The 252,080-nt window shown below is 42.4% G+C and overlaps 4 protein-coding genes across 10 annotated transcripts; 1 reads left to right on the plus strand and 3 right to left on the minus strand.

Moving 5' to 3' along the window:
- Positions 1–836: 836 nt before the first annotated feature.
- DCAF10 (DDB1 and CUL4 associated factor 10) lies at positions 837–67,751 on the minus strand. 2 transcript variants are annotated; one of them, XM_030817439.1, is made up of 7 exons: positions 67,049–67,751; positions 48,423–48,536; positions 25,290–25,487; positions 13,468–13,670; positions 11,113–11,223; positions 8,306–8,451; positions 837–7,343 (listed from the first exon to the last, which is right to left on the minus strand). In XM_030817439.1, exons 1-7 carry the CDS (start codon positions 67,585–67,587, stop codon positions 6,975–6,977), a joined length of 1,680 nt encoding a protein of 559 aa, XP_030673299.1. In that variant the 5' UTR covers positions 67,588–67,751; the 3' UTR covers positions 837–6,974. The 2 variants fall into 2 exon arrangements, with proteins under 2 accessions (XP_030673299.1, XP_030673300.1); XM_030817440.1 differs by lacking the exon at positions 25,290–25,487 and having other exon boundaries at positions 6,479–7,343.
- A 17,115-nt stretch (positions 67,752–84,866) lies between these two features.
- Positions 84,867–95,849, plus strand: EXOSC3 (exosome component 3). 3 transcript variants are annotated; one of them, XM_030817446.1, is made up of 5 exons: positions 84,867–85,232; positions 85,887–86,036; positions 87,817–87,968; positions 89,036–89,258; positions 95,674–95,849. In XM_030817446.1, exons 1-4 carry the CDS (start codon positions 84,909–84,911, stop codon positions 89,235–89,237), a joined length of 828 nt encoding a protein of 275 aa, XP_030673306.1. In that variant the 5' UTR covers positions 84,867–84,908; the 3' UTR covers positions 89,238–89,258; positions 95,674–95,849. The 3 variants fall into 3 exon arrangements, with proteins under 3 accessions (XP_030673306.1, XP_003263357.2, XP_004088824.2); XM_003263309.4 differs by lacking the exon at positions 95,674–95,849 and having other exon boundaries at positions 89,036–90,248; XM_004088776.3 differs by lacking the exons at positions 87,817–87,968; positions 95,674–95,849 and having other exon boundaries at positions 89,036–90,254.
- Positions 91,059–114,328, minus strand: TRMT10B (tRNA methyltransferase 10B). Of its 4 annotated transcripts, none has more exons than XM_030817441.1 (9): positions 114,282–114,328; positions 107,987–108,201; positions 107,406–107,514; positions 106,339–106,463; positions 101,880–102,032; positions 100,121–100,199; positions 99,394–99,461; positions 93,632–93,755; positions 91,059–92,443 (listed from the first exon to the last, which is right to left on the minus strand). In XM_030817441.1, the coding sequence occupies exons 2-9, from the start codon at positions 108,170–108,172 to the stop codon at positions 92,337–92,339; spliced, it is 951 nt and encodes a 316-aa protein (XP_030673301.1). In that variant the 5' UTR covers positions 108,173–108,201; positions 114,282–114,328; the 3' UTR covers positions 91,059–92,336. The 4 variants fall into 4 exon arrangements, with proteins under 4 accessions (XP_030673301.1, XP_030673303.1, XP_030673304.1 ...); XM_030817442.1 differs by having other exon boundaries at positions 92,358–92,626; XM_030817443.1 differs by lacking the exons at positions 106,339–106,463; positions 107,406–107,514.
- Positions 114,329–119,719: 5,391 nt separating this feature from the next.
- On the minus strand, positions 119,720–217,182 carry FRMPD1 (FERM and PDZ domain containing 1). The gene is made up of 16 exons (XM_012508834.2): positions 217,042–217,182; positions 173,329–173,433; positions 158,579–158,736; positions 157,653–157,755; positions 154,752–154,797; positions 147,030–147,137; positions 142,012–142,107; positions 136,803–136,928; positions 135,555–135,674; positions 134,194–134,330; positions 133,037–133,163; positions 132,809–132,904; positions 130,903–131,085; positions 129,301–129,448; positions 125,667–126,473; positions 119,720–122,235 (listed from the first exon to the last, which is right to left on the minus strand). The coding sequence occupies exons 2-16, from the start codon at positions 173,427–173,429 to the stop codon at positions 119,855–119,857; spliced, it is 4,737 nt and encodes a 1,578-aa protein (XP_012364288.2). The 5' UTR covers positions 173,430–173,433; positions 217,042–217,182; the 3' UTR covers positions 119,720–119,854.
- Between the last annotated feature and the right edge of the window lie 34,898 nt (positions 217,183–252,080).

Raw genomic sequence — 252,080 nt, forward strand, 5'->3', positions numbered from 1 at the left:
AAAACCTTATATTTTTATGTAGGTATGTATATAGATAAACTCATCTACAACTCTGCAGTCATCCATTTGAAAGACTCAAAACAATTAAAAAGGTAAAAAGCCAATTACAGCAAGCCTTTCAACCTTTTTTTTTTTTTTTTTTTTTTTTTTTTTTTTTTTTTTTTTTTGAGACAATCTCACTCCGTTGCCCAGGCTGGAGTGCAGTGGTGTGCTCTCAGCTTACTGCAGTCTCTACTTCCTGGGCTTGGGTGATCCTCCCACCTCAGTTTCCCGAGTAGTTGGGACTATAGGTGCATGCCACCAGGCCTGGCTAATTGTGTTTTCATTTTTTGTAGAAATGGGGTCTCATTATGTTCCCAGGCTGGTCTCAAACTCCTGGGCTCAAGCGATCCTCCTGCCTTGGCTTCCCAAAGTGCTGGGATTACAGGCGTGAGCTACTGCACCCAGCCTACATGGAACCTTTCTAAGTATGGGACACTATGTAGCTGCACATGTACAACTCCTTTAAAGCCAGCCCTGAGTCTAAGTTTCTTTCAACTACAGCTATGGAATACCAAGACAATAGTTATCTTTGTCCCTTGAGTTCCCAGTACTAAACTAGGCATATAATAGGGATTCAAATGTTCGTTGAATGAAAAACTGAGTCTTAACTTGCAGTTTTCCAAGTCAATGAGAAATGTTTGGTTGCTTATGGTCAGAACAAATCTTAACCTGATGAATATAGTCTGTTAATTATAATAATAAATGATGGATTCCTCTATTACTGAATAATGTGCACACTGCATTCTGCTGGCTTCATGAGAGCTTGAGGCCACATATGGTGAAGGTTCATTTGATTCATTCAACAAATATTTATTGAACAACTACTCTGTGTCGAGTCCTGTACCAAGCACTGAGGATACAAGAATAAATAAAACAGTCTCTGCCCTCAAGGAGCTTACAGTCTAGCATAAGAACTTAAAACACCTCAGAACCTACTGAGAAAAGTTTCTGGGTATCTAGTATATTGTCTGTAATACTCCAAATTTCCTAAAAATGTGAATCTAAAATTTGTCAGAAAACACAGTTGGGCAATTGAAGATGCAGTGAAATTTAAAAGAAAACTCAAATATTCACCCTTTAATGTAAAAACCATGAAATCTAAATGAGGGAGAAACTTAAGAAAGCTGAAAATTCTACCTATTTTAAAGACTTTGGACCAGATTTAAACTTTAAAAATTATTTTATTATTTCTGGGTGACATTTTCATTTATAGTGGCATTTATATACACATACATATAGGAGGTGTATGTGAGATATATTCCTTGGGGCTTTTGATAAAACCCATATCTTTATCCCTAGTTCATTTACGACTAAAGAGAGCAGCATAATGGTAACTTTGAGATTTTCCTTTTGATAGTAATTTCCATTATCATTTGAATGGGAGAAATTCTTAGGACATGATTTAGAATCATTTCTAGAATATAAATTTCATATAATCTTATTCTATAATGAGACAAAACTGTGTCTTTGTAACAATATGTGATAATTTAAGCCTATGTTTTAATGGTTACTGACAAAGTTTAATGGCATCCAAAATACTCTTATGTCTATCTGAATTTTTTTCCTGTACTCTTCTTCTTTTTCCTTAAAAGCATGATAGACCCCTCTGCAAATACAGAGCCCTTGTTGTTGCTTTGCTGTACTTTGGTACATTGCTGTTTATTCCTTAATCTAGCAGCATCCTTAGTTTGTAGTATATCTTACTTAGTTGCAACTAAAAAAAATTGCTAGCCTAGGCTTTAACTGGGAGTTTCTATTATCTAGAAGGTTACTGTGAATCTTTCAGAAAAGTGGAAAGCAACCAAAAAAGCTGTCTCAAAGACTATGTCCCCCAGTTTGTCCAGCTCTTACTGTAGACACTCTGAACAGGCACAGTTATGTCATGTCCAAAGCTCATAACAGCACATTAGAAGAAAGTGGGGAGCCTGTTAGAAGCAGGCGTATTGATATTGTGGGAGAAGGCATAGCAAATTACTTAGCAGATATTTAAAAAAATTTTAAATCCAACAGCAGTCTGAGGCAAATAATTCTGTATACCTCAGGGCCGAGAGAATCACTTTATAACATATTTGTTATAGCCCTTTACATTTTATGAAGTGTTTTACATACATCAGAGCTGGATACTTATAATAATACATTATGAATATAACTTTAACTTTTCATCATGAAAATGTGAATTATACTGAGCATGATGTTTAAGAAGAAGGCAGGAAGGTATACTAACATACCTGATATACTCACATCAAAAATAATTACAAGTTTCAAATGTTGGCACTTAAGAGATACACATTAGCTATCCAAAAATTCATATGTACGGTTTCCTTCAAGACCAACAGGGGGTATCACTGAGTGAATTTTCACAGCACTCAGTGACTGCTGGTCATTAAATGGGGATGATTGTCATCAGTATAAGTATCACACTATTTGTCCTGCTAAATGCAAGTTAAAAGATACTTATGGATGCCAGTACCACATATTCTGACAAGGGAAACACTAGGCTTTTAAAAGATTCTCAGAGTGTTTTCCCTATATTGCACTTTCTAGATAACACAATTTTAACAATGATATAATGTGATCTTGGTTCTAGACACAGGAGTGGGGAACACACGAATTTACCTTTTTCTTGTTTCTTTTCTTAAAATTTTTAGTATAGTCTCAGGGATATAGCAAGGACAAATAACAAAATATACATGTGCTTTGGGCTTCTGAGGAAAAAAGACCACCCACGCACATTTTTAAAAGACTAAAATAGACGTATCTTCTGCTTTAGCCATTTCATTTTCACAGCTGAAAATAAGGAACTACTATATATTTGATGTCCCTAAGTCATTAAACATAGCATTGCCATAAATGCACTGTTCTGCGGAAAACTTTTTAAAACAGGAGAACAATTTGTACTGCATTTACTAACAATTATATTACATTACCAATTATGAATTATGAATAAAAATTACTGAATAAAATTCAGAGTAAAAAACATCAGATTGGATTTTACACTCTTAAGTGAAATGGGGCTTTGAAATGTTAAGATGTAATTTTTTCCAATACTATAGCATTCCTGATGCCCTTTAATTACTTGATTAATATTCCTTGATAACTTTTTGATCATCACCATACCTCAAGGAGGACAAAGGTTCTTTTGAGTTTGCTGGCTGTTAATTTTTAATTCTCATCTGTGTGGCTCTGTTTTTTTCACGAGGCCATTTATCCTTAATTTTTCTTTTCTATTTTATTCTGCTTGAAGTTTTTTAGTTAGGAATGGCCAGAATGTGCGCCCTGAGTTTATGATATTCTCACGGAAATTGTTAATCTTATAAATTTTTTTTACATGATACAAATGGTAAGCTAGCTCTCTAATGAAAAAAAAAAAAAGATTCCAGAAGATACTAAACAAATAACAGGCCAGCTTACTATACTTTAAAGAGCACAATGGTAAAGCAGTAAGCACAGGCTTTGGACAAAAAGACACAAACCTGGGTTTGAATCCCAGTGCTGCCACTCACTGCTAACTATGACTTCAGGCAAGTCATTTAATCTTTCTGACCCACTATTACCTCCAAATTAAATTGGGGCTCATTCCACCTATCCTGCAAGTTTTTGTGAGGGTTAGTAGTGAAGTCTGTATATTATTTGACACATGATAGGTACTCTGTAGTAAAGAATCATTGGCTGAATTTTGAGTTGGGCAACTTGCTGGTCTAGCATCTGACATGGAACTCTTTCCAGAGTTGACACGATTTATGAAACTTCTTTTGAATATCAGTATGACCACAGTACTTGGTAGGTTATGTTTAAATAATAACATAGTTTGGGTGTTTTCACCTCCAAAACTTATTTTATTTTATTTTATTTATTTTATTTTTTTTTGAGGTGGAGTCTCGCTCTGCTGGCCAGGCTAGAGTGCAGTGGTGCGATCTCGGCTCACTGCAACCTCTGCCTCCCAGGTTCATGCGATTCTCCTGCCTCAGCCTCCTGAGTAGCTGGGATTACAGGCACCTGCCACCACGCTTGGCTATGATTTTTGTATTTTTGGTAGAGACAGGGTTTCACCATGTTGGCTAGGCTGTTCTCAAACTCCTGACCTCAAGTGATCCACCCACCTCAGCCTCCCAAAGTGCTGGGATTACAGGCATGAGCCACCATGCCCAGCCTGTTTTTATTTTTTGAGACAGGATCTGGCTGTATCGCCCAGGGTAGAGTGCAATAGTGCAATCTTGGCTCACTGCAGCCTCCGCCTCCCAGGCTCAAACCATCCTCCCACCTCAGCCTCCTGAGTAACTGGGACTACACGTGTGTACCAACATGCCCATCTAATTTTTGTATTTTTGGTAGAGACAGGGTTTTGCCATGTTGCCCAGACTGGTCTGGAACTCCTGGGCTCAAGCGATCCTCCCACCTTGGCCTCCCAAAGTGCTGGGATTACAGACGTGAGCCACCATGTCCAACCCTACTTTCTTTAAAAAATGTGTTTTTTACAAAATATATGGCAAGTATATGTATTTACTGTGCTTTGTGGTAATTTTCTCAATGACAAAACATTTCCAATTTTGTTAACATCCGTGGTAAAATGATCTAATTTCAAAAATTTGTTCTAGAGCCAAGATCCTTATAACCTCTATAAATGTGTGTGAATAGTTAGTTGGCAGTTCCTACAAAGAAATGTCATTTTTATTCATGTATTTTGGGTTGTTTAAACATTTCTGTAAGATTTAAAATACTTTTCTTCTTATGGCTAGAATTCTCAGCATCTACTCCCATGCCTGCCTTTTTAAAATCTATTGGCCAGTTTAAGGGTATTCACAGTAATACAACTTAAAAACAAAGTGTCCATAAGTCATTGTTTCTAACAGACAGCATAACACAGTAGAAATTGCCCTGACCAAGGAATTAGAAGACTGGAATTCAAGTCCCAACTCTGCCGCTAACTTTGCAGGATGACCTTAGGCAAGTCACATCACTTCTCTCATTTGTCAAATAATGCGAATGATTCCATTCTAAGTTATTTTCCACCTCTAAAATTGCTTTCATTTACTATTATTATTTTTTAAATAATGAAAACACTTTCTGGGAATTGTCTTAAGCACCAAATGGGTAGAGAAGAATTTTTTTTTTTTTTTTTTGAGACACAGTCTCGCTCTGTTGCCCAGGCTGGAGTGCAGTGGCACAATCTCGGCTCACTGCACCCTCCGCCTCCTGGGTTCAAGCGATTCTCTTGCCTCAGCCTCCTGGGTAGCTGGGATTACAGGCGTGCACCACCACGCCCGGCTAATTTTTGTATTTTTAGTAGAGATGGGGTTTCACCACGTTGGTCAGGCTGGTCTTGAACTCCTGACCTCGTGATCCAGCCGCCTCGGCCTCCCAAAATGCTGGGATTACAGGCGTGAGCCACCGCGCCTGGCCGGGTAGAGAAGAATTTACTGCTGATTAAGGTTGTGTTTTTCAACCTGCAATCCAGAGACCCTCAGAATAAAGATTACTTGAGGTTCCTATGAAAAATGCAGATTCCTGTCCTCCCCCTGGCTGAATCAGAATCTCATAAGGTGAGGCTCAGGTTTCTGCATTTTTCACAAGCTCTGTAATGGTTACAATGCACCCTAATGTTTGAGAACTAGTGGCCTAAACAGAATGCAATCTAATAAGAGGGCAAGGCTAGTGCATAGCTTAAATTGCTCCAGCCTTTGGTAATCCCTTCTAAACACAGTGCCACCCATGTGGAGGAGACTGCAAGGAAGCTGTTATTCAAAGTAGAACAGTCAGCCTTGTGCTTGAGTCCTGCTTTATGCTTGCATGTTTCATAACAAAACACAAAGGCAAGTCTTCATATCATGACTTAGTCTTGATATCCAAGTCACTGACTACTGTACTTATGATAACAGCTTGAAGAGGACTGCAACTCTCCCCTCACTAATGGTGGCAGAGTTGGCTTGTGACACCTGGCTCAGGGAAGAAAAATGAGTAAATTCCTACCTCTTTACTCTTGATTCCTCTTCCACCCCAATACTGTTAACAAATCATCCTGTGTGATTCAAATAATCTGGCAGATGAAATACAGAAAATCTAAGTCACATTGTTCTTATCACTCTATGGCCAGATATTATACTAATCCAATTTTAAAAATCCTTTTCTGTGCAATAGAAATAACCAAAGCCCATTCTGTCTCCTTTCCTTTCTAATGCTGTTGATAGGAACAAAATATCAAGTAAGGATACATGCTAGAGATGTTAAATTCATACAAGTAAAGTAAATTACAAAGAGAAGTGGTAATTTTTTTTATAGAATTTCACAATAAAATCCCTGTCACCATGAAAATCTTTTTATAATTTTAACAGGAAACTTAAAAGACATTTTGTTGCAAGACTATCTTAACAATTATAAGAATAATGCCATTATCTGTGCTCAATATAGATAAACGTAACAGTAACTTTAAAAGGCCAAGTATACTCATAAGTGAGGATGAAATTTCTTTTTCAACAACCAATATGCCAATATCCAACTTCTAGGTTTTATTCAATTCTAATGTCATGAGTTTCTCCTACCCCAATCAAAACTCCTGCCAAATGTCCACAAAATTGACACCAAAATCAAAAAACACAAAGAGAGGGACAGGGAGAGGGAAAAGAGAAATAGTGAGGAAGGAAGGAAGCTGACAAGAGCTACCATGCAAAATGACCAGAAGAACTGGAGTTCAGTGGCACAGATTAGCAGGAGCAGAGGAATGCTGAAAAAGATGGTGCTGCATAGAGTCTAACTTGGAGATGCCTGTATGATGCTGGATGACCAAGTACTAAGGTCACAAGTGTGTTCATGGACCCATAAGAACCAGGATCTTGACCCAAACTTGTAAGATTTTCTAAAAAGAAAATACTTCATCTAAATTGAAGTAATTCCTAAGTCCAACACCAGAAGAGTTCCTTATTTGATGTAAGTTGTGCCTAAAACTTTGGCTGATACAAAGAAACCCGTCCACTAAGGCACCCTGAGGCAATCTGACAATGTGTTGGAGAGAACTTTGTTGTCAGTACCACATCATTATGAGAGTACAGAGAACGGATCACCCGCAGGGGACTGGCTTCTTTGGGCAAGCAGTCAACAAGTTCACTGCACTGTTTGTCAAATCCCAACAAGCGAATCCCATAGCCATGTGGGGAAGAAATCATTCGCCCATCGGGGCTGAAGCAAAGTTCTTTGATGTAACCCCTGCCTACATTGGCTTCTTCAATGTAATGAGTCAGTCGTAGAGAACAGCGAGGTGAGACAGGTCGCACTGGAGCTCCTTCTTGGAATTCATAGACACAAGTACACTAGGGGGAGAGAAGGGAGACAAACCAAGGTTACAGAACCCAAATAGTGCTACAGATATTCCTTATTTTTAAAAAGCTCAACAGATTGCCAAAGCCACAGAATTGTTACAAGAAATCACTCAGAATAATGCTATCCCCCTCCCAACTAACAAAACTTGTAGGCCCCATCCTTTCTTATCTTCATAAGCTGAGGTTATTCTGTGTTATGATGCTTTAAAGCCTTTTGTTCCCTGAGGCTGCCTGTGACTTCTGTAGTAATACATTCTCTTTTCTAAGGGCAACAACAATGTTGATATTTTAAAAATTCCTGGAGTACATCCAAGCCCTAGAGTATCTTACCTCTTCCCCTACACAATTCAAAGGCTCTTCTCTTCTCTCCTTTCAGTTGTGGCCTCTAGGACCAGTGAGATCCTTGGAAGACTCTTGCTTTCCAGAGTGATGAGAATCATAAAGTCATTTAACACCTTTCCCCCTAGTCATCAGTATAGTCCCTTCCTTTCCCAGAGTTTCCCCTGGTTTTTAAAAAAAGAAAATTATGATACTCAATTGGCTTAGTAAAATCTCACATTTAGCCAGCTTAGCTGAAACATTTCAGACCTATGCTTATTACACAAGGGTTTTTTTTGTTTTGTTTTGTTTTTTGTTTTTTTTTTTTTTTTTTTTTGGGTGAGATGAAAGAGGCAGGATTTAAGAAGCTGGGCAAAATCTGAGCTGATGCTGGCCTTTAAAGTACCTCCCACCTTGCTCAACCCCGGCAGGAGAGGAATAAGAAGAGTTTGGAAGGGATAATGATACCGTGTGAAGCAAGAGAGGACAGAAACAGGAGAGTCGAGAAGCAGGATCTCTAGCAGTATGCCCTTGAGGGCAGAGACTGCAGTCAGTGATTGGCCTAAGGTCTGCACACATGGCAATGGCAATTTGTCCAGTGAGCCCTGTTGAAGGTGGAGTGCTGCTGCCTGTACCTCCTCATCATCACTGTTGCTTGAGCACCGAAGAAGAGTGGCCCAGCCTTTTGGGTGCAGCTGTAAGGATGTGATGCAGTTTCCGTGGTCACTCTCACCAAGAACTTCAGGGGTTACGACTTCAAGACTATTTCGTGGTGAAACTCCTGAGATATAAGAAAATGAGGATGTGGGATTTGTATTATAAAAAAACTAAGGCAGTTCATCAGTGCTTTTTATTTCTGGCAGCCACCTCCCATGCCATCATTCCTTAGTCTGCGCCTTATGCTACCATATGTTAAAGAGTATGGTACTCCTCAATGTATGGTGTGTGAGTTTTGGAGGGGTGAAGGTGTGAGGAAAGGGTATAAATAGAATGAAAGAATCCTAAGTTCCCACAGCAGTAATCATCACTGACCTAAGGCTAAGGCATAGAAGCTGACTAGGCGTTCTTTTATTTGGATCTTACATCTCAGAAAGCTCTTTATTTAAGTAAGAACCAAAGTTATGTGACACGAAAGGACTCTAGAAAGGTAAAAGGTAACAAATCTCCTCTCATTGGACCTGGTGCTTTCTGGTCCAGAGAAGGAAATACTTGGATGCCATGAGGATTGCCTTTAAGCAAATAAAAAGATCAGGACTTATGCCCCCGCAACAACAACACTATAAACAAAAAATAAAATGTTGGAGGTGAGGAAGGACACCTCACAAAAAGGCATGTCAAAACAAGGGATGGGAGACATTGCCAATCATACATCTTCCTGGTGGCTCTACTATGCCTCATCATTTCCTTCTACCTAACTCCCAATGAAAATGACTGCTGGAGTAAGGCACTGTTACTAATGGGAGTATGTTATATCCTTCAGGTGCGTGAAAAACCACTTTCATAGACACTGTAAGGAAGCAACTTAGAAATTCAATAGCAAGAGAAATACTTCAACACTGTGGAAGGAGTTACTTTGAAGGTAATGAGCTCCCTCTGTAAGATCCTTTGTGAATTGCTTGTCAAGTAGATGTGTTACCTTCTTTTTAAAGATTCCCTTTAGATTACTACATCATTAACAGAAACCTGTGAAGCTATAAATTACACTGCTCTAACAAAACTATACTGAAATAACTATTTCACATGTGATTGAACTTTAACAATTTTAGAGAAAAATAAACGCTTATTTTAAGAATTAATTTGGAAAACCTGTAACAAAACCAGACAAGAAATGCATTCTAAGTAGGTGGTTTGCTAACTGTGCTCCTCTGGGGTTCCTCAGGAGCTGGCAAAAGTGGGGAACCACGTGTGAGCTGAGGTGGAGATGGGGTGGGGAAGGCTGGAGGGTCAAGAGCCTCCCTAATTTTTCTTGAACCGGAGCTACTTTGATTGTATTTGTGCTACATCTCTAAGAATCCACAGCAGATTTCATGTCAAAAATAGAGTTCTAATGCTGAAATGCATTTGAAAGCCTCTGCTCTATACAGCTATATCTGCCAAAGGATGGTGTTAACATACTCTGACATCTGAAGATCCAGGATTTCCAACGTTTAGAGCAACTTCACCTATAAGCCCCACCTTCTCCCATGTTTTCCCTCTCTTTTCACCCTCTCATTTTCCCCTTCTTCCCAGCCTCCTCATATATCATCTCTTCCCTCATTCTCAACTCTCTGTGGCATAGAACTGCTGTGTATTTGTGTTTGTGTGTTTACCACTGGTCAATAACAAGCAAGCATGTTTAACTATTTTTCTTAAGTTTCTTTTTCTTGTGGATGGTGTAGTCAATCAATAAAGATTTTTCTCAATGATTATTAGAAACCTTGACTTGTTTCCCATAGCACAAGTAGAAGGAGAACAGGAAGAATCTGCAAAAGATGTTTGTGTTACAAATCAAAGGAAAAATGTTATACTTCTGGGCATAAATCTTTAAATTTAAGAGGAGGAGCCTAGACGTCAATATCCAGAGGCAAGTGGATAGGCCATAGGTTAGGTTAGAAAGAGCTGTTAAACCATTCTACTCACATAAGTAGCCATGCAAGATAACCAGCATCTACCAGGCAAAGCCACCCAGTGAAAACACAAATTGGAAGTTTAAGATTTAGTCTCTGCCCAAAATTACAAGGTAGAGAAATGTCTATCTCCAAAAGTGACCCAAAATGACAAAAAAAAGCCATATCTGGTTCTTAATACTCAGTTCACAAAGAGAAGAATAAACAATAAATGGTATAAGAGCTTAGATGTCAGTTAGTATGAAGAGGAACAGTATGTGGAATTTGTATAGGTAGAAACCATTTCAACTTGGGGGGGCTGTGGTGGAAGGTATAGGGCAGAGCAGCTAGTTCTGCCAGAATGGCTAGGAAAAAACCGGGAAATACAGAGTGGAGCCAGATGGTAGCTCACTTTATCCTACAAACCCTTGGAAGGTGTCAGGCATTGCACAGACAAGGAAATGGCAGAGCAAAAAGTCTGAGGGTAACCAGGTGACTTTCACAATTACCTGAAAATTCATGCCTTATATTTATACAGAGCTTTCACATGCATAATCTCATTTAATTTTCACAACAATCTTGATTGAAATCTGTATTTCTGAACTACTTCCTCTCCAAACTAGACCAAACTAAGTCCAGCTAATAAAGCCAAAGCTCAAGTTCCATTAAGATTTAACTCAAGATATGCAACCCCAGAGACTCTCAGTTAGTTTTTTGAAGATGTAGAGTGAGGGATAAATCACCTCATCTCCATTGCTTTTATTTTTATGGATTAAAACCATAAAACTGGTTTTAATCAATAATCATATTGGCATAATCTGTTGTTACAAGATTATAAAATCCAACTTTTAACCTACCTTCTCTTTGAGAGGCTCGTGACATGTGTTTCTCAGAAGAATTAGAATCACTATGATGACAAGGTGAGCCAGAAACTCTAGGACCAGATGAACTTGATGAGGTGGTCAAATCTTAAAAATATGAAAAATTCTGACAATAAACCTAGCATAACTCTGGTAGTGGCTCTTAACTTTTTAATCATCTACTCAAACCATAGTTTTAAAATTTTTAAAAAATGCTCATATATCATTGGCCTGTAAGACTGAGGAAGGCAAGACAGCTCTTCGAAGTGTTCTAAGATCTAGTCCCTTTCTGAATCTTTTATATCAAAGACTTGACTATGTGAAATAAAAATGAAAAACCAAATAATCATAGGAGCATCTTTGGATCATCATCATTTCTGTACTAAAGTGGAACCCAAAAATGCAATGAAAATGAAAACTAAGCTCTTAAGCCTATTGTTTTATGTTAAAATAGGGTCCAAACAACAGGCCTATTACCAGAAACATGAAGAGATTCTTCTTTAAAGTATACCAAAAACTTCCATTATCATTCTTGAAATTATGTGAATAGTCTTTTTTTTTTTTTTTGAGACAAGGATCTTGCTATGTTGCCCAGGCTGGACTCCTAATTCCTGGGTTCAAGTGATCCTCCTGCCTCAGCCTCAGCCTCCTGAGTAGCTGGGCCTACAGGCATGCACCACTGTGCCAGGTTTATGTGAATACTGTGAAATGTGACACAAAGTTTACATTGAAAAAAAATGAGTATCAGGTAGTAGAGTCTGATACAGTACTCCAAATAGCAATGTCTATTTCATCACCACATTTTGCTAGTGGTCCCAAAGCTATGTTAAGAATTCTTACTAGTCTAATTTCCTATAATGTTATTTAGTATCAGAATTACCGTTAGAAAACTGAAAACCTTGTTGGTTTTTGAGATGAAATAGGCAAACTAGACATTCAAAATCACTATTTCTCACTAAGCTAGAGTGGCTTACCATGTTTAACTTAAAAGGCAAATTTGAATCTCAAAGGATTATACTCGTGTATTAATGAAATTCCTTGTTTGCAAGTAAGTTGGTAAAACTTAAATTTCTACTTTTAGCAATTATACCAGGCACTGCAGTACAATGATGTCTGTACTTTCCCAAAGGAATCTTCAGAAGTGGTCCTGTGTGCATGGAGAAAGATTCCAACCTTTTTTTTTTTTTGGACACAGGGTCTTTCTCTGTTGCCCAGGCTGGAGGGCAGTGGGGCGTAATCATGGCTCACTGCTGCCTCAACCTGCCAGGCTCAAGTGATCCTCCTGCCCCAGCTTCCTGAGTAGATGGGACTACAGATGCATGCTAGCATATCTGGCTAATTTTTGTATTTTTCGTAGAGACAGGGTTTCACCATGTTGCCCAGGCTGGTCACAAACTCCTGGGCTCAAGCGATCCGCCCACCTCAGTCTCCCAAAGTGCTAGGATTACAAGCGTGAGCCACTGTGCCTGGCTAAATTTTTAAGTTACTTGTAGAGATGAGGTCTCCCTATGTTGCCCAGGCTACCCTTGAACTCCTGGGCTCAAGTGATCCTCCCACCTTGGCCTCCCAAAGTGATGGGATTACAGATGTGAGTCCCTACACCTGACCCCAACCATTCAAAGCTGCCTTTTAATAGCAATTTATTAGCATTCTATGTTCCAAATGCTTAAGTCTTTTTTCCCCCTGGATTTTTGTTTATAATGTAAATGATGGGTATGTCCACATACCAATCCCTTCTTTCCCAAAGGTAGATGAAATATAGTCTTTTTTAAATCACATAATGTTGATAAAATATAATATGTAAATTTTTCTGAACCCTAAATTCACTTAAGTCTTAACAAAATCAGCAATGGGAGAAAGAATTTTAGCAAGAGAGTGTTTAGAGAGTAATGAGATAAGATGGCACCAGCTTCCTGTGTCTGGACATCTATAAGTCTAGGACACAGATATACTTAAAACGAAAACTCTATATTGACCATAACTTAATAAAAGCTCTGCTTGATTCCAGAAGGACTTAAGACCTTGTGCCATCACTAATTTTTGAGATAGTGATGATTCAAAATTACTGATGAAAAGATCCTGTGGCTAGCATAAAGCTAAAAGAAAAAACTTCAGGGTCAGCAGTTATTCCTCCTAGTCCATTTGTGATTCAGAGGTACATATGAATGATATGTCAGAGATACATACAAATCATTATACTTGCTTAGATAAAAACCCATCACTGAGCTTTCTAAAGAATGCCTTTTAATTATCTTCCCTTTTCCTGCTATCATTCTTGGAAAAGAAACATATATCATCTCTATGTTTGAGATTCTTGAGAAAAATCTTTTTGACCAAAAAAGAAAAGCTTACCTGAACTTGAAGTAGTTCTTCTTGCTCTTAAAATGGGATAGCTGCCTACTTCTAAAGACTTAGTTAAGTCAAGATCATGCAAAATTAAGAGATATCCAGAGGACGTTGAAATCAACATTTTGGAACAATCTGGTGTTAACCTCATTCGCATGAGAAAACGTGTGTGAAAGAATTTCTTATGTGGACACCCATCTTCTGTATACCTACAGGAGAAACCAAGCCAACAAAATCTAGAGTTATCATAAATATAACGGTTCTGTAATAATCATATTTTTTGCCCTTCAAAATAAAATGTAGGGAGGATGAGGAGAGCTTGGTCAATGGGCTCAAAATTCCAATTAGGAGGAATAAGTTCTAGGGTATTATATTGCACAGTAGGGTGATGATGGTTAATAGTAAGATACAGTATATTATAAAATAGCTAGAAGAGTGACTGTTACATGTCCTTACCACAAAGGAATGATAAGTGCATGCTAATACTGATTTGCTCATTATACAATATATACGTATCAAGACATCAAATTGTACCCTACAAATATGTACAGTTACAATGTGTCAATTAAAAAATATTTGAGGCCAGGCATGGTGGCTCATGCCTGTTACCCCAGCACTTTGGGAGACCAAGGCAGGAGGATTGCTTGAGCCTAGGAGTTCAAGACCATCCTGGGCAAGATGGTGACCCCATCTCTACAAAAATTTAAAAAATTAAAATAAATTAGCTGAGTGTGGTGGTGTGCACTCATAGTTCCAATACTCAGTAGGCTGAGGTGGGAGGATCATGTGAGCCTTGGAGTTTGAGGCTGCAGTGAGCTATGATCACACGACTGCACTCCAGCCTGGGTGACAGACAGATAGACTCTGTCTCTATTCAAAAAAAAAAAAAAATTGAAACTTCAAAAATGAGATGTCTTTCCAATAAATTTTACTTTTTATGTTAATAATTATTATTTAAAATAATACATGTTGTTTAATCAATTGTGGACTAATAATATTGTAATGATCATTAAATCTAGAAGAAATGTAACACTAATAGCCCTGTGGTCACAGAAAACAATTTTTAAAATTAATGTCAGTTTACATATTTTCAATGCCAATAAATGATCAGTAGGCTGGGGGTGGTGGCTCACGCCTGTAATCCCAACACTTTGGGAGGCTGAGGCGGGAGGACAGATGGAGCCCAGGAGTTGAAGACCAACCTGGGCAACATAGCAAGACCCTGTCTCTACAAAAAATAAAAAGCTGGAGACTGAGGTGTGAGGATGGTTTGAGCCTGGGATGTGGAGGGTGCAGTGAGCTATGAATGCGCCACTGCACACCAGCCTGAGCATATAACAGGATATAATTCTATGAGAAAATATAATGAAAATGAGTACCAGAAGAAAAAGTTGTAAAACTTCCAGCTGTTAAAAAAAAAATAGAATTTACAGTCAATGTATATTGAGATTTACATGCTTAACAATCTTTTTGCTCATCATTCCTTCGTTCATCTCCAACATTCCTTTTTTGATCCTTTCTTCCTGAAGTATATCCCTCAGAATTTTTTTTTTTTTTTTTTGAGATGGAGTTTTGCCCTTGTCACCCAGGCTGGAGTGCAATGGTACTGTCTCAGCTCGCTGCAACCTCTGCCTCCCGGGTTCAAGCGATTCTCCTGCCTCAGCCTCCCAAGTAGCTGGGATTACAGGCACGTGCCACCACACCCATGCCTGGGATTACAGGCATGAACCACCGTACCTGGCCAGAATTTTTTAAAGTTAGACTTTGTTGAGGTAAATTCTCTCACTTTTTATTGTTCTGAAAATCTTTTTTTTTTTTTTTTTGAGACGGAGTTTCACTCTTGTTGCCCAGGCTAGAGTGCAATGGCATGATCTTGGCTCACTGCGAAAAGCGATTCTCCTGCCTCAGCCTTTAAAAAAAATAAAATTTTTCAATGGTGTACATGATGTTTGAAATATGTGTATATTGTGGAATGGCTAAATCAAGCTAATTTATATATATATATATATATATATATATATAAAACCTCACATACTTAACATTTATGATGATAACACTTAAAATCTACTTTTAACAAATTTCAATTATATATAATAACAACAGTAAATTGTCATTAACAGTGGTCATCATGTTGTACAATATAAATCTCCCAAGTAACTGGGATTACAGTCACCTGCCACCACATCCAGCTAATTTTTCACATTTTTAGTAGAGACAGGGTTTCACCATGTTGGCCAGGCTGGTCTCAAAATCCTGACCTCTGGTGATCCACCGCCTTGGCCTACCAAAGTGCTGGGATTACAGGCGTGAGCCACTGTGCCCAGGCAGTTTATGCCCTTTATTTTAAAATGTGCTTATTGGCTAGGTGCAGTGGCTCATGCCTGTAATCCCAGCACTTTGGGAGGCCGAGGTGGGAGGATCACTTGAGCCAGAAGTTAGAGACCAGCATGGGCAACATAATGAGACACTGCCTCTACGAAAAAATGTAAAAGTAGCCAGGCAGAGTGTCACACCGCTGGTCCCAGGTACTTGAGAGGCTGAGGTAGGAGGATGGCTTGAGCCCAGGAGGACAAGGTGGTAGTAAACTATGATTGTGCCACTATATTCCACCCTGTCACCCAAGCTGGAGTGCAATGGCACAATCTCAGTTCACTGCAGCCTCCTCCTCCCAGGTTCAAGCAATTCTCCTGCCTTAGCCTCCCAAGTAGCTGGGATTATAGGTGTGTGGCATCACACCTGGCTAATCTTTGTATTTTCAGTACAGACAACGTTTCACCATGTTGGCCAGGCTGGTCTTGAACTCCTGATCTCAAACGATCCACCCACCTTGGCCTCCCAAAGTGCTGGGATTGCAGGCGTGAGCTACCGTGCCAGGCCTAAAAAAATAAATTTTTTTAATGGTGTACATGATATTTGAGATATGTATATATTGTGGAATGGCTAAATCAAGCTAATTTATATATATATATATAACCTCACATACTTAGCATTTATGATGATAACACTTAAAATCTACTTTTAACAAATTTCAATTATATATAATAACAGTAAATTGTCATTAACAGTGGTCATCATGTTGTACATTATAAATCTCTTGAACTTTTATTCCTCCTAACTGAAATGTTGTATTTTTTGACCAAAGTTTCCCCCCACTGTACTCCACCCACCTATCCCCAGTCCCTGGTAACCACCATTCTACTATCTGCTTCTATGAGTTTTTGACTTTTATTATTATTTTAGTTTTTATTTTTATTTATTTATTTATTTATTTTTTTTTTTGAGACGGAGTCTCGCTCTGTCGCCCAGGCTGGAGTGCAGTGGCGCAATCTCGGCTCACTGCAAGCTCCGCCTCCCGGGTTCACGCCATTCTCCTGCCTCAGCCTCTCCGAGGAGCTGGGACTACAGGCGCCCGCCACCACGCCCGGCTAAGTTTTTGTATTTTTAGTAGAGACGGGGTTTCACCATGGTCTCGATCTCCTGACCTCATGATCCGCCCGCCTCGGCCTCCCAAAGTGCTGGGATTACAAGCGTGAGCCATCACGCCCGGCCAAGTTTTTGACTTTTTTAGATTCTACATGTAAGTGATATTTGTCTTTCTGAGCCTGGCTTATTTTGCTTAATATAATGTCCTCCAGGGTCATTCGTGTTGTTGCAAATGACAAAATTTCTTTCTTTCTTAAGGCTGAATAGTATTTTGCTGTGTATATTACAACATTTTTAATCCATTCATTCATTGATGGACGTTTAGGTTAACTCCATATCTTGGCTACTGTGAATAGTGCTGTAATGAACATGAGAGTGCAGATATCTTTTCGACATAGTGATTTAATTTCCTTTGGATATATACCTAGTAGAAGGATTGTTGGATTTATATGGTAGTTCTATTTTTAAGTTTTTGAGGAACCTCCCTACTGTCTTCCATAATTTGTATCTAATGACCTTTGTTAACTCTTACTAATTCTGATAAATCTCTGAGGAATTTTAGGGATTAGAAAACTTTGGCCTATAGGCCAAATTTGGCCCACTTTTATCTATTTTATGTTTTAAAGACAGGGTGTCAATCTGTTGCCCAGGCTAGAGTGCAGTGGTGCGATCATGGCTCACTGAAACCTTGAACTCCTGGGCTCAAGGGGTCCTCCTGTCTCGCCCTCTTGAGTACCTGGGACTACAGGCGCACATGGCCACACTTGGCTAATGTTTTAAATTTTGTTGTTGTTGTTGTTGAGACGGAGTCTTGCACTGTTGCCCAGGCTGGAATGCAGTGGTGCGATCTTGGCTCACTGCAACCTCCGCCTCCCAGGTTCAAGCGATTCTCCTGCCTCAGCCTCCTGAGTAGCTGGGATTACAGGCACCCGCCACACCCGGCTAATTTTTTTGTATTTTTAGTAGAGACGGGGTTTCACTGTATTGGTCAGGCTGGTCTCGACCTCCTGACCTCATGATCTGCCTGCCTCAACCTCCCAAGGTGCTGGGATTACAGGCGTGAGCCACCGTGCCTGGCCATGTTTTAAAATTTTTTAGAGATGAGGTCTTACTATGTTGCCCAGGTTGGTCTCAAACTCCTGGGCTCACGCAATCCTCCCACCTTGGCCTCCCAAAGTGATGGGATTATAGGCATGAGCCACTGTGCCTGACCACTGCCTGGTTCTATAAAGAAAGTTTGTATGAACACAGCCACATCTATTCATTTATGTATCATCTATGACGGCTCAGAGACCGTGTAGTACACAAAGCCTAAAATATGCACTACCTGCTCCTTTACAGAAATAGTTTGCCAACCCCTTAATATATCATCTGTGAATAATAATTGTTTTCTTCTTTCTAAGCCATATATAATTGTTTTCTTCCTTCTTTTATTGCACCAACTAGTACCCTCCCCCGCTTCACCCACCCCATGACACTGATGAACAGTAGTGGTAACAGTGAGCAAGCTCTCCTTCCAGATTTTAAGGAGAAAACTTCTTAAGGTTCACCATTTAAAAATGTGCTGTAATTTTTTAGTATATACTTTTGATAAATTTCCTTCTATCTCTAGTTAATTAATGATTCAGGAGTTTCATTGAGGTATAACTTACATGCCATAAAACTCACTCATTTTAGGTGTAAATTAAGTATTTTTTTTTTTTTTTTTTTGGAGACAGCGTCTCGCTCTGTCACCCAGGCTGGAGAGCAGTGGCACGATCTTGGCTCACTGGAACCTCCACCTCCCAGATTCAAGCAATTCTCCTGCCTCAGCCTCCTGAGCAGCTGGGATTACAGGCGCCCACCACCACGCCCTGCTAATTTTTGGATTTTTAGCAGAGACAGGGTTTCACCATGTTGGCCAGGCTGGTCTCAAGCTCCTGACCTCAGGTGATCCACCCCCCTCGGCCTCCAAAAGTGCTGGGATTACAGGTGTGAGCCACCACGCCAGGCCACAATTAAGTAATTTTTTAGTAAATTTACAGAGTTGTGCAATCAACACAATCCAGTTTTAGAACATTTTCTTCACCTTAAGAGATTCCTCCTGCCCATTAGCAATCATTTTCTGTTCCCACTCTCAGCTCCAGGCAACCACTAATCAACTTTCTGTCTCTATAGATTTACCTATTCTAGATATTTTATATAAATAGAATCGTACAGTAAGTAGTCTTTTGCAAGTTGGCTTTTTTCACCCAGCATAATTTTTTGAGGTTCATCCATGTCATAGCATGTATCAATTATTTGTTCGTTTTCATTGCTAAATAGTATTCTGTTGCATACATACACCACATTTTGTTTATCTGTTTACCACTTGCTGGATATTTGGATAGGTTCCATTTTTGCTTATTATGAGTGCTACTATAAACATTCATGTACAAGTCTTTGTGTGGCCATATATGTTCATTTCTCTTGAGTAGATATCTAGGAGTGGAATTGGTGGATCATATGGTAACTCCATGTTTAACATTTTATGAAACTGCCGACTTGTTTTCTTAAGTGGTTATTCCATTTTACATTCCCACCAGCAATGTGGGTTTCAGCAATCAGAGTTCCAGTTTCTCCACATTCTTGCCAATACTTGTTATTAATTAATAATATGGAGTCTTCCAATCCATGAACATGGACTATCTCCCCATTTATTTACAACTTCTTGTATTCCCTTCAGCAATGTTTTATAGTTTTCAGTGTACAGCTCTTATACCTCTTTTGTTAAATTTATTCCTATGTATTTTACCCTTTTTGATGCTATTGGGAATGAAATTATTTTCTTCATTCATTTTTGGATTGTTCATTGCTTATAAGTAGAAATACAATTGATTGTATATCTTGTGAATTTACTAAACTTGTTTATTAGGTCTAGTGGATTTCTTGATAGCTTCCTTACTATTTTCTACATACAGAAACATATCTCCTGCATATGAAGACAGTTTACTTCTTCCTTTCCAATCTGAATGCCTTTTCTTTTTTTTACGTGATTGCACCTCCAGTGCTTGCACCTCAAGTATAATTTCAAATAAAAGTGGTGAGAGCCTTCCTCCAATCTTAGGGGGAATGCATTCAGTCTTTCAATGTTAAGCAAGATTCTTAGTTGTTGAGTACATTCCCTTTTATGCCTAGTTTTATCACAAAGCGATTTTGTCAAGTGCTTTTCTGTCTTTATTATCATATGGGTTTTGACCTTTATTAGTATAATGTATTACATTAACTGATTTTGGGAGTTAAACCAACCCTGTATTCCTAGGATAAATTCCACTTGGTGATGACATAAAAATGTTTATATATATTGTTGGATTTTCTAATATTTTGTTGAGGATTTTTCCATCCTTTTTTTTTTTTTTAGGAGTATTTGTGGTTTCTATTCTTTTTTTTTTTTTTTTTTTTTTTGAGATGGAGTTTCACTCTTGTCTCTCAGGCTAGAGTGCAATGGTGTGATCTTGGCTCACTGCAACTTCCGCCTTCTGGGTTCACGCAATTCTCCTGCCTCAGCCTCCCGAGTAGCTGAGATTACAGGCATGCACCACCACGTCCAGCTAATTTTTGTATTTTTAGTAGAGATGGGGTTTCACCATGTTGGCCAGGCTGGTCTTGAACTCCTGACCTCAAGTGATCCGCCCACTTTCGCCTCTCAAAATGCTAGGATTACAGGCATCAGCCACCACACCCAGCCCTGTAGTTTCTGTTCTTATGGTGTCTGTCTGGTTTTAGTATCAGGATAATAGTACACTCAAAGAATGAGTTGGAAAATATCCTGTCTCCTCTATATGCTGGAAGAGTTTGTGAAGGATTGTTATTATTTACTATGTAAATATTTGGTAGAATTAATCAGTAAAGCCATTTGATTCTGGGCTTTTCACTGTGGGAGTATTTTTAAATTAGCAATTCAGGCCAGTCACAGTGGCTCACACCTGTAATCCCAGCACTTTGGGAGGCCGAGGCGGGCAGATCACTGAGGTCAGGAGTTTGAGACCAGCGTGACCAACATGGTGAAACCCTGTCTCTACTAAAAATACAAAAATTAGCCGGGGGTGGTGGCGGATGCCTGTAATCCCAGCTATTTAGGAGGCTGAAGCAGGAGGATCACTTGAACCCGGGAAGCAGAGGTTGCAATGACTCCATCTTAAAAAAAAAAAAAATTACCAATTCGATTTCTTTACTTGCTGTAAGTCTATAAGTCAACAGATTTTCTATTTATCTTAAGTCAATTTCAGTAATTTGTGACTCCCTAGGTGTCTATCTGTTCATCTATGTTGCCTAATTTGTTGCCATAAAGTTGCTCATAGTACTCCTTATTAATCCTTTTAATTTCTGTAAGGTTGGTTATGATGTCTCCTCTCTTTTGTTTTTAATTATGACTAAATGTTGAATCTTATTCCTCATTTGAAACAATCACACAGATTTACCCATTTTATCTGTTAATGTGGGTAATTATATTAATGCAATTTCTATTGATAAACCATCTTTTCATTCCTTGAGGAAGCCCAACTTGGTCATGATATTTACTATAATGTAGGGTTCAATTTCTTTGCATTTAGAATATTTGTATTTACATTCATATTACAGATTGGTCTTTCTTTTTTTTTTAAATATTATCTTTGTTAAGTTCGGGTATCAAGGTCATACTAGTTTTATACATGATGTAAGAATTCCCTTTTTCAATAATCTGATCAGTTTAATACAATTAGAATGTTCTCTCTTATTTGCAATATTTGGTAGAAGTCACCTGTAAAACTGACAGACCTGTTCTTTTATTAGTACTGTAGGTAGTTTTTAATTCATTTTTTCCATTTCTTTAATGGCTGTGGCAGAGCTGATGTTCAGAATATTTAAATAACAAGCACCGCATGAACACTTGCCGTCAGAATAGATGCAGATGGCTGTGCTGGAACAGGGTCCTGGAATCACCATATTGTGTAAGGGGGGCTTTTGTTACTGAATTATGGGAAGGTTTTGAGGGAGGTATCTCTAGAAGAGGGGCCTGGGTAGTCAGAGGGTGTCAGAGGGTAACTCAAGGCAGTGCCTATTTACGAATTCGTATGGAAGAAGTTCAATCTTTTAACAGTACTTCAGCTGAACCAGTACATATTGGCTAAATATTAGTCCTAGTAATAGGTCTATTTCAGGTTTTCTGTTTCTTCCTTGGCCAGTTTTGCTAAGGTGTATTTTTTAGTAAACTGCCTATTTCATCAAAGTTTTCAAGTATGTAGGGATAAAACTCATCTATCATATTATTCTATATTGTTGTCTCCTTTTTTATTGCTGATATTAGTTATTTATGTCTTTTTTCTCTTGATGAATCTTGCCAGAGAATTGCCTATTCAATTAGCTTTTTTCAAAGAGCAGTCTTTAAAAATTCCTCTATTATATTTTCATTTTTGACATCATCAGTTTTATGCTTTTACACTTATCATTTCCATACATCTACTTTCTTTGGGTTTATCCTTTTACCTTTTTCCAGTTTTTTGAGTAAGATGCTTAGTTCATCAATTTTCAACCTATCTTCAGTATGATTTCTTCTTTGATCCATAAATTATTTAAAAGTGAGTTTATAAGTCTCTAAACATGAGAATTTTTAATTAATAACTAAATGATACTAAGAACAGGGAAAATGGTTTGTGTGATAATAGTTCTTTGGTACCAGCTGAAACCTACTTTGTGGTTCAGTACATGCTCAATTTTTGTACTGGTTCTAAGTTTGCTTCAGAGGATGTTTTCACTAGTTGTTGGTAGCAGAATTCTAAATATGTGTAATACATCAAGCTTATTAATAATATTTAAATCTTCCACAGCCTTATCCATTTTCGTTTGTTGTTGTTGTTATTTTTCTTTTTTGAGACAGAATCTCACTCTGTCACCCAGGCTGGCTCACTGCAACCTCCGCCTCCCAGGTTCAAGCGATTCTCCTGCCTCAGTCTCCCAAGTAGCTGGGATTACAGGCATGTGCCACTAGGCCCTGCTAATTTTTGTGTTTTATTTATTTTTGTTGTTGTTGTTGTTATTGTTTTGAGACAGAGTCTCACTCTGTGGCCCAGGCTGGAGTACAGTGGCACAACCTCGGCTCACTGCAACCTCTACCTCCTGGGTTCAAGTGATTCTCCTGCCTCAGCCTCCCAAGTAGCTGGGATTACAGGCGCCAGCCACCATGCCTGGCTAATTTTTGTATTTTTAGTAGAGATGGGGTTTCTGCATGCTGGCCAGGCTGGTTTTGAACTCCTGACCTCAGGTGATCCACCCACCTCAGCCTTCCAAAGTGCTGGGATTACAGGTGTGAGCCACCACACGTGGCCTAATTTTTGTATTTTTAGTAGAGATGGAGTTTCACCATGTTGGCCAGGCTGGTCTCCTGACCTCAAGTGATCTGCCCACCTCAGCCTCCCAAAGTGCTGGGATTATAGGCGTGAGCCACCATGTCTGTCCCATTTTTGTCTATCTTATCTAGATAAGTAAATGAGAGAATGCTGTTAATATTTTCCCCTGAGATGGAGATTTCTCACTTCTTTCTTGTAATTCTGTCCACTTTTGCTTTTTATAGTTTTATGCTATGCTTTTAGGTGCATACAAGCTTTTATATTTTAGTGAAATTAATCTTTTGTTATAGTACCTTTTTATCAATAATGCTTTTTGCCTTAAACTTTATTTTGTTTGCTATTAATGTAGCTACAACTGTTTTGTCTTTGATGTATAATTCTGTTCGTTTTTTCTCATCCTTTTACTTTCAACTTTTCTGGGTTTGCATGTTTTAACTGTGTCCCTTACAAAGAAAATACAGTTCTGTTTTATTTTTAATCTAATCTAACACTGTCTATTTTTAACTGGACAGTTTAGTCAATATATGTTTATCATAATTATTAATATTTGGATTGAAGCTTAGGTTATCTGCCTACTAGTTTTATGCTTTGTGAAATAACAAAAAATATTTTTCCTGAAATTAAGGAAATTTATTTTATAAGCCAGTTTTCATCATGAACTATACGACTTGGTCTCCTTCCTGTATAATTTTCTCCAGCATTTTTAGTTGCAGTATATGACTAGTTTTGTGCTTCCTAATTTACCTGTTCTTTTAAATAATTATCTTTTTCCCTTCCCTTCTCTGCTTCTATGGGATTGATCATGTTTTATTAGTTTTTTACCCTCTACTAATTTGGAAGTTATCATTTATATTTCTATTCAAATTTTATTTCTAAATTTTAGTAAAGAAATTCATTTAGTAGGTATGCTTGTCTTTGTCTGAAGATAACCAGTAGTTTTGTCTTCCACTCAGAGTATGGGTAGCTAGAAATCTCTAAGAATAGCCCCCCTCTTTTTACATGTGACCTCTAAAAAGAAGATTTCGAAAATGATGGCCACACACAGTGGCTCATGCCTATAATCGTTGTATTTTGGGAGCTGAGGCAGGAGGATCAGTTGAGCCCAGGAGTTCAAGACCAGCCTGGGCAGCATAGCAAGACCCATTCTTTACAAAAAATAAAAAATTAGGTGGGCATGGTGGCACATGCCTATAGTCCTAGCTGCTCAGGAGGCTGAGGCAGGAGGATCACTTAAGCCTGGGAGATCCAGTCTGCAGTGAGCTGTGACTGCACCACTGCACTACAGCCTGGGTGACAATGTGAGACCCTGTCTCAAAAACAACAACAAAAACAAATACACACAGAAATGATCATGGTGTGTTTACTATATTATCATTTCACCATAGCTAGCAAAGCAGGCATATTTTAATTGTTTTTCAAACTTCAACTCTTTAAATATCAATTTCTTTATAAGGAGACGTTTTGTTGGAATGTTGCACAACAGAGGCATAACTGGCATTTTAGGTGGGACAACTAGTCCACTGTGCACACTGACCTGTGCACTGCAGGATGTTTAGAAACTCTGGTCCTTGCCGACTACATGCTAGTAAATAGCTCTCTTCCCCCATAGTGACAACCAAAACTGCCCCACATTTTATTTCTAAACATTCCCTTTGAGATCAGTACCATTCCAAATGAGAACTACTCTTTTACTGCATGAAAACAAAGAACAAAAATTACAAACTAAATATATGTAGAATTGAGGGAAGAAAAAGTGAGAAACAGTTTAGTTTCACAGGAGAAATAACAAAAATATTTTTCCTTAAATTCAGGAAACTCTTTTTTTATAAGCCAGTTTTCATCATTAACTATACTACTTGGTCTCCTTCCTGTATAATTTTCTCCAAAATTTTTAGTTGCAATATATGACTAGCTACAATTAACAAAATATATCATCACTTTTTGGTTGTTTTTCCTAAAGCCAGTTTCCTTCTTGAGGCTAGGACAGAACGCTGAATTTGTTCACCATCTTTAAAAAAATGTTTTTGTTCATAATCCTAACATGGTCTCCTATTCACAAACCTGTTAGTGTCCCAAATAATGACATTTCCATCAAATCCTGATGTTACTAAGAGTCTTGTATTAGTATCATATTCGATGTTCTTCACCCAGCTAGTGTGACCATGTAAAGTGCATACTTTGGTGTTCAATTTTCTCAGATCCCATAGTGCTATTGTAGTGTCATCAGAGCAGGTAGCAAACAGCCGGTTATCAAGAAATCTATAAAAGCAGAAAAACAAAACCCTGGTTCATTTAATCTCTTTTTAAAGGAAAATTGATTTGAGAAACAGTCACTATATTACCTAGTCAAGAAAGAAAAAAAGGACTACACACTCACTATATAAACCCAATGACTGATATACTATAAAAAGTATACTTTGCATAATCACAGAGCCAGGATACTATGGTTTAATGACAGTCACATTGCAATTGGATCCATTTGCTTTAAATTACTAATTTTTATTTGAAATTGGAAATAGGGGTAAGTGTTTGGAAAACAGTGACAGAAGGGAAAAAAAGAACTTCAGAATCTCTATAGGAAAAAATGATGAGAGAGAATTTAATAGGAGATAGAGGAAGTTTTGAAGACTTGATTGCCGAGAGGGACACATTACATATAATCAAAATCATGAGAAATATTTGCTCTGCTACAAGGAACATCTTTTTTCTATTTAGAACACAGTTACATACAAAAATTGCTGTAAAAATTGCCATTATTTTAAATCTTTTAACTCAAAAGTATTTCCCAAATAATCTCTTAGCAACATTTTATTAGGACCAATCAAGATTACAAAATAGACTTAAAATGCTCTATAATTCAGACTTTTTATTATTTTACACTAACTTCTCAATCCTTAGTGAGAATATATTTAATACAAATCTTAAAAAATAAACTACTATTCACACTTGAATTTTCGTTTAATTTAACATTAGGATGCTTTCTGTAATACATGCTGTTATCCTAGTCTCTTACAGAAGAAATGAATTCTGGTGCTTCTTCTAAGATAAATTTACATATAATTGTCAGAAATCAACCTCAATATCCACAAATACCATAACGACCTTCCTAAAATTGATCACGGTTTTCAAATACCAGGCGTTTACACAGGTTGTTTCTGCTAGGTGAAACACCTTCCTCCTACCCCTGGATCTAGCTAATTCTTGCTTTCTTTTTAATACCATCATGTGTCGCTTAATGATGGAATATATTCTGAGAAGTGTGTCCTTAGGTGATTTTGTTGTTGTGTGAACATCATAGAATGAACTTACACAAACCTAGATGGTACACACTGAGGTTATATGGTATATAGCCTATCACTCATAGCTACAAATGTGCACAGCATGTTACCATACTAAATACTGTATGCAACTGTAACACAATTGTAAGTATTTGTATATTGAAAGACAGAAAAAATACAGTAAAAGTACTGTATAAAAGATTTAAAATGTTACACCTGTATAGGGCACTTACCATGAATGGAGCTTGCAGGAGTGGGAGTTGCTCTGGGTGAGTCAGTGTGAAGGCCTAGGGCATTACTGTCCATTACTGTAGACATTATAAAGACTGTACACTTAGGCTACACTAAATTAATTTAAAAATTTTTCTTCAGTAATAAATTAACCTTAGATCACTATAACTTTTTTTACTTCATGAATTTTTAATTTTTTAAACTTTTGACTCTTTTGTAATAACAGCTTAAACACAAACACATTGTATAACTGTACAAAAATATTTTCTTTCTTTATATCCTTATTTTATTACCTTTTTTCTATTAAAATGTTTACTTTTTAAACTTTTTTGTTAAAAACAAAGACACACATTAGCCTAGTCCTACACAGGGTAAAAATCATCAGTATCACTGTCTTCCACCTCCACATCTTGCCCCACTGGAAGGCCTCCAGGGGCAATAACAAGAACAGAGCTGTCATCTCCTGATAACAATGGCTTCTCCTGGAATACCTCCTGAAGAACCTCCCTGAGGCTGTTTTACAGTTTACTTTTTTTTTTTTTAAGCAGGAGTACATTCTAAAATAACAATAAAAAGTATAGCATAGTAAGTATTAGGCAATAGGAATTTTCCAGCTCCATTATAATCTTCTGGAACCACTGTTTTATATGGTGTCACTCACTGAAACGTTGTTATGTGGCATATAACTTTTCAGCTGTTATCCCCTTCAGGAAGCCTTCCTTGTTTAACCAGCCTGGTAGACCTACCAATTCTCTGAGCTCCCAAAGCATTCTGGGAGCTTCTATCATAATACTTAATATTATACTGTAAGGAACAACTTTACTATAAACTCCTTGAAGACAGAAGGAACCTGTCTGCCTAGGGTCATGGTTAGATCTGCAGTATACAATACACATGGTGCCAGACACATATGCACTCAACAAATACTTACAAAATAAATGAAAGAGGAGTTCACTGCCTAGCAGAAAAGACATTGTAACTACATAATTACACAAAATAATTGTGTGGAATAAGCAAACAGGGTGGCTGGGAAAGACTTCATGATGTTATCATTTGAACTGAATAAAAGATGAGCAGGAACTCCCTAAGTGGTCAGGGTTACTAAGCAAAGATACACAGGCATGTGAGCGGATGGTGCCCTGTGAGAAGCAGCAGTTAGGAGTGCTGTGTGTGGGAAAGTAGAGATGACGAGGGAATACATTATGGATTTATTCCATGGTGATTCCAAGTAACTATTTTTTAATTATAAAAATACATTTCCTGGCCAGGCGTGGTAGCTCATGCCTATAATCCCAACATTTTGGAAGGCCAAGATGGATGGATCACTTGAGCTCAGGAGTTTGAGACCAGCCTGAGCAACATGACGAAACCCCATCTCTTATTTTAAAAATAACAATAACAAAAAGCATTTCTACTGAAGATATTTTTAATGAAAAAAAAATCGGCCGGGCGCGGTGGCTCACGTCTGTAATCCCAGCATTTTGGGAGGCCGAGGCAGGTGGATCACAAGGTCAGGAGTTCAAGACCAGCCTGGCCGAGATGGTGAAACCCTGTCCCTACTAAAAATACAAAAAAAAATTAGCTGGGCGTGGTGGCGGGCGCCTGTAATCCCAGATACTTGGAGGCTGAGGCAGAGAATTGCTTGAACCCGGGAGGCGGATGTTGCAGTGAGCTGAGATCGTGCCATTGCACTCCAGCTGGGGCACAGAGCAAGACTCTGTCTCAAAAAAAAAAAAAAAATCCATCACCAAAAATAACCACTTTACTGATGTTTAGTTTAATTTCTATGTTTTAAACCTAATATTATCTCAAAAACATATTGCCGTTATTAAAGATTTGACAAAATCGTGTTTAATGGCTGAATAGTGTTCACTGTATGAAGAAACTGAAATCTTTTTTCTTTTTAATTTTTTTTTTTTTGGAGACAGAGTCACGCTGTATCCCCCAGGTGCTCACTGCAACCTCTACCTCCTGCATTCAAGCAATTCTCATGCCTCAGCCTCCAGAGTAGCTGGGATTACAGGCACCCGCCACGACGCCCAGCTAATTTTTGTATTTTTAGTAGAGACGGGTTTCTTCAGATTGGCCAGGCTGGTCACAAACTCCTGACCTCAGGTGATCTGCCTGACTCAGCCTCCCAAAGTTCTGGGATTACAGGAGTGAGCCACCGTGCCCGACTTCTTTTTAAAATGAATATGCAATTTTTGGTTGTTTGGATTGCTTACAATTTTTTACTGCTAAAAAACACTAAGATGAGCACACTTACAGCCAAATATTAATCACATCCCTATGTATTTCTCTAAGTATACTCCCAGAAAAACATATTGCTAAGTAAAATGAGATTTTTTTAATGTAAATTTTTTTAATGTAGCCAAATTGTTCTCCAAAAAAACATACCAATATGGAGTTCCATCAGCAGTTAGGAGAGTGTCCATTTTCCCAAATCCTTGCCACATAGGTCTTTAAAAAAACTTTCTCCTAAGTGCTAGAACAAAATCATCTTGTTTTAAGTTGAAACTTGTATTTTTAGTAAAGTTGAAACTTTTTCACATTTATTAGGAAAATATTTTTCTTTGCTGTTCATGTTCCTTGCTGATTTTATAACTGCAGTATTATTTTTATTACTGAGTTGTAAAAAAAAATCTTTAAAGATAATATATCAGTTTTTCAAATACTGTGCATTGCATATATTTTCCACATATTTCTATCTTTTATATGGTTTATGTTTTCTTACCATATTAAAATTTTAATTTTTTTTTTTTTTCTTGAGACAGGGTCTTGCTCTGTTGCCCGGGCTGGAGTGCAGTGATGAGTATGGCTCACTGCAGCCTTGACCTCCCAGGCTCAAGCAACCCTTCTTGTCTCAGCCTCCTGAGTAGCTGGGACTATGGGCACATGCCACCATGCCCAGCTAATCAAAATTGTAATTCTTTTTTTTTTTTTTTTTTTTGATACACAGGCAGTATGTATTCAACACACTGATACCTAATAGCATGTCAGGAAAAGAGAACAGGCAATGTAGTTTAAGGGGGGAAAAATTGAGAAGTCATAACTACTCCAAAGATGTGAAGGAAACCACAAAAGACATGGACCTGCTTCCACTATAAAAAGAAAATGAAGCACTTCTCTGGGGTTGCTATACCAACTGTTTCAGCCCATTGTAGTCTTGCCTCTTTCAGAGCTTTAGCCACTATTTCATTTCATGGAAAAGTAGACATCTCCTAACAAACAGAGTGACATTTACCAAAAGAAAGAGGGCTTATTAGTGAGAAGCTTAGTAAAGAAAAATATTTACCTATGCTTTGCAGAATTTTCTTTTCTTTTCTTTTCTTTTCTTTTTTGAGATGGAGTCTCGCTCTGTTGCCAGGCTGGAGTGCAGTGGCGCAATCTCGTCTCACTGCAGCCTCCACCTCCCGGGTTCAAGCGATTCTCTTGCCTCAGCCTCCTGAGTAGCTGGGATTACAGGCACACGCCACCACGTTCAGCTAATTTGTATTTTTAGTAGAGACGGGCTTTCACTGTGTTAGCCAGGATGGTCTCGATCTCCTGACTTCATGATCTGCCTGCCTCGGCCTCCCAAAGTGCTGGGATTACAGGCATGAGCCACCACGCCCGGCCTGCTTTGCGCAATTTTCAAAAGCCATTATTTCTATTCAATTTTGGGTACTTACTGCAGTGCTGGATGCAAAGTTTATGCATTAAAAGCTTATTGAATGAATGAATCACAGGATAAATAATACAACTAGTAATTTCTTAAGATCATAAATTCCATTACAGTAACCCTGGTAGGCAACTCTATAAAGTTCTGGGCTCCAAGAAGAGTTCAGTGCATGCCATAAATGTGTTTGATCTGCTGTGAAGTATATTCAGTCTTCAAAATGTAATGCTTAAATGAGATAAAATTGGTTGGTTACCACCCCCAAATTAGCATATGCCAGCCTGCACAAAGGTAAATAGCAAAAACTTTAACTGCTCAGTCTGAATTAACCAAAGATTCCTTCTAGGAATCTTAAAAAAAAAAATAAGGGTGTGAACACTTCCAGCACTTATTTTCAGATGCATCAACTGACATAAATTAAAAATGGTACAAACTAATAATTGAACACCAGTAGCATAACAAAATAGAATTTTCACTCTTTCTGCTTTGAGTCAAAGTGGTTTGCTCATGTTTGTTAAAATCATAACTGAAACAATTACATGTATAAAAAGAATAGATAAAAGTGGTTCTTCCATTAAAGTTCCATTCCCTGCTCTCAGCTGATGAGAGCATGAGAACTCAATGGAGCAATTAGGGCAGACTCACGTCGTCTCAGCTGGAAGCACTCTACACTTAAACATACTCATCTGGCCCACCCTCATTCCAAATTCAGGCAAAAATGGCCTCCCTGAGGCTTTATGCTTTCTTTTTCTTCTGATAGTGTTTCCCAGATTGGCTCCTTGATGTGTTCTGGTAACTGTTCTAATTGTGTCTTTGTTACTTCCACGGCAACCCCTTCAGGTAAGTTTCGCTGAATATATTCCAAGTAGACATCTGCTGTGCTTCCAGTTAGATGTTCTAACTCTAAACATCTGTAAAGTGTTCTCATTTCATACTGAACTCTGTGCTTCTTGTAAATATGCACTGATTTGAGAAGAGTAAATCGCTGTATTTTCCTTGGAGGTTCGTGTACTTTTTTTTTTTTTTTTTTTGAGACGGAGTCTTGCTCTGTCCTCCAGGCTGGAGTGCAGTGGCGCGACGTGTACTTTAATAGAGATACCAAGTTCCTTAGCAGCAAGCACAGCAAAATGTTCATAACTGTCCAATACAGCCTTACCGTGGCGGCACGGCGTTTGGGGCCGTGTGCCGGCGCCTCTGGGAGGGATTGGGGAATTCTTCTGTAAACAGTTCTAAGGGCAATACAGCCAAAAATGGTGGCTTTCTTCTCAGTACCAATATGAAGTGGGTACAGTTTTCAAACCTACACGTTGATGTTCCAAAGGATTTGACCAAACCTGTGATAACAATCTCTGATGAACCAGACACATTATATAAAATTTTAATTCTTATATTGTCAAGTCCATTTTTCCCTTATAGGTTTACCTTTACTGATAATGTTCTTTCTGGTGGTTGTTGTTTTGAGACTGAGTTTCGCTCTTGTTGCCCAGGCTGGAGTGCAATGGCGTGATTCTCAGCTCACTGCAACCTCTGCCTCCCGGGTTCAACTGATTCTCCTGCTTGAGCCTCCTAAGTAGCTGGGATTACAGGTGCCCGCCACCACACCCAGGTAATTTTTGTTGTTGTTGTTGTTTTGTACAGGGTCTTACTCTGTCTCCCAGGCTGGAGTGCAGTGGCGCGATCTCGGCTCACTGCAACTCCACCTTCCGGGCTCAAGTCATTCTCCTGCCTCAGCCTCCCGAGTAGCTGGGATTACAGGTGCCCGGCCAATTTTTGTATTTTCAGTAGAGACAGGGTTTCACCATTTTGGCCAGGCTGGTCTCAAACTCCTGGCATCAAATGATCTGCCTGCCTCGGCCTCCCAAAGTGCTGGGATTACAGGCGTGAGACACCACACCCGGCCCCAGCTAATTTTTTTTTTACATTTTTAGTAGAGAGGGTTTCAACATGTTGGCCAAGCGGGTTTTGAACTCCTGACCTCAACTGGTCTGCCCACTTGGACCTCCCAGAGTGCTAGGATTACAGGTGTGAGCCACTGAGCCCAGCCCTGATGATGCTTTCTAAAGTAAAACTAGTTCAATGACTTCCATATTTGACAGAAATTATGTGACTGAGACTGGGCACAGTGGCTCACACCCATAATCCCAGCACTATGGGAGGCCGAGGCCAGCTGATCTCTTGAATTCAGGAGTTTGAGACCAGCCTGGGCAACATGGTGTGACCTCGTCTCTACAAAAAATACCAGAATTAGCCAGGTGTGGTGGCACACGCCTGTAGTCCCAGCTATTCAGGAGGCTGAGGCAAGAGAATCGCTTGAGCCAGGGAGGCGGAGGTTGCAGTGAGTCGAGATAGCACCACTGCACTCCAGCCTGGGCGACATGAGTGAAACCCTGTCTCAAAAAAAAAAAAAAAAAAAGTATGTGATTGAGAAAAATACATACAAAAAATGTTTTCTAAAAGGCTACTGGAAAGTTAAAGTTTTAAAATAAATTGAGCATATTCATACATTTGAAAAGTTTTTAAAAAATAACAAAGATATTTTATTCAGTCTACAAAAAATACTTAATGCACAGATGGATTTAAAACCCCAACGGGGTTATATTGCTATAGGCCACAGTGGTCTGAGAGTTTTAAGGAAGAGAGATTATTAGAATGAGAGTTTCAGAAAGATCTCTGAACTGGCTAGGTTTCCAGACTGTTGGACTTTCATAAAAAATAAAAAGGCGGATTAGCTTTTTAATTTTTGTTAATAAGGTCATTTAAAAAACTATAATTGTTGCATGAAAGGATATTTTAATACCAAAAATATAGAAAAATATAAAGTTTGAATAAAATCTAATAATTTTGAATTGAATAAGTTTAATGAGAAATTCAATACTTTGTCTTTAATTGGCTCATTTTTGACTCAAAATATTACTTATTAAAAACTTTGATATTGGAAGTTGCTGTTTAGTAAAATATAAATTTAAAAAAAGATGGCTGGGCACAGTGGCTCACTCCTGTAATTCCAGCACTTTGGGAGGTCAAGAAGGGCGCATCACCTGAGCTCGAGTTTGAGACCAGCCTGGGCAACATGATGTAACCCCATCTCTACTAAAAATACAAAAATTAGCCAGGTGTGGTGACGCCTGCCTGTAATATCAGCTACTCGGGAGGCTGACACAGGAGAATCGCTTGAGCTGGTGGGGCGGAGGCAGCAGTGAGCCAAGATCGTGCCACTGCACTCCAGCCTAGGTGGCAAAGCAAACAAAAAAAAAACTTTGGTATTGGAAAATCACTGATAAAGAGAAAAAAATTGTAGAATATTAAGAATGTATACTAGGAGATAAAGCACCTAGAACAATTTTTATCCCAAAATCAACAGATGCAGAGAATGTAGTGTTAGACAAATCCTTGGATATGTGGGCCTGGTCCTCTCAAAATAAAACTCAGTCTAGCTTAATAAGTTAATAATTGTAAAATATTTATAACTCCACAGACCCCAATAAATAAGAGACAACCCTTCAAACACACTGAAATCTATGTCTCTGAATCACAGAACTTCTCCAAATGTCCCCATCAAACTCCAGCATACATGACTGTAACAGCTATGGGTAAGCTGACATCTGGACAAATTCAAGGTCTTCATTGTCAGATGATAGGGTAAAGGATAAAAGAAACTGAAAGTGAATTCTATTAAAATGGGTACTAACATTTCATTGTATAAATGAAAGTGTTGTTGAGTCTATATCTTAAAAAAAATTAAACGAAAATTCATGAAAATAAACATTTTCCTGTTTATTTAACTACAGATGATCCCCCACTTAAAATTGTTCGACTAACAATTTTTTGACTTTATGATGTTTACCTGAGTATTAAATTTATTTTGACTTCCAATATTTTCAACTGACAATGGGTTTATTGGGAGATAATCCCATCAGAAGTTGAAGAGTGTCTGCATATGCAAATTCTCAGAACAAGAATAAATTAAATGTTTGGCATTTTTTACATAATCTTCCCAATGAAATAAAGATAGCAGAATATGACATCCTTACTTCATATTTGAATTTGTAGTATAATCAAAAAGAAGGTCATTTCAGCTCACGCCTGTAGTCCCAACACTTTGGGAGGCTGAGCCAGGTGGATTGCTTGAGGTCAGGAGTTCAAGACCAGCCCCAGCAACATAGAGAAACCCTATCTCTACAAAAGATTAGCCAAGCCTGTAGTCCCAGCTATTGAGAGGCTGAGGCAGGAAAACTGCTTGAGCCCAGGAGGCAGAAGTTGCAGTGAGCCATGATCGTGCCACTGCACACCAGCCTAACCTGGGTAACAGCAAGACCCTGTCAAAAACAAAAACAACAAAACAAAACCTAAAACAGAGAGTCATTTCTGTATAAATATTCAAGGGCCTCATCAATTTTCCCAAGAGCCTTTTTCCTTAGTCCTGTGAGATATTCACCTAATGCTTTGAGGTGTCTTATCATGTCATAATTGATGTCATTTTCTTTTATCTAATTGATCACTACTCTTAATTCTATGATATCATTATCTGCCAGTGATTTTATATTACTTGACCAGTTCTCTAACATAATTTTCAGGGTTTTGCAAAATTCTGCATCCTTTGTAAGATAAGAAATTTCATGTTCCCACTGACACAGCACTACATTTGCATTACATAGTTTGAAATTTAACAATCAGCAGCAGACCAACAAAGACAGTGGGAGGGAGAAATAGATCCTGGAATATATTTAAATGGGTATTTTTTTTTTTTTTGAGACGGAGTCTCACTCTTGTTGCCCAGGCTGGCATGCAATGGCGTGATCTCGGCTCACTGCAACCTCCACCTCCTAGGTTCAAGCGATTCTCCTGCTTCAGCCTCCCGAGTAGCTGGGATTACAGGCGCCTGCCACCATGCCCCACTAATTTTTGTATTTTTAGTAGAGATGGGGTTTCACCATGTTGGCCAGGATGGTCTCGAACTCCTGACCTCAGGTGGTCCGCCCACCTTGGCTTCCCAAAGTACTGGGATTACAGACATGAGCTACCTTGCACAGCCTAAATGGGTACTAATTATTATTATTTTTTTTTTCGAGATGGTTCAAGCGATTCTCCTGCCTCAGCCTCCTGAGTAGCTGGGATTACAGGCATCCGCCACCATGGCCGACTAAATAGGTACTAATTTTTTAAATGTAGTATCACTAAGTAAATATTCTTACGATGACCTCCTGGCTTCTCCCTGCAACTTCATAACTGGGGGGACCTAGATCTTTTTTTTTGTCTTTTGAGACAGAGTCTCGTTCTGTCGCCCAGGCTGGAGTGCAGTGGCACGATCTCAGATCACTGCAACCTCTGCCTCCCGGGTTCAAGCAATTCTCTGCCTCAGCCTCCCGAGTAGCTGGGATTACAGGTGCTGGCCACCATGCCCAGCTAATGATTATTAAATGAACTCTAAATCCACATACAGATCCCTCAGGAATGAGAAGTAAGCCTGTATAATGGGTGTAACTATTTAAATTACAGACTTTTCCCACTACTTTCCCAAAATATGAAGTAACAAAATATTCTCCGTAACTACCAATGTTTTTTATTTTTTTATTTTACAAGATAATAAGCAAACTACAAAACTAAGAAATGAACTAGAAGACATTACCAAGTATGTACAAAATGACTGTCTAGATTCAAACCAGAAAATGCTTGCCCCGTCTCTGAACAGTACAGTGAGGTGATCTAATGGAACTGAGTATGAATTCCAGCTCCACCACTTACTATATCTAAGACCTTGCGCAAATCTCCTTATTTGAGTTCTAGTTTTTTTATTCCTTAAATAGCTACAATATCTGTCTCACAGAGGGATAGTGTGAGGATTAAGTATAAAAAGTGCTTCACAGAAGGTTTGGCACATAGAAAGCATTCAAAAAATGTAAGTTAGTATTATTAATAAATAAAGCACACTTGAGCTCATGCACCAAAGACTCTTCAGATCCTCACTCAAAACTTTTTTTTTTTTTTTTGAGACAGAGTCTCGCTCTATCGTTCAGGCTAGAGTGCAGTGGCGCGATCTCGGCTCACTGCAACCTCCACCTCCTGGGTTCAAGCGAGTCTCCTGCCTCCCGAGTAGCTAGGACTGCAGGTGTGTGCCACCACGCCCAGCTAATTTTTGTATTTTTAATAGAGACGGGGTTTCACCATGTTAGCCAGGCTGGTCTGGAACTCCTGACCTCAGGCAATCTGCCCACCCCAGCTTCCCAAACTGCTGGGATTACAGGTGTGAGCGCTGCGCCCAGCCAAAACTCTTAAGTTACGTATACTTCTAAACGAGCTTCAAAATCGATTTCTCTAATCAACAGATCAGAAGAAGCAGATTCAAATTTGTAGGCATGAGTTGCTATGGCAGGCATACTGGCAGCAGCAAACGAAGGCTAACATTGATAAATAATACATTCTAATAGCAGATTAGTCAAAGGTTGTTTTGAGTAAAGGCAAACAACTTGGCACAAGTCATCTTTCTGAGATAAGAATTTTTAAATTATAAAATATTGGCAACATAGAGAAAACTATGAAAAATATAACAAACATCTGTGACACCACTCAGCTTTATCAATTTTAACATTTTATGTTTCACATATTTTTGAACATTACAAACAAAGTTGAAGTGCCTTGTGTATCCCTCCCCAATCCCTTCCCTTCTCTTCCTCCCCAGAGGGAACCACTATCCAAAAGTTGTTATTCCCATGTAAATTTTTAAAACCTTGAATTCATATGTATGTAACCATAAACACTTTATAGTATTGTTTTGCATTCAGTTTTCTCTCTGTAAATGTTTAATAAGCACCCACCATATGCTAGGCACAATTCTAGATGCTGGGATAGAGCACAGAACAAATACATGCCCTCACCAAGCTTATGTTTGTAATGTTTTCAAATTTTATGTAAATGGTATCACACTATAAAGCTCATTCTACATTTTTTTCTTTTCTACCTCATCTTTAAATTTCTGAGATGTGCGTCAGATGCTGATGCTTTTAGTTCATTTATCTTAACTGATGTATTTCATTGTATGAGTACACCAGAATTTATCTATTAATATTTCCTCTTGATAGACATTCGTTTCCAACTTCTCTCTATTACAATGCTATAATGAACCTTCTTTATATACCTCCGTGTCCACATATGCATTAATTTCTTTCTTCTTCTTCTTTATTCTTTTTTTAAGAGACAGGGTCTTGCTCTGTCACCCAGACTGGAATGCAGTGATGCAATCATGGCTCCCTGCAGCCTCAAACTCCTGGGCTCAAGCATTCCTCCTAAGCTTTCCAAGTAGCTGGGACTATAGGCACATACAACTACACCTGGCTAATTTTTAAATTTTTTGTAGAGACAGAGTCTCACTATGTTGCCCAGGCTGGTCTCGAACTCCTGCCCTCCAGTGATTCTCCCACCTCAGCCTCCCAAAATGCTGGGATTATAGGTATGAGCCACCATGCCCAGCCTGCATTAATTATTAAAAAAAATTAATCTTCAACTTTATCATATATTGCTAAACTGCTCTTCAAAATAATGTTATAAGTTTATACTTCATCAGTAATATCTAAGAGTGCCTATTTCTCAACATTTCGCTGCCAAGAGAAATACCAAGTATTTTTCTGCCAATACTTGGTATTTACTGTTATTTTTATTTGCACTTCCATAATAAATTATAAGCTTGAACATCTTTCTGTAGTTATTGTTCATTGTAGTTTTTTATTTTTATTTATTTATTTATTTTTTTGAGATGGAGTCTTGCTCTTGTTGCCTAGGCTGGAATGCAATGGCACAGTGTTGGCTCACCGCAACCTCCGCCTCCCGGGTTCAAGTGATTCTCCTGCCTCAGCCTCCCGAGTAGCTGGGATTACAGGCATGACCACTATGCCCGGCTAATTTTTGTATTTTTAGTAGAGACGGGGTTTCTCCACGTTGGTCAGGCTGGTCTCACACTCCCTACCTCAGGTGATCCACCCAAAAGTGCGGGAATTACAGGTGTGAGCCACCATGCCCGGGCTGTTCATTGTAGTTTATTTTATGTGATTCTCTGCCTCTTTTGCTAAAGGGTTATTATCTTACATACTAATACTTTTCTGGTTATGTGCATTGAAAATACCTTCTCCCACCAACTATAGCCTATCTTCTCACATTATTATGATGCGTATGGTTACAATGAAGTTTAAAATTTTTATGCAGTTGAACTGATCAATCCTTAATGATTTATGCTTTCTGTATCTAAAAAAATCCTTTCTTACACTTAGAACACAACTATATTCTATACTTTCTCCTGAAACTTTAAAGGTTTGCTTTCATAATTAGATTTTTAATCTAACTGGAAGTTATTTTCACTTATGGTGTGAAGTATAGATCTAATTTTATTCTATTTTTTCATATATATAGCCAAACCTCTCTTTTCCATTTCCACCCCCCACTGATTCATAATACCCCTGCTATCATATACAACATTTTTATAGGTACACAGGTCTGTTTCTGGGATATTCCATTGTCACTTAATCTACTCCTGTTTTAAGACTACATACTATAGGCATGCACCACCATGCCTCGCTCTTGCTGTTCTATATAAGTTTTAAAATCAAGTTTTATGAAAAATTCTGTTGGTATTTTAACTAAAACTACACTGGATTTATGGAATAATTTGGGGAGAATCAACTTCTTTATGATACTGACTTTTTGTCTCCAGAGAAGATTTGAATTTGTTTTCCTTTTTTTTTTTTCTTTTTTCTGAGAGGGGGTCTTGCTATTTTGCTCAGGCTGGCCATGACCTCCTGGGCTCAGCCTTGGCCTCCCATGACCTCCTGGGCTCAGCCTTGGTCTCCCAAGTACCTGGGACTACAGGTGTGTGCCACTGCACCTGGCAGACTTATATTTGTTTTTACAGATACATGACAGTGCTTCCAACCTGAATCCAATTGAAAATTGTTGGCTGGAGATTTTGAACTATATGGCAGTGTGAATTTGGGTCCCACACATGGATGAGTGCTGGATTGTGGTTAGATATTCACAGAGGAGGGCCAGGCACAGTGGCTCATGCCTATAATTTCAGCACTTAGGGAGGCCGAGGTGGGAGGATTGCTTGAGGTCAGCAGTGTCAGACCAGCCTGGGCAACATAGCAAGACCCTGTCTCTACAAAAAGAAATTTTTTAAAATAGCCAGGGGTGGTGGCACACACCTATAGTCCCAGCTACTTGGGAGGTTGAAATGGGAAAATCCCTTGAACTATGCAGTGAGCTATGATCATGCCACTGAACTCCAGCCTGGGCAACAGAGTGGGACTCTGTCTCTAAAATAGAGAGAGACTTTCTCTAAAATAAAAATAAAATAAAATAAGATATTCAGCTGCTTCTCTCCCCAGTGCCACAGCCTATATGAATCGGGTGGTTTATCTCTAGATCACCTTTTTGCTGAAAGTAAGCACTTTTGGGGTCCCAGCCTTAAGCAGAGTCACTTTCTACTAAATTCCTCACCTTAAACTGGTTCTAGAATTATCTCTCTTGTTCTCTTTATTTCTCATACTTGTCAAAACAGAAGCTCAAGGTCACCAGCATTTGGCAGAAGCCTCCAGGGTAAAAGCCAACTGAACACCTGTTTACTTCTTTGCATTCCTGATTCCATTTCATTTTTGGCCCATGGATTCCTGTCTTTCTTATCAGCTCAACTACATATTAGAAAAAAATATATATATAACATTTTATCCAGTATTTATTTTTAATTAGAAACATTGTTCAGGATATTTTTTGTTCTTAAAAACATATTTGTTTAATGTGAATACATTAACTCTACCACCGTTTTGATAACTCTGTTTTGCATCTTTTTTGTTTTTGTTTTCTACCTGCTTGTTTGCTTGCTTGTTTTTGAGACCCCAGATGCAGAAGATGGAGTTAATCATACTTTTATCCTATTGTAGCATATTTTCATCACCAATCTGTGCAAGGTTCCCAGGTCACTTTGTTGTCTAAGCATTTGTTTCCATTTATCCCCACCTCCAACTTTCATTTCCTCCCCTACCCATTTACGAAAGGATTTGTTCTGATCGCATGTAGTTGCCTCTGTATGTTGGTGTTCTTACAAAATAGGCATTGTGGTGGCCAGGCGCAGTGGCTCACTGCTGTAATCCCAGCACTTTGGGAGGCCAAGGCGGGTGGATCACCTGAGGTCGGGAGTTCGAGACCACCCTGATTAACATGGAGAAACCCTGTCTCTACTAAAAAATACAAAATTAGCCAGGCGCGGTGGCACATGCCTGTAATCCCAGCTACTTGGGAGGCTGAGGCAGGAGAATCGCTTGAACTTGGAAGGCAGAGGTTGTGGTGAGCTGAGATTGCGCCATTGCACTCCAGCCTGGGCAACAAGAGCGAAACTCCATTTCAAAAAAAAAAAAAAAAGAAAAGGTATTATGGTATTTGGGTGTATGTTTTATTTGCATAAATGATAGCGTATTACATATTCTGCTTCTAGAACATATTTTTCTCTCAAAAACTACTAGGTTCTGAAATCTCATACATGTGGCACAGGCATATCTAATCTGGGTTCCCATTGCCGAACATCACCCTGGCGTCATCTGCCACGTTTCACCTGTGCATTCTCTTATTGATGGTGGGCACTCAGCTGGCTCCAGTGCTCTCCCACATACATACACCACACCAAACAACCTCAAACCTGTGGGCTCTTGTGGATCCTATAAGAATGTCTCTGGACTATATACTCAGTAGCATAACTGCTGGGTCATAGCGTTAGTAGCCCTAGATCCTTTCAGAAAGGCTGCAGCATCCACACCCCATCAGCCATCATGATACAGAACCCATCTATGCCAACATTTGGCTTATCCAGCTTTTAAATTTTTGCAGTCCAGTAGATGTAAAGTGGCATTTTGTTCTAATTCTCATTTGTGTGATTACTAATAACTTTCAGCTTCTCTTTACATGCATAATAGCTGTAGGGGTTTCCTTTCTATCAATTGTTTGTCCATATCCTTTGCCCATTTTTCTACTGGGGTTGCCCTCCTAATTTTTATTTGCAGGAGTCCCTTGTATATTCTGGGCATTAATCCCTTGTCAGCTTTTAACATTGAAATACCTTTTCTCATTTGTTCAGCTATGCATTAACTCTGTTCATATTGCCTTTTTTTTTTTTTAAGAAATATACCACTTTTTTAAACTTTTTTTTTTTTTTTTAAGATGGAGTCTCGCTCTGTCGCTCAGGCTGGTGTACAGTGACACAATCTCGGCTCACTACAGCCGCCACCTCCTGGGTTCCAGCGATTCTCCTGCCTCAGCCTCCTGGGTAGCTGGGATTACAGGCACGTGCCACCAAGCCTGGCTATTTTTTTTTTTTTTTTTTTGTATTTTTAGTAGAGACAGGGTTTCATCATGTTGGCCAGGCTGGTCTCAAACTCCTGACTTCAGGTGATCTGCCTTCCTCAGCCTCCCAAAGTGCTAGGATTTGTACAGGCATGAGCCACTGTGCCCAGCCACTTTTTTAAATTTTTAAGTTCAGGGGTACATGTGTAGGTTTGTTATATAGCTAAATTTGTGTCATAGAGGTTTGCTGTACAGATTATTTTGTCACTCAGGTATTAATTAAGCCTAGTACTCATTAGTTATTTAACCTGATCCTCTCCCTCCTCCCACCCTCCACTCTCTGGAAGGCCCCAGCGTCTGTTGCTCCCCTCTATGTGTCCATGTGTTCTCATCATCTAGCTCCCACTTCTAAGTGAGAACATGCAGTATTTGGTTTTCTGTTCCTGCATTAGTTTGCTAAAGATAATGGCCTCCAGTTTTACCCATGTTCCTACAAAGGACATGATCTCATTCTTTTTTATGGCTGCATAGTATTGCATGGTGTATATGTACTACGTTTTCCTTATCCAGTCTGCCATTGATGGGCATTTAGGTTGATTCCATGTTTTTGCTATTGTGAATAGTGCTGCAATGAACATATGCATGCATGTGTCTTTATCTTTGGGTATATACCCTGTAATGGGACTGCTGGGTCGAATGGTAGTTGTTTTTAGGTCTTTGAGGAATCAACACACTATTTTCCACAATGGTTGAACTAATTTACACTGTCACCAATGTGTACAAGTGTTCCTTTTTCTCCGTAACCTCACCAGCATCTGTATTTTTTTTACTTTTTAATAACAGCCATTTGTTCAGGATATTTTAAAATCTTCTACTGCCTAATTTTTATCTGCTTGATTTATCAGTTTTGGATAGAACTGTATTAAAATATCTCACTATAATTGTAGACTCCTAATTGTTTATAATTCTGTTTTTGCTTTGTGTATTTTAAGGCTATATTTAAGGTGCATTCAAGTTCATAATTATTATATCTTCTTGGTAGACTTTTCCTTTTATTAATATGTACTGTTTCATTTTAGCTTTATTAAAGAAAGCCCTTGGTCTTTCATCTGTCTGATATTGATAATTTCTATCAGTTTTCTTTTCCCATTTCTCAGTGGTTTTATTTTTGGTATTACTAAACATCTATCGATAGAGCAGCGGATACATAATTTGGCTTTTTATTCAAATTGTTGACTCTTTTTTTTTTCTGAGACGGAGTCTTGCTCTGTGGCCCAGGCTGGAGTGCAGTGGCGCAATCTCGGCTCACTGCAAGCTCTGCCTCCCAGGTTCGCGCCATTCTCCTGCCTCAGCCTCTCCAAGTAGCTGGGACTACAGGCGCCTGCCACCACGCCTGGCTAATTTTTTGTATTTTTAGTAGAGATGGGGTTTCACCGTGGTCTCGATTTCCTGACCTCGTGATCCGCCCGCCTCGGCCTCCCAAAGTGCTGGGATTACAAGCGTGAGCCACCATGTCCGGCGGTTGACTCTTAACAAAGAAAATTAATCTATATTTACTTTGAACTACTCATATATTTGGAACTCTTTCTACTTCTCGTCTTCTATATTCTATTTATTATCCCTTTTCTTCACTTAAATTTTTTTTTTTTACTTTTTTAAACTATCCTGTCTTTTACTGAACTAATTAAGTTTTCGATATTCTCTTTTGCCCTTCTGCTGCTTTGAGAGCTATAATGGTTTGTATTTCCATTATTTTAGTTAAATCTTTTCAGTTTTTTCATCGCATATATTTAATTATACATTTTTCTAGAAGAGTCTGAATTACTTAATATTTTTATCTTCCTCTCGAACATGAAGAGGGCCTTAACATATTATACCTTCCCACTTAACTCCCCCGTGCATACAATCTATTTGTTGTTACTATCTAGAACCACACTGTCCAATTTGGTAATGTAGCCTTTACCTACATCTGCTTTTGAGTCCTTGATAGGCAGGCAGTCTGAATTAAGATGTGCTCTAATGACTGGGCACGGTGCCTGACGCCTGTAATCCCAGCACTTTGGGAGGCTGAGGCAGGTAGATCATTTGAGATCAGGAGTTCGAGACCAGCCTGGCCAACGTGGTGAAACCCCATCTCTACTAAAAATACAAAAATTAGCTGAGTGTGGTGGCACATGCCTGTAATCCTAGCTACTTAGGAGGCTGAGGCACAAGAATTGCTTCAGTCCAGGAGACAGAGGTTGCAGTGAGCCAAGATCACGCCACTGCACTCCAGCCTGGGCAACATAGCGAGACTCTGTCTCAAAAAAAAAAAAAAAAAAAAAAAGATGTGCTCTAAGTATAAATACAAACTGGATTTTGAAGACTTAGCATGAAAAAAATGAAAGTAAAATATCTCAATAATTTTTATATTGATTACATGTTGAAATGATAATATTTTGGACATACTGGGTTAAATAAATTATTAAAAATTAATTTTACCTCTTTTTTCTTTTTTAATGTGACTACTATAAAATTAAAAATTACATATGTGATTCGCATTACATTTTTATTGGATAGTGCTAATTTAGAGTTTTAGTTTTTATTTTGTTTTATGTGTACCCCCCCAAAAAAAACTCCTAAATTCCTTTCTCTTAGTAACAGTTAACATTTTACCTAATTACAATTCTTTAGTCTGGATTAACAGTTTCCCTGGACATAACATGGTGTTGAACATTATTTTGCCTTCATATTGAAGATATTAATATTACTCCATTTTCTCCTGATATCAACTATTGCTAATGAGAAACCTGTTTCTGTAATTACTGTACTTCTGTAGGTAATCTGGCTTCTAACTTTGGTAGCTTCTAAGATTTTCTCTTGACTTTTGGTATTCTAGAGTTTCACCACAACCTGTCTAGATGTAGATTTATCTTTATTTAAACTGCTTACACTATAAAGTTCACTTTTGATTTGATGTCTCAGGCCCTTCAGCGCTAAAAATTCTCAGCCATTGTTATCTTCAAAAATTAGTTTTCTATCACTATTTTTCTATAACTATACACTGTAATCTCTCAATTAATCCTGTCTTTCAACTACTTTTTCATATTTTAACCTTTTTTATGTGTTCTGTGTGAATTTTAAGTGCTATATTCTAACTCGTTAATTCATTTATCAATAGTGTAAAAGGTAAAGTTTATCCCATCTATTGAGTTTTTTATATAACAACTACATAATTTCTTTTTCTTTCTTTTTATAAAGATAGAGTCTTGCTCTGTCACCTAGGCTGAGAGCAGTGGTGCAATCATAGCTCACTGCAGCCTTGAACTCCTGGGCTCAAGTGATCCTCCTGTCTCAGCCTCTCAAGCTGCTGGGATTACAGGTACAAGATACCAAGCCCAGCTTGATGCTTTTTTTTTTTTTTTCCCATAAGTTATTGGAATACAGGTGGTATTTGGTTACATGAGTAAGTTCTTTAGTGGGGATTTGTGAGACCCTGGTGCACCCATCACCCAAGCAGTATACGCTGCACCATATTTGTTGTCTTTTATCCCTCGCCCAACCTCCCGCTCTTCCCCTCAAGTCCCCAAAGTCTATTGTATCATTCTTATGCCTTTACGTCCTCATAGCTTAGGTCCCACATATCAGTGGGAACCTGTGATGTTTGGTTTTCCATTCCTGAGTTACTTCACTTAAAATAATAGTCTCCAGTCTCATCCAGGTCATTGCAAATGCTGTTAATTCATTCCTTTTTATGGCTGAGTAGTATTCCATCATATATATATATATCACAGTTTCTTTATCCATTCATTGATTAATGGGCATTTGGGTTGGTTCCACGATTTGGCTATTGTGAATTGTGCTGCCATAAACATGTGTACAAGTATCTTTTTCAAATAATGACTTCTTTTTCTCTGGGTAGATACCCAGGAGTGAAATTGCTGGATCAAATGGTAGTTCTACTTTTAGTTCTTTAAGGAATCTCTCCACTGTTTTCCATAGCGGCTGTACTAGTTTACATTCCCATCAGCAGTGTAGAAGTGTTCCCTGATCACCGCATCCATGCCAACATCTACTGTTTTTTGATTCTTTGATTATGGCCATTCTTACAGGAGTAAGGTGGTATCGCACTGTGGTTTTGACTTGCATTTCTCTGATCATTAGTGATGTTGAGCATTTTTTCCAGTGTTTGTTGGCCATATGAAGAATTATTTTTCTGAGAATTGTCTATTCATTTCCTTAGTCCACTTTTTAAATGGGATTGATTGTTTTTTTCTTACTGATTTGAGTTTGTTGTAGATTCTGGATATTAGTCCTTTGTCAGATGTATAGATTGTGAAGTCTTCTCCCACTCTGTGGGTTGTCTGTTTATTCTGCCGACTGTTCCTTTCGCCATGCCAAATCTCTTTAGTTTAATTAGGTCCCAGCTATTTATCTTTATCTTTATTGCAATTGCTTTTGGGGTTTTGGTCATGAAATCCTTGCCTAAGCCAATGTCTAGAAGGGTTTTTTCATTATAGTTTCAGGTTTTAGGTTTAAGTCCTTAATCCATCTTGAGCTGATTTTTGTATAAAGTGAGAGATGAGAATCCAGTTACATTCTCCTACGTGTGGCTAGCCAATTATCCTAGCACCATTTGTTGAAAAGGGTGTCCTTTCCCCACGTTATGTTTTTGTTTGCTTTGTCCAAGATCGGTTGGCTGTAAGTATTTGGATTTATATCTGGGCAGCTTGACATTTTTAATTTCTAAGAGTTCTAGCTAGTTCTTTACTACATTGACTTTTTCTTGTTCAATCTCTTTTGTTTCAGTTTTTAAGCTCTCTTTAATTGGAACGTATCCTTTAATTTATTTCTCTGAGCATCCTTAAAAGTTAAAGTAAATGTTAAAGGCTTAAAAGTTTCTCCCAATCATTGGAATACCATGCAGCTATTAAAAAGAATAAGGTAATCCCATGGGTATTAATATCAAATGATCTCTAAACATGTTATTAAGTGAAAAAGGCAAGGTAAATAATAACATGTAAATGCTACCATTTATATAAAAATGTACATATGTGTGAGTGTATATATATATGCTTGTATATGCAACAATTATCTTAGAAAGGATAGCAAGAAATGGATAACAGTGGTTGCCTTTGGGGAGGGAAACTGGGTGGCTAGGTGAAAGAGGTGGAGATAGATTTACTTTTCACTGTTTACCCTTTTTGTACCTTTGAATTTTGTACTACATGCATCTATTACTAGTCAAAAATGAATACATAATTTATTTTTTAAAATAAAGACTTTGTTGAACTGCTCCATAAAATTAATTTCATCCAGATAAATGAATGTTTTGGTGGCTGATTTTGTTATATTAATATTATATATCTTTATAAATTTTAGAATTTGGGTTATAGGTTCCTTTTGAGTAGAAAGGGTTTTTAATTTCTCTCTCTCCTCCTGTTTAATGGTTTCAGAGTTGCTCCCACTTGGCCATCTGGGCCCCCGGTCCACAACTAGGCCTTATAATGACATTTCGGGGCTCCAGTTTAATAATGATATTGGAAATATCATACATACACATTCAGTTACTGACTCAGCAAGTGGCTTCATTCAATAGCTACTGATGAGGCTGTGTTTTTATCAGCTAAAACTTACAGTCTTGGGTAGTGAATAGCTCTTTTCTCTTTTCAGCCTTTCATAAATAAGACAGATATTTTAACCAAACCCCAGGCTTCATGTAGTGATTCTGGCTCTGGTTCCTGCCTGGCATGAAACACTTAAGCACTTCTTAATCCTTTTACCTGACAGGAGCAAAACTGCTAGATGTCAGTGCTGGACTGAAAGCCAGCTCGTCTGTGGTTTCAGCCCTGTTTAAAACTTTGTGTCTGTGTTTCATTTCTGGCCCACGAAGATGTTTATGTTGTTTCAAAATGTGGCTATATATTTTGTGCTATTTAATTTATTGTTCTATGTGTTTGGAGCATAGAAGTTACATCAAAACACCCAGTATGTTACTTTGACTAGTAATTTCCATATTTCTTTTTTTAGAAAATTAAAAGTAATAATTATAAAAGTAATATCTCATTACATAGAAAAAATAGAAAATTACTCATAATCCATCCATTCTAACTACTGTTAGAATTTTAAAATATTTCCTTTTAATCTTTTTCTTCTATATCATCTCCTATTTGTATAATTCTTATCACAATTTTAACATGTATTATGCCAAGCATTTGTCTATGTTGCTATGTAGTTTCTATGACCATCATTTTAATGACTGAATATTAATCACCAAACTACTCAATTATAATTCACTTCCCACATTATTGAAAATTAAGGAGCTTCCAATGATGCTACAAAGAAGTTGTCTGTGCATGTACTTTTTCTCTTAACAGTCTGTATTTCTGCGGAGGGTGGTGGCGTGGAAGTGAGAGGTGCTAAGTAATGGGACTGCCATCATTCTACACAGATCATTAGCACAAAGGCATTACAGGAGTAGCATAATACATGGCTGAGGTTCATAATGATGACCCTAATATATGAAAAGGTAAAATTATATAGAAGTTAGAAATGTATTTCAGAGTTTTGTAATTAAAGGATTAGTTTTATAAGGGATTAGATTCACAATTCACAATGTGGATCATCTAGCAGTGCTGGATAAGGCATTACACATTTTCATTTTCACTGACTTCCAAAACAGAACATTTTGGGCCACACTGATAAAGTTCACTTTTTCACTATAATACTAACCTGATATTATTTACACAGTCTTCATGAGCTTCAGAAAGTGTTTTTATGTGCTTTGAAGATATAGGGTCAAAAAGCAGAACTTCAGTTTGTTCACAAGCAACTGTCAGCACTGACCTGAAAGCAAATGACACATTTATCTTGTTTAGTTTTCTAGCATTCGCTGGTTATTGATATTCACTTATTTATAATTACACAAGCTATAGGTAAGTAACTTTTTGCCCATGTTAGTACCAAATGTTTAAAAGATTGATACTGTCTGTGGTTGGCAAGAGTAGTAGGAAATGGTACTCTCATACATTATGGTGGAGTATAATCTGCTACAGCTTATGTTTGGACACCACCTCGAAAGTATCAGAATTTAAAATGGGTATATGTTTTGACTCAGCAATTTTTTCTGGGAATTTAATCTAGAGAACTAATTGCTTACAAGTACAAAGAGACGTATAAAGATATGCTTCATTGTAAAAAGGAGAAATTCAAAGTATCTTAACTGTACATGACAGAGGGAGTGATTGATTATACAAGCCATAGTACACAATACTTCGAAATACTGTAGAGAAGTTATAAAGAAAGGGGTAGCTTTATATGAATATGAAAGAACTCCAAAACATATTTTTAAATAAAAAAGGTGGGTGGTTGCCAAAAAAATGTACATTGATGAGACAACTTAGGGGAAAAATCATATACAACCAAATTAGATATTTCTTCATCACTGTCAATAAAACGTACTGGAAAATACCTGGCATATAACCTATCAGACCAGTTAAACATAGTCATACTTATCAGTCTTTTTTTCCTTCATGGTTTTTTAGGTTTGTCTCTTGTTTCAGGCCTTCCCCACTGCAAAGTTATATTTTTACAAACCTTTGACAAACCTTGTTTTGATTTGTGAAAATCTATCGTATTTTATTTTATTTATTTTGATTAAGTATAAGTTTTTTGTGGGCCCTGCTCTTTCAGATTCGTTTCATTTCTAGCAAATGAGATCCTGAGTATTTTATACAACTAAGATGAACGTACATAAGATAGAATAAATAGCCAAAAACTTTTCTATTCAGAACAAACTTTTTAGGTAAAGTGGGAGATTAAAAAACAACTATTAAGTTGAAATCTTGGCCGGGTGCGGTGGCTCACGCCTGTAATCCCAGCACTTTGGGAGACCGAGGTGGGTGGATCACAAGGTCAGGAGTTCGAGACCAGCCTGGTCAACCTAGTGAAACCCTGTCTCTACTAAAATTTCAAAAAAAGTTAGCCAGGCGTGGTGGGGGGGGGCCTGTAGTCCCAGCTACTTGGGAGGCTGAGGCAGGAGAATCGCTTGAACCCAGGAGGCGGAGGTTGCAGTGAGCCAAGATCGCGCTACTGCACTCCAGCCTGAGTGACAGAGTAAGACTCTGTCTCAAAAAAAAAAGTTGAAATCTTTTCTATATTTAGTAATCATGGACTTGTCTGCATAAACCCTTTTTTAAGACATTTGGACTTCAAATTTAATAATATCTGAAATTTTTTATGCTAGTCATCAGGAGTAAAAATATTCAAATTAATATTTGTAATTTTTGAAGACATATAAATAGCTATTTCTTTTTGTAAGTCAGAAGAACCCTGAAATGAACTTTTTTCCCTTTTGTGCATAAGTAGTGAATCAATGGTTCTGGGAGACTTTTTTTTTTTTTGGTGGAGATGGGATCACACTATGTTGCTCAGGCTGGTCTCAAATTCCTGGCCTCAAGTGATCCTCCCACATCAGCCTCCCAAAACTCTGGGATTACAGGCATGAACCACCAGTCCCAGACTCTGGGAGATTCTTTTTTTCTGAGACGAAGTCTTGCTCTGTCACCCAGGCTGAAGTGCAGTGGCGTGACCTCAGTTCACTGCAACTTCCGCCTCCCTGGTTCAAGTGATTCTCCTGCCTCAGCCTCCAGAGTAACTGGGATTACAGGCACCCGCCACCACACCCGACTAATTTTTGTATTTTTAATGGAGACAGGGTTTCACCATGTTGCCCTGGCTGGTCTCAAACCTCAAGTGATCCTTCTGCCTCAGCCTCCCAAATTGCTGGGATTATATGTGTGAGCCACCACACAAAGCCAACCTCTGGGAGATTCTTAATCTTGAACATTGTATAAAAGGGATCTATAAAACTGTTAGTTATTGTTTTGTTTGAATCAAATTATAGTATATTTTTATACATGGTATGATATGTATCTTTTAAAAGATACATATTTATTTAAAAGATACATATTGCTTTGTTTATTGCTGGTACACAATTTGTCCCAATATCAAGGCTGATCTTATTTACATTGGTTTATAATGCCATCTTCACTACATACAAGTTTTGTTCTTCAACTGTATACTGGTATTCTATGCAACACCACACTATCTTAATTTCTAGAAGGCTTATGATATATTTGCTATGTGGCAAAGCAAGACTCCCTCATTTGCTTTACAAACACTTTTTCTTGGCTAATACTATGCTTTCTCTTCAAGTAAATTTTATATATACCATGTCAGGTTCTGTTAAAAAATTTTGTTGAAATTTTATTGAAATGCACTGACTTTAGAGATTACTTAGGTAGAATTTATATGATACAATATTGATTTACCTCATACAGTAATATACACATTTTCCCACACATTAAAGATTTTCTTAGAGTATCTGAGCAAATCTTGGACCTTTGACCATCCTTATACACTTAGAATCAACATATCAATTTATGTATACACACACACACACACACACACACACACCCCAGGTGCAGATGTTAATTGAGATTATATTAAATCTATTAATACCAAAAGGTTGTGTTGTTTTTTTGAGACAGAGTTTTGCTCTTGTTGCCCAAGCTGGAGTGCAATGGCACGATCTCAGCTCACTGCAATCTCTGCCTCCTGGGTTCAAACGATTTTCCTGCCTCAGCCTCCCAAGTAGCTGGGATTACAGGCGTATGCCACCATGCCCAGCTAATTTTTTGTATTTTTAGTAGAAACGGGGTTTCACCATGTTAGCCAGGCTGGTCTCTAACTCCTTACCTCAGGTGATCCACCCACCTTGGCCTCCCAAAGTGCTGGGATTACAGGCGTGAACCACAGCACCTGGCCCAAAAAGTTGTAATGGAACTGCTATCTTTACAATATGGAATCATCCAATCCATTAACTTAATCTATCTCCATTTATTTAAATCTTCTGTAATTTTCTCAATAAAATTGTATAGTTTCCTCCATATGGCCTATGCCTACCTTCTGTTGAACTTATTCCTGGGCACTTGATTTTTTAAATATATTTGAATAAATGTTCTTTTAAAATTTTTGCTTATGCTGGACACAGTGGCTTATTCTTGTTATCCCAGAATTTTGGGAGACCAAGGAGGAAAGATTACTTGAGCTCAGGAGTTTGAGACCAGCCTGTGCAACACAGTGAGACCTTGTCTCTACAAAAAATTTAAAATTTAGCCAGGTATGGTGGTGCACACCTGTAGTCCCAGCTATTTGGGTGGCTGAGGTGGGAGGATCAGCTGAGTCAGGGAGGTTGAGGCTGTAGTGAGCTATGATCATGCCACTGTACTCCAGCCTAGCTGACCAAGATCCTGTCTCAAGAAAAATTTTTTTGGCTTTGCTTATTGCTGGTATACAGAAATGTAACTGATTTTTTAATACTGATTATTTATCAATCAATCTTACTATTCTATTATTTGGGGTTTTTGGTTGATAATAATACCATCTAAAAATAATTGTTTTGTTCTTCCTGTTTTTTTTTTTTTTTTTTTATTGGAGACAGAGTTTCGCGCTTGTTGCCCAGGCTGGGGTGCAATGGCGTGATCTCAGCTCACTGCAACCTCCGCCTCCCAGGTTCAAGTGATTCTCCTGCCGCAGCCTCCCGGGTAGCTGGGACTACAGGCATGTGCCATGATGCCCAGCTAATTTTTGTGTTATTAGTAGAGACAGGGTTTCACCATGTTGGCCAGGCTAGTCTCGAACTGCTGACCTCAGGTGATCCACCTGCCTCGGCCTCCCAAAGTGCTGGGATTACAGGCGTAAGCCACCATGCCCAGACTGTTCTTCTTTTTAAAAACCTGTTTCCTTCTCTTTTTGGTTGTTATACTGACTAGGACTTTCAGAACAATGTTGAATAGAAATGTTACACAGGCACTCATCTTGTTCCTGATCTTCAAGAATACATTCAACATTTCATCATTAAGTACAATGTTTGCTGTAGGTTTTTTGGGCAGATTCCTACTACTAGATTAAGGAAAGTTCTGTTTCAATTTTGCTAAGCTTTCTTTTCATGAATATATGTCAAACTGTGTAAGATTTTTCAGCATTTATTGAGATATTCCTATATTTTCCCTTTAATATATTAATGTAGTTACTTACATTAATTTACTTTCTAATTTCAAATCAGTCTTTTATTTTTACCTCATTGCTAGATTCGGTTGGCTAATATTTTGTTTAGGATTTTTCTATCTTTATTCTTCAGTGAAATTGCATGGTAATTTTGCTTTCTTGTGCTATTCATGTCAGATTTTGGTATAAAGTGTATGCTAACATCATAGAATGAGTTAAGACTGGCCCTTGTTATTTTATACACTGGGATAGTTTATGTAAATTGGGATTATTTATTTCTTGTAAATTTGGTAGTTCTAGTCTATAAAACCATCTAGACCTAACTACTGATGCAGTATTATTGGTTACGATACTACTTTCTAATCTTCTACCAATGTCAGTTTTGGTAGTTTCTACTTTTCTAGGAATTAGCCTATTTCATTGAACTTTAGAATTCTATTGGCATGAAGTTGTTCACAATATCTTGTGTTTCTATTTTTAAACTTTAAAGGCCAGACACAGTGGCTGTCACCTATAATTCCAGCACTTTGGGTGGCTGAGGCAGGAGGATCACTTGAGCCCAGGAGTTTGAGACCAGCCTGGCAACACAGCAAGACCCTGTCTCTTAGAAAAAAAAATTGAAAGCCAGGCGTGGTGGCTCATGCCTGTAACCCCAGCACTTTAGGAGGCCGAGGCGGGCGGATCACAAGGTCAGGAGTTTGAGACCAGGCTGGCCAACATGGTGAAACCCATCTCTACTAAAAATACCAAAAAAAAAAAAAAAAAAAAAATAGCCGGCGTGGTGGCACACGCCTGTAATTCCAGCTACTCGGGAGGCTGAGGCAGGAGAATCGCTTGAACCCAGGAGGTGGAGGTTGCAGTAACCCGAGATCATGCCATTGCACTCCAGCCTGGGTGACAAAGTGAGACTCCATCTCAAAAAAAAAAGATAGTGACAAATAGTTTCAAAGTGGTTCAATTGCACTCTATTCCTTCTTTTTACCTTCTTTGGGTATAATTTGTTGTTCTGTTTCAAAGTTCTTGAGATGGATGCTTAGCTTATTGACTATTCAGCCTTTCTTCTTTTCTAATGTCTGCATTTAGGGATCTAAGATTTTCCTCTATACATGGCTTCAGCTGCAGTTGCACAAATTTTGATAGTGTTCTCATCATTCAGTTTCAAATATTTTATAATTTATACTGTGATTTCTTCTTTGACTCACAAGTTATTTAAAAGAGCATTTCCAAAAATAAAGAGATTTTCTAGTTATTTATTTCCTGAACTTTCATTGAAAAACAAACTGCTCAATCTCAATGCTTGGAAATTGTATGAATTTGCTTTTTGTGTTGTCTGATATTAACATAACACACCAACTTTCATTTAGCTAATGCTAGCAATGGTATGCCTTGACATCCTTTTATTTTAAAACTGTGTATCCTTACATTTCAGGTATGTCTTCTGTAAGCAGTTTTTAAAAATCTGATCTGACAATCATTGTCTCAGTCAAATTACATTTAATGTAACTACTAGCAATCTTTGAGTTGAAATCTGTCACCTTAGAATTTACTTTCCATTTGTCCTGTCTGTTCTATGTCCCTTTTCAGTTGCTTTAAACATTTTTTAGACCAGGCACATTGGCCAATGCCTGTAATCCTAGTGTTTTGGGAGTCCAAGGCGGGAGGATAGCTTGTGGCCAGGAGTTGGAGATCAGCCTGGACAACACGTGGAGACCCTATCTCTATAAAAAAATAAAATGGCCAGGCATAGTGGCTTATGGCTGCAGTCCTAGCTGCCCAGGAGACAGGTGGGAGGACTGCTTGAGCCCAGGAGTTGGAGGTTGCCGTGAGCTGTGACAGCACCAATGAACTCCAGCCTGGGCAACAGTGCAAGACCCCATCTCTAAGAATATATATATATTTGCTATTGATATCTCCCCGTACACTATTTAGTATGTTAAATATATTCTTTTACTATTCTTTTAGCGAATACCTAAAGAGCTAACATCATGCATCAACTTTTTAAAGTGAAGTACATAATTATTACTTCCTGGATGATGCAAGAACCTTAGCTCACTTCAACTTCCTTTATCCCATCCTAATATTTAATTTTTAGATATGATTATATATAAATTTAATGCTCTACTAAAATTTCTCATGTTTTATACCATTCCCAGCCTGGACAACAAACTGAGAACCTTGTCTCTACAAAAAATAAAAAAATTAGCCAGGCATGCTGGCGTGTGCCTGTGGCCCCAGCTACACAAAAGACAGAGGCAAGAGGATTACTTGAGCCCAGGAAGTCAAGGCTGCAGTGAGCAGTGTTCATGCCACTGCACTCCAGCTTGGATGACAGAGAAAGACTCTGTCTAAAAAAAAGAAAAAAAGTTAACATTCATTTTGATTTACACGCATATTTATTTTTGTTCTTTTCATTCTTTCCTGTACCTCTGGTCTTCCACCTTTTTCCTTCCTCCTAAAGAATAATTTTGTTACCTGTTTCTGTGTAGATCTGATAGTGGCAAATTCTCTCAATATTTGTCTGGCAATTGTCTCTTGACTTCCATTGTTTCTGCAGTGAACTTAGCTCTCTTTTTGAGCCTCCTTTGAAAGTAATCTATCTCTTTCCTCTAGCTGCTTTTAAGATTTTCTTTGTCTTTGTGCATGTATGTTTTATTTTAGTTTTAGCAGCTTTACTCTTGTAGCTAAGTGTGGCTTTATCTTTATTTTTTTCTTCTTTTTTTTGTTGTTTGTTTTTGAAGCAGTTGGCAGGGATTTTTGTTTTTGTTTTTAAAGCAGTTGGAAGGTTTTTTTTTTTGTTTTTGAAGCAGTTTCAGAAGGTTTGGAGTGTGGTGGCGCTGGAGTACAGTGGCGCAATCTCAGCTCACTGCAGCCTCGACCTCCCAGATTCAAGTGATCCTCCTCCGTCAGCCTCCTGAGTAGCTGAGACCACAGGCACATGTCACCACACCCGGCTAATTTTTTTGTATTTTTTTGTAGAGTCAGGGTTTTGCCATGTTGGCTGGGCTAGTCTCAAACTCCTGAGCTCAAGAGGTCCAACTACCTCAGCCTCCATAAGTGCTGGGATTACAGGGGTGCACCACCATGCCTGGCCTGCTTTTTTTGTCTTTCTCTTGCTTGAGATGTATAGCCTTTCTTGAATCTACAATGTCTTTTGTTAATTTTTAAAATTGTCATCCATTATCTGTTCAAATATTGATTTATCTTCATTCTCTTTAATATCTTTCTGAAACTCCATTTATATTTATAAGATCTTTTCCCTGTATCTTATGACATATCTCAATCTCTATGTCCCATTTTGGTAAATCTGAGCTTTATTCTGTATATTTTTTTCTCATCTGTTCTCAAGCTCACAAATCCTTCAGCTGTGTCCAGTTTGCTGTTAAATCATCCAGTGAGTTTTTATCAGTTACTGTACTTTTTAGTTCTAGGGTTTTCTTTTTATAGCTTCTAGTTCTCTGCTAAATTTCTCCATCTTATAATTCCTTGAACATATTAAATAGTTTTAATGTCAGATCTCCTGTGGGTCTATTTCTATTGTTTGCTGATTTTCTTGGTCTTTCAGACAACGAATCTCTTTGTACGAGTGCTCATCACTGTATTCGAAAATTGTAGGGATAATTTAAAGCACTGGATGATATATTATCTTTTTTAAAAATTTCTTTAGAGACAGGGTCTTGCTCGGTCACCCAGGCTGAAGTGTAGTGGTGTGATTATAGCTCACTGTAACCTCAAACACCTGGGCTTAAACAATCCTCCCACCTCACCCTCCAGAGTAGCTAATGGCAGGTGCACACCACCTTGCCCAGCTAATTTTTAAATTTTTTGCAGATATGGGGTCTCCCGCTATGTTGCTCAGACCAGTCTCCAACTCCTGGCCTCAATCAATCTTCCCTCCTCAGCCTCCCAAAGAACTCGGATTAAAGGTGTAAGCAACGGCACTCAGCTGCATATTTTCTTCTTCCATAGAAGATTCATATTTAATTATGGCAAGTAAGCTAGAGTAGAGGTGCCGGCAATCTGAGGTCTTCTTAATCTACGTAGGGAATGAGATTATTTGAAGCTGACCTTTATTCCCTATGAGTACTGTCTATTCTGGATTCACCTTTAGTCCTAGGGTATATTGGGTGGGGGGAGGGGAGTTTCAATCCCAAACCTAAATTGCGGATCCTAAATTGCAGTTCTTGTAATCTCATCTATCCCACCCATGAGTCCATTAGAAATACCATTCAGAGGCCAGGCGCAGTGGCTCACGCCTGTAATCCTAGCACTTTGGGAGGCCGAGGCGGACGGGTCACCTGAGGTCGGGAGGTCGAGACCAGCCTGACCAACATGGAAAAAGCCCGTCTCTACTAAAAATACAAAAATTAGCCGGGCGTGGTGGCGGGCGCCTATAATCCTAGCTAATCCGGAGGCTGAGGCAGGAGAATCGCTTGAACCCTGGAGGCAGAGGTTGCAGTGGGCCAAGATCACGCCATTGCACTCCAGCCTGGGCAACAAGACCGAAACTCCGTCTCAAAAAAAGAAAGAAAGAAATACCATTCAGCCTCATTGCTGCTGCTGCTTTTGAGATTGACAGATGCCTCTCAGAGAAGTGAGCTCAAATGCTGGGCTCACATCACTGGCTTTCCTATTTTTTAGAACTTGACCCTGCAATTTCTTCATTGCCCTGATGATGCTCTAATCCCCTCAAACATAAGCTTTCTATATCTTACATTAAATATTTACTATTTCCTCTAGCTTTTCTGATTATTCTCAGTTGGAAGTTTGGTCCAAACCATCTACCTCTTGCATATAAAATTGTCCCCCCAACTTTTTTTTAAGACGGAGTTTTGCTCTCGTTGCCCAGGCTGGAGTGCAGTGGCGCAATCTCGGCTCACTGCAACCTCCGCCTCCCAGGTTCAAGCGATTCTCCTGCCTTAGCCTCCTGAGTGGCTGGGATTACAGGCGTTTGCCACCACGCCCAGCTACTTTTTTGTATTTTTAGTAGAGATGGGGTTTCACCATGTTAGCCAGGCTGGTCTCAAACTCCGGACCTCAAGTGATCCAGCCGCCTTGGCCTCCCAAAGTGCTGAGATTACAGGCGTGAGCCACCACACATGGCCGCCCTGCCCCTCCCACCCTTTTATTTTTTTAATTTGAGACAGAGTTTCGCTCTTTTGCCCAGGCTGGAGTGAAGTGGCACAGTCTTGGCTCACTGCAACCTCCGCCCCTCGGGTTCAAGCGATTCTCCTGCCTCAGCCTCCAGAGTAGCTGGGATTGTAGGCGCCCACCACCATGCCTGGCTAATTTTTGTATTTTGAGTAGAGTCAGGGCTTCGCCATGTTAGCCAGGCTGGTCTCGAACTCCTGACCTCAGGTGATCCACCCGCCTCGGCCTCCCAAAGTGCTAGGATTACAGATGTGAGCCACCGTGCCGACCTATGTCCCCCTTTTTATTCTGAATATTGTCTGTGCATTTTCTTAGTACCATGAATGTTTTTCATTTTTATAAGTGTTTTCAAAGACAAAACTTTGTCCCTATTCAGTATTTCTGATGGTTTTTAAAATTTCACTAATTTCTACCTTTTTTTTTAACTAATTTCCTTCTCTCTTTAGATGGACTTTCTTATTATTTGCAGATAACTTTGCTATTCTCTTTCTTGAGATGAATACTTAGCTCATTAATTTTCTTTATCAGTTTATTAAAGACTATAATTTTCCTACTAAGTACAGCTTTACTTGTATCCCACAAGTTTTGAGACATATGATTTCATTTATCATTTAGTTCTGAACATTTCTAATTTCCATTATAATTTCCCCTTTGACCCATGAATTTATCAATTTTTTTTTGAAAATGTATGAGACTTTTCTAGTTTTTTTTTTTTTTCTTTGAGATAGAGTCTCATTCTGTCACCCAGGCTAGAATGCAGTGGCAACCTCAAACTCTCAAGCTCAAGCAGTCCTCCTGCCTCACCTTCCTGGGTAGCTAGGACCACAGGCACATGCCATCACACCAGGCTAATTTTTAAATTTTTATAGACAGTCTCTTCCTTGCCCAGGCTGGTCTTGAACTCCTGCCAGATCCTCCCACCTCAGTCTTCCAAAGTGCTGGGATTGCAAGTGTGACCTCTGGTTATCTTTTTAATTATACTTGTCTCTTGACTTCCAAAAATATAAAATATATAATATATATTATATATAATATAAAATATATAATATAGATTATATATAATATAAAATATATAATATAGATTATATATAATATAAAATATATAATATAGATTATATATAATATAAAATATATAATATAGATTATATATAATATAAAATATATAATATAGATTATATATAATATAAAATATATACTATAGATTATATATAATATAAAATATATACTATAGATTATATATAATATAAAATATATACTATATAATATTATATAAAATATATACTATATAATATATAAAATATATACTATATAATATATTATATAAAATATATACTATATAATATATTATATAAAATATATAATATATATTATATATAATATAATAAATATAAAATATATAATATATATAATATACAATATAAAATATATATCTTATATATAATATAAAATATATATCTTATATATAATATAAAATATATAATATATCTTATATATAATATAAAATATATAATATATCTTATATATAATATAAAATATATATTATATAAAATATATAATATATAATATAAAATTTATATCTTATATATAATATAAAATATATAATATATCTTATATATAATATAAAATATATATTATATAAAATATATAATATATAATATAAAAATTTAAATTTATATATTTTAAATATAAAATATATATTTTATATTATATATTTGTATATAATATATATTTTATATAATATATATTTGTATATAATATATATTTTATATAATATATATTTGTATATAATATATATTTTATATGATATAAATATATATTTTGTATTATATATATTTGTATATTATATATTTTATATAATATAAATATATATTTTATATTTTTATATAATATATATAATATTTTTCTTGAGACAGGGTTTCATTCTGTCGCCCAGGCTGGAGTGCAGTGGCGCGATTTTGGCTCACTGCAAACTCTGCTTCTGGGGTTCAAGTGATCCTCCCACCTCAGCCCCCCAAGTAGCTGGGACTATAGGCGTGAGCCCCACAACTGGCTAATTTTTGTATTTTTTGTAGGGATGGTCTTGAACTCCCAGGCTCAAGTGCTCCACCTGCCTCAGCCTCCCAAAGTGTTGGGATCACAGGTATGAACCACCATGCCAGCTAGTTATCTTTTTATTTACTTCTAGTGATCACGTTGTGGTGAGAAACTGTATTCGGTATGATACCAATCTTTTGAAACTTGTGGTGTCATGTGTGTTTGAAAAAAATAAGGATGAAGCGGCTGTTACATACAGTTAAGTGTGATATTCAAAAAGGTTAAAAATTCAGGCCAGGCACAATGGTTCACGCTTATAATCCCAGCTCTTTGGGAGGCTGAGGTGGGTGGATCACCTGAGGTCAGGAGTTCAAGACCAGCCTGACCAACGCGGTGAAACCCCATCTCTACTAAAAATACAAAATTAGCCAAGCGTGGTGATGCATGCCTGTCCCGGCTACTTGGGAGGCTGAGGCAGGAGAATTGCTTGAACCCAGGAGCTGGAGGTTGCAGTGAGGCAAGATCGCGCCATTGCAGTCCAGACTGAACAAGAAGAGTAAAACTCTGTCTCAAAAAAAGAAAAAAAAAATTCAATGGTAATATAAATTAACATGAATAAAATTTTAAAACATTTTCTAAATAAATTAACCTATATAGATTATAAAATGCTCACCAGGTGATAACCATTGTAGCTCAAATTGTTCATTAAATCTTTGTAGTAATTTTCAATCATTTATTAATTTTTGGAAATTATAGCCATAATCTTTTGACACAGATGCCCTTGTCTGAACCATGAATTGACATAGGAAACTAGTAAAGCCCTTCTAAGAATGCCCACATTAAATTTATAGTCATTAAGTAACTTGTAGTCATGATATATTAAAAAAAAATCACTCTCTTTAAAATTTTTTGTAGAGACAAGGTCTCCCTGTGTTGCCCCAGCTGGTCTTGAACTCGAGCTCAAGCAATCCTCCACCTTCATCCTCCCAAAGTGCTAGGATTATAGGCACGAGCTGCCATACCTGGCCTAAAAAAAAGAAATCACTCTTAACATCAACAGAATTGTTCATGGGAGCTGAATCCTCTTTTTGGCTTTTGCTGAAGTAACAATAAGTATATTTAAAAATGTTTTTAGCCCTTCAAATGCTTGCTGTTTCATATATTCAATATTTGTTTAAATATATTAATAACTAAGTCACAAAAATAATTTATTGATATACTTAATTATATTAAACCTAATCCCTCAGTCCAGGTGAGAGGTAATGTAACACAGCAGTTAACAGCATACACCAGGGTATAGAACCTTCATTTAATAAACTTTCTGCTTCTTAATTTCCCCAACTAAATGTGTCTGGTAGACAGAAAAAGATGTATTTTGGTAGTCATTTTCATTTATAACATGAGTGTCATTAATGCCTACTGTAGGCAGGTATTCATTGGGTGTTGGCACACTTATCCTGTCTAAATAATGGGGAAATTAAACAAGAATCATAAAACTAAGGATGTGCATCCCAGAAGTTAGTCATACATAAACCATCCCTACAGGCCTCGATCATCTGCTGTAGATTCTATCCTGCCATGGGAGTGTATACTGTGCCAAGAGAATTAATATATTTTGATGATAACTGCAGTAGTACAATACTATTACTCTCATTTGACTGCTCTTCTTTCTGGATCTCCCGGGGCTGCAGTTCCCAAAGGGGCCATGTGAAAGTGACATGAGAAAGGTAGGCAGCCCTACTCTTAGGGAAGCCAGACGGTCACTGGGCGTATGGATTTTTTTTGTGTTGGAGGGTGCCAGGCATGGGTGAGGAGTAATTAGAATGGCTGCTGCCCTGTAGTTCTCCAATGGGATGTTTGCTGACAGTCTCTTGCTGTCCCAGTTCTTAACTCTTTAGTTGCTATATAATTGGTTGCTATAGGAAGTCCCAAGGAAGGCGATGAACCATTAAGATGACACTTAACAGGCTTGGGGCAGTAACTGTTCAACCACTATGGACATATCAATATTTTAACAACTAGTATAGCTGAACCAGTATCAGCTGAATAGCAGGCCTGAATGTAGTCTACAAATGCCATTAAGAGTAAGATTTTAAGAGGTACTGTTCTTTTATTTATTTTTTAATTTAATTTTATTTTTTGCAAGACAGGGTCTCTGTTGCCCAGGCTGGAGTGCAGTGGCACAGTCCTGGCTCACTGCAGCCTCCACCCTCCGAGCTCAAATGATCCTCCTGCCTCAGCCACCCGAGTAGCTGGGACAAAGGGGCACGTCACCACAACCAGCTAATTTTTGTACTTTTTGTAGAGACAGGGTCTCCCTATGTTGCCCAGGCTGGTCTCAAACTCCTGGGCTCAAGTGATCCATCTGCCTTGGCCTCCCAAAATGCTGGGATTGTAGGCGTGAGCCACTGCGCCAAGCTACTCTTTGTCTTTTAATTAGAATATTTATTACCTTATAGTTATTGCAACTAGTAATGTTTGGATTTATTTTCAGCTATTCTTTGTGCCTTTTATTTATCTTTTTTTTCTTTTCCTTTCTTGCCTTCTTTTGGAATTTTTTTCTCATTCTGTTCTTTTTCTTGTACTAGTCTGGAAATTATAATCTTTCTTATCTTTTGGTTGCTTGAAAATTTTAAATACCTATTAAAGCCTAAAGTTAACATATATAATTATCCCCTCAAAAACATAAAAACTTAGAATATCACCTTATCATTTATTTTTATTTTACTTTGAGACGGAGTCTCACTCTGTCACCCAAGCTGGAGTGCAGTGATGTGATCTCCACTCACTGCAACCTCTGCCTCCCAGGTTCAGGTGATTTTCCTGCCTCAGCCTCCCAAGTAGCTGAGATTACAGGTGTATGCCACCACGCCAGGCTAATTTTTTTGTATTTTTAGTAGAGACGGTTTCACCAGGTTGGCCAGGCTGGTCTCACACTCCTGACCTCAAGTGATCCACCTGCCTCGGCCTCCCAAAGTGCTGGGATTACAGGCATAAGCCACCACACCCGCCCTCACTTCATAATTTATATGCTATTAATGTCTTCTATTTTTGTTCCATCTCTATTAATCCCAAAAGACATTATCAGATTAACATGTACATACATATTTAACACTTTTTGTTCTTCATTCCTTCTAGCTTCTCAGACCTTCCGTTTGAAAATAATTTCCTTCTCTCTGAACTTAGAATTCCTTTATTGGAGGTCTGCTGGCAAACTTACTCAGCTTTCCTTGTCTGAATATGTATTTATTTCATCTTTGTTCTTGGCAAGGACAAAGAACCTATGTTCGTTGGGTATAAATCTAGACTGAGGTTTTTTTCCTGGCATATTGAAAATAATTACCACTGTCTCTAGATTTATATTATGGTTGAAGACTAATTGGCTATCACTCTCATAGTTGCTCCTTTGAGGCCTTTTTTCTCTACTCTGTTAAAAAAAAAAAAAAAAAAAAAAAAGAGTTTTGCTCTTGTTGCCCAGGCTGGAGTGCAGCAGTATGGTCTTGGCTCATCGCAACCTCTACCTCCCAGGTTCAAGTGATTCTCCTGCCTCAGCCTCCTGAGTAGCTGGGATTACAGGCATGCGCCACCACGCTCGCCTAGTTTTGTATTTTTAGTAGAGACAGGGTTTCTCCATGTTGGTCAGGCTGGTCTCGAACTCCTGACCTCAGGTGATCCGCCCACCTCAGCCTCCCAAAGTGCTGGGATTACAGGCATGAGCCACCGCACCCGGCCCCTTTTTCCTCTATCTTTTAAGATTTTGTATTTATTGTCCCACAGTTTCACTACAATATGTCTAGAAAGAACTCTTGCTTGGGTTTGTTGGGCTTCTTGTTTTTTTTTTTTTTTTTTTTTTTTGAGACGGAGTCTTGCTCTGTCGCCCAGGCTGGAGTGCAGTGGCACAATCTTGGCTCACTGCAAGCTCTGCCTCCTGGGTTCACACCATTCTCCTGCCTCAGCCTCCCGAGTAGCTGGGACTACAGGCGCACGCCACCACGCCCGGCTAATTTTTTTGTATTTTTAGTAGAGACAGGGTTTCACCGTGTTAGCCAGAATGGTCTCGATCTCCTGACCTCATGATCCGCCTGCCTCGGCCTCCCAAAGTGCTGGGATTACAGGCGTGAGCCACCGTGCCCGGCCCTGGGTTTGTTGGGCTTCTTAAATCATGGCTTGGTGCCTTTCTTCAATTCTGGAAAGTTCTCAGCTATTATGTCTTCAAATAGTCCCTCTTATACCACATGATATGCTTATATGGTATAAAGAAAATAGTCCCAGTTTCTTCAGGAACTCTGGCTAACTATATGGTACGCTTTTTCTCTCTATGCTCTATGTTACTAAATCTCCTTTTCATATTTTCAATCTCTGTGTTTTCCAGGTCTGTAATCTAGTTAGTTTCTTTGCTTCTATTTTCCAATATGTGAATTATCTCTATAGCTGTGCCTAATGTGTTCTCATGGACAACAGTTTGACAGGGTCTGACATACTATAATTTATTAACATTATCAATTTTACTTTTTCAAAATGTCATTTTAGAAGGTGATACACTTGACAATGTTTCTATCACTTAAAACATTTTTTGAATTCTTTAGAAAATACCTTCTAATCCATTTATCTTTTTTTATTGCCAAATTCCTTATATTCTGGTCTCTATTAAATTCATAATTTTAATTTTTACATTCTGTGTCACCGCCTCCTTCTCTGTATTGAGAAGTCCTTGAGGATGACAGTGGTTATGCTACCTGGTAAGCTGATTTAACTCATATTTAACTGAAAGATATGAGAAATTATCTCATTTAACACGGATATGTCATCTATCTGTAAAATTACTTTAAGTCCTACACAAATGTAGGGCATACTAGATGAAGTAAGAAGACTGAAAAATTAAAACACTGAAGTATTTTCACTCATCACCCTGATAAACATGAAAAAGAATGGCAGTATGCAGTGTTGCCAAGGGTATGAGGAGACAGGCATGTGTCTAGAATGTAGGAATCAGAATACAGTAATGAGAATTAGTATGATCTTTGCAGAGGGCAATTTAACAATAGGTATAGAAATCTTCATAACAATAACTCATTCTAGGGATTTATCCTAAAGATATAAATACAAAATATTTGTTCAAAGAGGTTTTATTTAAACTAATGAAAAAGTTAATGTTATAGAAATATATTTATTAACATAAGCAGTTCACAATATACTGTAAGAAAAGCAAGCTACAAAACAGTGATTCCATGTTTATATTAAAATAAACATACACAAAGTAAAAATTTCCTTAGATATCCATTTAATCTCTGGGATCATAAGCGATGTTTAGGTATTTTTTGCTCATTTATTGCCTAGGTTTTACACAATGAGCATATATGTTAATTGTGTAATTTAAAATTATTGAATTAAGTGCAAGAGTTCCTAACCACCTTTTACAAAATGGTTATGAGAAAATACATTCTAGATTCAAACAAAAACTAAGCAATATATCCCTTATTCTAACAGCTCTAAAATCTGTTCTTCTTCTTATACTCCCACCTAAATCCCACATCCAAAAAGTAGAAATAGCTGCTTCTGAATTCCTGAAAGTATCGGTAGGAGGTTGGGAGGACAGGGGCTGGGAGATGAAGAGAGAAAATGAATATTTGAGAAAAGACTTGGTGTTTTCAGGGAAACTTTAGGAATAGGGCTTGACTGAAGGAAGGAGGCTGCGAGGTTCCATGAATAAGTTTCAGCAAAATAGTTGCTCCTCTCACCAGTTTTCCGACTTATTCAGGTGTGCATCCACTGCTACGTGCTCCAACCAATTGCTGTTGAGACCCCAGAGATCCCAGCACCACGTGTGATTAGGAAGCACTTCCATCATTGAAATGGAATAGAGTCTACTTGCTCACAGTGACTCCTGCTTCTATTGCTTTGCTCCTTCCTTAGCAACTGTAGGTCTTTCTTCAGCAAAATTTTTTGCTTTGTAAACCTATTTTTTTCCACCTTCTGTAACACGACATGCTGCCCTTCTACGACCTTTGACATACCAATCATCTCCATCTGAAATACTTCTATCCCTTTCCCAACCCTATCTTGACTAATTTATTTCCTACTCATTTTTATTTTCATTTAGGTGTCACTTCCTCAGGGAATCCGTGAACACAGTGTCCATAACAGGTTCCTTCAAGACTTTATCCCAATTAACAAATATATTTTATGCATTATTTAGTAAGGCTATCTACTATCTAGTTGAACCATTAAGTCCGAGGCGCAATGAAAACAGTGCCATTAGCTGGTTTTGCTCAGCACGGTTACTCCTGCATTTGGAACATAGCAAGTGCTCAACAAATACATACCGAATGAGAGAATGAATGAATGATCAACTGAGTAAACAACTAGCAACCGAGAGGCTTTGATGGGGTAAGAATTACATTAACTATGTCACCACATGGTGGAACTGTGCAAATTTTTTCTTTTGATGGCGGACTTGTGTACTGACAAAGTTTTAAATAGATACGATTTTGGAAAGTTCCCGTTAAAGCAAAGCCATACAATAAATATTTAATCAGCCAAGAAAAGGGCGGTAGTCTAGCCTGGGGACTTCACACATGACCCAAATCATGAAAGCCACGTCTCTACAGTGTCTTAGTACTGTATCTTTCTTGAGCAAAGGAACGCACTTGCCCCATCATGGCGGCAAGTTCAGGTACAGAGTGCAAGGAATCTACAGCCTTCCTACCCCGACACAGGTTTAGGTAGGAAAACGTGAGCCTAGGATGATGGGGAGAAAGTGGGCATTTATTCAAAATGTATTTACTGAGCACCTACTGTGTACCAGAAAGCCCCAGTTGTGGGCTGGCTCTGACAGGTCTGCTGTGTGGCTTCGGGCATTTCTCCTTCACAGAGCCCAAGTCCTGACGGCGAGCAAGTGGGGCCCCGCCTGCCTGCCTCAAAAAGCTGGGCTGGGGGTTCCAAGGGCCGGAACGCGCTTCAGAAAGTGCCAGGAGGCACGAAGGCCAGCGGCCCCAAACGGCCTCGCTAACCTCGGCCCGGGCGGGGGAGGCGAGCCCAGGACGGCCGTCCGCTGGCAGCTGAGCCGGGCGGAGGCGGGCGCCCGCCCTCCGAGGGGCCGCGCTTACCCGTCGGGCGAGTACTCGAGGTTGAAGACGGCGCCGTGGGTGCGGGTGCTGAGATACACCGAGTCCGCGGGGTGGATGGAACCGTAGAGGCTAGTCATGGTGCGAAAATTGTCCCGCGCCGGGTCCACGAACAGCCCGCGGCCCAGGCTGCGCTCTTTCAGCCACCCGAACAGCCTGGCGCCAGGGCCGCCCAGGCCCGCGCCGAGGCCGTGTCGGCCCCGGCTGTCGGCGTTGCAGTCTGCCCCGGGCCGCCGGCGCGGAGGGGAGGGAGGTGATGGCTCTCCCTGGGCGGAGGCAGCTGAGGACTCCGGAGCTCCGGGCAGCCCTAGCTCTCCGGAACGCGGGGCCGGGAACAGCGATGGGGCGCCGGGGCGGCGAGGGCTCCGGGCGGGTGGAGGGGGATGGGTCGCATCAGCCCCGGGATGCAGCGGCGAGGGCGGCCTGGTGGCTGCTGCCTGCCCCTCGTGGGGCGCCGGCTCCTCAGCCCCGGCTCCGGCCGATCTGTCCCCTCCAGGGCTATGGGGCCCAAAGGGAAACATGACCAATGCCCCCGCCCCCCGCTCCGGGCCACTGCCCCGCCGGCCGACACCTCAGTACCCCCCGTTCAGCTGCCACTTCCGGCGTGCAGCGGCCTAACCCCACCGGCTGGAAACCCGCGCCGCCCCTCGGCTACCGTCCGCCGGGGCCCGGGAAAGCTGAGACACCGCCGGGTCTGGGGCGCTGCAGCCCCGGGAACGGAGGTAGGGAGGGAGTAGTCACCTGTGTGAGCGACTGAGGATACCGGGGGCTGGGCTATATGGGGCGTTATCATCTGGGCACCTGATCTGGGTGGCAGAGAGTCGGTCTGTAGTTGTCAGTGACCGGTGGCCGCGTGCCTGGGGATGAGTGGCCTGACCAGTCAGTCCTGTGAGGCTGAGTATGTACTGGTGTCTCCACTTTACACTGGGATCAGCGAGGGATTAAGAATTAGTGCATTACATGCAGGCCACACAGAATAGGTGACATGCCACTCTTTTTTTTTTTTTTTTTGAGACGGAGTATCGCTCTGTCGCCCAGGCTGGAGTGCAGTGGCTCACTGCAACCTCCGTCTCCAGGGTTCAAGCAATTCTCTGCCCCAGCCTCCCGAGCAGCTGGGATTACAGGCGCCTACCACCACGACCGGCTAATTTTTTGTATTTTTTAGTAGAGATGGGGTTTCACCATCTTGGCCTGGCTGGTCTTGAACCTCGTGATCCACCCGTCTCGGCCTCCCGAAGTGCTGGGATTACAGGCATGAGCCACCGCGCCTGGCCAGCATGCCCAACTCTTAAAGGCACAACAAGTTCAGGGTGACCACAGGCAACTTCTTCCAAAACCTATTTGTCACAAGGCAAATGGGAGACTGAGCGGAAACAGGTTTGGATGTGCTACCCAAGGTCTGTGTATCTGGGCTTAAATGAAAGATGGCAAATAGGTGATAGTTACTTTTCTGGGTCAACTTGACTGGGCTAAGAGATGCCCAGATAGCCTGGAAAAACATTATTTCTGTGTGTGCCTGTGAGGGTGTTTCCAGGACAGATTAGCATTTGAATCAATAGAAGATCTGCCCTCACCAGTGTGGACAGGCATCATCCTATTCATTAAAGACTGAAAAGGAATAAAAAGGCAGAAGGGTGATTTTACTTTCTCTTAAGTTGGTACATCCATCTTCTGCCCTTAGACATCAAAACTCGGTTCTGCGGGCTTTGGACTTGGGGACTCATCGTCAGTTTTCAGGCCTTCAGTCTTGGACCGGGAGTTATACCATTAGCTCCTCTGATTCTCACACCTTCAGACTCGGACTGAATTACACCACCAGATTTCCTGGTTCTCCAGCTTGCAGACTGCAGATCATGGGACTCCTCTACAATGATATGAACCAATTCCCATACTAAATGTTCTCTTATATCTATATCTCCTATTGGTTCTACTTCTCTGGAGACCCACTGGATGGGTCCAATCTACTGTAGCAGCCTACTTGCCTGGCGTTCACACTCTTCATGTGTATGCCAGCACATATATTCTACTGAACCCATCCTAGAAGTCCTAGGCTGTTGAATTTTGTAGCTGTTACCTAGCTTTCCTTGCCTAATAGCCAGGGTAGGACAACTATTTGAGTAACCAGACTATAGATTAGCCACTGGTCTAGGAGGCTGCCAGACCAAAGGTCGTTGCCCATAGAGACTCATGCTCTTGGGAATTTGAATTGGGAAATCAGAAGTGAGGCAGTTGGCCATGATGGTTGGGATTGAAAAGTCATAAGGCACCTTCCTTCCTTCCTTCCTTCCTTCCTTCCTTCCTTCCTTCCTCCTCCCTCCCTCCCTCCCTCCCTCCCTCCCTCCCACTCTCCCTCTCTCCCACTCTCCCTCCCTCCCTCCTTCCCTCCCTCCCTTCCTCCTTGCTTTCTTCTTTTCTTCTTTCTTTTCTTCCCTCTGTGGCCCAGCCTGGAGTACACTTGGCTCGCTGCAGGCTCCCGTGATTCTCTTGCCCTGGCCACCACCCCTCCCTGGTTTTTCTCCTTTGGCTGGAGGCGCGGTTTCGCCATGTCGGCCAGGCTGGTCTCCAGCTCCTGACCTCGAATGGTCTGCCCGCCTCGGCCTCCCGAGGTGCTGGGACTGCAGACGGAGGCTCGCTCACTCGGTGCTGGGTGTTGCCCGGGCTGGAGTGCGGTGGCGTGGTCTTGGCTCGCTGCAGCCTCCGCCTCCCAGCCGCCTGCCTTGCCCTCCCAGGGTGCTGGGATTGCAGCCTCTGCCCGGCCGCCGCCCCGTCTGGGAGGTGGGGAGCGTCTCTGCCTGGCCGCCCATCGTCTGGGTTATAAGGAGCTCCTTTGCCCAGCCGCCCCGTCTGGGAGGTGAGGAGCGCCTCTGCCCAGCCGCCACCCCGGCTAGGAAGTGAGGAACGTCTCTGCCTGGCCGCCCATCGTCTAGGATGTGAGGAGCGACTCTGCTAGGCCGCCACCCCGTCTGGGAAGTGAGGAGCGACTCTGCTCGGCCGCCACCCCGTCTGGGAAGTGAGGAGCGCCTCTGCCCGGCCGCCCCTTCTGGGATGTGAGGAGCGCCTCTGCCCGGCCGCCCCGTCTGGGAAGTGAGGAGCGCCTCTGCCCGGCCGCCCCGTCTGGGAAGTGAGGAGCACCTCTGCCCGGCCACCCCGTCTGGGATGTGAGGAGCGCCTCTGCCCGGCCACCCATCGTCTGGGATGTGAGGAGCACCTCTACCCGGCCACGCCGTCCGGGAAGTGAGGAGCCCCTCTGCCCGGCCGCCACCCCGTCTAGGAAGTGAGGAGCATCTCTGCCCGGCCGCCCCATCTGGGAAGAAGTGAGGAGCGCCTCTGCCTGGCCGCCCCGTCTGGGAAGTGAGGAGCGCCTCTGCCCGGCCGCCCCTTCTGGGTTGTGAGGAGCGCCTCTGCTCGGCCACCCCGTCTGGGAACTGAGGAGCCCCTCTGCCCGGCCACCCACCGTCTGGGATGTGAGGAGCGACTCTGCCCGGCCGCCACCCCGTCTAGGAAGTGAGGAGCATCTCTGCCTGGCTGCCCCGTCTGGGATGTGGGGAACGCCTCTGCCTGGCCACCTCGTCTGGGAGGTCTACCACAGAGGCCAGAAGCAATGTGGGGGCTGGACGTGGTGGCTCACGCCTGTAGTCCCAGTACTCTGGGAGGCCAAGGTGGGTTGATCACTTGAGGCTAGGAGTTTGAGACCAGCCTGGCCAACATGGCGAAACATATAAAAAATACAACTGACAAACCAACCAACCAACCAGCCAAGCGACAACAAAACAGGTCTACCCTGGAGTCGTACTCTAATTTTTTCTATTTTCCTCCCTTTCTGATCCTTTATCCCACTTTCTTTTTCTTCCTCTTCCTTCTCCTTCTTCTTTGTCAAATAGAGGATTGAGTTATTATCATTGATCCATACAAAGTCCCTCTCTCATTTATTTTCTTTAATTCCCACCCCCCATTTCTATTCCCCGTCTTCCCATGGGCAACCTTCCTAATATGTTTCATATGCATCTTTTTGTTTGTATGTACTTTTAGAAAATGTTTATTGTTTTGTGTGCAAAAAAAAAATTTTTTTTTTAAAACACCCCCCAAAAAAAAAAAGAAAAGTCATAAGGCAGAGTGAGGCCACTGGAGTCCTGAGCAAACCAAAGGAGTAAGAGAAATCATGAGAAAGCAGCAGCCATGAGAGAGAGAACAGACTTGGGGTAGAGGGTGAGAAAGAAAGTTGATGGTAGGAGGAGGTACAGATACATAAAAAGTGACGGACTCAGAACAGGTTAGACTTGTTCTTGGCAGAGTCCCCCTAGGGTCTTCCTGTAGAGTCCCTTGAGATACCAGAATGATGGCTGCTCAATTTCAGTTTGTTTCCTGTGGGATGATCACTTGCACAATACCTGAACCAGGACTTACGCACTGACAAGAAGAATCAAGGGCCTGGCACAGTGGCTCACATCTGTAATCTCAGTGCTTTGGGAGGCCAAGGTAGGAGGATCTTTTTTTTTTTTTTTCCAGGGTCTCACTCTGTTGACCAGGGTGGAGTATAGTAATACAGTCGTGGCTCACTGCAGCCTCAACCTCCCAAGCTCAAATGGCAGGAAGATCTTTTGAGGGCAAGGAGTTTGAGACCAGCCTGGGCAACATCATGAAACTCTGTCTCTCTATGAAAAATAACAAAATCATTCCGGTGTGGTGATGCATGCTTGCAGTTCTAGCTGCTCGGAAGGCTGAGCCAGGAGGATACCCTGAGCCCAAGAGTTCAAGGTAACAATGAGCTATGATCACCCCACTGCACTTCAGCCTGAGCAACAGAGTGAGACCCCATCTCAAAAAAAAAAAAAAAAAGAATTGGAATGACAACCAAGAAAACAAATGTGTCCTTTCAACCAGGGAGCCTTCTGTAGCCCAAAGAAAACAATGTACTCAAGGAGTAAAGTGATCCTATCATATAAGCTTATTGAAAAATAAAAAGCAAACATTCATATAATGTTTAGTATGTGCCTAATATTATGCTGAGTAAAATGATTCTATCATATAAGCTTATTGAAAAATAATAAGCAAACATTCATATAATGTTTAGTATGTGCCTAATATGCTAAGCCGGTTCTTATATATTAACTCAAAACTCAAGGTATGTTGGTATGATTATCCCCATTTTAGAGATGAGAAAACACAGACACAAAAAAGAAAAGTCAGCCTGAGAGTGGTAAAGCCAGGATTCAAATCCAGGCAATCTAGCTCCAGGTTCCATGCTCATAACCAGATGCTATACACACATCTGTAAATTGGCTTGGATCTACAGCTATCACTGTACATGCAAGCTCCTTGCCAAGGATGGCAGCTCAATAGTATTTTTTAAAAACCTCCAAATCCAAGCCAATCTACAAATATCAGGTCTGGCTCCCCTTTTCTTCTGAACACTTTTAAATTCCGAACCTTTGAATACTGTAATCCCATGAAAAAGAACAACTTCTATTTGTTGAGTAAGTGCTTCACCAGGCTTACTGGCAGGAGCTTTGCAAGCATTGTCTCTAAATTTCCCGTTACTGGGGGCAGCCATAACTTGGCAACTATGAGGAAATGCAAGCTCAGTATTGCCACAGCTACAGATTTTTCAAAAAATGCCACATGTGGAAGTTCAAAATGAGGCCTGCTGTGGGCTCAATGATGCCACAAGAAATAGGACATAGGGCGATATACCTAATACAGCAAGGAGATACTTTGTGTGGCCATCAGTAGATCTTTGAGAAAAGACAGAGTCACTCTGTTTGACAGGCATGAGCCACTGTGCCCAGCCTCATATTCTCTTTATTTAAGAAGATACCGGAGGTTATGGACCTCTAGCAAAATGGACAGATAAAGCAAGAAAGTGGAATAAAAGTGATCTAAGTGGATCTAAGAAGGAGAGCAGTGCAGGAAGGTATAAAAGACAGGTGTACAAAAAGGGAGGGAAATATGACACATGCTACAACATATATGAACCTTGAGAACATTATGCCAAGTGAAATCAGCCAGTCACAAAAGGATATATATACTGTATGTTTCCACTTCTATGCAGTACGTAGAGTCGTCAAATTCACAGAGACAGAAGAATGGTGGATGCCGGGGACTAGGGTGAGGTGGGGATGGGGAGGTATTGTTTCATGGGTACAGAATTTCAGTTTTGCAAGATGAGAAGAGTTCTGGAGATGGATGGTGGTGATGGTTGCACAACAGTATGAATATACTTAACACTATGTATGTACTGAATGTACATGTAAAAATGGTTAAGATGATAAATTTTGTTATGCATATTTTACCACAACTAATGAAAAGACAGCTGTGCAGCAGTCCTGAAGAGCAGCCCCCCCACAAAGTGGGAGGAGCACAGAGTGGGAAGTCTCCAGAGGAAAAATGGAAATGGAATGTTGGAATCTATTAAGGTGAGGCAAAAGACTCCAATGCCAGAGTAGTGGAAGAAATTAACAAAGTATATAGAATAACAAGCAATGGACTGAAATGAGGCAATCACCAACTCCATGAAAAATAAAGGATTGTGTAAAATGTACAATCTGTCAAGGCAGATAACAATATTTGCACTGGTAATATTGTAAAAAATGGCTTCTGATTTAACCAGAAATTGTGCTGTAACTATGCCAGTGTTAGCAAAGCGTGGAGAGGGAGGGATGAAGAGTGTGGAAATAGGAAGAGTCAAAACCACATCTACCTTGTCAGGAAGTCAACACATTCTCTTAAAATTAAGAAATCAAGCAATATCAGTGTATTATATTTAAACATTGAGGTAAAATATCAGAGAAAAGAGCTGTAGATGAAGGTGGTTGTCTTTTCAGATGGGAACTGGAGGTGGCAATGGGTAGGAATTTTTTCATCTTCTCAAACTGAAACTTCGTATACTTAGGCATGAAGTCCCATTTCCACCCCCCAACCCCCACTCCCAAGCACCTGGCATCCACTGCTCTCTTTCAGAACCTTGTAGACTCAAAATTACCTGCACTATTTAGGTGAAAACTAAAAGTGGATATTTTCTAAGGTGTAAGTCATGTTACTGTTTTTCCTCAGGCATACTGTTTTCAGCCTAGAGCAAAAGTAAACTTTTAAGTGGTCTCTGCAGGGATATCTGACATTAAATGTTCATAAAGCTGGAGAAATACCTAGCAAGTTTAAAAGTTAGTGGAGCTTTCCCTGGTACAGAAACTCTCTCACAGAGTTTACACAATGCCTTTGATATACCGGTTTCTAGGTTCTCGGGATCTGAGTGTGTATGTGCATTTGCAAAGATTTGGTAGTTTCAGTCTGGTGTGTTTGATGCTATGATAAATTATGGACAGTAAGCTATGGAAACACAGATGAGGGACAGTTCAACAGAGGGTCAGAAGATACTCCCTGGAGGAGCTGGTGATCAAGCCAGTTTTTAAGGAGAGGTTAAGCAGAGGGAGGGAGCCTGGATTGTTAAGCAGATGCATACATGGCATGAAGAATGGCACAGATCAGGGCATGTTTGGGAAATTTACAAGGGATTTGGTGTTGTTCAAGAAATGGAAGTCAGGGAGAAGCAGGATGAGGTGGCAAGGTGAGGAGAAGAGAGGGTCACAGAGAGTCTTAGTTTTTTCCCTGTAGGTGATATGATGCTCTCAGAGGGCTTTCAGGCAGGAGAAAGGCATGGTCAAAGCTGTGTTTGTTATTTGTTTTGCAACAAGTTTTTCCATATATTTGCCCCATCAGGCTGAATTGTCATCAAGAAGACATCTATTTTGCCTGTCTCCATATTATGTTTTTAGTTATGAAAAATTTTCAAACAAAATTACAGAGAAGAGTATTAAAAAAAAAACTATGTGCCCATCATCCAGATTCCATTATTAGGATTTTGCCACATTCAATTCCTCTCTCTCTCTCTCTCCTTTTTCTGTGAAAATAATTCTTTATTGTGGTAAAATATATATAAACATAAAATTTACCATTTTAATCATTTTTAGGTATACAGTTCAGTGATATTAGGTACATTCATGTTGTTGTGCATCCATCACCACCATCCATATCCCAAACTGAAACTCTGTACCCATGAAACAATGACTCATTGACCCATCTCTCCAGCCTCTGGCAACTAAATATCAACTTTGTATCTCCATGGTTTGAAGGCATTTCATATAAATGGAATAATATAATATGTGGCCTTTTACTTAGCATAATATTTTCTAGATTAATTTTACATTGTAGCACATATTAGCATTTAGTCCCTTTTAGGTTTAAATAATATTCTATTGTATGATATACCATGCTTTGTTTATTCACTTATCAGTTGCTGGACATTTGCATTATTTATACTTTTGGCTATTATTAATCATTATGCTATGAACATTCATGTCTAAGTTTTTGTGTAAACATAAGCTTTCAATTTTCTTGGGTATATCCTAGAAGTAGAATTGTCTGCCTGCCTTTCTTTCTCCCTTCCCTTCCCTTCCCTTCCCTCCCCTCCCCTCTCCTCCCCTCTCCTCCCTCCTCCTTCCCCCGCCCCATTCCCCTCTCCTTCCCTCCCTTCCCTTCCCTTCCTCTCCCTTCCCTTCTCTTTTCAGAGATGGGGTCTCTGTTACTCAGGCTGATCTCAAACCCCTGGGCTCAAGTGATCATCCTGCCCAGCCTGCTACAGTGCTGGGATTACAGGCATGAGCCACCACGCCCCTGGCTGGAATTGCTATGTTATATGGTAAATACTTTATGTTTAACTTTTTAAGAAGCTACAAAACTGTTTTTCAGTTTTCAAAGTGGCTGTACCATTTTACAATTCTACCAGCAAGATGAGTGTTCCGAAATTTCTATATCCACAACAACACTGGTTATAATGTCTTTTTGATTGTAGCCATCCTAGTGGAGGTGAAGTGATATCTCATTGTGATTTAATTTGAATTTCCCAGATGACTAATGATACTGAGTATCTTTTCATATGCTTATTGGTTGTTCATATATCTCCTTTGAATAAATGTCTGTTTGGATCCTTGGCCCACCTTTAAATTGGGTCATCTATCTTTTTATTATTGAGTAGTAAAGTTCTTTATATATTCTAGATACATGTCCCTTATCAGACATATAATTTTTAAATATTTTCTCCTATTCAGTGAGTTATCTGTTCTAATTTTGATAAAGTCAGATTTTTCAATTTTTTCCTGAATGTGCTTCTGGTGGTATAATATCTAAGAAACCACTGTCAAATCTAAGGTCACAAAGATTTGCCTCTGCATTTTCTTCTAAGAGTTTTATAATTTTAGTTCTGAGATTTAGGCCTTTCAATCATTTAATGTTTTTATATAGTTTAAGATAGGGGTCCAACTTCATTCTTTTGCATGTGTATTACACCAGTTGTGCTTACACCATGTATTGAAAACATTATTCTTTCCCCATTGAATTGTCTTGGCACCTGTATAAAAAATCAGCTGATTGTAAGCTTGAAGGGTTTTTTAAAAATATTTTTTCCCATCTCTCAACTTTTAGCTGAAGATGACGGTTTATTTCTGTATCTTAATTCTATTCCATTAATCTATATCTATCCTTATACCTATACAACATTGTCTTGATTACTGTAGCCTTGTAGTAAGTTTTGCAGTCAGAAATATAAGTTCTTTTGTTCTCACAAAAGAAGAACTTTGTTCTTCTTCAAGATTGTTTTGGCTATTCTGAGTCTCTTGAATTTCCATACAAACTTTAGGAGCAATTTGTCATTTTTTGCAATGAAGGCAGTTAGGATTTTGAGAAAAATTGGATTGAATCTGTATTTTAATTTTGGGAATAGTGTTATCTTAGCAACATTTTTTTTAATTATTGTTATTTGTGGAGATGTGGTCTCACTTTGTTGCCTAGGGTGGTCAGGAACTCCTGGGCTCAAGCAGTCATCCTGCCATGACCTCCCATTAATAATATTAAATCATCTGAACCACGAAAATGGGGTGGGGTGCCTTTTCAATTATTTAGATCTTTGTTAATTCCCTTTAACAATATTTTGTAGTTTTCAGAGTTTATGTTTGACATTTCTGACCGGGCACAATGGCTCATGCCTGTAATCCCAACACTTTGGGAGGCTGAATGTGAGGATTGCTTGAGCCCAGAAGTTCAAAATCAGGCTGAGCAACATAGTGAGACTCCCATCTCTACAAATTAAAAAAAAAAAAAGTTTGACATTTCTTTTGTTGAATTAATTCCCAAATATTTTCTTTTCTTTGATGCTATATAGTGGAATTATTTTTCAAGTTTTATTTTTGGGTTGTTCATTTCAAGGGTACAGAAATATAATTAATTTTTGTATATCCTGCAAACTTGCTGAACTTGTTAGTGTTAGTTCTAATGGTTTTGTGTATGTGTGTGTGTGTGTGTGTGTGTGTGTGTTTGTGTGGGTGGGTGGGTGCCTTAGGATTTTCTATATACCAGATCACATCATGTGCAAATATAGATGGTTTTAATTTTTCCTTTCCTATCTAGATATCTTTTATTGCTTTTACTTGCCAAATTACCCTGGACAGAACCCCCAGTATAATGGTGAATGGAAATGGCAAGAGCAGACTTCCTTGTCTTATTCCCGGTCTTTAGTGCAAAGCTTTCAGTCTTTCACTATTAAGTGTTATCTGTGGGTTTTTCATAGATGCCTTTTATCAAATGGAGGAGGTTCTTTTCCAATCCTATTTATTGAGGTTTGGTTTTGTTTTTGTTTTTAAATCACGACAGGGTGTTAGACGTTCTCGAATGCTTTTTCTGCGTCTATTGAGATGGCATAATACATTAATCAATTTCAGATGTTAAAAGACCTTGCATACTTGGGATTAATTCCACTTGGTCACAGTATACAGTCCTTTCTATGTTGCTGGATTCAGTTTGCTAGTGCTTTATTGAAGATTTCTGTGTCTGTATTCATAGAGGATATTGATTCATAAAGGAAAAGAATAGTTTCCTTTTCCTGTGATGTCTTTAGTTTTGATATCAGGGTAATACTGGCCTCATCAAATGAATTGGGATGTGTTCCCTCCTCTTCTGTTTTTTGTAAGAGTTTGTGATAACTGGTATTGATTCTTATTTAAATGTTTGCTATAATTCACCAGCGAAGCCATCTGGGAATGGGCAGACTCTACCTTATTGCTATTACTGATGAATTTGATATTACCACCTGATATGGTTTGGCTGTGTCCCCACACAAATCTCATCTTGAATTGTAACTCCCACAATTCCCATGTGTCATGGGAGGAACCTGGTGGGAGGTGATTGAATTATGGGGTAGATCTGTCCTGTGCTGTTCTCAGAATAGTGAATAAGTCTCACAAGATCAGATGGTTTTAAAAATGGGAGTTTCCCTGCACAAGCTCTCTATTTGCCTGCTACCATCCGTGACTTGCTCCTCCTTGCCTTCCGCCATGATTGTGAGGCCTCCCCTGCCATGTGGAACTGTAAGTCCATTAAACCTCTTTTTCTTCCCAGTCTTGGGTATGTCTTTATCAACAGCATGAAAATGGACTAATACACCACCTCATGAGACCTTGTGCTAGTTATCAATGTATTGTCTCTCAGGTCTAAATTCATCCTTCACTGACTGCTCTGAGAAAATGGATCTGAGCCTTAAATTTTTTTCCTTTGTTCTCTTTCGTGATGATATGCTTTATAGGTAGAAGGCCCTGAAGAGGCATTTCAGGAGGAATGGGTTTTGCTTCCTGGTCCAGTTGTGCTCAATGGCACACTTCTGCAGCACAGCAGCTTCTTCAGCATCTGTTCCTGCTTTGATTGGTGGCCAGAAACACTCAGCAGTGTTCCTTAGCACCCTATTGGGCAGTTTTATAGCAGAGGCTTCCAGGAGACCCCTCCCCATGAATACGTTTCCTCAGCAACCTAAAAGTGCCAGAAAATTCTAGAGGGTGGATTTATGGGAAGTTCCACTGGAAGATTCCCAGTGACTTCTTGCCATTTAATGAGCCATAGCCACGCTCTCTTCAAAAGGGTCTCAATCGGCCCTGGCTGGAGGCAAGAGGCTCCTCCTTGGGAACTCTTTCACAGCATTAGAGTAGCAGCTGTTCCTTATATCTGCTATTGCTATACTCTTTAAAGCTCTCTAGTTCTTATTAGCCAGTGTTTCATTATTCCAATACCCTGTTATAGCTAATAATTCCTTATATATTAAACTGTCTTTATTCAAACGAGCATGGTTTGTCTCCTGATTAGACCTGGACTGATGAAGATATCTTAAGCTTTTCCATGGATCCATCTATGCCTGGACCTTGTATATAGAAGGAATTCAATGAATAGTCCCTTAATAGCATCATGACACACAGTTTTCTTATGTAGTTGTCACAATTTCAGGCCCTTTCATCCTTACATTTATTGAGCATTATTGTCTGTGCTCAGGAATCTTGCTGTGTGGCAGGAGATAAGAGGAGAGAATCAGTAGCTAGAAGAATACAACAGCTAAAGTGGCCTTGCTGAATAGTCCAGAATGATAAAAAAACTTAGAGCGCTAAAAAAAAAAATTGCATGAGATGACACTGCAGAGATAAGCTAGAGTCAGATGATGACAGGCCTTGACTTCTATTGGGAAAGGCAGTTTGCTGTGGCCTTGAGCATCTCTGCATGTGCTTGCTAAGTATGCCAAACACAAGGCCTAACTTTCCCCTAATACTGAACCATTTCTAGCTAGTCACATTGGCATTTAACTGGGTTAAGATGACCACAGCATAACTACCATACAACAGCTCACTCCCTCAGGGAAGGAGGCTGGTTGGTTTGCCACTTGCTACAAAAGATGCTAGGCCCTTTGCCCTGGATCCCTCAGTCATGGTGCAAACCACTGCATGTGCAACCACTGTCCGGGCCCATTGCATTTACTCCATAGGACTTGAGGACAGGCCAACCAGTGCTACTATGCTGATACTCCTACTGTATGCTGTGTTGAATAACAAATTTCTTCATCTGATCCACCAAATCTCATCTACATTGGTACCAATGGAGTTGTGGCTGGTGAACCTGCTTTCTTGCTTAGTCATCTCTGTTGGAGTCTTGTTATTTCTTGCTATTCTCTAGGAGGTTGGGACTCTTCTCTAACAAAGGGTGCCATGACAGGCACACACATACACTACAAAATGAAAATAAACATGAACTAGAAAGATGTTTCCTTATTTGAGAAATGCAGATAAATGGCAAAGCTGTTGGAAACCAGAAAACCATGTAATTTTGAGTATTTAAAATCAATCCTGTATTGTGATACACCAAGACCAAACTTGAATGTTATTCCACATAAGAATCTAGCCAACAGAATGTAGTTCAGATTTGGGGAATGATGGTGAGGAAACTATATTTTATGGAATTGCTAACACATTTAAAACAGTAGTTGGTAAGAAAAAAGTGTGTTCTGGGCCAGGTGTGGCGGCTCACGCCTGTAATCCCAGTACTTTGGGAGGCCTAGGTGGGTGGATCACCTGAGGTCAGGAGTTCGAGACCAGCCTGGCCAATATGGCGAAACCCCGTCTCTACTAAAAATACAAAAATTAGCCAGGCATGGTGGTGCATGCCTGTAGTCCCAACTACTTGGGAGGCTGAGGCAGGAGAATCACTTGAACCTGGGAGGCGGAGGTTACAGTGAGCCAAGATCATGTCACTGCACTCCAGCTTGGGCAACAGACCAAGGCTCTGTCTCAAAAAAAAAAAGTGTTCTTCTACTTTTTACAATAAATCCTGTTTGAGAAGTTATGATTCTTGTGTAAAAACATCTGTAGCAAGTAGTCTCTCATTTGTGCAGTGATAACTGTGGGCATTTATGTTTTTAGATTAAATCCTGTATTTGAATAAAGATGTTAACAATACTTTCATGGACTTTTACGGTTAATTTCAGTATGTAAATTAGCATGTAGTTCATTTATAATTTTAGAAACTAGTAAACTAAAAAATATTAAAGGTTCACTCAAATTATCACTTTCTTTGTAACACCTATCCTGACCCCTGCCTTTCTTCCATGTAGAGATAACTATTTCATCCTCTGTACCCTCAGGGCTGACACTCTATTCAGGTTGTTGCATCCACCTTAACACTTGCTATCTTCATGTGGAGACAGTGAACCCCCCCAAGGGCAGGGACCAGGACTCAGCCGCCTCCCCAGCTCAATTCCTGGCTGAAAGCAAATGCTCGACTAGTGTTGGTTAAAAGGAACAAATGCTCAACCTCACCAGTTGGTAAAGAAAAGCAACCGTGAGATGCCACCTTTCTAACTTCTAAACTAGCAAGGATTAGTTATGAAGAGGAAGTTCTGGGAGGAGTCCAGAAAGCTACACGCTGGTCCAACCTTTCCAAAGGTCAATTTGGCAATTTCCCCAAGTGTCATACTAATGCTGTGTAACCCCAAATTCAGGCTCATGTACCTGATGCAGAGCTGAAGCCAAACGCTAAGACACAGGTGCTTGGAGATAGAGAAAGGTTTGTTCAATTGGGCCAAAGCGAGAAGGCGGAAGAGCAAGATCTCTCAAATGTTGCTTAAGAAAGAGATGACAGCAGGCGTTTTTATGGGGTAGGGTGTGAGGGAGGGAGAGTTTCCGGGAACAGAGGGGAAAAATCTGTGCCTCTACTGTCTCAGATAAAACTTTCAGCAACCAGACTTATGGGTGTCAGCAGCCGGTCAAAAAGTCCTTAATGGCATTCATTCCTTCTGCAAAATATTTTCATGACCCTGAAGTTATCCCTCCTGCTAGACAAACAGGACAACCGCATTTTATAATTATATTGTGGGAACAAGAGATATTGGGCAAAACGGGAGCGCTTACTATGTGCATGCAAGGCAAGGGCCTGATCAGAATTTTCACGATGGCCGGGCGCGGTGGCTAACATCCGGCATCCCAGCACTTTGGGAGGCCGGGGCAAGTGGATCATTTGAGGTCAGGAGTTCGAGACCAGCCTGGCCAACATGGCTAAACCCCGTCTGTACTAAAAATATAAAAGTTAGCCAGTCGTGGTGGTGCATGCCTGTAATCCCAGCTACTTGGGAGGCTGAGGCAATATAATCGCTTGAACTTGGGAGGTGGAGGTTACAGTGAGCCGAGATCGTACCACTGCACTCCAGTCTGGGCGGCAGAGCGAGACTTTGCCTCAAAAACAAAAAAGCAAAACAGAAAAAAAAAACAACAACACCAAACGGAATTTTCAATACTTCAGTTACTAAAAAATGCCAGAGTACTTAAATCTCAAGAGACCTGGTTACACTCCGAATGGGGAGACGTAGGCCAGAGGCACTGGAAAGGTGAGCAGTCTCGACTGCTTGGCCTCGAAACCCCTAAGCCTCTGAAGAGAACGGGCGTAATCCACCTCGCGACTGGCAAGCAAACACACGCACCGGCAGAGGGCAAAGCGCGCACGCCGCCTGCACCGGGCTCTGGCCTCCTCTGCATTCCCCAATCGTTGCACTTTTCCCACTTTTATAACCAGGAGAGGAGGCATGCGCTGCCCGAAAACGCGAACCGCGACCCATGGGACGCTAGAACCCACCCGCGCGCCCTCGACGGCTTGAAGCCGGGTTCCAGACACTCGTTCGCGGCCTAGGGCTCCCGCCGCCCAGGACCGGGTGCTCACTCTCGCCAGGGAGCAAGACCGTGAGGTGGCGAAACACCTCCTCGGCTGCGCGCGGCGTGGTGGGCAGGCTGCGGTCCCGCGCGCCTCACCCGCTCTGGGCGTGTCAAGGTGGTAGGTGTTCAGGAGTGGAGCCCCGCCCAGCCACCGCCTTCGGGTCGTGAGAAGACTCTCCCCCTGGCCTCCCTGTTTCATCTGCTTTGACCCGCGAGAGAGCTACACCGCTCGCCACGTGCGGCCCCCACAGGGTAGTGGGCCTCATAGGGCTCCGCCGCTAGATCTGGGCCAAGTTTCTTCCAGAGACTTCACTACCGACATGGGGTGTATCAAGGACGGTCCAGAGAACATTCCCCGACCTGCCTGTTTGCTTGGCCGGAATGTGAGGTCCTTGAGCGCCCTTGAGCCATGGCCTTGGGCCTGCCAAGATTGAGGCAGGCGTGGTCATCGAATACTTCTGGAGTGGGGAAGAGAGCACAATTTACGCTGTCCCTGCCACAGGAGCTCCCACTTTTGCCAGGGAAACTAACCTGGAGGTGGGAGCTCCTTTTATTTGTTGGCCTTTTACTATACCCAGGGGAAAATGGCTTGCCAAATTTGGAGGGTGTGTTAGAGATGATCTGTCTTAATCTTACTAAAAAATCTAAAAATTCGGCCGGGCGCGGTGGCTCATGCCTGTAATCCCAGTACTTTGGGAGGCCAAAGTGGGCCTATCACTTGAGGTCAGGCGTTCAAGACCAGCCTGGCCAGCATGGTGAAACGCTGTCTCTACTAAAAATACAAAAATTAGCCAGGTGTGGTGGTGCACTCCTGTAATCCTAGCTACTCGGGAGCCTGAGGCAGGAGGATTGCTTGAACCTGGGAGGCGGAGGTTGCAGTGAGCCGAGATGGTGCCACTGCAGTCCAGCCTGGGAGACAGAGTGAGACTCCGTCTAAAAAAAGAAAAGAAATCTAAAAATTACGTTGGAAGCAGGTGCCTCAAAGAGATGAGCGGTAGAAAGGGAGGGCAGCTAAAGGCCATCGGTCAGTCACGGCCTCCCAGACCCTAGGAACTCTACCACTGCTGGAGAATCTGATCAAGCAGTAATTGAAGGTTAGGGTTGACAGAGAAAATGGTGGTTTAAAATAAGAACCCCAAAAGTCGGATGATTGGAAGCTCTTTGGGCTTGGAATTCAACTGCTTCTCACGTGGGCAACTAAGTGTGCTCCAGGGAAATTTGAGTTACTGATATTCCAGGCCATGTAGGGCTATCGCAAGCACGTGAAATATGTATATTTGCAGGGGGAAAAAGTCTAGGGAGAAATAACACACCAAAGGAATATATTCCTTCATTCATCAGGTATTACCTATTTCATGCCACACCTTGGGCTCTAAAGAATCAGAACTACAGTGTAGCAAGGGAGAAAAACGGGCAAGACTAAAACATCGTTTATTTTCTTCTTTTATTTTTCTCTGTGTTTTCTAAATGTTACTAGATCTCTAACAACCAAGAAGGTTTTATTTATTTTGAAAAAAACTACTTTTCCTGTTAAAAGGTCAGCCACTTTTCTGAGGGCGGAGTCAGAAAGAAGGGCCCATGAACCCACCTAGCGTCCAGTTTCCCTTTTTTTTTTTTTTTTTCTTTTGACAGGGTCTCACTCTGTCATCCAGACTGGAGTGCAGTGGCACCATCTCGGCTCACTGCAACCTCCGCCTCCTAGGTTCAAGTGATTCTCCTGTCTCAGCCTCCCGAGTAGCTGGGATTACAGGTGCTTGCCACCACGCCCGGCTAATTTTTGTATTTTTAGTAGAGACAGGGATTCACCATGGTGGCCAGGCTGGTCTTGAACTCGACCTCAAATGATCCACCCGTCTCGGCCTCCCAAACTGCTGGGATTACAGGCGTGAGCTACCGCGCCCGGCCCCAGCGTCCAATTTTCAAAGCCCCTCTGCTCAGCTTCCAGAGATCCCAAGAAACTCTTAAGTGGGAGTATCTCGTATCCGCACGATGCGACCGGTCACAAAACACGCGACCCGAGACACTGGAAGTGGAGGCTTCTCGATGGACCAAGCTGGGCGGTTTTCACACCGACCCGCGGCCAGGCTGTAAGATAGGTGGCCGGCCACAGACAATCACTGCCACCTTGGACAGGGACCCGTGAGCTGACGGCCATTAAGCTTCATAAACTGGCCCAAATCCAGCGGACCGCTACTGCCGGAAACGGAAAGTCCTCAAGGGCGGGTGTTGGAAGCGGAGCGGAAGCGGAAGGCGGGTACCGGAAACGGTGTTTGGTGGCGCCTGCCATGGCCGAAGCTGCGTCTGTCGCGGCTGAATCTCTCGCGGGCAGCAGGGCGCGCGCTGCACGCACAGCACTAGGTCAGGTGGTGCTCCCGGGTGAGGAGCTGCTCCTGCCGGAACAGGAGGACGCGGAAGGCCCTGGGGGTGCAGGGGAGCGACCGTTGAGCCTGAATGCTGGAGCGCGCCCGCGGGTGCGCGTTGTATGCGGTCCGGGTCTTCGGCGCTGTGGGGACCGCCTGCTGGTCACCAAGTGCGGCCGCCTCCGTCACAAGGAGCCCGGCAGTGGCAGCGGCGGCGGTGTTTACTGGGTGGACTCTCAGCAGAAGCGGGTGAGCTGGGAATCCAGAGGGGTGGTGCGGCAGTGAGAGTGGTAGCCCTGCTTTGAGAAGACCTCCCAAAAGAAGGGTTGGGACCCTGAGGCCCTCTTTTGTTTGGGCAAACCTAGAGCCACCGTTGTCTTGTGCCCACTTCTGCATGTCCTTTAGAGGGACCGTGAACAATAGGAACATAGCCTGAGAAGGGCAACCAGGAGAGAAAAACGTTTGGAGACCGTGGAGTCATGATTATAGTCTTCAAAACCCCACAGCAGGCCTGCCCTTTGGAGTCTCAGAGGGCAGGACTAGGCTCAATGAGTGGATGTCATAGGGAGTTAATTTCTCCTAGAATAGGTAAGAATTTCATATAGAAAAAATTGTCTATGGAATGGGCTTCCTTGGTTGTAAGGATTCCTTTGCCACTGGATTTATGCCACAAAGCTACGGACTTACTGGTTGGGGTGCCTCAGAGATAATGGGGCTTGGACTCAACAGACTGCCAGAAGCTGCACACCCGACACTTTATGATGTGATTTTCTTTTACCGAAAGTGGCATTTGATCAGATTTCTTTCTCTTTAATGACAATAACCACAAAGGACTTGCTGAAGGTGTCTTCCAATGGTATCTTGTCATTTATGGCTGTTTTCTCATTCTATTTCCTTTTGTAGTATGTTCCAGTAAAAGGAGACCATGTGATTGGCATAGTGACAGCTAAATCTGGAGATATATTCAAAGTTGATGTTGGAGGGAGTGAGCCAGCTTCTTTGTCTTACTTGTCATTTGAAGGTGCAACTAAAAGAAACAGACCAAATGTGCAGGTAATTATGGGAGCCTTTGGTTTCAAAGTAAGAAACATCCATTCCCTAGAACACTCAAATATCCAGAAGGCTATCTGAATTGTCTCTAAAGCATGACCTAGATCTCTGAGCATGTATATAATTGCCCCAGGCTCCAAGAGTTTCTTCAGATGCTCCAGGATCAGAGCCACATAATTATTATTATTTTTTTACATTTACAATTTATTTTACATTGGCTACATTTGTTCTTGGGATGTTTCATTTCTACTGAGTTGAAAGGTTGTATCTGTCCTCGCCATTATTTGTTATGTCCATATCCTCTGGACAAGGATGTCTGCTGTAGGCTTAGAGGAGGGACAGGTGGTGCAAATTAACATTGTCAACTATCCATCCATCCTGGCTGTAGGTCCTAGAAGCTGATAGAGGAGTAATATTGTTACCTCGGGTTTTCAATTTGAGCTTTTCAGGTAGCATAGCCACACCACCTTGTCTATCCAGCCCGAAATTTAGTGATTTCTTCGCCTCTTCTCATTCACTTCTCATGCAAATTTAGTTGCTTAATCCTATTTTGATCCTATTTGATTCTGTCTCTGATCTTTGGCATGTCCGTCCCTTTATCTCCACTTCGAAAGTTCAGGCTTCAGCTCCCTCTTGACTGGTCTCAGTCACTTCTTCATTAATCCCTGCCTCCACGCTTTTACCTCACTATCCAGGGTTTTGAGAGCTGACATCCTCACACGGTCACTTTCTCGAAAAGAAAAAACAAGATTCTCCAAAATCTACAGAATTCCTTGGCATGTACACTCCAGGTGTCTTTCCTCATCCCTAATTATATCCTTCATACAGCCATACTCAAGTCACACCAAACGCCATTAAACTCAATTTCCTGCCCTTATTTGCACATGCTGTTCCCTCTGTCTTGATTGCACCATCCCTTCGCACCCTATGGAACACATTCTCATCCTTTGAGACCTAGGCTAAACATGACCACCTCTGTAAAGCCATCTCCAGTTGTCACTTTTCTCATATCTTTGCTCTAGCACTTACTGGATTTAGCCTCGACTGAGGTTTGTTTATATGTACCTCCCCACTGCCCTCCAAGACCAAATGCTTCTGAAAAGCAGAGAATGTTTTTTTCCTTTCTAGTTTACATAGTCACCAACAAACAGTAGGTACTTAATACGTTTTGTTGAGTGAACAGAATGAGTTCACCATTTCCTCAGCTTCATCCCTTTGAAGTTTAGCTCTATGAGGTTTTTAAGTAAATCTTGCAGGGAGAAGTGTCAGTGAATTATTGTTTGGTTTTGCTTTGAATGATTGCGTGCCAGAGTTCGTTCCTTTCTCTGTAAATCTGTAATTCTCTAGGGTAGTGCCACCTAATATAACTTTCTACAGTGATGCTGTTTTTTATCTGCACTAATTAGTATGGTAGCCACTAGCTGTTGAGCACTTGAAATGTGGCTAATGCAACTCAGGAAATTAATTTTAAATATCTAATTTTAATTTAAATGTAAGTTTAAACAATTGGCTATCTACCATATTGGACAGTGCAATATAGAGGTGTTCTCTGGCCTTGAGATGGCTCCTCATCTGTGATTTGCTAGTTGGTGAAAGGGAATGATACGTGTGTTCCTTTTTTTCCCAAGACTCAACTCCAAAGTGACTGTGGGAATCCTATAGTGCAGTCATTCCCTTAGCCGCAGAACTGTAGGTGGCTGGCATTGATGCCTGTGAGAAAGAACCAATAGTAGCACCTGTAGTTTGCTGAGAGGAAATGAACTGGTTTTTAATATCATTGTAGGTTGGAGATCTCATCTATGGCCAATTTGTGGTTGCTAATAAAGACATGGAACCAGAGATGGTCTGTATTGACAGCTGTGGACGAGCCAATGGAATGGGTGTCATTGGACAGGATGGTCTGCTTTTTAAAGTGACTCTGGGCTTAATTAGAAAGTAAGTCCTGATGTCTGCTGGCTTGCCTGCCTTTTATAATTATACATTCTTGGAAAGTTGGTTAATCTTCAGGATTCAGATTCTTTGTAACATTTGAATTTCTCCTCAAAGTTAGAAATCAGTATCCATTTTAACACATTTGGAAACTCATGAAGTTAATCCTATCTTCTTGGAAACATCAAATTCAGATGTGTTTGTGTAGTTTCTGGTGGGCTAATACTTCATGCTTTAAGCCCTTACTCTGTATTCATGTCTTCCCTCCCAGGCCTGCTGCTTATTTGACTCAGCCCAAATGTGAAAACTGGCCTTTCCTCTGTTCTGAGTCACTTGAATACAGATGCAGTCTGCAGTTGTACAAAATTATCAGTTTTTTCTAATTAGGGGGGTCACACGCAGCTTAGATTGTGATGTTCAAGGTTATGTAGACATTCACAGAAGGCTTCTGACACTTGGTCCTGGTAAGTTTAATAGTTCATACTGAGGCAGATTCTCTTTTTGGTGTTTAGAATTTTACCCACCCAAAGCTGTGCCATATTCAGGGGCTTTACTCCTAGAACCAGTGAAGTTCAGAGCTATCTTTTATGCCTCTCCTTGCTACATATCCTAAAGATCTGGAGAATTAAGTTTGGACATCAGAGAAGCATGTTATTAACCAAGCAGCACCCTTATGGTTTGAAAGAGCCAATGTTCCTCTCCAAGTACTGAATTTAACACGAAAATAATATGGCCAGGAAAATAAAAGTGTCTTTCAGCACTGTAGATAAAAAAAGTTACAATTCCCAGTCTAGAATTAAAGTGCTCTGACAATCTAGGGGAAAGACTTTTACAAAGTTGGTAACCTAGGGAGTTTGATTTCTTTGTAAGGGATAGCCCCTCTGTAATCTCTAGTATACCTTTGAACAGTGTAAAGTTTCTTCTTGGAAGAAAGGAGGCAGCAGATGTCATGTGCCTTGTTCTTGTTGAATAGCTATGGAGAACTGCCCACAAAAGGAATCACATTCTAAAGGAGAGTCTGGACACACCTTTGCCACTTCATTAAGTTTCATTTTCTTTTCTCTTCCCACCAGGCTATTAGCTCCAGATTGTGAAATAATACAGGAAGTGGGAAAACTCTATCCACTGGAGATAGTATTTGGAATGAATGGAAGAATATGGGTTAAGGCAAAAACCATCCAGCAGACTTTAATTTTGGCAAACATTTTAGAAGCTTGTGAACACATGACGTCAGATCAAAGAAAACAGATCTTCTCCAGATTGGCAGAAAGTTGATACAGGTGGACTTTTTTACAGGTCAGTTGAGGCAAAAAACTATGGGTTTTTCCAGGTGAACCTCCCCCATTTAAATACTCAGAAGATAAGGTGTGAATGTATGTATTATCTTATTAGAGTCCTAAAGTATTTTTATAAGTTACTGGTTTTCACCCACGCTTTCATGGGAGAGAAAATCATTGCAAAATCATCTTTTTTGTTCAGTACAATAAAGTTTACTAAACAGTATTAGGGTTTATTTGGAGTTAACTCCCTTAGTAATTGCCACAGCTTCCATAATTAACTGGAGGTCAGCAGTAAAATAATTTTCTGATTATAACAGTAAGCCAGGTTCACCAGAGGAAATGTAGAGTACATAAGTATAAAGCAGCAAAGAAATGTCACCTGTAGTCCCATTATTCAGCAGGTGAGTATATAACGAAATACCGTGTTTTTTGTTTACCAAGTATTGTGTTTTGCATGGATTAAACTCCTTTATTCTTACTAACTGCAGAAGACACTTATCCTCATAATTGAAACTGAGGCACAGAGTTTAACTTGGCCTGCATTCTCTATGTTCATCAAATTGAAATTATAGTATTATAGCTTATATGCTACTTTGTAATATACTTTTGTCTACTTCAAACAGCATGATACATTTCACAACTTCCATTAAAAATTCATTAGTCACATATTTCATGTTACATATTTTTGATATAGTTTTATCATTATATAAATTAACACTATGAGGATTTCTGAATCCCAATCTGGCCAAGTCTTATTTTGCTAAAATCATTTCCTAGGCGCTAAGCATAGAAAACTCTTCTATGCTATTTAGTATATTAACTAAAACCTTTAGAGGTTTTAAAAAAAAAAAAAAAAAAAAAGACTGCAGGTGACCCACATCAGTGATTCTTGGTTTCTAGACATCTGAGAATACGTGAGATACAGATCTCCTGAAGCCTATCCATAGAAAGTCCTTTTTGGATCAAAGAGATTATAGAACTCATTGTTTATCTATTTGTTGATAAAGACCAAGGAGCTTTGTGTGTTTCTAATAATGTTTTTTTTCTAAGGACTGGACGGTTTTTTTATTTCAATAGCTTTTAGGGGTACAGGTGGTTTTGGATTACATGGATGAATTGTATAGTGGTGAAGTCTGAAATTTTGGTGTACCAGTCACCTGAGTACTATATATTGTACCCAGTATGTAGTTTTTTATCCTTCCCCTTCCCCGTTCTGGGTCTCCAGTGTCTGTTATACCACTCTGTGTGCTTACCTGTAGCTTAGCTCCCACTTGTAGCTTAGCTCCCACTTACAAGTGGGAACATTTGGTATTTGGTTTTCCATTCCTGAGTTACTTCACTAAGAATAATAGCTTCCAATACTATCCAAGTTGCTGCAAAAGACATTTTGTTGTTTTTTATGGCTGAGTAATATTCCACAGGATATATATATACTTTATCTATTCATTGGTTGATAGGTACTTAGGTTGGTCGATAGGTACTTAGGTTGGTCCCATATCTTTTATTATGAACTGTCTAGCCAGTTAAATAGAAAGGCACTGATATAATTTATTAGGTGAACACAGTTCCTTAGGAATTAAATTGTGAAGGGGAGGGGACAGAGCAGAGAAGTAATCTATTGGTTGAGGTATTGAATATATTTCCCGAATTTGCTAGCTGCTTAACTAGCAAGTTAACCCAAACTGTCAGAGTAACTGAAGCAAATATGTCCAACTGGGACATAAGGAACATGAGATTTGTGTAATAAGTAGGTTATCTAACATGATCATGTGTCTAACACTTTCTAGCTATTTTCAAGACACACTTTTATCAATACTGTGTGTGCTTTACAATTTAATCTGTTACAAATACATATGAAGAATCTAGTTGGTACCAGGTTCAGGGAGGATAGAAAGATAGGTACACAGATTTGTCCTGTTAGGATCCTACTATTAGGAAGGATTAGAAAGAGAAGCCCTCTGTGCCCATACTCTGCAAGGGAGAACAGGGTAAGAGACACAGGAGGGAACAAAATGCTATGGGGACTCAGTAGGGATAGGTCAGAACAGGCTGGATCCTGCAAAGCTTATTCCAAGCTGGGCAGCAACGAGCATGATCAGACAAGGCTGGAGAAAGTCATACAATTTTATGATGCCAGTTTAGTGAATATAAAACTCTTGATATAACCATTTAAACAATTTTAAGAGGTCTCTCACAAATAGATGTACAAAAGTTGAATTAGCACATCCAAAGCCATGTGGTTTTGAGGCTAATTCCTTGTTACATAAATTTTTTTTCTTTTTCTTGAGAGAGTCTTGCTCTGTCGCCCAGGCTGGAGTGCAGTGGCACGATCTCTGCTCACTGCAACCTCCGCCTCCTGGGTTCAAGCGATTCTCCTGCCTCAGCCTCCCGAGTAGCTGAGACTACAGGCATGCACCACCATGCCCAGCTAATTTTTGTATTTTTAGTAGAGACGGGGTTTCAACATATTAGCCAGGCTGGTCTGGAACTCCTGACCTTGTGATCCACCCGCCTCAGCCTCCCAAAGTGCTGGGATTACAGGCATGAGCGACTGCACCCACCACATTAACTTTTTATTAACATATCTGAGCACTTCCTGTGAGCCAGGCACTATGGGAGATTAAAAAGCATTAAATGTGGTCCCTGACATTAGCTTATTGTGAAGCTCTGAGAAGATGTCGTGCAAAGACATGTGCCTATGTGCCACTACCACCCTCTGCCCTGCTCTTTGGTCAAGGTACCTCCAAGCACCTCACTCCTGCAGCTGCATTTTTTTTTTTTTTTTTTTTTTTTTTTGAGATGGAGTCTTGCTCTTGTCACCCAGGCTGGAGTGCACTGGTGAAATCTCGGCTCACTGCAACCATCACCTCCTGAGTTCAAGTGATTCTCCCACCTCAGGCTCCCAAGTAGCTGGGACTACAGGTGTGCACCACCACACCTGGCTAATTTTTGTATTTTCAGTAGAGAAGGGTTTCACCATGTTGGCCAGGCTGGTTGTGAACTCCTGACCTCAGGTGATCTGCCGACTTCGGTCTACCAAAGTGTTGGCATTATGGCGTGAGCACCTGGCCACGCAGCTGCAATCTTAGGCCCATCATTCCACTGAGTTCCGAAGAACATAGCCTTTTCCTGAAGAAACTCCTTTCTTCAACGCTTCAGGCCAGTTGTGAGTCTCTAAGTAAGTGGACAGGATATCAAACACTGTTAGAGAGTAAACAGAAAACACAGTGACCACAGAGGAAAAAAAGAACGAGTAAATGAAAAGGATGTTCTGTAATATTTCATTCAACAAATCTATTCTGCACCATATGTGGTACACTAAGGTCTTGCAGGGAGAGAGGCAAGGACACAGGCTCTGACTGCTCTCAAGGACCTCAGCCTACCCTGAAAGATACAGGCCTGTGAATGGACAGGGTGCAACAGAAAGGAACACAGTAAAATGGGAACACAAAAGGGCTCTGCCATGGCCTGGAATGGGGAAGGGCCGAGATGCTCCAAACTGAACCCTGAAGATCAAACAGGAATTCAGTGGTCAGTGAGAGGTTAAAAGCTGGGCATTCTAGATGAAGGGGACAATTTTTTTTTTTTTTTTTTTGAGGTAGAGTGGCACTCTCATTGCTCAGGCTGGAGTGCAATGGCACAATCTCAGCTCACCGTAACCTGCGCCTCCCAGGTTCAAGCAATTCTTCTTCCTCAGCCTCCAGATTAGCTGAGATTACAGACGCCCGCCACCACGCCCCACTAATTTTTGTATTTTTAGTAGAGATGGAGTTTCTCCATGTTGGTCAGGCTGGTCTCGACCTCCCGACCTCAGGTGATCCCACCCACCTCAGCCTCCCAAAGTGCTGGGATTACAGGAGTGAGCCACTGCGCCCAGCTTTTTTTTTTTGTTTGTTTTTGAGACAGAGTATCACTCTGTCACCCAGGCTGGAATGCAGTGGTGTGATCTCGGCTCACTGCAACCTCCACCTCCCAGGTTCAAGCAGTTCTCATGCCTCAGCCTCTGGAGTAACTAGGATTACAGGTGTGCACCACGACGCCTGATTTTTGTATTTTAGTAGGGATGGGGTTTCACCATGTTGGCCAGGCTGGTTTTGAACTCCTAACCTCAGGTGATCCGCCCACCTCGGCCTCCCAAAGTGCTAGGATTACAGGTGTGAGCCACCACACCTGGCCAAGGGGACAATTTCAACTATCTTTAACATAGTTGGTGACAAGGAAGAAAACAAAGAATGCCTCTTAGTGGCCAGAATGCATGTCATGACGTACATGCAATAAAGTCCACACACATTAGTCACAGAGGAGACTGACTCAAAGGCCACTTAAACACAATGCAAAGCAGCAGCACCAGAACTCACACACCCTGGATGGGGGCTGTGTAAGAAGTACCTTGATTGATGGCCAGTATCTCTGAATGATAGTTTTTCCCATTCTGGTTTCTGACCATGTATTCCTGGATTGGCAAGCGTGCGGTCTTGACACAGTATTCCCGGGCCTTTTGAAATGTCACCTTCTGTAAATATACAGTTAAATATTTTTCTTATAAAAATTATACATGAGTATATTCTCAATGTAATACATACAGCATTAAAAATAAGTAGCCTATTGTGGAATGGAAAAAACTGCAGATAATGAGTTAACTGTCGTCTCAAGAGCTTATGTGACAATATCTTACTTTTTGGGGGCTCACTTATCCACAGTCCACTCACTACCACTTAGAACCAAGACGGAAATAAGCAAAAGAGGCACATCTGCAGCTACAGTAGGCATCAAAAGGCCCAAGCAGTCTAATCAATCAGAGCACATTCTGAGCCCTAACTCAGTAAGACCCAATTCTGGATGTCTGGAAGTTCCAAGCTCATTGCCAAAAGGCAGCATCAAATTACAGGAAAAGGTAGACAAGATTCAAGACAGGTGCACCACTGCAACAAGTGGCATTAAGGTGTGAAAAGAGAGAGCCCAATTAAAAGAAAGGGGCCAGGTGAAGTGCCTCACAGAACACTTTGAGGCCAAGGCCAGAGGACTGCTTGAGCCCAGGAGTTCAAGACCAGCCTGAGCAACATAGGGAGACCCTGTCTCTACAAATAACAAAAAAAAATTAACAGGGTGTGCTGGTGTGTGCCTGTAGTCCCAGCTACTCTGGAGGCTGAAGTTGGATGATCACTTGAGCCTGGGGCATATATCAAGGCTGCAATGAGCTGTGACTGCACCACTGCACTCCAGCCTGGGTGACAGAGGAGACCCTGTCTCAAAAATAAAAGGAAGGGCTCTGAAAACTGCTAAAAGGAGTCACAAGAAGTCCATCAACTTGAGGCCATTTAGTGTCGGAGTACAGAAACTGATGTCCCTTTATAAGATATGTTCCTCAGTCATGAAGTCCCTCAGACTGAGTCATGACTCAGTCAAATTACATTTGCTGCCTTGTAAGAAGCACAGGAAAGATTTTCTACCTAAGACTTCAGGATTAAAGAGAGAGGTTCAGATTACTGGGATAATTAACATGCCAAGGCTTGGGAGGGGTCTCAATAATGTTAACTATATCACTCTAACCACCCATTCATTGTTTGTCTGTTCTCTATGACTTCTCCAAGAGGCCATGTGGCCACTCAATGGACAGCTCTTGTGACAGGGAGTTCATGCATCCTGGGACAACCCACTCCAACTTTGATAGTACCAGCTGATAAGAAATTCTTCTTGATCTTGAGCAAAATTCTGTTTTCTCTGAGACTTCCACTCATTCATCCTAGGTCTATTCCCCCAAAGCCAGACCATGCAAGTAAGATGGCCCTTCCAAAAGATGGCCAATTCAGAAACTTGAAGGCAGTGATCATGCCCCTAGGAATCCTCTGGTCTCCAGATTGTAGCCTCAGTTCTGTCAACTCTTCTTTGACTATGACTTAGTTTCAAGTCGCTTCATCACTCAGGGCAAGTTCTTCTGAACTTGTTCTAAGCTAGGCAGTATCATTTTGTTTATGGTCCCATAACTGACTGGCCATCATGAGTGTGGTCTAACCAGGTGGAATAGTGTGAAGCAGACCTAGTACCTTTTCAGTGCTGACACCTGCCTCTCACTCACATGAAACAAAATTTTAGATAGAACTTCCAAAAATGTTTTAAGTGATGCAAGATAAGGACTTATTTGAAAGGATAAAACTCCTTTGCATATATGAGCTATGATACGTTTGTTTTGTAAAAAGTCTTATTCCTTTATAATCACTTTGAAGTAGAGTACAGAATTCAAAATTAGTAGGATATTTGGGTGTTGCCCTAGAAGAGCTTACAATTTAGTTCATGTTCTTTGCACAATGATTCATAATAAAATGACTCTCCTTGAAGAAATGTTGTTCTTAGCTTATTTCTGTGAAGAAGCCAAACTCCAATAACAACCAAAAAGTTCTAAACATCTCACAAATCTTCCACTTATTTTTCAGTTTAAATGTTGGACAGATAATATGTTAAAACTGCACATCTGTACGTCATGCACTGCTCACTGACCCTCTGAACTTAACTGCCTCAAAAAAGGGACTGTCGGCCAGGCACTGTGGCTCACGCCTGCAATCTCAGCACTTTGGGAGGTTGAGGCAGGTGGGTAACTTGAGCCCAGGAGTTCGACACCAGCATGGGCCATATGGTGAAACCCCAACTCAACAAAAAATTAGCTGGGCATGGTAGCGCCCACCTGTGGTCCCAGCTACTTGGGAAGCTGAGGTAGGGGGATCAATTGACCCTGGGAGGTTGAGGCTGGAGTGAGCTGTGATTGTGCCACTGCCCTCCAGCATGGGCAGCAGAGCAAGGCCCTGTCTCAAAAAAAAAAAAAAAAAAAAAGGAGGGGGGGTCTGTCACCTTGCTGCAGATAAGACTAACAAACTTTTAATTATTATTATTTTTTTTTTTTTAGAGACAGGGTCTCACTGTGTTGCATAACCCAGGCTGCAGTGCAGTGGTGTCACCACAGTTCTCTGCAGCCTCTAACTCCTGGATTCAAGTAGGCCTCCAGCCCTCCAAACTTTTTTTGTGTGTGTGAGAGAGTCTCGCTCTGTCACCAGGCTGGACTACAGTGGTGCGATTTCAGCTCACTGCAACCTCCGCCTCCCCGGTTCAAGAGATTCTCCTGCCTCAGCCTCCCGAGTAGCTGGGAGTACAGGCACACACCACCACACCCAGCTAATTTTTATATTTTTAGTAGAGACAGGGTTTCACCATGTTGGCCAGGATGGTACCGATCTCTTTACCTTATCTGCCTGACTTGGCCTCCCAAAGGGCTGGGATTATAGGCGTGAGCCACCACGCCCGGCCCTAACTTTTTACTTTGAAATATTTCAAACCTAAGAAAAGTTCAAAGCAATAATACAATCAATATTCATTCCTGTGTTCTAGACTCACCAGTTGTTAATATTTTGCTTTTTCTCTCTCTGTATATAAATACATATTTTGGGCTGCACAAGGTGGTTCATGCCTGTAATCCCAGTGTTTTGGGAGGCTGAGGCAGAAGGATTGCTTGAGGCCTGGAGTTCAAGACCAGCCTGAGCAACATCAGGATACTTCGTGTCTAACAAAAATACAGAAAAAAAAAAATTTAGCTGGCCATGGTAGCATGTTCCTATAGTCCTAGGTACTCAGGAGGCTGAGGCGCGAGGATTGCTTGAGACTAGAAGTTCAAGGTTGCAGCGAGCTAGGATTGCACCACCTCACTCAGCCTGGATGACAGAACAAGACCTTGTCTCAATAAAAAATAATCTGCCAAACCATTTCAAAGTAAGCTACAGACATCACAATACTTCTTCACTAAATACTTACTTAAGCATGCATCTAAGAACAATTACATTCTCCTACCTTACCACAATACCATTTTCACTTCAAAGAAACTCTTAAATAATTCTGTAATTTCACTTAATACACAATCTACATTAAAATCTCCTCAACTTTCCCCAAACTGTCTTTTATAAAGCTTTCCTCTCAATACAGAATTCAAACAAGGCTCACCTACTGCATTTGGCTATTATGGTTTTTTAACCTTTTTTTCTTTTCCTAATTGTTTTGTAGAGATAGATAGGGTCTCAATGTGTTGCCCAGGCTGGTCTCAAACTCCTGGGCTCCAGTGATCCTCCTGCCTTGGCCTCCCTAAGTGCTGAGATTACAGACATGAGCCACTGTGCCTGGACAAACCTCTTTTAATCTATAACGGCCTCTTGCCTCAGTTAAGATCAGTCCAGTTGTTTTGCAGAATGTCCCACATTCTGATTTGTCTGTTTCCTCACAATTATATTCAGCTTAAACATTTTCTGGGCCAGGTGAGAGGGCTCACGCCTATAATCCCAGCACTCTGGGAGGCTGAGGTAGGAGGATTGCTTGAGTCCAGGAATTCGAGGCTGGACACAGTGAGACCCTGTCTCTACAAAAAATTTTAAAAACGAGGCTGGGCACAGTGGCTCACACCTGTAATCTCAGCAATTTGGGAGGCTGAGGCAGGAGGATTGCTAGAGTCCAGAAGTTTGAGACCAGCCTGAGCAACAAAGTGAGACCCTGTCTCTATAAAAAAATTTAAAAACTAGGCCAGGCACAGTGACTCATGCCTGTAATCCCAGTACTTTGGGAGGCTGAGGTGAGTAGATTGCTTGAGTCCAGGAGTTCAAGACTAGTTTGGGAAACATGGCGAGACTCTGTCTCTACAAAAAAATATAAAAATTAGCTAGGCATGATGGCACACACCTGTAGTCTCAGCTACCCAGGAGGCTGAGGCAGGCGGTTCGAACGAGCCCATGAGATTGCAGCTGCAGTGAGCCATGATCGCAGCACTGCACTCCAGCCTGGGCAACAGAGTGAGACCATGTCTCAAAACCATAAAATTAAATTAAAAACTAGCTAGCTGTGGTGGCATGGGCCTGTAGTCCTAGCTACTCAGAAGGCTGAGGTGGTGGGAGGATTGCTTGAGCCCAGGAGTTCGAGGTTGCAGCAACAGAGCAAGGCCCTGCTTCAAAAGAAAAAAAGAAAAAACATTTCCTGTCAAGAATACTTCACCTCAGGAGGCAGAGATTGTACCTGTATGGGTGATACTAAGTTTGATCAAGTTTGGATAAGATGGTGACCATGAGAATGCTTTGCTGTAATGGTAAATCTTTGCCTTTGTTACCTGTAGGGTGATACTTTGAGACCATGTAAATAGCCAGTTCCTCCACAACCTTTGTTTCAATTGTCTGAGTCAACAATTGTATTAGGAGTGACAAAATGATTTTCTAATTCTATTATGCATTCCTTATTAGCTGGCATTCTTCTGTAAGTAGCCCCTGCTCGTTTTTTAGATGATCACTGTGGAGTCATGGAACACTAATATTTTTAAAATAAATTCAATTAAATTAACCTATCATCTGTGTTAAATATACGTACATCTCATACATACAAGAACATAGATAGAACACATCTACCTATATGTAAAATATACTCACAAACACATACTTTGTGATCATATAATGTCTCAAGAAGGATACACAAGAAAACTTGACATCGGTTGCCTCAGGGGAGGGGAATTGGGAGACAAAGTTAGGAAAGAGACTTATTTTTCACTCTACTCTTTTATATTTATATGTTAATCTTTAACTTTTATTAAACTTATTATCTACATAATATGTTAATTAGTAAATATAAACAATTATCTTAAATAGCTATATAACAAACATTGCAAAATTCTAGTGACACCACAATTATTCCTCTAAAAACTCCAACAAAAAAACCTGGATAATCCTAGGAGTTTGAGGTTTTGGGCTAAGACTATTTCAGCAGAGAGATCCAACCTTAGAAGGAGCAAACTACTCCCTCAAAGAACAAACAGCGAGTAAGAATGTTGAGTTGATGCTTACTTGGTCAATATCAGAGTTATCCTTGCAGAACTGAAGAGAGAAGCTCAACAATGGCTAGGCTATGTAATTACCAAACAGTGCCCAGTCCAGTTCCCGACTCTTGATTTCTCTGACATTGCTCATGAGGAGAGAGGGAACTTCACCGGCCAGAGGGCCAACCTGGTGGGGATGGGCTCTTTCTTCCTGTTCCCTCTGAGTTCTTAGACCCTCTAAGATGAGATTATGACAGGGCACATGCCTCTAAAAGTAAGCACTGCTTTTTATAATACAGATGTTGGGGCTGAAATGTATACTTACCTTCTGAATGCTTTCATCCACAAGCCCACCAAGGATGTAAACTTTGTTTAGATCAACATCTTCAAGAGCTAATGAAAAAACGAAGGCCAATGAGATCAAATCTGTTTTATAATTTCTAAATCCAAAGAAAGCAAAATGAAAGAATTATTAACAATAAAAGTAGAAATTCAGTAGAAAACAAAAAGAAACTTGCTCAATAAAACCAAAAGCTAATTTTCTAAAATGGCCAACAAAACAAACTTGGCATAGCTAATCACGAAAAAGGGTAGCAGACCCAAATCAACATTAGATTCAGAAAGGAAACAAAATTAAAACTGCAGAAGAATGAGAAATAATTAGATGAGAATACTATGATCAACTGAATACCAATACATTTGAAAATTATGTGAAATGAATGATTTTCTAGGAAAAAATAGATCTAACATTGATCCAAGAAGGGCTAGTGGGGTAGCAGACCAAGGACACTGGGAAAGACTGGCAGGCAGTACACAAGGCCCAGATGAGGATGGAAACCCTAAGTCTGTGCAGCTGTGAGCCACGGTAAGACACATCAAAGCATCCAGCAAGGCCCCTGCCCGTAAGAGGAACACAGCTCATGTGCATTACTTTTTTTTGGGGGGGGGTGGGGAGGGGTGTCCTTCTTGAGGGGCTTTAATAAATTCTGCCACAGGGAAGAATGAAACACAGGAACAATGGGCTATATGAATCCATGCATTCAACTACATACCGTGTTCTGAGTCAGGAGTCAGGTACACAAGGGTTTCCAGAGGAAATAAACTAAAGCAGTCTTCTTCTGTTATGTCTAACTGGAAAATGCAAACAGTCCAATGTTAAAACAGCTCACGGCTGGGTGGGGTGGCTCACATCTGTAATCCCAGCACTTTGGGAGGCTGAGGTGGAAGGATCACTTGAGCTCAGAAGTTCGAGACCAGCCTGAGCAACATGGTGAAACCCAGTCTCTACTAAAAATACAAAAAAGTTAGCCAGGCATGGTGGCATGAGCCTGCAGTCCCAGCTATAATACTTAGGAGTCTGAGGTGGGAGGATGGCTTGAGCCCAGGAGGCGGAGGTTGCAGACAGCCAAGATCATGCCACTGCACTCCAGCCTGTCTAAAAAAAAAAAAAACCGCTCAAAATTCAACGACTAGTTACTGGACTTCAAGTTTCTATCAGGCACGGCTCTAGGTTTATCAAGGAACTGCATGTGTGACAGCTTGACAGCTTCTTCTCAGAAAGTACCTAGTTAGGAGGGAAAGTAGACACATTCAAACCTATGAAATGAGACAGCGATATGGGGTTCTGACAGGTACGGGGAGCATGCTCCAGGACTACAGATGAGGGAGTAACATCAGGATGACCTTCTGGGGAAGGAAATGCTGGAACTGGGTTTCTGAAAGGAGATTTTTTTTTTTTAAAGACAGAGTCTGGCTCTGTCACCCAGGCTGGAGTGCCATGGCATAATCTAGGCTCACTGCAACCTCTGCCTCTCAGGCTCAAGTGATCCTCCTGCCCCAGCCTCCTGAGTAGCTGGGACTACAGGCACGCACCACTGCACCCAGCTAATGTTTGTATTTTTAGTAGAGATGGAGTTTCACCATATTGCCTAAGCTAGTCTCAAACTCCTGAGCTCAAACAATCCACCTGCCTCGGCCTCCCAAAGTGCTAGGATTACAGGCGTGAGCCACCGTGCCCAGCCTCAAAATAGATTAATATTGATATATACAAAAGGAGAAGAACTCAAAGCTGAGGGACTAAGGCATGAAGACAGGAAAGTAAGGGAACTATGTGGACCTGTAAAAGGGACTGTTTGGCTTATGTAAAAAAATTATTAAAACAACTACATAGAAGAAAACTGGAACTAGCTGCACTACAAGAGAGACTGTGAAGACAGTAACAGCAAAACAGCTGGCTGTGCAGCCCCGCGCAATGCACCCTTCACATTCATCACTTCCATGGACCTTCCTGGGGAAGGCCACAACTGCTCAGTCTCAGCTACACAATGCAAACACACTGGTCATTTTCAGTGACATTTGAGAAACTCATCTGGATTCTTACATGTATGTGTATCACTAAATGTATGAGATCCTAGAAAGAGGTGAAAAGTACCTTAGTACTCCCTAAAACTTATCTTAAATTTGCATTACTTCATAAAGGATTCCTTCTCTTCCCCCAAAACTCATGTTTCCCAATTCACCATTAATGAAAACAAGAAAGGAGTCATGGCATTTCCCAAAAATATTCCTGGAGTATACAGTCTAGCATAAAATATACAGGATACAAAATACAGCCCTAGACACTGGTAACAGTACTTTGCCAATGCAGTAGGATGAGAAAAAATTTTAAATGTAAGAACTTATGAGAAGTTCTGAATTTTAGGCTTCAATACTGAAAATGTACATATATATGAAAAAGTAAAAAAAAAAATTACTATTACCCACAATAACTTTTCAGATGACAATTCAAATAATATGCAAAAAGAGACTTACCAGGTAACTAGAAAATCCATCATTCATCCTCACACACTCTTCATAAAGGGGACTGTCTGTTGTGAATCCAGTGAGGCAGATCCAAAATGGCCTGTCAGCTTTTTTGTTTGAACCATACAACCTTCGAATCTGTCCAGCCAGTCTACTTAATTCCTTCAAAGAAATAAGAACTCAGGGCAAAAACATGCCAACTCACTCTAAATTAGCTATCAAGAAATGGCTACAATAAGTTCACTGAACGCTACTCCAGAAAACCCCATGTACTAGGAGTACATGTGTGCATGTATTATACCTTATGGCATCACACCTTACAGACAAAAGATAATGATACGAGTCCGGAAACAGTGAGGTAGTGGAAAACAGAATTTGCCCTCCTGCTGGCCTTGCTGTTAAATGTTTAAAATATGAAATTCTTATTGTAGCTTTTATCTAAAATCTTATGTAATACTATTTATTAAAGAGGTTTTGTTAATATTCAGAAATGTTTATAGAACATCAAATAAATTTGGTACCTTCTTCCTAACTTCAGGAGATGCAATAGGGTTGGAAGTTTTAACTTTTTACCCTGAATCACAAACAGTGCTCCTATATAAAAGCAATTTCACCATTTGGCTTGATTTGTTGGGTAGGAGAAAAAGACTGGGTTTGATTTAATCTGCTATCTTAATTCAACAATACGGATTTTTGTTTGTTTTTTTGAGACAGGGTCTGGCTCTGTTACTCAGGCTGGAGTGCAGTGGTACAATCATAGCTCACCACAGCCTCGAATTCCTGGGCTCAAGTGATCCTCCTACCTCAGCCTCCTGAGTAGCTGGGACTGCAGGTACATGCCACCATACCTGGCTAATTTTTAATTTTTTAGAGGCAGGGTCTTCCTATATTGCCTAGGCTAGTCTCGAACTCCTGGCCTCAAGTGATCCTCTTGCCTTGGCCTCCCAAGATGCTGGGATTATAGGCAGGAGCCACTGTGCCCAGCCTAATAGCAAGGAATTCTTGGTTAACATTTTCAGAGGGCTAGAGTTAGAAAAGTTTCAGGTAAGAACCTCACATCTGCAGTTTTCCTAACTTATCTGAAAAATATGCCAACACTAGCACATACAATAGATGTCTGAAAAGAGAGTTTACAATTTACACCCTGCAATATAAGGCCTAAAATTAAGGCCCAATATTATGCACTGCCTTGACATCTGTCAAAACTGGGAATACTTCAAATAGCCTAATAGTAAGCTCCCCTCCCAACTCTGCTCCCGTAGATAAGGTCTCCTAGCTTTTAAAAAAAATCCTTTTTATACAAAATCAACGTGCAAAAATCACAAGCATTCTTATACACCAATAACAGAGAGCCAAATCATGAGTGAACTCCCATTCACAATTGCTTCAAAGAGAATAAAATACCTAGGAATCCAACTTACAAGGGATATGAAGGACCTCTTCAAGGAGAACTACAAACCACTGCTCAATGAAATAAAAGAGGATACAAACAAATGGAAGAACATTCCATGCTCGTGGGTAGGAAGAATCAATATCGTGAAAATGGCCATACTGCCTAAGGTAATTTATAGATTCAAGGCCATCCCCATCAAGCTACCAATGACTTTCTTCACAGAATTGGAAAAAAACTACTTTAAAGTTCACATGGAACCAAAAAAGAGCCCGCATTGCCAAGTCAATCCTAAGCCGAAAGAACAAAGCTGGAGGCATCATGCTACCTGACTTCAAACTATACTACAATCCTACAGTAACCAAAATAGTATGGTACTGGTACCAAAACAGATATAGACCAATGCAACAGAACAGAGCCCTCAGAAATAATGCCACATATCTACAACTATCTGATCTTTGACAAACCTGACAAAAACAATGGGGAAAGGATTCCCTATTTAATAAATGGTGCTGGGAAAACTGGCTAGCCATATGTAGAAAGCTGAAACTGGATCCCTTCCTTACACCTTATACAAAAATTAATTCAAGATGGATTAAAGACTTATATGTTAGACCTAAAACCATAAAAACCCTACCATTGTCCTATTCAGGACATAGGCATGGGCAAGGACTTCATGTCTAAACACCAAAAGCAATGGCAACAAAAGCCAAAATTGACAAATGGGATCTAATTAAACTAAAGAGCTTCTGCACAGGAAAAGAAACCACCATCAGAGTGAACAGGCAACCTACAGAATGGGAGAAAATTTTTGCAACCTACTCATCTGACAAAGGGCCAATATCCAGAATCTACAATGAACTCAAACAAATTTACAAGAAAAAAACAACCCCATCAAAAAGTGGGCAAAGGATATAAACAGACACTTCTCAAAAGAAGACATTTATGCAGCCAAAAAACACATGAAAAAATGCTCATCATTACTGGCCATCAGAGAAATGCAAATCAAAACCACAATGAGATACCATCTCACACCAGTTAGAATGGCCATCATTAAAAAGTCAGGAAACAATAGGTGCTGGAGAGGATGTGGAGAAATAGGAACACTTTTACACTGCTGGTGGGACTGTAAAGTAGTTCAACCATTGTGGAAGTCAGTGTGGCGATTCTTCAGGGATCTAGAACTAGAAATATCATTTGACCCAGCCATCCCATTACTGGGTATATACCCAAAGGATTATAAATCATGCTGCTATAAAGACACATGCACACGTATGTTTATTGCGGCACTATTCACAATAGCAAAGACTTGGAACCAACCCAAATGTCCAACAATGATAGACTGGATTAAGAAAATGTGGCACATATATACCATGGAATACTATGCAGCCATAAAAATGATGAGTTCATGTCCTTTGTAGGGACATGGATGAAGCTGGAAACTATCATTCTCAGCAAACTATCAGAAGGACAAAAAACCAACCACCACATGTTCTTACTCATAGGTGGGAATTGAACAATGAGAACACATGGACACAGGAAGGGGAACATCACACTCCGGGGACTGTTATGGGGTGGGGGGAGGGGGGAAGGACAGCATTAGGAGATATACCTAATGCTAAACGACAAGTTAATGGGTGCAGCACACCAACATGGCACACGTATACATATGTAACAAACCTGCACGTTGTGCACATGTACCCTAAAACTTAAAGTATAATAATAATTTTTTTAAAAATCCCTTTTATCAAGGGTCCAAGGCATAGTCTCTGTTTATCCCTAAGGAGTTTTGGTTCCCTGCCAGCCCATGGAATTCTCCAAACAAGCCAATCACATCCTCCTGTAGTAACCAGGGGGCACCTCAACCCCTGGATACTACAAAGCCCACCTCACACAGCCCCTTGTTGTTCATTCTGTTCTTGATTACAGTCCCCATGTGGCCCTGTGTGGTATACAGTATCTTCCTCCCCTGGGCTGTAAGTATATGGGACTCATGAACTGCTGTGAATCTCATCTGTCCAGTGTCAGGTGTCATGCATTCTGCCATTCCCAGAACTCTAGTGTGGGAATCCCTCCCTCATCAATGGGGTGAATGAGCATCAGTTAAAACACATACATTGAGGCCGGGCACGGTAGCTCACGCCTGTAATCGCAGCACTTTGGGAGGCCGAGGCAGGCGGATCACCTGAGGTCAGGAGTTTGAGAACAGCCTGGCCAACGTGGCAAAACCCCGTCTCTACTAAAAATACAAAAAAATTAGCCAGGCGTGCCAGGCGCTGTAGCTCACAAGGTCAGGAGATCGAGACCATCCTGGCTAACATGGTGAAACCCCATCTCTACTAAAAATAACAAAAACTTAGCTGGGCATGGTGGCAGGAGCCTGTAGTCCCAGGTACGTGGGAGGCTGAGGCACAAGAATGGTGTGAACCTGGGAGGCGGAGCTTGCAGTAAGCCAAGATTGCGCCACTGCACTCCAGCCCAGGCAACAGAGTGAGACTCTGTCTCAAAAAATATATATATATTAGTTGGGCGTGGTGGTGGGCGCCTGTAATCCCAGCTGCTCAGAAGGCTGAGGCAGAAGAATTGCTTGAACCCAGGAAGCAGAGGTTGCAGTGAGCTGAGATTGTGCCATTGTACTCTAGCCTGGGTGACAAAAGCAAGACTCCATCTCAAAAAAACAAAAACAAAAAACACACACATTACAAAAAGTTCTTCCACCAGGTAATCTTCCCACAACATGCTACCAGGCAAATATCCCTCTTCTGAAAGATTTAGTGTCTGGAAAACTGAACCTGAAAGGTTCCATCCAGACTGAGGACATCATGAACAGAGAGGCAAAGACGTTGGGCTTAAAACAGAAGGTAAAAATTTGCAAACTAAACCAAACTATATATATTCGCTTCCAGGTTCTTTACAACAGCCACCTTGGAACTTAGTAACCCAGTATAGAAAATCAAACACTTTACTAGTTTACTAAGGAATCCCAGAAGCTGGAGTTGGCCATATTCTTCGTGAAAGCTGTACCCTTCTGGGCCTCCCTCATGCAAGCAGGAATTCCAGGCTTAATAGATGTTCTACCTTCTTTGACATGTGGTGGGTCATACTCAAATCGATACATAGTCTTGGTCCTGAATGTTTGGCTTCCAAAAGTTTGTCTTTGGTTAGAGCTCTCAGGAAACGTTTGCTGTGCTGGGGGCAAATGCCTAAAGCAGAAATATCAGAAGGAAATAAAAGTGGAAAACCAGAGGAATAATATAAGAAACAAATCTCCTTAGCCAGGTGAGTATTTATTTTGCATATAAAGAGAAACTTGATACTGGTGTAAGGTATTCGTTCATTAGAAGATTTACACATAGAGTGGTGAGGAGTATAAGCTCTGGAGCACACAGCAGGGTTTAAATCCAAGTTCAGTTTGTTCACTGATTAGCTAAATTATCTTGGGCATAATTATGTTACTTAATTTCTCTAAGCCTCAGTCTCCTCACCTACAAAATGGGAATGATAATAGCAGCTCCTCTCTATTGAGGTAATCCATGTAAAATTCTTAGAACTGAACCTAGCACAGAATACTGAATAAATATTAGCTGTTGCTGGTATCACTCCTTCTAAACACGTTAGATAGCTTATATTTGAAAAGCAGCCTTAAATTTTTTTTTTTTTTTTTTTTTTTTTTTTTTTTTTTTTTTTTTAAAGACAGAGTCTCACTCTGTCGCCCAGGCTCTGGAGTGCAGTGGCTCAATCTCGGCTCACTGCAACCTCCACCTCCCAGGTTTGCGATTCTCCTGCCTCAGCCTCCCAAGTAGCTGGGACTACAGGTGCGTGCCACCACACCCGGCTTTTTGTTTGTTTTGTATTTTTAGTAGAGATGGGGTTTCACCGTGTTAGCCAGGACGGTCTCGATCTCCTGACCTCGCAAATCCACCCACCTTGGCCTCCCAAAGTGCTGAGATTACAGGTGTGAGCCACCGTGCCCAGCTACAAATTTTGCTTTCTTTGATGTTTTGATTCCCAAGAAAATAGGACAGTGTGTCCCACATCCCAGATGCTTCTTTTTACTTATACAAAATTCCTACTCTCCTTGGAACATGCAAACACGTTTGCTAAAAAATAAATATGATTATACCAACAGTCTCATTTATTGTCACCTGGATTTTCTGCACGATTGGCTTTTCTTCGTTCTTTTTCTTGTTTTCTTTTGCTCTTCTTTGCTGCAACTATCTTTTCCCAGTGTCTCTGTTTTCTCTGGACATTTTTCTTATATTATCCAGAAAACAAAATTGTTTGAGAACTTCATAAGCACCAAAAAAGGAAAATGAACATTAGAAACATTTGCTTATTTTTTCTCATTTATATATAAAGTTTGGAGAGAAAAAGGAAATTACTCTTAAAAACAAACCTAGACTGGATCGTGTTTAGAGAAAACAGAGCCCCAGAAAAAGAGACATGACCTGGTCAAGGTCACAGAAAATTCATTAGTGACAGGGCCTGGAGTTTAGATTTCCTGACCCTTCAGAGGCGTATCAAACATTCCTTTTGAACTTTACTTTTTCTGTGACTCAAATGAAACTAAAACTTTAAACCAGTTAACAGAAAATTAATTCATCACTTAGAATACACAAAACTCATTCCCAGTCTCTCTTTTCACTACCAGTATCCATCTTTAAAACAGGGGTGTCTGAGACATTCCATCATTGAAGGCCTATGGCCAGGCAATTCACGCACTCACCGAGCACCATGCCGTACTGCCTGTGGCCAGGGTCTCTCCCTCCTGGCACTCGCCTTCTGCATTGATCTGCAGAAGCTGGAAGCCTTCAGGAAGTCCATCTTCACCTGTCTCCTCTAGGATGCCTTCTTGCCCCTGCAGCACAGGTGACTCTACTTTCTGAGTACTCCCTTCCAATTTCCAGTCCATGGGCTTAGTCCTCTGTCCTTTCAACCAGACTGGAAGAAGGCACAATTATGTGAGCTATTACATTATTTCACTAACATAAGTATCTCCCTACATCCAAATGCCAAAGTGTTACTGTGTTACTGAAAGATCAGAAGTGTGTAAAATACTGAACCAGATTTACTGGACTGAGAAAAGCATGTGTCTTCCAGATAAATGATTCAGTAGAGAAACAGTTCAGCAGTAAGGAAGTTTTTGTTTGTTTTGAGACAGAGTTTTGCTCATTACTCAGGCTAGAGTACAATGGTGTGATCTCGGCTCACTGCAACCTCTGCCTCCTGAGTTCCAGTGATTCTTCTGCCTCAGCCTCCTGAGTAGCTGGGATTACAGGCATCTGCCACCAAGCCCGGCGAATTTTTCTATTTTTAGTAGAGATGGGGTTTCACCATGTTGGCCAGGCTGGTCTTGGACCCCTGACCTCAAGTGATCTACCCATCTCGGCCCCCCAAAGTGCGGGGATTACAGGCATGAGCCACTGCGCCCGGCCCCAGATAACACTTGTTAGAGGACATGCACAACACCTGACATCTCCAAGCAATCAATGATTATCCATTGCTGCAGTGACACAGATAACCAAGTTATTTATTGTGTACTTTAAAATGCATTATATGATTTGAGGGTAAGACAGAGATTGCAAAAGCCATTTAACCTCCCCCATTATGTTTCAACCAGTTTATTTTCAAAATCGTTCCTTTAGCAATTTATTGAATACCTACTCTAAGTAAGGTACTATACTAGAGACATCCTGGGAGAATGAATCAAAATATATAGTAGAGTGACATGAAACCAAGAATTCTTTTAGGTTGTTGGTATGTATCAGACTTAGTTTTTTTAAACTATGTATTCCCTCCAACTCAGTTGAGTTCCACTGCAGTAGAAAGCCACAGTCACCACTGAAAATGTATAATATCCCTCAGAAGTGCTGAGGTTGAAAACTATGGACAAGCACTCTTACAGAACACTTAACAAATGATGTCATAATTTCAAAGTGGAGTTCAAAATCAGAACGATATGAGTCAGAAATGCTTTAGTCAATGGTCAAGTGTCATAAAACACGAATGATGTGACCATTACCTATGGCTGGTCCTCTGAGTGTAGTCACACAACCACTTTTATGAAAAATATATCTTAAAAAGTGTTAAGTCTACATAGTATGATTCATGTATATGGTAAAAAAAAAAAAAAAAAAAAAAAAACCTGTTTATAATGAAAAGTAACAATCCACACTCCTATCCCTTCCACCTCTAGTGGCAACCCTTGTTAACCAGTTGTTTTTCATTCTTTTGGTAATTAACTCCTTAAACTGAAATCCTATGCTTACATCATTATTTCATGATTCATCAGCTTTGAGTGTATTGACTCCCTATGAATTCAAATCGCTTAAATCAGTCCGTATTACTACTATTTTTGAGACAGGGTCTCACTGTTACCCAAGCTTGAGTGCAGTGGCACAGTCATGGTTCACTACAGCCTCATCCTGCTCAAGCAATCCTCCCGCCTCAGCCTCCCATGTAGCTAGGACTATAGGCATGCATCACCATGCTTGGCTAATTTTTAAATTTTCTATAGAGATGGGGGTCTCCCTATGTTGCCCAGGCTAGTCTCCAACTCCTGGGCTCCCACCTCAGCCTCCCAAAGTGTTGGAATTACAGGTGTGAGCTATTGCACCCACTCAACCCCTATTTAAATTACTTATTTTGAGATGGAGTCTCACACTGTTGCCCAGGCTGGAGTGCAGTGTTGCAATCTCAGCTCACTGCAACCTCTGCCTCCCAGGTTCAAGCAATTCTCCTGCTTCAGCCTCCCCAGTAGTGGGATTACAGGCGCCAGCCACCAGGCCCAGCTAATTTTTGTATTTTTAGTAGAGACGGGGTTTCACCATGTTTGCCAGCGTGGTCTGGCATTCCTGACCTCAGGTGATCCGCCCACCTCGGCGTCCCAAAGTGCTGGGATTGCATGTGTGAGCCACCGCACCTGGCCTATTATTTTTAATTCTTCATTAGTTACCTTGATTTTGAAATTTTTTTTGAGATCAAGTTACCTTGATCTTTACATTTTTTTGGCAAAGATTTTAAGGGTACAGTTTAATGAATTTCTTGTACTCCATCAAATGCTCAAAATTGGGCCAAACTTTAGTTGTTTTCAGTTTAGACACACTTAAATAGGTTTAAGTGGGAAAATAGCATTCTTAGAATTCAGACACACTTCCTAGCTTGCCACTTGTGAGTAATGGGACAATAGCTAGAGGATTTAAGTCTCTGCCATAGAGTCTCTCCACGAAACGGGATAAAACGACCTCACAGTATTGCTGCAAGAATTAGATACCTTTCACTTACTGACATAAAACAAGCACTCATGAAATACTTGCTGTTAACTACTATTCAAAACCCCTTCAGTGTTGTTCTTACAGTTGTTATTAGAAGGTAAATCTTCTGAACAGTTTTGGTTATTCATGACTTATCATATGAACATGTGACCAACAAACATATTCCTGAAGATGACCAAGTAAATTACCTTCTAGATTTTCAAAATTATAGATTTGAAATTTGTGTCCATTTGTCTGCCTAGGCTAAAGTTTATTTCTGCTTAGAAATCCTTTAAAATCCAGTACAAATTTTCGAATGTATTTACATACAGACTATCACAAAGAATTAGTGGCATGCATAAAATTTCATGTGTATTTCCAGAGAAATGAGGAAAATACCAAGCTGGCTGGGCGCAGAAGCTCATGCCTGTAATCGCAGCACTTTGGGAGGCTGAGGAGGGAGGATCAATTGAGCCTAGGGTTTCAAGACCAGCCTGGGGAACAAAGTGAGACCCCATCTCCACAAAAAATTAGATGAGCATGATGATGCACACCTGTAGTCCCAGCTACTTGGGCAGCTGAAGCCAGAAGATCGCTTGAACCCAGATCAAGGCTGCAGTGGGCTGATTGTGCCATTGCACTTCAACCTGGGTGACACAGCAAACCCTGTTTCAAAGACAAAACAAAAAATCCAAGCTATTCTTAAACATTTCAGAAGCACTCCACATTAATGAACAGTGAAGTTGATTACAGAAAAAAAAAAAAAAAAAAGTTAAGAGCTAGGTCTTGCTATGTTGCCCAGGCCAGTATCGAACTCCTGGCCTCAGGCCATCCTCCCACCTCAGCTTCCCAATCAGTGGGTAGAGGTGTGAGACACCTCACACCTGTATATGTATATGTATGTATGTATATATATAGATTTTTTTTTTTTTGAGATAAGAGTCTTGCACTGTCACCCAGGCTGGAGTGCAGTGGCATGATCTCAACTCATTGCAACCGCCACCACCCAGGTTCAAACGATTCTCATGCCTCAACCTCTCAAGTAGCTGGGTCTACAGGCACGCACCACCACACCACACTAATTTTTTCGTATTTTTAATAGAGACCAGGTTTCGCCAAGTTGGCCAGGCTGGTCTCAAACTCCTGACCCAAGTGATCCACCCACCTCAGCCTCCCAAAGTGCTGGGATTACAGGAGTGAGCCACCGCACCCAGCCCATATATTTTTTAACAAAAGATATCTAGACCCCTGTTATGACAGTTCTTTTAGATGAATGAAGACTTTGTTATACCAACCATCAGAGTCATCTGCATTTTCCTGCATATAGGCATTCAGAAAATAACAAATGAAAACAGTAAGATAAACTAATCTTTAACTGACAACTTCATTGTATTAGGGTGAGAAAACCAACACCAATTTGTTAAATAAATGCTAGTTAATAGCCATGTGATCTCTTCCTCCTTTAAACTTCATAGCATTTTGTATTTTTACCTGTGATGACCATTCATTAGTTAATAAACATTCCACCGAGCTCCTACTGTATGCCCCTACTGTATGCCGGGGCCTGTTGGGGAATGACTGGGAGGCAATGGATCTAGAGATCTCTTTGGAGGTAGTCTGGCTAAGGAGGAGAAAAGAGATTTAGGACAGGAGATCCTAGGAGCTACAGACTTCCACTGTTGTTTTCAAAAATTGGAAAGTCTGTGCTGGTATTTTCTCTATCAAACTGAATTCCTTTGTAGGAGGGCTTATACCTACATTTACCTAAACACTGACGAGTTCACAGTATAGAACCTTGAAAACAGCAGTGTTTATTTTTTGTTGAATTGAACTGAAGTTTACCGCCACCACTCCCACTCCTTTTCCCCTCCTTTTACCTCATGCTTCTCCAAATCTCTACAGTCCCTGAGAATGTTTCTTAAACCAGGAACTTGGGATGCAATAATCTTGAAAAATCAAATAAAAACAACTCCAACCACCACCAGAAGAGTAATAGAACAAGCTAACACTCCTGAATGCGGGGCCCACCTCTTTTGTATCTTTGTTGACTGGCATAAGGCCTGGCACAGAATGGAAGCTCAATAAATACTGATTAGTTGATTGCCACCTAGGGATCCTCAGAAAGCAAACGTGAAGTTGGACATCACAGAAGCGGGGATCTGCTCAATCTGTGTGGGACATTATCTATGCCCAAATTTAGCATTTTTTTTTTGACATAGGAACTACCATTTTAACCATTTGTAAATGTGCAGTTAAAAACACACCTAAGGGCATCCACATTGTTTGCCACCATCACCACCGTCCATCTCCAGGGCTTATCTTCCTAAACTTTTTTTTTTTTTTAAGACGGAGTCTTGCTCTGTCGCCCAGGCTGGAGTGCAGTGGCGCGATCTCGACTCACTGCAAGCTCTGCCTCCCAGGTCCACGCATTCTCCTGCCTTAGCCTCCCGAGTAGCTGGGACTACAGGGGCCCGCCACCGTGCCCGGCTAGACTTTTTTTGTATTTTTAGTAGAAACGGAGTTTCACCGTGTTAGCCAGGGTGGTCTCGATCTCCTGACCTCCTGACCCACCTGTCTGGGCCTCCCAAAGTGCTGGGATTAGAGGCGTGAGCCACCACACCCGGCCCTGTGACCTTTATTTAACTCTCCATTCCCCAATCCTGGCAGCACCTTTGTATTTCCTATCTGTATGAATTTGACTGCTGCTCTGGTTTGAATGTTTGTCCTCCTCTCACATTCAGGTTGAAACTTAATTGCCATTGTAACAGTATCAAGAAGTGGGATTTAATTTATTTTTCGTTTCTTCATTCGACATCTTTTCTGAGCCTCCATTATGGGTCCGATGCTGAATATTGGGACTATTCATTACTTTCGTTCAACAAAGTTACTAAGCACCTGACATAACTACATCCTGGGGACTTGGGGATGACATTCGTTCTGCTTTCATGGGGCTCCAATTATCTGACCCAGCCTTGCATGACAGCTGTCTACCTGTTTCCCCACTAGATTATAAACCCAGGGAAGAATGGGAAGAATTGACCTGTACACCCTTAGTACCGAGCCTGTGAGCATCCTAAGTGTTTGATAACCACCGCTCTTCTGCTTAGAACCCTGCAGTACTCTCCATTTCACTGACAGTAAATAGCCCAAATCCATACAATGACCTATGCAGATCATTAAGGTCTACCTTCTAGCTTCCTCTGCACTGTGGTCTATTTGCTGTTCCTCAAACATACCCTTCAGGGCCTTTGCATTCGCCGGTTCTCTTTACCCTCAATGCTCTTCACTAAGACACAGACTACCTTCCTCCCCTCATTCAGATTTGTACTATCCAACATAACCTATTTTACTTATTTATTGTCGGAACCTCCTCCATCCCTTCAATGTAGGCAAGTGTTGTTTGCTTATAGATGCTCAATAAATACTTGCTAAGTTCATAAATCCTCCACTCCACATCCCCACCATAGGTTGGCAGAGGCCTCAGACCTTTGCTAGCCCAAGACCCACCTGACGGGCACCTACACTGCCGCTAAATGATGGCACATCGAATCCAGCCCGAGAGCACCCCGCCTGCAGGCTCCTCCCGGCGCACAGGCTGAGCTTGCGAGTGGAAGCAGGAAGGGAAAGCACCAGGCAGGTGGAGTACCACAGGCCACATGACTGCTAAACGCTGCTTTCTCAAAGTCCACCCCACCCGCGAGGGAGGCGGCCGTCCCAGGACGGACCCCGCAGCCCCTAGCTAGCCCCCTTAACCAGCGGACGGCGTACCTGATCCCCTCACCCCCACGCGGCGGCGGCGGCGCGCATCGGATTCCGCCTCCAGCCTCGCTTCCGCTTCCTAACCCCGGTCCGAATGGCATCCTGGAAATTGTAGTTTTTCACCTGCAGGCTGCTCGTGGGGTCGGGCCGGAGCTGAGGCTGCGGATTCTACTCCCAGCCCTGGCGCTAGGAAGCTGCGTCCTGCTCTGGTGGTTGCCCATCTTCTCTGAGCCCCCGTCTCCCCGTCTATTAGACGGCTATTACCACCCCAACCCTTTGCCAACTTCACAGGGCTCCTGCAGGTACTCTGCTGTCAAGTGCCGGACATTGCGAAACTGGGGTGTGTGAAACAAAAAATTCTAAGCCCCGCACCCGACTGAATGGACCTCCCTCTCGGCCAAGAAGATTCCAAAGAAACCTTAGAAACTAGTTACTGCCATCATGGGAAGCGGGAGTGGAGCAGGGAGAGCCAGGGCGCGGCGATTGGACATGCGCTGATGTTATATCCCGTCCCTTTCGGAGTTTAGGCCCAACTGGGACTGACAGAACAGAATCTTTATAGCAGTAAGATAACAAATTCCAACCTGACATCACATTGTGTCCGGAATTGGTGGGTTCTTGGTTTCACTGACTTCAAGAATGAAGCCGCAGACAGTCGCGGCAAACGTTACAGTTCTTAGAGGCGGCGTGTCTGGAGTTTGTTCCTTCTGATGCTCAGATGTGTTCAGAGTTTCTTCCTTCTGGTGGGTTCGCGGTCTCCCTGGCTTCAAGAATGAAGCTGCAGACCTTGGCGGTGTTACAGCTCTTAAGGTGGCGCGCCTGGAGTTGCTCATTCCTCCTGGTGGGTTCATGGTCTCACCGGCCTCAGGAGAGACGCTGCAGACCTTCAGCGGCGAGTGTTATAGCTCACAAAGGCAGCGTGGACCCAAAGAGTGACCACCAGCAAGATTTACTTCAAAGAACAAAGAGCGAAAGAACAAAGTTCCCTACACCTAGAAAAAGACCACTCTCCCCTCCCCTCCCCCCATTTGCCCCTGCTAGCTGGGGCAGCCTGCTTTTATACTCCTATGTGGCCCCACCCACATCCTGCTGATTGGCCCATTTTACAGAGAGCCGATTGGTCTGTTTTACAGAGAGTTGATTGGTCCGTTTTAACAGGGTGCTGATTGGTGCTTTTACAATCCCTGAGCTATGCACAAAAGTTCTCCACCTCCCCACTAGATTAGCTAGACACAGAATGTTGATTGGGGTATTTACAAACCCTGAGCAAGACACAGAGTGCTGATGGGTGCATTTGCAAACCTTGAGCTAGATACAGAGTGCCCATTGGTGCGAGCAGCCCCGGTTCCCCCCCCCGCCCCCGTGCCTCTCCCTCCACACCTCCCGGCAGGCTGAGGGAGCCGGTTCCGGCCTCGGCCATCCCAGGAAGGGGCCTCCCACAGTGCAGCGGCAGGCTGAAGGGCTCCTCAAGCGTGGCCAGAGTGGGCGCTAAGGCTGAGGAGGCACCAAAAGCAAGCGAGGGCTGCCATCACGCTGTCACCTCTCAACATGACAGGAAAAAAAAAAGAAAAAACATTTACCCTAAAATATGTTTCATTGCCATAATTTGAAATGGCCCCTGCAAAGCGGTTTTGTGTTGAGGGTGCGGGAGGGATTTGCATCTGTAAAAAAATCTATTAACCTAACTAGATCTTTCCCCTCCCAGGCCCTCCCAATTCTGAAGAGATTAACTGAGTCTAGCACTTTTTTCCCCCTTCGTTAACAGGTGAAACCAAATTCGGACGGCCCAGCATCCCACAGCCTTGCCCTTCCCCAGGCTTTGCTACAGCCAGGTGTGAGCCAACGTGCCCGGCCCTCCCATAAGGCTTTTTCTAAAGCCCAGCTTTAACATCTCTGCTCTGCTCAGAGATGGCCCTGGCTTCCGACTGTCTGCTGAAATGCCCCAGTGGGGCTTGCACCGTGGCTTAAATGATCTTCAATGACGCCTTCAGGTTTTAGCTGACACCACACCTACCAGTCCCTGCGTCTCACACTGAGCCATACTGAAAACTTTCCCCCACTCCCTGCCACCGCTCTTGTGTCCTTTGCCTCTGAATAAGCTCATAGCCACTTTCCAGTGGGAGGAAAAGACCTTCTGGCTGGTCTCATTGCTTTCCCCAATCCCCGCTCCATCTGTTTGCCATATGATTATGTGTCTCTCCTGATGTAAAATCTAACCCCCTGCCTGAGGTCTTGTATTATACAACCCAGCTCCTGCATGCCCCTCCCAGCTTCATCTCCTATCACTCTTCCTCCAGCTTGCTATGTTCCAGTCGCGCTGATCCTGAAATGCTTCAAACACACTGTGAGCCTTTGCAAATACTATTCCCTTTCCTCTCACTTTTCCATGGCTGGCTTCTTATACTTTAGGCCCCAGCTTCAGCCTTCCCTCTTCAGAAAGGCCTTTCCTGACGACCACTCTGGCAAGATTGGATCATTCTATCCCTGTCTTGGCATCTTTTTTTGTTTTCTTTGTATCACCTCTCAATCACTAATGGATTTTTTTTTCTGTGTCTTTCCTACAATTATAAGTTCCTTGAGGAGACTGTGTCTGCCGTGTTCGTGGTTGTATTCCCAGTGCCACTGCATAGTATGTATTTGTTGACAGAATGAATGAATGATTTTTTTCTACATTCTTGACATACCCAAATTCTGTCTATCAGATCCAGGACCTGATAGACAGTAGATACTCAATAAATACTTCTTGACACACTAGTTTTAATTAGTGCTGATTTCTGCAGGAAGCTTTCCCTGATTACTACTCTGCCCCTCACTCCAAAATGACTTCTCTCTCCTTAGACCCCTCACAGCACCTTATCTGTTCTCTTTGGAGGCCCTGAGTAAACCGTGCCTTGTGTTGTAAGCCTCTATCTTCACGTGTCACCTAATCTCTCTCAGGAGCTTTTCAAAATATAGTAGATTCTTCCCCAATTATTTACATTCATAATGCTGCATCAGGCATCACCTGGCATGGGCAACCCATGAATGTTTGTTGAAAGAAATGAATCAGCCAATGTGATGGTGGGTGGGAAAAGGAAGGAAGGGTGTAAATGTCCCATCGTTTCTTAGTCACTAAACAATTGACTCTTGCATTTCAGGGTAGCAAGTCCGTATTCTGCCTATCTCATATTGGAGGCTGCATGACTCAAAGAAAGTGCTAAACAGTGCAATTTCCCCTGCTTCTTTAGCTTTTCAACAAACAGTCAAGGGTTTCCCAGCACTTCTGGGACTTAGTTCTCCTCATGGGAACTGTAGAGAAAAATAGCAGCTCCATACAGTAGCAACTCAAGACAGTTAATGAATTTGAGGGGAGGAGAAGCAAAGAAAAAGGAAATAAACATTTATTGAGTTCTGAGCTGGAAGCTTCAGTCTTCTTTCTGCCTTCCATGATTATTTATTCTTCACAATAATGCTGAATATGTAGTATTCAACAATCTCTAGGGTGTTGGCTGTATTAGAAAAATGCATTCAAGGTATCTAAATAAGACATCTGCCACACATTAGGCCCTCATTAAATGAAAAGTATTATTTCCTTTTGCCAGATGGGGAAACTGAGGCCCAGAGAAATGCCTGATAACACAGGCCAAAGCCAGGATTCAAATCCTGATTGAGGCCAGGTGCAGTGGCTCACCCCTGTAATCCTAGCACTTTGAGAGGCCAAGGTGGGCAGATCACCTGGGGTCAGGGGTTCGAGACCAGCCTGGGCAAAATGGTGGAACCCCCGTCTCTACTAAAAAATACAAAAATTAGCTGGGCATGGCAGCAGACGCCTGTAATCCCAGCTACTCAGGAGGCTGAGGCAGGAGAATCGCTTGAACCTGGGAGGCAGAGGTTGCAGTGAGCCAAGATCGCGCCATTGCACTCCATCCTGGGCAACAAGAGTGAAACTCCATCTAAAAAAAAAAAAAAATTCTCGTTGAGTGAAGTCCCGAGCTCCTCCCCTAAACTGGTGAACACATAGGTTGTGTTCACATAAATGAGTGATTTACCTCTTCATAGCTTTCTGCTGGCAAAAGTTTCAAGTCTTGTTTAACATTAGGCAATTTTTATTATTTTGGTACCCTGTAGTTCCTATTTTTCATTGTCATGAAATTGCTTCCAATCTGTGTTCAAGAGCCTCATTTAAATTTTATTCAGAGTATTCTATGAAAAGAAAAAGGCCTCTAAGAAAATATGTCTTTTCCTGGCACAAGTACTGGTTAACTGGTTTCTGTAACCAATAACAAGTTATTGGTAACAGGAGATGGGAAGGATGCCTTTTCATGTTTTCTCTCAGGTATTGTTTTCCTTCTGATTGGAGACAGCTGAGGTGTGTGACTTCACACTCTCCTCTCTCTTCCTGCTTTTGCTGGGTGGAGGAAAGGAGCCCTAGAGAACAGCCACAGGGGCAGCACTGAGCTCACAACTGGTCAGGAGCACCAGAGGGACAAGGGACTCCTTTAACGAACTCTAATAGCCTAAGGTGAGTGACTAAACCGCCTTTGGCCTGAACAGAGAAGCCAGGCAAAGAGGCACCCCAAGGGAGGCTTAAAATCAGTTTCCCTGGGGTCTAAAAACAAAATACAGGGGATGGTTTCAGACTAGAAGAGACGTCCATAAGAGCCGAGGGTTATTACTAGCATTTATCATTTACTAGATTGAGTACTTGCTGGATTTCTATCCCATAAAATGGGCACTATTTGTATCCCAATTTGCAGAAAAGAAAACCAAATCACTGAGAGGTTAAGTGGCTTGTCTAAGGTCCCACCAGGATGAACTGGGATTAACTGGCTCAACTGGGGTAAGAAAGGTATCCAATATATTTCTTTTGCTTTAATATTCTTAAAAAGGCAAATCTAATTCAAGGCTTTAATGTTCGACGTTTTATATATTTAAAACAGGAATAAGGTGCAAGATTCAGGGATGCAATCAATTTCAGATAAAGCACATGTGTGGCCTTGCAACGAAAGAACTTCCTGCCACCTAGTGGCAACCTATGCTTGCTGCAGGGGGGCAGCCAAGAATCCCAGGCCTCCTGGTGCAGGCGCTGCAAACCATAACTTGTGAAAGTCGAATCTATCAAATATCACCGGTATTCACTCCTATTTGTAAAGGTTATTGCCAAATAAGTGTGATATGAGAAGTCAAGACTGTTTTTCAGTGACCCCCACCTTTCTCCCTCACCCCTGCCCTCTTGAGTATTCCTTTTGCCTCTACACTCCGTGGGTACGCTCCTTTTATGATAAACACTTTGCGGATAGTGATCTAACTAATCTGTGCCCTAGAGAGTCTATAAGCATCCTGACCAGGGGTAGAGACTTGTCTTACTCGTCTGTAAATCCCAAGGCCTGGCACAAAGGAAGTATCCAGTGAATGTTTGTTGAACGAATAGAAGTGAATGCTTTTAACCCAAACTCCATGACTCAGGCCAAGATTAAGCAGCAGTTTATTTGAATACTCTATATAGTAAACATTTGAAGAGGGTGGGTGGGAGAGTGGAAGGGGCTTCTCAGGGAAGTGTCCAAGGCAGGACAGGGCAGGAGGCCCTTGGGCCGTTGACCTGTTTACAGGGCCGTGGATGCCCGGAACTTCTGGGTCAAACAGAACACGGCAGCCGTGAGGGCCGTGCACTGACGGGCCAGGAGTTTCACACTCAGGTCGTGGTAGCCTCTCTCGCAGGTCGATTTAGCAGCCTCTACAAACTGATGGTAGGTATACACCACATCCCTCAGGTTCCCCGCTGCCTCCCTGTTCCGGGCGGAGCAGCGGCTACAGTCCGTGAACTGAAAGCACAGGCTGGCCAGCTGGACCAGGTGCTGGAAGGTGTCACGCACAGCCCCCTGCATCTCTTCGGGGGACTGGTCCATTCTGATCACATGCTGACAGCTCGACAGGAGCTTCTGCGAGCCCATGCAGAGGCGGCTCCGGCTTTCGGTAAAGTGCCAGGTGCACTTCTCTGGGGGATGTTTGTTTCCAATCCCCCAGGAAGTTTCTAAAATGTCTTGTAGCTCCAGCAAGCTCTCCATGAGTTGGATGAAGCCCTCAGGGGTGCTGGCGGGGGTGGCTTTCAGCTGTCTCAGTGCCCTGGAGCAGTACTCTGGCCAGATGTGGCTTTTCCTCGACAGGGGTGCGGTGCTGCAGCTGTGGGGTCGGGCAGGCCTCCAGGGCAGAACCACTGGGCTTCCTGCAGAGGGCGGTGAGGTGAGGGGGGCCGTGGGGTGTGCTTCCAAGTCCCCGTCTTCTTCCTCTGTCTCAGGCTGCGGGCCACGGAAGCATGTGGCATAGGAGAACTGACAGCTGCACTGGTCCATCCCTATCCTGGGAGCCACCATCTCATTCATGCCTGCAAAACCCAAAGATGTGGCCATTCTGAGACTGGCAGAGACTTCAGGATGGCTTTCTGGGGCAAAGCACAGAAAAGACTTCTCAGCAGAAAGGCAGATGCTAGAGCTGTCACTTTTGCCTTCTGAGAATAAGCAATGGTTTGAAGTTTCTAAGTGAGGATCCTCTTGTGGACATGGTAGTGGTTCTGGCAGAGAAGGCTCAGGATTAAAACAGACCCACTCAGGGCTGTCCCTAGGGGCTATATCTTCCCCTGTCACATGGTTAGGTGCCTCTGCCTTGATCCCCTCTGGAGGGAGGGCTGATGAAATTGTCTGCTTCCCAAGAAAGCAACCAGGGTCTAAATCCAACTCTACGAATAGCTTTTGTTCTTGAGCCTGGCAGCCTTGCCCTGGGGGTTCTCTGCTCTGTCCTTGAGGGTCTCTAGGGGGACGTGGTGGGATCTGCTCAGTCCCTGTTACAGGAGCATCTAAAGAAAGAGAGGTTACTATTTTACCAGCTGGAGAACTAATACGAAGAGTCTGTGAAACATTATTTGACACATCACCCGGGGAGTCACCTGAATCCTTCCTAGATTCCTCCTGAAATATGTTGGTGCCATTTTTGTTTGCAACTTCTCTGTCTCTTTGCAGAGATAGTTGTCCTTGTTGCTCTTCCTTTGTAGGGATAGAAGCTATCTTCTCTCCTGGATTTATTCCACATTCATCACTTCTAGGCTCATCTCTAGGAGACAACAAAGGCTCTGTGTATTTCGAGGCAGTTTCTTGTATATGATTTGTACAAAAAGATTCCAATCCCATTTCCAACTGGACATGGGGCTCCAACTGGAGCTCTAGTGTGTCTCCTTGAGAGACATTATTTAGCCCTGGGTTGCTGGCCAGGTAGGCTCTGTCTGGGTTAGGGTCACCACTGGAGAGGGAGAAGGAGCTGTCCCCATGCTCTATGGTCGGTTCTTTGGGGGCAGTCCCATCCAGGTCTTGAGATAGAGATAAGATTTGTGAAGGCCTTGCCTGAGCAGTATCCGGGCCAGATGAACCTGGGTTAGAACAGTGAGGAGTGCTTGCTGAGGAGCTGGCAACAGGGACAGCATCAGAATTCTCTTTATTGTTGGGGTCAATCCGGAAGCGAATGGCAGAAATAGAAGACACTCGAGAGTCGATGACTGATTTGGTTTCCATGGTCTCGGGCTCCATCTCCATGACCCTGGAGGCTGGGTTTGTGCTCTTGGTCTCCCTTAGAGGAGCTAGCAGCCCCAAGGCCTTGGTCTCCAGAAGGCCAGGCTCACCCTGCATGTCCTGCAGAGAGGACACAGTTGGGGAGGGTGCACCAAGGGCCAGGTAGGGCTCCCTGTCATAGTAGCACACGTCTTCTACACTCTCCAGGGAGGCTGATGGCACCAGGGGAAATGAGACCTGAGAGGTGTAGTCGGTCTGCAGGAAAGACCTTCTTTTCCTCAGGGTCTTGGCATATTTCTTCACCCCTCCCCTCCTGCTTGGCTGTCTTCCATCTGGCCCACAAGGCAGGCTGTTCTCAGGGCTAGAAGTGCTGGCCTTATTCTGCAAGCTTGTGGCACTGGGTTCTGCAGCAGAAACATCTCTGGGCCCTGGGAGTCAGGAAAGAAAAAATACATTAAAAAGCAGAAAAAAAAAAAAAGAGGTTAATAGAGCTTGGGCTCAGGCCTTGGGCTTGCCTGGGTTTAAATTCTGGCTAGGCTGTGTAACCTTGAGCAAGTTCAATCCTGATCTCCTCAACTTCCTCATCTGAAAGATGGGGATAATAATTGTGACAGATTTTTTTTTATTTTTTTGAGACAGAGTCTCGTTCTGTCACCCAGGCTGGAGTACAGTGGCGTGATCTCGGCTCACTGCAACTTCTGCCTCCCAGGTTCAAGCAATTCTCCTGCCTCATCCCCAGAGTAGCTGAGATTACAGGCATCTGCCACCATGCCTGGCTAATTTTTGTATTTTTAGTAGAGATGGGGTTTCACCATATTGGTCAGGGTGGTCTCGAACTCCTGACCTCAAATGATCCGCTTACCTAGGCCTGGGATTACAGGCATAAGCCACCGCGCATGGCCGACTTTTTTTTTTTTTTTGAGACAGGGTCTCACTCTGTCCCTCAGGCTATAGTGCAGTGGTGCGATCACGGCTCACAGCAGCCTTGAACTCCTGAGTTCAAGCAATCCTCCCACCTCAGCCTCCCAAGGTGCTTGGATTATAGGACTGAGCCACCGCACCCAGCTGTGATAGACATTATTAAATTTTTGGATGCCTAAGATCGATTTAATTGTCTTTTGGTCACAGTACCTCAACTTCTGTTTAGGGAATGACATCTCCCCAATGGTTAGAGTCTGCTGGAACTGTTCATGAAGATGCTCTGTCCACACCAGAATTCCAAACTCAAAGGCATTTAAAAAAAAAAAAAAAAAAAAAAGCAGAGCCATTCTTTCCAGCCACAATAGCTTGATAATACAGGTAGGGAATCCTGTGACTAGACTCAGCCTGGTTGCTGTCTATTTCTGAACCCAGGTCTTCAGTCTTGCCAGCAATTCTATAAACAATCTTGCTTCTTAACACTTTTTCTTTGTGCTGATGTTAACCCAAGTCTTTTAGTGCCAATGGTGCCCATCAGTGCTGCCGTGCAGGTTAAATGAATTAGTGCATTTTTATAAAGCACCCAGCACAAGGCCTCTGCCTCATTAGGTATTCACCAAAAGGAGGCTGCTCTTACTATTGCCATTTCATGTCTGAATGTAAAGGGGCCACGACTCTGTCACAGGCATCGAGTTTTGTGCATCCCAGGATGGATCTTTCTGGGAGGAGAGGCACTATTGTGAAGAACCCTTGGGAATCAGCCGGAAGGAATTAGGATCAGAGCCTAGCACTTGAGAATCAGAGAGCTTGTGTAGTCAGACTAGTCACTTCTAACCTGGCTGTGTGCTATTAGAAACCTTATCAAGTCCTAGGCTGCTCCCCAGAATCTCTGAGGAGTCAGAATCTCTGAGGCTAGGGCCTAGGAATCTATAAGGTTTTTTTTTTTTTTTTTTTGAGACAGAGTCTTGCTGTGTTGGCCAAGCTAGAGTTCAGTGGTGCAATCTCTGCTCACTGCAGCCTCTGCCTCCCAGGTTCCAGTGATTCTCCTACCTCAGCCTCCTGGGTAGCTGGGATTACAGGTGCATGCCACCATGCCTGGCTAATTTTTGTATTTTTAGTAAAGATGGGGTTTTGCCATGTTGGCCAGGCTAGTCTCAAACTCCCAACCTCAGGTGATCCGCCTGCTTCGGCCTCCCAAACTGCTGGGATTACAGGTGTGAGCCACTGCGCCCCGCCGAATCTATAGTTTTTAAACAAGGTCCCTCAGGTGATTCTGATGCCCAGCCACGTTTGACTGCCCTAGGCTACTGACAGCCACCGACCAAGGAGCTTCTAGGTCCCAAAGACCAAGAGGCTCCAATAGTCAGTCAGGGGCCAAATCAGAACCCAGGCTGAGGAATCCTAGTTCTGGCTCTTTTCTCAGCACCACACTGGCTCCCTATTAAAAAACAAAAACAAAAAAACAGTGTCTGGTACGAACCCCATATGTTCCTGACTAGACTCCCATAAAAGGGCCCTGACTGATGGTTTCTGCCACACTTCCATCCTGCCCCAGCACAACGGCTGGCCCTGCAGGGCAAGGCTGGGGGCATGGAAAGTGGTTGTCTGGGTACTTTGGGGAGCAGTAAGCAGTCTGGCCGTGGTTTCTCCTTTCCTTAGAGGCAGAGTCAGTTGAACTCAGTGTAGATGGTGGATACTTCATTCATTCATTTAGCAACAATTGCTAGACACTGTGTGCTGGGGACACAGTGAGAAACACACAGTTCTAACGCTCAAAGGCGTTCTCGGTCTAGTGATGGAGAGAAACATCAACACAGAATCATACAAGTAAATATGTAATTTACAGGCTGTGCTAGGTGCCAGGCAGGGAGAGCCCCAGGTAATGCAAGAACATGTGACAGAGATGGGGAGACCTGCCCTGGCCTGGGAAGCCTGGGAAATGTTCTCTGAGGAAGTGAATTCCAACCGGAATCTGATAGATGGATGGGCACCAGCAGCCACGATCGGGGGAGGAGTGTTTCAGTCATGAAGAGCAGCATGTGCAAAGGCTGGAGGAGGGGAAAAAACAGGCACTTGTAGAAAGCGGCAAGGAGGTCTGTATGGCAGGAATGCAGGAGGAGGGAGAGAGACAGGCAGAGGCCATGTCACAGAGGGTCTCAAAGGGCCTGACAGGGCTCCCGGAAGAGCTGGCCTTTCTCTCCAGAACAGTGGGAGAGCACAGGAGGTCTGGGAATAGAGGATCAGAGAGCAGCAGGAAAGCGCCGAGACAAGAACAAGGGCTGCAGCTCTCCCAGCCCCTGGCAGGTCACCTTCAATATCCGTGTGCTCTTTTCCAATATGTTTCCTTCAGAATGCAGTGTGTGTGTGTGTGTGTGTGTGTGTCCTATCAGGATCTCAGTTCTGCTTGGAAAGACCCTCCACACTCTCAGTGGAGGAATGTATGAGGAACCTGATACAAACACAGCCACCAGATCCCCTGCCTTCTGATGTCAGGGTCCCTTGGACCCCAGAAGGCCTTGCAGGGCCACAGACGGCCTGTCCGTCTGGTTCTTCTTGCTTCAAGGCCTCCTTTAATGCAGCCTCAGCATCAATGATGACATAGCCACTTCGCTCTGCCGGGCACTCCTGTCAAGCCCTTTTCTTCTTTTTTGTAAATTCCGTCCCTCCCACAAGGCCCAGCCCATTTGCCCCCTCTTCTGGGAAGCCTTCCCTGATTCCCACTGTTGGACGAATCCCTCCCATCTGCTTGCCACAGTTCTCTGAACCTCCCTTGCAGGCCTGCCACGATGCCTAAAATTTGGTTCATGGAATCTGTATCTACCTCCTCAGAAGTGGACAGGGACGCTGTTTCACTCATGTGCCTTCCTCTCAAGCTTGGCCCCAGGCCTTGGCCCCCGGGAGGCACTCAGCCGTGTCTGCAGACCTGCAAGGGACGGCTCACCTGGGGCGGGGCCTGGGGGAGTGAGCTTATCAGCCGCGTCATAGTATTCCTCATCTGAGCTGCCATCCTCAAAGGCCAGTGGTGGGTGCAGGGCCAGGGGTTCCAGCGTGGAACTGGGCTGGGCCTCAGTCCAGCCCTGCTGACCCCAGGCTGGCGGGACTCCCGCTTGCCGGGAAGCTGTGCTTTCAGAACTGTCACTCAGGTAGCTGGCTGGGGAGACACTGGAACACAGGCTGTAGTAGTCGGCACAGCTGCCTTCATACAGCCTGGGGTCCAGCCTGACTGTGCTCAGTTCTGGTGCCCAGCCAAATGTCTCCAAAGCAACACTCTCAGAAAACTCTGTCTTCTGGCACTGGGGGTTGGCTCTCTGGGCCAGGTCCAGGAGACAGAGGAAGCCACTGGTTTCAATCCCACTTCTCTCCTCCTGGCTGTCAGAGTCAATGCTCTCTGGGAGGCCTGGCGAGCCAAAGTGGAAGAAGGTGGACCTGCTGGAGGAGCAGGTGTCTAAGTCATCCTCTTCCAGAGCGTCCATGGACTCGCTTGAGCCACTGGTCCTGTAGCCGCGGCTCTCAGTGTTGGCTGAGTCGGACGCCTCAGACTCGGCACTGTCTGTCGTGCTGCTGGCCCCGCAGGTGCTGGGGCCCCTCCTAGCCACCTCAGGTGTGGGGCTGTTCCCAGGAGGCTGCTCCTCCTTTATGAGTGATCTGCAGGGTGCCAGCTTCACCAGGCGCCTGTCAGAGAGAGGTTCGAGTACGCAGTCCACCTCAGAGGACTCCTCTGAGTCACTGCAGGCCCTGGATTCATAGCCTGCAACACAGGGTACACCAACAGTTACACAACATAATTCTCCTGCCTGTGTGTCCTTCTAGCCCCACGACCCCCACCCAACCCTGCCAGACGAGAGAACTGAGGGCCAGAGGGTGGCCGGCCTAAGACTGTCCTATACTGATGAACACAGGATCCGAGGGACTCCAACTTCCATATTCTCCCCATGCTATCAGACTGCCTGTCCCACATCTCTCTGAGCTAAAGGAGGCTGGATTAACTCCATCCCCACCTCCAAGGAGAACTGTCTGTTCATGGAAATGTGGTATTTACTTTGATTCCTCTTTGCGTGGGCAGCACTGCCCAGGTTTGCTAAGCCCCTCCCCAGACCTCAGTTCTATCCTGTCTGGGCATCAAAGTCAGATGGGGAATCATATTTTAAAAATACAACAGATCCTTGGCCCTACCCCTGATGTACTGAGTCAGATCGCTAGAAGTGGGGCCTGAGAATCTGTATTTTCAGCAATTTTATGAGGAGTACGAGGCTGCTAGGCTGGCACCATTCTAAAGCCTGGCCTTCTGGATCCATGGGTGCTATGGGCTTTGTAGGACAGTGAAAACTCATCCAGCGGCAGGTTCTCAGGAAGGACTAATGGTAGGAGGGTGGGGAGCACTGAGCCGGGTTGCAATCTCTCTATTCCTGTAAGCCTCCAGACTGATCTTTCTCCAAATTCTCTCTCTGACCTCATCACACCCTGCTTAAACCCTTTGATGGCTGCCCTGCCTACGGGGAAGAGCCTGACCTCCCCCACAACAGTTACAGACTCTCACAGTATGGCCTTGTTGCCCTTCTCACAGGATGGCCATGGCGCCTCATGCATAGTTTAGTTCTCCCTTCCCTCAAAGGATGGCCCTAAGGCCTCCTCTGCAGGCTCTTCCCCCTCTCCCAGGATGGCCCTGAACCCTCCTCTGCAGTCTAGTCCCCCCGACAGGATGGTCTTGACACCTCCCCTTCAGTCTAGTGTCTCCCTCACGGAACGGCGCCGAGGTCTCCTCTGTAGTCTAGCTGCCCTTCTCATGGTGGGGCTCCTATCTCTTTTCACAATCTCCCTTTTCCCCTCTCGCAATATGGTCCAGGCCCTCCTCAGGCACCCAGTCCCCCATGGCAGGCTTCCCTGCCATGTTCCAGCCACCCATAGGGAGAGCTTCTTTCAGGACATGGCCTTTCCCTCGGGTCATTCCTCCAGGCCCCCTCGGCCTTGAAGGATCTGTCTTCCTTTTCCATGCCTGGTTAACTCCAGCGTGTTCTTCAAGATCTATTTCCAATACCTACCTCTTCCTCTAGAGAACTTTCTCTGACAGGCAGCAGCAGTCCCCCCCACAACCCCTCCACAACAGCCCTGTTGCCACTCTGTGTTGTCTCCCTGAGCAGACTCTGAGGAGTCACCCCTCATTCATAAATACATTGTGTAACAACAAAGGTAACAGGCTGGGCGCCGTGGCTCATGCCTGTAATCTCAGCACTTTGGGAGGCTAAGGTGGGCAGATCATTTGAGGTCAGGGATTCGAGACCAGCCTGACCAACATAGCGAAACCCCATCTCTACTAATGTACAAAAATTAGCTGGGCGTGGTGGCAGGTGCCTGTAATCTCAGCTACTCGGGAGGCTGAGGCAGGAGAATCACTTGAACCCAGGAGGCAGAGGCTGCAGTGAGCCAAGATTGCACCACTGCACTCCAGCCTGGGTGACAGAGAGAGACTGCCTCTAAAAAAAATAAAATAAAAACAAAGGTAACAGATACTCTAAACTCATCACTTTCTAACTGTTTTACTTACTGTATTAGTACCTATTCTCTTGAGCTGATTTCTACTTTATCCACATAGAGGAAGCACTCTACCAATGGTGTGCTACTGATCACCTCTTCCCATCTCCACTTTCAGTGACATCATGTCGTGGTAGCCTGAAATTAGCCATCGTGAGAGTGTTGACACCATGGAATTGGGCAATTCCTTCAAATTGTTTTTTGTCCCCCTGCAGGGAGTTGTTAAGCATTTATCAGCACAGCCCTGGGGACATGCTGCATCAATGGTGCTGAAGCAAAAGCCTGGCAGAAACTGGGAGCTGGCCTGGGAAACTGTCTTACCTGCCTTGCAGAGAAGTTCTTTTATACTTCAAGAGATTGCAAAAGAGTGCATAGGTAAGGAAGAGAAGCTGGGTCATCTACTTCCTGAACAAATAAGTGACATCTCTTTTTGATGAGAAATAATGATAATCTTTTTGTTTGTTTTTTAGATGGAGTTTCGCTCTTGTTGCCCAGGCTGGAGTGCAATGGCACAATCTCGACTCACTGCAACCTCCACCTCCTGCGTTCAAGCGATTCTCTTGCCTCAGCCTCCCAAGTAGCTGGGATTACAGGCGTGTGCCACCATGCTCGGCTAATTTTGTATTTTCAGTAGAGATGGGGTTTCACCATGTTGGCCAGGCTGTCTCAAACTCCTGACCTCAGGTGATCCACCTGCCTCAGCTTCACAAAGTGCTGGGATTACAGGCGTGAGCCACCAAGCCTGGCTGAGAAATAATGATAAAATGCAGTGGATCTGAGAGACAATCTTAGGAAATACTGCAGGGAACTAAAGCTCTTCCACAGCATTCCTTGGTTTCAGGAAAATTTCAGATACAAAGAAAGCTTCTTTGTTTAGTATTTATGAAAGATCAATTGTTTACTAGGAAATAAACAGAGAAATAGTTCTCATCCACTTGAGCTGAAGCCTCGGCTCAATTCAATTCACCACCTCCCTTTAGGCTGCCCTTACCTACAAGGCCAGTGAAAAGGGCCTGTCCTTACTGGGGCAAGACTCAGCGCCTCACCTTCTTCTGCAGATACCCGGTGCACTTGTTGTTTGTTTCCAGGCCAGAGGAAAATGGAGGTAACTGGGTCAACCAACAGCCTGTAGTATCCAGCAATCAGGCAGGCTAGGTCTTTTGCACTGTTGGATTCCAGCAGCAAAGTCAGAACCTTTGAAAGCAAATAGAAATCTCATGTTTATCAAGGACCAAGGGACCGTCTGAAGACTGACAACAAAGCCATGTGGGACCAACAAGAGATTCCAAGTAAATCTGGCCATGGTCCACCGGTAGGTCTCCTGGTGCCCCATATCCTCACTTGCAAGGCTTTAAATGAGGATATGCATGTACTCGTACATAGACACCATCGCGTGCACGTGCATGCACATACACACTCACACACACACACTCACACACACACACTCACTCACTCACACACTCACACACACTCACACACACACTCACTCACACACTCACACACACTCACACACACACACTCACACACTCACACACACTCACACACACAGTGGGTTCTTCCCACCCAATCTATACAGTGTCTTCTGGCTCCTCATCCTCTACCCCAGCACCATATCCAAACTGCCCCATCCCACCGTGTTCATTCCTGCAAGAGGGACTTGCAAGACTTAAAAAAGAAAAAGGAGCAAGAACATGTGGAGAATGAGGGAGAGGGTGATAAGAAGAATAAAGCACCAATATTGAGTATGTTGGGATTAAATCAAAGGAGGGCAGAATAAAAGTAAGACCTTCAAGAGAGGCTCAGGAGGTACCCTGCACTAGTTACCTTTTTTTTTTTTTTTTTTTTTTGAGACAGAGTCTTGCTCTTGTTACCCAGGCTGGAGTGCAATGGTGCAATCTTTGCTCACTGCAACCTCTGCCTCCTGGGTTTAAGTGATTCTCCTGCCTCAGCCTCCCAAGTAGCTGGGATTACAAGCCTGAGCCACCACACCTGGCCCACTATTTACCCATTTTAATGCCCACCACTCAAAGCTTTTGAGCAGCAATCTGGTCCCATTCATGTGATAAAATCCTCTGGTAGGCCGGGCGCAATGGCTCATGCCTGTAATCCGAGCACTTTGGGAGGCCGAGGTGGGTGGATCAAGAGGTCAGGAGATCGAGACCATCCTGGCTAACGCGGTGAAACCCCGTCTCTACAAAAAAATACAAAACATTAGCCGGGCGTGGTGGCGGGTGCCTGTAGTCCCAGCTACTCGGGAGGCTGAGGCAGAAGAATAGTGTGAACCCACGAGGCAGAGCTTGCAGTGAGCCAAGATAGCGTCACTGCACTCCAGCCTGGGCAACAGAGCGAGACTCTGTCTCAAAAAAAAAAAAAAAAAAATCCTCTGGTGTTCTCCATCTACATTTCTAAACCCAACAGGAAAGCACATGGTCCATCTCAGTTTGTACAAAAAAACCTTTTAGGACCTCTTCAGGAAAATGTACCATTTACCACTTTCCCTTTGACAGGACAGGATGGGCAATTCATCCTCTTAAGCAGATATTGGACATTAGACTTTATTATTATTTAAAATTCATATAAACTAGCCTGGCCCCTATTTGACCCCAAATTCCAGCAGTTGAATTCAGAATCTCTCCCCATTGTGTTACCTTGACGTCCTGAAGATACACTTTGACCACGCTCACTTTCTCAGACTCTTCCGTTAGCTCTACACGGCTGATGTTTGCAAACTCTGCCAATGTGGACATGATGTTGAGTTTGCTATTGATAATCTGGCTAATCCCATACTTGGCTCCAACTAGAAGGGCAATGTAGGATTCTCTATCCTGTAACTGCAGAGGGTGGAAGGGGAATTAGACTCCATTCGCAAGCGAGTGAAAATACATTTCACATGTAAGCAATAATACCTCTCACTGCAAACTCCTTGATTCCTACTTTAGATCCTAACCACCACTCCTCCAGACTATTGCCTAACTTGGACCCCATCAACAGCTAAATCAAAGTGTAAATTTATCTCCCCAAAACTCTTTCCAATACAGCCCTAAGCCACAGCCATAAACACATCTGTATTTTCACATCTATGTACGTATCTTCCTGCTCTTTGAATCCCTTCCCTGCCATCATTTCCCATTTAAATCCTGATCCTTCTTTAAAAGCTTACATCAAAACCTACTGCCTATGGAAAGCATCTGCCTGATCTCAGCCTCCTTAAGCCAGAAATCTCCCTTTCTTCTCTTTTGTTCCTGTACCACTTCCTCTTACTTCTCTACTAGCACTGAACACTTATGACTTCTTATTTTAATTATTTGTATTAAGTCTCATTTTCCACGTTAAGTTTCTTGACAACAGAGTCTGCATTTATCTCTATTTGTAAGCCGTGGTGCCCAGCAAGCACCCTGAACCTGTTCCATGCAGCTGGTTGCTTCTCGCACTACCAGTTCTTTCCTTAGACTAGAAAGGTAAAGGGAGACTAGGGACTGGAACTGGACAGCTGAGAGAGGGCAGAATTAGCCCTTAGAAAAATTGGGAAGTTTTTCTTGTACCTTCAAAACTTTCCTTTCTGTGATCTAGTCTCTTTCCCACCTTTTGGGTCTTCTACTTAAAGAATCCATCTGCGTCTCCCCTTCCCCTAACTATCTGATGCTCTTCCTTTCTTTCACAACGCTGATTCTCTTCTTCCATCTACATTGTTAGGTTAGCAATCTGATTACATTGGCCCATCACTGTAAATGACTGAGATGCATACCAAATCTTTTGAAAGGACTTTGGTTAATATATTTTAAAACCCCACTCTAATTGGTAAATTGGTTTTGTGCTGCAGAGTCCTGGGGCTGACAGTGCTGGAGGAGAGCTCTCTGAAACCACACCCCGAGACACTGACTGCTGAAAAGCACAAGCTCTAGGCCTAGGCTCCAAAACAGAAGCAGGCAGGAGAATGGGAAGAGAGCAGAGGGCTTTTCTGCTTCTCCTCTCCCTTCTCAGGCCCACCCCTCATTCCTCCCTTCTGAACAGAGACTCAGCTTGGCAGTCAAACACTCTGATTTTTCTTTCATGATTTCCAATTTTCCTCTTCACCTTCACATATCCAAAGCTCCAGATCTGGTGAACTGCTTACCATCCCCTTCTGACCCAGAATGCCTTTTCTTCTCTACTGAAGTCTGGCCAAATTCAGGCTTCCTCTTGCCTCTTTCCTTAACCCCTTCTCCTTCCTATACTTACCCTGAAGCAAGCAGTGCTACCTTCTGTCTCCAAACTCCACAGCAATAGGCCTGAACCTGTCTCATGGCTTTGCTTCATTTTGTTGGGTAGCTTGTTTCATCCTTCAAGGATGGAAATCATGTCTTATTCAGCCCTGCTCCCCCTAGCATCTATCACAGGGGTAGCACCAAGCAAGGGCGTGATAAATATTTTCCAGTGGTGTACCATTTAGTTTACCAAACAAATTCTAGTACATGACACAGTCCTCAGGAATTTTAGGCTAAAAGATACATTGATTTTCAGAGGATCTCTAAGGTCCCTTACGTGAGTAAGATTTCACACTTCTCTAATACATACCATTAAAGTAGCATTAAAGATTCTTCCACCATATGTCTTGAGTTCTCCGAGGATCTGTAGATAATTTAAACGTAGCTGGGCAGCAGAAATAAGTTGCTTAAATAGAGAAAAAAAAAAAACTTGAAGTCAGAGTTATTCATTCGTCTAAAATCCAGGCAATGTTGAAAATGTTTTTCCTAAGGTTTCACAGACAACAGCTGGGTGGGTCAGCAGAGGCACCTTCATTACCTTCTGTCGGGGTTCCAGCAAATTCTGGTTCCTCTTCATGTGGAAGCTAATGGCTTTCTTGATGTCTTTGCCTTTCATGTTTCGGAGTAAAGTTGGAGATATAAAATTCTCTATTCCCCAGTCCTTCCTGCCATGAGACATTGGAGACAAGGAGGCCCATTTCTACAGGGTACTTGGCTCTAATGAAGAGCATAATTATATTTGATTCAGTATTTAGTATTCCCATAATACAGCAATTACGAGCCACTTTCTCCTCCTCTCTTTTTCTCTCTCACACACACATACACACACTCTCCACAAAAATCCCCACAGGCATTCAGGAATTAAACCCCCTTGATCATTCTGGGATCTCATTACTCTTGGTGCGGTGTGACATTCTATCAATCAGAGCAGGAGTTCTGAATCTTTTTCACTACAAAATACATGGCAAATAATGACAGCATATGTACAAGACACTCCCATGGGGCAACACAGAGCTCCTGTGAATGCCCTAGGCCAAGCTTCCGCATGGTGCCAGCCTAGCAGCTTCAAAATCCCCCAGAAACTTGCTAAAACTACAGATTCTCAGGCCCTGCTGCTAGAGATTGGACTCAGTACATCAGGGGTAGGGCCAAGAATCTGCTGTATTTTTTAAAATATGATTCCCCATCTGATTCTGATGCTCAGGCAGGACAGAGCTGAGATCTGGGGAGGGGCTTAGCAAACCTGAGTGATGCTGTCCAGAACAATTCTAAGCTAAGAATCAGAAGGTGCTGGAATCGTAGGACTTGAAACTGCCTTAGTGGGGACATAATGCAATAAGAACTGGTTCATATCCATGGGAAAAATTAATTTCCAAGGCATTCCCTCCCCTAGAAAAGCTTAACACTGATGCTGGCAACTGATTTCCCAAGACATCTTCCCAGGAACAGGGAATTTACAAGGGGATCCTGTGTCGTTCCATCTGGAGTTGGCTTCTGTCCCAGAGACAGCAGCCAGGTTCAGACATCTGGGGGAGCCAGGTCGGATTAGAGAGGGTGCAGAGGGAAATGGATGGAAAGACAACAGACAGACAGATGGGTAGGTGGGTGACTATCAGCTTTCTGAGGCATCTGGCCCTCCTGGCCAGGGGCCAGCAAGTTATAAATACAATGCAGCTGCCATCCCCTGCCACTCACTCTATATACTTTAAAGAGATCTTCTGTGGCTGGGCACAGGCGTAGATCCGTTCCTGGATGTGCAGAGCCGCGAGTCGGAGCGCAGAGCTACATTTCATTTCTACAGCAAAGCGCTCCTGGAGCACATCGCTGCAGCTCTAGAAGAGATTAAATAGAGCAGATGGGAAACAAAAGCAGACATATTGTGTCCCCTCGTTCTCTCGAGTGAAAGGCAGCAGGACCAGGAGCTCCGCTTTGAGAGCTGGCTCTCACAGTTCTTGGCTGTGTGACCTTGGTTAAGTTACCAAGACTCTCTGAGCATTTGGTGTCTGGTAAATGAGGATAGTAAAATCTACCTTACGTGGTTTCTGTGAGACTTAAATTAGATAATGCATATGAAAGCAGGTATAAAGTGCGCAGTGTTATACAAATATAAAGTATTGATGGCATTGTTATTGCTATTATTATTATTTTCTGCCACCATTTCTGTAAGACTTGGGGCAGTCCAATCCACCTAGTCTGAGTTACCTCATCTGTAAAATGGTGATATCTGCCAAATGATTCTTTTTCTTTTTCTTTTTCTTTTCTGGAGACAGAATCTCGCTCTGTCACCCAGGTTGGAGTGCAGTGGCATTATCTTGGCTCACTGCAACCACCACCTCCCAGGTTCAAGTGATTCTCCCACCACAGCCTCTCAAGCAGCTGGAACTGTAGGTGTGCGCCACCACTCCCGGCTAATTTTTTGTATTTTTGATAGAGACAGGGTTTCACCATGTTGGCCAAGCTGTTCTCAAACTCCTGACCTCAAGTGGTCCACCTGCCTCGACCTCCTAAAGTGCTGACATTACAGGCGTGAGCCACTGCACCCGGCTCCAAATGATTATTTTTAATAATCAAATGATTATTTGTCGTTTATGTTATAAAAATGGCATCATAACACTCATCTAAGGAGGTAGAATAGGGGGAGTACCAGGCCACGGATCAAGAACCAGGTTTTGGCTCTGCCACTAAGTGGGTGACCCAGGCAAATCACATGACCTTTCCAAGACTCAGTGTCATCATTCTAAAATGAGGTTTTGAAGCACTAAGGCCCCTTTTAGCAATAAAAACTGTAATTCTAGAGATCCTAAAATGGTATTAGAAAATGTATTGTCTACATTGAGGACTGAGCCTGAATTTCATTCTGATACTGCACAACTGCTAAAACAGCAACTCAGTGACAGAAAAGGGAATTCTGAGCGACGATCAGGCCCATTCTCCTTCAGATAAAGAGAATCTCTACCAGGGAGTTGTTTAATGGCCTCCAGCTCAAGTTCAAAATCACCCAGTGCGCCATCTTTGAGAACAACCACTGTGATTTTAGGAAGCACAGACCCAGTCACCTGCAGATAGAGGTATTCAAAGGCCACGGGGTCTTCTTTCAGGAGGTCCAGGGGGTCCTTGGGAACAAAACAGACCCTGAAGAGGCAGCGGTAGTCATGTGACTCCTCCCTTTCTACCACCTGCGATGGGTAAGGGAGATACTATTAATCTCCTAACTGCCTTTGTCCTTGCAGTCATTCCACAAAACTACTTTATAGAACACAGACAGCAAAAGACAGTTCCCAGAAATTTCAATTCTAGTGCTTCCCAAGGCAGCCATAGACCTTTACTCCTAATTTGACTTTCTTTTTCATGGGTACAAAATGTAAAATGTTCAAAAGGGCAGCATTTCCCACTCACCTATCTTCCAGTTTCCCTTTCCAGAGGAAACTCCTGTTTTCAGTTTCTTGTGTGCCCCTTCCAGAGACAGTTTATGTATATTCATGCTTCAGTACAAGTCTATTCTTTTATCTTCCACAAATAATAGTATAGTATACATACCATTCTACAACTTACTTTATTTCACTTAAACTATCTTAGGGATTTAATTTGATTTTCTTTCCCAATGCAAAGGGAATATAAGTAATTAAAAAGTCTGCAAGCAGTAAACCTTCTAATTGGTGAGTGCATTGGGTAAGAATTCATCTGTGAAGAGGAATGTTCAGGGTGGCTTGTATGAGGTTATGTCTTACTCATTTCCAACTGTTAAAATCCTCATCTTTATAACAGACTCACAAAGATTTGTTGAACTAACCTGTGTTTAGCTTTAAAAAGTTGGTACAACATATTATTGAACGGTTGGGAGACTGAGTGGTATAGAACGTTTGGCTGTGTTTACCCTATTCTGCCATCAGGAACCATATCATGGGGTAAGTCCCACAAGAAGGGCTTAGACACAGCAACAAATGCTTCCCTAATGGCTCAGAGGCGGCAGGTGCAAGGGAAGATCATCAGAGCTAGAAGCAAAAGATCAGGTTCCTATCAGCTGTGTTACCTTGAGAAAGCCACCTTACCTCTCTAAGCCTTTGTCTCCACATCTGCAACATGGGGACCTTAAATCTGTGTCCTGCCTACCTCATACTAGCAGATGAAAATCAGGCTGATTCTTGTCCCATAACCCCCAGGCTGAGTGAACTCTGTGCCTTCTGGGGCAAGAGAAAGTGCGTCAAACCTGCAGATGTGCTGAGCCCTGTCCCCAGAGGATCTGGCTGAGGCGTGCAGCCAGCCCAGCCCATGCCTCCCAGGAACAGGCGGTTAGTCCTCCCTACCTGCTGGATGAGTTCCTCTTCGTGCAGCAGGTGCAGCCGGGAGATGCTGTACTGCTCTTCCAGGGCCAGTGCAAAGTACTCGATACTTCGGATGGACAGCTTCTCCTTCACGGTGAGGATGATGTCCTAGCAGGCACAGAGAGGTGCAGGGGTTACTCAAGGAACAGGGAGGACTTCCCTGGCCTTCCTGCCATTCCTCAGTGCAGCTAGGGAGAGAAAAGCCTGCACTGACAAGCCCACTGCTGACTTAGGCCAGGGTCTGGTCCCACTCATCAGGCTCCTTACGGCCCTGCAGCCACAGCTCCCCTCTCCTCAAGCTCCATCGCCATCCATACAGCCACCCTGTCTTGCTTTACTTGGAAGGCTGAAGCCATCCAGTGGAGGTTTCTGCCTCTCTCCTATGTCCCTAGACTTATTCTCTCTCTGGAGTTCCCAGTCTCTATCTTTTTTTGTTGTTGTTTGTTTTCTTGAGAGGGTCTCCCAGGCTGTCACTCAGGCTGGAGTGCAGTGGCATGATCTTGGCTCACTACAACCCTTGCCTCCTGGGTTCAAGCAATTCTCCTGCTTCAGCCTCTCGAGTAGCTGGGATTATGGGCACGTGCCACCATGCCTGGCTAATTTTTGTATTTTTAGTAGTTTTGGAATGTTGGCCAGGCTGGTCTTGAACTCCTGTCCTCAAGTGATCTGCCTGCCTTGGCCTCCAAAAGAGCTGGAATTATAGGCATGTGCCACCACACCCAGATAACTTTTTTGTATTTTTAGTAGAGATGGGGTTTTGCCACATTGGCCAGGCTCCTAGTCTGTATCTTTGACTGCTTACTAGATAGAATCCCACCACCCACTCACTATGCAACTGAGGGAAACTTTTTTTTTTTTTTTTTTTTTTTTTGAGACAGAATCTCACTCTGTCGCCCAGGCTGGAATGCAATGGTACGATCTCAGCTCACTTCAACCGCCGCCTCCTGGGTTCAAGCAATTCTTGTGCCTCAGCCACCCAAGTAGCTGGGATTACAGGTGTGTGCCACCATGCCCAGCTAATTTTTGTATTTTTTGTAGAAATGGGATTTCACCATGTTGGCCAGACTGGTCTCAAACTCCCGACCTCAGGTGATCTGCCAGTCTCAGCCTCCCAAAGTGCTGGGATTACAGGAATGAGCCACCACGTTCGGCCACAACTGAGGGACACTTTTGAACCTCAGTCACTTCCTCTCCAAACAGAGGAAAATAATGCCTACTTCTGAGAGTGGCTGACAGGACAGAATGCTCGTGAATGCTGCGCTGAGGCATTCTGGTTGCCACGCCACACTCTTCTTGCTCACTAGAGCAGTTCTCTGTGACCACAAGGTCTTTGCTGCCTTGAAGCATTTGCACATGCTGTTCCCTCTGCCCAGTATACTTTCCCCATTACTCTTCCCAGGTCTGTTTCTTTCTCTTCCTTCGAGTTTCAGTCCAAATGTCGCCTCTTAGAGAGGCTTTCTCTGGCCAGCGTACATAAATGTAATCATCCCTGTTATTCTCTGTCCCAGTGTCCTGTTTATTTCCCTCACCATTATTTAATATTATTTTCTTCAATTAACAGCCATCTTTACGAGGGAATGGGTTCTAGACCTCCACTCCCAATTCCTAGCTGCAATTGCTTCTTCTCTCTATGCCTCAGTGTTTTCATCTGTAGAATGGGAATAATATTAACACCTATCTCATAGGGTTGTTGTGTACATTGAATTGATTTCCCCATAGAAGGCACTTAGAACAGCACCTGGCAGATGGTAAGTATTCAATGCATGCCAACTGCTAATCTCTGTTTTCTTGCTTATTGTCTTTCACCCCATTAGATGTTAAACTCTCTGAGGATGTGGGCCTTGCCTGTGCTGTGCTCCGTTATGCAGTATATCCAGTGCTTGGCACATAATAGATGCACACAAACTTTCACTTGGTGAGTAAACAAAGATCATAAATGTCCTGCCAGAACCTCAAACGTAGTAAGTCTCGCACCATGAGGTGCTGCTCCCTCCTCGTGACTCCTGATTCGGAACCCTCTCTCCACTTGTTCATCACCCCCCCAAAACTACCCAGTGACTAGTCCTAAAGGGTCCATTTGCTTCTGCAGCTCCACACCATTAATTGAGTGCTGCCTGTGTGCCTGGCATTGTGCTGGCCCCAGTGGAAAGCCTGTCTCTTGACTCCGTCCCTTTCTTCTCCATTCTCCCATGTCTACCTCGGCTTGGGCTCATGCATTTCTCCTGACTTTGTAAAGGGATGTCCTGTGAACCCTCCTGCCACCCATCTGTTCTCCACCTTGCACGTAGAGCAAAGATTGGCAAACTGTAGCCTGTGGAGCAAATCCAGCCCATTGCCTGTTTTTGTAATTAAGTTAGGTTTTGTGGGAATATAGCCATGTGCATTTGCTACAATGGCAGAGTTGAATAACTATGACAGAGACCCTGTGGCCTGCAAAACCTAAAATATTCACTATCTGGCCCTTTACAGAAGGTTTGCTGACTCTTGTTCTAGAGGAATTTGTCTAAGTCTTGTACTGGGCACGCTCTCCCTTGCTCAAGAACATTCAGTGGCTCTTGATGGCTCACAGGCCAAAACTCAAACTCCTTAGCTTAATATTCAAGACTCTCAAGGTATCAGGTGCCAACCCACTTCCCCCACTTTATCTTCTGCTGCTTATCCCAATGCACTCTGCCCACAAGCCCCACACACTTGTCAAACTTGCCCATTTCTGGATCTTTGTTGGTGTTGTTCGCTGTGCCCGCATGTGGCCTTCACACATCACTCTTGGCCCACTCCAGTCAAAAGCCAATCTATCTTTCTAAGTCCACCATACAGGCTACCACTCCACTCCCCCAGAGGCCTTTATTTGGCACCCAGCTGGAAGCTTGCTCTCCCCTGAGCCTGTACCACACGGCTTCTGTCCCGCTTTCATGGTCTTAAGCACACTGGTACCTCGTTTCATTGTGAGTTGTCCCCAAGTCTCATCTCCTCACCCTAGCCACACCCCAAGACTTCAGGCTTCCTAACAGTATAACCCTGGGTTATTTATTTATTTATATTTATTTTTTTGAGATGGAGTTTCGCTCTCATCGCCCAGGCTGGGGTGCAGTGGCATGGTCTCGGCTCACTGCAACCTCTGCCTCCCAGGTTCAAGCAATTCTCCTGCCTCAGCCTCCCAGGTAGCTGGGACTACAGGCTTGCACCACCATGTCCGGCTAATTTTTGTATTATTAGTAGAGACGGGGTTTTACCATGTTGGCCCGGCTGGTCTCAAACTCCTGACCTCAGGTGATCCGCCCACCTCGGCCTCCTAAACTGCCAGGATTACAGGCATGAGCCACTGCACCCGGCCCCTGGGTAATTTATTGCCAAGTTGTTGGTGATACAGAAATGCCTGGCACACAAAAAAGTGTCAATAAATGTTTACTGGGTCAAATGACATTCTTTTTCTTGATTTAGAGAAAGAGGGTTGTCTAATACAAGAACTTTTCTTCCCTTAGTAAGGGAAAGGGGAAGAGAAGTCACTGATGAGTTGACAGTAATTTTTCCTTTTTTCACTCATAAGATTGATTTATATCCACCTTTCTCTGTGTCATAAACAGCTAAAGGCTTTGCTTTAAAAAATTTGGCTATTACAGATAAATAAGATTAGCCAGTATTATACTGGCTAAGTCCTTGTTCATTTCCCCAACTCTCTCTATCATGTTAAGTTTAATTCCCCTGTAATGTGGGCCTTTGTTGTAAATTACCTCAAAGTCCTTTTGGCCACCAAAGGGGGACTTGCTTTAAAAAAATCAACCCTTCTATTCCAATCCACTTTGATCAAAGATGATGAAAGTAGAACTCTTATCTAATCCATTTGCAAAGCTTCCCTTTTCTGCAGAATGGCAGAGTGACAAGCTCCAGCACAGGGTTCAGAAACAGACCAAGTTTGAAGCCAGTTATGAGCTAGCTGACCTTGACAACTTTTGGATCTCTTGGGCCTGTTTTCTCATCTGCAAAGTGGGGATAACACTAGTTGCTTCACAAGGTTGCTAGGGCATTAAATGAGATCGTATACAAGAAAGTGCCCAGGAAGAGTGCCTGGCATGTAGTAAACACTTAAAATCTATTCCTCCCTTGCCTTCCTCCTCTGGGCTTGGAGTTCCCCAGGTTCAGAAAGCCCTTCTCCAGCTTCTTCTGAGTCACATTTAGGAAGAAATAGAATAGAGCATTTGGAGCAGCTGTAGGAATTGCCAAATGAAGGTGCCAGAGAGAAACACTAGATGTGTGCATTCAGGTGTATGCACATTGTACATATGTGTGCATGCATATGCATGTGTGTGAATGTACTGTGCAGATGTATGTGTGTGCATGTGTGTCTTGGCTACTGTTTGTCACCTATAGCTGCACTGGCCCTCCTGAGCCTGCTCTCCCCCTTGTACCAGAAGAGCTGGGCTCAGTGTTTCCTCTTACATGGTTTTTAATGTTTGAACAACTTTGCTTCTTCACTGCAGCCTCACTCTAACACTATTTACTCCCTTGTTCAAGAACTGCTAGCACCATACACTATTATCTATGGATAAAACTCAAGCTCTATTGTTGCCTGGGCATTTGAGGCCCTCCACAGCCACTCCTTCCACAAGAAAACAGCCTGTGCCCCAGTCCTGCTGGATGGTTTGCTATTTCCTGGGCAATTCCCATTTTTCTGGCTCTCTGCGTTAGTTCACGTGACTCTCTGATTGATATGTACCCTACCCTCAACTGCCCTGTCCCTACCGGCCCGTGCTGAAATCTTAGTTGTCCTCCAAAGCTCAGCGCAGGTCCAGCTTCTTTCCCATGCCTTGTCTGATGTCTGGACAGGCTGGAAGAGATGGTACTCTTCCCCTTGCAGTTGGCCCTTATTTCATCCTGCCTTGGACAATTGAGCATTCCCTGAATTCCCTGAAGGCTTAGGAGTTCTAATCTGACCTTTGGGCAAGTCACTTCATCTCTCTTAAGTCCTGATTCCCACCCCCAACCCCCACCCAGCTAAGATGGTGGTAAAAAGACCATCTTTCTGGGTGGTCGTGCAACTAAATGAGATAACATGGTACTTGGCTTATTATTACAGGGACTCAGACCATGGTGTTTGTGAGACCACCAAGGCAGATGCAGGGCAAGATGCCTGGGGGGTCCTAGCAGCCAGAACATTCTCTTGGGAAAAGAAGTTCAAGTTTATTCTTAATACCTTCACGGTTGTGTCTGCCTCAAACTTGAAAGCTTTGGTCTGTCCATTCTCCAAGTATAGCTTGAGCACGTTGGGCATACACAGCAGAGAATTACCCTGGAAAACACAAGAGAATTGTTGTATCCCTGTCTTTTTTTATTCCTTCTGGAGACAGGGTCTCACTCTGTCACCCAGGCTGGAGAACAGTAGTACGATCTCGGCTCACTCAACCTCTGACTCCCAGGTTCAAGCGATTCTCCCACCTCAGCCTCCCAAATAGCTGGGATTACAGGCATCTGCCACCGTGACTGGCTAATTTTTTTTTTTTTTTTTTGACAGAGTCTCACTCTGTCACCCAGGCTGGAGTGCAGTGGTGCAATCTTGGCTCACTGCAACTTCCGCCTCCTGGGTTCAAGCAAATCTCCTGTCTCAGCCTCCCAAGTAGCCGAGACTATAGGCACACACCACCACGCCCAGCTAATTTTTGTATTTTCTTTTTAGTAGAGATGTGGGGTTCCACCATGATGGCCAGGCTGGTCTTGAACTCCTGACCTCAGGTGATCCACCCGCCTCAGCCTCCCAAAGTGCTGGGATTACAGGCCTAAGCCCCTGTGCCCAGCCTAATTTTTGTATTTTTAGTAGAGACAGGGTTTCGCCATGTTGGCCAGCTGGTCTCGAACCCCTGGCCTCAAGTGATCCGCCTGACTTGGCCTCCCAAAATACTGGGATTACAGGCGTAAGCCACCATGCCTGGCCTGTTGTATCCCAGTCACAGCTTTCCTGCCCCTGGGTATGACAAATCCTTAGCTGTCTGGACCTGCCTGGTTTGGAGAGTAGGATCCTCCCTAACCTCCTCACCATGTCAGGTGTTCCTTCTTGGCACTTGAGAATTTCTCCAATGCACAGGCATGCTTTGTCAAGGGATACCCATGAGGACTGTTAGATATGACAAATGGTGGAGAAGAGTGAGCCCTTCCATGAGCATACTGATAGCACTGCGTGAGCCTGTGCAATGTCTCATGACCATCAGCTCACATTTTACTGCTGGCTGTACCCTTATGGGATGCAATTTGGCAAGCCAGATGACCAGCATGCATGCTGTTCAACATGGGCCTTTCAGAGATTCTTAGACTCTACCTTGTAGGATTGGGGTGGGATGGGGAGCGTAGGGAAGCCTTTCCTTCCCTCATTTTATTGCTGCATACCCTGTAATGAAATATCACCAAAGGGCAGAGGGATGCTCTCCACTACATTCACCCCAATTATCACCCCAGATGCATGAGGTCCCCTAAGGGACTCTGCCACTCTCATAGGGCTATTTAGGGAAAAGGCACAGGACTGGTCTGTGTTTGGTGGCCTCACGCCAGCTAGAACTCCTGGGATAGAGCAGGGGAGGGTTTTGGAGAATCTCCCAGCTCTCGTAAGAAGTGATTCTGAGTGTTTGGTTGCAAATACAAACGGCCCTTGGGGCTGGTGTCCTCCAGAAGCACAGAGAGATTTTAGAGTTCCCAAGATTTGAGCTAGAATTGCCCCCCTTGCACTCATCTCCATAAAGAGTTTGGGTATAAAGCCTACATATGGTGAAAACTCGTCTCTACTAAAAATACAAAAATTAGCCGGGCGTGGTGGCACACATCCGTAGTCCCAGCTACTCTGGAGGCTGAGACAGAAGAATTGCTTGAACCTGGAAGGCGGAGGTTGCAGTGAGCCACGATCACACCACTGCACTCCAGCCAGGGCGACAAGAGCAAAACTCCATCTTAAACAAACAAACAAACAAACAAACAAAACTTCCAGTTTTTTCAGATGAGAATATTGAATCTTCTAAATAAAAGGTGTTTGTATCTTCTAAGCAAGACTCACAATCATCTCTTTTTTTTTTTTTTTGACAGAGTCTCACCCTGTTGCTCAGGCTGGAGTGCAGTGGCACAATCTCAGTTCACTGCAGCCTCTGTCTCCTGGGTCTATAACTTGTTTTAAAAAACCACAGTATTTTTATGGAGGAAAAAGGAAGATGTTCATATTCCAGTGCCATTTCACACTACATCAGGATGAGGGATTTCAGACTGCTTACTCTGCTGCCATCTTACTTCTCTGGCTCTGAGTGTTTAGAAATCTTAATTTTGGGGTTTCCCAAGTGGGAAATTTTTTCCTTAGTACTTTCTTTGTGATTTAAAAGGTTTACAAAGAATATATTCATAGCAACATTACGTAACTACCACCACTTACTTTTCCCTAAGGCTTCTTCCAATTTTTATCTATATCTGTAAATAGTTTTTAGAGAGTTGCAATAATTTAATATGCATGATTCTCTGTTCATTTTCTACCCAATATGCATTTCATGTACAATTTTTAGGTGGGCTTAATGTTCATAATTTTAATGGATTTACAATATTCTGTTGAGTTGAAATATCAGAACTGATTTCACAATTCCTCTGCCCTAGACAATTGAGCATGTTTTTCCATTTTGGGAGCTATTTAAAATGTTGATACTATAGATACCTTTAAGTATATGGATTTTCACATTTAAATTATTATATAGACTAACAGGAATTCAATCTCTGGGTCATTTTTTATAGCAATCATTAAATTTTGTTTTTTTTTTCCACTCAAAAAAGTTTAAGCCAATTTATAAAGCCATCAGTAGTGCATGATTGTAATTACTTTCTCAGCATGGGGGCTTACATTTTTTCTCTATTTGTGCTCATTTGCTAAGTATAAAGTTTTACTTTTTAATATTTTTTCTTTGTATTTGTTTAACTGTGAGCAAAGTCAAACATATTTCAAATGTTGGTTTACTATCTCAGATCCTTCTTAATACAGTGATTGTGTATCTAAGGCAGTCTTATCATGTTCCAAGGGGAAAAGTTTGACAGCCAGTTTTATCATCTTTTAAACACTTGAAAGGATGAATAGACAGGTCACAGGGATTAACTCTTACTTGTTTTGCTATCTCTGCCTTGTGTGGCTGATGCAGTCTCCCAAAGATTCCCCGAGGTGCCCCAACCTTCCAAGTCTTCCCGGAGACACCTTTTTAGAACCCTGTTCCTTTAAACTCCCCAACCCCACCAAAACTCTGAGCCAGTTTTGTAGCCAGTTCAGGTGAAAGTTGTCCTTATCTGGTCCCCTCAGCATAGACAGCAGTGAATGGGAGGTCATGGCCATTTTAACAGATCAACCAGGTGACCCTGTCCACACCTGTCATGCCTTTATTCTGTCCCTGTCCTGCTAGCTGGTTCTCACCCTCACTACTCATCACTGTGCATGACTCTTGAAATGAAGAGTCATGTGTTGAATCGAAACTTAATTTTTTTTTTTTTGAGACGAAGTCTCACTCTGTCACCAGGCTGGAGTGCAGTGGCGCAATCTCGGCTCACTGCAACCTCCACCTCCTGGGTTCAAGTGATTCTCCTGCCTCAGCCTCCCAAGTAGCTGGGACTACAGGCACGCACTACCATGCCCAGCTAATTTTTGTATTTTTAGTAGAGATGTGGTTTCACCATGTGGGCCAGGATAGTCTCGATCTCTTTTTTTTTTTTTTTTTTTTTGAGATGGAGTCTGGCTCTGTCGACCAGGCTGGAGTGCAGTGGCGCGATCTTGGCTCACTGCAAGCTCCACCTCCTGGGTTCACGCCATTCTCCTGCCTCAGCCTCCCAGGTAGCTAGGACTACAGGTGCCCGCCACCACACCCGGCTAATTTGTTGTATTTTTTAGTAGAGAAGGGGTTTCGCCATGTTAGCCAGGATGGTCTCGATCTTCTGACCTTGTGATCTACCCACCTCAGCCTCCCAGAGTGCTGGGATTACAGGCGTGAGCCACCACCCCTGGCCGGTCTTGATCTCTTGACCTCAAGATCCACCTGCCTCAGCCTCCCAAAGTGCTGGGATTACAGGCATGAGCCACCATGCCCAGCAGAATCTAAACTTAATTTTCTAAAGAGACTCAATCCAATTTCACAAACATGACTCAAATACTGTCAACTGACAGGTGTTTTCTAAGTCATGCATTAGGCCTCCCACTGGCCCCTTCCTGAACAAGTCCACCTTTCTCACTCAAGTCTATATAAAGGTGTGCTCTATTAAGTATCAGGGCAGGTAGAAAATAAGGGCTCTGTAAATGTGGACCAGGTCACCTGGATCCTTTGTTAAAATGGCCTTAGCCCCCACCGCCTCTGACTCCCCCGGCCTTTGCTGGTCTCTATGGTGAGAAGACCAGAAAAGGACAAGTTTCAACTTTAAAGTTTCAAAGTCTAATATTAAGAAATTCACAATGGCAATAGTTATAGACTACTGGGGGAAAATATATAAATTATGAATAAATGAGCCTTTTATCCAACACTCCACATTAAAATCAAACTCTAGCCAACATTTTCCCTTTACAAATTTGTCTTCTGAACCCCCAACCCTGGGTCTCTCCATATCAAAAAGGACTAGACAGCATGTCATAGTGAAAAACCAAAGAACCAAATTCACATGGACCTGGGCTCCTGCATTTTCTCGCCATGTGATCTTAGAGGTTAAGTCTCTTAATCTCTCTAGGCCTCTGCTTCCTCTTTTGTTAAAACACCTCCCTTGCAGGGTATTGTGATGACTAAGGACTGTACACACAAAGTTTAGGTCACATAATAGAGGTTCAATAGATGATGGACTCTTAAAAAGCAATCCCATCACCACCGGCATGATTATCAATAGATCACCTTCAGAGAGGATAATAAATTTGAAGATGCATAATGAGAAATTAACTATTGGAATCTGTCAGAATTTCATGGGCAGAAGAATGGAGTCACAGAAAAATAGAGGGCCAAACCTAGTGCTCTTCTTCCCAGTCCCCACCCATGGCCCAGAGCTCCCACCAGCAATCCCAGTCCAGGGTCTGCAGGCATCTGACTGGGAGGGTGCACAAAGCCTCTTGCAAACATGCTGCACTTCCTCTGCATCCTCTCTGTGCCGTGGAATTCCAGAGGTTCAGGGAGTTATGTGCCAGAAGGCAGCTCGCCAGCTTCATAAAGAGTAATTTCAGTCCCTTGACTAGTGACACACCTGGCTGTGTCCACTGATGAGCACTTCTTCAGCAAAGTGCACCTTCACAGGGTTGGTCTTCAGTCTGGCTCTCTTCTCCTCGGTCAGGAAGGACGATTTAGGGACTCCCTGAAAAACATTAACATGATGCATTTTGGAACAGTGCTTTCATAAAAACCAGGCACACCTATCTTCTCATTTCTTAAAAACAGAAACTTTGATAGCTGTTGCAGGTTCAATTTAAACGCACAGGAAAGGATGATATCCCATTATAGGTATTTTCATAAAATCTGGGGATCCCAAGCCAGATTATATTCTCATGTACCTGAGAATAGTTAGACATTCAACATGGTAGCAAAATAGCTGTGATACAATGAAGACAAAGAGTTCTGGCTTGTGAATGGGACTATCTGAATTCCAACTCATGTTTTACTGCTCAATAGTTGTGAGAACTAACTATCTCAAACTCAAATTCTTATGAAAGAAAACCAGGTATGTGTGTAAAGCACAACAAAATAACTGTGTGACTTTGGTCCAGTCCTTGCCCCTCTCTGGCCTTCAGAGTCTTCCCATCTGCACAATATAGGAGTTAGACGGGGTTCCCTGAAACTCTGACCCTTATGACTTACCCTTGGCCCCACTTTGCTCTTATCTTTTGGGAGGTACCCTCTTTTCCCAAAGAAGTAAAGAGAGTCATCACAGGTTGGTATGAGTATATGGTGAAGCCTTTGGACTAGATTGTATCAGGCCAACTTGTGACACTTGCTGAATAGCATCTTACATGATCTTCTAGACCAACAGGCTGTGACCTTCCTGGATGAAATCCTGATACACTATTTTCCAGCCTAACATCCTGTGTTCCCTTGGTGTGGACAGTCCTTTAGGCCAGCCTCTAGAATGTTTCCACGTGTAAGAGTACCAAGATGAAACTCTGGGCCACGTTCTGTGAAGATGGGAGAAGAGACACATAACAACAATCAGGGAAACTGTTGGAAACAGTGTTCGTAGACTCAAATGCCAACAGATCAAAGCCATGAAGTACATGAAGTGAACAAGTTGCCCTGAAATTTTAATGCAAAAAGATATATGTGATTCTCATGGGCAACTAGAACCTTGGCATGACAGGATTCATGACTATGACTCAACATCTCAAATATATAATTTGCTCTAAAACAAAAAAAAAATTAGTAGAAAAGCAGGGAAATAATAATGTTTGCAGAGAAGAAGTACACCTGTAGAAATTACAGAAGGGATAGGAGGAATAAGAGAAAGAAAAAGTTCCAACCCAAAATTAGTGATAAGACTATCAGATTGCTTCGAATGAGCTCAAGACTCCCATACCACTTGAATCTAGGGGGCTTGTGGACCTATAATATGTAACAGTTGGTATCATCCACGGAACAGAGAATGGAAGAAATGTTAAGAGACTAAAGATGGTCAAATATCAAGTTTTCCAGAAAATGAACATGGAGGATTTAGGAAAACACATATTGGTAAGTTTGTTGTTAATTCTTGGCAAAATCAGGCTGGGTGCGGTGGCTCCTGCCTGTAATCCCAGCACTTTGGGAGGCTGGGGCAGGCAGATCACCTGAGGCCAGGAGTTCGAGACTAGCCTGGCAACATGGCAAAACCCCGTCTCTATTAAAAATACAAAAATTAGCCGAGCATGGTGGTGCATGCCTTTAGTCCTAGCTACTCGGGGGACTGAGGCAGGAGAATTGCTTGAATCCAGGAGGTGGAGGTTGCAGTGAGCCGAGACTGCACCACTGCACCCCAGCCTGGATGACAGAGCAAGACTACATCTCAAAAAAAAAAAAAATATATATATATATATGAATATACATATATATATGAATATATATAATATGAATATATATGAATATATATATATATATGAATATATATAATATACATATATATATGAATATATATATATTCTTGGCAAAATCCAAGATAAGAGATGGTCAGAGAACTTTTAGACAGTGATCACTAACAGCCAATATGGGGTTACTAAGAACAAGTCAGAGCCAACCAAGTTCATTTTTCCTTTGAAGATAGAAGTCCATATTGGTAGACCAGGGTTCTATGGATATAGTAGTATTCCTTCATTCTCGCAAAGCATTTCATAAGGTCTCCTACAACCCCCCTGTGGAAAAGACCAGATGCAGTGCCATTAGGTGGATTCATAAACTAGTTGATATATATATACTCAAAATAGTCCTGATTTCTAACTAAGTAACTTAGTCTCAATCCTCAACAGTGATATTTAGCAATGCCTTGATTGAAGCCAGAGACAGTGAACTTGCCAAACCTGTGAAGGACAGAGCTGCAAGGTGTCACCAGATATCAGGCAGCAAGAATTTGGGGGGCAAGGTCAAGGAACTGGGAATCTAAAAGAGGGTGCATGGGAAACTTAAGGACCAGAGACAGCTATGGGTCAAAGGCCAGGAAATCACTAAAAACAAATATAAGAGGATATAAGGAGCTGGGCTGTCAAGAGCTGCAGGGAACAAGATAAAGTGAGTGGTCAAAGCAACAGGTACAACCACCACCACAAAGACTCAAAGGAAAAAGAAATCAGGGGCAGAACAGAGGAGAGATGCAGAGAGAAAAGGAATCTGCAGGAAGAAAACACTGTTGTCTCTCACCTTTAGGAGATAAATCCTGGAAGAATTAGGCCCAGAGCTGGATCATGCTCAAGAAAATCAACTGGCAGGAAACTGAAGGAACTGGAGTAGACTTAGGAAGAGGAGGTTCCCTGACAGGAAGTCATTGGAGAATGACTACAGCTGTCAACTGTACAAATAAGACTTTCAGCCCCACAATTCCCTGACTGTAAAATCTCAGCATGCCAGAACACTGGGCAAAAGCAACATGACAGGGATTAATGTGAAGTGTGGCGTTGAGCATCCAAAAAATCAATTGCACAGAACTCAATTCAATTGCACAAGCATGGAATTGAAGGGACGTGGCTTGGAAGCTATTCCTTTGAAAACCAGCTCAGTATTTAGTTGGTCACCAGTTTCACCCAAGCCAACAGTGTGATTGAGCCTGTGAAAATGTTAACCCAATCTTGGGCTTTACTAGCATTCTTGGTGCATGTCCACTCCCCATGGTACTCCACATTGGTTGGTCATTGGTGGAACTGTGTACCTTTCTGGGTGCCACTATTTGGGAGGGTCACCATGAAATTGGACTCTGTCCCGAAAGCTCTCAGAGAAGTGAGAATTCAGAAAAACCCATCTATGAGGAATGGTCAATGGCACAGTTGTTTAGCCTAGAGAAGGTCACTCTTCCAAATGTTTGCCATTTCATACAAAGTGGACTTGCTCCAAACTACTTGGTGGGAGTCGCAGGGAAGAAGGGCCATTCTTACATTTGGAACCACCCAACCATGAAACTGGCTGCTTTGAGAAAAAAACATGCTGACATGAAAATGCCCAACACACATGCCCCACTGTGGCTCCTGTATTTTTATACCTGAACATCGGCTCTTCTACCCTGAATATCTTGGCATCTAGAACATATTATAAACCACCTACTTACATCCACTTCAGCCATCTAATATTTTAAAGAGACAATTCAAAGGATATGAGCTATTCATTATTCTAGAACTTCTAGGCTCTCTCTGGATTCTAAATTAATTCATCAGAAAGCAGCAGACCTCAGCTGATAAAATCTCTTTGTGCATGTTTTTCGCTGAACTAAGAGTTAATGTTTAAAAGGGCACTGAAAGGGACACGTTGGAAAACATTCCTATATCTTTTGGCCATACCCTCTGCCCTGGGCTACACAATGTCACTCACGAAGGCAGCAGGGTTTACAGAGGTACAATAGCATAACACTAAGGAATGTGGGTTCCGGAGTCTACCTGGAAAACAACCCAGCTTCTCTGATTTCTGCATGTGAGACCATGGGTGTGTGAGGCCCATGGCATCCTCATTTGTAAAAGGGGAATAAGGAGTGTATCTTCCTCATAGCATTTCCTTTTGGTGCAAATTAAATAAGACATTAAGTACTGGTATTAATATTATTACAAATAATCAATGTATTATAGACAATGAATATAGACAATACAGATCTACAAATTTAAACCAGAACTTTTTTCATAAAATTCTATGTTCTAGGGAAGCAGTAATTAATGTTGCAACTGTGGATTTTATCATTCCTAATCAATTTCAAGTAATCTGAGGACTCCATGAATCTACCACAACAATGAGGCTCCTTGCTAAAGCAAGACATATATGATCATTTTGCAATGTTTTTAAAATTCTTCGGGGCCAGACACAGTGACTCACGCCTGTAATCCCAGCACTTTGGGAGGCCGAGGCAGACGGATCACTTGAGGTCAGGGGTTCGAGACCAGCCTGACCAATGTGGTGAAACCCCGCCTCTACCAAAAAATATAAAAATTAGGCAGGCATGGTGGTGCATGCCTGTAATGCCAGTTACTCAGGGGACTGAGGTGGGAGAATTGCTTGAACCCAGGAGGCGGAGGTTGCAGTGAGCCAAGATCACGCCACTGCACTCCAGCCTGGGTGACAGAGCAAGACTTCATCTCAAAAATAAATAAAATAAGATAAAATAAAATAAAATTCTTTGGAGCAGTTCTGGTGAGAGGCCCAGGAGCAGGCTAGCCAATATTTCGGGCATTTCTCAGAGGCACTGGTGGCCACAGACTGGGCTAATGCCAGTTCTCCCTGAGAGATCTCCAGAGCACGTTCCTCTCTTCCTGGAAATCTTGTAGGAATCTCAGGAGTGCTACTGGACACATACCAATTTTCATCTTCCCATACTGTTTATTATTTAAAGAATTCAGCTCTATGCTGTTTCCCTCGCTCCCTACATTAAGTATTTTCTTTTGCTCATTTCTTGGAAACAGATCAGGAAAAAACCTGCCTGATTAATGTTAAGATCCTCTCCAATGAGATGATAACCAGCTAAATAAGAAGGACATCCTAACACCTGCACTACCATTTATACTGATTAGATTTCCATGTTTCCATATTGGTTTCATATTATTTAATAGACAAATTCTGTTAAGAATAGAAGAATTTCCATTTATCGATACATAAAATACTTGGTCTGACATATTTATGGCAAACGTCTTCATCCTAATTAGGTGGGTTTCTTCCTACTCTATTTCCAAGAAATAAAAACAAAAGATAACACTTGTCAAATACAGAGAGGAGACAACAGTTTCTCTGCTTTCTAGTGTTATGAAGTGTTTGGACCACAGAAGGTTTATATTTTCATGTAATCAAATCACCTTTGTTCCATCGTGCTTCTTTCCACACCCTAAATGTGTAGGCAACCTTTCTACAGCCTATGACCAGACAGACATCCATCCGTATTGTTTGCATTTTTAGAATTGAGACTGTGTTTTTTCCAAATACTTAAACAAATGTCCAAGTTTGGTTTCTTGAATAATTTTCTTTTCTCCCACAGATTTGGAGTGCTTGAATAATTGGATTCTTGAATAATTGCCTTTTCTCCTACAGATTTGGAATACACATGGTCTTCATATATATGTATCTATCTATATATATGGTCTCATCTTGTCACCCAGGCTGGAGTGCAGTGGTGTGATCTCAGCTCACTGCAGCCTCAACTTCCTGGGCTCAACTCGAGCGATTCTCTCACCTAAGCCCCTGCCAGCTATAATCATTTTGTTTTTGTTTTTGTATCTGTAGAGATGGGATTTTGCCATGTTGCCCAGGCTGGTCTTGAACTCCTCAGCTCAAGCTATCCACCATCCTCAGCCTCCCAAAATGCTGGGATTACAGGCATGAGTCACTGCACCCAGACTCACATACTATGTTCTTATACTAGCATCTACTCTTGAACTTTTTATCTGATTACATTGACATGTTCAACATTTCACCAATATTATAGTGTTTTAATAATTATAGCTTTGTTCGTTTTTAAATCTGCCTATCAAGGCCATCCTCATTATCCTTTTTAAAAAAAGGTTTTCTTGATAAGTCTCACTTTGATGTACTTTGTTAAATCCAAATGAAAGTCCCGTAAGAGTTTGCTTGAATTTGTATTAAGTATATATATTAATATAATAACTGATATATTAATAATACTTAGTCTTCCCATCAAGGAACATAGTATGTATCTCCTTTTATGTTTTTTTTATATATGTTAGTAATATTCTAGTTTCCTCCACATGAGACTCACATATCTCTTTCCCTTAAGGTTTTTGTATTTTATATAACTTTTGTCCTTAAAGAAATAGCTTTTGGACTTAACAACATTACAATCTTTCTGTTTTCCAGAGGATCATTTATATTTTAATTTTTATTACTTTATTCTGCTTTATGTTTGTTTTATTAATCTTTTCTTCTAACTTCTTGCACTGAATATTTAATTGATTTACTTCTGTATTAAATGATAAAAACACTCAAGGCTATGAATTTTACTCTGAGTATAGCTTCAACTGCACATAATTAGTTTTAAGAAGTACAGTTCTGGCCGGGCATGGTGGCTCACGTCTGTAATCCCAGCACTTTGGGAAGTCAAGGCAGGTGGATCACCTGAGGTCAGGAGTTCAAGACCAGCCTGGCCAATGTGGCGAAACCCTGTCTCTACTAAAAATACAAAAATTAGCTCAGCATGGTGGCGGGTGCTTGTAATCCCAGCTACTTGGGAAGTTGAGGCAGGAGAATCATTTGAACCCAGGAGGTGGTGGTTGCAGTGAACTGAGATCATGCCATTGCACTCCAGTCTGCACGACGGGAGTGAGACTCCATCTCAAGAAAAAATAAAAGAAGTACAGTTTTGATTTTCAATTATTTTCTAAATAGTCTATAATGATAGTTTTGGTTTTTCTATTTGACTCCATCTTTACTTAGGAAATTACATTTTTATTTCCAAATGGCTGAATGGTTTTTAATTGAATTTTTAATAGTTATTAGCTTCTATTTTATTATATTCAGAAAAAGGGACCTGCACAGTTTTTCATTTGGGGAATTTATTGAGTTTTCTTGGTAGCCTGGTATGAGGTCAATTAAATTAGATTATTAAATGCATTATTAAAATTCTCTATGCCCCTCTTTTTTAATTTTGGTCTATTTGTGGCCAAGGCTAAGAAGTACATATTAAAGTTTCTCACAATGAAAATTTTCTATCAACTTTTGAAAAACTATCTCCTTAGTAGTTTTTCCTTTGAAAATTTGATTATATACTTTCCCTTAATAATACATAAGGAGCTCCTTAGCCTGTGGTGGTTTAGGATTGCTGCTTCCTCCCTGTGCGTCATCTATGCCACACCTTGCTGTGTGGTGAGCCTCAGAGCTGATAAAATACCTTCATATCCAACATCTCATTTGGTCCTTCTAACAACCCATTAAACAGACAAGGCAGTTATTGTCATGACCACTATTTTACAAAAGTGAAAACTGAAACTAAATGATTTTCCCAAAGTCATACCACTCAAACTTGTCTTGAAACTCCAGTTTGGTGCCCTTACTGTCATCCTACTGTGCATAGCCATGGGTCTATCTCCTCAGCTGGACCATAAATTATTGGGGCCTACACCATATCTATTTCCTCCACAGTACTTACATGGAGGAGGTCTTCAGATAACATGGACTGACTGGCCACCCACTGCCGGGCAGCTGTCACCTTCCACCCTTTGCCTTCCCTGCTTACTTTATGAGGGATATCCTCTGGGGGAACAGGGTCTTAGGGCCAAGAATGGTGAAACTAACACATAGGACATAGAAAGAGATTTACCGACGTGCAGCGAACAACTGTAATTGAAAGAGAATCTTCTGCTTCCCTGAAAAAAGAAAGAATAAAGACAAAAACATTTAGTTGTTCTGTGTGATGGATGCACGTGCATGCATATGTGTGTGAGCATGTGTGTTAGGGTCAAAAAGACTGGCAGAATGAGTATAAAGCAGGCTCCTTTGCCTTAACTTTTTTGGCTCAACATAACTGAGAAAGATATTGGGAAATGCAGCAACCTACAAAGGAATTTAAGCTGACCCAGAGAGCTCCTCCCACCTGGAGGGAATCTTTGTATGTCCACCTCCACCATCTAATCTAGTCTATATCTACAGCCACAACATTAATTAAGGCACTTAGCCTTAATTTAGTCCCATACAATGAAGAACTCACCCAGTGACTACTAGTTAGATTTATGTCCCCCAGTTTTTTTTTTTTTTTTTTTTTTTGAGACAAAGTCTTGCCCAGGCTGGAATGCAATGGCGCAATCTTGGCTCACTGCAACCTCTGCCTCCCGGGTTCAAAGAATTCTCCTGCCTCAGCCTCCCGAGTAGCTGGGACTACAGGCATCCGCCACCACACCCAGCTAATTTTTTAGCTGAGATGGGATTTCACCATGTTGGTCAGGCTGGTCTCAAACTGCTGACCTTGTGATCTGCCCACCTTGGCCTCCCAAAGTGCTGGGATTACAGCTGTGAGCCACCGTGCCCGACCCCAAAAAATTTTTTAAGAGAAAATATGGCAATAACACAGATAACTTAGGTTGCTATTTCAGAAAACTCAGGCTAAACATTTCACTAAATAGAATGAATGTCTGTGGATAACGTTTATCAGACAAAAGCCAAAGAGTTTATGGTGATTGGGCACACAAGGTCAGTGTAATGAGCCCAATCATATAATCAAGATAGTAGACATCTTTGTCTTGCGTTATCTCTTAGATTTCAAAAGTGATCAAATTAAGCAGATAACTGCCGAACCTCTACTTTATATTAGCAGGCAGAACAGAGAAAATCGATCATATTTTCCTTTCTCTTTGCCACTGCTACCATGGAGAAGCAGTTTGCAAAATAATTTCATTTGACTTCTTGCAATATGAACATTTAGGCCAATTGCTGCTGGTGACTTATTTCCTCAAATGGATAAACTCAACCCAAGATGTCTAAGTGTCTGGGGACTTCCTCTTTTCCATTTTAAATGAGAACAGGCCTTTTCTGAGATAAATCACAATAAACCCAAGTGCAAGTGCTCTAAAAGGACATATTGGCCTCACAGCTATTTGGAGGAATTTGAGATGTTTTCTTGGCATTGTTGTTGTATCATTTTGTTTTGCTTTGTGTTTTACCTTTTACACGTGACACTGAATAATACATGCTGTTTTTAGACACTGGGAACTAAGCTAAAAAAAATTAAGGCATCCTGGGATTCTCACATGCAAAACACAGCAGAGGGCACAGATGCACAGCACACCTCAAGTCACGCATCCCTGCTCAGAAGCCTTCAACTGCTTGCCCTTCCAGGGGGAGAATCACACTGAAACGTGCTGTGCTGGCATTCAAGACACTCTATCATCTGGACTTCACTTCCTAGAACTTTTCTCCAGGCAAACTGAACTGCTCAGCAGACCCTACTTCCCACCCGGTTGCTTCTGCTTGCCTGTTTGCCTGAATCACCCTTCACCTCCATCTTTTGGACCAAATTTTACCCAGCATTAAAGACACAACTGAAATATTTCTGGGCCCTTCTCTGTTTTGTCACCCTACAACTTCTGCCCAAATTAGAGGACTCTCCAGCATTTACAGTGTATTTCCTCGGCTTTTCTTTTCTTTTTCTTTTTCTTTTTTTTTTTTTGAGAGGCAGTCTCACTCTGTCGCCCAGGCTGGAGTGCAGTGGTACGATCTTGGCTCATTGCAACCTCTGCCTCCTGGGTTCAAGCGATTCTCCTGCCTCAGCCACCCGAGTAGCTGGGATGGGAAGACCACTTGAGCCCAAGAGTTCAAGATCAGCCTGGGCAACATAGCAAGACCCAATCTCAAAAAAAAAGGGAAAAAAAAACCAAATTAATGCCACCCCAAAGCCAGATCAGCCATTCATAAAAAAGCACAAACTGAATTATATATATATGTATATATATATATATCTTCAAGTTAGCTTTCACTTACCTCTGCTTCTCATCTCTCTTTATATTAGTAATTAGAACAATGTTGAATGAAAAATTTAAAAGCCAAAGCTTGCATGTGCCCTTAAAATGTCTGCTTGTCCTCTTCACTCCTATCAATGGCATTCCTCCATCTTAAAGTCTGGGTTGCCAATTCCCCGCACTAACCATATTCACTCATTTAACTGAGCACCCACTGAGCCCTGGTCTCAGGCAGTCATTGTCTAGGTAGAAAGTGAGGCATTTACATAAGTCACAATGACACCAGGCAGAAGGTTTGGAGGTGCTACCTCAATGAAACTACATATATGCCAACCAAGATGCACCTGCAATTATATTTAAGAAGAGATATCAAGAGGGATAAAGAACAGATTTGTTATCAGTTTAGTTCAATCTTTGGCATATATTACAATGTGCCTATAAATCCTTAGAGGGTAGGGCCTATGGGTTATTTATGATCATTACATTCCCTGCATGCTTAGCACGTGTCTTGGGCATAGCAGGGCTTTGACAAATACAGCACTCTGTGCCTCCCAAGCTCTTTCGTAGGCAAGTGAGAGAGAGTGGACAGTAACAGCCACTAACAAGAAGCCGTTTTAATAGATGGAACTCTAAAACGAGGCTCTTCTTGCTGCTTTAAAGGAGACATAGCCTTATTAAAATCAGGGGATCACTTAATGCCATTCCTGTTGCCCATCTTTGTTCTTTGATAATCTGTGCAATTCTGTAGATGATGGAAGACCATTTAGTACCTGAGAATATCGACCGCTCGTTCCCAGGAAAGGTCTTCAGCGGGCTCATTGTTCATTTGGAGGATCTGATCACCAGGGAAAAGCTTGCCATGAGCAGAGCCTCCTGTTGGACAAAAAATAAGTAATTGGTGCTCATGCCGGGAGGACCCAGGCTTCATGTGAAATAGCAGCACAGTTAAATGGCAACCTGATCCAGTCCCCAGGGGTGCTGGCTCACTCCCCCACCTTCAGTCAGGCTTGGAATCATGTGGATCTTAATTTTCCTGTTTATAAACCATGGATAATGTACCTATCATCTATCACCAACTTCCAGGGATGTTAGAAGACTGTCCTGAGAAAGAAAAGTAGCAGAAACCTTCTAAATCAACAGAGTTGGCCAGTAAATCTACTCCATTCATCTCTAAAAAACTGTGGTGTGTATGTGTGTGTAAATAGAAATTAATACATTTTAACGAATCCCAGATTAACACACCCCAAGTATGAAAACAAGCACTGGACTCCCCACCTGCTCCTCTCCACCCTGGTACAGCCTATATTTCACAAGGTTCAAGTGAAAACAAATCGGTAGTTTCTATTACTGTCTGACCAGAAAGTATCCCCAGCTAGGAGCATGTGGGGTTCAAAGACGAGGGCTAGCTTAGCCAAATACTTTCACTGCCCCTGAGACCAGCCAGAGAGCCATGGGTGGGCAAAGCCCTAGCCAAGGCCAGTGGGAGACTGGGGTTTGGAGCGGCAAGTGCACTTGAGGCTTCCTCCCTCCCAGCATCAAAGTAAGGTGCAAAGCCCAAGACAGAATTAGATGTGCCTTTTCTAACTTCCCAGGTAGGATTTTCTGCATTTTGTTATAGGATGAGAGATCGGGGAGATTCGGGGCTATTTCCCCTTAAGAAACCAAACTCCTTTCTCATTTCCCATTCATCCCTTACCTGCTGTGACAGCCACCACTGTAAGGGGAAGGCTCTCAGAAATGTGAAATCCATAGTCCTGGATGAGGGTGTCTTTGTCTATCTTTACTGTGTGCCGCACAGGGATGAAGGTCTGAGTTGGGTTCCTGGCGGGCCCATCAGCTGCAGCAACTTTAGCCCTGGAAGAGAAGGAGCATGTGAAAAAGAGAAAGAGAAGACTCTAGTTGTTGGTCATGAACTGGGTCAGCCCTAAGCATCATGGAGAAAGACGCAGAGCTGAGCAGACACCAACTCTCCTCTTGAGACAAATAAGACACAAACGCCACTAGCAGAACTTAGGACGGTCCTCTAAAAGAGAAGTCATATTGCCAGGCATTCTTAATGAGCTAATGCTAAATATCTAGAAAGCGCCCATTAAGTGCTATGGACACACAGAGACGGGGGAGAGCAGTTTCACCTTTGTAGGGCAAGGAATAGGGAATCAGGGACGCATCTGGTACTTGGAAGAGGTGGCATTTGAGCTGCACTCTGAGACATGTCTAGGGTATACCTATACAGCCCAGATCCTGGCACACAGAAGATAGTCAATAACTGCTGCTGAGTGAATCAATGAATGGATGGATGGATGGATGGACTGACAGAAGGACAGGCAGACGGGCATCCCAGGCAGGACGTACTGCTGGAGTCAGAGGTACAAGAGAAGAAAAACATGGACGGTGAACAGAAACAAGGAGTTGTCAGGTTCAGATCTTTGATGACGGATAATTTTATAGCAAGATTTTGTCTTTGGTGATTTTTTTCTTTGTTTCTTTGTGATGAATGTTGCTTCCCTTTGAGCTTTGTAACTGCAAGTGTTCCAATATAAAATCTCGGATAGCAAGGACTCCCTCTATATCAACCTTTAAAACATGTATGTTCCTTAAAAGCAGGAAAGTTATATTTTCTATCTCTCAAAGAGAGAAACCACAAAGCGAGTCACAAGTTATTCTTCATTTGTCTGTGGCAGATTTTTCCCTCTAACAGTCAGTGGTTCTTTCTGAGGAAGGTCAAATAGTGATGGGATGAGGTGTTTACTGTCATTATAAACAACAGAAATGTGAGGAGTAACAGCTCTCCTGGGCTCTGCAGCCAAGGTCTATCATTTATTCTCATCCATTTACCAAACACTTTCAGGAACCCTGCCTAATGCAACAGGCCCTCACTTATCTGAAAATCATCTCTCTCTCATTTATAATGATCTCCAGTTTCAACAAGGATCCGGAAATATGAAAAACTGTCTCACAGAGCCAAAATGTAAGTGACGAGCACAAGTCCAAAGTCGCATGTACATTATCCACCAAGGATCCCCCCAGGCCCTGACTTAGAGCAAATTTAGGCTCTGTATGAATAGATGACCCAGCCCACACAACCTAGAAGCAGAGGCAGTCTTTCTTCTAGGCCAGCATGCAGGTAGTACTGAGCTGGGGCAGCAGAGAGACCTAACGAGAGGGAAGAAACAGAAAACTGAAAATTCACACTGAATAAAGCCCATAGCTCTTCCTGATTTTTTTTCATTCTTTTATTTATTTATTTATTTTTTGAGAGAGGGTCTTACTCTGTCACTCAGGCTAGTGTGCAGTGGCATGATCTCAGCTCACTGAAGCCCCCCACTCCTGGGTTCAAGCGGTTCTCATGCCTCAGCCTCCCAAGTAGCTGGGACTACAGGCTCGCGCTACCACACCCGGTTAATTTTTTGTATTTTTAGTAGGGACGGGGTCTCACCATCTTGTCCAGGCTGGTCTCAATCTTCTGAGCTCAAGTGATCTGCCCCTCAGCCACCCAAACTGCTGGAATTACAGGCATGAGCCACTGCACCCAGCCTATTCCTGATTTTTTAAAAAACATTTAAAGCTATAAAAAGGTTTTTCTAAATGCAGTAAATAACACTCTATACTAAAAGTCAAAAATCAACATTTGACATTACAGGTGCAGTGCCTCATGCCTGTAATCCCAGCATTTGGGGAGGCTGAGGCTAGCTAATCACTTGAGTCCCGGAGTTCAAGACCAGCCTGGGCAACATGGCAAGACCACGTCTCTACTAAAAATACAAAAAAATAGCTGGACTTGGTGGTGTACACCTGTGGTCCCAGCTACTCAGGAGGCTGAGGTTGCAGTGAGCTGAGATCACGCCACTGCTCTCCAGCCTGGGTGACAGAGTGAGACTATCTCAAAAACAAACAAACTAACAAACAATTTGGTGTTTTATTTAATGTAGTAGGATAAATGCTAATAATAGTTATCAGGGAAGGAAGAATGACAAGAGGAATAATGAGCACAGGAATGGAAAAGTACCACCTTATTATTTTTTGTTTTGTAGCAGATGACATTCACACAGAAAATGATGAACAAAGAAAATTTCTAGTGCCAAAAGATAAATTTAGTGGAGATGCAGGATAAAAACACAAAACACAGCCACAAAAAGCATTAAACAATTCATTAAAAGCAGATTAGCTGAATGTACATTTGGTGTTAAGCATTCTTAATGAGTGAATGCTAAATATCTAGAAAATGCCAAGAAAGGATTCAAGTAACAAAACTAGTGATGTGTACTAATGTAATTCAGGGGAAGAAGGATTTATTTAAAGAAAATAATATAACTTTCCTTAAAGCAATAAAGGAAAACACAATAATTGGTTTAAAGTTATGCTGGGTTCCTGGATGGAAACACTAAGTATCAAAAAAAAAAGTTCTAAATTAAATAGAGATTTAATGTAATATCAATAAAAAATTCTTCCAGATTAAAAAACAACTTGACAAATTGATGATAATCACAGCAATAACGATAATAATAATTAATAATATTTATGAATACTAACTATATTTTAGGGAGTGATTTAACATTATATATATATATATCTCACTCAGCCCTCAAAATAAACTTGTGAGGTGGGTACAATTTTGTTCCTGTTTTATAGGTGAAAAGACTAAATTTTGCTCTGAGAGATTTTAACTTGCTTAAAGTCACACAGCTGGGAAGCAGGTCTCAAATTGGGGCTACTTTCTTCAACAGGCACACTAGCGCTACTTCTAGAGCAGTCGGTCCAAATGAAATATACACACTGCACACATAAATTTAAGTTTTCTAATAGCTACATAAAAAGAGGAAAAAAATTAGTGAAATAAATTTTAATAACATATATTTTATTTAACTCAATATATCCAAAATAGTATCATTTCAACTTGTAATCAGTACACAAAATTATTGATGAGAGATTTTGCATTCTTTCATATTAAGTCTTTGAAATCCAGTGTCTATTTTACATTTACAGTGCATATCAATTTGAACTCTAAATTTCTATCAGAAACACTTAGATTTCAGAAAAGTTACAGTTGAAAAGTAAGCACTTCTTTCAGACAAAGGCAATAATCAAAACTGCATGGTGTGGCTTTCACCAATGAAACTGAATAGAAACTCTAGAAAGTCCTCTAAGTGTCTGGAAGTTTCTTAAAAGACTAAACATGGTGTACAACATGATCCAGCAATTCCACTCCTGGGTATGTACTGGAGAGAAATGAAAATATATGTCTACACAAAAACTTGCACATGAATATTTATAGCAGCATTTTCTGTAAATGTCCAAAAGTGGAAACAACCCAAATGTCCATCAACTAATGACATGGATAAATAAAATACAGTATTCCACAACAGAATATTTGGCAATAAAAAGGAATGAAACATGGATGAATCTGGCTAAGTGAAAGCCAGTCACAAATGACCACATATTGTATGATTCCATTAACATGAAATATCTAGAACAGACTAATCTATAGAGACAGAAAGTAGATTAGTGGTTGTCCAAGGCTTCAGGGAGGGAGGTTTGGGAGTCACTGCTAATAGGTATAGGTTCCTTTTGTGGGGGATGAAAACCTTCCAAAATGGACATGTGACAGTTGCAGATCTCCGTGAATACACTAAGAACCATTGAATTGTACACTTCAAATGGGTGAATTGTATGGTATCTAAATTATCTATCAATAAAGCAGTTGAAAATAAGTAAATAAAAAAAATCTTGAAGTGGGGAAAGCTTATAATACAAATATATGAAGAATGGGCATAAATACACATAGTAGATACCCACATTTCACATGCTCAAAGCAAGTGAATTGACAACTCTCACATGAAGAAAGCAAGCTGGAAATTAACACAGAAAATGTACAACCTTATTAAAGAAGCACAACCGAAAGGGCTATGGAGTACTATTACGTGTCATACCAAATATGAATAAAAATAATAAGGCCCAACATGTACTAGTTCTGAGATTAAAGAATGATGATACAAACCGGCAATTCAATCTCTCTAGGAAATCATTGGTGAAACTGTAACATGAATTTAAATTTTCAATTTGATCTTCTGTTACCATTTTGACTGATATTCCTTGAAGTGATGACCACAAAGGAAAAAATATCATATTATTTATCCTGGACCATTAGTTGCTAGAAGACAAGGGTGGCACCCATTCATCTCCATGTCTCCCATGCCTAGTAAAGTTCTAGAACACAGCATGAGCTCAATAAACCCTGGCTCTTAAGTATTCAAAAATATCAATCTCAGCTTTATTTAGAATAGTAGGAAAACTCAAAACAACCCAATATGGAATAGATAAACCAAACACAACAAAGAATGACCTCGAAGACTCTACATCAAAAAGTTATTATGGGCCTATAAGCTTCAGACATACAAAGAAACACAACCTAGAAAATATCCTTCCAGAGCACTGTGTAAGCTATGGTTTACCCTTCCTAAGTGAGAGCTGGAATTATTCTCCTCCTAATAATTTCCCACCACCCACAGAACAAAAGCCAAACTCCTCAACCTTGCCTTCGGGGACCTGTGTCCTGAGGCTTCAGTCCCTAGCCAGCATCCACCCACCACTCCCCTTCCCAGGCCTTCACTCCAGACTGATCTTACCTACTAACAGTTTTACCCCTGGGCCTCAGCTCACGCAACTGCCTCTGCAGAAAGTGTGAGGCCAAGTCAAGGCCCAGCTCAAATGTCACATCTTCCTTCTCTAATTTCCTAGCCAGATGTAAGTTCTCTCATCTTGGAGCTCTGACCCTCTCTTATGGCCCCGAGCATCCAAACCTTTATTTAAAGTTATCTGACTCCATATATTGTTACCCTTAACAGACTATTTATTCCTTGGAAATACGAACCACATTTTATCCACCTCTGTACTTCTCACATTGTCAAGTGAAGATCTTTGCTCACGGGATGCATCAATGCTTATTGGGCAAATAAATGAGCAAAATACTGTACATATCTAATATGGTACTGCTAATATAGTTGTACCTCTAATATAATTAGCAAAAAGTCAAAATGCATATACAACCAGTAGTAAACAGCAATTTGAATATAAGTAACAGAGATGAAACTTTGTCATTTTCCTTTATGTTTGCTTAACTCGATATATAGCTCAACCCTACGACTATTGCCCTAATCAGAACTTATCTTCTCCATGTCTCAGAGCTCAGTAAATGGTATCACAAGGATAATGACAATTGCTCAAGCCAGAATCCCAGCATCATCCTTGACTTTCCCCCACTCTCATCCTTCAAATCACTCACAACACGAGAAGATCTCAAAAAGGGTCCATTTCTTTCCATCTCCATAGCCACCATTCTGTTTCAGGCCCCCATCACCAGCCCTACTGACAGGTTTCTACTAGGTTACTAACTGGTCTCCCCACTTTCCGTTCTCGTCTCTCCTGAATGATTCTCCATCTAGCAGCCAGACTGATTTTATAAACACAATTCTGTTCAGGTGTCTCCCCTGACTGAATGGCCTAATCCAAAATCCTGAATATGGCTTAATACAGCTCCTGCCCATCACTCCAGCCTCCAGGACCGAGTCATTAATTCTCTTTGATATTTTTGTTCCAGTCAAACTAGTCTCCTCTAAGTTCCTCAAACACATTGGCCTTTGGACAAGCTCTTCCCTCTGTCTAGAATAACTCACCTGCCTCCAAAACACACACACACACACACATACACGCGTGCACACACACACGTACACGCGTGCGCACACACGTACACGCGTACGAACACACACGTACACACGTGCGCACGCACACGCAATTTCCCCAACATATCCAATCATGCTGTCTACCTGCCCAACTCCTACTCAGTCTTCTGATTTTGGCGGAAATATCTCCTTCTACTAAATGCACCTACAGACCAGTGCAAAGTCTCTTGTCCTCTCTGGACTAGTTTGTGTAGCGAGAACCACATATTCCTTGTCCCATGTGCTGAACTCAGTACCAGCCATAGAGGAGGGCTTAATAATTGTTTGGAGAACAAAAGAAAGAACAAACCTTACTACAGGGTTTCAACAGAATCCATTTTGATGCTTTTCAAATGGGCAGGCTCCGTTATCTTGCATTTGTCAGAGTGCGGTCCTCCACGATGCTGGACAAATGACATTGCACTGTGTTGACTAATCCCTGCACAGTGTCAGTGGCTTTGGCCCAAAGTCTGGATTTGACATTTTCCCTAAAGGCCATGTTCTAGCTTTTGTTTGGAAAGGGATTAACCTAAGTACATGACCAAACCGTGGCCTCTCCTCATAGAGAACATTTAATATTGACAGTAAGCTAAAGGAAATGATCGCTGTAACAACATTTCCTCCTCTGAAGCATCTTATAAATATCAAACTAAGCACTGATCTCAAAACATATTTCTGCTGCCTTTGTAATCATTTCAAACCATAAATGTCATTTCTGTGATCTTACACTGGAAGAACAGAAGGCTTATAGCTACACTAATGAAATTCCTGCCAGATAACTGGATCTCCCCTAAGGTAGAACCAGAACAAACATGTTACATTGATCATGAAAATAGTCTCACATAGATGAATTCCACTTTTCATAGCTCATAAGTTTATATTGAGCTGGTTAATAACACTGAAAAGGAAAACTACCAGATGGATACTGATTGCACTTCACATATTCTCTGGCTTTTTATCTGCTCTCTGATATGTTGGAAAATATATTCTACCTCTATCCTGTAACAACAAAGAATTCACCTCCAAGTTCCAGCAGGATGTGGAGAAACAATTTTGAATCTATGTTTAAACACTTTATTATGTTCAGCTTGAGTGATTTTAAAAGCTAAATCTGGTATAAACTGGATTTCATAATGTAAAGACGATTTACAGAAATCAGAAATAGAGGCATCAGCCTGTACCAGAAGGAAATGTAGCATGTAATCACAATCATAGGAATATGCTTGTGGTTGTGACAATTTCTAGGGGGCCATTCACTGTGGAGATTGTGAGGGTAGTGCTCCTACAGTTGAAAGGAGAAATTCTTCCATTATTACTTTAAAAACAGGATTCAGGAAATAATGGCAACTCTGCAGATGTAGTCCAGGAGCCTTCCAGACTATCCTCAAATCTCTACTTTTGCCTACAGGTCAAGACACAATAAAAAAAATTGGTGCCTGAAAGGGTCTTTCTACACCATTAATAGTATTAGAAACGTCAATAGTATTAGAAAGGTTTTAACAAAACCATTCTTAAAATTAGTACATAGACTGCTTATAGTTGTAATAACCAAGTAAGTTTGGAAAGTGTGTAAAACCAGCAGCAAGGGCTTCTGACACTAAGATGCCAAAATGTGTGTATATGTGTGTGTGCGCACGCGCGTGTGTGTGCCTGTGTGCACACATGCGTGGGTGTGTACACATGTATGCATGTATGTGCCTTGTGTCATTGTGTGTGCAGACATGCATGTATGTTCATTAGTATTAATATTCAAGATAAGTTAAAAGAAATCATCTTTTCAAGCCCTGAGGATACAACCAAGCAGTGAAGAAAGCACGACGTCGCGTTAAGCTCTTTATGCTTCTTTAGATCTTGCTCTATAAAACTATCATTTCTAGATTAAGCATTAAGAGAATTTAGTAAATCTTGGTGGGGTGTGGTGGCTCACACCTGTAATCCTAACACTTTGGGAGGCTGAGGCAGGCAGATCACTTCAGATCAGGAGTTCAAGACCAGCCTGGGCAACATGGTGAAACCCCGTCTCTTCCAAAAATACAAAAATTAGCCAGGTGTGGTGGCACATGCCTGTAATTCCAGCTACTCAGGAGGCTGAGGCACGAGAATCACTTGAACCTGGGAGGTGCCAGTTGCAGTGAGCCAAGATCACAACACTGTACTCCAGCCTGGGCAACAGAGCAAGACCCTATCTCAAAAGAAAAAAAAAAAAGACAGACAGAATTCAGTAAATCTTATGCTTATTTGTTTTAATAGTATAATAAAATGATTCTAAAGTTCATATGACAGAATAGGTGGGTAAGACTAAAAGCATTGAAAATGAAGAGTAATAAAAGCTTAGTTTAATAGGTAATGAGGCTGGTCACAGTGGCTCACGCCTGTAATATCAGCATTTTGGGAGGCTGAGGCCAGTGGATCACTTGAGGTCAGGAGTTCGAGACCAGCCTGGCCAACATGATGAAACACTGCCTCTACTAAAAATACAAAAATTAGGCCGGGCGCGGTGGCTCACACCTGTAATCCCAGCACTTTGGGAGGCCAAGGCGGGTGGATCACCTGAGGTCAGGAGTTCGAGACCAGCCTGACCAACATGGAGAAACCCCGTCTCTACTAAAAATACAAAAATTAGCCGGGCGTGGTGGTGCATGCCTGCAACCCCAGCTACTCGGGAGGCTGAGGCAGGAGAATCACTTGAACCTATGAGGCAGAGGTTGCAGTGAGCTGAGGTCGCACCATTGCACCCCAGCCTGGGCAACAAGAGTGAAACTTCATCTCAAAAGTAAATAAATAAATAAAAATACAAAAATTAGCCAGGTGTGGTGGTGCATGCCTGTAATCCCAGCTATGTGGGCGGCTGAGGCAAGAGAATCGCTTGAACCCAGGAGGCGGAGGTTGCAGTGAGCCAAGATCGCACCACTGCACTCCAGCCTGGGCGACAGAGAGAAACTATATCTCAAAAAAGAAAAAAAAAAAGATAATGAGATGCATATTACTATTATAATATAAGTAATTTTAATACAGCTGTGTAAAAGTAGGCAGTTAGATCAATGGAACAGAATAGCCAGCCCAGAAACAGGTCCAATTTCCCACTCACAGACGCCAGAACTTCACATACAATAAAGGAGGGGTCAGTAAAGAATTAATCAAGAAGGCAAAGATCACTCACAGTTAATGGTGATATGAATGACTACTTACTAATTTGGAAAAAAAATCTAGTTAGATTGTCATCTCCTAGCATGTACTAAAATAAACTCCAACTTAAAGAATTAAATATAAACAGTTTAAGCTGTTAAATTGAATTGAAAATTAAACTTTTATTGGATGAAGATTTTTGTAAGCTTAGAAGCAATGAAAGAAATTGTGAAGGAAAAGAATCCCATTTAACTATGTAAAAATGGAAACTTCTGGAAACAAAAAATTGGTATTATTGCTTTTTTTAAGACAGAGTCTCACTCTGTTGCCCAGGCTGGAATGCAGTGGCATGATCTTGGCTCACACAACCTCTACCTCCCGGGTTCAAGAGATTCTCCTGCCTCAGCCTTCTGAGTAGCTGGGACTACAGGCACGCGCCACAATGCCCAGCTAATTTTTGTATTTTTAGTAGAGATGGGGTTTCAGTACGTTGGCCAGGCTGGTCTCGAACTCCTGACCTTGTGATCCTACCACCTTGGCCTCCCAAAGTGCTAGGATTACAGGCCTGAGCCACCACGCCCAGCCGAAATATTGGTATTATTAAGTGGAATAATATACTATCATCAAGTCTTTGCCATTTTATCACTTCTGTAGTCACACAAAGCTATAAAGAAGACAACAATTTGATTGAAAGCAAAAGGTTAAAAATTAATTAGTTTATGATGTAATGTCACTGTGTTGCAGCTTTTATTAAGCAGTTTGCATTGCATTATTTACACAGAAATTCAAAACATGTCACAGAGATCATTTGGGAGGTTAGCTATTTCTTCTTTTTTTTTTTTTTTTTTTTGAGTCAGAGTCTTGCTCTGTCCCCCAGGGTGGAGTGAAGTGGCGTGATCTCGGCTCACTGCAAGCTCCGCCTCCCTGGTTCATGCCATTCTCCTGCCTCAGCTTCCTGAGTAGCTAGGACTACAGGCTCCCGCCACCACGCCCAGCTAATTTTTCTGTGTTTTTTAGTAGAGATGGGATTTCACCGTGTTAGCCAGGATGGTCTCCCAAAGTGCTGAGATTACAGGCGTGAACCACCGCACCTGGCCGAGGTTAGCTATTTCTAAAAGAACACTGATACTGTAAATGTTATTTTTCTGTTGGAATATGAAATCGAGTGGTAACAGAGGAGTCATCCTTATCATATCTGCACAATTTCCCATTCCTATAATTATAGGTCTCACCAGTTTACTCCTACCCAAACAGAGACACTCATTCAAACTAAGGGCTACCAACTGAATTTGACTAATGATTGTAACAATAACCACCTACTGAAAATTAATTTAAAATTTAAGAAATCACAGGAACTTTGAAAGTTGACACCAGTCCTCAGTAAAATACCTGTTTAAGATTCTCTATAAAGCTCTAACATTACCCTGTGTGTATAAAAGTTATCAATTTGTTTAGTAATGCCTGGAAATGGAAATGGTTATTTTTGACTAATTTACTCCTAGACAACTCACTTAGAGCCACAGATAAAGTTTAAATTTTATGGGAAAAAAATGCCAAAGACAAGCAAAGCAAGTACAACTGGCTGAAACGACTGAGTTTTTAAAAGTCGGAAAAAAACAGAATTGCTAAAAATGCATGTAAAATTCTGTGACTACAGATGCATATCTGTGTTTCTTCTTTCTGCACTATAGAAGACATTTCAATACACTTCCTTGTTTTCTTGCCCCAGCTACCAGGAAATTCAGGGCTAATGTTAGTATTCAAATGCTAAATCCTTAGTCTAATTGGTTTGCAATCTGCTTCTAACATTTCTTATTTTAATTTTCCCACGTTTTAAAACTGTAATCATTAAAAATTCCTTTTAGAAGAAGGAGGGGTGGGCATTTTAAATATATTTCAATGAATAATACAGTCCCCTACTATAAAAGCCCTTAATCGGTAAAAATTTATTGAATGTCTGTCACATACCATATGGACTCTGTTAGGGCTGAGGATACTTTGTGAAACAAAACAGTCAGGGTCCCTGGTCTCATATATGACAGGAAGGTTGGGGGAGAAAAGCCATATGATGGCAGAGGTGATAATGAACAGGTAAATAAATATATACATAATTATAAAGCGCAAGGAGCAGGTAAGTACCCTGGAGGCAACAAGCAAGCGAATGGACTCCCTGTGCCTTGGGTGGTCAGGAAAGGCCTCTTAAAGCAGGTGATGTTTAAATTTAACCTGATGAAGAGAGACCTGCCATGAAAAGAGGAAGTAAAAGAACTTTCCAGGCCAACTGAACAGCAACTGCAAAATCCCTGAGATAGGAAAGAGCTCGATGAGTTCTAGATATTAAAAAAAAAAAGCAAAACAATGGAGAACGGTGAGTAAGGAAGGAAGAGGAACAAGGTGAGGCTGGACAGTTGGGCTGGGGAGAGATTGTGAAGAGACTTGTAGGTCATGGCAAAATGGTAGGTGAACCACTGAATGGTTTGGGGTGGGGTGGAGCTGGGAGCTAGCATGGGACAGGAACATTTTACATTTTGAAAAGTCCACTATAGCTGCAGAGTAAAGAATCAGCTGGAACAGGGAAAAAGCAAGTGAGTGATCCTTGCAGGGCTCCCAGGGAGAGAGAGGTGGACAGTTCTGAAGGCAAACTGACAGGAGCTGCTGATAGGGTGGATGCAGGGGATTCAAGGAGTCAGGATGATGCTCAGGTTTCTTGACTAGGCAACAAGGTGGTAGGTGGTACCATTTAGTCTATTCCTAGGAAATGAAGTTATTTACCCCACACTCAGCTTTTTCAGTTATTGATCATTTTCTAGTAATCTGAGGACACCAAGGATTAGAGATGAGAAGAAATTCACACAAGGCTACAAATGATTTATCCTAGAAACATGGAAATTATGTCTTCCATGGGCAGTGACAGGAAACTTTCTCTCTTTGTTTTTCTCTTTCTCAAGCACTTGGAAAGCAAAACTCCCTAGACACATGGGAAGATGTTTAATATCATTAACCACCAGGGAAATGCAGACAAAAACCACAATGAGACACCACTCCACACCCACTAGGATGGCTACAATAAAAGAGATAACAGCAACTGTTGGCAAAGATGTAGAGGCACTGGAACTCTCATATACTGCTGGTGGAAATGCAGAATGGTATGGCCACGCTGGGAAACAGTCTGACAGTTCCTCAAAAGACTAAACACAGAGTTGTTATGTGGCCCAACTATTCCACTCCTAAGTATATACTCAGGAGAACTGAAAATATATGTTCAAACAAAAACTTTTACACAAATGTTCATAGCAGCATTATTCATAATGATCCAAAAGTGGAAACAAATGTTCATATCACATACATATCTATCTATTTATCTATTCTTATTTGGCTTTATATATCAACCTAAATGTTTATGTTAAATCAACTGATGAATGAACAAAGAAAATATTCCATAATGGAATATTATTTGACAATAAAAAAGAATGAAATACCAATCCACACTATGACATGTCATACTGATCCATGTCAGTATGATAAGCAAAAGAAGATAAGCAAAAGAAGAACACATTATGCTAAGTAAAATAATATATCATGCTAAGCAAAAGAAGCCAGTCACAAAAGAACACATACTGTATAATTCCATTTATGTGAAATATCCAAGATAGGCAAATCTATGGAGATAGACAGTAGCATGGTGGTGCGCACCTGCAGTCCCAGCTACACGGGAGGCTTAGACATGAGGCAGGAGGCGGAGGCTACAGTGAGCTGAGATCACACCACTGCACTCCACCCTGGGCAACAGAGTGAGACTCTGTCTCAAAAAAGAATAAAAGAAAGTAAATTAGTGGTTACCTGGGACTGGCAGAGGGGAGAATAGGAAGTGACTGCTAAGGGGCACAGGGTTTCTTTTTATAGTATTGAAAATGTTCTAAAATTAGATAGCAGTGATGGTTGTCACCTTTCATTTACAGTCTGTGAGAAGGCAAGATGTTAAGAGGGTTCCAAGGTCAAATATCTAGGCAACGTCAAGTTAAACAGGTCTCCTTTTCTGCAAGACTTCTCAGAGCCTTTAATCTGTATTACATGCATAACGTGTATAATAAATCACCAAGTCGGGGGAGGCAGAAGTAGGATATAGGATGCATCATTTCCCAAACATGTATGGCCACAGAATCTCTTTCAATGGAGCAGCGTCACACAGGACTAGGTTTTGCAGACCCCACTGTGGGAAACAATGTGCTTAGCGGTTTTTCCATTCATTCATCAGGCACTACCTGGCCACCTACAACACTCACGCAAGACAATCACTTTTGGGCCATAGAGATAAGGCCAATACTTTCCCTGACCTCACAGAAGGCAGGTCTAGGAGAAAGGAAACGAATGGGCTCGAAAAGTTGAACGCACCAGGGGGAGCACAATGCCAATGCTACAAATAAAAGACTATGGGGTCCTACGGAGAAATTCATCCTGACTCTAGACAGAGGAACGCTTCATGGAAGACCCAGCACTTCAGCCAAGCCTTAAGCTGCGGGGGGTTCTGGCCACATGGAGATGGGAGGAAGGGATCTGGCCCAGGAGCTCAGGTCTAAGGGGTGAAAGAGAAGAGAGGGTGCTTGTAGTAGAACAATAAGTGTTCCCTTTAGCTGGAGCACACTGTGAAGGAAGCAGAGTAGTAAGAGAAATAGCTGGAAAGGATTGCAGCTTGAAATGTCAGACCAAAAATGTTTAAGCTTGCTCCTATAATAAATGGGGACCCATCCAAGCTTTCTGAGCATGGGGTAAGAGTGGTCCTAAACAAGTCACTCTTTGAGCCTTAGGTGTTTCATCTGTAAAAGGGAGCCCCATTTTATCTGACCTCGGTGTGTGAGGATCAGAGAACTTGGCCACAGGGCAGTGGAGCCCTGAGCAAAGTTTATTACTCAGCAGCAGAACAGCTGTTTCCAGTTCTTTTGGAAGAATGTGTGTCTCAGAAACACCTGACACGTGATATTTCATCTCTGTGGCAGGGCCAGATGGGAAATCCAAGCAAAAATGAACGCTTCGAAACAGAACATATTTGAACGTTCTCCTGTAGCCATCAAATCAGATCTGTATTTGATTTCATTTTATTTTGTTTAGAATGACATAGGGACTGCAAGGAAGGAACAGCTGCTGGAAATGAAGACATAGAAAGAATATAAACAGCAGATTACCTGACTTTCATGTCAAGTACTAAGACAAGAGGGGTGTGTGTGTGTGTGTGTGTGGGTGTGTCAGAGAGAGAGAGATCAAAAGAGTGTATGTATGTGTGCTCCAGAGAGTGTATACGCATGTGTGTACAAGTATGTATGAGTGTATTTCTGTGTGTATGTCTGTGTGTCAGTGTGTTTGTAAATGTTGTAAGTGTGTGTGAGTTGGGGTGTATCTGTGTGTGTGTAGGTACATGTTGGGGGTAGGGTTCAGGGAAAAGCACTCCAGCAAAATTGCTGACCTGTTTACACCGCTCCCACCATATGGTGTGAGAACAAAGCAAGCCGGAGACAGCGATCCCAAGGTGCGGCCAGGACCAGCACAAGCTCCTTCCCCTGGGACACCAGACCTTTATAGATAGAAATCTCTGCAAACCCAGGAGGCTTACCGGGCCGAGCTGTCCCGGGAGCGCCGAAGCCATCTTGCCACCATTTGTTCGATTCTATGTGCTTTCCGTGTCTGGAATAAACTGGTCTCCAGCTCTTCCATTTACCTAAAAGGAAGAAGAGTGTTCTTAAGATGCTAACCAAAATATTCTAAAGAGGATTTTGATAAATCAGGACGATGCTTCCTTTATTTGCCCATTGTAAGACATACTGATCGAATAACTAGTGTTCTCCTTTTGTCTAAAATCAACATAAACAGGTGCTCAGTGTTCACAGAGTGAACAACTTTAGCAACCCTCAATCTTGCAGCAAACAGACTGGGTTTGTATCTTACACAGTTAAACATTAGGATGAGAGAGTAAAATAGATAACGTTTCTCAAACTTTGTGACTGTGACCCATAGGAAGAGATACACATTACCATGCGACACCGTCCTTCCCTCTCCCAACTATGTGTGCAACCCTGGACAACGCGGTTCAGTTTTGCCTGCATCAGGAACCCCACGGACATGGAAGCATTCTTCATCACGTTGTGCAGAGTCCTCTGAGCGCTGCTGCTTTTGTTCCATCTTTTATATTTAATTTTTGAATAAGTATTTCACTTACATAATTCAACACTAGCTTATAAAAAAGATAGGCAGTTACTGTATTGTGTGCTTAAAAATTTAAGAGGGTAGATCTCAAGTAAAGTGTTCTTATCACAATAAAAAATATGTAGACAGTGAAAAGTCTGTTTTATACCCTTCCTTGCTCCTACCCACCCAGTTTGCATGCCCATACGTAATCACTGCTCTTGTTTTCCATTTGTCCTTTTAGAGTTTCTTTTCTTTTCTTTTTTTTTTTTTTTGAGATGGAGTCTCGCTCTGTCGCCCAGGCTGGAGTGCAGTGGCACGATCTTGGCTCACAGCAACCTCCACCTCCCGGGTTCAAGTTATTCTCCTGCCTCAGCCTCCCGAGTAGCTGGGACTACAGGCACATGCCTCTGCACCTGGCTAATTTTTGTATTTTTAGTAGAGATGGGGTTTCACCATGTTGGCCAGGCTGGTCTTGAACTCCTGACCTCAAGTGATCTGCCCGCCTCGGCCTCCCAAAGTGCTGGGATTATAGGCATAAGCCACCCCACCCAGCCTGTCTTATTCTTTAAAAAAAAATCATCTTGGAACACTTTTAGGTGTTTAAAAAGGTTGCAAAGATAATACAGGGTTCCCATATCCCTTCATTCAGCTTTCCCTAATATTAACATCTTACATAATTATTGTACCTTTGTAAAAATTAAGAAATTAACATTGGTACAATATTATTAACTGAACTATAGACTATGTTCAAATTTTAACAGTTTTTCACTAATGTGCTTTTTCTGTACCATGATCCAGCCTAGGATACCGTGTTGCCTTTAGCCAGCTTTGTTAATTTTCCCCCAATGCCATTTCATCTGCTCTAGAGCAGCGGTCTCCAACCTTTTTGGCACCAGGGATCAGTTTTGCAGAAGACAAGTTTTCCACAGACAGTGGGGGGATGGGATGTTTGAAACTGGCATCATCCCAGATCATCAGGCATCAGATTCTCATAAGAAGCATGCAGCCTAGATCCCTCCCATGTGCAGTTCACAATAGGGTTTGGGCTCCTGTGAGAATGCGCTGCTGATCTGACAGGAGTGGAGCTCAGGCGGTAATGCTCACTCCTCCTGTGGGTCCCGGTTCCTAACAGGCTGCGGACCAGTACTGGTCCACAGCCTGAGGGTTGGAGAACCCTGCTCTAGAGCATAAAAAAGGTAAGATTCCTACTTTCTTTTAAGAAGCCAGTATAACATTGATATCAATTCTGACAAAAACAATATAATAAGATAAAAATACAATCTCCCTTATGAAAATAAAAGTAAATATACTACATAAAATATTAGCACAGCGAACCCAGTAGCAATCAACAGAGAAATCATGGGATCTATACCAGGGATACAAGGAAAGAGAACTAACCAGGTTATAAGAATGAAAACACCCTAACTGATCACTTTGAAAACCTGCAGACACACTTTTCAGGCAAATGGAAGCCAAACACAAATTAATGGGTAAAAAGGCTAACACAAACATAGGCCATAACCAAAAATAAATTCCATTTAGATCAATGATATTCAGTCTAGCTTTACTCTACAATGGGGACATGAGACCCAAATACTGTCTTCAGTTCTAGGCATCTCACTTTTTAAAAAATATAAAAAGAATAACAGAAAGTAGACTTCTGATTAAACACGGTGAACTGAGACAAGGTCTTAATTTCTTCTTCCTAAATCTTATAAATCACAATAAAGAAATAAAAAGCATATAAACCAGTAGGTTAATGAAGACAGAAAAGAAGACAACAAGAGATGATAGATGTCAATAACGTTTGGAAGAAAGTGTTTGGAAGAGAGGCAACTGAAATAGAAGGAGTAAGTAAAACTCTTCTGTTTTCAAAACAAAGAAAACAGAAATCTATGTGCCTTCAGAGGGGGATTCTGATGAAAAATGAGCCGGTGGCTGGACATGGTGGCTCAGGCCTGTAATCCCAGCACTGTGGGAGGCTGAGGTGGGCAGACTCCTTGAGTCCAGGAGTTCAAGACCAGCCTGGGTGACATGATGAAACCCCATATCTACCAAAAATACAAAAATTAGCCAGGCATGGTGGTACGCACCTGTAGTCCTAGCTACTTGGGAGACTGAGGTGGAAGGATTGTTTGAGTCTGGAAGGTGGAGGTTGCAGTAGGCTGAGATCATACCACTGCACTCCAGTCTGGGCAACAGAGTGAGACCCTATCTCAAGAAAGAGAAAAGGGAAGGGAAGGGGAGGGGATGGGAGGGGAGGGGAGGGGAGGGAAGTGAGGAAGGGAAGGGAAGGGAAGGGAAGGGAAGGGAAGGGAAGGGAAGGGAAGGGAAGGGCTGATTTGCCCAGTGGCTCAGGAATTAGGGGCAGTAAGTACAGAAGAAAGCATGGATGAGCATAAGGCTGAAAATATGGAAATACCCATCTAGACAACTATCTCTTTCCCATCCTACTGAAGACAAGAGGCTTATTTTCTGGAGAAAACGAACAAGAGAAGCTTGGGGAGACTAGGCACAATACAGGAATGAAAATAGAAGAAGTAAGTAAAACTCTTCTAACTGAATGACAAGACCTCTTCCTGTGCCCAGTTCTCTGAATACTGTCAGCAAGTACTTTATATCCTGCTATGGTTTGAATGTGTCCCTGAAGTTTGTGTGTTGAAAACTTAATTTCCATTGCAACAGGGTTGAGAGGTGGAACTTATAAGAGGTGATTAGGTCATGAAGGCTCTGTCCTCATGAATGGATTAATGCCATTACTGTGGGAGTGAGTTCCTGATAAAAGGATAACTTTGGCCTCTTTCCACACTCTCCTGTGTGCTCTTTTGCCCTTCCACCTTCTTCCATGGGATGATACAGCAAGAAGGCCCTTACCAGATGCCAGCACCTCAATATTAGACTTACCAGCCTCCAGAACTGTGAGAAATAAATTTCTTTTCTTCATAAATTACCCAGTCGGTGATATTATATAGCAACACAAAACAGACTAAGACATGTCCCAAGCAAAAGATTAGAGAATCCTTCTCTGGGGGACTGAATAGCACCAGAGAAAAGACCTTCAGATATTGACATTTTCAGGATCCCTGCAGGGAAAAGGTAACTTGCTGCCAGGTCATCTTGCATTGAAATGTATTAATCAATGAGCCAGATCCATCATACAAAGTTTCCAATTATTTGTTTTACTGCTTTACTCTTACTTATGAATAAATATTTAAGGAAAGCAGGCATTATAAAAAACAGACCAAAACAAATAGAAAAATTCAGAAGAAACAGAGACAATGTAGAAAACAGAAGAAAAAAATTTCAATCTATAACTTAAATCTTCAAAAAGATAAAGTATTATATTCATGAAACAAGAAGAGGATTTTTTAAAAATAAACTATCAGAGAATAAGAATGAACACTTGGAAATTAAAAATAAGACAGCTAGAATAAAAAATTCAATTATTAATAAAAACAGAAAAATATAGTCAATGAAAGACTGTAGGAAGAGTAACCAAAGCCAAAGACAGAGAAAACATAAAATACAATAAATGTATAGTATCCGTCCAGGAAGTGTAATATTCATCTAAAAGAAGTTCCAGAAGTAGAAAATAAAGGAAATGGAGGTAAGGAAACTGCCAAATAATTCAAAAAAAATTTCCTGAAGAACTTAAATTTTCAAATTAAGAATATATACTAATTGCCCACCCTAGCGAATGAAAAAAGACCCACATCAAGTAACAACATTGTAAAATTTCAGAAACTAGAAACGTAAAATATCTTCTAAACTTCCAGAGAGAAAAAAAAAGATCACATAGAAACAATTGAAATTAAAAATGGCACTAAACTTCTCAGTAATAACAGTGGAAGCTGGGAGCCATTGAAGTTCTCAAATTTTTGAGGGAAAAGCATTCTCAGTCTAGAATTCGATACCCTATCAAACTACCAATCAAGTACAAAAGACATTTTTAGATGTTCAGGTCTCTAAAAATGTACCTTTCATACATCCTTTCTCAGGATGCTGACAGAGGATGTGCTCCTCCAAAACAAGGAAGTAAGGAAAAAAGAAATGAGATCCAGGATATTAGGGATGGAATATAGATAAGAGGCAAAAGAAGCATCCTGGATGACTGTGAAGGGATGCATTAAGGTAACACCTGTATAAAAGACCTAGAGAGCAACTGTTGAGATGCATGAAGACAGAGGTCTTAGGGAAAAGAAACAGAAATGGATAAGTTGTCTGACATGTTTGTGTAGAAAATTTCACTGAGAGGCTGTTGGAGGGTAAGGGAGAATTAGCAATAAGTACATGAAAAACTAAGCAGATCAAAAACAGAGAGAATTATGAAATCCAAGGAAAATAAACAGTTGTATAAGAAAATAAAATTATAGTTCACTGCTTGGCTCAACAATGAACAATATTTACATTGTCATGATAATGTAAACACTGAAAAATGGTTTCTCAAGAACAGTGATGTAATGATATTGGAACGATATGGTGAAGGGAAGCAAGTGTAGTAGCCTAAGAGCTAAATCCTCATTTATCATAATAATTAGATAATGTCTAAAATTAATAAATTAGAAAATAAGAATGCAAGCATATTTCTTAGAAATATGCAGGAAAATACCAGAGGAAATGGCTAGAAGAGTTGAAAGAGCTTCTAAGAAGAGAAATTAAAGGGTGAGGAGGAGTGGGGCAGGAAATGCCGATTTCTATTATAAACCCTTAATACTATTTTATTAAATGATTTTTAATAATTTTTAACTTAGTTTTAAAAACCGAAGTAATATATTCTTCTAATAACATACACAGAAAAATATAATGAAAATAAAATCACTTACAATTAGCTACAATCACTACCTCCCAATTAGCAAGTTAATTTTTCATCATTTTTCATGCTTATACATGTGTGTATGTTTCTTAATTAAAATTATACCTTCCCACTTACGATTTCATAAACATCATTCCATATTAATATTTAAGCATTTACACCATCATTTAAAATGGTTATATGGTATTATTTTCTCTGATCATATCGTAATTTATTTAATAAATCTATCATTGGACATTTGTGTTGTTTCCAATTTTTCACTATTGTGAAAGGTTTACAATAAAAATCTTTACAATAAAAATCTTTATTCATGGCAAATGGCTACTTCCCAGATATTTTTGGGGGGATAAATTCCTAGAAGTGAAATTATTGGACATAAACATATGTTCACTTTTAAGAATTTGGATGTATATTGTCAAATTGCCTCCAAGAAGTTACCAGTTTGCACTCCTGCCAGGACAGACCTTTTGAATATTATCACTTAAAAAAAAATTTGCCAGTAGGATGGAAATTATTGACTTAAAGATTTACATTTTGAAAAACACAGAAGACAAAAGTAAATTATCCTCCATATTCTTATAAAAACTAGACATTGTCATTTTTTAAAATATTTGCTAATGGGATTGAAAGTAGCATTCAATTATTGGCTTAAATATATATTTATATATAAGTGAATATATATTTATAAATAGGAAATGTATATACTTGTATATATGTTTCCCATATAAAAATATACTTCTTGTATATATAGGAAAATATTTTAAAAATTAAATATCACACATAAATCCATCACATTGAAAATTATATAAAATAAGCATCCTACTTCAAGCATCCAACCCATTCCCCTAGAGGTTAACACAGTTAACAATTTGGTATGTATTCATACTATCTTTGTCCTGCATTAATAGAGACCTATATCATGTGTATTAACACATCTTTTCTACAAAAACAGAATGTTATACTCAGTAGTCTGCACTTTGTATTTTTTAACCTGCAAATGTATCCTGTATATCTTTCCAGATCAGAACTCATTACAGCTGTGACTGGAAGTTATTTGATTACTAGCACAGCTCAACATTTTTCATGTGCTCTTGGCCATTTATATTTATTTCTTATTGCTTTACTATTTCTGATTTTTCCTTATTTTTCTGCTGGAATGTTTGCCTTCTTTTCGCCAATTTGTAAAAGCTCTTTTATAATAAGGATTATTTAATGTTCCTTTGCCAAGGACACAAAATAACATCATATTTCTTTGAGACTTACCATGGAGGATCAAGAATGTAGGTTATAGTGTCCTGACAAAACAGAGACTAAACACAGAAGACAGAAGAATAAATGTCTAGCAAAACCCATGGGATATTGTTTTCAAATATCAACTGCCCCAGTCAGACCCCCTCTAGGATCAAGTCCGTTGGAAATTCTAGGATATTGATATTAACTTGGTCTGTCTTATATCTGAGCATCACGCTTTCCTATGGGGTCTAGGAAAGGAGATTTAAAAGCAAGTCATATGAAAACACATTGAAAAATCAAAGAATGTTTATTAAATAAAAACTTGGGGGTGGCCCACACGATCATGGTTCACAAAGAGCCTAAGGGCCACCATGTGGAAGACGCATATTCCACATGATTCTGGAATTTAGAGACAGGATTAACGGGCAAATGTCACAGCATGGGGGACTCCAGCTCAGACTAAGGCAAGAAATTCATGTTCCTGGTAGATCCAAGCATGGAATGAGTTTCCTCAAGAATTGTTAAGATCTTGGACACTGAAGGTATTCCAGGGGAGGCTGCATAAACTGCATGAATATAGCAGAAGGGACACAAGGGTGGCGTAGAGGGACACATCTATGGAATACATGGAGCAGATGACTTCTACAGTTCCCTCCATTCATGCAATCTGAGGTTTCCACTAGATCTAAGAGCCAGGCAAGATGGTATCTGTTGCAGTCTGTCTCAAAATTCAAAGCCCCACGTTACCCAGAGTAGTTGGAAATCCTGAAGTAAGCACAGCACTGGAAGAGGCGCAATGTCTGACCTCTACAGTCTTATAGTTTCCACGTGATTGCAGAGTTGTCAGGGATCTCGAACAGATCCATAGGACTGAAGGCCATCGAGCCTTTCCATTCCTTTTGAAGGTCTTCAGACTACAGTGGTTACTTTTTAAGAAACTGCTGCCAAATACAATTTAGCTAATTGGTGTCTATAAACATACGTGATTCTAATTAAGAGAATTAATTTGTGTTATATATCTGGACTGTGGGTTGGCAGGTACCTTCATCCAGGGATCCCCAAAGACTAAACAAATGCCTACATCAACCAAGCCATTAAAAGTGCTCCCTGACTCAGCAAGGTCTGAGCAGGAGAGTTTAAAGTTAAGAGAATGACCTGCTAATGGTTTTAATGTTAGCCTCTGGATTGCTGGGCTAATGGAAGGAAGTAAATGTCCATATCATCCAAAACGTTTGAATCTTCTCTACAGTCCCACTGCCAAGAAATCATCTGGCCTCATTTGTTCTGTCATTCCCTGTTGGACCCATCTTACTGTTAGAAAGTTTCTTTACATAAAGCTGAATTCCACTGTCTGCAGCTTCAGCCCTCCACACCAATGCTGCCCTCTGGCCACTCCTACCACCACCGCCCAGAGTAAATCAGCTCCCTTTCTGGATTAGAACATAGAAATCTTTCAGCCTTTCAGTCTCCTTTGCCCCAAATTAAACATCCTCAGCTCCTTCAACAGTTCCTTGTAATACAAGATCTTTTTAGAGTACACATCAACTTGGAAAAATATCTTAAGAGGCATGAACCCTCAAACTGAACACAATTCTGGTTGCCTGGAACAATGTGAATATAAAAAGGCAAACTCTCTCAAAATATTTTGTAAATGGAGAAGAAGAAGACTAAATATGTCAAGGTGATAGCTATTTTAAATGCAAACAGACAATTAAGGTTATGAACCCTTCAAAAGGGATACAAAAGGTGATAATAAAAGACTTCAGGAAACTAGCACAAGCTATTGAGAAATGAAAACATCAGTGGAGGCAGCAAAGGATAAAAAAGAAACTGAAGTGCCCAAAATCACTTGCACTAAATTGAAATTGTAAATAAAACTAGAGAGCACTTCAAGAAAAACTGTCAGGCACAGAATCAGATTGAGGATTTCAACTTACAAATAATAGGACTAGCGGAGAAAATGGAAAAGGAACACACAAAACTGTAATCAAAGAAATCATGAAAGGCAAATTTATTAAGCTGAAAAATATGTTTCAAAAATAAAGAACACAAAATACAACTCTCAGATATGCCTCAAGGAAGACTTCACATATCAACTCAAATTTTTAAACTGCAAAGATTAAAGAATCATCCTTAAAACCTGTTTCAAAAAAGGAAAAGAGAATGATCATTTGAAAAAGAAAGATTATGTTCACGTATTTTGCAGCATATTATTCAGGTATTGATTCAAGTTCATTATCTTTCTGGGAGACGTAAAAGTTTTACAAGTGCCACTTGAGACGCTGTTCTTGAATGACATCTCGGCTGGGCACGGTGGCTCATGCCTGTAATCCAAGCATTTTGGGAGGCTGAGCAGGGAGGATTGCTTAAGCCCAGGAGTTTGAGAACTCCTGGGCAGCATAGTGAAATCCTGTCTGTACTGAAAATAAAAAAGTTAGCTGAACGTGGTGGTGCACACCTGTAATCCCAGCTAATCGGGAGGCTGAGGTAGGAGGATCACCTGAGCCCAGGAGGTTGAGGCTGCAGTGAGCCATGATCGTGCCACTGCACTGTAGCCTGGGTAACAGAGTAAGACCCTGTCTTGAAAAAAAAAAAACTGGGGAATCATGCTTGACTCTTTCCCTGTTTTGTGCCCCACATTGATTCAGTCACCAAATTCTGTTAACCTTGGTCTCAATTGTCTTAATTTCTCACCTCCTCTCCTTTCTCAGTGCTACTGCCTGAGTTCAAACTTTCATTCCATCTGAAGTGCTACAATAACCCCCAGCCGTCTCCTTACTCTTCATCAATCTGTCCTCCATGTGACTGCCAGAGTGATATAAAATGTAATTCTAATCACATCACTTTTACATTCAAAATCCTCCAGTGGTTCCCCTTCATCTTTAGGATAAAGCCTGAGCTCAAGAATTATAGTAATATCAATAACACAGCTATGCCAACAACATTACCACTGACTATGTGCCAGGCACCAGGCTAAGCAATGTACACAGGTTATCTTATTTAGTGCTTATAATTCTCATTTACAAACAAGGAAACTGAGGCATGAAAAAGTTAACCTGGCTAACAGCACACAGCAAAGAAGTGGCAGAACTGGAATTAAAAACCAGATTAGCTTGCTTGTCTCTGAAGCTGGACTCAGCCATTCCATCCCACTGCCTCCCCCCGGCCTTGGGATGGCAGCCAAAGCCTTTTGTGATCTGGCCCTGCCTACCCGCCAACTTCGTCTCCCTCACACAACACTCTGCAGAACTGTATTACCTGTTGATCCCTCCAAGGGCTTTGGTTTCTCATGCCCTCATGTCTCTGCAGATACTGTTCCTTTGCCTAGTCCATACTCCCTGCCTGCACACCCATCAAATTCCTGCTCGCACTTCAGTGAACAGGCACAGTAGTGTACTGGATTCACACAGAACACTCCCCTCTCCAGCTTGTTTTCTCATTTGTAAAAACAATGATAATGATCCCTGCCCAGCTATCCATCAGGGTTGGTGTAAGGCTTACATTCCATTATGCTGTGACAATGCTTTGAAAACTATAAAGTTCTATGGAAATGTGCCCAGGAAACAACTCTTTTTCTGAGGTAGTGTGAGCTCAGTTGTGTGAACAAATTTGTGTGTGGCAAAGGTTTGAAGTAGAAGCAGTCGATTTCTGCCACAAAAAGGAATGAGGTCCTGATGCATGGTACAGCATGGATGAACCTTGAAAGCATTATGCTAAGTGAAAGAAGCCAGACACAAAAGGCTACATGATTTCATATAAATGTCAGATTCCATTTATATGAAATGTCCAGGACAGGCAATTGTATAGAGATAGATAGAAAATTGATGAGTGGTTGCAAAGGCAGTGGGGAAGGGAAATGGGAACTGACTGCTAATGGGTAAGAGATGTCTTTTTAAGGTGATAAAAATGTCCTAGAATTCGACAGTGGTGATAGCTGCACAATTTTGTGAATATTCTAAAAACCACTAATTGTATAATTTAAAGGGTCAATTTGATGGTATGTGAATTGTATCTTAATTTTAAAAAGAAGAGAAAAAAAAATGTTTATTTCTGGTGCCCAGCTTCACCCTTCTGTCCTCCTTTCCTTGCCAGTAAGTAATAACCCCAACTCTGTAAGGAATCTGTTTTCCTCACCTTTCCACTATTTTTTCTTAGTAAAACCCTACAAGCATTAGAAGCACCTGGAAGACTAGTTAAAGCATAGAGGTCTGAGCCACAGCGTTTCTGGTTCAGGAGGTCTAGGGTAGGGCCCAAGAATTTGCATTTCTAACCTCCCTCCAGATAAAACCTAGGGAATGCTGAAAAGGGCACTGAGCTAGACATCAGGAGACCTGGTTTCCTTCCTGGCTTTGCCTTTAACTAAGCCTAGAATTGCACAAGTTGCCAAGCCTCTGGTTATCCCTTTATCTTAACATTGCATTTTTCTAAGTATCTGCCAATTGTAAAATTGTATTATCTTGTCACTTAAGTCTTCCAGGGACCCCCATCCCTAAAATCCAACATCTTCCTGGATGTCCAACTCCGTCTCCCACTATTGCCCCCAAAAGACTGCTCTCTTGACCAATTTGGGGAAGGAGGGAAACTAACATTTTCACCGGTAGATTTCATTCACTCCTCATGACAACCCTACATAGTGGGAATCCAGAACTCCATTTGGAAGACAAGACATTGAGGCTTGGAGAGGTTAAAAAACTTCCTCTAAGTGGCCAAGGGGAACCCAAGGCCCATCCTTCTCCTGTCACCTAATTCTCTGTTCCGAAGCTTCTCTGCCTCTCAAAAAAAGCCCCCAGGTAGCCCTTCTTGTGTCTTTGTTCTGATCTCTCCCACTTTCTGAGACTTATTCAAATCCTATGTAACCATCAATACTTAGCTCAAACCCACCACATTTAGGACGAGTTCCTGGCCACCTGCCTACCATGTTTCACCAGGTTCCCCAGTCACAGAGCTGCTGTGTAGTCTTGCTCTTCCATACAGCCTGTGACCATCTCCTTTACGCTCTTGTCTTGTGTTTTCTAACTTCATATGGATTCAGGTCTTGTTTTTTGTCCCTCAGATTGTAAACTCCTTGAGGGTACGGGAGAAAAGTACCCTGTTTCTTTACAATCCCTGCAGAGCCTGGCAGAATGCCTTCAGCTCAATCGAGATTTGTTGAATTAATAACAGCAGGTTACAGATGTCTGAAATGCTATGCTACGATGAGAACCCCAGAACAATAAGCAGCTATAACTATGGAACCTTCTAAGTCCAAAGGAAAAGCTATTGGCAGATATTTTACGGAAGTTCACATTACATTTCTAATGTCAATCATTTGATGCTGCCTTGGTTCATTACCGTGATCATAGCTTAGTGAGTGATAATGGGCTCACACATCTGCATGAATTTCTTAAAAAGAATTCAGACTGTGATGACACTTTATCAGAAAAATGACATTCTTAGAAAGGAAGGAAGGGGGAATTATCTATTAGACCACATGATTATTCCTCGAAGTGCAGTTACAACCAGGACCCCAGGAAGGAGTTTCAAACCTCTCTTCCCTACTCACGGATCTCAGTCAAGTCTTGCACAGTAACACATGCCCTGATATTTTAACCTCACACGTCATTTCATCTGTGGCCATAAGAAGCTGAGGTAAAGCCAATTGTTTATTTTCTTTTTTCTCCTTCCTTCCTTCCTTCCTTCCTTCCTTCCTTCCTTCCTTCCTTCCTTTCTTCCTTTCTTCCTTTCTTTCTTTCTTCTGACACACAGTCTGGCTTTGTCTCCCAGGCTGGAGTGCAGTGGCCCCATCTTGGCTCACTGAAGCCTCTGCCTCCTGGGTTCAACTGATTCTCTCACCTCAGCCTCCAGGGTAGCTGGGATTACAGGCACGTGCCACCACGCCCGGCTAATTTTCTTATATTTTTAGTAGAGACAGGGGTCTTGTTATGTTGCCCCAGCTGGTCTCGAACTCCTGGCCTCCAGTGATCTACCTGCCTTGGCTTCCCAAAGTGCTGGAATTACAGACATGAGCCACTGTGCCCAGCCCAAATTGTTTCTTTTCATTTCTTACTTTGGGATGGCACTACATATCATTCTTGTTCCTCCTCCATCTTCCCTTCCCTCCTTTAAGCCTCTCTCTCCAACAGTAACCCCTCCCCTCTTTTTATTATGGAAAAGGGCATTGAATACCTGAAAGGCGGTTTATCACGGACCAGAGGAAAAATAATGCTCACAGCTGGTTCTCTAGGTTTTCTGAGCCTTTCATTCATGTCAAGAAGTTCTGGCTGCCTGTATCGTCTGCCATCTCACCTTGCCTTGCACACCAGATGAAAAGGAGATGCAGGAGGTGGGAAAGCATCCTGGACCCTCACCACCCCGGAGTGGCATTCCCCAAATGACAGTGGACCTCAAACTGCCCTCCTGACTTTTGCCATGTCAGCAAACTGCCAGACCACCACATCTGCAAAACACGGTCTGTGTAAAACAGATTCTATAATACAGTGCCTCCCATTTTAGCTTCATCCTAGATAATAGTATTCATTCAACCACAGGTTTGATCATGCTGGATATGTTTTTTTCTTGGTGCACATTAAAATAAATATATAGCAATTTAAACAGAAAGCAGTCATTCACATATCCACTAAAATAGTCTTGAGTGTCATGTGGTACAAAGACAAGCCTTTGGGAACACTAGTTCAGGACATCGTCATGCCCCTCAGATTTCCCATCTGCCTAACAGGATTAGATGTCTCTTAGAAAGGGCTTAGCCTCTTATCTAGCTCAGTACAGATGGCCTCTGCATGGCCCTTTGAGAGCTACAGGGTGGCAACAGGAACAGGCAGCTCTAATGGAGATCCAGGCTGTGCCTTTCTCTTGCTAGGGATCTGAGGGGATGGGGACCCAGGCCACTCCTAGTAGAAGACTGGAAGTTGGTCACACAAGTCATCCACTTTACCAGATGAACAGTATCCCTAGAAAGGATGTGGGACAGGGCTGAAACGAACACCAATGCCAACACTGGTGTTGTTGATGTGACCTGCAAGGCCTCACCTCACCACGTCGGTCTTACTGCTTACCCTCAAGCAGCCTCAATGATGGATGGCAAATGACATTGCTGAGTCAGCTGCGGCTGCTGAACCCCTTGTCTCCACCCTGGTGCAGGGAAAGAGCACTGTGCAGGGAGACAGGAGACCAGCAATCAGGTTCCTGCTCTGCTCCCAGCTGGACATGTGACCCAAGTCACATCCCTTCCCTCCATGTCTGTTTTCCTATCTGTAAAGGTAAGAGTTACACATGGATAAAATTTGAAAATACTGTGCTTCCTGAAAGGAGCCGGTCACAAAAGACCACATATTCTATGATCCCATTCATATGAAAGTCCAGTAGGGAACTCTGAAGAGACAGAAAAGAGCTTAGCGGTTGCTCAGGGTTGGGGAAACAGGGCATGGAGGAGTGACAGTGAAAGAGTAAAAGACTTCTTTTAGAGGTGATGAAAATGTTCTCAAGTTGACTATGCTGATGTTAGTACATATCTGTGAATATACCAAAACCTCTGAAGTGTATGCTTTGAATGAGTAAATTGCATGGTATATGAATTATATCTCAATAAAGGTGTTTTACAAAAACAAATGCCATTAAAGGAGAAAAAGAAAAGTGATGGGGTTGGAAACATGACCTCAAAGCCCTTTCAAACCAGAAGTTTCTGACTCTCTTTAAACAAACTACAGTTCCCCAAATGCTTCTGGCCACCAGACTTCTCATCGGTTTTGGGCAGACTGCTGCTCTCTCAAAAAATGTTTGTCACCCAACAAACATCTGGCCCTATGCCAATGTCTGTGGGGAGCAGGAAGATGCATCGACCACAGTGTCTGCCCACCAGGAGCTCCAACACACGGTAGATGGCAAGACCATGAGAAAGGGCTGCATGGAGGGGAGGGGCTCAGAAGAAGGGGAATCACCTCTAGGTCAGGGGAGAAGCACCTGTGCTGGGCCCTAAAAGGCTGATGAGGACCATGGGGCCTGAGTAGCCTACCTGGAAAAGCTAAGGGCCCAGGCCAAGTGCAGTCTATCTGGGGCTATTCTGAGCCCTGCCCTGACTTGGGAGGCTCACACAGAACATTAGCTTCCTGGAAAGTGTTTTGATGGCAGAGGTGCAGCTGACTCTGCAGTGACTCTAGGTCTTGCGATACCTTCACTTCCTTCATTTATTCTGTAGATATTTATTCAGTATCCTCTATGTGCCTGGCACTGTTCTAGGTCTTGGGAGTCATTAGGAGCAAAAAAGACAAAAGTCACTACTCTTGTGGAGCTTACATTCTAATACAGGTTCTCACTAGACAAGAAACAATGAACAAAAAAGGAAATTAATTAAGACTGTTAGAAAGTGGTAAGTACGCCGGGTGAGGTGGCTCGTGCCTGTAATCCCAGCACTTTGGGAGGCCGAGGTAGGTGGATCACTTGAAGTCAGGAGTTTGAGACCACCTTGGCCAACATGGTGAAACCCCATCTCTACTAAAAATACAAAAATTAGCCAGACGTGATGGCACATGCCTGTAATCCCAGCTACTTGGGAGGCTGAGGGAGGAGAATCACTTGAACCTGGGAGGTGGAGGTTGCAGTGAGCCGAGATTGCACCACTGCACTCCAGCCTGGGCAACAGATTTAGACTCCACCTAAAAAATAAATAAATAAATAAATAAATAAATGTGGTAAGTACTAGAGGGGAAAAGAGATAGAATGAGCATCAATGCCTTGAAGCTGGAGGACATGGGTAGGTAGAATTTTATTCACTCTGAGATCTCCCACACATATTTCCAGAGAGCTCTAGGGTTCTGCCCTTTCTTTCCAATTCTCTGAGTCAAATCTCTAGCCAAGGGCTTAGCCACGACACATCTGGACAAATGTCACCATGGGTCCTGTTTCCATTTCTTCCTCTCTGAATCAATGCTAATATCCACAGATTCAAGAAACACTCAATGATCATCAACAATGTGCCAAGTACAGGGGCTGTGAGGGACACTGAGATAGGCAGGCACAATTCTCACCCTCAAGGAGTCTGCATTTCACCAGGGAAGTCAGACACATACACACCTAATCAGAATTCAAAGCAAAAGAAAGGAAGTGATCTGCTAGCAACATGAGCAAAGGTTGCAAGGTTTTTGAACCGTGGTCTATAGTTTTCAAAGCACTCTCATGGGCAGATGATCTTGTTTGGTGATCACATAATGGTATTCCTCTTTCCAAGCTTTCACAGTGCACTAATGGACTCAGTTCTTCCCCAGTGACCTTTCATGTCAACAGCACAGGCCTTGTCATGTCCTAGTTCCAACTCCAACTCTCACTAACCTTGTGCTAACCTTGCATCCTTGGACAAGTTACCTTAGCCTCCCTGAGCCTGTACTGTCATCTGTGAAATGGGGCTGACTTCACCTGCCCCACAGTGAATTAGATAATATATGTGAAGTTCTACCAGAATGCATGGCACAAAGAAAGTCCTCAATGACAGCAGCTATGATGTTATTCTTCATTTCAGAAGGTTATCCTCTCGAAGCTTAACTGTTTCATCTGTCTTTTTTGTCTTCCTAACTCAATTCCTAAACTGCATTTCTCTCCAACTGCCCTCAGTCCTAACCACTGGGTAATGAATTACTGAATGAATGAATCAATCAACCAACCAACTGGAAATTGGAATGAGGGAGAGAGAAAAGGCATGGACGACTCTCAGGTTTCTGGTTGGGATGGCTGGGGATGGTGGTCCCTTTCACCACAAAAGAAAACATTAGGAGAAGGGTGGGTTTGAGAAGTAAGATGAAGAGTTTGCTTGGGAAATGCTGAATTTGCAGTATTGAAGGACAGTCATCATGTCTAGTAGATAGTTGGAGCTAAAAATAAAAATCTGACAGTCATCAGGTTGTAATAGCGAGAATGAATAATTATCCTAAGAGATGCTGCATATCAAAACTGGGGCCCTTTACATAACACCAGTGCCCGGGTTCCACCCACCCATCCCCAGATGCTGATTCAACTCAACTGGGGTGGAGCCTGGGCAGGGGCCTGGGCAGAGTTTGTTACAGGAGCCCTTGGTAATTGTAATGTGCAGCTAGCATTGAGAACCATTAGGGTAGGATGAGCAGAGCTGAGGAAGGAATGACGGTGACACCATGATTTTAGGGGCTGAAGAACCTAGGAAGCCATGAAAGGAAACTGAGAATGAATGGTTAGAGAGGCCTGAGAACAACCAAGGAAGCCTGGGGAGAAAAAAGGTTCAGAAGACTATGTAGACAGTTTGGTGGCTCCTCAATAAGTTACACGTAGAATAACCTTGACCCAGCAGTTCCACTTCTTGGTATCTACCCAAAAGAATTGAAAACAGATGTTCAAACAAAAACTTGTACACTAATGTTCATAGCAACACTATTCACAATGGCCAAAAGGTGGAAACAAACCAAACATCCATCAACAGATGAAAGGATAAAATCCTTGTGATATATCCATACAATGGAATATTATTCAGCTGTAAAGTGCAATGAAATACTGATACATGCTACGACATGGACGAACCTCAAAAACATCTATGCTGAGTGACAAAAGCCAGACACAAAAGGTCACATGTTATATGATTCTATTTATATGAAATATCAAGAATAGACAAGTCTATATAAAGACAGAAAGCAGACTTGTGGTTGCTAGGGATTGGAGGAGAAGGAAATGGAGAATGATGAATGGATATGGGATTACTTTTTAGGGTGATGAAAAATTTCAGAACTAGGTAGTGGTAATAGTTGTACAACATTGTGACTGTACTTTACGCCGCTGATCTGTACACTTTCACATGGCTTAAAAATGGTAAATTTAATGTTATATGTATTTTACCACAAAAAAGTACATAACCAAACATGTCAAATACAGCCAAGACAGCCAAAAGATCCATCGGAAAAGGGTCCACAGACTTGGCAACTAGGACCTTCAGATAACACATTCTCCTTGGTGCCTCCTGTTACTGTACAGCCACACAAAGTAGCTGGGAGCTGAGCTAGAAGTCTGCTAGGGCCTTTCCAGCTGAGAGGTTATAAAATCTGGTGGTCTTTAGTGCTCCTGTGCCATTCAATGTGACGTTCTTTTCCTCTCCTTAGGCTTTTTGGTTATTACAAATGCCCTGAATCTGTTAAAATGCTCTCGACAACCATCTGGGCATAATTCAACAAAATTGTGGAATGTGAATTCAAAGTCTAGATTTGTTTTTTTTACTATCAAATGATTCATCTAATGTCATTACACATCAACTAATTCTCAACAGCCTCTGGGCATGTTTGATACCACACACACCAAAAACAAACCCACAGCAACTACAGTACTTGGGAAATTCAGACTAAGGCCTCCCAGAGTTCTAGCCCATATGAAGCTGCTTGCCACCCTGGTGGGCTGAGATTTGACTCCACATTTCTGCGTCTGGGGAAGGAAGGCAGGATTACAAACCTATCACACTAATAAACTGTAACAACCACCACTACAGCACAAGCAACCACGAATGGCTTGCAGGGCTGGGCCCAAGACATGCCTCGCAGAGCTCTTGCCCATGACTATGACATCAAGACTCTGTCCTGACTTTGAGGTTCCTTCCCTGAAAGTCCTCACCCTTTTCATAGACTTGTTGCTGGCCATGGGTTTGCGGGCTCCTAGATTCTGCATTTATCAATTCCAGTCCCTGGACTCTAGACTCCACTTTACAGCCATCTCACATCAAGGGATTTGGTCCAAAAGTAAATGAAATTCGTTCCATTAGATCCTCTTTCCTCTGGGATCTGTGCTGAGTGTGGTAGAGGAGATCAAGGTTAAGCAGACACAGCCCTTGCCCTTCGGGTGTTCATCGTGTTATAGAGAAGATAAGCCACATAGAAAATTCCTAACCAGTATAAGGCAGAGAGTGGGGCCCATAAGAACGGGCTGTCTAAAATGCTATAGGGAGTCTAGGACGAGCTCCTGCCAACAGTAGGGCAGTGTGTGTCTTGCTCATCTCTGCATGGGGCTTAGGAACGGCTGATTGCTGTCAGGCAGCCAAGAATGCCAGGTGCCGCCTGCCAATCAGGACCCTATGCAAGGGTTCAGGCCAACGGGCCACTCTGGCTGTCTTAATGAAGCCCTAATTAAGCATTCTATCCGGAAACCTCTTCTCCCTCCTGTAGAGCTGCCCCGTTTACAGCAAACAATTCAGGGAGCCGGGTCAGCTGTTAGGAGGTGGCAGCCAGTAGGAGCGGCACCAACAGCTGTGAATGAATGCCAACTCGATTCAGAGATCGCCAAAACCTGCAGGACCCAGGAACTCAGAAATTCAGCCCTAATTAAGCATTCTGCCTTCTGTCCCTAACCTCAGTAAAGTGTCCAGTTTGGGTCACCCCACTTTAAAAGTACATAGAGATGATCAGGGCTGGGAGCTCTGCCTAAGGAAAGCAGGAAAACACTATGCAGCAAGATGCTCCCCAAGACATGAGCCCTAGGAATGAAAAAGCGAACTGGCCACAGAAGCATGCGTAGGTGAGTTACAGCATGTCTTCTTCCTTGAATTTCCAAAAAATGAGGACCAGAAACCATGTAACGTTCCAGAAAAAGCCTTTTCTGGATTTAATGTAGAGTATAAACCATAGGCCATAAAGCCATATCTATGCTCTGGGTACAGCTGTAAAAGTGATGCGGAGCACAGACAGGCAAGAACACAAAACAACAAACTTGATCTGATGGATGCTGGGTTTAGGCAGCCAATTCTTTTTTTTTTATGTACGTAATTTTTAAACTTTTATTCATAAATCATTACAAGTGTCAAGAAAAATTATAAGAATAGTATTAAAAAACTCTCACATCCCTTTTTCATAGATTCACAAACTGGTTTTTTTTTTTTCCTTAGTATTCATTGATCACTCTTGGATGTTTCTCGGAGAGAGGGATGTGGCAGGGTCATAGGATAATAGTGGAGAGAAGGTCAGCAGATAAACACGTGAACAAAGGTCTCTGGCTTTCCTAGGCAGAGGTCCCTGCGGCCTTCCGCAGTGTTTGTGTCCCTGGGCACTTGAGATTAGGGAGTGGTGATGACTCTTAACGAGCATGCTAGGCAGCCAATTCTTTTTGTTTCTATTTTAATTCCCATTGTTACTGTTTGTGCAGCAATGATACCTCTTATAAGGATCAGAGAGATGATCTCTCAGAAAACAATCGAAGCTTTAAAGGTTGAAGCAAAGGTTCCCCAGGGAGTGGCAACAGGACAGGTGAACACACACCAGTTCGAGCAGCAGCAGGTGCACACCTCGTTTTGCCCTGGCATTGCACCCTGTGTGGCTCTCAGCAAGTCTCTTCTTCTAATACCTCCATTTCCACTTCTAGATCTAGAAGGATTCTAAGGCTCCTGCCACCTCCAAGTTCATGACTCTGACTGGTGGAGAGGTCAGATCAGAGGTCTAATCTGTTCTCTCATGTGCAGGCACTGACCAGCCCATGCTGGGACACCCCTGTGGCACCTACATCATGAGCACCATTAAACACCCTACTCTCCCCACTTCCTAAGCCCAGAACCCAGGCATCCACCTGACAGTCTTTGTACCCTTCCCCCATATCCAACCACTTTCCAACTCCTGTAAATGTGACCTCCTTAACATCTCTCAAGTTTCCACTTCTTTCCACCCCTACCACCATCATACACATTCAGGCTGGCATGATTTCTTTTTTTTTTTTTTAGACAGTCTCACTGTCACCCAGGCTGGAGTGCAGTGGCAAGATCTCACCTCTCTGCAACCTCCACCTCCCAGTTTCAACTGATTCTTGTGCCTCAGACACCCAAGTAGCTGGATTACAGGTGTGCGCCACCACCCCGATTCATTTTTATATTTTTAGTGGAGATGGAGTTTCACCATGTTGGCCAAGCTGGTCTCGAACTCCTGACTTACAGTGATCCACCCACCTCAGCCTCCTAAAGTGCTGAGATTACAGGCGTGAGTCACCATGCCCCACCATGATCTCTTTCTTATGTGGATTATTGTAGCACCTGGTCTCCCTGCCTTCAGTCTTGCTCCTCTTCCAATCTATTCCACACACCACAGAGTAATCTTTCCCAAAGATGAAAGTTTGACCTTGTCACTTTCCTGTCTACAACTCTATAATGTCACCCCATAACTTTTAGTATCATTTTTTAGGGCCCATGGTGTGAATTCTAAAGCCAGATCTCTTGGGCTCTGATATGGTTTGGTTTGGCTGGGTCCTCATTTAAATCTCAACTAGAATGTATCTCCCAGAACTCCCACATGTTCTAGGAGGGATCCAGGAAGAGGTCATTGAACCATAGGGGCCAGTCTTTCCTGTACTATTCTCGTGATAGTGAATAAGTCTCACAAGATCTGATGGGTTTATCAGGGGTTTCCACTTTTGCTTCTTCCTCATTTGCTCTTGCCGCCACCATGTAAGAAGTGCCTTTCGCCTCCCACTGTGATTCTGAGGCCCCACTAGCCATGTGGAACTGTAAGTCCAATTAAACCTCTTTTTCTTCCCAGTCTCAGGTATATCTTTATCAGCAGCATGAAAACAGACTAATATAGTAAATTGGTACCAGTAGAGTGGGGTGTTGCTGAAAAGATACCCCAAAATGTGGAAGTGACTTCAGAACTGGGTAACAGGCAGAGGTTGAAACAGTTTGGAGGGCTCAGAAGAAGGCAGGAAAATGTGGGAAAGTTTGGATCCTCCTAGAGACTTGTTGAATGGCTTTGACTGAAATGCTGATAGCAATATAAACAATAAGGTCCAGGCTGAGGTGGTCTCAGATGGAGATGAGGAACTTATTGGGAACTGGAACAAAGGTGACTCTTGCTATGTTTTAGCAAAGAGACTGGCAGCATTTTGCCCCCACCCTAGAGATTTGTGGAACTCTGAACTTCAGAGGGATGATTTAGGGTATCTGGCAGAAGAAATTTTTAAGCAGCAAAGCATTCAAAATGTGACTTGGGTGCTGTTAAAGGCATTCCGTTTTAAAAGGGAAACAGAGCATAAAAGTTCAGAAAATTTGCAGCCTGATGATGCAATAGAAAAGAAAAACCCATTTTCTGGGAGAAATTCAAGCCAGCTTCAGAAATCGGCAAAAGTAGCAAGGAGCCTAATGTTAATCCCCAAGACAATGGGGGAAATGTCTCCAGGCCATGTCAGAGACCTTCACGGCAGCACCTTTCATCACAGGCCCAGAGGCTCAGGAGGAAAAAGTGGTTTCATAGGCCAAGCACAGGGTCCCCGTGCTGTGTGCAGCCTAGGGACTTGGAGCCCGGTGTCCCAACTGCTCCAGCCATGGCTGAAAGGGGCCAATGTACAGCTTGGGCTGTGGCTTCAGAGAGTGGAAACCCCAAACCTTACCAGCTTCTATGGGGCGTTGAGACCGTGGGTGCACAGAAGTCAATAATTGAGGTTTGGGAACCTTCGCCTAGATTTCAGAAGATGTATGGAAATGCCTGGATGCCTAGGCAAAAGTTTGCTGCAGGGGTGGGGCCCTCATGGAGAACTTCTGCTAGGGCAGTGCAGAAGGGAAATGTGGGGTGGGAGCCCCCATACAGAGTCCTACTGGAGCACTGCCTACTGGAGCTGTGAGAAGAGGGCCACCATCCTCCAGACCCCAGAATGGTAGATCCACAAACAGCTTGCACCAGGAGCCTGGAAAAGCTGCAGACACTCAACGCCAGCCCATGAAAGCAGCCGGGAGGGAGGCTATACCCTGCAAAGCCACAGAGGCGGAGCTGCCCAAGACCATGGGAACCCATCTCTTGCATCAGCTTGACCTGCCGGTGAGACCTGGAGTCAAAGGAGATCATTTTGGAGCTTTAAAATTTGACTGCTCTGCTGGATTTTGGACTTGCATGGGCCTTGTAACCCCTTTGTTTTGGCCAATTTCTCCCATTTGGAATGGCTGTGTTTACCCAATACGTGTACCCCCATTTTATCTAGGAAGTAACTAGCTTGCTTTTGATTTTACAGGCTCATAGGCAGAAGGGTTTGTGGACTTTTGGGTTAATGTTGAAATGAATTAAGACTTTGGGGACCTGTTGGGAAGGCATGATTGGTTTTGAAATGTGAGGATACGAGATTTGGAGAGGCCAAGGGTGGAATGATATGGTTTGGCTGCGTCCGCATTCAAGTCTCAACTTGAATTGTATCTCCCAGAATTCCCACATGTTCTGGGAGGGACCTAGGGGGAGGTAACTGAATCATGGGGGCTGGTCTTTCCCATGCTAGTCTCGTGATAGTAAATAAGTCTCATGAGATCTGATGGTTTTATTGGGGGCTTCCGCTTTTGCTTCCTCCTTATTTTCTCTTGCCTCTCACCTCCTGCCATGATTCTGAGGCCTCCCCAGCCTGTGGAACTGTAAGTCCAATTAAACCTCTTTTTCTTCCCAGTCTCATGTATGTCTTTATCAGCAGGGTTAAAACAGACTAATACAGGCTCATATCTCAGCCATGCCACTTGCTGGATCTGTGACTATGGGCAGGTTACTTCACAATTTTGTGCTTTGGTTTTCCCACTTATAAGATGACAATAACAATAGTACCTACCTCATAAGGTTGTTGTGAGAATTAATGAGGTAATGCATGTAAACAACTTAGAACAGTACCAGGCATTTGATAAGCCCTTCGTAAGTGGTAGCTGCTGTTATTATTTACAGGACTTCAAGGACCTACCTGTGCAGGCCCCACTCCCCTCTCGAGCCTCTTCACTTTCCTCTGTCTTACTGCTCTCCACTTCCCAGGAGGTTCCAGACCTAGTGAATCTCTTCCTTTTTTGTTCATGGCACGGAGCCTTATGCATGTGTTGTTTCATTGCCAGGTGCACCCTTCCTGCTGCTGGCTTCTCCAATTGACTTTTTAAATAGGTTTATTGAGATATGATTCACATAGCATACAATTCACCAATTTAAAGTACATAAGTCAATGGTTTTTAGTATATTCATGGAGCTGTGCAACCATCATCACAATCCATTTTGAAGCATTTTCATCACTCCAAAAAGAAACCTCATACTCATTAGCAGTCCATTTCCCCCCAGCTGTCTCCCCGCAAGCTTAGGCTAACTAATCTACCCCAATTGTTTTATTTGTTTGCTTGCTTGTTGTTTTTTGTTGTTGTTGTTTTGAGATGGAGTCTTGCTCTGTCACCCAGGCTGGAGTGCAGTGGCGTGATCTTGGATCACTGCAACCTCTGCCTCCCAGGTTCAAGCGATTTGCCTACCTCAGCCTCCTGAGTAGCTGGGATTACAGATGCCCACCACCACGCCTGGCTAACTTTGTATTTTTAGTAGAGATGGGGTTTCATCATGTTGACCAAGTTGGTCTCAAACTCCTGACCTCAGGTGTTCTACCCACCTCAGCCTCCCAAATTGCTGAGATTACAGGAGTGAGTCACCGTGCCAGTCCCCAATTAGTTTTCAGGCTCAGTTTATATCCCACTTGTTAAGTTTTCTCTGACCTCTACTCTGGGTCGGTGCTTTCACAGTACTCAGTATTTTCCCTCTCTCAGACTATATTTGACTATTTACTTGTACATATCCCCTGCTAGAATATAAGTTCCACATTGAGCAGGGCCATAGTTGTCTGATTCACCATGATTTTTCAGTGCCTAATAGATGTTCACTAAATACTGGTTGAATTACTGAAATCAATGGTGCTAACTAGCCAAAGCCAAGGCCCTATAAAGACAACCCTACTGAAAAAATCAACAGTAACAGAGCCTTCTCTATACTACAAATACTAGAAGTCATAACATGTTTAAATATTCATGACATTCAAGCTTCCTACAACTATTCCCATTACAGCCACCACTGAAATAAGGCAGATCCTTGCAAAATGAGTTTGATTTAGGCACTTTAACAAAGTAAGTCCTTGAGTGAGAGGGAAAACAGCTCTGGAGGCTGAGTAGGAAAAGGCAAGAAAGAGCCTTTAGGTGTTCAATAGCCTTTAAGTGTTCGATACTTGTAGATTTTATGTGTTCTAGCATTACTAGGTCATTACTGGATAAAATGAATATAAATACATTTCGTTTAAAAGAAATGTTCAAAAGAAAAGAAGAAAGGAAGAAGTTAGTTCTGGAAGTTTCCTATAAGGCCATTCTAATAAGTGATTCTTATTTTCCTGCAGACTCCCCATTATAACGTTACAGCTGCATTCCCCAGACAATAAACTATGCCCTAGATGCTTATTTCAAAATCCAATGATCACCAGAAGAAAGGCAATTACCTCCCAATTTAACATTAAGACAATTTTTCAATCTATCAGCAAACTGCTGCAAAGCAGTTACAAAGTAAAAACAACGAAAGTCTCCCTCTCATGTACTTCAATCTACTTCACATGCTGATGGCAAATTAACTTTACTGAAAGCACAGCTTGGTCATACCTCTCCCTTATTCAAAACCCTTCAATGGCTCCCCCTTGCCTTCAGGATAAAGAACAAACTCCTAAGTGAGTATTTGAAGATCCTTCTCCTTTTGACACTGACCTACTTACATGGCCTCATTTCTTTCTAATCATCTTCACATAACCCCCATCCTAACAAATTGCACTGAGCCTTCTGCCATGCTTTGATCTTTTTGCACCTTCCTAGAATGTTATTTACCCACGCCCAAACTCTCAATGTCAAATTCCACCTCCTTTTAAGTTTCGTCTAAATGCTGCTGTCTTCATGAAGTCCTCCCTGATGTCCTCCTCCCTCACACATGCTTTCTACCATCTCTAGGCTTCCACAACCCTTTTACTAAAGATGATTCTCCTGTACTTATCATGGCTAGCTTGGATTATAGTTATTTTTGAACATGTTCTCTACCTCCTGATAAACTCGAATACATCTCCCCCAGCACTTAACATGTGCCATGCAAATACAAGGTACAAAAAATCTGCAGAATGAATGAATAAAATAACAAATAAATGATAGAAAACCCAGTATAACACAGTTAGACACGGTCTAATTTATCAGCGTGCTTAGAGAAGTAGCAAGTTTTAAACACAGAAAACATACCTCAGTGGTTGAGACGTTTTTTTCTACCTGCAAATCTGTTTCTGTTGAAATCCCCTATTTACTTTCTTTTTTCTTTTCTTTTTTTTTTTGAGATGGAGTTTTGTTCTTGTTGCCCAGGCTGGAGTGCAATGGCGCGATCTCAGCTCACAGCAACCTCTGCCTCCTGGGTTCAAGCGATTCTCCTACCTCAGCCTCCCGAGTAGCTGGGATTACAGGCATGCGCCACCACGCCCGGCTAATTTTGTATTTTTAGTAGAGTTGTGGTTTCTCCATGTCGGTCAGGCTGGTCTCGAACTCCCGACCCCAGGTGATCCACCCGCCTCGGCCTCCCAAAGTACTGGGATTACAGGAGTGAGCCACCGCGTGCCCGGCCTATTTACTTTCATTTTTGGCCCACCTATCTTTCACTCCTGCTAGGTGTGTGTGTATAGTAGTAACGCAGAGAAGCAGAGAAAGGGAATCATTATTCAAAGCTAGCAGCAGCAACAGAGAAACTCTCTCCTCAGTAAAGAAAACTCAGAATCCACAAAAGAAACAAAGTGAGTCACTGCCCTGGGTATCAAACACATGGAGAGGATGACTTAAGCCATGGCAGGCAATGGTTCTGTAACTTCACTGCCTATCAGATCACCTGGAGGACTTGTTAAAACACAGGTTGCTGGGCCCCACCCGCAGAGTTTCTCTAGGTCTGGGGCGGGGCGGAGAGTTCGCATTTCTCACAAGCTCTTGGAGAATACAGGTGGGGACCACACTTGAAGAATCCTCAATGCAGACCATCAAAGGAATCAAGCGGGTCAAGGTCAAGGGATCAGCTGTGGTATATGGCATAGGCATTTCTAAAACTAGAAGATTCATTTTAATTAAATGAAGACATACAGAAAAGTTAAATTAGGTAGTGACTTTTTTTTCCCCTTCTCACTCACTTGTAATTCAGTGGCTAAATTCTACAGAGCTGACCAGAGAGGCATGGACAAGGAAGTTAGGGGACCTGGATCCAAGTCCTGATTCTGTGACTAGTTAGCTGTGTAACCAAAGATCACTCATTATCCTCTCAGGACATCATTGCACCATCTGAAATAGGGATTTATTCAACATGAAAGTCTCTAGCCTGGGGTCTCACATCCATGATCTCCCAATTTTGAAAACCTGTTGGCAAGTTAGTTCCAAAAGTATTTAATGATTATCCTATTGATATATAAAATGATTAAGGATGCTGCCTTTTGAAAACACAAAACAAATGTGAGAAATAATTACCAGTTAAATTTGAGAAGAACCCATAATAGATAAATTGCGATTATGAAGACTGAAAGAATCTTACTCAAACAGGTTTCATAAAGGATAAGTGCTCAAGAACAAATATACCATGGAAACAGATTTTTTTAAGATATGGAGAAGATATCACAATTGAGAAGAATCAAAACAGCCCCCTTTCCAAGAACCGTCTAGAGAAAGCAGCACACATTACAGAATGAGCAAACACCAACTCACCAGTGGCACAGAGCTGAAGGGACTCTTCCACGGAAAGAAATCCACACCTCTTCTCCCTGCTGGCACCTCCTCTCCATCCCATGACACTGCTCCCGGGCCTCCCAGCACACAGCTATATTTAAAGATAGAAGGCCACATTGCCAACATTGCGGCCACAAGAATGTAAGTATCAAATGACCTTCCCGTAGCTCATCGATAAGCCCAAGTAAAACTGACTGCCAGGCCATGTGGGCAAAGTTGCGTGGTATCTCTGTGGCACAGGCCCCCTCCTCACAGGACCATGACCCTCCTCATCTGCAGATACTGGGCAGCTGCGGATATGCCTCTCAACATGTCTGGCTTCTCTCCTTTCAGCACGACAGGCACAAGAGTCCTGCAGATGGCATTCTCATCCTCAAGACCTGAACCACTTGAGCCAGTCGAGAGACGAAACCCTAGAGGTCCTTGATTGGCAAACTGGCTTCCTCTGTGCCAAGGGCAACACAGAAGATGACACCCAAGGTCTCATGATGCATCCATTTTATAGTTGTAGAGTTTATTTTGTGCCACATAATACTTGGTCTCCTGCTAGTTCTGCCCAGTCGTGTTCAGTTAAAGTTAATAGCAATGGCATTAGCTCACTAAGCCTCACAGCATCCCAGGGAGGTAGGTCACCCCTAAGCACATTATCCCCCCTTAACAGATGGGGAAATGACGCCACAAGAAGATTAAATAACCTGCCCAGCCTCACACAGCCTGCCACAGGTGGAGCAAGAGATGATCTCAGCCCTCATGCCAGCTCATGGACAAAGAGTACTCTGGATAAAGCCCTTTGCAATTTTAGGATCCCATGCAGTGTGGGTGGTTTGCATTACAGAGGTTGAAAAAGAAATAAGCACACAGGTAACCTTCTTCTTTTTTTTTTTTCTTTTTTTTGAGACAGAGTCTCCCTCTGTCACCCAAGCTGGAGTGCAGTGGCGCGATCTCGTCTCATTGCAACCTCTGCCTCCACCTCCCGGATTCAAGGAATTCTTGTGCCTCAGCCTCCCAAGCAGCTGGGATCACAGGTGTGTGCCACCATGCCTGGCTTTTTTTTTTTTAATTTTTAGTAGAGATGGGGTCTCACCATGTTGGCCAGGCTGGTCCTGAACTTCTGACCTCAAGCAATCCACCCACCTCAGCCTCCCAAAGTGCTGGGATTACAGGAGTGAGCCATTGTGGCCAGCCCAGGGGTGACCTTAAAACTGCTTCAGGCCAGGCACAGTGGCTCATGCCTGTAACCCCAGCACTTTGGGAGGCTGAGGTGGGCAGATCGCTTGAGGTCAGGAGTTCTAGACCAGCCTGGCCAACATGGTGAGACCCTGTCTCTACTAAAAATACAAGAAAATAGCTGGGCTTGGTGGTGCACACCTGTGGTCCCAGCTACTTGGGAGGCTGAGGTGGCAGGATCGCTTGAGCCTGGGGGAGCAGCAGTTGCAGTAAGCCAAGGTCACGCCACTGTGCTACAGCCTGGGTGACACAGCAAGACCCTGTCTCAAAAAAAAAAAAAAAAAAGCATGCTCCAATTGTCTCTCTTTTCCCATGTCTCCCCAGAACACCATAAGAGAGGACTACTTTTTAATGCACAGCTATGAACTGAAAGATGGTATGGGGAATGATACAAGGCAAGGACAGAACCGACTGGGAGGCAGCAAAGGGCCTCAGTGAAGGAGGATCAGAGGAGAGGGGAGGCCAAGTAGGGTTCTATCAGTGACTCTGTACCTCAGAAGGCTAGGCAAAAACTGGTGACTGCTAGCCTGAAATTATGCCCATTTCATTCCTTTATGCATTGAGTACTTGCACATCTCCTCAGTCAAGAAGCTTGAAAAGTCATCAAGGAGTGCACATAAATCACTAAAATACAAAGTAAAAAAGACTAAGGAACACTGCAGAGAGGCTAGTAGAATACCTGGGAGTTTGGTGGTGGGAGATCCCATCCAGCTGTGGATAAAGTACAGTGAACTATCAGGGAAGGCGTTGTGCAGGAGGTGAGCAGAGCATGAAGGACAGGAGAGTAAGACCTGCAGGTGTAGGCAGAAAGGCCATGGGGGCACACCTGGGGAAGGGCATAAAGTGTGCAGAAGGGAGATGGCACTGGGCTACCCTGAAGACCAAAGGTTCAGCTTAGCATGAAGATGATGAGGCATAAAAGGTATGTGAAGTAGAGTGGAGGTATCGGGGTAGGAGTGGCAGGTGGAAGAAGCCAGATCACCAAAGGCCTTAAGTGTGGGACTAAGGACATTTACATTTCGCTTCTAGCCACAATACTCAGCATTGTGCCTTGCTCATAGTAGACACTCAATAAGTGTTAGTGGGGCAAAATGCAGGAAGGCAATTTAATTTCTGAGTAATGCAGAACAACTGTGAAGAAGACGCCCAAAAAAATGCCCCCATTTTCTTTTACCAATTGATATCTAGTCAGGAGAACTCCTACTACCTACCTAAAATTTGCTATGTTCTGCCCCACACGGAGACCAGGGAACACTTGCCATCAGCTTCTCACCCAAGAACACTGTGAAAATTAACGATGAGGTAATGTCTGAAATGCTCAGAGCTCTTTGGAGATGTGTGGCAAAAGCCATCACTATCTTTAATATTTAAAGAGATTCTACCCAGCTCTGATCTCTTTTTCTGCAGACTAATGTTACGTCCACAGGATAAGGTGATGCCAGATTGGCCCCTAAATAAACCTCTCCAACAGACAGTGCCAACACAGGTGCATACTGCTGAGCCCTCACATGTGGCTGATGGGGTCCAGAACCATAAGGCAGGAGTGGTTTCTGACCACCCCAACGTTGCCAAAGAATTCAGGAGCAAAGTGCATTAGGTAGAAAGTGATCTTCCGTGGGACCCCACTTTTAAGCATGAGAAAGCCCAGTGAAGACTTCAAGGGGAATCATTTTAGCAAAACCCACATCCTAAGCCAGTTAACATTTTTAGGTCTAACGCAGTGCCCAAGAAAGGAAGAAATAAGAATAGCTCCCTGGGCTCAATTACAAATGGAGTGGAAAAAATAATTTCAAAAGTTCAAGGGGAAAAAAAATCAATCTATTTCCTTCCCCCAAAGCTTTCCCTTCTATAAATATACTCACACAAATGGACCTAAGACCACTCTTCCTTCTGAAAACACTACCTGTCCAGAATTTGCAAGATAAATGACATGCCCATTTAGTTTTCCACCTAGTGACGCTCAAACAATGCTCTCCAAAAGCTTATCTCTTTTTCTTAATTGTCACCTATTTCCCCCCTCTTAGAAAAGTAATACATGTGGCTGGTAGAAAATTTTGAAAGTTTTCTTTTTTAGAGAGAGGATAATAAAAATTGTCCACTAAAAGCTGTAAGTTGCTAATTACTCTTCCAGTCTTTTTGTGTGAAAAGACACATTTTCAACATAATTGGGAACTTAACCATATACGCTAGTTTCTAAACTGAAAAACGCACTGTAAACATTTCCCTGTGTCTTTATTATTTCTACACCATTATTGTTTATTTACTATAGACAAGAGTGCCATTTTTAGAGCTAAGCCCCTTTTGCTGGATATTTGGTTTATTTTCGATGTCTGTATTACAAATATGTTGAGATAAACATCTCTGATAATACATCTGTAATTATTCTCTTAGGATAAATTCCTAGGAATGGCACTGCTGGGTGAAAGACTATACAAGTTTTTAATGCTTTTGATATAGCCAAATTGCCCCCCACGAAGGCTATCCCAATTATGCTCCCTCGGTCAGTAGGAAAACTACTTCCCCCAATTACTCAGTCACCCCTAATTTATTAGATTTATAAGGGGGCTTCTGTTTGCAGTTCTTTTCTTTGGTTTTATTGCTGATTTTATTTGTAGTTCTTTGATTATTCCAGAGTCAGGTTTTTCCCCGAATGTTTAATGTCTATAGTATATCTTAGAGAATATTTTTACTGTGTGCTTCTATTCATCAAAAAGTCGATGTCCTTGGATGAAGCTGGAAGCCATTCTCAGCAAACTAACACAGGAACAGAAAACCAAACACCGCATGTTCTCATTCATAAGTGGGAGTTGAACAATGAGAACACATGGACACGGGGAGGGGAACATCACACACCAGGGCCTGTTGGGGGTGGGGCAAGGGGAGGGAGAGCATCAGGACAAATAGCTAATGCATGTGGGGCTTAAAACCTAGGTGATGGGTTGATAGGTGCAGCAAACCACTATGGCACACGTATACCTATGTAACAAACTCACACATTCTCCACATGTATCCCAGAACTTAAAGTAAAAATAAATAAATAAATAAATAAATAACCTACATCCCCTCCAAAGGGTATCTCCCCCACCCCACCACCAAGGGCAGCCCAGGGGTCTCCCTGCTCTGAATCTGTCACCCGCATTTTCATCTCGGTGCCCTCAACTCCTCTCTCAGGAAACATTTCACAGTTCCAGCAGGTGAGTCAGACACAGAACCTAATAATCAGTCATTTATTCAGTTATTCATTTATTCAGTGATATCTCCTGGGCGTCTGTCATGCTCCAGGTACCACACTGAAACAGAAGTACAGTCAGCCCTTCATATCTGTGGCTTCCACATCCATGGATTCAACCAACCTTGAACTGAAAATATTTGGGGAAAAGATGTATGGTTGTGTCTATACTGAACATGTACAGACTTTTTCTTGTCATTATTCCCTAAACAATACAGTATAACAACTATTTACATAGCATTTACACTCTATTGGTATTATAAGTAACCTGGAGATAATTTGAAGTATACAAGAGGATATGCATAGGTTATATGCAAACATTACACCATTTTATATAAAGGACTTGAGCATCCATGGATTTTGTTATCTGCAATGGGGTCCTGGAACCAATCCCCTGTGGGATGCTGAAGGATGACTATATAGACAAAACACTATGAGAAGCCAGGAGAGGCAGTCATGAGGTTAGAACAGCAGAAGCACACTAGAGTTGAAAGATAACTAGGAGTTTTACTGGTAGATGGAGTGGGGCAGTGGAGAGGGTAAGCAAAGGAAATAGCACAAACAAAAATCCAGAGGCCGGCTAGAGCCTTGTGCATTGAAGAAATGTTTTCATTATTAAGGCATGAGAACAACGGGCTGAGGATGAGACTGAAAAGTTAGCTCAAGCCGAATTCCCATGCTGAGTTCACCTGCTGATCAGTCCCCTCCCCCTGCATTTCCACTCTGGCATGCAATCCCCACCTGGCCCACCTCCAATGCAGACTCCTCCAAAAGACTTCCTGGAGAACCATCTTCAGCATCCATCCATCCAGATCTCTCAGCCTGGGGCAGAAATCCTGGCACTCACACCAATTTACTCAGCAATCCCCAGTGAACAGATCATTCTGTTCACTGACTCTTGGGTATAAGACTTATTAGTCCAGCTAGAAAAGAAATTTCTGGCTAATGATGTCTCTCATACCCCTAGGCTGTCAATACTAGGCTAAACTTCTAAGGAGCAATCAATAAAAGCCTATGGAATCTAAACAAATGAAATTGGCAGACTAAATACAAGAGAGGGATGAGTGTGCACAGGTTGTACGTATCTAACAGTCACTGAGACAGCTAGGAAAATTGAAACTGCCTTTGAAAATCAGCTTCTGAACACAATCATGGCAAAAGATAGATTAATTCTCTTTACGCATGTAATTCTGCATCTTCCCAGACATTTCTCAGGCACACAAACAGTACTTGTTAAACTGAGCTGCGTGTCCCAAGAGCTTCTGTACATAAAGGTCAATCTATTCTGAAGACTTGGATATTTTTTTTCTTTCCAGGAAGGCAGAAGAATAAGAGAGGAAAGAAGGTCCCTCACATAGGTCATCTCTGCTGGGATTTTCCATACTGATAATTCCAATTCAATGCAAAAAATCCTAGTGCCACCTGGGAAGACCTGGTCTCCATCATTCATGTTTTTATGCAGTGACAAACATTTCTAGATAGCTCCTCCCTGAGGGCAATGGGCCCATACATTGATCAAGTGGCTAGTCTCTCCCTGTTCTGGTTTGGATCCCTCAGCCCCGTATTCATCCCCTACCATAGCGTTCATGATGCTGACTTCTTATTTGTCCCCACACTAGGCTGTGACCTCTGTAAGGCCAAGGACTGTAACTCTATCTGTATTTGCTCTGGGGCCTAGAACATCACTTTCCAAATAATGAATGGCCATGGTTTGAATGTATCCCCCAAAGTTAATGTGCTGAAACCGTGATCTTCAATATGGCAGTGATGGGAGGTGGGGCCTAATAGGGGATGTTTGGAACATAGGAGCACCACCCTCATGAACAGACTAATGCTGTTATTGCAGGAGTGGGTTTTTTATTGTGGGATTGGGTTCACTCCTCCTGCCCTCTCTTTGCCCTTCTGTCATGGGATGACACAGCAAGAAGGCTCATGAAAGATACCGGCCTCTTGATTTGGACTTCCCTGCCTCCAGAGCCACAACCAATAAATCTTTATTTATTATAAATACCCAGTCTGTGGTATTCTGTTATAGCAACATGGATATGAGGATGATCTGGCTGTGACATCTGTTACCCCACTGGTCACCAGGGTTGATTCGGCCGATCTGGCTGGCTAGGCAGGTGTCCCCTTCCTCCCTCATCACTCCATGTGCATCCCTCCCGAAGCTGCGTGCTTGGTCAAAGAGGACAACCATCTCCAATACAGGAGGACTGGTCTTTGGTCAAGGGTATACGAGTAGCTGCGCTCCCCTGCTGGAACCTCCAAACAAGCTGTTATAGCAACACAAAACAGTCTAAGACATGGATTATCTATCTATGTTGTGAAATTAAATGTAGTGTCAAAGCTGTAGAGGACCTTGGATATAACCTAGTCCACAGATAGGAAACTGAGGCCCAGACAAGGGAAAGTAACCTTCAAAGTCACACAGAGAGGTGGTGGTAGTTTGCAGGTGGAAGAGAATAAGAAACAAAGATGTCAGGAATGCTGTAAGCTTGAGGAATTAGGACACTGGGGGGCTTTATGAAATTTGGAAAGGATGAGAACTTAAGGCAAAACTAAACTTTGTTCCGGACAGCCTCTAACACACAGAACCAGTCTTATCTCTCTTCTCCATGACAGCCCTTCAGATAATATGAAAAGAATATTAATATTTATTGAATATTCACCGTGTGTAGGTGGAAAACAGGGATCATTATATCCTCCCTGTATCTTCTTTTCTGTAAGCTTAACATGCACAGATAATCAATTAAGAAAGCAAGTAAACAATGGGCCTCGGATCATGCAGCTGGTAAACTCAGGCCTGATGGAGTCAAAGGCCTGAGCACTTCCCCCTGCACCATCCTGCCTCTGTGACTCTAGTACTAAGACTACAAGGCACCAAGAAGAGCCAGCTGAACCGAGTAAGCAAGTTTCCAGGTCAGTTTGGCCATGTCGCAGAACAACAGGCAGCAGTTCCAGAGGCTGGACATTAGGTCCACTGCCTCCCCATCCTCTAAAAGTGCAGAGAGGGGGCACCACCCCTCCGAGTCTCTACTAACTTGGCTGATAATAGCAAACCAACTCCGGGAGAGAATATAAGATGGAGAAACACAGAGGCTGACATATGCTCTTGACTTAGCCAGGATACTACTGATGACTGTAGAGACCAATGAAGGCAGCTGGGAGCCAGATGCAGCTAAGGAAGTAGTCATAGTCATGCACTCACTCATTTCATCGGTCAACACTGTACCCCCCAGGCCTTCTTCTGGGCTCTGTATTGAATGAGCAGCAAGGCTCGGTCCCTGCTCAGGAAGCTCACAGTCAAGTGGGGAAGGTTACACAGCAACACCCCATGACCACACAGTCTGGGGAGTATTGCCTTACAGAAATGAGGGGGCAGGAGGGAAAGCTCCCAAAGTCTGGAAAAGATACCCCAGATAAAGCATCATATTTTGATGTGGGGATATTTTGAAATGGCTACACCAAACAAGCCTTGTCAAAATGGAAAATCACTGTTCTTTAAACCCACTGTTTAAACCCACTTTAAAATCACTGTTCTTTAAGAGAAACGAGAAGCGGAGGTCTCTAAGCAGTGCAGTCTGAATATCTTCCTTACTAGATGGTCCTTAAGGTCCCTGTCAGACCTGAGCTTCTTCCAGTGCAGCTCCATCGGATGATGACCAGGAAGGGGGCCACCTGAGGTCAACTTTGGATATACTGTTCTTTCCATCTTTCTCTTCTTTATCTCTTAGTCACCCATTAGGGCTCGGTTCAAATGCCAGTCCCTCCCAGAAGCCCTCCTAGATTTCCCTGCAAGGCATGGCCAGCCCTTGCTAGGCTCCCAAGGGTCTCTGCAAAGCGCAGCACCCTGCCCAGCACTCACTTACCTCCAGCCGCAGGCAGGGCAGGGACTGTCTGATTCATCTCTCTCCTCCCTCCCCACTTTTCCTCCCCAGCCCCCATCCCCACACAGGCCTTTCTTAGCAATGCACATTGAAATGAGTGGAGTAGCCATCTAGGAGGATGCCGTCGGACAGGAATCCTGGGGGCAGCAATGAGCGGAGAGTCTGGAGGTACTCAGTGTCCAGACCCCCCCAGGCCACTACCCTCCCCCTGCTTTCTCTCAGCTCCACTACTAGCTTCACCAGATGCAGCTCTTCTGCTTGTCCCTCAGTTTCTTTGTTTGTTTGTTTGTTTGTTTGTTTCAGTGCTTAAAAAGTCAACTGCAAACAAAGCAGCGCACTCTCTTTGTGGAGAAAAGCACATGTTAGTCGGAGTTGCACTTGGAAAGCCCAGAAGCCAGCAGCAGACTGGAGATCACACTTAAAGGCCCATGGAACTTCTGAAACAGGCTAGTTGTAGGGCAAGAAGATGATACTACTATGCTCTTACAGGGTTGCCAAGGAGCATTTCCTGATTTTTTACAGAGTATTTGGGCACTGAGAATATAATTTCCCTCAAATTCAGTGAGCCGATCTCAGTCTAAATTAGGGGGAAAATGTGAGGACATAAGTCTTCCACCATGTGTCCCTTCTTTGTCCACAGCACATTCACTGTGGGATCTTCCCTATGTCTAAGAACCAGCAATGAATATTTTAATAGCCACAGCTTCTCCTTCCCACGGATAAAACCTCCACTGACTCGCCACAGCATGCTGGTGGAAATGAGGGTATGCGCCAGAAAGACCTGAGCTTTCTCCTAGGCAGCCCAATCCCTGAGGGCCCCACCCGCATCTGTACAACAGGAGTGATCGGAACAGCCCCGGCACCCTTCAGAGCAGCAGCCAGGATGCTGAAGGAAGGAGGACGCAGAAGACATGTGGCCTGAGGATCTGAGGCCAGTGACCCTGGAGAGCTGGGTTCAAATACAATCGAAACGAAAGGGAGTTGCAAAAGTAGAGAAAGTAGAGAGCCAATGGCTGAATGGTGGCCACCCTAAAAAGATATCCAAGTCTTGGCTGGATGTAGTAGCTCACACCTGTCATCTCAGCACTTTGGGAGGCTGGGGCAGGAGGATTGCTTAAGCTCAGGAGTTCGAGATCAGTCTGAGCAACATAGCAAGGCCTCATCCCTACCAAAAATAAAATTTAAAAATTAGCCAGTTGGTGTGCGCCTATAGTGCCAGCAATTTAGAAGGCTGAGGTGGGAGGATCACTTGAGCCCAGGAGATCAGCACTGCAGTGAGCTTGATCATGCCACTGCACTCCAGTCTGGGTGACAGAGCCAGACCCACTCTCAAAAAAAAAAAAAAAAAATTCCAAGTCCCAATCCCAGGAACCTATAAATGTGATCTTATTTGGAAAAAGGATTCTTACACCTATAATTAAATTAATGATCTTTAGATGAGGTGCTTATCCTTGGATTATCCAGGTGGACCCTAAATCTCATGACAAGTGTCCTTATAAGAGTGAAACAAAGATTTGAAACAGACAGGAGGAGGCAATGTGACCAGGGAGGCAGAGATTGGAGTGATGCAGCCACAAGTCAAGAAATGCCAGTGGCCACCAGAAGCTGGAAGTGACAAAGGAAGGATTCCCCTTAGAGACTCAGTGGGACAGCAGCACTACCAACATCTCGATTTTGTACTTCTGGCCTCCAGAACTGTTAAAGGACACAGTTCTGCTGTTTTAAGCCAAGATTGCGATGATTTGTTACAGCATCCACAGGAAAAAATACAGCACCTAAGAAGTAGTCAGACAGATGAGGGATCTGAGTCCCAGAGAGGGGGCTAACTCACCCGGGCCCACCCCACATCAACCACTGGGCCAGGACACTCGAGTCTCTCTGACGCCAAAGTGCATGCAGTTCCGTAGTGGCCCAGTGCACAGCCCAGAAGGGGGACCCACCGGGAGCTAACTGGCCTCAGGCTGTGCTAATGCAAATATAGATTCTGAAGTGAGGCTGCAGTGGGCTTGCTCCTGTCTGGGCTGATCAGACCCCCACCTGCAGAGCGGTGTCCCATTCTTAGCTTTTCAGGGGGCCAGATAAAGTGGGCATTCTGCCTGAAGAAGTGAAGATGTGGGGGCCTGATCCCTGTCTTTGAAGGTCCAAGTGGCCTAACTAGCTGTCATAGGGAAGAAGAAATGGATTTTTTTTGTGTGGGGCTTCAAAGGGCAGGATCGGGCCAATGGGGCAACCATGGCCGAAAGGAAGATTTTTGGCCTGGAATAATGAAGAACTTTGTAATAACCAGAGCCAACTGAGGATGGAATAGGAAGGTGGTGGGGGTTGGCAGGTCCAAGCAGAGGGAGTCTGGGTATGCTAGGGGAATTCCTGCACCACACAAAGGCCGTACTTGATCATCTCCGGAGCTGGCAGTCTTGTTTGAGGGTCTATGACTGGTAGCTAAAGTATCTGGAAACATATGTGTGAATCTAGGTTTTCAGCACATAAACAAAGCACACTCTCACTAAGACACTTATTACACAGCTTTTGCAAAGAGCTAAGTACTGAAAATAACCAGGAATGAGCTTGCGAAAGAGATCATCTATTCTTCCATCTCCTGTACACAAAATGTCCCTCACCCCAGGGAGAAAGAAAGAGGCCAAGTATGTATCTCCACAGAGACATCATCTTCTAACCAGACCAGGAACTAACAGCACATTCACAGATACCAGGGGAGCCCTGGACAGTCTGGACTTGTGTCTTTTTCCAGGGAAAGCCAGACAGAACAGAGACTGCAGCTACCAAATAAATTATTTTTATAAGAACAAATAAATGCCATCCTAATCTTTAATAATTGTTTTTCCTTTTGCATCCTTCTGAATTCTACATTGGAGCAAAGAAAACAACAAAGCAGTAACTCAGAAGCTTCACACGTAAATAGTTACAAGTCAGCGTCAGACAGGGGTTTCAACTGGCAGGGGAGGTGGGATTGTTATCATTGGTTTTAATACAAGCTGTAGCCTACATCCTATATTCTAGACACTCAAAGAACAGGAAGCACAGCATTTCTCGGCTGCCTGCACATCTGTCTTCTCTTAAGTTGAAAATCTCAGAGAATGATGCACTGTTGCATCCAGATGAATTCCTCCGAAGCTCTTTCCATTCAGGATTTTGAAATTTTGCCATATCACCCTTTTACTGAAGCGGCTGAGGTTCTCAGATCATTCCTTGAAAGAGGTCAAAGGAACTTTTAAATTTACCATCTTATCTTTTCCAACTTGTAATTAGTGTTTTTTTTTTTCTTTTTCACCAAAACAACTAATATTAAGGCCACATACCATTTAGCAGCCAGCTTGGGAAATGATTGGTGGCCCGAACCACTTCTAACTACTGGCAAAAAAGTCTCTAAACATCAAGTGAGTTCCTGAAAACACCGTATCACTTAATGAAAATAATGGCTTCTGCCCTCATATCAATCTGCCGAGCACCAAGTCGGGCTTCCCACTGTCCTTCGGGCAGATGCTTAACTAAAAAAAAGTCTCAGGTTTGCAAACCTGTATAATGTAATCTGTAGTTACCAAAACAAATTTAAGCCACTGTTAGTACTGCTTCCATGAACATATATTAAGTTTAGTGTATGTCTCAGGATACAGTAAAAGTACAACTACAATAGCTGTGGATAAACCAAAATTTTATACATTGATTGGTGTTAAGTGCATAGGTATATTTGGTGTTTGAAAGCTTTCTATACTGATCTTTTTTACAGTAAGGAACGCTTTTATAATATAAACAATAATTGTCAAAAGCTTCGAGGTTCAAATTTTACATAGTATATTCCTTTAAAATAGGCACACTGAAAAGCTAAATTCAAAACTCAGACTTATCTTAGAGGTTGCATCAACCCATCATCAAATGAAGGAGCTACATCTGGAGGGATCAGAATGCCATGAGTAAGTTCAGCTGAGAACCATATGCAACCCCCTCCCCCCCGCCCCCCTGCATCAGCCTCATGCTTCTGGCTTGACTCAAATCATTTCAGCTATTGGGAAAATCAGGCTTTTGTCAATCCAATACAGACCATTATCAAGCCTGCGTTAGGGCTAGGCTCTGTGAAAAGGGCTGAGGGGTAGAAAGAAGGAGGACATTGTGCCAGCCCTCCCAAGGGCTTTCTGTGAGCTGTGGCCACATACACAAATGACTGCACACAAAATCCTTCAAGGCTGACAGTAATGACTTCTCCATGAGAGGTACCAAGTATCAGGGGATAGTGAAATCCCTGGGATGAGGGGATCTGGAAGACAGCTTCCTAGGGGTGGTAGGATTTGAGCTTAGCCTTCAGGCATAGGCAGGACCACCAAGGCTAAAGCACATGCTAGACAGAGGGGCTAGATGGGGGAGCAAAGGCCTAGAGACCTGAGGCTAGCGGGATTAAGAGTTGGGAGGCTGGGCATGGTGAATCACGCCTGTAATCCCAGCACTTTGGGAGGCCGAGGCGGGTGGATCACAAGGTCAGGAATTCGAGACCAGCCTGGTCAATATGGTGAAACCCCCGTCTCTATGAAAAAATACAAAAATTAGCCAGGCATGGTAGCAGGTGCCTGTAGTCCCAGCTACTCAGGAGGTTGAGGCAGGAGAACTGCGTGAACCCGCGAAGCGGAGGTTGCAGTGAGCCAAGATCACACCATTGCACTCCAGCCTGGGCAACAGAGCAAGACTCCATCTCAAAAAAAAAAAAAAGAGTGGGGACATGGTGCAGAGGAGGGGGTGTGAGAGAAAGGATGGAGGTAGCCCATCATGCCTGTTGGGCTGAGGACTCGGGACTTCGATATCCATACAGGGAAGACCCACTGAAAGGCTCTGAGGAGGAGCATGATGAGATCAGAGCCACACTTTACAGAGCCTGATGCTCAGAGAGAATGGAAAGATGGGGGCATATTTGAGAGAGATTTTGGAAGTAAAAATAACAGGGCTTGGTCACTGTTACTTTACAGGGCAAGGTCACTTGGTCCTTACTGAGTACATTTCAGTAAGGAGAGAACAAGGGAGAAGGCACAGACAATTAGCCTCCCCTGCTGTAGTTCCCAGCTTGGGAGGAGGAGGGGATGATGGCTGAAGGGTACCCCGCAGCAAGCGGGCACAGCCAGTACTTTGGTACCAGGGCTGGTGGCACCAGGGGCTCAGTTCTACTCCTGCTTTCCCTTTATGCATCAATGAGCACCTCCGGGGGCAGGGAAGGAGGGAGGGAAAGAGATCCTAAAGAAAGGTCTACTGTGCAATGTCCCCGAAGCAGTGAAAGCAGCAGCAGCAGCAGCAGCTCACCACACCACTCGGCCTGATCCTGCAAGTGAAAGTGCTGTGGGTGGTCATTTCTTCAAAATTCCTCAAATATATAATTCTGTATTGAAGGGGCAGAGAGCCTGCTCAGGAGTCTCCCCGATTACTGTGAGGATAATACCTGTGCACACAGACCATCTAGTTGTACATGCACCAAGCCCCTTCGGGCCTCCAGGCCTTAGCAGTTGCTGTTCCTTCTGCCTGGAACAGTTTCCTCCTTCTCTCATCCTCAATTGAACTTTTATTTGGTGCTTACTATATAACTGGCACTATTCTAAGTACTTTACATGTATCGACTCATTCAGTTCTCCAACAACCCTCTCAAGGAGGTACTGCTATTATCCCTAGTTTACAGATGAAAAAACTGAAGCTCAGAAGATTAAATAACCTGATAGTGGAATATATTTAGTTAGCCTTGAGCACATAGTGATAAGCTTGTGTGAGGCAGGGACTGAGCCTTCTGATTAGCCTTCTGTGACCTCCCACCACCTAACAGTATTTACAGGGCATTGCCTGTTGTTGATGTTAGTATCTGATCTGAACACCCTCCAGATAACAAAAAGCCCCTGCCCCTTGAATCAGGAGGCACCTCGAGTACACATCACATTGTCACAAGAACTCTATGCTGGTGGTGAGGTTCTAAATCAATGCACATGCTTAAACCAAAAGCACTATTTACTCCAGTGGTGACTTCAGACAATCAGCTTGCCCATGAACCCTCTGATAAAAAGAATTGACTTTTATCCCACACCGATTACATGCAAACATCCTATTAGACACTTTTACACATGATCTCATTTAATCTTGTGAGTTTGGAATTATTATTATTCCCGTTTTACGAATAAAAAAAGTGAGGCTCGGAGGCCCAATACTCCACAGCCAGCAAGGATTCCAGCCCAGGTTCAGAGCCTCCAGAGCCTCTTCCCGCTGCCCTTTCTCTGAAGTGCCCTGCCTTCTCTGTGCTTCCACCAGGCTCACTGTTCTCATCTGTCTCATGCTCTCCCAGCTCTCACCAGTTCCTTGCTCGTACCAGCTCCTTGACCTACACATGGCCTTTCTATTCCTCACCACTTGTTGAAATCCTCTTCTTCCTCCACCTTCCATTGTAAAGCCTTCTCCAATATCTCCATTTGGAATTCACCCTCCTTAGTGTTCACAGGAATCCCAGGTGATAAAGCCCACGATGAAGATCCTGTGGCACAAGCCTCTTTCTTCCCCATCAGAACCCGAGCTCCTTGAGGATAGGGTCTGTTGGTAATTTTCATGTTTGTGTCCTCCCGAATGAGCAGTGAGAAAGTGCTTGATGAACCAATAGAGAATGAAGAGGGAAAAGACTAGTGGCATTTGAATGCATCAGAGAGATAAAAGGCTCTGGACAAATTAGCTTCAAGGATGGGGTCTCATTCAGGAAAGGCAAACTTAGGTACCACAACTCTGCTCTGGTCACCAAGCACACCCTCACCAGCTCTCTGATTTCATAATGCTTGAAACTTAAAACCAGGATGTCGAGGAAGGAAATAAAATCATAAAATCACTTCTGTGAGAATCCTTTCATGGTAATGCGTTTCACCCACACACTGGGGAGACACTAATTGCAGCACAAGGGGAACAAGATATTGGGCAAAAGAATAAAGTTCGCCTTCTAGCATGTCACAGTTAACTACCCCGTGCTTGTTTTGCTGTGGCTGCTCCAGAATGCACCGGTCCTGGAAAAGATGAACTCGGCTCCTTAACCGTACCCATACTCAACACCGACCAAAGGATGCCTGAAATTGTCTTGATTGGAAATCATCTCAACCATCATCTTAGACTAGAAACAAGTAGATGCTGGCCTCTAGGTCAGGACCCCTAGAATAGTGCATTTTTTTTTCCCAAACAACCATTCTGAGGTTTTTACAAAAATAACCGACTCACAAACAGAAACGCTTCCTGATCTATAAGCCACTTTGAAAACAAATCATTATGTCGTTGAATATTTCATGACGGTCCAAGGCACTGAAGAAGGCGAGCTGAGCGTTCACCAATCCTCCCCATGTCTATTTTGGGACTTCCAAAGCAAACTGCAAATGCCTCCTTTATTTTCTAAACGCTCATTTGCAAGTGCTAGATGGATTCTTGGTGAAACATTGCCTCCACCTAAACTGACTAAATGCAGAGACCCGGAGGTTCCGCTTCTCCAGAGTTTACAGCTGAAAGACAGCGAACAACTAGTGAACACGACTTCCACCCTATTTTATAGGTGGCAAAAGCAGGGGGCACTTGCCCAAGGTCACACAGACGGTGGGTGGATGGCAGAGGAGCCACCAGAAGCCAGAGTCCTGACTCCTAACCCTAGGAGCATCCCCTGCTCCCCGAGGCTGACTCAACGCCCCTCCTAAAGCTCAGCCAAAGCTGCTGCAAGTTAGCGAGGCGACCCCGGAGACTGACTTCTGTGGCTCATTCCTCTCCACCCGCAATGAGTTCTGGAGCTGAGACACTCAGGGATGCCCCTCTACTCAAAAAATGACAACACAGGCATTGGCACTGCAGCTGATCGTCCCTGGCGAACCCCTTCTGGTTCAGGTGTGGCCATCGAGGATGGGCAGGGAGGGTTGGTCTGAGGTCACTCAGAAAGTTGGCGCTGGCAGCGGCCGCACCTGAACCCAGGTCTCTCCCCATCCCGCGTTGCCGCTCTTTCCACTCACTACACCATGCAGATCTCGGAAACTTAAGCACGCATCGCTACTGTGCAAACAGTTCACGATGGCAGGTCCTGAGCTAGCCCACGGACGCGCCCCTGAGCCGGGCTTGGGGACACGAGGACCGGAGGCGGGCGCGGGTCACCCGGGACTGGTGGTGCAGGCGGAGGGCGGCGCGGAGGAAGCCGAGGCGCAGGCCCGGGGTGTGGGGACAGGCAGTCTCCCCAAAACTTTGCGGTGCCGGGACCCCTCCCTTACCTGCAGAGGAGGTGCCGCCCGCGCGGACAAGGACCTAGCGGGCTGACGCTCTCGGAGAGGGGCGGCCCCGCCCAGCGGCGGGCACGGTCGCGGCCAAGGCTCGGGCAGCAGCGCTGCTCGGGCTCGGCTCGGGCTCCGCCTCCCGCGCCGCGGCTGCAGCCGGAGGGGGTGGCCGGGCCGGGCCGCGCCCGCGCCGTCTGGCGGCGGCAGGTGCTGAGGCTGCAGCTGCGCGGCCGCCAGCTGCCGGCGCCGCGACCCCCGCCCCGGGGGAGGAGCCCCGCGCGCCGCCTCCGCTGGCTCCGAGGTCCCGGCCCGCCGCAGTGGGCGGTCCCGCTCCCACCCGAGCCCTGCCTCCGCCGCCTGCCTCAGCTCACCGCCGGGGCACGCAGCGTCCGCTGAGTACCCAGGGGGAGACTGAGGCTGGGAGACGAAAGGGACTCCCCAAGGTCACCCAGACAGGCGGTGGTTGGACCAGAGCTGGAACCCAGAAGAGTTCCCAAAACGACCCCCTTCTCACGCCTCCTTTCCCCCAGGAAGAGCCCCAGCTACGGGGAGCCCTAGGGGACGCAGGTGACTGTGACTCGCCCCCTGACCCCCACGCCCCGCAGGTGTTCGTCTGAAGGGAGAGGGAAAGCGTGGGCCCAGGTTAGGCACTGTGGACCACCTCCCCTGTCTCTGTAAACTCCTTCCGCTCTGAGAAACTGTGTTCTCCCAGCTTTCCTCGGCCCTCTCCAGCCACTCCCTGGGTCTCCTTGAGGGTTCCTCAAACCAGAAGCTCTAAAATGCCGGAGCGCCCTGGGACTCTGCACTCAGCCCTTTTCTGACCCCCTGAGCCGTCTCACCCACTCCCCTGGTTCTGGTCCTACCACCTCTCTGACCATGATACCCAAATGCATCTGTCTATGCACTATTTTCCGTGCTGAACTCTACTGAACACCTACTAGGTCCATATCCTGCATTAGACACTGGAGATACAATACACCTTTAATAAAGCAGTCCCTGTCCGCATGGAATGTGCAGTCTAGGACTATTAAAATACAGTCCAGTTCCTGTAACAATCACCCAATCCCACGGGGCCAAGGGCACCACACAGGCCTGCACTGACTGACTGAGTGAAGGCCTCCTGGAGAGGGAATGCTCTAAATGGAAACCTGAAAGGCCAGTGGAATTGGCCAATGAAAGGGAGGAGTGTGGAGAGAGCCTTTCAGGTTGAGACCACAGGAACAAAGATCCCAGGATGAGAGCGATCCCACAGAGGGAGTGGCAGGAGTTGAGACATGAAGCAGGGGAGTCAGCAGGGGCCAATTCCTGGTCAAGGAGTTTGCGCCATATTCTCAGTGCACTGGCAGGTTCATGGGAGGAGTTCTGAGTAGGGATGAGGCACCATCAGATTGGGATGTTAGGTCATTCTGGGGATGGTGCACAGGCAGATGTTAACAAGTGCATCCTTCATCCAAGAGCGGTGGGGGGAGACTAGCAGCACTTTGGAGCCAACATTGTCTGGATGAAGGCAGGTGCTCCTCCTTTGTGACCTTCATTTCCAGATCCAGGAGTCCATCCAAAAACTCCTGAGTGGCTCCATCGCTGAAAGACCTCCCATGTAACTGCACCCATAGCTCCCTTTTCTCTCAATACTGCAGCCCTCTGCACCCCAGATCCACGAGCTGAGTGAGCCTTTTGCTTTCCTCACCGGTCTTTGTAGTATACAAAGTTCTGCCCCAGGAGACAGAAGCACCTTGAGGGTGGAAGATTCTGAAGTCATAGTGGAAATAAAGAAAGCTTTTAAAAAATCAAGTATTCTGTCTCTCTGAATTATTTCTTAGAATTGCATGTGAATCTACAATTTTCTCAAAATAAAGTTTAATTTTAAAAATTACTTTGTAGATAAAGATTAATCATCAAATTACTCTCTCCAAGGCAGTTAAACACCAAAAAGCATAGCACTTGTCAGAAAGCAAGATAAGAACTATTCTCTTGTGCAGTGAGTACAAATGTTCCCCCATGGAATTTTGCCCTGTTCCCCTCCGTTTCCTAGCTACCTGCATCAGTGTCAGCCTCTCTAGGTGCTGGACCCAGCCCCTGACCCTGCTCTTCTCAGATTCTCATTCTGGTCCCTCTTGCCCCTCAGCCTCCTTTGCCATTGCCCTCGTGTCCCTCCTTGGCCTCTTTTCTCCCTTCACTCTCACTGAGCAATTCTATCAGCTGCATGGTTTCAGCCAAACCTTCTGTCTTCCAGACCCAGAGACACAACTGCCTGCTGGACATCACCTAAATGTCCCTCAGGTGCCCCAGTCTCAACACAGCCAAAACCAAACCCACATCTTTCCCCCAAATTACCCCTTCTGCATTGCTTCCCTATCTCAACTGGTGGTGGCACCTCCTTCCTCTGGGCACCTAAACTAGAAACCAAAGGGACAGTCTAGACTCTTCCCTCTCCCTGGCCTTCATACTCTACTGGCCACTAAATCCAATCAACTCTGTCTCCTTAACTTCTCTTACACATGTCTCCTCCCCCACATCCTGCTGCCCTTGCTTTCGTTGGAGCCTCATCATTTCTTGCCAAGGCTGTAGTAACCGCCTCCAGTCTTTCCTATTTTCATCCTCCACATAATGCCAGTGATCTTTTCCAACCACAGACCTGACCAGTGACTCTCCTGCTGAAGACACCTCCATTGTTCCTTCTTGATCGTGCAGCAAAGTCTTAACTCCTTAGCATCACGTGAATCCACAGTGATCCTATTACCCCTGTGGCCTCATCTCTACCTCACGCCACAAATGCACACCAAACACCTTATGTTCTTAGAGTACCTTATGTAATAAGAGACACATAACACAGTGTTAAAAAAATGTAGTCTTGAGCCAAACTGCCTAGGTTCAAATCCCAATGCTGCTGCTTTTTAACCTATGTAATTCTGGAAAAGTTCCATAACCTCTCAGTTCTTGGTTTTTTTCCTTTGCAAAGGGAGCATAATAAGAATATCTACAACCTAGGAGTGTTCTAAAAAATAAGAGTTCCTGGAGATGAAACAGCATTCATTACTTGCTAGCCAGCGCTATTAGGAATGCTTCTAGTCATTATATGCAGTGAGGATTACTCTACTTATTTACAGAGAAGGAAACTGAAGCTCCAAGAAGTAAAGTTGCTTACCCAAGATTCCACAGCTTTAAAATAGCTGCACTGGGATTCATATGAAATTCTAAATCCTATACTGCTAAATACTTTATATAAGCTATTATTGCCCTCTGAGAGGCTTCCTTGTTTTTCTAACCTTTAACCCAACCTGCTGGACAAATTTTTCTTCTTCCTTTAAATCCTGGTCAAAAATATCTTGTCCTCCATGAACTCTTCCCAGTCCTTGCTGTGAGCCTCTGCTTTACTTATGCACAGCATACAGCAAATAAACCCCCAGCACACCCATTACAATGATTTGTTTACATGTCTGTCTTCTTGAGACCTTCTTGAGAAAGACAATGTCTTATTTATTTTTGCCTTCCTATAATCCCATAAATATTTATTGAATGAATGAATAAATCAACAAATAAAATATATATGTTTCTCAAGTTTTACCCTAACAGCTGTCATTTGGATATAGATTCCTTTTTTTTTTTTTTTTTGAAATGGAGTCTTGCTCTTCGCCCAGGCTGGAGTGCAATGGCACTATCTCAGCTCACTGCAAGCTCCTCTTCCCAGGTTCACGCCATTCTCCTGCCTCAGCCTCCAATGTAGCTGGGACTACAGGTGCCCGCCACCACGCCTGGCTAATTTTTTTGTATTTTTAGTAGAGACGGGGTTTCACCATGTTAGCCAGGATGGTCTTGATCTCCTGACCTCATGATCCGCCCACCTCGGCCTCCCAAAGTGCTGGGAATATAGGAGTGAGCCACCACACCCAGCCTAGATAACTTTTAATCTCTGTTTTTGTCACTATGAAGAGCCATTTTTGGTGAGAGGATAGCATCAAATGATCTAATATTAATATAGAACAAGATATAGCAAGAATGAAATTTCTCGTATTGCTATGTGGTTGTGCCTTGTCCCTCTCTGAGTCTCTCCTTTTTTTAGTGACACTATGTAATAGCCCATAATGACAAGCTGTGTTGCATCCTAATGAGACTTCCTGACTCAAACATCTGAGATTCGAATTTATCTCCCATAAGTACCATTTCAGCTAAAAGTTTGCTTTCTCTATGGCAATGAGTATGCCATTTGTCATCTGCTAAGTGCCCATACCTTCCCCTTACCTGTATTAATCTCCTTTGCACTCAAATACTTCTGAGAGCTGACTTAATAGTTAGCTTTTCTATACAATTTCCTTCTTAGAATGCCTAACTCTCCCTGACTTCATATCTATTGTTCCCAAAATAGAATCATTTACTGCTTCAAATTTCAGCTTTACTGTCTGCAGTGATTTAGGACAAGTTTCTGTTCTTCAGAATGATCAAATTCCATATGGTTAAAAAAAACCTGACCCTGTCATTTTCTATGGAGTAGTGTTTTTAAATGTTTTTAAGTGTTTTCGATGTTAGAAATATTTATTTTGTTTACCAGAACACAAGTAAATTGGCAATTTTAATGCCTCCAGATCAAATTAATGAGAAGCAGTATGGGTGAAAGAAAGAACACTCTATGGGAAGCAGAGGGGAAAAGAGCTCTAGGAGTGCTCTGCCACCAAGTCCTCTCACTCTTCAAGTCTCAGCAGAATAGAGGAATGGGACCAGAATGACTTTCCAGGTCTCTTTCAGATCTAAAACGGCATGATTCCTTAATGGGCCTCTAAGTGGTTATTCATTCATTCAGTCAACATTGTTGAGTGCCTACTACAGACTTAAGCCTTCTGAAGTGAATCCACATTGGATAGGGTATGAAATGGTTTGGTTAAGAGAGTGTTATTACACCACATAAACTGATTGTATGTTCTTAATATTCAAGGTCTCATGCAGAAATATGATGAGACAGTTACACCAAGGCTTCGGTGAGCCAAGACTCAGGGACTGCTGGAGTACTGCAAGAGGGTTATTAAAAATAGCCCTATCTGATATCTATGCCAGCACTTCTGCTGAGCTACTTGTAGAAAAGCAGTGCCCTAGAGTTCTAGACCCTAGTTCTGTCCCTCTCTTGCTATGTGGCTATGGGAAAGTCGCATCACCTCTCTGAGCTACACTTTACTCCTCTATAAGAAGAGGCAATGATACCTGATGACAACCAATATTCCCTGAGCTCTAAACCAAATGATTCTTTGAGATTAAGAAAGCTAAAGTGTTATCAGTCACGAAGAGAAGTACTGCTGCTGGCAAAAGAAATTGGGTGATTATCATGAGGATTATATTACCTCTTAGGGACAATTAGATTGTTGCTCTACAGAGAGAAAATTTGACAGAAAAACAATATGTTCTTACTCCCAAGATTCTAGGACACAGAAGCAGACATTCACTGCTCACTTCTTAAAAATGAATTGTCTAATTCACTGGATAATACTAAGAATAGGGAGTTGAGCTAGAAAGTTCATTATCTGTGTACTGGTGAAGAGAGATCAGTCTCCCAACACCCTCCAAACCTTGCTTGACTGCTTATCATAGTCGTTCTCCCAAAGATGATCTATTTTTACCTTTTTTTAGTGGTAGGGCAGGAGGATGGAAAACATGTCTCGTTTCTGGATTGCTTCCTTAGCTGTCATCTAAGCCTTGTCTGCTTATATTTCTTTTCCTGTTCCTAATCGCATTCTCTGCTCCATGATAAAACTGGTATTCGAATCTATTGCTAATGTAATGGACATAATGACTCAGTTAGAAACAGAAGAAGGCAATAAGATATTTGTATAGAATTGGGAATGATTATCACAAGTTTTAAAAAATATTCAAGCTCTTTATGTCTCTTGTCAGATGAATTTTTATCTCATTCCTTAAGTGATAAATCTTTCAGTGTTTTGAGAGGCAGCATTGAAAAGATAGGACTGGGTTCAGCATCTATTACTCTTGCCTTTTTATCTCTTTTTAAAATTCTCTCTCTCTCTCTTTTTTTTTTTTTTCTGCTGGCTCAGCTCCTGGGAGATCAGCTCCCCAGAAGAAGGCATGTCTTGAGGTTGTGGCCAGCATCGAGTGTGGCCCTACCCTGGTCTTGACAACTACATCTGGCCACTTCCCATAGGCTTCATTCTGCTTTGCATCTGCTGGGTGACTGCAACTCCCCACTACCACTGTGCTCCCTACAGCCCCCGGGGGCAGATACCACCCTCTCTAGCACTATTTTCTTCATCTCTTTACTTTTGCATAGACTTTTCAGTTTGTAAAACACCAAACAGAGCAATCATCTCATCTTATTCTCTCAACAGCTGCTTGAGTTAGGCAAGACATACATGACAATCCCCACTTTGCAGATGAAACTGAGGCAAGCTCAGAGAATTCAAGCGACTGGTATGAGGTCACAGAGCTGGTAAACGGGATTCGGATTCAGGTTTATTTGGGAAACAGAGCTCTATTGTTGGGGAGGAAAGATGGCTGTAATAGAACTGTGTTACAGAGAAACTTCCTAAATCACCTTAGCATGCCTACCCAGGGGGCTTCTCTGAAGATGGGGGGCCGCCTTCCAAGCCCTTCTCTTACCCAGCTCCCTGCTGAGGGGACCCAAATTGTGAGCCATACAGTGAATGGGGCATAGGACACTGTTGCCTATAGCTGGAGCCCAATCCCACACAGACAATCCCAGTGCAGGATTGGCAAAGGGCAGTGTTGCTGCCACACTGTCCACGATTGCAAGAAGGACAAAGGCCCAGGAGCCTGAGAAGTAGTCAGCCTCGCTAGTGAGTCTGCAGTGAAGGCTTTCAATCCTGGATCACCTGAGGGGCCCAGCTGACCCCAACTGAGCAGGACCCCTCAACAGGTGAGGAAGAACTGTCCCTGCCCACTTCCTGCACATAGCTCTGTGGGAAGACCCCTGACTCTGTCAAGACCTGCCTCTACAGAACAGAATGTCACAGGTGGGCCAAACTATCCCTTGAGGGTCACACCTAGCCCACACAGCATCTTTATATGGGTTAGAAAAAAGCTTCCCCTCTCAGATACCTTTGTGAAAATGAGAAAATATGCCTCCTTCCTTTGGGCCGATGCAGCTCCACACTGGGGTACACAGCTCAGCAAGTGGATGTTAGCTCCTATTAATCCTCTCCACCAGATGCCCTTGCAATAAACAAACTACACAATGGCACACAGCAGCCCAGCCCCACCCTGTTAATTCTGGGAGTGTCCAAAGATCCTAAAAGCCTCTTCCACCTCATCTCAGCCTGGTGGACCCAGCCAGGTAGCTTTGTTCACCACCAGGCCACTGGAGAAGCATCCTTCTTTCCTTTCATGATCGCTGAACTATTGTACCCAAGAGGCTACAAAAGCCCAACTTGCCCACTTGTGGATATAAGTAGCCAAAGCAGATCAGAGATTATTTAAGGGGAGTCAATAGCTTGAAGGAGCACAATCAAGACGAATAACTAAAAGAGAGGAATCACATTGAGATCAATTTAATAGAAGACAAACTAACTTTTTAAAATCAAAAATGTAAGGAGATTCAAGCAGAGACTAGAAAGAAATGATCAAAATGAGGAAAAATTGTTTTTGAAAGTTAAATACACAATTTTTCAAATTTTCAATTGTGGAAATGAAAAATGTAATGAACACCACTGAAAACTGATTTAATGATCTGAGATGAAAAAGGAGAACCACCCCACAGTACCAAGCCAAAAATAAAAAGAAATAGAAAGTATGAGTCAGAGGATTTTAAAACATTGATGAAATATCTAGAAGATATGCAAATAGTAGTACCAAATGGAGAAAAAAATAACAAAGGAGCAAAGCAATAACCAAAAAATAATAGAAAAAAATACTAAGCCCATAGTCTTGAGTTATCAGATAAAATTTATGCACTCGAATTACCTATACATTAAATGTATGGACTTGAGTTATCAGGTAAAAGAGACTCTAATTTCTACACTGTATTAATTTTAAAACACACACCTAGAACTTCCAGTCCTGGGCATTTCACTGAAACGGGTAAAATGTCAGGAGCAGTAGACTGTAATAAGTTATTTATGTATGATTTAATACTTGAGCAATAACTTTAAAAACTATACAGAGAGATACACTCAAAAATACTTTAGATAAATCAAAGTAGAATTCTTTAAAAAGCCCAAGTACTCCACAGGGAGGCAGGAAAAAGAAAAAAGAGGAGTGAGAAATGGGGAACAAACAGATGGGAGAGAAAGCTTCCAAGACATTCCCCTGTGCAGAAAGAAAAGAAGTAACAACATAGCAGAGTTAAGTGCTAACATTTTAATAATTATATTAAATGTAAATAATCTAAATACACCAATTAAAAGACAAAGATTGGCATAATGATATTTAAAAATATATCCTGGTGAAATTTCTGAACTCCAAGAATAAAGAGTAAATGTCATGAGCTTCCAGGTAATGTGAATAGCTTACCAAAGGAGGAAAAAGAACCCTCTGGAATTATGGATCCCACAAATAGTCCTTGCTGAATTTTATTGAGACCTAATATTTGTTAGGCACTGTTCTAAGTGGTTTATCTCATTTTAATAACCCTGTGAATTATATATTAATATCCCCACTTTGTAAATGAGAAAACCAAGGCTAAATGTTCCCCTGGTCACTCAACTAGTAAGAGCTTAGATTCATATCCAAGAAATCTAGTAAAAGAAACTAAATAATAGGTCCAAGTCAGCTACTGAAGGGGAGAAGGATGATAGAGCTTCCAGGCAGGGAGAACAGCCTATGGGAAGGCTCTAAGGTTGGAAAGGAACACCTATTAGATGCTATGTATTTTTAATATACTAACACAAAAACTCCAACAAGCAAGTATCGTGTGTCTTTTTTGCAGATGAAGAGACTCTGCATGGTTAAGTAACCTGCTCAAGATCATCTAGATAACTGGTGTTGGTGATGGAGTCAGAATTTAAATCTGGGAGGGTTCTGCTACCCTCCTCTGTTCTGTCAACAGGTGAAAACAGCTTTTGGAGCGTATTTCCCATGGTGATTGTCTTTCTCACCCCAATAGTTTTGCTACTTAAAAATTTTAAAGAGCAAAGGGCCTGTCCTACCTTTCTAGGTTATTTTGGTCAAGCCTGCTCTGGGTCTGAGAGATCTTCACGTATAAAACATAGAATGGGACTATATCAGTGTTTTTCCAACTTTGGTAGAAAGGAGACCAGTAGAATCCTTTATTCAACTCAAATCCTACTAAACAGAAGCCCCTTGTAGAGGACAGGTATAAACAGAGTAAATCTGAATGAAAGTAACTGGGGGATGTCGGGGAGGCACTAGACTAGCCTGGACCCCCTCCAGCTAAAACATTCCCTAAATTCTGGAAACAGTGCATGGGCAGTCTCCAGACACAGGGGAAAGTCTCGGAAAGTTTCTCTCCTATCTTCCGTGTAGGATAGGGAGAGGGAGGGACGATCTAGATTTTCTTAAAAACAAGGCTTTATTCATGTTTTGTTACTATGTACTGTGTGCTGCAACGCTGTGTTTCAGCCTGTTCTTTGAATCAGAGGGGGATGTTCGGGAAAGGATGTGGGCTGTGGAGTCAGACGTAGCTTGAATGCCAGCTCTTGTTAGCTTTATGACCTTGGACAACTAATGTAACCTCTCAGTTTTCTCATCCTAACACACAGATAATACTGACCTTGAAGGGTGTTGTGAGAATTAAATTAACTAGTAAGGATTAAAGCACCTAGCACAGGATCTGGGGTGTTGCAGGCATTCAATAAATGACAGCTATTGTTATACATTTTGAAACTCCCAGATCTTGACACTTTAAGTCTGCCTTTTCTTTTGCAATTGGTGGAGTTTGGGTCTTTCTTTCTTCCTTTTTTCCTTTCATTCTTTTTTTTGCAAACTGACTGGTATTAAGCGAGATGATATTTCTTGCAAAGGAAGTTTCCATAAAAATAACATGGTCTGTAATCCCAGCACTTTGGGAGGCTGCGGTGGGCAGATCACTTGAGCTCAGGAGTCTAAGACCAGCCTGGGTAACACGGCAAAACCCAGTCTCTACAAAAAATACAAAAGCAAGCTAGGCCTGGTGGTGTGTGCCTGCAGTCCCAGTTGCTCGGGTGGCTGAGGCGGGAGGATGGCTTGAGCCCAAGAGGTCAAGGCTGCAGTGAGCCCAGATGTTACTGGGCTCCATTGCACTCCACCCTGGGTAATAGAGCGAGACCCTGTCTCTGAATAAATAAATAAATAACATGCTGACTTATGAAAAACCATGTACTTATTAATGCCACTGAAGACATTATGTATTATTTTCATAATCTGGATTCTGATTAATGACCAGTACACATGCTGATTAACCTGAAACCAAAGAGTAAATACTCACAAAATAATTCATTGTTAAAACATAATATTTTTTCAAAAATAAAGGATGATTTTATGAGTCTACTATTGACAGACAAAGATAACCTTACTTCACAGACTTCCTGTCTTAAAATAAGTAATGTCTTATGCATCATTATGTAGTTGGAGGCCTAGCCTGAGCTTCCAGAGCCTAGGAGGCCTAGGAGTATACTTTACTGAAGGCTAAAATCATGGCAGATTTCCTACAATGGACAATGAATTCCTGTCACCTCCCATGAAGCCTAATGGGAGAACATTTCAGAACATATGGTACTTTGTCAACTGATACTAATGTGTCCATTAGTGCAGCTCCAGAGGGAATTTCAGTCTGTGCCTAGAGAATGGTCACTTGGGGAGCAGAAATAGCTACTTATAACCCCTTCTTCCCCCATAACTCTGTCCTCAGTTCAGCCACCCCCTCCTCCTTCAGCCCTACCAGGAACAGGCATAGAGTAGGGGTATGCCATTAATGGTATCTGTGTTACCTACACTGAACCATAATCCCTTAACACGCACCACCTTGATGTCCTTTGGAGCCCTTATGCAGACAATATCTCATTTGACCTTCATAATACTCCTGAGTGAGGTATCATTATCCAATTTCACAGTTGAGGAAAACAGGAACACACAGCAGTTAAACCATTTGCTTGAGGCCAGAGGTAAGTGACAGAGCTATGGAGCTATGCTTAGCCCCAGTGCTATGCCCCAAACTCATGCTGGCTGTATAGAGGCATCCACTCAGCCTGACTGGGTTCTATGAATTGTTTTGCAAGGTGTGGCCCAAATTAAATATATGCAATTCTATTCACTCATTCAAGTAAAATTGACTGGGAGCTTATGGGTAAGGCACTGTGCTAAGTGAGGTGGAATAGTGTCCTGGGAAGTGCATGGACTCTGGAGTCATCCAGCCCACGGATGTATGGACATCTTGGCCTTAGTGGGTGCTCATAAAATGCTAGTTACTTTTACTGAGAGGAGTTACAGAGGATACAGAGACGAATCAGACGTGGTCCTGACCTTCAAAAAGCTCTGCTAGGAGACATAATGTACATCTTCAAATAACTGTAATAGAAAGCAGAATGTCCTTTTTATCATCAGAGGTACAGAAAACTTCTAGGGCCAAACTATGGGTTGAGGTGTCCTGCAGAGCCACAGCAAATTCACAGGGTTACAATGGGATATTTAATTTTTCAAGGGAAACATGGCGACACCCAGAATCTGCTGGACATGTGCGAACTACTAGCTCCAGGCAGTTCTCAGATCATGTTGCATTCCTATGACATCATCTCTTTGCAAAGCTGAGTTTTCATTAGTCGCTGTGATAAAAAGCAAGCACTTTTTTTGCACAAAACCCAACACGGAACAGGAAATGTGTCCAATCTGATCCAAGGTTTGAGAAGTTGTACAGCATCCAAGAGACACACACATCCCATTAGTAACTTACTGTGGTTATTTTAAAATTAAATAAAAATATAATATTTAAAGTGTATGTGCACTTTTTTCAAACAACTACTATATTATTAGTATTATTAAGTTGTTTGGATCTAACTACTTAATATATGGAACTGTTACACATTGATTTTTACCTAGGGGTGCCATGAAAAATTACTGTGGGCACCATGAAACGAGAAAGTTGGGGAACCTCTGCTCTCAGGGATTTCATAGCAGGAAGTCACTTTGAGAGGGGAGAGCTGAAACTGTGAAGATCAGGATAGAGTTTGAGGAGGAAGTAAAGCCAACATTTGAAGCAGATGCTTTACCAAAGTAGGGGTGCTAGAACACATTACAACAGTTTGTAATGGCTCTTCCCTGGAGGCACCCAAGATCTTACTAAGTGGGGAACTTGCAGAATTTTTAGTAAGCCCATCAGTTGAAAAGGTCTCATTTTCTTATCAACTTTGAAGAGTAAAGGATTTAGAAATTAGCTCCCATGAGGCTGCAAGCAGGAGACATCCTTGACTTTCTGCATCATGGTCCCAAGATAAGACCCCCTCTCTTTGCAATGATACATAAACAAAAGTTGTTTAATACATCAACAATTTACTAAAATGGGATCAGTCCCTGAGAATCTGTGGGCAGAGTTTTATAATCAGACAGGTGGGCAGCCACCTCCCTGGCATTATCAGGCTGCTCTCCAGGCCACAGAGACATGGACTACCCATAATACAAGTCCTTTCATTAAAAACCATAAACCAGGCCGGGCACAGTGGCTCACACCTGTATTCCCAGCACTTTGGGAGGCCGAAGCAGGCAGATCACCTGAGATCAGGAGTTCGAGACCAACCTGGCCAACATGGTGAAACCTGTCTCTACTAAAAATACAAAAATTATCCAGGTGTGGTGGTGCATGACTGTGGTCCCAGCTACTTGGGAGACTGAGGCAGAAGAATCACTTGAACCTAGGAGGCAGAGGTTGCAGTGAGCCGAGATCGCGCCAATGCACTCCAGGCTGGGCGACACAGCAAGACTCCGTCTCAAAAAAATAAATAAATAAAAATAAAAGAAAAGTGTATACCATTTTCCATTGAAATCAGAATTAAAATCCCACAGTTGTGGGTTATTCAAAAGCTAACACTCAGTGATCTCTTTTCTCTCTTGCACGCTTTTTTCACTCACTATCCACACAACCATTTGTCCTTGTGTAACACTTTATACTTTTCAATGCACCTTCCCACCTAGCATTTCCTTTTACCCTCACAATCATTCTGAAAGGCAGAGAGTACAGATGATACAGCTCCTATCTTACAGCTGAGCAATCCTGGACCTGGAGAGATTAAATGACGGCCCTGGAACTTTTCTAGTCTATGCTTGTGCTAAGTGAAAGAAGCCAGACTCAAAAGCTACATACTCTATGATTCCATTTATTTAACAAAGGCAAAACAATAGGGACAGAAAACAGATCAGTGCTTGCTTGCCAGTGTGTAGGGGTTAGGGGAAGGGTTGACTACGAAGAAGCAAGGGGGAATTTTGGGGACTGAAGGAACTATTCTGTATCTCTATGGTGGTGGTTGTTACACAACTGTATATATTTATCAAAACTCACAGAACTGTACACTAAAAAGGGTGAATTTTATTAAATGCAATTTTACTTTAATTTCTAAAATTGAAAAAAACATCAAACCAGTTCAAAAAAGGGGGAGTCAGAATGTCTAATGAGGAATTAAATTGAATGCCAACTTCTGGGCAATACTAATCTCCACCTCTGTTTCCGCTAGAAAATATCAAGTAAGTTCTATTGAACATTAATGGTATATAAAATGGCTCTCTTTAGAGGGGACTTATAAAGAAATTTTGAGTGCTTTCTTCAAGGTTGGTGCAAGGTTAAAAGAGAGGCTACCCATGGGAGACAGCCAATACCTGGACAATGCAGTTCATTTTAAATGCAAATTAAAATGAATTCTCATTTCTCCACTGTCATAATGGCAATTTCAATAGTATCTGAAGAGTGAGAATGAGTCAAAAGACAATGGATCAATGTCTTCAAAATTCTGAGGGAATTGTTTTCCAACTAAAATTTCATAGCCAGCCAAACAATTGGTCAAGTGGAGGACATAATACAGATATTTTCATACTTTAAAAATCTCCAGAACAATAAGAACGCATGGACACAGAGAGGGGAAAAACACACATCATGGCCTGTTGGGGGGTTGGGGGTGAGGGGAGGGAACTTAGAGGGTGGGTCAGTAGGTTCAGTAAACTACGATGGCACACGTATACCTGTGTAACACACCTGCATGTTCTGCACTTGGATCCCTTTTTTTTTTAAAAAAAAAAAGAAGAAAAAAAATCTCCAAAATTTTACCTTCCATGTATCTTGTCTTAGGAAACAACTGCAAGAGCGTCTGTAAAAAATTGAGAGTAAACCAAGAAGGAAAAAAGATATGGGTTTCAGAAAACAGAAGCGCAAAATAGAGGAGAGTTGAAGGGAAGTGGGAAGCGGCAGGACAAGAGCTGTGCATTGCAGTAGGGCTGGAAAACAACCATTCCAGATTAGCACAGGAAGGACAAGGACTATGAGAAGGAAGTTTGCATGGGAGAAAAGAACCACTGGCATGTTTAAGCAGAAATCCAAATGTTGATAGGTACATCACATATATTTTGGAACACTTTGGGAAAACTAGTAATAAATACAGAGAAAATTAAACAAATGAGAAAAACACGCTAGAGAAATTACACCAAGAAAAGCTAAGGATTGTAAAAGAAAAGCTAAGGGTTGTATAAGATACGTACTTCTTGGCATGGCAGTGAAGGAAATTTGCAAAGTCATAATAAGTAAACACTGGCTATCAACCGAACAACAACAACAACAACAAAAGCAGTTAAATCTGGGGATTGATGAAGGTGGGAAGTGGGGAGACAGTATAAGAACTAAGAGCTCATCCTACCATAGCAGGAAATATATTTCTATTATTTCTATAGGTAATGTTTAAAATTGATAAGTTAATATATAATAGTATAAGCATACGATTTAGAAATGTGGAGGCAAATAAAATAGAAAAGAGAATAATTAAGTGTGGTTCCCTCCGGGAAGAAGAAAAAAGTGTTAGAAAGAGATGGGGCAGGAGACTGCCATTTCTTTTTAAACACTGTTGTTAAACACCTCTATTATGGTGGGAACATTTATACCACAGAAATAAACTCCAAATCAGGGCTTTTTCTTTTATGTATTTCTTTATTTAGTGACAGGGTCTCACTCTGTCACTCAGGCTGGAGTACAGTGATGTGATTATGACTCACTGCAGCCTCAACCTCCCAAGCTCAAATGATCCTTCCACCTCAGCCTCCCAAGCAGCTGGGACTACAGGTGCATGCCACCATGCCCAGCTAAATTTTTTGTTTGTTTGTTTGTTTGTTTGTAGAGACGGGGTCCTGCTATGTTACCCCGGCTGGTCTTGAACTCCTGGGCTCAAGCAATCCTCTTGCCTTGGCCTCCCACAGTGCTGGGAATACAGGCATGAGCCACTGCACCAGGCTGCTTTTTTTCTTTCTCAGAGACCTAGTTTACAGCCCACCACTGGTTCTCATGGGTTTCTTTTATAGAAGTATTACTTTGATACAAATAAAACTATTTAAAAAATAGGATGGTAATGCCCAGTTGTTATGAGGGCTAAAGAAAAAGAACTTTCTCATACACTGCAAGTGAAAGTGAAAATTGTTACACATTTCTAGAAAGAAATTTAACTATATGCATTAGAAGCATTTTAAAAATAGGCCAGGAGCAGTGGCTCAAGCCTGTAATCCCAGCACTTTGGAAGGCCGAGGCGGGCGGATCGCTTGAGGTCAAGACTTCCAGACCAGCCTGGCCAACATGGTGAAACCACTGTCTCTACTAAAAATACAAAAATTAGCCAGGCGTGGTGGCAGGTGCCTGTAATCCCAGCTACTTGGGAGGCTGAGGCAGGAGAATCGCTTGAACCCAGGAGCAGAGGTTGCAGTGAGCCGAGATCATGATCATGCCACTGCACTCCTGCCTGGGCGAAAGAGCGAGACTCCATCTAAGAAAAAAACAAAAGAAAAAATATATATATATATATAATATATGTAGAAAGAAATATATGTATATATATGTATAAGAAAACATATATATATATAATATATATACAGAAATTTGTCTTCAGGAAATTTGTGGGGATTTTTTTAAGCTGTCTAGCATCCCTCCCTTTGAGAACTCATCCCTTTCTTATTCAATACTAATCTTGTCTATCTATGTGATTTGAGGGCAGCTGACCCCACCCACAAGGTGCACTAAGGACTCAGTCTTGGCTAATTAGAGTACTGCAGCCCTGGCTATAATGATTGGTTCAAGGATGGCATGTGACCCAAGCTGGGCCAATCAGTGTTTCCCCAAGACTTTTGCAGGAGCTGTCACAAAAAGTGTTTTTTCTCTAGAATTGTGAGTTATGAAGACTACATAAGCTTGCAGCTGCCAGTGACGACCTTTACCCCTTTGTGGAGAGAGAGCCTGCCTGCGAATAAAGCCGACACAGCAGAGAGGAAAACTGAGACAGGGAAGGAGAAAGCTATAACACTTGATGGCACTGCTTGAGCACTTGAATCCAGCCATGTCTGAAGCCAATGTATTCCTGAATTTTTCAGATATTACCACAGTAAATTCCATTTTTGTTTAAAAGTAGTTTGACTTGGTTTTCTGATACGAACAGCCTAAAGAGCTCTAATACAGAAAACACCATGAATAGGCCCAGTGATTTGTTAACAAGAATGTTCATCAACATATTGAACAGAATATTAGGAAATTGAATACAGGTTCAACCATAGGATACTGTTAAATTATGGTATATCCATTAAGTGGCACAATAAATGCCTTATTGTAGAAGAATAACTAATGACATGGAAAAATGTTCCTAATATATTTTTGAGTAAAAAAATGTAGGTTTAAATAGATGTGTTAAATAATCCCATTATTGTACATGCCGTATAGCCCATCTATGTATATAAAAACATTAGATACTGGCATGACCAGTAATTTTTCTTCTTTTTATGACCAGTATATGTATTGTAATGAACATGTATTACTTCTGTTATCAGGAAAAAAATCATTAAAATTATTATCTTAACTTTTACTCAAGTTAGTATAAAGAAACATGGAGGCCAGGCGCAGTGGCTCATGTCTATAATCCCAATACTTTTGAGAGGTTAAGGTGGGAGGACCGCTTGAGGCCAGGAATTTGAGACCAGCCTGGGCAACATAGCAAGACTCTATTTCTGCAAATAATTTAAATATTAGTTGGGCGTGCTGGCATGCACCTGCAGTCCCAGCTGCTCAGGAGGCTAAGGCAGGAGGATTGCTTGAGCCCAGGAGGTCGAGGCTACAGTGAGCTATGATCATGCCACTGCACTCTAGTCTGGGTGATAGAGCAAGGCCTTGTCTCTGAAAAAAGAAAAAGAAGAAAGAAATATGGAATTTGTGAATTTATTATTCTAAACTGTATTGTTCAGTGACTCCAATATTAAGGTGCACATTGGAAATGCTTTAGAGTTTACTGCTAAGAAAATTATTTGTCTCTTTCGACAAACCTCCATGCTTCCCTTAATCAGTTAATAAAAGCTATCTAACTCATCACACATTTCTTTTTGCCCAGGCTGCCAGGAAAATCAGAGTTACTTTTAATGCTAAGCGATGGCAAGTGTTTCACTGATAACAACAAATCCCATGGCTTCACAGCCTATCCTGCTGGTTTCCAGATCTGTATTTATGTACCATGCCATTCACCCATTGTAGGGATACTCTAAGTGCTTTTTTGCTTTTTTATTATTTTTTAGTTTGTTATTTTGTTTTTAATTTTCTTGCTTTTAACCATTTTTTCAACATTGAAGTGCTTTTTAACATGCTGTTCTTCCCTTCCTTTTCCATTCAGTGATCTCTTCTTCAAGACCCAGGCGACGTCACCTCATCTGTGAAGTGACACCCAACAAGTGCAGACAGACTTAATTTTTCCCTTCCTCTGTAGAACTTTCTATTTACCTCTATTACAGCACTTAGCACATTACATTATAATTATTGACATTTGTTTCACTAGAATGTGAGCTCCTTGAGGTCACGGTATGAGTCTAAGGCGTTTTCTATCCGCGACACTGTCCAGAACATTAATCATTGCCTGGAAAAAGTCGCTATCTAAAGTAAGCTATTCATCCCTGCACTGAATAACAGGGGACACCAAAATCATGGGAGCTCTACAAAGAACCAACTAAATACCTTCTGGATGAGTTTGTCAGAATGCCTAAACCAGGATGCACACTGTCCATGGTGAACTCTAATTCCAGACACAGGGGTCATAAGAAAGTTTTAGACTTCTGAAAAAGCTATGGGTGAAAGTCTGGCCTCAAGTGATCTGACCACTTCAGCACATTGGGAGGCTGAGGTGGGTGGATCACTTGAGGTCAGGAGTTGAAGACAAGCCTGATCAACATGGTGAAACTTCGTCTCTACTAAAAATACAAAAAATAGCCAGGACTGGTGGCCCATGCCTGTAATCCCAGCTACTCTGCAGGCTGAGGCAGGAGAATCGCTTGAACCAGGAGGCGGAGGTTGCAGTGAGCTGAGATTAGGCCGCTGCACTCCAACTTGGGTGACAGAGCGAAACCCTGTCAAATAAATAAATAAATAAATAAATAAACAAACAAACAAAAAAGAAAAGAAAAAGAAAAAAGAAAGAAAGCCTGACATAGAATAGTTTCTAGGGAACATCAACAGTGCCAACATTTCACTGGACCTAAGGCACTATTAATTGTAAGACATATTCCAATCTCAGAGGTTAAAAATGTGTGCTTCTTAGAGAGTCAATAAGGCATGGCAAGTGCTATGGACCAAATGATGGTGTCCCCCTAAAATTCACATGTTGAAATCTAAACTCCAATGTGATGGGGATTTAGAAGGTGGGGCCTTTGACAGATGATTAGGTAATGAGGGTGAAGCCCTCACAAATAGGCTTAGTGCCCTTACGAAGGGGCTGAGGAGACTGGAGTTAGCACCTTCCACTCCATGAGGATACAGCAAGATGTCAGCAGTCTGCATCCCAGAAAAAGGTCCTCACCAGAACCCAACCATGATGACACCCTGATATTGAACTTCCAGCTTCCTGAGCTGTCAGGAATATATTTCCATTGTTGATAAGCCACTCAGTCTACAGTGTTTTGTTATAGCAGCCCAAAAAAACTAAGACAGTAAGTTGCTTAATGTATGTCTCAAAGAGAAGCCAGGAGGAAGGCAGAGCAGGCTACAGAACTCTAAATACTCTAAACTCTGAAAAGGTTATACAGGCCCACCAGGTCCCTATTCCTGCCCAGAGAATTTCAACATTTTTTTTAAAAAGCGCTGAACTATAAACTAAGTATAAAGAGGTCCAATAAAGTTCTGATATTTCCTGTGAGGATTACTTTAATGTTTTTAGGAAAGCATCAGGTATCAAATGTTTTCCAGACAAAATGATGTTGATGGGTGGCCCTGCGTTGCTACTGCCCTGAGCATGCAATTGGTGTGCCTACAATGGGTCATCTAGTACTGGAGGAAGGGAAGGTTGGGGGCTGCAACTCAGTCCACTCCATATAGAGCAGCCCCCACTCCACTCCATGACCAAGCAGCTGTGAATGAGTGGCCTCCAGCACCAACATCTTCCTCAATTGCCTACATCTGCTTTGTGTGAGCTTCAATTACTTCATTTATAGAAATGTAGACTGACTCGTCCAGTGGGTCTCAAACTTCAGTGTGCATCAGAATTATCAGCAGGGTTTGTTAAAAGTCAGATTGCTGGGCCCTACCCCAGAGTTTCTGATGTAGTAGAATTTTTTTTTTTTTTTTTTGGAGACGGAGTCTCACTCTATTGCCCAGGCTGGAGTGCAATGGCACAACCTCGGCTCACTGCAACCTCCACCTCCCGAGTTCAAGCGATTCTCCCGCCTCAGCCTCCTGAGTAGCTGGGACCACAGGCATGTGCCACCATGCCCGGCTAATTTTTGTATTTTTAGTAGAGACAGGGTTTCACCATACTGGCCAGGCTGGTCTTGAACTCCTGACCTGAGGTGATCCGTCTGCCTTGGACTCCCAAAGTGCTGGGATTACAGGTGTGAGCCACCGCGCCCGGCCTGATATAGTAGACTTTCTAACAAGTTCCTAGATAATGCTGATGTTGTTGATTCAGGGACCACACACTTAGAATCACTGACCAGATCTCCATTATTCATTTTATAGGGAAGATGCTGGAGCACCAGGAAGGGAAGGAGGAAGGAGCTTGCGAAAGATCACACACTAAGATTTTGGTAAAGTCAGGCCTAAGTCCCTTCTCCTCATTATGCTATACATCAAGTGGCCATCCCTCAGGTAGGCAGGTTCCCTTAGCTGCCAACCCAGAGAGGCATGGTTAGGGTCTGATAAGCACTTTGCAGCTACAAAATTTGTTTTATGTTTAAATTTTACAGACAGTTGCTAATAATCAAATGAGACTCCTGGGATCATTAGGCTTATTAAGAAAACAAATCCATCCCATCAAAACTATTATTTCTGTTTGCTTTTAAAACTTGACTTCTCTTTCCTCCTTCTCCTCCTTTCTTTTTCTCTGGTTTTCTTTTTTCTCTCTGTCTACATTCTTCAGAGCAATTTGCAGCAAGATTTCCCCAAAGACTAACATGTTTACAAGCTCTCTTTTGTCCTGAGTCCAAGTGTTTCCTTCACATTTTCCGGTAAAACTCCATCCTGCTACTGCCTCATCCATTACCACAGGAGCAGAAGACAGACACCTAGGGCTGGAAGTATTGGTGCACACAGCCTTGCAACATAAAGCACTACAGAAGCCTTCTGCAGAATTCCACATTCACAGCAATTAGGTGAAAAGACATACCCAAGTAAAGGCTTGTTAGTCTGAAAATTAATTTTATCATTTAACGCAGATTTTCTTAAATGTCTATTATGTGCAAAACAGCATGCCTCACTAGTAACTGGGGTCTGCCAGTACTGGGTTTTCCTTTTTGTCTGAGCCGTATTCTGCTTTTAAATGTGCCATTATAAGTCACGGTCCTATTCCTGAGCGCCTAATACATGTCCTTTGCATTGTTTAGGAGCTCAATAAATGTTTGTTGAATTGAGTTGAATTTAAACCTGGGTGGGCCCTGCTGATAATTATTAAGGACCTCCCATTTTCCCCATTACTTGGTAGCCTGAATAGGCTATATATTTTCCCAACCAAAGTCTGGCAACTTTATCACGGTACCTAAGTAAGAATCCTCCACCACCAAGTATCCCAAAACTAAAGGGATTAAGTGTAACCTCCTTGGAGGAAGGCATAATAAAATAAAATTGAGCTGTTTAAAATGAAAACTATAGCCTGGGCAACAAAGTGAGACCTTGTCTCTATAAAAAAAAAAAAAAAAAAAACTAGCTGGGCATGGTGTGGCATGGGCCTGTAGCCCAGCTACTCAGCAGGCTGAGGCAGGAGGATCCCTTGAGCCCAGTAGTTGGAGGTTACAGTGAGCTGACTGTGCCACTACACTCTAGCCTGAGTGACAGAGCGAGACCCTGTCTCAAAAATAAAGTAAAATAATCAAATAATCTCAACAATGACTGGAGATGAAAGGAGAGGACTCTAACTCTTAAGACTCACTTGCACAGTGATGTAGGAAGGTGCCAGAGATATAAAGAGCAAGAAATAAAATTTTGTCAGGAGAGCTGTTATTTCAGAAATTGAAGAAGGTAGAGGATTAAAAAGTAAACATGAAACTTATGGGGAAGCAAAGAGGTGTCTTAGGGATTTAACACGGCCTTTGAACCAGGAAGGAGGAAGTTGAGGGAAATCCTGCAACTTGGGAAATTGAGGTAAGGAGCTACAGATGGAAGGCAGAGGACTTTAAACTGGAGCTGAAAGAGTGGAGCATGAAAAGACTATGCTTCTGCAGGACCATGGGAGCCGAAAGAAATGGCTCTGGGGAAATGCAGGAAAACCTGAGTCAGCAAAGATCGCCTCGAAGGTGGAGTAACTGGCAATGACTACAAAAGCCCAATTATGTGTGGAGCTCTGTTACATTAAAAGAAATGAAGACACACTTAGAATCACTTGCAAAGCAGGTGTACTCTAAACCAGTGCTGCTCGAACTTCAAAGTGCACACAAATCCCCTAGGGGCCTGCTAAAAAAGATATTTCATGGCCCCACACCCCCAAGATTCTGATTCAGTAGGTATGTGCTAAAGCCCATAATTTACTTTTTTTTTTTCTCTCTCTCTCTCTCTCTATTGAGACAGGGCTCGCTCTGTTGCCCAGACTGGAATGCAGTGGCCCGATCACAGCTCAATGCAACCTCTATCACCCGGGCCCAGGTGATCCTCTCACCTCAGCATCCCAAGTAGCTAGGACTACAGATGAATGCCACCACCTCCAGCTCTTTTTTTTTTTTTTTTTTTTTTTTTTTTTTTTTCAGATACCGGGTCTGGCTATGTTGCCCAGGCTGGTCTCAAACTCCTGAGCTCAAGCGATCTGCCTGCCTTGGCCTCCCAAAGTGCCCAGCCCTTCATTTAATTTTTTTTTTTTTTTTTTTTTGAGACTAAGTCTCTATTGTCCAGGCTGGAGTGCAGTGGCACAATCTCAGCTCACTGCAATCTCTGCTTCCCAGGTTAAAGCAATTCTCATGCCTCAGCCTCCCAAGTACCTGGGACTACAGATGCGTGCCACCACGCCCAGCTAATTTTTGTATTTTTATTTTTATTTTTTTGAGACAGAGTCTCACTCTGTCGCACAGGCTGGAGTGCAGTGGCACGATCTAGGCTCACTGCAACCTCCGCCTCTGGGGTTCAAGCAATTTTCCCTGCCTCAGCCTCCCAAGTAGCTGAGATTACAGGCACGTGCCACCATGCCTAGCTAATTTTTGTATTTTTTAGTAGAGACGGGGTTTCACCATGTTGGCCAGGCTGATCTTGAACTCCTAACCTCAGGTGATCCGCCTGCCTCGGGCTCCTAAAGTGCTGGGATTACAGGCATGAGCCACCGCGCCCGGCCATTTTTGTATTTTTAATAGATACGGGGTTTCACCATGTTGGCCAGGTTAGTCTCGTGGCCTCCCAAAGTGCTGGGATTACAGGTGTGAGCCACTGCTGTCGGCCCTCATTTACATTTTTAACAAGCTTCCTGGTAATACAGCTGCTGCTGATCTGCAAACCTCTCCTTGAGAGGCGCTGCAGACAGCCACCCAGGTTGGAAGGAGCGCTCTGGGCCTGGAGGGGCAAAGCTGTGGACACGAGGAGGGTTCCTCTTTGCAGGAGATGCACCACTCCACCCCTGAAATAGCTGCAGGGTGAAAACTGCATCCTGCCCCACACCCACCCCAGTTCTCTCTTCTCCATGCTCTTCACCTGTAGTTCCTTCAGCTCCTTACCTATTTTCTCCAGGTCCTTTGGCTTTGGAAGCAATTTAAAGCAATTAAATCAACAGGACCCTGGGACAGGTCCATGACCAGATGACCCTCTAAGCACTTAGGAACTGTCCAGGGTCCCAGAGTCATTGGGTTGGCTTCATTTATTTGTGCTGATGTCTGGGACCAGCAAACGGGGTACACTCCTGCGCGTCCACCTATGCTTGAGGAAGTAAGCAATACAGAAGACTTCCCTCAGATGACTTCCTGGCAGGGAGCGCTCTGCCTGCATTTCATCTAACGCACTTCAGAAAATCAAGGACCTGAATTCTGAGGCAAAATCATCAGTATTAGAGATGGAACAACCCTAATATCTCATTTAGGGCCTATCCCTGAGGATCAGACCAAGAAAAGCAATTACGGTGCAAGAACTGAGTCTTTTCACACATGGGATTTAGCTATTTCAAACAGCTTTGAAGGGTTTTTCATCTTTCAAACTGCTACCTCCTCCAAATTACAGTGTGTGCAGCTGTTGGAAGCTGTGAAAGGAAACTAGTGCATTCAGATGAGAAATCCCATGTTCAGACTTGGGATACTTAGTCAAAGCTACTAATGATGTCTCACTCCAAGAATATCTGAAGACATTTTTCTTTGATGAAAGAAGTTAAATATTTCTCAGCTACTTTAACCCTGAGTGGTCTTAATTTTTCCTGACATATTGCTAGAGGGTATAGTATGTTAAGGGAGGTAAAAATCTCACAGTAAGAAAACCGATTGAAAGACATCATGCCTGGATTATAAGAGAAAGGGTGTATGTGTTCAGAATTCATTTCAAGTTAATTCAATGCCATAACCATTGATTGAGCAGCCCTCTGGGTAGGCACTGTGCTGGTAGGGTGGAAAGTATCACAGCAGAAAATGGAATGATCCCAGATGATGATAACAATCCCTCACATCCTTTCAGCGATTCACACCAAAAATTAATTTTAAAAACAGTTCTATTCCTGTATCTCATTTTCTTTTCATAATAATCATAGAGAATAGGCATAGCAGGAATTAATATCATCATTCTACAGATAAACTGAGATTCTAAAGTTAAATTATGTCCCCTCACCCTTCATTATTTAGATTTTATTACTAGCTTTTATTACCAAGAGTGTGAATTGGAATCAGGTTTTGAGGGAAACTCCTTTGTTTGAAATCCTTGTGATTTAATAAGCTCCAAGACATGAAATATAAAAGCAAAAATATGGCAGAATGTAGCACTCTATGTTGGTTAGTCTCCATTTGCTCCCAGTTCCTCTCTCCCTCATGTGTATTTCTGCCCATTGTCTCCTGTCTCCTGCTGTGTGCCCTGAGAGGCCCACCTCTGTAATTGCATTATGCAGTCACATTTCAGGTGTGTTTGACCAGTGACAGCAGGAGAATAAAGGACAGTAACTAAGAGACATAGGGCTAGTTCTTTTCCTGCTCCCTTATTTGTCCTTCCTAGACTATAGCACCTGCTGGGTGGCCCTTGCTCCATGGCTCCAGCTCTCACTAGAAACTGGTACTACTCCTTCCTTGCCTTTCCCCTTAGGGATGTTAACAGCTTCCTACTCTTGGTTCCCTTGACCTGGCCCACACCTCTGCAAGTAGTGCCTTCATTACCATCTCTTGAACCACCTCAGCTAGATCCTGTCTTCCCGCTGGGGCCCCGAACCATATGCACCTCTCCCACATCACCCTAATCTGCAAAAATAAATCTAATACCCTGAGGAACATAGCCTGAAATGTCCACAGTCATAAATTCATTGATTTTTTTCCCTTTTAATAATTAATGTTTGTTTCTCCAGGGCTTATCTGTCATAATCCTACCTTGGGCCCTTGTTTATCCCTGGCCTGAACTTTTGTGATGGTCTTAGTAGACTCCCGTCTCTAAAGCCTCCTACCTTCAACCAATTCTATCTATAGCCTGCTACAGGATTAAGCTTTTTTTTTTTTTTTTTTTTTTTTTTTTTTTTGAGACAGAGTCTCGCTCTGTCACCCAGTCCGGAGTGCAGTGGTGCAATCTTGGCTCACTGCAAGCTCCGCCTCCTGGGTTCACGCCATTCTCCTGCCTCAGCCTCCTGAGTAGCTGGGACTACAGGCGCCCACCACCTCGCTGGGCTAATTTTTTTGTATTTTTAGTAGAGACGGAGTTTCACCGTGTTAGCCAGGATGGTCTCAATCTCCTGACCTTGTGATCCACCCGCGTCGGCTTCCCAAAGTGCTGGGATTACAGGTGGGAGCCACCGTGCCCGGCCTAGGATTAAGCTTCTTGGTGCACAATTCTAATCATATCATTTCTGCAATGACTCTCGAGTGCATAAGGGATAGGGTTCAAACTCCTTGGCCCAGCATGCAGGGCTCTCACCAGTGTGTCCAGCCATATCTATGACTCCCCTATGTCTTCTGTGCTCTCTAGTCCCCAGTCCCTTGCCAAAATGTATAATCTTCATTTTTGTTCACACAGTTTCCTTAGCCTAGAGGGAACTTTACTTTGAAACTCTTCACAGACTTCAAGGTTCAGCGTAAAGGCTGCCCCCTGCCTGAAGATTGTCTGTTTCCTTAAGAGATAAACAACTGCTTTTTCTTCTACTCTTATGAGTCTCTTTGTGTTTCTTTCTTATGGTACTTAGCACATTGAACTTCTCAATACATACAGTTATCTTTGTCCATCCTCTTCCATATCCCATTCCAGGCACCTTTCCCAACCAGAGGCTGTCTCGTTCATGGTGGTACCCCTAACAATGAGAACAGGACATAGCACAGAGTGGTCTCAGCACACACAGCTTCCACGAATGAATGCATCAATGAATGTAGCATCCCCTCAGCACAGTGTCTGCCATGTGGTCAGACTTTAAAACATTCCAATGATCTACTGAACAGCAGGATAATCTATACTAAATGTCATATATGAGATCTGCATATTTGCCTATTTTGTGTGATTATCCCTTCATATGAATATATATTATTTTATCATATGTCATTTTTTAAAAGATCCCTCTTTGGAGAAAGTATTACCACATACATAAGCATCTCTCTTTTTTTTTTTCTTTTCTAACTAAATGTGCTAAAGCTGAACAAGGGCCTAGAAGAGGTTTCTGAAGGGCAATTGGCTGCGTGCAGCTTTGAAATATCCTACTTTTTTCTCATTTCCTATCAGTCAGTCCCATCCTCTCCTTGCATCCAATTTTGTTTAATGAGACTACTGCAATGTATTTATTTTGGGGTGATTGGATTTAGAAAGACATTCATCTAACACGCAGTTGCTGCCACAAGCTGAATGGCTGAATCATAACAGAGATGATGGCATTAATCCGAGGACAGCTGTTTCTTATCATTTCTAACACAAAAAAAGCTCAGGCCAGGCTGGAGTTTCTGCCTCAGTTACAAGGTGGGAGTGATAGGATCTAAAGCAGAAACGCTTCTGGACAGGTGGCAGTAGACAGGGAAAAAGAAGAAATGCCCTGGGAGGGACTCAACATTTGGTTTTTAGAACTTTGTCTCTCTGATGTGTGAGGGTTGCTTCTGACCCTCTGGGATGCTCAAGAAATTCCAATTCTAATGAGATAATTTGATAAGGACAGCAGAAGCATCTGTGTGTGTAACGAACATTTTAAGAGTTTACACATCTGTTGGTAATTCTTTGCGGCTATTAAAGCAAAACGGTAACAATGCTGGCTTACATTTGCACAGCACCTTATAGTTTATAACATGCATTCACATTCACCGTCTCAGGCAAAATAAGCAGCCACCACCCATGTGCCCAGAGCTCAGGGCCATATCCAATATGGCTTGCAGAGAGCTGGGGAGCTCCTTCTAAGGAAATCTCCCGCGGCATTTGCCTGCTGCAGATGCCCATAATCCACTAGGAAAACACTACTTCTTTGAACTCAGGCACTTTTACTGCTAAAGCAAAAACATCCCCAGAAGCAAGCACATAGCTAACTCTGCAACTGATTTACACCTGAGTGTGAATGCATTCTCAGCAGAACAGCTGGCTGAGGTTTTGAGCAGTTGTGTCAAACTGACTTCCTCTTACGTGGTACTATTGTGAGCCTTCGCTTGAGGACCCCTTAACCTGAGCAAAAGCATCCTGTTCAGGCAGGAGTTTTCTCCTCAGGCCCTAGAAATCCCAGCAGCCCTCACCCAGCTTCTCATCTGCTGGGGCCTATTCACTCCCACGTAAATGCATCTAAGGTGCTTCCCACACTGGCTCTCCCCTGTAGGGGCCCATATCTGCTCCCTGAAGCATTCTTTGCCTGAACAAATTCTGGGAGTGTTGGCCAATCCTGAAGCAGCAGCTACTCCTCCTTGCTCCACAGCCAAAGCATTAGCCAGCCCTGCTCTTTTCCTGTAAATTTCCAGGGCGGGAGTCAGACCCAGTCCCCTGGGGACCCAACTGCAGGAGACACCGCTCAAGCTCTGAGTGGTCCTGCTGAAGTGAGGTGAGATAGGCACCCACACACCCCTTCCTTATCCCCTGGGGCCGTGAGCAGCACTTAGCACACCAGCTGCTTCCTCCAAAGAAATCCTCTTCAAAAGCCTCCAGTCATTCTATCCTTCCACCCTTGGTGAGGATGACGGTGCAAGAGTCACATAACCACTTTCTGCTAAATCCTGTTTTAAGTTCCTCTGGGTGGTCTGTCCCATTACTTTGGGTATCTGATAGCTATTGTGCCTGAATTCTCTGTGGAAACTTCTAGTCTAACACCCTGTTACAATTCACTCATCTATTCAGTGAACAATTAATGAAGGTCTACCCTAGTGTAGGCCTTTCCTGTCCCCTGCCTCCTTTATCCTCCTCAGTTACTCATTCTTTGCCTTCCTGATATGAAATATTGTGATGAAGAATCTGTCAGTCACTCCTTCTCTCTTATTCCCTTCTTCCCTCTCCAACAATTTCTGGCTATCATTTTGGATACATGTGAGAAAATGTTTTTATTTTCTATACAAAAATAGGTAACATGCAAACTGAAAAGAATTAAATTAAAACTGCAATAAATAATGAAAATATTGGATGTCACTTCATCTTATGAGCCTAGCACTTTTTTTAAAAGAAGGCATTGAAAGCTGACTCTTGGGAATTAGGTTCTTCAAAATGCTATTGCAAATACACACCACTAAAATATTATAGTAAAGAAGGTGCTTTATCATCTCTTCCTAGTACACAGTGCCTAGAATAGCAGGAAACAAGATGAAAATAAACAAGGGCCAGAAGATATTTCATTATTGCTTTCTACAGTATATAAATACAGACACATGAAAAGGATACAATAAAAACAGGAGCTGAAGGGAAAACCCAGTGCTCCAAGACTGCTCCACCAGACAGCTGGAACATCAAACAGGCTTTCTGAGATATCATATAACAGCTGTCTACTATGCTGAGCCCTTGAACATTACCCCAAATAGTTTTTAAAAAAAAAATCATGATGATCAATAGCAACCATTTACTTAGGCCCTTCTCTATGCCCGGTGCTGGACTAAGCGATTTATGGTGCATGTTATTTAATTCTCACAGCAGCCCTGTGAAGAATATGCTATTTATTCCTATTTTATAGATGAGGAAAATGAGCCTTGGTAATTAAGGCACCTGCCTCAAGTTGTGTGCCTTGTCAGTGGCGAAACTGCTCATTATTTTTGGTTCCAGCAACGCCAAGCCACTGCTCCTTCTACTCCGCTATGATGCTCTGACCTGGAGGCAGATAAACACGAGTGTTCCGCTTCTAATTTTGCCTATTTGTGTAGAAGTGAAGGGTAAAATGGAATTCTATCCTCATCTGGAAGCCTTTGGTTTTCGTGTTTTTAACAGCCACCTTGACTTAAGTGGGCATTGGACTGGTCTTTGTGTTAGTGAAACTTCTAGTGATCACAGTGACCCTCTGTTACAGAGTAAGGATGGAATGCAGCTGCCAACTGCCTCCCAGTAATCTCCTGCTGGGGAATGTATCACAGCACCAACTCCAGGGTGTGGGGGAGGATGGGGACAAATGAATCTGGGAATACAGGTTTTTTTTTTTTCCCTGTCTACTCAGTGTCAATTGGCACCTACAAAAAGCAGTATGTAGCTAGTAAGCACCTTCACTATATCAAGCTAATCCACCAAGACCATACGGCAGGGTCCCCCACATAATGTGACTAAACCTTTTTCGATTCAATTTCTTTTTTTTCTCTCTGAGATGGAGTCTCGCTCAGTCGCCCAGGCTGGAGTGCAGTGGCACAATCTCGGCTGACCACAACCTCGAACTCCTGGGTTCAACTGATTCTCCTGCCTCAGCCTCCCAAGTAGCTGTGATTATAGGCACCCACCACCACACCTGTCTAATTTTTGTACTTTTAGTAGAGATGGGGTTTTGCTATGTTGGCCAGGCTTGTCTCAAACTCCCTGACCTCAGGTGATCCACCCACCTTGGCCTCCCAAAGTGCTGGGATTTCAGGCATGAGCCACTGCACTGGCCTTGATTCAATTTCTCTGCAGCTTTTGCCCTCCTCCATTTCTGCATTAACACAGCTCTCTTTTCTCCCTCTTACCCTCTTTACCCTTCTCCCACAAACATTTGTTGAGCCCTTGCTATGTGCCAAGCCCTGAACTAAGTACAAGGAAATAACAAAGATCTCTGACCTCAAGGATTTTCCAGTTATAGTCCTGGGTTGTGACTATCACAATGGAGGACAGTTATAGGTGGGACGCATGTCACAGAGGAGATGTCAGGAAAGGTTTACATGGAAAAAAAAATGGAAACATTCCCAAGTTTTCCCTGTTTGGAAAAAATTTCATCCCCGCTCCAACCTGAATTCTATTCCACTTTAGAGCTCGTCATAGAACCTTATGACATGTCGGTTTACATTAGTCACTTGGGGCTGGGTTTATCTCCTCCATTCCATTCAGTATAATTCACTCCACATAAATCCTGTGCTAGGCTGTGCTGTGGGAGAGGAAAATGATAAAGTCAATCCCAGGACTGGCTCAGCAGGGAGCTCACAGGAGGAAAGCTACGCAACAGAAGGATAAACCAAGTGCAACAGAGGATGACAGGGACACAGATTTGCCTCCTCCCACTAAAGGAGGCAAATGCCATGGAGTGCTTTAGGGAAGAAGTGGCATTTGAGAGGAACTTTGAAAGGTGAGCAAGATTTCTCTAGTCAGAGACCGAAAGACAGACGATGCTTTGTAACACATTCAGAGAAGGCAAGAAGAAGAGGAAAGAATGAGACAGTGTGTTTGAGGGAACTGCAGTAAACCAATGAGGCTGGCATATAGGGTATATGGTCAGGGAGAGGTGTATGATTGCAAGAAAAAAACCTGGAAAGGTTAATTTGGACCAATCTGTGGGAGCTTTCAATACTTGTAAGGTATTGACACTTAATATGTAGGTTATTTCCCACTCAAAAATGCTTCTCATTTTGGGGAAGCATTTTTGGCTGGGAAATTTATGTACCCAAAGTTGTTTTGTATGGATTGTGGATGAGAAAAGAGACAAGGAGGCCAATTCGGGATGAGTGTAGTATTCCAGGTAAAACACGCTGTTGTTGCTGGTGAGAAGTAGCAATGGAGAGGGAGAACTGCCACTCTCGGGTCAGGGTCTGAGTGTCACCTATTCATGTGTCCCCTGTAATAGCCAGCACTGTTCCCCCCTGTTTCATAAATATTTGTGAGATTGAACTGTATTAAAGATTCAATTTGAAAGTATGAATTTATGTCTTGCAGATGTCTTGTCCTTTTTGTTTTAATCCTGTCATAAAAGTCATTCAATTCCAAGTCACAGTATGTCCGTGCCAAAGGCTATCATTATCTGGCAGTTATGTGGCACCTCAGAGCAGTGGCATCTCATTTGCAGTCCTTCATTACCTCATGCACCATTTTAATTGGTCTGCGATTTTCTGTGTGGACAGACTTCGTTTCCTTTACTGGAGTCAGCTGGGGCTGCCCCACCCTTTCCTACAAGCTCAGTCATCTGAACATCACTAGCTGAGAAGACTCAGGAAGGCTGCTGAGCCCCAAAGCATGCAAAGAATGGGCTCTCAGGGGGAGTTCTAAAGACCAGAGGGCTGCTGGGACCCACAAAAGGGCAGCTGTCCAGTGAACTCAGAGTCACTTTAGGCAGGCCTTTTTAGGAAAGCAGGGAGGAAAGTACAACAGGGGCAAACTGTAGGGACCACCCAGAGTGTGACACAAGAATTCCAGATGAGGTTTGATAATTACATCCATAGGGATCTTTAAAAATGGTTAAGATGATCCATTTAGAATGTAATCCACCTCAAGGGATGGCTTAGAATTAGGGAATTAATGAGGACACAGTGTCTCCCGAATCCAGTCAAGTGGTCAGATTGGATTGGGATCATGACCTCAATTTAATCAAAAGATAATAATGGCTAATTTTACTGAGCATTTACTACGTGCCAGATACTTTTCTAAGCACTGTACCTACATTAGTATACTTAATCCTCACAATAATTCTATAAAGTGAGTGCTATCATTTCTCCATTTTACATGTGAGGAAACAGGCACAGAGCCAGTAAGACTTATCCCAAGTCACACAGTGGGCAAGCGGTAGAGCCTGAATTTGAAACCAGGCAGTCTGGCTCTGGCATGTACTGAATGCAACACTCTCCCACTTTTCTGAGGTCAGAGTGTCTCTTGTTCTCATCACTCCAGCCAGCAGAACTGGAGGACAGAAGAGGCCTGAATTGTAACATCTCATTCTGAGATATGAAGGTTTGTCATCATGGCATAAAGGGAAAAGCTTAGTTCTGCAGCCAAACAGACCTGCTTAGAAACCCATTTCCATCGTATTAGTGATCTTGGGCAAGTTACTTAGCCTCTAAAGGTTACAGTTTCTTGGGTGTAGAATAGAGATTAAGAGCAAAATCACATACCTAGGCCTGAGCCTGGCATAGTGTGGGTGCTCAATAATGATTCTTATCATGGTCTGTGTGCAGTCTGCAGAAAGCAAGCAATGCATAAGAATGGGTCCTTGTACATCCAGCAGTGTTTAGAGGAAAAGGCTTCCGAGTCTAAGAGGGGTCGTTCAACCCTATGTCTCCTGTAGCTTGGTGGTAATATCCCCCAGGAACACCAGCCCCCTTTATTCTAACTCTAGGATCACTGTTGTGCCTTCCAGTCTATGATTTGGTCTTTGCTCCTGCCAACTCAGCCCTGAGGGGTCTGTCTAATCCTGTTGTTCTGTCTCCTAGAGATACAGAGGGACTAGACCCATCTACAGTACTGCAAATCAAGCCCTACTTCTGATACTAGATTTTTCAATCATGGTTTCATGCTAAGCCTCAACATCTGACTTCTGTGCTTGACCTTCAAGTGGGTAAATCTAACAATAGTATTATGTGATATTTCTTCTCAGTGCAGGTGGAATTTACAAGAAAACTCTGTTCTTTTTCATGGTGCAACAGCAGGATGCAACAGAAAGTGCCCTGGGCTCTGAGCTCTGTCTCTACCTCTTATTAACTGTGTGACCATGAGCAACTCCAATCCCTGCCCTTTCCCTCAAGAGTTCTTAGGATGATGAAATAAAACAACAGACGTGGGCCAGGCGCAGTGGCTCATGCCTGTAATCCCAGCACTTTGGGAGGCCAAGGTGGATGGATCACTTGAGGTTAGAAGTTTGAGACCAGCATGGCCAACATGGTGAAACCCCGTCTTTACTAAAAATACAAAATTAGCCGGGTGTGGTGGTACACACCTGAAATCCCAGCTACATGAGAGGGTGAAGCAGGAGAATAGCTAGAACTCAGAGGCGGAGGTTGCAGTGAGCCGAGATGATACCACTGCACTCCAGCCTGGGCGACAGAGTAAGACTCTTGTCAAAAAAAAAAAGGGCTTGGCACAGTGGCTCATGCCTGTAATCCCAGCACTTTGGGAGGCCGAGGTGGGTGGATCACTTGCGGTCAGGAGTTCGAGACCAGCCTGACCAACATGGTGAAACCCTGTCTCTACTAAAAATACACAAAAAAACTAGCTGGGCATGATGGTGGATGCCTGTAATCTCAGCTACTTGGGAGGCTGAGGCATAAGAATCGCTTGAATCCAGGAGACGGAGGTTGCAGTGAGCTGAGATCGCGCCATTGCACTCCAGCCTGGGTGAGAGAGGGAGACTCTGTCTCAAAAAAAAAAACAAAAAAAAAGTGATCGTGTGTTTTGATTACAAAGAAACACATGAATGGAATGGAAGGAGTTATTATCACTGAGGTTTTATCTAGTTTGGGAAATCCCGACAATGTTAAATAAGATTGCTCTAAGCCATCTGGGGCTTGGGGTGCCCTAAAATCTTGAGGCTGTAAAGTGTTGTCAGTACTAAGGGCAACAGTGAGTGATCCCGAAAGAATTAGAAATGAGATTGTCCTTGAGAGTTAAAATAGGACATCAACACATAATGTATTAGAGTAGAGATTTGCTAAGTCACCTTAAAGAAACAGAATGGTTCTCAGACCAGGACAACTTGATGAAATCTCATTGAAAATATTAATACAGGTAAAGAAGAAAAGCTCAATCAGAAGCGAGGTTGACGAGCTAAGAAAATGCTAGAGACCGGTGCAGTGGCTCATGCCTGTAATCCCAGCACTTTGAGAGGCCGAGGTGGGTAGATCACCTGAGCTCAGGAGTTCGAGACCAGCCTGGGCAACACAGCTAAACCCCATCTCTACCAAAAAATACAAAAAAATTAGCCAGGCATGGTATGCCTGTGGTCCCAGCTACTCAGGAGGCTGAGATGGGAGGATCACTTGAGCCTGGGAAGCAGAGGTTGCAGAGAGCCGAAATCACGCCACTGCATTCCAACCTGGGTGACAGAGTGAGACCCCTGTGTCACAAAGAAAAGAAAGAAAGAAAGAAAAGACTAGAAAAGGTAGCAACCCTGCAAGGTCAGACAAGCAAGTCTTGGCAAAGGGGCTCTGGTTAAGAAGGAGATTTGGGTAATTCTGATGACAAGTATCTCCCTATTATAGAGGTCTAGGCCAGATGCCTCTAAACATTCTTTTAATTTCTTCCCCTGGTTTTAATTCCACAGTTATCAAGCAATCTAATTATAGTTTAGCTTCATGTAGCTCCACCTACAAGAAACAAATCCATTAGCCATTGGATTTACGCATCCCTTGGCAATTGTATTTCTTATCATGAGTTAATAAACTGACACCTGATTATAATATGACTTCTCATGTGGCCTACTTACTGGGCTAGAATGCTCTAGTCATAGGCCTTGAACATTTGAAACCTTCAGCAATTCTAGTTTTCCTTGTAAATTAATAAGCTAGCATCCTGGTTATGTACAGTAGCCTTGTGAGCCTAGACACCCTTGACTGCTGACAAATCAGACTTCTGAACCTCAGGGGCAAAGGGCCAGAACCTGGACCCTGTAACTTCATTAAGGTAATGCCCCACTGTGAAGGTTTTTTGGGAAACATTTCAGCTGGCCTTTCCCTGGAGTCATTCAGTCAATTTCATTGTCCACACCATGCCTTTTGAAACACTACAGAAGGAACTGACTCCCCCAGGCAATGCAGGGATTCCCTCTATGGCAAAGCGTACCAGCAGATGAATACGAATAAGTCCATATTCTTCATCCTGCCTGTCTCACTGGGATCCCAGCCTGCCTTCCCCGTGTTATTTCCCATTTCTTCCCTATATGCAGTCTGCATTCCAGACTTGGTATCTTTGCCTGTGTTGTCCGTTTCTGCCTAGAATAATCTTTTTCCCTCTACCCCTTAGTCCCACATGCCTAATCCCATCTTTGATTCAAGACTTGGTCTAGGTGTCC

The sequence above is a fragment of the Nomascus leucogenys genome, chromosome 8 (genome assembly GCF_006542625.1).
Source record: "Nomascus leucogenys isolate Asia chromosome 8, Asia_NLE_v1, whole genome shotgun sequence".
Taxonomy (NCBI): Eukaryota; Metazoa; Chordata; class Mammalia; order Primates; family Hylobatidae; genus Nomascus; species Nomascus leucogenys.

What these genes read in the sequence shown, in the direction of transcription:
- EXOSC3 (XM_030817446.1), top strand. Translation starts at nt 84,909, where the DNA reads ATGGCCGAAGCTGCGTCTGTCGCGGCTGAATCTCTCGCGGGCAGCAGG. An exon ending in TGGACTCTCAGCAGAAGCGG is followed by an intron (nt 85,233 to 85,886) that starts GTGAGCTGGGAA and finishes TTCCTTTTGTAG; the next exon opens with TATGTTCCAGTAAAAGGAGA. An exon ending in ACTCTGGGCTTAATTAGAAA is followed by an intron (nt 87,969 to 89,035) that starts GTAAGTCCTGAT and finishes TCTTCCCACCAG; the next exon opens with GCTATTAGCTCCAGATTGTG.
- DCAF10 (XM_030817439.1), bottom strand. Translation starts at nt 67,587, where the DNA reads ATGTTTCCCTTTGGGCCCCATAGCCCTGGAGGGGACAGATCGGCCGGA. An exon ending in CTCGAGTACTCGCCCGACGG is followed by an intron (nt 48,537 to 67,048) that starts GTAAGCGCGGCC and finishes ATTTGCTTTCAG; the next exon opens with GTCAGTGCTGACAGTTGCTT. An exon ending in ATTATTTGGGACACTAACAG is followed by an intron (nt 13,671 to 25,289) that starts GTTTGTGAATAG and finishes TTTCTCCTGTAG; the next exon opens with GTATACAGAAGATGGGTGTC.
- TRMT10B (XM_030817441.1), bottom strand. Translation starts at nt 108,172, where the DNA reads ATGGACTGGAAATTGGAAGGGAGTACTCAGAAAGTAGAGTCACCTGTG. An exon ending in CAATCGTGCAGAAAATCCAG is followed by an intron (nt 106,464 to 107,405) that starts GTGACAATAAAT and finishes TTTCTGCTTTAG; the next exon opens with GCATTTGCCCCCAGCACAGC. An exon ending in ATGGATTTTCTAGTTACCTG is followed by an intron (nt 100,200 to 101,879) that starts GTAAGTCTCTTT and finishes TGCATTTTCCAG; the next exon opens with TTAGACATAACAGAAGAAGA.
- FRMPD1 (XM_012508834.2), bottom strand. Translation starts at nt 173,429, where the DNA reads ATGGAAGAGCTGGAGACCAGTTTATTCCAGACACGGAAAGCACATAGA. An exon ending in TTGAATACCTCTATCTGCAG is followed by an intron (nt 134,331 to 135,554) that starts GTGACTGGGTCT and finishes AATCTCTTCTAG; the next exon opens with AGCTGCAGCGATGTGCTCCA. An exon ending in TGCTGGAACCCCGACAGAAG is followed by an intron (nt 132,905 to 133,036) that starts GTAATGAAGGTG and finishes TCTCTATTTAAG; the next exon opens with CAACTTATTTCTGCTGCCCA.